Below are 288,358 nucleotides of genomic sequence, written 5' to 3' on the forward strand. Positions count from 1 at the left end.
AGGCCGTCGTGCCAAATTGAGGATAGGGTCGCATCTTGGGCGTGACATTAGCTCCAAAATGGACTATTTAATAAAAATGACCTTTACTTAGCTAAGTTCTCTCCTAAATGACATAATAAGGCTTACGTAGCTCCAAGATAACCTATTGCCCCTAACTTAGCTATTAAATGGCCTATAATAAGCTTAGCTAGCTCCAAAATGGCTTAATAAGCATAGTTTGCTCCGAAATGACCTATTTTACCCAAGTTAGCTCCGAAAGGACCTATAGTTAGCTAGGCTTCCACCTAAATGACATATTTAGCTTAGTTAGATCCAAAATTGACTATTTAATAAAAAATGACCAATACTTAGCTAAGTTCTCTCCTAAATGACATAATAAGGCTTACGTAGCTCCAAGATGACATATTCCCCCTAACTTAGGGTATTAAATGGCCTATAATTAGCTTAGCTAGCTCCAAAATGTCTTAATAAGCATAGTTAACTCCAAAATGACATAATAAGCTCAAAACGGCATAAGAAACTTGGTTATCTCATGAATATTATATACTTAGCTTGTTTTCCTTTGAAATGACATAATTAGCCCATTTAGCTCCAAAAAAGACATACTTAGATAATTTAGCTCCAAGAAGAGCAGAAGAGGAGAAGAAATAGGAAAAATGAAAAGAAGGAAGAAGAAGAAGAAGAAGAGAAGAAGAAGGAGAAGGAGGAGTAGGAGAAGGAGGAGAAGAAGGAGAAGGAGGAGAAGGTCTTCTCCTCCTTCTCCTTCTTCTTCTCCTTCTTCTTGATTTCTTCTTATTCTTCTCCTCCTCCTCTTTCTTCTCCTCTTTCTTATTCTCGTTACCTTATTTTCCCCAACAATGACATAATTAGCCCATTTAGCTCCAAAAAGACATTATAAGCTCAAAATGGCATAAGAACCTTGGTTAGCTCATTAATATTATATACTTAGCTTGTATTCCTCTATAATGACATAATTAGCCCATTTAGCTCCAAAAAGACATAGTTAGCTAATTTAGCTCCAAGGAGAGGAGAAGTCAAGAAATGAAAAGGAAGATGAAAAAGAAGAAGAGAAAAAATAAGGGAAGGAGAAGGAGAAGAAGGAGGAGGAGAAGAAGAAGAGAAGAAGGAGAAGGATCCCTCCTTCTTCTCCTTCTTCTTCTCTGCTCCTTCTTTTCCTCCTTCTTCTCCTTCTTCTTCTCTTCTTCTCATGTTCTCCTCCTCCTTCTCATTCTCCTTCTCCTTCTCCTCCTCCTCCTTATTCTTGTTTTTCTTCTCCTTCTCTTCTTCCTTCTTCTCTTTCTTCTTCAATTTATCTTATTTGTCATATATACGTTGTTGATGTTCTTCTTCTTCTGACTTTCTTATTCCCATTTTGCAGATTGGATGTACTACATGCATGGAAGCTGGCATTGGAGTGCTTTAGTTCTAGTTTTCATTTGAGTTGATAAACAATGTGGAACTATATGTATATGTATATATGGATGAACAATATATGTATACGTATATTGATGAAACTTTGTATGTGTTGGTTCTTTCGATATATGGGATGTACATTGATGAACAAATGGCATTGATGAACTTTATATGTATATCATTTATGTGTTGTGACCTATATATCATATATGTGCTATGAATTATATATTTATTTGCTGTGAAATAGAAAAAATAAAAAAAAAATGTGACAATATTGGCTCTTTGCCGTCTGCCAGCTGATGGCAAAGGCCTTTGCCATCAGTAGGATGACGACAAAGGTGCCACATAGTAGCAGCTGGCCATATGGGCTCGTTGCCGTTCGCTGCCTCGGTAGCCTGACAGCACAGGGGTAGGGAGGAAGAAGGAAAAGAGGGGGAGGGAAGGAGACAACAAAGAGGGGGAGGGAAGCAGACGACAAAGCCTCCGTTAGCCCTAACAGAGGCGTCGCCTGTCGGCTGCCGTCTCAAATTCTTTGTCGACTGCTCTGTGCCTGATACTGACGAAAAAAGCTTTCCCGTCCGCTTAGGGTAGGCTGACGGCAAAGAAGCTACAATGCCGTCGTAAGATGATGCAGAATCTTTGTCGGCAGGTGCTCTCTTTGCCGTGTGTGGATTGATCAATGCCGTCGGTGGATTCCTCTTTGTCGTCTATTATGGCAGATGGCAAAGAAGTTGATTCCTCTAGTGGTTGGGCGTGTCCTCTCCCTGCAAGGCTTGCCGGGCAGGGGGCTACTATCGTGTGTGCACAAGGTAGGGTACAAAGGGACATGTTCTTTAGTACATCGATGTCAAGCGTCCAACATTGATAATATAAAAGCATGGAAAAATAAAAAATAATAGATATGCTGGAGACGTATGAGCATCCTCAAGCTTAATTCCTAATCGTCCTTGATTAGGTAAATGATAAAAAAAGATTATTTTGATGTGACATGCTACCTAACATGTAATCTTTTTCAGGTATGATCATTGAGAAACAATGAATCAATAAACATCAACATAGAAATATCCTTAAACATAAGTAACATAATCATCAACTTTCAAAATATACGATCCCTAAAGAATGTTTAATCCCCATTTGTTTTGTCATATTAGCATGGCACGGCTCCGTCTTCACCACATAAATACAAATGTCAAGCACCACGTTGTTAAGCCAAGAAATTGGATCGTACTTTTCAAGGCACATCAACATTTTATACCTCACTCAGTGCATGAGCACGAATGATGGACATCTCATATAGGTGAAATAGAATATGGTGGTAGGTACAAAGGAGTAAAAGTGGAGATGAAAGTATTGCATCAACTAGGCAGACCAACGGGCTTTGGAGATTCCCATCGACTGATATCAACGCGAGGACTTGGGATTGCCTTGCAATGTATGCACTAGAGCAATAAGTGTATGAGATCTCAACCAAAGCTAATTAGGTGTTCATCCAACTTGCTTGCTCATGAAGACCTCAGGCATTTGAGGAATCCCGACATCGGAATATGCAAGGCAAGTTCTGTAATGAAAAGTTCCCTCTAGCATATGAAAATGAAAAAACATGAGGCTCTCTATATGTAGGGGATCGCCGATTTATGGGACCTAGGAGAACCCTTTTGCAGGTTCAATATTGGGAGAACACATGCATAAAGTGCATCACCAACCTCGTACGCGCTCGGGGTTTAGACAGGTAGGGGCTGATCGGGTGTGTCAAACTATATGCCCTGTGTTTTTGGATTATATATGTCGAAGTACACGAGTGCGACAACCCGGCAAGGATGCACGAGGAGTGCAGCTACACGTGCAAATGGACGAAGTGTTGACCTTTGTAAAGGTAGTCATAGACCTCCTTTTATACGTCAAGGGGTGACCACAATGGCTAAAATGGTCTTTACCTGAGGTAAATTGTGGATCCTATAGCTGCCAAACTACTGACAAGAGCTACAATGGTAAATACCTAACCCGGACGGATTAGGACAGGCACATTAAATGTGCCATGAGGTGTCGTGCTGGTGATGTATTCCGGCAAGGATTGTATCTCCTTCTGTGTCGGTCGCCCACTTTTTTTTTGGAAAAGGAGGTCCAAACACCCGACCTTTGCATCAATCGATGCATACAACCATTTTTATTAATTATTCAACATAGGTCTAACAAGAACGTACATCAAACCATCCGAAGCCACCACTCACACCTACAAAACTCGATAATTTGGAGTGCTCTCACTCCCCATATCTAAAACCGGTGCCGTCACCGATACATCCACATAACGTACCGGAACCAACAGCCGGTGCAGCAGACCTAAAGCGTACACCACGTTCACACGTTTTAGATGCCGCCATCATCATCAACCGCTAACCCATCTTCGGGAGAAAGATCTGTATCATCCTTGCCAGCCCGTCCATCTTTCAACGCCACCACGGCTCGTCAGTCCAGACGCGAAGATTCAGGATTATCTGTCATGCGTAACACGTGTCGACTAGGCATGACATAGTGTAGCACCTGTCGGCCAGGCATGACTTGACATCTCCACCGAAAGCTCCGTGCAAGATGATCGACGCCACCATGTCGCCAAACAGCGCGACTGCCCTGCGCCCATTCGTCCAAACACGAAGATTCTGGAAGAACTATCGTGCGTAGCACCTACCAACCAGGCATGACTCTGTGTAGCACTTGTCGGCCAGGCATGACTTTATAGTTCCACCAAATCTTTGGGCCAGACGAAGCTGCTCCATCTCCTGCCTCCGTCATCCAACACTGCTCCACAAACGAGGCTCCCAAGACAGAAATGGCACTGCAGTACCGCCATCATCTGATCTAGAAAGTCAAATCTTAGGGTTTCCCCCGAAGCATTGCCCACCACCAGCAACTGTCCAGGACCCACATAGTGCCCACCACTACTCAGCCGTCAAGGCGACGCCTTCAGGAAGGTGACATCGTCAAGGACGCCGCCGCCGCCCACCGGAGTTAGGGTTTTCACCCGAGATGCAGTGAGGTCGGAAGTGGAAGAGCAGACGTAGACCGACGTCTCCAGGAAGAAAAACCAGCGCCCTTGAGCATTGTGGTCGGCGCGGCCTGCCAGGGCCGACCAATGGGTTTCCCCTTATCTGAATCTCCTCCACCATCTTCATAGGCAGCCACGTCGGCAACGCCAGGAAACCGCAGGAGAGAAGTACACTACAAGTATCTAGATAAATGAAGATCCAATCTGAACAGTGACGATAACCACCACCCTAGGCTGGTCGACGACGGCCGGGCGCCGGATCCAGAAGGATATGACCCGAACTCGGCGACGCACGCGACCACCATGTCTTGCCCCTCTCGCAGCCTCCACACCACGCCGCAATAGCAAACCCCAGTCGTCGACGCGCTCTACAGGCCACCGCTAGGATCCACATGCAGCGCCCCCCCCCAATGAGGTGGTGCATTGAATTGGTAGTGGAACCTTGCGGGGCATGGTAGCTGCCGAGTCTTCCGCACAGGCAAGGCGGCTTGTCGGTCGCCAGGCCTTGTTGTTTGGCGTTGTGTTGGCTGCGTTGTCTTCTATCAGGGTTTGGTGAGTAGGACGCCATTGAAGTACGTACACAAGTAAGGGTACTAAGGAACTCGTTCTTTAGTACACGGATAGTAGCCCTCGGGCTTGAGCCCCACTAAAGTCAGTGACATGGTTCAGCTAGTTGCAAAAGTAGTGCATAGATACGTTGCCGATTTTTAGTGTGGTTGTGCTAATGGTTTTCACTGTTTCCCCATGATGCACATTGAATGTGGGTCAGAGGAGTGGTGGAGTGAAATGGCCCCCGCAGAGAGCTTCTTGTATAGCGCGGGCATGCCGGATGTGGAGAGTGAGCCGCTCCGAATTCCACCCTTATAGGAAAATAAAGGGCAAGAATTTGCACGTACGCTGCACATCCCGGTCCAACTTTCTATGCTTGACATCCTGTCTGTTACTATTTTAATTCTTTATGATGTGTGTTACATGCGAGTCATGGCATTGACAGAGAATGGCGGCTTCTGGGGTGGTGCGCTTGGCAGAGCGCAGTAATTTCCTGAAATAGTAAAGAGCGAGCCCCCGCCTTCTCCCTATAAAATGGAGGTCACATGAGGTGTTGCTCATCCACCTCTTCCTCCACCTGACTAGCAGCCACCCTCATCATATTCTTTCATCCTCTTCCTTTCTTCCAATAAGCCACTTCTTAAATGGCAAGGGTAGGGGTCGTGGACGAGCCCGAGCATCTACGACCACTTTTAGGACCTCTCCCCACACGTGCATCATGGTCACCATAGCGGGGTCCGGCACCGGCTCCTGATGTAGAAGCGAGGCTCTGGGCCGGAGAGGAGGACGCGTCCCATGTCAAGGCGGCCACCATGACGCGCCCTTCCCAATGCTCCATATGGACCCCCCCTGCATGGGATGCGACGCATTAGTTCATGGTGGCGCTGTGTCATCGTTCTTGCAGGTGGCTACAACTTCCCGACCCTTTTGCAAGGGTCGTGGAAGGCAACAAGCCCTCGGGCCTATGGCTTCAGCCAGACGGTTGTTGCAATGGACCAACCTGGGTGGCGGCCGACATCTCCCTGGAAGCGCTAGGTTCCTGACGCGAGGGACGAAGTCGTTCACCCGCTCCCCTAGCCTTGGTCTGCCGCATCTTCTCCGGTTCAAGTTTGACGGAGATGCCATGCTCTCCGTGAAGTTCTTCGGGACCTTCGGCAGTTAGTTGGCGTGCTGTGGGGAAAGCTCGGGCGGCAGCTAATACCTCCATTTTGCATCATATTTTCCTACTATTATTAATAGTGTTTTCATTTAATATAGATTTACACAAAGAGGGAGATTACTCGCAGGTGGAATTCTGGACCTGAAAACGCTATGTGAGATATACCTATTATGCATATCTCCAAATAAGCTGAAATTTCACAAAGATTTATTTTGGAATATATAAAAATTATTGGAGAAAATAAATATGAGGGAGCCACCCAGGTGCCCAATAGGCACGAGGGAGCGCCTACCCCTCTCCCCCCTGGTGCGCCCTGGTGGGTAGTGTGGCCCCTGGCCATCCTCCGGTGCCCATCTTCTGGTACATAGGCCCATTTTCCCTAGTGAATATCAAGAGAGGAATCTTGGGAAGGAGCACCACCGTCTCGAGGCGAAACTTGGACATGAGTACTTTTGCTCTCCTACGGAGCGATTCCGCCGGGGATACATCCCTTCGAGAGGGGGAAATCGAAGCCATCGTCATCACCAACAATCCTCTACCCTTGGGAGGGTAAATCTTCAGCAACATCTTCACCATCACCATCTCATCTCAAAATAATAGTTCATCTCTTCTATTTGATATTTGTATCAAAACCTCATATTAGTACCTATGGGTGACTATTAGTGTTGATTACATCTTGTAGTTGATGCTAGTTTGTTTACTTCGTTAAAGATTTAATGTAGTGATCCATTATTCTATTTGTTATCACCCTTATCTTGAGCCCGGATAAGATTTGTGAGTAATAGCTTTTGTTCTTGAGGACATGGGACAAGTCTTGTCAAAAGTAATCATGTGAATTTGGTATTCGTTTGATATTTTGATGATGTGTATGTTGTTATTCCCTTAGTGGTGTTTTGTGAATGTCAACTACATGACAGTTCACCATCTTTGGGCCTAAGGGCATGCATTTTGGAGTAGCTATTAGATGATGGGTTTCTAGGGTGACAGAAGCTTAAACCCTATTTTATGCGCTATTCCGTAACGGGCTGATTTGGATTCATATGATTAATACTATTTTTAGATGTTATCTTAATTCTCCTTTCGTAGTTGCGGATGCTTGCGAGAGGGGTTAATCACAAGTGTGAGGGTTGTTAAAATAATAATATACCCCAAGAACTGGTCCACGCACATATGAAATTATCAATGTGGAGAACGTGAGTCAAACAAACATGATAAAAGTAACTAGATGATATTCACATGTGTCCTTCAGAACGTTTTACTTATTGTCACACACCGTTCCGACCTGTCCTTTTCTACAAAAAAGATGGGGTTACCTTGATGCACTTTTATTACCATTATTATTTTCTTGTTAAAATTATCTTGTTATCAAACTATGTGTTACCGACAACTTCAGTGCGTGCAAAAAATACCTTGCTGAAAACCGCTTGTCATTTCCTTCCACTCCTCGTTGGATTCGACACTCTAACTTATCGAAAGGACTACGGTTGATCCCATATACTTGTGGGGTAATCAAGAATATTTTTTTACGTCCTTCCCGGGGAGTGAAGCACTTTGGGTGAGTGGAAATTTAAAAGGAAATATTGATATTACATGATGAATTCTACTGTTACTTGCTACTATGGAAAACAAATCTTTGAGGGGTTTGTTCGGGGTATATTGACCTCAACGAAAGGAAAAAGAGTTGCTGTTCAGCCTACCACACATACTGAAAATATTGGTTATGATATTCCTTCGGTGATGATAGAGAAACAGCTATCTAATCCTTATCCCGGAGATGGACCACTACATTCCGATATGCACCTAATCTATGTGGATGAAGTTTGTGGATTATTTAAGCTTGGACGATTTACCAAAGATGACATTAAGAGTAAGGTTTTACCTTTATCTTTGGGGTGGGGGAAGCACTGACATGGTATAGGCTATGTGATGATAGTGGAGCATGGGACTGGAACTGGGTGAAATTGGAATTTCCTCAAAAGTTTAATCATATGCATCTAGTTCATCCTGATCTGAATTACATCTATAATTTTTGGCGTCATGAAAGAGAAAGTATTGCTCAAGCTTTGGGGAGGCTTAAATACATGATGTATACATACCCCAATCATGATCTCTTAAGGGAAATTATCTTACATAATTTTTATGCTCGTCTTTCTCATGATAATCAAACCATGCTCGATTCTTCTTTGACTCACTCTTTTACGAAGAAAACAATTGAATTCAGGTGGGACCTTCTAGAAATAGTAAAACGCAACTCCGAAGATTGGAAACTCGACAAAGGTAATGAGTGAGGCATAACAATTACATTCCATTGTGTTAAATCCTTTACGGATACCGATCCTTTTAACAAGTTTAGCAATAAATATGGACTTGAATCTGTGATAGTAGCCACTTTTTGTGAATCATTTGTTAGTCATGTTGATCTCTCTAAAGAGAAATGGTTTAAATTTAATCAACATGTTAAAGAAAAGATTGAGGAGCCAGTTATAGTTAAAGCGATTAATCGGTGAATCGGCCTATTAACTGGATTAATCGGTCGACCATTAATCGGTAGATTAAATAGAAACTTGCCAACTTATATATTATTTTTTTATCTATCATACCATAATTCCAGGCAGCTAGCTATGTAATATACCAAAATATTCTATTGTAGGCATATAAAAAGTAGATAAGAGGTAAAATTAATAATCGTTATACATCTGATTATAAAAAATCTCAATATTCGAAATCAGCAATTAAACATTTAAACTTATCCATATACTTGCTGACATACATCACATAATATACTACAGATAACAGCCAAAACCAATAGTTCCATCCATCCATCTACAAAATTGTAATTCATAATCTACTAATATATGAATGTTGGATTCTCCAGTAAGGTATGGGGGGAACATGGTAGTACCTTACCTTGTGGTGACGCCATTGAGGAAGAGATTGGGGAGCATCCCATGGGAGAGGATGGGGAGTGTCGAAGGGGGTGGGGTCGAGGCAGGTGAGCAGAATGGCGGAGCAACTAGATCTTCTGGGTGTAGTGTGGAGACTGGCACTGGTGAGAAGACGACTAGCCACCAGCCAGGTTAGGAGGGGACGAAAGGAGCATGAGGAAGCGCAAGAAGGGCCAAACCCTAGGTATTTAGTAGAAAGAGGGGGTGGGAGGCATTATGTGCCCAAATTTTGGGATTCGTTTGCCCACCAGTTAATAGGCTAGTAGTGATTAATCGGTGTGGCAACTAATTAATCGGTATGACAACTCATTAATAGGTCTAACTGGCCAATTAATTGCCATGGCAAGTTAACACGATCAATAGGTGTTATTCGGTTCGGCCACCCTAAGAGTAGTAATTAACTAGCAAGTTAACTGGTTAATCGGACGAATTCTTGAATAGTGTCATTTACAATGTTGATCCAGTTTTGTGTGTTGCTTATATTGAAAAAACACCTTTCCCTATAAAGATAAAGGAACATGCTAAGATTTCGACCGTGGTGAAGAAAAGTAATATTAGAGCAGCTAGACCATATGAACAAATTAAGGTATAACCTAGTATTGCTATGGTTAAGGATATCTTGGTTGATAATATCGATGGGCATGTTATTTATTTCTATGATGAAGATGCTAGAATCACCACCGGATACTAAACTGAGCAATAAACCTGTTGTTGGCATGCCCGTTAGGTCAGTTAAAATAGGAGATCATTGTTATCATGACTTATGTGATTTGGGTGCTAGTGTTAGTGTTATCCCTTCTATTCTATATCAAGATATTAGGAATGATATTGCACCTACCAAAATAGAAGACATTGATGTCACTATTAAACTTGCAAACAGATATACTATCACACCACTTGGGATTGTTCGATCTGTTTAAGTCTTGTGTGGGAAAATAAAATACCCTACTTATTTTGTAGTCGTTGTTTCTCTTCAAGATGATTTTTGCCCCATAATATTTGATAGGATTGTCTTAAACACTCTTAATGCTAAGATAAATTGCAATAAAGAAACTGTCAATATTATTTTTGGTGATGTGTCTCATGAATTTAATTCCTCTAAGTTTCATAGGCAACCTCACGATAAATAATTGCCGAGTAAGAATGAAATAATTGGTCTCGCTTCTATGTCCGTCCCACCTACTAAACCGTTAGAACAATATTTTCTAGAACATGAAAATGATATGCATTTGCATGAAAGGAATGAAATAGATAAGATGTAATTTGATCAACAACCTATACTTAAACACAATTTGCCTGTTGAAACTCTAGGAGGCGCTGCTCCACCTAAAGGTGATTACGTGTTTGAAATAAAAAATTATCTGATACTTTGAAATATGCTTATCTTGATGAGAAAAAGAGATTATTAAAAACTCCGATGAAGCGCTGAGCTGCTATCGGATATACTCTTGATGATCCTAAGGGCATCAGTCCCACTCTCTGTCATCACAAGATTAACGTGGAACTAGATGATAAACCAGTTGTTGATCACCAATCATGATTAAATTTTAATATGAAGGAAATGGTAAGAACTGGAATATTAAAGCTTCTGGAAGTAGAGATAATTTATCCTCTAGCTGATAGTAGATGTTTAAGTTGTGTTCATTGTGTCCCTAAAAAGTAGGTATTACTATTGTTCCTAATGATAAAAATGAACTTATTCCACAAAAAATATGTGAGTGGTTATAGAATGGTATTTGATTTCAAAAAATTATATAAAGCCACTAGGAAATACATTACCCTTTCACTTTCATTGATAAAATGTTAGAAATATTATCCAAGCACTCATACTTTTGCTTTCTTGATTGATATTCTAGTTTCTCTCAAATACGTGTATCATAACCCGATCAAGAGAAAACCACCTTTACTTGTCCTTTTGGAACTTATGCTTATAGACATAAGTCTTTTGGTTTATGCAATGCACCTGCTACCTTTCAAAGATGTATGACTGCAATATTCTATGATTTTTGTGAAAATATAGTTGATGTTTTCATGGATGATTTTTTGTTTTATGGAACTTCTTTTGATGATTTCTCATGCAACCTTGATCGAGTTATGGAGAGATGTGATTAAACTAATCTCGTCTTGAATTGGGATAAGTGACATTTTATGGTGAATGAAGGTATTGTATTGGGTCATAAGGATAAAGTTGATGCAATTGAGAAAATGCCATGTCCTAAAGATATTAAATATATATGAAGCTTCGTTGGTCATGTTGGTTCCTATACGAGGTTTATCAAAGACTTCTCTAAACTTTCTAGGCCTCTTACTAATATCTTGAAAAAGTATGTTCCATTTATTTTTTGTGATGATTGTCTAGAAGCCTTTGAAACACTTAAGAAAACATTAACTTATGCAGCTATCATTCAACCACCTGATTGGAACTTGCCCTTTAGAATTATGTGTGATGCTAGCGATTATGCTATTGGTGTTGTTCTAGAACAAAGAGTTGATAAGAAATTAAATGTTACACATTATGCTAGTAGGACACTAGAAAATGTTGAAAGGAATTATGCTACTACTGAGAAAGAATTTCTAGCAGTTGTGTTCGCTTGTGATATATTCAGATCTTACATAGTGGATTCTAAAGTAATTGCTCAGACTTATCATGCTTCTATTAAATACCTTATGGAACACAAAGATGTTAAACCTATCCTCATTAGGTGGGTTCTTTTCTACAAGAATTTGATTTACATACCATCGATAGGAAGGGAGCTAAGAATCCCGTAGCTGATAATTTGTCTATGTTTGAAAATATTCTTGATGACCAGCTACCTATTGATGATAGGTTCCCCGATGAGAGACTGGCTGTCATAAATGCTTCTTGTAATACTACTTGGTATGCATAATACACTAATTATATTGTTGCTCAATTCATACCACCTAGTTTTACATACCAACAAAAGAATAAAAAATCTTCTCTGATTTAACACATTAATTCTTGGATAACCCACATCTTTATAAATAAGGATTAGATGGTAGTATTAGACTTGTATACCTGAGCATGAATAGGAATAAATCCTATGGAAATGTCACTGTGAAGTCTATGGAGGATGCCATGCGGGAGATAGAACTGCACACAAGGTATTATAATCTTGTTTTTATTGGCCTACTCTTTTCACGGATGCTCATAAGTTTGTTTTATCTTGTGATGAATGTCACATAATTGGTAATACTAGTAGACGTCAGGAAATGCCTATGAATTATTCACTTGTTATTGAACCATTTGATGTTTTGGATTTTGATTATATGGGTCCATTCCCTTCCTCTAATGGGTATACACATGTTTTAGTTGTTGTTTATTATGTTACTAAGTTGGTAGAACCTATTCCAACTAATGATCATAACACCTCCATTAAAATGCTTAAGGAAGTTATTTTCCTGAGGTTTGGAGTCCCTAGATATTTAATAACTGATGTTGGTTCACATTTTATTCATGGTGCCTTTCTTAAATTTCTTGTTGAATATGATGCCAATCATACAATTGCATCACCTTATCATCCTCAATCTAGTGGTCAGGTTGAGTTTATCAATAGAGAAATAAAGTAAATATTGCAAAAGACTGTCAATAGCTCTAGAAACAATTGGCTAAGAAATTAGATGATGCACTTTGGGCTTATAGAACAACTTATGAAAATCCAATGGGTATGTCTCCATATAAAATGGTTTATGTAAAAGTGTGCCATTTGCCTCTTGAGTTAGAACATAAAGCGTACTGGGCAAATTAAAGAACTCAATTATGACTTTAAACTTGCCGGTGAAAATATGTTATTTGATATTAGCTCTTTAGATGAATGGATAACCCAAGCTTATGAAAATGCCAAATTGTTGAAAGAAAAAGTTAAAACATGGCATGACAAAATAACCAAAAAGCAGGAATTCAAAGTAGGTGAGTATGTTTTATTGTACAATTCCTGTTTTAGATTTTTTGTAGGAAACTCCTCTCCAAATGGGAGGGGTCATATATCATTGAAGAAGTTTATCGCTCTCGAGCTATTAAGATTACACCTATTAATGTTGAAACTAACATTATTCAAACCATGACACCAGAGGAATACATAAAAGAGACCTTCTAGAACAGTCCAGAACCCTGAAAGGAAGAGGTACGTGATACGGTAGGTAAACCGACTCATAACATTCCATAAAAATAATGTTTGTTAGTTTTGGAATATTAGAAAAACAAATAAGAAACACCAGAGAAGGCAACCCAAGGCCTCACTAGGCACCTGGGCGTGCCTGCCCCACCTAGCCCACCCTGGTGGGTAGTGGGCACCTCGGGAACCTTCCCGACTCCGTTTTCTTCCGTATTACTTCTTTTCCAAGATAAAAATTCTTTATATATACCCATGGATGCTCTGACCACCTCTAATCTTGTTTGTGCCATTTTCTGGCAGATCTCGAAGTATGCCGTCACAGGATTCATACGGAGAGAGCTATGTTTCCCACTATGTTGCAGATCCAAAGATCTTTGGGGATATTTTCCCTACCTATGAGCCATAGAAGAGAAAGAAGATATTGACTTGGAGAATATGAAGGATGTCGGTTCAAATGACGATGAAGTTCCACTGCGTCGTCCTAGAGATATGCATGTGGAATTCAAGAAGTCTAGTCTCCCAAAGAGAGTAAGCAAATCTAATATCTAATTTATCCAACCCTATTTTCTACAAAAAAGCAAGGAGGCATTATGCAAAAATATATTGAAGGTTGAGCAAGAATAAAATGAATTAAGGGAGAAAAATTGTATCCTCAGACGTAGGCTGGTGTCACACCCTATTTTTACCTTGTTTCAACTGTAGTCTCTTCAAAACTTGAGTATATTAAAACTTTTCAACCAAGTGCTATGAGTGATATGATTGCCATTATTTGTGTGTATGCTTGAGTGAGTGGATCCAAAAATAGTATTTTTATAACATGATATTTCCAAAAATACCTTTTTCTCATTTTGACTATTTCAAAACCTTGCTTTGGGTTTGCACTGCAAGTCCCTGATTCCAAGGGAGTGCCTTCCCCCAAAGATTGTATTCTTATTTTAGCACTATTTTAACTCTCCAAAATCATAAAATAATTATTTTATAAAATATTTTCCTATTTTTTGCATGTCCTTTTCTAAGGCGAGAAATGAGATTTCTGGGTGGAAAATTATTTTTCTACCTTAGAAAAATCTGAGAAAACTTGGAGATACTCACACGACATATATTTTCCATACATAAGATTTTGAACCCCTATTTATGTTCAAAATATTTGAGCTAATCCTTGAAAACCTATTATGTCTGTTTTGACCTTTTGAAATATTTCCAAAGGGAATATTTTCAATAAATTCTCAGAACATTCTAGCATGCTTCCCAAGCTATATCTGTTAGGCATGCCAAGTTTCACCTCATTCCATGATGATTTGGTTCACCAAATAATCCTAAAACCTTCCCTATCCAGAATCAAGTTGTAGCAACTCTACATAGAAAAGTTTGTCCAAATGGCCTGAAACTTTGTAGAAGTGCTCAACACCCCAAATGGGGAGACCATGCCAAAAATGGGATTTGTGGGGATTAATTTACCCACATTCTCTTTTGAAAGGACAGTACTGCCATTTGGGGGTTATTTCAAGTTTGCAGTGTTAAGCTTGTCCAATGGAGCTCAAATTTGGTGGAGCATCCTACTTTTGCATATAACCCAATCATGATAACTTTTAGCATCAGTGGTGAAGGTTAACTACCCCAAACACGTGTCGAACACCTTCAGCCCATATGGTCAAACAACACTTAACACCCTCTACACCCACTCCCTTTCCCCTAAACTGTTAGTGCAAGCAGCCAGCACCACTCCTCAACTTCAGACGAGTGGCCGCTCTTTGGTTCCAAGCAGATGAGCCAAAATCTCCATTTTAGTTTCTAAATCATGGCTGACAACTCCTTTCCAAGCTCTTCCTTTGACAAGCAGTGAGACCCTTGGCTCCCAAATGGCTAAGGGGCATCTGAGCCAACCCCCGGACACGCCAGATAGGGCCAAAGCGCCACAGAGCGTGCCAGCATGCGATGGCATGCCAAATCTGCGCTCTGGGCGTGCTACATGGCACACCCGACGCAAAGGAGGCCAGCCCCGGCTCGTTCTCACCTCCCCTCGGTGTCCCTCCGCATCTCCGACAACCTGACTCAGGGCAGCCTCAGGGCCCCTTTACCCCCTCTGTGCTGACCAAGACGACGCGTACCCGCGCGCGACAGATTTTGCTAGAAGAGCGCGGCCCCGCAGCAAGCATGCACTAAGCCCCCCTCTGTCTCTTGTTGAGTCTCTGGGATCTCCAACCACGTCCATGAAACTGTGGTAATGACCCCGAGCCCTCTGTCCCTCTCCAGCACCCGCGGTGAAACCACCAGCGCTCCCCCGCTCGGTGCACCTTCGCTGGCCTATAAATAGGCCTCCCCTTCACTCCAGCACCCCACACCAGTGCTCTAGAACCTCAATCGAGGCCCTAACCACCCCATTCGAGCACAGAGAGATCCAGTGGTCAAGATCGACTGAGGCCCTGCCGCATCGGAGCTCCGTTGATCTTGGGCTACACGCCAGCTCTCGCGCTCCTCTCACCACCTCCGTGACCGTAGTGAGCTCAGGAAGCTTGTCCACCTCTTCCCCGAGCATTTTCCTGCCCGTAGCACCCAACTCCACCACCACCCGTAGCACCTCCACCGCGGCCACGTCGTCGCGGTGACCCAGGGCCTCCCCGCCGTTCATTCGACCACTAGCAGATAGGCGACGATGCCACGGTGCCATTCCTGCCGTCACCTGGGATCGAGGGCGTCGGTATCACCGCCGGTGTGCCTCCCCTCCCTCTGTCCAAAGGAGGAAGACGACCCAGATAGGCATACCCCGCTTGTCAGTGGCCCATCTCTCCCCCTCTCTCCTCTCTCTGCCGCTGACCACAGGGGCCCGCACGTCAGGTTTTAACGTGACTTCGCACGCGCACCTGGGCTGCTGGCTGGCTAACTGGCCGGCTGGCCAGTTGAGCCGGCCCAGCCACTGGCCGGGCCAGGCCATGGTTAAGCCCCCTTTTCCTTTTTATTTTTATATTGATTCTAAATGATTTTTTATAAATAAAATATTTAATCACTTATAAATATTTTTCCACCACAAATCTTCTAAAAATGTGTAGAATTTAATAGTGTTGTTTTTGTAAAAACTTTTACACATATCTTTGATTAAAATGCCTAGTTTAAATATTTTAGCCACAATTATTTAGGTTTTAAAAATACCTTTTTGCATCAAAATCTAAGGCAAACATTTTTGGAACTATAAGAAAGATTTATCAGAATAGGATAACATTTTTAAAGTGAGTTTGTGCTTTGTCTTTGAATGAGTTTCTTATTTTATTACTATTATTACGATGATAGATTCCGTGTTCGACGAAGGAGTTGGAGTTGAAGACCCCGAAGACCCCGGATACCTAGCTGATCAAGGCAAGCAGCCCTTTGACCATGTCTGAGAAAACATTTTCATGCATGCCAAGTTGAATACTTTATTTCGATGGATATAGTTAAGGTTATTCAGTGCACCCCTGCATGGTGTTACTGATGGCTCCTCCGGAGCACTTGCATAGAGCATGACCCTACCACCTATGAGGGTCACGTTGATCATATGTTGACAAGTATACAATAGTTCTACACATAGTAAGAGCATGTGCATGATGATGGTAACACAGAGTTGATATCAAAGGTTTTACGAAAACCCGTCGGGTGGCACTAATGCCCTAGGGTGATGATGTTGAGTTAGGTGACCACTTGTGAAAGAAGTGGTGCACCGGGAATATTTTGTGTGAGTGGTTTCAGAAATGGGATTAGATTTATGATGTGTCGACCGTCCCAACCTTACATGTGCGACCACGTTAGCCCTTTATGGGATGATGCTTTGTTGATTACTTTGGTCGGTGCTAGCAAAGAAGCCACATTACTAGTGGCGAGAGTGATATGTGGTCACTCCCGTGATGGGGTCATACCAGGTAGGATGACTATGTCGTTTTTACGTGTTCCGGGCACACCGTTGGTCCCCACATGGATGATACGGTCTAGAGTTGGTGCCCGTAAGACGTACATCATGTGGGCTGGGTACCAATCGAGTGGACTCTTTGTCTAGTGTCGTTAGGGGAAAGACAATGATCGGGTACTTACCTCGGGTATGTTATATACCGCGAGTCGTGGATGACACTGAAGTTTCCCGGATCTCATGGGTACAACGTATAACCTCTGCAGAGTGTAAAACTATCCGAATAGCCATGTCCACGGTCAAGGATAGTTGGGTGGTGCAACTAAAACTACGTCCAGTCGTTTCGGCATAAACCATATGTGTGTGTGGGGGGGGGGCTAAAAAGGTGTTGTCTAAGAAAGTTGATATGACAAGTTTGGTGACTTGGCATACCGGGTGAACCCCAACTGTTCAGCCCTCAACAGATATGTTGATATCTGTAACATGTTCTTATGTTTACCATCTAGTTTATGATGCATCTCCATGCAAGTACTTGATCATGTTCGTTTTCAATTAAAACTTGCTTTCCGCAAAGTTTGCATACTACTTTATTATCGTACCAATTGCATTATCCACATCATGGGATGTTTGCGAGTACATTCAAAGTACTCACTAGCTTGCCACTGGTTATGTTATTGACCAGACATGGAGTAACTGGTGTTTGGAGAAGAATTCGTCAACGGAGACGGACACGCGAACTAAGACGCTTCCCAGTCAGAATGCATGTTGGTGAAGGCTGATGGCATGGGCTCCCGTTTACTACCAAGATTTACGCTAGTAGTTGTATCGGTGTGATTGGCCTTATTGGCTCTACCTATGTGAGACTTGACCATGATGGTCATTTGTTGTATCAAATGGTATGTTTGGATGTAAGACTCTTAATAATCAGTATTTGTGTGTTCGGTGAGCATTGATCTCTGGGATCACTAAGCACATTCAATCAGCGATGTCGACTTGTAAGTCAGGGTCCCCACAACTGGAGAATAAGAATGCCACCTCATCACCACAACCATCACCAAAGAAGGAGAATTAATTACATGGGTATGGGCGCTCCCCTTTGTTTGTGTCGATATTGGGTGAGGTGCCCCGGTATTGTATCACCATCACTCTTATTCTCTTTACTTATTTTCAGTTCGATCCTTAGTTATTTTGTAATTTAGTTGAATAAAACTTTAGTATGATCTTTTTTTGAGTGCTAGTTTCATGATCTATCTATCTATGTAATCGAGTGAGAGTTATATAATAAAGTTTAATTTGAGTTTGTACTTCTTTACTTTTATTTTTCAATCCAAATAAGGAAAGTAATGAAAAATATCATATGCTAATCTCATGGATGGTAATGACATTATATAAGTTGACAAACATAGCATTGGTCAATGATGCAATTCATGAAAGAATTAATAAGGGGATAGAAGATTCACATGCAAATATACTATCTTAGACATCTTTTATGATTGTGAGCCCTCAGTATGTATCTAATGCTAAATTGTCCATGTTGGACAAGGAAGGCAACATAATGATTTATGATTGTTTATATTCACACAAAAGTTATATTGTCATAGGTCCTCCAACATATGGTGCTTGTTCAATATCTTTGCCAGCCAAAAATCTGCACCAAGTAGAGATATTACTTGTGCATGCAAAACTTCAAACCCAATTTCTAGTTATGAGGCTGCACTATACCACCTACGGATTGAATAAGCTCCTTCAAGTAAGTTGTCATCGGTGCAAAGGGAAACAAAAATTGCTTCTAAATATGTATGATATTTTTGTGTAAGGCAAAATAAGCATTGTGCAAACTTGTGATGGCTAAGTAATAAACGCGACAAAATGCATAATAAAGATTGCTATCACAAGTGGAAATATAACTTGACGTTCTTTTGCACTAAGAGCTTGTGCATCAAAAAACAAAAGCACATGATAACCTCTGCTTCTCTCTGTAAAGGGCCTATCCTTTACTTTTATGTATTTACAGATGGCAAGAGTCAATAGTGTTATCCCGTGTCCCTTTTTATTTTTTCTCTTTTGCAAGAATCATGTGGTGGGGAAAGATCTCAACACATATATGAAGTTGGATATGAGTGATCATGAGTTATTATTGTTGACATCACCCTTGAGGAGAATATGCTATGAGGCGAAACTATAAGCCGTTATCTTTCTATATGCCTTGCTGATACCTTTTTCTCCATATATATGGTGTGAGTGTTAGAAATGATATAAGAATAAATGATAGTTGAGTATGTGGACTTGCTAAAAAGGTTCCGACACGAGACCCTTCCTGAAAATATGATGAATTGTAATTGCAATGTTGATTCAGAACATAGTTTTTTAGTTTTCAAGAAAGTTTATTCCTTATTTTTTGATGTTGTGATGAATTGTTACTTTCTCATGATAAATTTTGTGATAGTCTATTTGTTTTGTAATAATGATGATCTTGCTACTATGTGTGTATTTTGTTTTTATCGACACCTCTGTCTTCAAACATGTGGACTTGATTATCCATATCGGCTTTCACTTGAGGGCAAGCCAGGTCTAAGCTTGGGGGAGTTGATACACACATTTTGCATCATGTTTTCCTACTGTTATTTATAGTGTTTTCATTCTATACAACTCATTGTGGAGTAATTGTAATGCCTTATCTCTCATAATATGCAAGGTTTACACAAAGCGCGAGATTACCGACACCTCGAATTTTGGACTTGAAAAACCTATGTCCAAGATAGAAAGTCTGCACATCTCCAAATAAGCTGAAATTTCACGGAGGTTTATTTTGGAATATATAAAAATTATTGGAGAAAAGATATTCCACAAGGGGGCACCCAGGTGCCCACTGGGCACCAAGGAAGGCCTAGCCCCCCCCGTCCTCCAAGGCCCACCCTGGTGGGTACTGGGCCTCGGGCTAGCCTCCATTGCCCATGTTCTGGTACATAATCCCATTTGCCCTAGGAAAAATCAAGAGATGACTCTCGGGATGGAGCACCGCCGTCTCGAGGTGTAACTTGGGCAGGAGCCTTTTGCTCTTTGGTGCAGCAATTCCGCTAGGGATACTTCCCTCCGGGAGGCGGAAATCGAAGCCATCGTCATCACCAACAACCCTCTCACCTTGGGAGGATGAATCTTCATCAACATCTTCACCAACACCATCTCATCTCAGAACCCTAATTTTTCTCTTGTGTTCATATCTTTGTATCAAAACCTCAGATTGGTACCTCTCGGTGACTACTGTTGATTACTTCTTGTAGTTGATGCTAGTTAATTTATTTGGTGGAATACTAAATGTTAAGATCCATTTTGATATTTATTATCTTTCTGATCTTGGTGGAATATTTGTGAGTAGTAGCTTTTGTTCTTGAGGGCATGGGAGAAGTCTTGTCATAAATAATCATGTGAATTTGATGATGTGTATGTTAGGATTCCCTTAGTGGTGTTATGTGAACATCGACTACATGACAAGTCACCATCTTTGGGCATAAGGTAATGCATTGTTGAGTAGTTATTAGATGATGGGTTGCTACAGTTACATAAGCTTAAACCCTAGTTTATGTGCTATTCCGTAAAGGGCTAATTTGGATCCATATGTTTAATGCTATGGTTAGTTGTTATCTTAATTCTTCTTTCGTTGTTGCGGACGATTGTGAGAGGGGTTAACCATAAGTTGAATGCTATGGTTAGATGTAAGAACAACACCCAAGCACCGATCCACCAACATAAAAAATTATCAAAGTAGCGAACTCGAATAAAGAAACATGAGAAAAGTAACTAGATGAAATTGCCATGTGTCCTCGAGAATGTTTTCCTTATTATAAGAGACTATTCTAGCCTATCCTTTGCTACAAAATGATTGGGCTAGCTTGCCACACTTTTGGTACCATTATTATTACTTTCTCTCTACAATTATCTTTCTATCAAACTATATGTTACCGACAACTTCCGTGCCTACAAAAAATACTTGCTGAAACCCACTTGTCATTTCCTTCTGCTCCTTGCTGGGTTTGACACTCTTACTTATCGAAAGGACTCCAATTGATCCTCTATACTTGTAGGTCATCAGCGGAGACCTCAATTCCTCCAGCGTGAGCAACGATAGTGACAACTCCCCCAATGTCAAGCTCATAGGTGATGACTCCGAGTAGGCGTGACGAATCAGTAAGGGATTCGAAAGATGGTGACGCGCCTTGGATTGGCTGGTCCGGACTTGCCGCCCCATCCGTGAGGCCTAGTTTTTGGATCAATCACCACATTGTACTGGCAGATATCATTCTGTGTTTAGATAGTACCCTACCCTATGTAATACTATGCATATGCAAAGAAAAATTGTCGGGTACTTTCCGCTAAATATTAAGCTTTTCTTATGCCTCTCAGGTGCGCATATTCCTGATGCAAGGATTTGGGAATGGATCCTTAGCAGCTTGGCAAAAACACAGCTACCGTCCCGACCACCTAGTCGTCCTTGCCGCGGCTACTGAAGTTATTGAGCGGACTCAAAACAACAAGGGGCGTACACAACTTTGGGGAGGTCCTTCACGTGTAGGTTTTATCATACAAATGGAATCATTTAACGGAAAATAGGATAAAACAAAGAAAAAGCTTTAAAGCTTTTCCGACTTTTCTTTCTCTTTGTCGTATTCCTTGTAGCAAGGTGGCCGTTGCTAAACGCATTCGTGGGTGTCTATACCGTCTCTCCCCCGGGGAAGATTTGCATGCAGGGGATCCTTCTTCCCTTTGATAAAAAGAAATAATAGTAAGTAGAGGAGGCTAAGAACCTTGGTGGTTCAATGATTGCCTCAAGAAAGTCAAAAGTGACTTCAACATTTCATGTATCATACATAAAAAAAATATGTACTGTTGACAAGAAGATGTAGAACACTTGGCTTTATTTACTATGCTCAGGGTCTTTGCCTCGCTTTGTCCACAGGATTACAAGCCCTGTGGTGCTAAATTTTACAAAAGAGGTTGTCGGGCATCCCGTTAACCGTGCCTCACGGGTTGAACTTGCGAAGATGCTCGATAGTCCACGCGAATTATGCCAGTCCTGGTGAATTGTATCACCCAGCAGGGGCCTTCCCACTTTGGCTTAAAAAAGATTGAACCCTTTGAGGACTATATCTGTTGAAGGAGAAGGTCACCTTCCTCAGCACTCCTCGCGTGCACCTTGCGGCTATGATAGCGCCGTAGGGCATGCTTCTCACTATATCGGAGGCGCAACCAGAGCTTGGTGGGATGGATTTCAGATCATGCGAGCAGGGAAAGTCATCACTTGGGTTGTGTTCAAAGATGAATTCCGCGCTGCTCACATTCCTCCCAGAATGATGACCAATAAAAAGAGGGAATTCCGAGCCTTAAGTCAAGGAAGTGGATCAGTCAAGGAATATTTGCAGAAGTTCAACCTCCTGTCAATGTACACGCCTAAGGACGTCAACACTGAGGCCGCCAAAGTGGAACGCTTTATGGAAGGACTACAACAGTCACTCCAATATCAGTTGGTTGTTTGTGAATAATGGACATTCAGCGATCTGGTTAATAAGGCCCTTATGTTGGGAGACAAGCATGATGCTATGGACGACACCCGTAAGCGCAAGCGAATGGGTAATGGAGGACCGAGTAACACGAAGCCACGACCATGGCAGTCAGCTCTAGCAAGGCCCAACTATCAACAGCAACAGTACAAGTATCCAACATTTCGCCAGACTGCCAGCCTCAGCAGCAAGTCAACACCCAGCCAGCAAACAATCCGCCGAACAATGGTCAAGTTAAGACCAATCTTCCAGCGCAAGTTACCTGTTTCGGATGTGGACAAACAGGGCACTATTCCAGGCAGTGCCCCAACAAGAAGCCCGATGCTGCATGCCCCAATGCGCCAAATCTAGGCCAAGGAGCACCAGGCAGGAATCAGGCTCCCCGCAATTAGCAGTATCACAGCAAGGGGTGGATTAATCATATTTCCACATAAGAGGCATAGGAAGACCCTGACTGCATTCTGGGTACGTTCCTCATCAACTCTACCCCAACAACAGTATTGTTTGATTGTGGTGCTTCACATTCTTTTGTTACACAAAGGTTTGCAGAAAAATGTAGTTTAGAACCTACCTTGCTTCGTCAGCTTATGACAATTCAAACCTCGGGAGTAGTATTGAGGACCAACCTAGGGTGTAGAAAGGTCGGGATAGTTATCAATGGGACGAGCTTCTCAGCGGATCTCATTGTGCTTAAGTCGCAAGGCCTAGAAGTAATTCCCGGCATGGATTGGTTGGCCAAGCATCAAAGCATCTTGGATTGTGCCAACAGGGCCATTACCATGACAAGCGACCAAGGGGTCAAAGTCAAGTATGTCTCTGAGCCAGTACCTGCTCGAGTACCACGGGTTATTAGTCTGTCAGAGGAAGAACTCAATCGAGTGCCAATAGTCTGTGAGTACCCGGACGTCTTTCCTGATGAGCTATCGGGAATGCCTCCTGACTGAGATATCGAGTTCATCATTGAGATCATGACCGGATCAAGGCCTATCTATAAGAAGACATACAGAATGGGATTCGAAGGTGTATCAGAACTGAAGAAGCAGCTGGATGAGACAACTCAAGAAAGGATTTATTCGTCTGAGAGCGTCACCCTGGGGATCACCTGTTCTTTTCATGTCCAAGAAGGATGGGACTATCAGAATCTGCATCGATTATCGCTCTCTCAATGAGGTCACGAATAACAACAAGTACCCACTCCCCAAGATTGAAGACTTGTTCGATCAACTAAATGGAGAAAAGGTATTCTCCAAGGTCGACCTCCGATATGGATATTACCAACTAAAGATCCGACCCGAGGACATACCCAAGACTGCGTCCGTGACCCGGTACGGTCTTTATGAATGCACTCTCATGTCTTTTGGATTGACTAATGCCCCAACTTATTTCATATACCTCATGAACAAGGTCTTCATGGAATACGTGGACTAGTTTGTCATCGTATTCATTGATGACATATTAATCTTTTCCAAGTCCGAAGAAGAGCATGAGCAACACTTGAGGTTAGTATTGGAGAAGATTCAAGAGCACCAACTTTGTGCCAAATTCAGCAAGTGCCAATTTTGGCTGAACGAAGTTAGATTCTTGGGTCATACCATGACAGCAAGTGGATTGGCCATTGATCCCTCCATGATTACTACGGTGACCAACTGGGAATCGCCAAATAATATGAAGGAATTCAGGAGCTTCCTCGGACTTGCGGGATATTACCGCAAGTTCGTAGAAGGATTTTCCTGCATCGCTCGACCCATGACTCAGCTCTTGAAGAAAGGCAAGAAGTTGGAATGGACGCCGGAGTGTGAAGCAAGCTTCCAAGAATTGAAGAAGAGATTAACCACCGCCCCGTTATTGGCCACTCCAGATATAAGCAAGGAGTTTGTGATATATTGTTGTAACGACCAAGATGCGGTCCTTTCCGATCTGGGGGTCGAGGCCCACGAAGAGGAAAGAAGCGCATCTAAGCGTTTCGCAAGCAAGTAACATAGCACAAATAATAATACAAGTAGACAATTCGGGATTCAACTATCTTCTTATTAAAAATCAGAGTACAACACAGATACAAACAAGGTAGTTCCGGTACGGACTACAAAACATGGAAAACGCTATGCTACCCTGCTGCAGGCCCACGATCATGACCACACCTTAGTCCTCTGGATAGTTCACGTAGAGGCGGTTTGTCTCCTCGTCATACTGCCACGCCAGCTGGGTGACGTCGGGATCATCTGTCTCTGGGGTACCTGTACCTGCTGGGAGTTTCGGAGGAATCCGTGAGCCACGGGGACTCAGCAATCTAAGACCTTGGTGCCAGAACTAGTCATGTTATTAGGAAGGGAAAGGGAGAAGTGTATCAGGCTGCAGCATCCTATGCTTGAATAGTGGCTAACTTACGCAAAATAGAGGTGAAGGTGGCCTACGCTAACGGTCGGGTTTACTTGATCACTAAGTGATCCTGAACACCTACCTACGACATTCATAACCCCACCGTGTTCCCGATCGAAGAGAGATCTTCGAAGGGCCAGTCACGGTTACGCACACAGTTGGCAATTTTATTAGCTTATGTTTAAGTTCTCTAATACCGGATGTTAACAAAATATTCCAAGTAGCCACATAACCGCGGGCACGGCTTTCCGAAAGATTAAACCCTGCAGGGGTGCTCCAACTAGTCCATCACAAACGAACACAGGCCGCAAAGGCATCCTCTATCCCGAATCTCGTGATCTCGTCGGATTCCTTAGAGGAAAACCTCAACTCTGGGGGAACCCAAAGCTTCACTGGGATTCCTATACGCAAGATATACCGCTAAGGTAAGACAAGGCTAGAAGGACCTCCCGACGTCTCAACGACCCTGATAAGAGCCGCGTATCTCAGTCTCAGGACACGTCGGATGAGCACAGCGTATAGTGGCCTGATAGACATCTCCCGAGTTGCCCCGGGTTGGCCCCGCACACGACTCTAGTTTGGACCAACACTCATGAGGAGCACTGGCCCGGTTTGTTGATTAGAATCCTCGGGGTAGCTATTCCCTATGTAGTTTATTATTAAGTGATTAGCAAATTAACACCAATGTTGGGTCCTGCCGGACAAGCCTTAGCACTACGCGATTTATCAAGGGGGTCCCCATAACAACCCCGAACATGTTAGGAGCGATCATTATGGAATCAAACACCGGTAGCCGGTAACTAAGGCGGCAATAACGGAACAAAGCACCCGGCAAAAGGCTGGGCCTCCCGTCATTTACCAAGTATATAGGTGCATTAAATAAATAACAGAATTTAATATAATGATATCAAGCTCATGTTATCACATGAGTCAAAAAAACACCTGCAACTAGCAACGCTAACATTAGTAGCTGAGCAAGCCTACTTAGCCATACAAGTTTGCTAGGAAGGAGTACGGTGTTTGGGCTCATGGCATATGAAGAGGCAATTTAATTTCAGTGGTAGGCAGCGAGCAATATGACATGGAAACGAAACTAACATAAAAAGTCTAGAGATGGAATCAAGGTCATATCATCTTGCCTGTGATATCCTCAGCTTGGAATGGTTCTGGATCGTCCTGCACGTACTCTCCTGACTCCACATATTCGTTCTCCGATCCCGGTGCTACCCAACTTAAGAATAACAGCCAATGAACAGCAGCACCACAAGATGCAACAATCACATGATGCATGAGATGAAATTTGGGCATGCACAACTATTTCTATCACTAGCACAAGCAAAATAAACTACTGCAAGTTTCTGGACAGAACTGTACACTAAGCTATTTTGACATGCATGAGAATGACATGAACAGATGCGGCTCGTGAAAACGATGCAAAACCATACAAAGAATATTGCAAACGGAGCTACGGATCAACGGGAATCAACGAAACAAGATATGAAGCTCTACGTGGAAAATTCAACACCACACATTCAAATGGCACAAATCTGGTATTCCCAGGTTGCCAAGACCTGTATCATTCCATAATGAATGAAGTTGAGCAAGGAAGAACACCACAACATCAATTAAGCACACACATTGATCAGAATGGCAAAACTACCTAATCTGCCATAATCTGCATCTTAGCTCTTTGGGAGCTGCATGCAACATAGCTACACGTCTTCAAATATGACAAATAATATATGTGGCTGTTTCCAACCAAGAACACTACAAGCACAAGCAAGAATCACAGCAAAAGGAATTAAACTCTAGAAGATACAAGGCCAAAAACTTTACCAAAACCATCAGATCTCAGGGACTTGGTGAAAATTCCTGCACCTCAGTATCTGTCTCTGTTCTGAAGATTTTGACAGCAATCGAAACACATCCTACTTGACTCCAAATGATTTGAAATTTGACAGGGAGCTTCGCAAACATACCAGGTTCAAAATCCTAGCACTGAACTAAGGCTAGTTCTCAACAGAATGACCAGCACATCCTCATCTATAGGGGAATAAAATGTTTCCAGAATCCCAAACTTAGTGAAATTTCAGATTTCACTAATCTGGAAATTTTCAGCCACATGCCCACTTTGTCTAGGCATAGTTTGCACACACATGACACCAAGAGGTAATTGAAACCACTATGGTGTAGAGCAAAACCCCTACTACTAACACACAAAAACTCATGCCCTTGGGCTCCACCTATTCCATGGAATCAACGATCAAACTTGCAACCTAACTGAATATGCAACTCCATAAAGTATCCTACTAAGACAACAACTAAAGGTTGAGTTCGTTTGCACAATGAAAAAGTGACATGGGGGTTTGAACCCCATGTTTGTGTCATGCACATCAACATCACAAGCACATCTACCAAACTATCCCCACACACAAACACCATGCCCTCTCGCATATAGACATGGGAAGGTGCATAGTTTTGCAAAGGTGGGGAAGTTCCACACACACACACCTACTCCCCATCATTCACAACAACATCAACTCTTAAAACCAAGAACAACATGAGGGGGAAAACTACTAAGCAAGTAACTTTGGAAGCATCACCTCTCAAACATTTTTTTTAGTAAGTACCACAAGGGGTGTGCACTCACAACAACACATCTCCATACCTACACCATCAACTTCACCTACAACCTCTATGCACAAATGCCTAATTGCAAAAACACCAACCACATGAACTAACAAGACCACATGCACCACATATCACTTAAGCCACCAACATCAACTATCACAATACTAGTGTGCAAAACACACACACAATACCATATGCACCCATCTACACCAGCAGGCAAAAAAATAGGACACCTTGCTGTCTATGCATAAGAAAAAGGGAGTAGCAAAATAATAGGAAAGCAAAACAAGCAGAAATAAGCATCAAGGTTCCTGGGAATTGAACCCAGCACCCCCTGGTACACAACAGCAACTCCTAGCCACTACACCACTATCACTGTGTCGACAAGGTAGGGAAAGAAAGCAGGGTATCATGTCCCTGATGCTACTGTGCAGGAAAAACAGAAAACAAAAACAGCGCCGAGGGGGGATCGAACCCGTGCCCTCCAACAAGCACACCACCACACAATCTACTGGGCTACGAAACGTCTACTGAACTAATACGCGCAAGAAATAGACAAAGGGTCTCTCCCGTGCTTATCTGCTACTTTGATCTACCCTGCTCGCCGGAGACAGAGACGGCAACGCAGTCCAAACTGTCCACGGCCCAACGTTGACGGGGAAGTTCCCTGGCCGAGCCGCTGCTAGCACGAGGGGGAGGAAGCCCCCCTGTGCGCAACACACCCACATGCACTACCTCATACAGATTCTACCACAACCACAGCAACCTGCTACTGCTGCTGCTCGAACAGAGAGTACGCACGCGCCACAGGCCGGATCCGAGCTGAGCTACGGAGGAGGAAGGAAGGGGGAGGTGCAGCCTCACCTTGGGAAGGAAGGGGGGTCCCGATCTGACGGGGAGGAAGCCGAACCGGAGGGGAAGAAGGCGTGCCGAGGTAGATCCTGCCGTAGATCGATGTAGAGGAGGCAGAACACCAGGTTCGCGGCATTGACGAGGTCGAGCTCGTCGGTGGGGTCGCTCCCCGGGGCTTCTAGCACCGGGAATGGGTCGCGGGGAACCACCAGAGATCTCGGACATGGCGGCCTTGCCGCTCGACGGTGCACGCGGGGGTAGACGCGGCGTGGAGCTCTCTGTTCTCTCTGCTACCCTACAGAAAGTTAACAGGAAAGGAGGAAGAAGAGAGATGGAGGGGGAGAAGAGAGGTGGCGGCGGCAGGATAGGGAAGGAGAGGAACCCTAGGCCGAGGGGAAGGCTCGGACGCCGAGCTCATATGGGGGGGACCTCGACGTTTGTGCACGGTGTCAACTTCCTCTCTCTCTCGTCCTGACGGAAAGGTGCAGCGAGGGGGGACGGCGTTTGCAGGTGGAGGAGGGAGGCCGCGGGTTGTGCTCCTGTGCGAAGAGGTATGGGCCAGGGAGGAGATACTGGGCCTCTCTGGGTGCAAGGGAGCCCACGAGAGAAGGAAAATAAAGAAAACCAACCTGGAGATTATTTCTATTCAGGTAAAAAAACAGAGAAAGAGAAGAAACCCTCAGGTCTACTGCTGATTATAAAAACAAAACAAAAATGTCCCTCGGCCTAAAAATACCTAAGCTTTTAAAATAAAATGAAAAAGGAATTTGATGGGCATTTAAATAAATACAAAACACAATTAATTATAGTGTTTAGTGATTTATATTACACCCTCAAGACCAAGATAAAACTCCACATCATCACATCATCATCCCCACAATAACCTCTAAATACAAGACATTTTAAAACAGCCCTTGTGAAGATGGAATTTGAACATGAGAAAATAGGAGACGAAAAGGGTTTGAAATTTGCAATGAGCTTTGAAAATCCCAAGCAACCACTCCTACACTCCACACACCATCATCACATGACATCACACATGAAATCACAAGGTAGCTAACCACAAGATCACCACCTACATTTATTACTAACACCACAAGAAATCATAGTGCAACAACTCAAGGTAAGGGCATGCAATGATATGCTATGCATGCATGCATGAGAAGGAAATAGAAGAAACACACATGAAATCATGGTATCAACTTAAACATCATAATCTCTGACAAGGTGGGCCCACATGAAGTAGGTCCAAAAAGGGTAGGTTCTATACTTGGGGCATTACAAACTCTCCCACACTATAAAGAAGATCTCGACCTCGAGATCTAAGACTGAAAGAAATCGGAAAATTCAGAACGGAGGTGATCCTCGCGTTCCCATGTAGCCTCTTTATCGGAATGGTGTGACCACTGCACTTTGAGAAACTTGACAGTCTTGTTACGGGTCTTGCACTCAGTCGCCTCGAGAACTGCAACTGGATGCTCACGATAAGAAAGGTCAGGCTGAAGATCAATATCTTGAAGATGCACAGTGCGCTCGGGGTTCTTGAAACACCTCCGAAGCTGAGAAACATGGAACACATCATGGACATTTTCAAAGGTTGACGGAAGCTCGAGCTGGTACGCGAGGTCGCCCCTCTTGCCAACCACTCTGAATGGACCAATGAAACGAGGCGCAAGCTTGCCTTTGATGCCAAAACGCTGCATACCCTTCATTGGCGACACCTTGAGATAGACAAAATCATCAAGCTCATACTACATGTCACGGTGCTTGCTATCGAAATAGCTCTTCTGACGGGACTGAGCTGCTCTGAGGTTGTCTCGAATGATCCGACATATCTCCTCAGCTTCTTCTATCATATCATTGCCAAGGATCTGACGCTCGCCTGTCTGGGACCAGTTGAGCGGAGTACGGCACTTCCTGTCATAGAGAATTTCAAACGGAGCCTTGCCAGAACTAGCTTGATAACTGTTGTTATACGAGAACTCCGCGAAGGGCAGACAATCCTCCCACTTCATGCCAAAAGAGATAACATAGGCTCTCAGCATATCCTCAAGAACTTGATTCACTCTCTCCACTTGACCACTAGTTTGAGGATGGAACGCTGTGCCGAAGCGGATCTTCGTGCCCATAGCAGACTGAAAGGAGTCCCAGAACTTGGAAGTCAAGATACTTCCGCGATCTGACGAGATTATCATAGGTACGCCGTGCAAAGAGACAATCCTGGAGGTGTACAATTCTGCCAGCTGAGCTGCTGAAATGGACTCCTTGACTGGAAGGAAATGCGCTACTTTACTCAATTTGTCGATGACGACGAAGATAGCATCATTGCCCTTCTTGGACTTCGGAAACCCGGTGATGAAGTCCATCTCAATGTGATCGAACTTCCACTCGGGAATCGGCAAAGGTTGCAAGAGGCCGCTGGTCTTTGATGTCCTGCTTTCACCCTTCGACATACATCACACTCGTTTACGAATTGTGCAATTTCACGTTTCATACGAGTCCACCAGAAAGTATGCTTCAAGTCGTGGTACATCTTGGAACTTCCAGGATGTATAGAGAGCACAGAGTTATGAGCTTCTTCCATGATCACCTTCCTGAGATCACCTTTCGGGACGACAAGGCGGTCCTCGAAAAACAAAGTGTCCCTGGCATCAACAGTGAAACACTTATACTTGGGAAGACTCTTTCCCACGCCAATCTTGACCTTCTTCACCATAGCGTCAAGTAGCTGAGCTGCTCTGAACTGATCTTCCAAGGTAGGAGAGATCTGAAGGTTCGCAAGAAAACCCTGAGAAACGGACGAGCCGCGAGCATGGAACGGAGATCTCCTGAAGCGCTTTTACACGTGATCGCCGACGGGGGCAATGTAAAGAACAAGTATCATTGAAGTAATACAAAGAAGATTGATTTCTTGCAGGTTCAAAATTCTTCCGCGTTTGCAGACTCTGGTCTAAATAAAACTCTCTCCGAGTGTGCACTAAAAGTCGCATTCGGGGACTTAGCTGCGACCTAGAGTCGCCTAAGTAAAAAACTCTCTCTGAGTGTGCACTAAAAGTCGCACTCGGGGACTTAGCTGCGACCCCGACTCGCGTAAGTAAAAAACTCTCTCCGAGTGTGCACTAAAAGTCGCACTCGGGGGCTTAGCTGCGACCCAGAATCGCCTAAGTACAAACTCGCTCCAAGTGCGCACCAAAAGGCGCACTCGGGGACTTAGCTGCGACCCAGAATCGCCTAAGTACAAACTCGCTCCGAGTGCGCACCAAAAGCCGCACTCGGGGACTTAGCTGCGACCCAGAATCGCCTAAGTACAAACTCGCTCCGAGTGCGCACCAAAAGCCGCACTCAGGGGCTTAGCTGCAACCCAGAATCGCCTAAGTACAAACTCGCTCCGAGTGCGCACCAAAAGTCACACTCGGGGACTTAGCTGTGACCCAGAACCGCCTAAGTACAAACTCGCTCTGAGTGCGCACTAAAAGCCGCACTCGGAGACTTAGCTGCGATCCAGAATCGCCTAAATACAAAGCTTCCTTCGAGTGTATCCTCGAGATCCACTCGGAGGCTTAGCAGACCCTCATTGAGGCTCATGTGGATGTGAAGACAACTGACAACTACATGAGTATAAACTCACTCCGAGTGCGCACCAAAAGTCACACTCGGGGACTTAGCTGCGATCCAGAATCACCTAAGTAAAAAGCTTCCTTCGAGTGTATCCTCGAGATCCACTCAGAGGCTTAGCAGACCCTCATTGAGGCTCATGTGGATGTGAATACAACTGACAACTACATGAGTATCAACTCACCCCGAGTGCGCACGAGATGCCGCACTCGGGGACTTAGCTGCGATCCAGAATCGCCTAAGTAAAAATCTTCTGTCGAGTGTATCCTCGAGATCCACTCGGAGGCTTAGCAGACCCTCATTGAGGCTCATGTGGATGTGAAGACAACTGACAATTACATGCTCCGCATGTTTTCCATTGGCTTCACAAAGAAACGCCAAACAAAAACCACGAGCCAAAATCGTGTCAAAAAAAAACTTGGCGAAAGAAGAGCAAAATACTCGATTCGAATTCAAAGTTGGATCTACGATCAGTCGGCTCGGTGTGGATCAAGCTTATCCACACCGAACCACGAATGTGACGGCCAACAGCAGTGGCCAAAGTTTTATACAGATATCACTCGGCATTCCGAGGCAAAAGTGCGTTCACCATAAAGTTTTTCAAGCGTCACCAGGACTAGCAGGCTCCACAAAGGTGTCAAGGTCGATCCCGTCTGCGATGCGAGTGGCTGTGTCGATGAAGGTCTCCATGAAAACTTAGAATCGAAGCTTCTTGGTGTTGGCGACCTGCAACGCCTTCAGGTTTTCTTTGCGAGCTTCTTTGCAGTGCACTCGGACCAGAGATAGCGCCACGTCCGCACCACAACGAGCGGCAGACTTCTTCCATGCCTGCACTCGGTTCGGGACGTCCTCCAGCCGAGTCATCAACCCTTCTATTTCTTGCCGGGAATCGTCTTCGGGCCACAGCTCCTTGTCGATCCGGCCGATGACTTCTCTCAGGCGGACAATGAAAGGTCCCACTCTGCCAAGGCGAATATGCGCTCGGAGCATGTCTCGGTTGGCTTCGTCGCCGAGTGGAACGTTCGGAACAACCGACCATTCAACGTCGGCTGCTTCAGCCTCAGCGTCCAGACAAAAATCTGCCAAGTAAAGACAAGCAGAAAGTAAGCGTAGAATAAACTCCAAAGACAAGAAGCACTCGGCAAAAAACTTACCACAAAACAGTGCAATCATCTTCCTTGCCCAGTCGCTGACGTACTTCTCCTGCACCATGCACCGATTGTTCATCACCTCCATCTGACCCATCAGTTCAGTTCTTTGCTTGCTCATTTTCTCAATTTCGGCCACCAATGCCTTGTTGGTCTCCCGGGACTCCTCCAAAGACTTCTCTCGGTCAGCAAGAGCCCCCTTCACACCAGCCAAGTCATTCACAACCACCTCCAATTCTGCAGCAAGCTGAATCTTTTCAGCCTTCAGAGCATTGTACGCGGATCCCATTTCGCAAGTCTTCTGCCAAATCAGCGCAAAGGGAAGATCAGACATATTCAACAAGGAAAACAAACAAAGCTCAAAGTTCTTCAGACCCCTCCCGATGCAAGCAATCGACAGCGGTCTCGAGGACTACACCCAGTGGGTTAACTAAGAGTGACCCCACTGGCATGAAGCTCGACAAGCCGGCCCTATTGAGCTACATGACAAACAGACAAGCCTATGAGACTATTATTACCCGACCTGAGTAACACTACTCTCGGGGACTACACCCAGTGGGTGCACTCGGAGTGCCCCCACTGGTACCATTCGGGCAGATCAACTCTGATCTGATCAGGTCACAGAAAATGCATATAAAGACAACTGCCGGTACAAGCACTCGACAGAAGTCTCGGGGACTACACCCGCTGGGTTCACTCGGAGTGAACCCACTACAAACTAATCCTACCATATCCGAGTATATCACTTAAACCCCAGTGGGTTACAAGAGGAAAGTAAACACTTACTAGCGCACTTACTCGGATATCGTCCCGAAGTTCAAAGCTTCTCTAGTACAAAGACATGATGGAGTCATACGCTCCCTTGGCGTCACCCACCATCAGCTCCACGTGCACCATGGCCTCCTTGGCGGCCCCCACTTGGTCTTCCGGGAGGTGTCGGGCGTCGTACTGGATGGTCGTCGGACCCGGCACGACAGAAGACTCCTTGGGCATCCCAAGTTCCGCTCCAGTCGGTTCTGCCGCGAGGGGCACCGTCTCAGTCTGTGGCATCGTCTCGGTCGGCGGCACGTCCATGGTGGGAGCAGAAGCAGATGGGACAACCTCAAGGACAGGCGCCAAAGCTGGCCCTGATCCCCTTTGGTCGTCGTCCTCCAGGTGAATCACCTCCGAAGGAATCCCGATTGAACAACATGAAATTACAGAAAAAGGGCAAGATTAAAGACATCGCTCGCGAAACAATAATACAAACTCTCGTAGTCGCGACAACGTACCTTGCTGAGATGTGGCTGCGCTATCCATGTCCATGGGGTCATCACCTTGGCGCGGCAGAGAGGTGGCGGAGGTAGCAGCTCTGTCGAGTAAAATCCACTCGATGGATAACCAAGATGGGAGAACAAGACACTTACGCTGAGGCGACAGGAACAGCAATCCTCATCTGAGGCAAAGCTTTCCGAGGCTTGGGCCCGCTAGGTTTTGCCACCTTGGACGGCTGATCCGTGGGCTCGGCAGCAGCGTCCCTAGTCCTCTTCACGCTCCGAGCACTCGGCGCCACGGGAGAGGCTGGCGGAGCACTTGGGGCCGCTGGAGGAGCCGGCGGAGCCGCAGGTTCGTGACGGCGCTTAGTTCCAGGCTCTGATGGTGGAGGTGGCGAGCTCTGCTCCCAACCTCCCCCTCCTCCTCTTCAGTCTCCTCTTCCGTCTCCCCACTGTCGGAGACATACTCGGTGCTATCCACGCTGCCCTCCTGGCTGCCCTCCTCTTCCTCAGCTGGATTCCCGTTCGAGACGGGAGAATACCAGTTGGTCCACTCCTGCACAAAATACAGTCGACAACGTCAGACGTCAGGCGGAGGTACAAGAAAAGCAATAAATCTAAGAAGATTGAAAGAACTCGACAAAAGATGCTCACCTCATTCGGAGGAGGATTATCGGCGCGGAAGGGCTTCACCCGCCGGGCTCCTCTGGGATTGTCGCATGCGCGTGTGATGCCGCGGACCCACGCTGTCACAACCTCCCCGGTCACGCATTCTGGATGAGTCCGAGTGGAATCCTCAGGCCCCATGTAGTGCCACATGGCGTGGTGTCGGGCTTGCAGCGGCTGGATGCGCCGACCCAGAAAGGTCTCCAGCAAATCTGTGCCGGTGAGTCCCTTGCGGACGACAGCTATCAGCGCGTCGACCAGAGGTTGGATCTGGATCTTTTCCACCTTTGAGAGCGCAAGCTGCTTGGGAGGGGCCCGACGGTCTAGGCTAAAGGGTGGCAACCCAGTCGTGGCATTCGGACAAGCGATGTCCATGCAGTAGAACCAGGTCGACTGCCAGTTCCTAACTGACTCGGACAACTGGAGAGGGGGGGGGGTAGCTACTCTTCGTTTTCTTCTCGAAGCCTAAGCCCGCGCAGAGCTGGAGGAGATGGGTTTTATCGTCCGACTGGCTAAGATTTTTGACAGTCTGGGACCTAGCGGAGAAGATGTACTTAAAGAGCCCCGAATGGGGGGACATCCAATAAAGCACTCGCAAAGGGTGACGAATGCAGCGAGATGGGCTATCACGTTTGGAGGAAAATGATGGAGCTGTGCCCCGAAGTGATTCATAATACCTCTAAAGAAGGGGTGGGGAGGCAAGGAGAAGCCCCTGAACACGTGGCTCAGCAGCAGGACGCGCTCCACCTCCTGCGGCGCCGGCTCCGTCTCGCCCTCCGCCGGTAGCCTCCACGACTTGTTGTCGATCATGCCGTGCTCCACTAGCTCCAGCAAGTCGTCCGCCGTCACCGTGGAGGATAGGAAATCCCCCTGGATCCAACCCGCCGGTAGTGCTCGATGTCGCCGCTGAGGATGGGCCGCCCCTTCTTCTTCTTCTTGTGCGACTCGAGTTTGCTGGTCTGCGCCTTCGTCATGGTGAGGGCGGCAGGTCCGGCGAGGAGGAGAGGAAGGAGGAGGCTTGGAGCGCAGGGAGCTACGGGAGGAGTGGGGTGAATGCGAGTAACAAGGGCAGCGCAACAAGAAACCCCCGCCGGAGAGGCTTAAATGAGCTTCTGACTGGGTCACTAATAGGTGGCCCCAAAATCTTATCCCCCGACCGGCTGCTGCGATGTTAGTGGTGTAGATAAGGGCGTCGTAATCGAGGCGGCAGAAACTACTCGATGGCGATGTCGACATCCCCGCTGAGCGCGCGACAACCGAAATTTGAGGATCCCAGAAAATCCGCCGCTGTCAGTTTGACCGATCACATCGAAAGATTCCGCGGAAGCACTCAGTCCCTAACGGTTCGTTTCACTGGTATATTCACTCGGATCACTGGTCGAAAGGATAAAATGGATTGATTCAAACAACGCCAAAGTCACATCCATACCAGTCGGATCCGTACTCCAGGCATCACTTCATCATTCCAACCCCGATCCATTCGGGGACTAATGATGGGGTTATAGTCCCAGGGTAGGGTCAAAGGCCTGCCCTATAGGTCCTACCCAAGGACTACCCTTCATAGAGGACAAGGCCCTTAGACAGTTGTGACTGAACTAAGGACTCCCCCATCATCCAGTCGGTGACGAGCATTCGGAGCGTATTTAACGTACCGACTGAATTCCACTCTGTACATCGTAACCTCCGAGGAGGACAACGTTCATACGTTTTCATACACCATTATTAGCATTTAAGGCATACGTTACCTGTAACGTAGGCATTTATTCGCCACTATTCCACCCCTGTCCACCGGGCCATTGTAGAGGGCAGTGCACTCTATATAAGCCGCTCTTCCCCACTGCTGGAGGGGTTGGCATTTACTGTAATCCTATATTCCACTCGACACTAAGCTCCCAAGAGCACTGAGACGTAGAGATTTTACCTCCACTGTAGAGGGGCCTGAACTCATACAACCTCTCCGTAGCTAAGGCTCTGCCCATCCTTTCGTACCCTACACATCTACTGTCAGACTTATACCCACGACACCAATATTACGGTGGGTGAACAAATTACTGTCGAGCAATTGATATAACCGCGCAAAGTCATGACGCTATCTAAGGCAATGATCATACATATAGGCATCACGTACGAGACAAGTAGACCAATACTTTTGCATCTACTACTATTACTCGACACATCGACCGCTATCCAGCATACATCTAGTGTATTGAGTTCATAACAAACAGAGTAACGCCTTAAGCAAGATGACATGATGTAGAGGGATAAATTCATGTAATAGATATAAACCCCATCTTTATTCCCTTGATGTCAACAACACGATGCGTGCCTCGCTACCCATTCTATCACTGGGTGAGGTCACCGCACAGTATAAACCCAAAACCAAGCACTTCTCCCATTGCAATAATTATAGATCAAGTTGGCCAAACGAAACCCACAACTCGAACAGAATTACAAGGATATGAAATCATGCATATAAGAGATCAGAAGAAACTCAAATAAGATTCATAGATAATCTGATCATAAATCCACAATTCGTCAGATCTCGACAAACACACCGAAAAAGAAGATTACATCAGATATATCTCCATGAAGGTCATGGACAACTTTGTATTGAAGATCCAAGAGACAGAAGAAGCCATCTAGATTCTAGCTATGGACCCGAAGGTCTATGGTGAACTACTCACGCATCATCGGTGAGGCAATGGTGTTGATGAAGAAGGCCTCCGTGTCTGAATCCCCCCTCCGACAGGGCACCAGAACGTGTCCCAGATGGGATCTTGCGGAGACAGAAGCTTGCGGCGGCGGAAAAGTATTTTCGTGGCTCTCTCCCGTGGTTTCAGATTTTTTGGGGATATATTGGCGCAAGTAGTAGGGCAAAGGACCCACAGGGGGCCACAAGCCTGCTACGCGCCCCCCTAGGCCGCGGCTAGGGGGCTTGTGCCTCCCCTGGTGCCCTCTGCCTTGGTTCTCAAGCTCCCTCCGTATCTTCTATTCCGGAAAAAATCTTTTCCGAAGTTTTATTCCGTTTGGACTCCATTTAATATTCTCCTCTGAAAAAGGTCAAAAACACGGAAAAAACAGGAACTCGCACTTGGCACTGACTTAATAAGTTAGTCCCAAAAAAGATATAAAATGCATACAAAACATCCAATGTTTGAAAAGATAATAGCATGGAACCATAAAAAATTATAGATATGTTGGAGACGTATCAGCTGCCCGTGCCATGTAGATGGTCACCTGGCGAGACAGCTCTTGCGGGCCTTCGGAGATCGTCGCCTCAGGGAAACCCCCAAACCTTCCATCATAGAGACGGCAAATTGAATCAGTGTCCCCCATCGATGACTCTCTATCTGAGTTGACGGGGGTGTCTCCATTAGTCGCCAGCTCATCCAGGAGGCTGACCCCCTACGTGAAGCCAACGAAGATGCGACACCGCACGACTTGACATTCGGTGGGTTGAGTGAATCCAGCCGGCTCGATGATGTCGGTGTAGATGTCTAGCCCAGGAACAAGCATGTTGATTTTGCCGATGAAGACGTGAATCTTGCCGAACGGGACCCGATAACCAGATGTGATCGAACCGCCCTCAGGACCCTCGCTCGAAGTGAAGATGTATTACTTTCCATGGTGGCTCTTTGTCATGATACTCACCCTGTAGCTACCGAACCCTAGAAGGGCTCCCTTTGAGAACTCAACTCCATCGTGCACATGCCCCACGGTGAGCGGTAACTGTCGTGGTTTTATGAAGGCAGTTGTTCTCGTGAAAGGACTTACTGGTGATGCCATTGCAACTACGTGGCGACACAATGGGATTGATCTGGAACGAGAAATGAGTTTAGCATGGTTCGGCCCCTCCGATGGAGGTAAAAGCCTACGCCCTTCTTTCTGTGTATTGATGATGAAATCGATTGCAAGGGTGCGGTTTCGCCTAACCTAGCACTCGATTGGTCGTAACTTAATCCTATCAGCCCTAGAGACTCGTCTTTGTATACACGTCGAGACCCTAGGTTTACAAGATTCCCGGTCACTCTATGATTCGTGACCTGTTATGTTTCTAACTCGCCTTGCTCCTTTAAGCAAGGAAACTCCTAGCGACCTTCTCCCTTGTGGGCCAAGATTCGCCATCTTCGTGTCCTGGGTCGTTACCGGCTCTCTTTAATGAACCACATTGCGCCTCCTACCTTGAATGTCAGGGTCCATCTTGGGTATGAACATTGAGCCGTCATCATAGGGCGGGTCATACGGTGGGATAATATCACCAACAGGAAGCCCAAACACTGCTCCAATGAGTGCTCGGCTCCATACAAATGAAGAGAAGAGCCACCTCGAAGACGGAGCTCAAGAGACGAGTCACGTCGCAGACAGAGAAGGAGTAGAGAAGATCGTTTTGGACGAAGACACTCATAGAGAGGCAAAGAATCGGAGAAGAAGGACAAATACACCAAGAGCAGCTCAAGAAGAAGACATCAAGCTCATGTTGGATATTGGGTTTATGTCTCAGAGTCGGACAACCATTCTGAGAGAAGCTATCACTCCAACCCCAACTATAGTCATGATGAAGGTGTGGCCGGCATTGCACTTGTTTGCTCCAACTCGTATGACCAATTTATTCACCAAATGAGGGTTTCGGAAACTGCTTCATGGCTAAAGGCCCCAAGGTATCACACCTTGAGTATCTTGATATTAATAGTGATGAGGATAACTTGTTAGGAGAAGATGACTCACTCTTTGATAAAACTAGTGATTGCAATGAAAATGAACGTGCTAATTATCATGCCAGTCAAGAGAAATCGAGTGATGATGATAAGAAAGAAATTGACCGACTAACTCAAGAATTAAGAACTCTTAAGTTAGATCATAAGACTACTCTAGAACATCATAGAGAGCTTGCAAGAACTCATGAGAAGCTACGCTCCGAGAAGCTCAATTTGGACCAAGAGCATGAGTTCCTAAAAGCAATCAACGATGATCTTCGAAAGAAGAGTTCTTCTTATCTAGGCAAACGATTACTCTTGTCTAATTTTTTCCACAAGTGAAGCATAAGAAACTAGTAACAAAGGCAAGAAATTTTATTCATCAAGTAACAACATTGCTAAAGTTAAATCCAATAATGTTGTTGCTAGTAGCTCTCTTGATTCCACTAATGATTCTCTTAGGCCAGTTACACCTGAGCAAGAAACTGATTTATTGAAAGGGATTTTAGAGAGTGGTGTGTTCAAGAGTCTTGCCGGAAGTAAGCAAATTGAGGAAATTGTGTGCAAGCAAGGAAGACATCGGAAGAAACAAGGTGTTGACTATTTAAACATCAATAGATATGATTGGGAAGAAGGTCCATATCCCATTCCTAAGTTTGTTCCCCAAGAGGAGAAGTATGATCCTACTCCTCCCAAAGGAACAACCTCACAAGATGGCCTTCTACCACAAGACCATAAGGGCAAGGGAAAGCTTCAAGATGACCTTGTCTTATTTGAAGAAGAATCCCAAGTCAAGGTCAAGTGGATTCCCAAGGACCCTCCTAGAACTACCCCATCTAGTGCTACCACAACTCCAAGGAATCCCATCAAGTTTATGTGGATCCCCAAGAGCAAGAACTAGAAAGTTGTTGATGTGTGGCTCCGCCAATGAAATTCACTATTATTCATTTTGTAAGGAAATATATGCAAACAACCTCAACCATTTGCTTTAGTTCAAGGAGTCACACATTCCCTCAAAGGTAAGCAAAGAACAAGGTAATTAATGCATCTTTGGACATCATCCCATGTGTGTTTCACTCCATGTCCATAGATATTCTTGCATATGTTCCTTTTACTTTGGGACTAACCCTTGTAGGTGACAAGATTAAGAAACAACAAGGATTGCTCCCAACTCAAGATGATCTTGATCAACATTGAACATCCACCACTACTTCACCTACTTGAAGTCTTCTACGGCCAAACCATATGTTAGTTTATCCCTCTTAGGGGGGATGTCATATCAAGGGGGAGCTTCACTCAAAATCTTGAGTATAAGCATCTACTAAGGATATGAACACGTTACTGATTATGTGAAATTGGTAACCCCATTTGTGCTTAACGGTGAGTATGACCTATGATCAAGTATTCTTACTTCGCTCCTAAGTCAATATACTCATATATAGATGACCTTGTCATCCCCCAAGTGCTCGATAGATGCTAGGACGTGTGTGCGTGTTCACCATATTTTATGTTCCACATTAGGCGTGTGTGCGATGTCAAACAACCGAGTACGATTGAGATTGGCCAGAAAAAGACTCTCATCCTCCTCTATTGCACCGCATCAGAAGCGTCTCGCTGATGCTTGAGCCGCCACGCCTCAGCCTTCAAACGTTTCACCTCCTCTATCCCGGTGTTATAAGTGTGAGTATACCGCTGAATCTCGGCCATCTCTTCATGCAGTTTTACCAGCTCTACATTTATTTCCTCGTAATTTTCGGCAGTAACAACGACTGCCATGAGTTTTGACATCTCGCCCATCAGATCCGTCAAGGCCTGGACCGACGTTTTTCTAGATCCTTTGGCTCCATTGACAGCTGCCACATCTGGTTGATTCTTGGGGCGGTGCTGCTCCTCCCATGTAGATGGTGACCTGGCGAGGCGGCTCTTGCGGGCCTTCGGAGATCGTCAGGGAAACCCCCAAACCTTCCATCATAGAGAGGGAAAATTGAATCCGTGTCCCCCATGGATGACTCGCTATTTGAGTTGATGGGGGTGTCTCCATGAGTCGCCGGCTCATCCAGGAGGCTGACCCCCTGCGTGTACCAACGAAGATGTGATGCCGCATGACTTGACGTTCAGTGGGTTGAGCGACCCGAGCCGGCTCGATGATGTCGGTGTAGATGTAAGGCTGGGGAACAGGCGTGCCGATTTTCCCGATGAAGACGTGAATCTTGTCGAAGGGGACCCGATAACCCAGATCTGATTGAACCGGCCTCAGGACCCTTGCTCGAATTGAACATGTATTACTTTCCATGGTGGCTCTTTGTCATGATACTAACCACGTAGCTCCCGAACCCAGGAACGGGTCCTTTTGAGAACTCAACTCCACCGTGCACATGCCCCATGGTGGGCGCTAACTGTCGTGGTTTTATGACGGCAGTTGTTCTCGTGAAAGGACATACTGGTGATGCCATCGCAACTACATGGCGACTCATAGGGATTGATCGGGAACGACAGATGAGTTTACCCAGGTTCGGCCCCTCTGATGGAGGTAAAACCCTACGCCCTGCTTTGTGTGTATTGATGATGAAATCCGTTGCAAGGGTGCTGTTTCGCCTAACCTAGCACTCGATTGGTTGTAACTTAATCCTATCAGCCCTAGAGACTTGCCTTTATATACACGTCGAGACCCTAGGTTTACAAGATTCCGGGTCACACTGTGATTCATGACCTGTTATGTTTCTAACTCACCTTGCTCCTTTAAGAAAGGAAACTCCTAGCAACCTTCTCCCTTGTGGGCCAAGATTCACTATCTTCGTTTCCTGGGTCGTTACCGACTCTCTTTAATGAACTACATTGCCCCTCCTGCCTTGAATGTCAGGTCCCATCTTGGGTTTAAACGTTGAGCCGCCATCATCTTGTCCCATCCTCATAGGGCGGGTCATACGGTGGGATAATATCACCAACAGGAAGCCCAAACACTACTCCAATGAGTGCTCGGCTCCCTACAAACGAAGAGAAGAGTCACCTCGAAGACGGAGCTCAAGAGATGAGTCACCTCGCAGACAGAGAAGGACTAGAGAAGATCGTTTTGTACGAAGACACTCAGAGAGGCAAAGAATCGGAGAAGAAGGACAAATACACCAAGAGCAGCTCAAGAAGAAGACATGAAGCTCATGTTGGTGATTGGGTTTTCGGCTCCGAGTTTGACAACCATTTCGAGAGAAGCTATCACTCCAACCCCAACTATAGTCAAGATGATGGTGTGGTCGGCATTGCACTTGTTTCCTCCAAGTCGTACGACCTATTTGATTCACCAAATGAGGGGTTCGGAAACTGCTTCATGGCTGAAGGCCCCAAGGTATAACACCCCGAGTATCTTGATTTTAATAGTGATGAGGATGACTTGTTAGGAGAAGATGACTTGCTCTTTGATAAAACTAGTGATTGCAATGAAAATGAAAGTGCTAATTATCATGCTAGTCAAGAGAAATCGAGTGATGATGATAAGAGAAAAATTGAGCGGCTAACTCAAGAATTAAGAACTCTTAAGTTAGATCATGAGACTACTCTAGAACATCATAGAGAGCTCGCAAGAACTAATGAGAAGCTACACTTCGAGAAGCTCAATTCGGAGCGAGACCATAAGTTCCTAAAAGCTATCAATAATGATCTTCGAAAGAAGGGTTCTTTCTATCTAGCCAAACGAGTAAGCCTAAGAAACTAGTAACAAAGGCAAAAAAGTTTCTTCATCTAGTAACAACAATGCTAAAGTTAAATCCAATAATGTTGTTGCTAGTAGCTCTCTTGATTCCACTAATGATTCTCTTAGCCAAGTTACACTTGAGCAAGAAACCGATTTATTGAAAGGGATTTTAGAGAGTGGTATCTTCAAGAGTCTTGCCAGAAGTAAGAAAATTGAGGAAATTGTGTGCAAGCAAGGAGGACATCTGAAGAAACAAGGTGTTGACTATTTCAACGTCAATAGAGATGATTGGGAAGAAGGTCCATATCCCATTCCTAAGTTTGTTCCCCAAGAGGAGAAGTATGATCCTACTCCTCCCAAAGGAACAACCTCACAAGATGTCCGTCTACAACAAGACCACAAGCGCAAAGGAAAGCTTCAAGATGACTTTGTCTTATTTGAAGAAGAATCCCAAGTCAAGGTCAAGTGGATTCCCAAGGACCCTCCTAGAACTACCCCATCTAGTGCTACCACAACTCCAAGGATTCCCATCAAGTTGATGTGGATCCCTAAGAGGAAGAACTAGAAAGTTGTTGAGGGGTGACTCCGCCAATGAAATTAACTATTATTCATTTTGGCAATAAATATATGCAAACAACCTCAACCATTTGCTTTAGTTCAAGGGGTCACACATTCCCTCAAAGGTAAGCAAGGAACAAGGTAATCAATGCATCTTTGGACATCATCCCATGTGTGTTTCACTCCATGTCCATAGATATTCTTGCATATGTTCCTTTTGCTTTGGGACTAACCCATGTAGGTGAGAAGATTAAGAAACAACAAGGATTGCTCCCAACTCAAGATGATCTTGATCAGCATTGAGCATTCATCAGTACTTCACCTACTTGAAGTCTTCTATGACAAAACCATATGTTAGTTTGTCCCTCTTAGGGGGATGTCATATCAAGGGGGAGCTTTACTCAAAATATTGAGTATAAGCTTCTCCTAACGATATGAACACGTTAATGATTACGTAAAAGTGGTAACCCCATTTGTGCTTAATGATGAGTATGACCTATGATCAAGTATTCTTACTTGGCTCCTAAGTCAATATACTCATATATAGATGACCTTGTCATCCCCAAGTGCTCGATAAATGCTAGGATGTGTGTGCATGTTCACCATATTTTATCTATCATTTTATTGTGTGATCATGTTGGTTTGCATGTGCTTGCTCATTCGAGGACATCTAGTTGTTGTTATTTTGGTCTTAATTTATATTTTTCCAGTTGGATGAACAAGAATGCCTAGGACCCTTCTCTAGCTATCTATGCTATCTCATCTCAAGTTCTATCCATGCTTCATCGCAAAACTTGAACAAGCACTTTTCGATCCATATCTGTGAAGGTGCCCTCGGAGTTCCATATTCTCAAAGGCTACCTTCCAAAATCTCTTTGTAAATCTTGGTGAGTAAAACACCACAAACTCAGTTCCACCGAATTTCCAAAGTTGATCTAGTTTTCAATATCGGTACCATCAAAAACAAAAACTCGGTTACACTGATTTTCCCTGTCACCTCACAATAGAGGAACTCGGTGAAACCAATTTCGTAATCTCGGTGACACCGGCATCAAATGTATAAATATTCCAGCGGATGGGTCTTTGAGTTCAGATCGTCAAAAACACTTTGCCTCAAAACCCTAAGCTGCCCCGAGGACCCCTGGTCGTCGCCTTTGTCTCCCCGAGCGCCTCCACCATTGGGAATCATCGCCGTCGATGGAATCTTCGCTGCCGTCGCCGCCGTAGCTGGACTCCTTGTGCATTGGAAATATATCTACAGGCCACCATGTGCAAATCCTTCCCTTCCACCATTGTATATCATAGCATAGAGAAAGATGAAATTTTGGCTCTGATCTGCTGCAGCATGCACCTCGGTGAGACTGATTTTCTAGAATAGATTCCACCAATTTCCATTTTAGGGTTCCTGAGAAGAAACTCAGTGGGACCGTGCAGCTCTTTTTGTTCCCATCGAAAGAGACTGCCAAGTTTCTATTACTCGAGTAAGCCTTCTCGATGACTCCGAAATTGCCAACTTGGTGCCACGAATTTACATTGTGTAAAAGATCATACCCTAAGTCTCCGACTTCAAATTTTGACAAATCCTTATGTGTTTTGTGATGCTCGACCCGTCTGCCTTTCCTATATCTACATCACAAGTTTGCTGGTTTGCTGTTGAGTTGTTGCTTGTCAGCCAAGATGTTTGGATCTGAAGATAGCCAGAATGATTTCAGATAGAACAGTGTTGAGATGGACTCGGGCACTAGTCGTGAGAAGACTAACTCTCACCCTGGGTCTTACAGCTCCCATGGCTTGCCCAAGGCAGCCACCAGGCACAGGAAGAAACTAAACACAGATGAAGAAGACTCAGACTTTGTGCCAGAGGAAATTTCAGCTCCTCCAAAAGCTCCTAAGAAGACTCTCACGAAAGAGTATGCTAAACTTGCTGATCTTAGAGCTCCTGGGTTTGCAAGGCAGAGCACGGCTCTCTCCACAGATAAACCTGCCAAGAAGGCTGGTGTGAAGACACCTAGGAAGAGGATAGTTCATGTTGTTGGGAGAAAGACTTCTATGTATGAGGACCGTGAAGATGATGCTAGAAAAGCTGAGATCCTACCTCCTCCTTAGAAGAAGAAGTTCATGGATGATGCCATGCCTAGGAAATTTGCTCCTAAGCCTCCATCCAAGGCTAAAAAGGTTTTACCTCATTGGAAGACTAAAAAGGATATTCCTGCAGCTACAAAGGACAAAGGCCCTGCTTCCAGTGCCTTTGCTGTAGAGGAAGAAGATGAAAATGCACCTATTCTCAGGATGCTCCGACCAAATCTGCTAGTGCACAATGCTGCTCATCCAGTAGCTGAAGATATGAGGAAGAGGAGAGATGCAGGTCTGAGGAAATGGAGATTTGCAGATCCATATGCCAATATTGGAAGAATTGTTGTTGATCCAAGGTTTCACGCCATGGAACAACAAGATTTCTATCAGACTGTCGTGTATGACAAGAGTCCAACTGTTAGTGAAATAAGATATGTTGACTAGCCTTACATCAAACCAAGTGAGCATTTCTTTCCCCATGTACAACAAAATTTCAAGCTAGTGGACACTGAAGATTTTGTTGGAAAAGAGATGACCCCATAGAATGATGAGCTGATCTTGCAATTTTACTCAACTGTTCATTTTATGGAGATGGTTCTGTTGTCTGGATGACAGATGGTCACAAGTATGAGTCTATGATTGATGAGTGGGCCACTATCATTGGTGCGCCCAAGTAGAAAGAGAGTGATGTTGATGTGTATTCTGAAGCACAAATGAGCCACGACACCATGGCCAATATGTACAAGCCAATTCCTCACAAGTATTTGGCAAGTCACAAGATGGGATCAATATACTTCTTGCAAGCAGGGATACCCACAACTAACACAATTATGAGACACACCTTGATGCCTAAATCAGGTGATGATAGGATGATTCGAGTACACTCCATCAATCTGCTGCACCATTTTGACTCTCACACTAGATTAAGTGTGATGGACTTGATATTAGAGACTATCCGGAGTATTGCTCCTAATCAGAGAAGATCTTGTGGATATTGTGACGTCCTGATTTTTGCAACTATTTCTTTACAAAATCTTTTGGGTTTTACTTGCAAACCTCGTGGATTTTAAAATCTTTTCAAACTAAGTTGGATTTATGAATCTCTGAATTTTTCCATGTAAACCAAGACCCTCATCCTCTTGCCAAAACCTTTCTACACATCTCTTGGATTAATTTTCAATATTTAATCCTTTCCGATAATTATTTTCTTTATTTGGGGAATTATGGCTTCACCATGGGTTGTGAAGCAACCTATAGTTTGGATGATCTATAAACCCCCAAAAATTTTCCACATTTTCTCATTATCATATGATTCCAAAATCTCCAAAAATATTCCATTGCCCAATGTAAAATTTTGGCGAGAATATTTATATTTTGACGAGAATTGCCCCATTGTGAAGCAACCCCATTTTTCCTATCCCAAAAAATTACCAATAAATTCCCCAAGCACCTAGGGATCCTATCTATCCATAATATGGAAAAACATCAGCTGGTCCAGTACAAATTTTGAGCAGAAGAACTCTGTCAAGTTTCTGCTAATTCTGAACCTTTGTGAAGGAAGTACCAGCTAGGGGTGCACAAATGATCTACAATTTTTATGGCATGTGTGTATGACCAAATAACTACTCTCAAAGCTGATAACCCAAGACACCTCATCTAGCTCCATCTCTATCCCATTTTCTCTCCAGAAGTTCCTCAAGTGTGCACGTAGAAGCTGTAGCCAAAGCTATGCTTCACAGGTGAGTGAACCTGGTCGAGCCAGTGTTCTAGGGTGACTAATTGGAGGCTAGTCGACACAATGGACAAGGTTTGTCAGGCGTGTGTCGCCTTCTGGTTGCCACAATCGTGGTGGGCATGGGGCTGGCATGCCAGAGCACGCGCTCTGCGCGGCACCAGCATCAGATCTACTCACCCGAGTGGTCTTTTGCTGCTCCCCCTTGTCCTTGGTGCCGACGACGTTCGTGGCAGCCGCGTGGCACCTCTTGAAACCTCTCGGTCGCCGGAGAAGGCCGCCGCCGCTCACAACCAAGCTCCTGAAAACAGTCGTTTTCGGCCACTGTTGCCGTCCGCGAGCTCTTAATGGCCGAGGAGGCATCCCGTCGTCCCTCTGCCCTCCTCCGTCACCTCAGAGCACTCCGCGACGGCCAGCTCACCTCCCCAACTCCAGTGGCCGTACCTAGCCTCGCAGCTTCGGGAGAGATCGGCCGAGATCGTCCCTGTCCTATATAAAGGCTTACCCGACCTCTCTGAGCTCATCAACCAGCCCCAGCCACCTCCAATCTGCCTCCCGAGTAGCGAGCCACGACTGAGAGGCCCTCTGGCCTCAGAAGCTCACCGGAGATCTACCGCCTGCAGCCACCCTTTGCCAGCATCAAACCCTCTCCCCAGAGCTCAATTGACCTCTCCTTCGATCTTAGGGCATCCCTTTGGTGTTCCCTGACCTCTCGCCCAAGCCAAGCATCGCCGGGATCGACATCTTCAACGACCACCCGAAACCGCCGCCGCCGAAGAGGAAGGGGACGACTCTGTCGAGCCACCTCTCATCACGCTGCAGACACCTACATGTGTGTCTCGGAGCGGCCAATCCATTCCTCCATTCTCTGAGCATCGTCGTCGGCTCTGTCGCCGATGACCATCGCTGGAGAGCCGCCCCGTCTCTGTCTCTCCTCTCTCCCTCTGTTTTAAACCATAGGCCACACCTGTCGGCGACCCATGCCCGCGCCGAAGCGGTATAAGTGGAGGCGCCCCTTCACTTTATGCTTTTGACGTGGCCCCTGTTTAAATTTTCTAAATTCTGTTTTAAATCGAGGTTTGACCGGTAACTTTCACCAGCTATAACTTTTCATTTATAAGTCCAAATCAGTTGATTCTTTTTGCATTGAGTTGGTACTAAGCCCCTTTAATTCGTGATAAATTTTGGTATTTTTCCCATACTCACATAATTTCTGGTTAACAAAATACATTATGTGACATTTTCTTTTTGCAAATTCAAAATGTTTTCAGAAGGAAACTTCGGTGAATTTGAAGACGAGGAGTGTGTTTGAACAACCCAACAGAGCAAGGCAAGACATGATACCCATGTTATGTAGTATTTCCATAGAATTGCATATTTTCATACATTGTGCTAATTTATTTGCTATAGGATCAATTCATAGTAATTTATTTAAAATGATTAGTTTGTCATTGTTACAAACCACTATATTGGATTGACTTAGTGGTTGATCTACACTCACCTGTCCGGGCTTAATCGTTCAACCACATTTGCCGGTATTTTTCCCTTACTCACAGAATTTCTAGTTAACAAATACATTATGTGATATTTTCTTTTTTCAAATTCAAATTTTTTTCAGAAGGAAACTTTGGTGAATTTGAAGACTAGGAGTGTTTGAACAACCCAATAGAGCAAGGCAGCCATGATACCCATGTTATGTAGTATTTCCATAGCATTGCATGTTTTCATACATTATGCTCATTTATTTGCTATAGGATCAATTCATAGTAAACTATTTAAAATGATTAGTTGCTCATTGTTATAAACCACTATATTAGAATGACTAAGTGGTTGATCTCGAGTCACTTGTGCGGGCTTAACCGTGCAACCACATTTGCCGGTACGGGGTGGCCGTGACTTGGGATGATCGCGTGCTCTTTCACCGGTACCTCCAAGGAGGGAGGGTTATGCACGCGTGCTACCCTGATCAGGTAGGCGGTGATAACCCTGTGAGCCCAGTTGAGTTCTTTTGGGCCCATCCCCATTTGCGACAGTTTAGTTTGGACACGACGGTGGCAGGTGTCATGAGGACACATGGACAACCCAGGGCAGGACTCCGGGGGAGGATGAATGCCGGTGGTACGATGGGACATTCACATATCAGGTAGGTTTCATTGGAGCAACACTGGTCCATCCGAATGGGATCACGAGGTCAGTGCTCCATGATGTGCGTAAAGTGTGCAAGCTCTGCAGAGTGTCAAATCTATTCGAATAGCCGCCTAAACAGTATTGGACAGCTCGTACAGAGCTCAGTAGGTGGTCAACCATATCAGTGTTAGTAATGATGGAAAAACTCTTCGCATGATCGGAAATGCTCGATAAGTATTCTGGGTATTGTAAGATAACCCAGATAAGAGTAAGTTGGTAACTGGTACAGTTAGTAATATTTCTTTAGTAGTTGTCATACGGATTGCCATGCTATTGTTTGCTGCATTACTTGGTTGTCGTGAGCTTGCGAGTACATTCAGAGCACTGACCTAGCGTATCATGCAAGATGCAGGAGAAGCCGAGGACGGAGGTCCTCATGGTCCGTACTAGGATGTGACCACAATAGTGTCCCTGTGGATGGAGTTACCGCTATGTTCTGCTACACCGTAGAAGTGCTTAGTAGTTTCAAGGCCCCGCTATGTTTCATAAATAATGTCGATACTGTCGCAGCACCGAGGGTGCCTTTGGCCTCGCTATCTTTTTAAAATATGTACTTGTAACCATATGCTACCAATAAAGTCAGTTATGTTTTGTTCCAAGTTGTTGTGTGTTTTGAGAAGACATGATCTCTGGGCTGGAAACACTCGTAATTCGGTTCTCTAAGCCGGGGTGCCAGAATGCTTGGTATCAGAGCCACGCTGACTGTAGGACACCCTAGTTAGCCCGCGTTAGCACGACGAGTAGTATAGGGTCTTGAGTATGCATTTGCTTGTTGCATTTTGATTGCTGCATTTGATTGCTGCATGGCATGCATCATGATTTATTGTTTTACTAACCTTTTGCCTTGTGAGTGTAGATGGCACCAGTTCCATACCATTTCCAGTTTGAGCCTGCACCATCCACCTTCCCATTACTGCTCCGGAACGTCCGTCTTCGGCTGTACCCTCACAGCGAAGATCCAGTGTACCAGGTGTTTCGGGAGAAGCTTGCTGAGTCCGTGTACGAGTACGATGCAGAGGCTTACGTGGTTGCAAGCTCGGGCATTGGTAGCTAATCTCACTCTACTAAGGGCGGAATGGCTTCTACTCCGGAGTAGGCAATCCAGTTTCCCACGACGGAGGCTCTCACTAACTTGCACTTCCACGAGGTCGAGATGCAGACTCATCCTGGTCTCTTCCACTATCCCACCATGTCACCTTCGACATGGTGAGTCATTTTTGCTCCTGTTGACCCAACATGTGATCGTGCGACTGCTGTGCTGTATCGTTACCTGAACCCCAGCTATCGTATGATACTATCCCTGGCTGAGGAGCTGTCCCGTGTCCATACGGCACTTGTTGTCGCGACTGCAGTGCCAACTTCACCTCCGCCTACCATTCCACCCACATATCCACCACCAGTTCCACCTCCACCCGGATTTGATATTCCTTCTAGCTCTTCAGTGCCGCCAGGCTCTTTATCTGGCAGCCGCCATGAGACTCCCTCTGAGTGGGCCTCACTCCTAGCCACTCCTGCTGCTCCGATGATGAGGCGTCGTGCTCCTTCTTCCTCAGAAGGAGGACCATCCCAGCAGTGTCGTCGTGTTTCCTTTGATCCGGAGGATGAGATCCATATCATTAGTTCCGACTCCGACTCATGATCAGATGACGAGGAGTCTTCAGTCTATCAGTGTTCGTGCCATCCGCGCCACCAGAGTAGAGTTTGGAGTTGTTGAGCATGCATCTTTGCATATGTCAACTGCCGTATGAGCAGTCTAGTCATGATATTTCTCCTACTAGGTTGCCATGAATAATGTTGGGTCATCTTGTATAATTATGTTGTTTGCTTATTCGCTTTTCTCGCTTATTCTCTTCTTGGGTTTTTTATGACTATGCTTCCCTTATGGATGTTGCTCATCAATTCTCTATTTTGCAATGGGAACAAAAATTTAGGATGAAGAGAAGTTGTAGCTAAGGTGGCGATGGAACCCTCGTCTGTCGATCGGCCAGACACGTAGGACAACAACCAGAAGACTTACCACCTCCACCACCCCAAGCACAGACTACTGATCAAATTATGAGGATGTTTGAGGATAAGAGGAACGAGGATCTTATGGAATTCCTGAGAAGCATGCAGGCTATGGTGGGTCAGAACCACGACCAGAATGGGACACGTTCCAAGTTGTCTAATTTCCACCGCACTAAGCCACCCAACTATGGTCAAGCTGTGGATCCTATAGAAGTTGACGATTGGGTGAGGGCCATTGAAAAGAAGCTAGACATAGCCCGTTGTAATCAAGCAGATAAGGTTCCTTTTGCCACTCACTACTTGGAAGGGCCAGCAACTATATGGTAGGATAACACAAAGGCAACATGGCCCTGTGGAGAAGAGATTACTTGGGAAAAGTTAAGGAGGCATTCCGCAAATATCATATCCCTACTGGCATAATGAAGGTGAAGAAAAGAGAATTCCTTGCTCTTAGACAACGAAGTATGTCAGTGGCTGAGCATCTAAACAAGTTCAACAATCTTGCATGGTATTCTACCCATGACGTATCCACTGAGATAAGGAAGATAGACCGGTTCCTAGGAGGACTGAATCACACCCTTCGTTGTCAGCTCTGTATGCTATGTTTTCTGAACTTCCAGACTCTGGTGAACAAGGCTTTCCTAGCCGAACGGGAGCATAAGACCGGGTATGATGACCGCAAGAGGAAGTTTGAACCCAAGAAGGACAACAAGGAACAGATTGTGCAGAAGCCACGTACATGGCAGTCAGGTCCATCTGTATACAAGCCTACCTAGAGCAATGGCAATAACAACAATAAGACAGTGAGCCAGAACAAGACCTTCGGGACAGAGCGAGTGCTAGAGGATTGCCGCCGCAATAACACTTGCTTCACTTGCGGCCAAAGTGGACACTACTCCAAGAAGTGTGCCGCCAACAACGGGAAGCCATCCTCTTACGTCAAGCCGCATGTCAACACCATTGGACACCGCCCGAACCCCAACTTTAGCCAAGGACGCGTCTATCAAGTCTCCGCCGACAAAGCCTATGAATCTCCAGAAGTCGTCCTCGGTACGTTCTCTATTAACGACATACCCGCAGTACTTTTATTTGATTCTGGGGCTTCCCACTTGGTTATTTCACGGAGTTTTGCCACCTTGCACAAGTTCTCTCCTTCGATCTTGGACAAGATCAAGGTGGTACAATCCCCTGGCTCCTTGCTTAGAACAAATCTCATATACGGAGATCTAGAAATTTTGATACATGGAGTTAAGTTTCCAGCTGCACTCATTGCTATCAAATCCGAGGGATTGGATGTAATAGTTGAGATGGACTAGTTGACACCCCATCAGGTGTGTATTAACTGTGCCACTAGAACCGTGACACTAGTTAACCCAGCAGGACTAACAATTCAATTTCTTGCCAACAAGATGATGTCAAGGAAAGGAATGGCATACCAGGCTAATGTCACTGATCTGAACTTGATTCATGTGGTATGCGAATTTCCGGATGTATTCCCGAGGAATTACCAGGAATGACATCCGACCGGGAATTGGAGTTTGCAATCGAAGTAGTTCCCGGTACTACCCCAATCTACAAGAAATTCTACCGTATGCCAGGTCCAGAGTTGGCAGAGCTAAAGAAGCAGTTGGACGAATTGTTACACAAAGGATATATTCTCCCAAGCATCTCACCATGGGGATCGCCCATACTATTTGTCAAGAAGAAGGATGGAAGTCTGCGAATGTTCATAGACTATCGCCAATTGAATGAGGTCACTATTAAAAACAAGTACCCGCTCCCTCGCATTGACGATTTATTCGACCAGTTGAATGGAGCACGGGTATTCTCCAAGATTAACCTTAGAACTGGGTATCATCAGCTGAAAATCAGAAAAGGAGATATACCAAAGACAACTTTCACCACCAGACATGGCCTGTATGAATTTACGGTCATGTCATTCGGACTGAGAAATGCTCCATCCTATTTGATGAGCATGATGAACAAGGTTTTCATGGATTTCCTAGACAAATTTGTGGTGGTGTTCATTGATGATATCCTAATGTATTCCTAGGATGAAGAAGAGCAGCAGCAACACCTCCCTTTTGTCTTGGGAAGGTTGAGAACCCACCGGTTGTATGCCAAGTTCAGCAAATGCGAATTTGAGCTGAAAGAAGTGGGATTTCTGGGGCACATCCTGTCCGAACAAGGTGTAGCCGTCGACTCCAGCAAGGTAACAACAGTATTAAACTGGAAGACACCAGTCTCTCGACCGAAGTCCGTAGCTTCCTAGGATTGGCAGGCTACTACCGTCGATTCATAGAAGGCTTCTCCAAGATAGCTAAGCCCCTGATGGAATTGCTCAAGAAAAATCAGAGATTCTTCTAGATGGCAGAGTGTGACAACAGTTTTCTAGAGCTGAAGACAAGGCTAACGACAACACATGTCCTAGTCCTTCCAGACATCCACAAGAGCTTTAGTATTTACTGTGATGCTTCCAGACACGGAATGGGTTGCGTACTAATGCACGAAGGAAGGGTTGTAGCGTATGCATCCCGACATCTATGACCTCATGAAGAGAACTACCCCAAGCATGACATGGAATTAGCAGTCGTGGTTCATGCCTTGAAGATTTGGAGGCATTACCTTATCAGACAATGTTGAGAAACATACACGCACCATAAAAGCCTCAAGTATATTTTCACCCAACCTGTCCTGAATCTCAGGCAGCGAAGATGGCTTGAACTAGGCGAAGACTATGACATTGGGATTAACTACCATCCGGGTAAAGCTAATGTGGTCGTAGACGCTCTCAGCAGAAATCCAGGTACTGTGAATGCACTCATGGTAAGCATGCATCCAAGGTTACAAGAAGAATTGGCTGACCTCAACATGGTGTTATGCGGTCCAACTATCCCGGATACGTTGGAAATTACCCCCACCCTCATGGAAGAGATCGTGAAGGCCCAAGAGTAAGATGAAGGAATCAAAAAGATCGATGATTTGATTCTGAAAGGGAAGGCCAAGTACTTCAAAGTGGATATCAAGGCATCTTATGGTTCGAGAAATGGATATGTGTGCCCGACAAGGATAACCTGAGGCACCAAATACTGAGGGAAGCCTATGATTCCGCATACTCAGTCCATCCAGGAGGTACAAAGATGTACCAGGATCCGAGAGAGACGTTTTGGTGGTCAGGAATGCGAAGGGATATAGCATACTATGTCGCCTGCTTTGACATCCGCAACAAGGTCAAGGCGGAACACCAGAATCCCGTTGGGCTACTACAACCTTTACCGGTTCCCAAGTGTAATTGGGACGACATATGCATGGACTTCATTGTTGGACTACCCAAGTCAACAAGAGGCAATGATGCTATCTGGGTCATTGTAGATACACTCACGAAAGTAGCCCACTTATCCCGGTAAAGACCACTTTCAACTGAAATCAGCTGGCACAACTTTACATCTCCTGGATAGTCAGCCTTCATGGAGTACCCAAGTCTATCACCTCAGATAGAGGCTCCCTATTCACCTCGGCATTCTGGCTACGACTACATCGAGCTTTGGGAACCATGTCGAAGCATAGCACAGCATACCATCCGCAGACTAATGGACAGACAAAGAGAGTGAACACAAAACTGGAGGATATGCTTCGGTCATGTGCTCTCACCCATGGACCCAAATGGGAAAATAGCCTACCCTATGCAGAATTATCCTACAACAACAACTATCAGTCGAATTTGAAATTGTCACGGTTTGAGGCATTATACGGGTGAAAGTGTTGCACCTTGTTGAACTGGACTCAGATGGTAAATAGTCATATATTTGGCACGGACTTGCTGCTAGAGGCCGAGAGACAGGTCAAGGACATTCAGGAACGCCTTCGGGCAGCCAACTCCCGTCAGAAGAGTTACTATGACCCAAAGCATCGGGAAGTGACTTTTGAGCCCGGAGAATATGCTTACCTCCGAGTAACCCCCATTAAAGGAGTGAAGAGGTTTCATACACGGGTAAAGATTGCACCAAGATATATCGGTCCCTTCCCAGTGGTCGCTAGAAGAGGCAGAGTGGCATACCAATTGGAATTACCATCAGAGTTATTAGATGTGCACGATGTCTTCCACATCTCATAGTTAAGGAAGTGCATCGCACAACCAATCAAGCAGGCGGATATGAGTGAGCTAGAACTAGCTAAGGATTTGACCTATGAAGAGAAACCTGTCCAGATTTTGGATGAGATGGAAAGGACTACCACGAGTAAGGTACTCAAATTTTATAAGGTACTATGGGAACACCATACCGAGGAAGAGGCTACCTAGGAAAGGGAAGATTTCTTGAGATCGCATATCCATACTTGTTCCCTAAGCAACGGAATCTTGAGGACGAGATTCATCCTAAGGGGGGTAGGTTTGTGACACCCTGATTTTTGCAACTTTTTCTTTTCAAAATATTTTGGGTTTTACTTGCAAACCTGGCAGATTTTCAAATCTTTTCAAACTAAGTTGGATTTGTGAATCTCTGAATTTTTCCAAGTAACCGAAAACCCTCCACCTGTTGCCAAAACCTTTCTACACCTCTCTTGGATTAATTTTCATTATTTAATCCTTTCCAATAATTTTTTTCTTTATTTGGGGAATTATAGCATCACCATGGGTTGTGAAGCAACCTACAGTATGGATGATCTATAAACCCCCAAACTTTTTCCACATTTTCTCATCATCATATGATTCCAAAATATCCAAAAATATTACGTTGCCCAATGTAAAATTCTGGCCAGAATAATTATTTCTTTTCTAACCAGAATTGCCCCATTGTGAAGCAACCCCATTTTTCCTATCCCAGAAAATTCCCAATAAATTCCCCAAACTCCTAAGGATCTTATGTAGCCACAATATGCAAAAACATCAGCTGGTCCAGTACAAATTTTGAGCAAAATAACTCTGTCAAGTTTCTGCTAATTCTGAACCTTTGTGAAGGAAGTACCATGTAGGAGTACACAAATGATCTTCAATTTTTATGACATCTATGCACTACCCAAATAACTTCTCTCCACCAAGTTTCACCCTCAGCAGAGCATGCATGTGAGTACCTCAAGCTCATTTCTGTTCTGGACCAGAATGGTGGTTTCCAAAGGAGCTATGCTCATTTATTCTTCAAACATTCTCAAACTTTACCAGTTTGAAGTCCTTCCAAAACCGATAACACTAGACACCTCACCTAGCTCCATCTCTCGAGAAGCTCCTCAAGTTTGCAGCCACAAGCTGTAGCTGAAGCTACGCTTCACAGGTGAGTGAACCTGGTCGAGCCAGTGATCTAGGGTGACTAATTGGAGGCTAGTCGACGCAATGGACAAGGTTTTCCAAGCATGTGTGGCCTTCTAGTGGCCACAACCATGGTAACCACGGGGCTCGCATGCCAGAGCACGCGCTCTGTGAGGCACCAGCGTTAGATCGACTCACCTGAGTGGTCTTTCGCTCCCCCCCCCTTGTCCTTGGTGTCGACGACGTTCCTGGCAGCCGTGTGGCACCTCCCGAAACCTCCCGGTCGCGAGAGAAGGTCGTCGCCACTCCCAGCTAAGCTCCGCCATGGTCAAAACAGTCGGCTTCGGCCACTGTTGTCGTTTGCGAGCTCTTAATGGCTCAGGAGGCGTCTCATCATCCTATGCCCTCCTCCGTCACCTCAAAGCAATCCACGACGGCCAGCTCACCTCCCCAGCTCCAGTGGCCGTACCTAGCCTTGCTGCTTCGGGGGAGATGGGCCGAGCTCGTCGCTGGCCTATATAAAGGCTTGTCCGACCTCTCCGAGCTCATCAACCAGCCCCAGCCACCTCCAATCAGCATCCCGAGTAGCGAGCCATGGCCGAGAGGCCCTCTGGCCTCAGAAGCTGACCGGAGCTCTGCCGCATGCAACCACCCGTCGCCAACATCAACCCCTCTCCCCAGAGCCCAATTGAACTCTCCCTCGAGCTCAAGGCATCCCTCTAGTGTTCCCTGACCTCTCGCACAAGCCAAGCATCACCGAGATCGACGTCTCCGACGACCACCCGAAACCGCCGCCTCCGGAGAAAAAGGGGACGACTCTGTCCGTCCACCTCTCGTCAGGCTGCGCGTACATACGTGTGCGTCTCGGAGCGGCCGATCATTTCCTCCATTCTCCAAGCATCGTCGTCATCTCTATCACCGACGACCATCGCCGGAGAGTCGCCCCGTCTCTATCTCTCTCCCTCTCCCTGTGTTGTAAACTATAGGCCCCACCTATCGGCGACCCAGGCCCGCGCCAAAGCGGTATAAGTAGAGGCGTCCCTCCACTTTACGCTTTGGACGTGGCCCTTGTTTAAATTTTCTAAATTCTATTTTAAATCCAGGTTTGACCAGTAACTTTGACCAGCTATAACTTTTTATTTACCAGTCCAAATCAGTTGATTATTTTTGCATTGAGTTCGTACTAAGGCCCTTTAATTCCTGATAAATTTTGGTATTTTTTCCTTACTCATAGAATTTCTGGTTAACAAATACATTATCTGACATTTTCTTTTTTCAAATTCAAATTTTTTTCAGAAGGAAACATTGGTGAATTTGAAGACCAGGATTGTTTGAACAACCCAATAGAGCAAGGCAAGCCATGATACCCATGTTTAAAGGATCGATATGGTTGGCTAGAGGGGGGGGGGGTGAATAGACAACGACCACTTTTTAATTAATCTTAGCAAGTTAAGATAAACAACATACGGGTTCACAAATAATACGACAATGAGGTCAACCCTAATGAAGCTAACAACGAGAGCTATTAAGACAAGTAAGATATAGTCAGAAGCATAAGCAAATACAAAGTAAAGGATAGAGATAACCACAAGTGGAACCGATGGAGATGAGGATGTGTTACCGAAGTTCCTTCCCTTTGACAGGAAGTACGTCTCCGTTGGAGCGGTGTCGAGGCACAATGCTCCCCAAAAATCCACTAAGGCCACCGTATTCTCCTCACGCCCTCGCACGATGCAAGGTACCGTGATTTCACTATAGGAGCCCTTGAAGGCGGCGACCGAACCTTTACAAACAAGGTTGGGGCAACTCCGCACAAAGCTTGGAGGCTCCCAACTAGACCACGAAGCTTCACCACAATGGAATATGGCTTCGAGGTGACATCAACCGTCTAGGATGCTCAAACACCCAAGAGTAACAAGATCCGCAAGGGATTGGTGGGGGAATCAAATTTTCTCTTGGTGGAAGTGTGGATCTACGCCTTCTCAACAAATCCCTAAAGAATCAACAAGTTTGATTGGCTAGGGAGAGATATCGGGCACTTTTGAGCTTAGGGAGCAACAATGGAGCTTGAGAGGGTAAGAGATAAGGTTCCATAGCTAGAACAACCCTTTATATAGTGGGGGGAAAATCAGACCGTTTTCCCACTCTCCACCCGAGCTCCAGCGGTACTACCACTGTCTGCAGCGGTACTACCGCTGGCACTCCAGCGGTACTACCGCTGACCAGGGGCGGTACTACCGCCGCCTAGCGGTACTACCGCTGGATGCAGCAGTACTATCGCCGGAACTTCAGTGGTACTACCGCTGGCCCCAGCGGTACTACCGCTGGGGCCCTGGTAGTGCAAAAGCACTACCACCGCCAAGAAAGTCTTCGCAAAAAGGTCCATCCACGAACTACCGCTAGGCAGGCGGTACTAAGCTCCTGGAGCGGTACTACCGCTGACCAGGGGCGATACTACCGCCAGCCAGCGGTACTACCGCTGGCTGCAGCGGTACTACCGCTAGGGCCAGCGGTACTACCGCTGGCTGCAGCGGTACTACCGCTAGGGCCAGCGGTACTACCGTTGGGGACCAATTTGCAAGGAGGAAAGAAACACAGTGGCGGGGGCCTCTCCAAAAATGAAGGTAAGGGCGAATATGTGAAGTGTGCGCGTGCAAAGATAGATTCCACCCAAACCTTTCCACTACGGATCCTCTCTTAATAGTACGGCTTTCGTATGCCTCAAATAAAGAGAATCGTAGAGAGCGCCGTGCTTCTGTTCCATGAATGAGGAGACGAGTCGTCTTGTGCCGTTGACGTGTGTTATCTGAAACCTTAACACACACGGTTAGTCCTTTACGGTACTGTCATCAATCACCAAAATTACTTAGGCATAAACTATGCCCCAACAATCTCCCCCTTTTTGGTGGATTGATGACAATACCGGATTTGCACAGAGAATAATATGAGAACAAAAAGATAGAGATATATGACAATACGGGGCATATGACTCACAGCATATGATGGAAATAAATCTCACATAAGTTCATGTCTCACAAACGATAGCAAACTAGAAGCAAACCAAGTTCGAAGCAAACCACGAAAGAAAGGAAAGCAAAGCAAAGTTCGACTATGAAAGCAAATCCAGCTCCTAGACTCTCTCCCCCTTTGGCATAAGACACCAAAAAGGGGCACACCTAACGCCACAGGTAGTTACTCCTCATCCTCAGCATCGCTAGACTCGTCGGTACCCTCCTGATCATCCTGCCCCTCCTCTTCATCCTCATCGCCAGACCACTGGTAACCTTGAGCCTGCATCCAAGTAGCCTATGGAGTGATATCGTCCTCTGATCCGCTGGAGATGTCCACACCAAGAGTCCTGAGAACGCGCTTGTGCCTCTGGCGGCTCTCCTTCTGAGCCACGTGCATCTGGTACTGACCCTTAGCCTGCATACAGAATAGAGTCTTCATCTTATCCTGCAGTTTGATGGCCCAAGATGGCATGGCAGAAGGGCGGGACTGAGAGGTGGTTCCTCTGTCAGCAGCAGTCTCTGTGTCAGTATCCATGTGCTGAGAGGAAGTTGATGGGTTGGCCCATTTCTCCTTGACGCGAAGCTTGATCGGGTCGTGCACAATGTAGTCAGACTGAGCGTAGAGCACCTCCTTTGGAAAAGTTTCTTGCCACTTCTGACAAATATAAGCAAACAGATAGGGCCCGTAGATGGGAACCTTACGCATGATGATGCAGTTCCAGAGCTCCGTGAACATCACATCAGAAATATCAAGAGGGGCAGACTCCTTAGTCATAGCCTCCTCACAAAGCAGCAGCATCTCAGCCAAAGAGCCGTGAACCTCGTCAAAGTTACTAATGCGAGGGAAGAGGGTGTTGCGAAGGATCCGATGCATGATGTCCAGATGTTTGGGGAGCACACCCTTCCGCACATAGAGTTTCTGCAATCTGTCCTTTGCGGGGGGCCTATCGGTGGGGGCTGCAGCATGAGGACGCAACCCAAGTGGAGTGTCAGCTCCCTGGAAGTCAACCTTGAGGAGTTGCATGAATTCACGCCAGGAACCGGTCATCTTCTGAGACCCTGTCATCCACACCATAGAGCGCTCTTCATCAGGAGAGAAGTGGACCGTGACATAGAACTGAGCAACAGCAGTGGGGTCAAAATCTGTCTTGAAAGTGATGATGTCCTTGATGCCCAGTTTGTCAATCAGAGAGAGGGCATCACCAAAATAGTCCAGGTTCTGCTGAAGATGAGCTAGGTCAATCCACTGAACGGGGACGTAGTTCTTCTTGAACTGCGCGACAATATCACGGTAGAACCTGCACTGATCCTTTGCCCAAACATGGTCAACATTCTTGATCACAGCCTTCTCTTTGAGATAATGGTTCTGAGTGCGAAACTGCAGAAAGTCCTTGGGGGCATTGTTCGGACATTGATGCCCTTATCCTAGTGTGCGGTCTTCTTGAAGGATAGCTTTTTGGGTTGCAGACCTCAGGTGGCCTACCCCTCGGGAGCTTCTTGGTTGCGAAACTGCTTTGAGTGCGTGTCCCGTGGGGGGTTCGAATGGCGAGAACTACCTGTGACACAAAACACACAGCAAAAAGAAGCGACAAAAAGAGTCAAGGCAATGAACTAGAAAAAGCAGAAAAAAATAAACACTCATTGTGAAGCACAAGAAAAGAATGCACAATGAATCCTCCTGGCGGTAGTACCGCTACCCCTGGCGGTAGTACCGCTCGGGCCTAGCGGTAGTACCATTACCCCTGGCGGCAGTACCGCTGGGGTTTGACTTTCAGATCTGACAGATAAAAATAGACCTCATGCATAGGGCTACACGATTTTTACGAGGAGCATGGGCTGTATATGAACACTAAGAACTCCACCCCAGCCCTACTCACATCAGGATCACAGGAATCACCGAAATAAGAACGTGCCTAGGCAAGAGAGAGCAAGTTTTAGATCTAACCCAAACATAGTTCAAGTGCTAGATCTAAAATAAGTAAATCCTAGGGCATGGCAAAATACTCAGCAACAATTCATAGGACCTACACTCCCCTAAAATATCTCCTTCATGCCATCCAAGAACAAGGCACAAGATCAAAGACATGGATCCAATCCCCCAATGCTCCTAACCCTAGAACAAGAACATCAACCAAATAGAAGAAGGGGAGGAGCTTTACCGGGATTCACGGCCCTTGGAGGAGGAAGGAGAGGTGGAGCAACCCTTCCAATCCAATGGAGAGAAGGAGCTCCACGAAACGAGATCAAAACAGGGGGATTTCGGGCTAGGGGAGGGAGGAGCCGCGAGAAAGAAGAAAGAGCCTGAGAAAAACGGGCTCCCCCTCCTTTATATAGCCCAAGAGGTACGGGCCAGCGGTAGTACCGCTGAGGACCTAGCGGTAGTACCGCTGACTGGCGGTAGTACCGCTGGATGCAGCGGTAGTACCGCTGGGGTCCTGGCGGTAGTACCGCTCCCCCTTGAGACAGCCCTAAAAATTTCCTAGCCGGTCGTGTTAGATGGGAATTCTGGCGGTAGTACCGCCATACCTAGCGGTAGTACCGCTGGGGTCTTGGCGGTAGTACCGCTACCCCTGGCGGTAGTACCGCTGTGGTCCTGGCGGTAGTACCGCTACCCCTGGCGGTAATACCGCTGCAAATGTCACAACGCGGCCTAGGATAAGAGAAGAACTTGGGCAAATGACAAGTAAGTAAAAACGAGATAACACCTAGAAAAATGTACTGACTTGTCATTGTATATCCTTTCTTCTATACAAAAGAAAGGTGGGAGGTGCGGTGGCCGTTGTTGGAAATATGCCCTAGAGGCAATAATAAATTAGTTATTATTATATTTCTTTGTTCATGATAATCGTTTATTATCCATGCTATAATTGTATTGATTGGAAACACAGTGCATGTGTGGATACATAGACAAAACACTGTCCCTAGTAAGCCTCTAGTTGACTAGCTCGTTGATCAAAGATGGTCAAGGTTTCCTGACCATAGGCAAGTGTTTTCACTTGATAACGGGATCACATCATTAGGAGAATCATGTGATGGACTAGACCCAAACTAATAGACGTAGCATGTTGATCGTGTCATTTTGTTGCTATTGTTTTCTGCGTGTCAAGTATTTGTTCCTATGACCATGAGATCATATAACTCACTGACACCGGAGGAATGCTTTGTCTGTATCAAACGTCGCAACGTAACTGGGTGACTATAAAGATGCTCTACAGGTATCTCCGAAGGTGTTAGTTGAGATAGTATGGATCGAGACTGGGATTTGTCACTCCATGTGACGGAGAGGTATCTCGGGGCCCACTCGGTAATACAACATCACACACAAGCCTTGCAAGCAACGTGACTTAGTGTAAGTTGCGGGATCTTGTATTACGGAACGAGTAAAGAGACTTGCCGGTAAACGAGATTGAAATAGGTATGCGGATACTGACGATCGAATCTCGGGCAAGTAACATACCGAAGGACAAAGGGAATGACATACGGGATTATATGAATCCTTGACACTAAGGTTCAAACGATAAGATCTTCGTAGAATATGTAGGATCCAATATGGGCATCCAGGTCCCGCTATTGGATATTGACCGAGGAGTCTCTCGGGTCATGTCTACATAGTTCTCGAACCCGCAGAGTCTGGACACTTATGGTTCGACGTTGTTTTATGCGTATTTGAGTTATATGGTTGGTTACCGAATGTTGTTCGGAGTCCCGGATGAGATCACGGACGTCACGAGGGTTTCCGGAATGGTCCGGAAACGAAGATTGATATATAGGATGACCTCATTTGATTACGGGAAGGTTTTCGGAGATACCTGGAATGTACCGGGAATGACGAATGGGTTCCGGGTGTTCACTGGGGGGGGGGGGGGGGGGTAACCCACCCCGGGGAAGCCCATAGGCCTTGGGGGTGGCGCACCAGACCTTAGTGGGCTGGTGTGACAGCCCAAGAAGTCCCTATGCGCCATAGGAAGAAAATCAAAGAGAAAAAAAAAGAGGAGGTCGGAAAAGGGGGAAGGACTCCTCCTTCCAAACCTAGTTGGACTCGGTTTGGAAGGGGAGGGTTGCCCCCCTCGGCTCGGCCGACCCCCTTGGGAGTCCTTGGACCCCAAGGCAAGGCTCCCCCTCCTCCCCCTATATATACGTAGGTTTTAGGGGTGATTTGAGACAACTTTGCCACTGCAGCCCGACCACATATCTCCACGGTTTCACCTCTAGATCGCGTTTCTGCGGACCTCGGGCGGAGCCCTGGTGAGATAAGATCACCACCAACCTCCGGAGTGTCGTCACGCTGCTGGAGAACTCATCTACCTCTCCGTCACTCTGGCTGGATCAAGAAGGCCGAGATCATCGTCGAGCTGTACGTGTGCTGAACGCGGAGGTGCCGTCCGTTCGGCACTAGATCGGAGCGGATCGTGGAACGGATCGCGGGACGGTTCGTGGGACGGTTCGCGGGGCGGATCGAGGGACGTGAGGACGTTCCACTACATCAACCGCGTTTCTTAACGCTTCTGCTATGCGATCTACAAGGGTACGTCGATCGGAAATCCCCTCTCGTAGATGGACATCACCATGATAGGTCTTCGTGCGCGTAGGAAAATTTTTGTTTCCCATGCGACGTTCCCCAACAGCCGAGGCCACCTATGTTTGAGACAATGGTATGACGCCGCGAAGAATTATCCATGGGTTCATGACCAATGCTCGTCTTTGAAGCACAAGTGCCATTCGACAATGGCTAAAGTGAAAGACTAGATTGATTTATGCATAATGGGGGGAGGGACAGTTCATTGAGAGAACAACACTCCCCCTATGTCCACGCCTACATCTAGACCAAAATGGAATGCGAAGTGAGGTGCAACATGCCTAGTTTCAATCCACATTACTTGAATCAATGATATTTAGCTCATGCCTTAACTCCCGGAACCTTGCTTCATCCAGAGGCTTAGTGAAAATATCTGCAAGTTTCTCTTCAGTGTGGATGAAGTGAACCTCAATATCACCTAGCTTGATATGTTCACGAATGAAGTGATGACGAATATCAATATGTTTGGTTTTGCTATGTTGCACTGGGTTGAGGGATATCTTGATAGCGCTTTGATTGTCACATAGAAGAGGCACTTTGTCACAAGTGACACCGTAATCCTTTAATGTTTTCCTCATCCATAGCAATTGTGCACAACAACTTGCAGGTGGCACATACTCAGCTTCGGTGGATGATAAGGAGACGCAATTCTGCTTCTTAGACGACCAACTTACCAATGAGCGACCAAGGAAGTGGCATCCTCCAGACGTTGACTTCCTCTCCACACAATCTCCTACCCAATCTGAGTCAGAATAGCCAACTAGATTGAAGTTTGCTCCTTTGGGATACCAGAGGCCAAAGTTTGGGGTATGAGCCAAATATCGAAAGATTCGCTTAACAGCCATGTAATGGCTTTCTTTTGGTGCGGATTGAAACCGTGCACATATACCTACACTCAACATAATATCCGGTCTAGATGCACAAAGGTAAAGGAGGGATCCAATCATGGAGCGATATACCTTTTAATCCACTGCTTTACCATTGGGATCACTGTCAAGCTTGCATCTTGTTGGCATGGGGAACTTGACCGGATTGACATCTTCGAGCTGGAACCATTTGAGCATGTCTTGAGTGTACTTGGCTTGTTTGATGAATGTCCCTTCTAGACCTTGTGCAATCTCGAACCCGGGGAAGAACTTCAACTCTCCCATCATGGACATGTCAAACTTCTCAGTCATTAGTGCAGCAAATTCTTCATTGAAGGAAATGTTAGGAGAAGCAAAGATAATATCATCAACATATAGTTGGCATATGAAAAAATCCCCTTTAACCCTCTTAGTAAAAATAGTGGGATCTATCTTCCCAATTTCAAACCCACGATCTTGTAACAACTCAGTAAGATATTCATACTACGCGCGTGGGGCTTGTTTAAGGCCATAGAGTTCCTTATTGAGTTTGTACACATGATTGGGGAGCTTGGGATGTTCGAATCCCGGGGGTTGTTTGACATAGACCAACTCATTCAAAGGACCATTAAGAAAGGCACTTTTCACATCCATTTGTTGTAACTTGAAGTTATGATGAGAAGGAAATGCAAGCAACATGCGAATAGATTCTAGACGAGCAACAGGGGCAAAGGTTTCACCGTAGTCGATACCCTCGACTTGGGAGTAGCCTTGAGCCACCAATCTTGCCTTGTTTCGAATCACAATTCCATTGGCATCTTGCTTGTTCTTGAATATCCATTTGGTCCCGATGACATTATGTTCCTCCGTTGGCCTAGGCACTAAATCCCAGACTTGGTTGCGCTCGAAGTTGTTAAGTTCTTCGTGCATGGCCATAAGCCAATCCTCATCATCGAGCGCTTCATGTACCTGTTGAGGTTCACAATACGAAACAAACGCGTGATGCTCACAATAATTCCAAATCTGTTGTCGGGTGGATACTCCCCTTTTTATACTGCCAAGTACATTCTTCATAAGATGTCACTTGACTCTCAGCTTGTTCGCAATCTTGGCTGCTCAACGCTCCAAGAGTTCTTCATTACATAACGCGGGAGCATCAACTTGTTTCCTTTGCTTGCCCTTGCGTCTTGAGCCGGCTGTTGGTGCTCCAGAAGGGAATTGTGAGACAGTCTCCTGATCATCTTGTCCTTGGACTTGAGCAGGTTCACTAGTTTGTTCTTGTATTTGTGGTTGCTCTTGATCTTGATCTTGTGCTTCTTCTTGGTCTGGATCTCGGGGTTGCACTTGATCTTGATCATGAGCCGGTTCGGTGTCTTGGGGTAGTGCTTGAATATCCTGAGACACATCATCATTGTTGGGCAATTTATCTTGACCTTGAGCTTGTTTATTTTGTTGAGAGTCTCCTCTTTGTTCATCGGAAGCATGTGGGGCTTGTGAAGGTGATGGCTCCACTTGAGTAGAGCATTGTCCTTCTCCTTCGGCCACAAGGGGTTCCTCAATGGGGAGTATTTGACCAATCCCCATTCTTCTTATGGCTTGGGGAGGAATTTCATCACCTACATCACAAAGACCACTTTGCTCCACTTGGGAGCCATTATTTTCATCAAACTCTACGTTACATGTCTCCTCAATTAGTCCGGTGGACTTGTTGAGGACACGGTAAGCATGAGAGTTTGTAGCATAACCAACAAAGATACCCTCATGTGCTCTAGAATCAAATTTAGCTAACTGTGCTCCTTTCTTGAGAATGAAACACTTACAACCGAATACCCGGAAGTACTTGAGATTGGGTTTGTTTCCAGTTAGAATCTCATACGGATTCTTGTTCAAGCCTTTGCGTTTGTAGAGCCGATTGGATGCATGACATTCTGTGTTGATGGCCTCTGCCGAGAAGTTATATGGAGATTTGAATTCTGCCATCATTGTCCTTGCAGCGTCTATCAAGGTCCGGTTCTTCCTTTCTGCCACGCCATTTTGCTGAGGGGTATATGGTGCAGAATATTGGTGTTTTATTCCCTCATCACCTAGAAACTCATCTAAGGTGTAGTTCTTGAACTCGGTGCCGTTGTCACTCCTAATCGTCAAGATCTTTGCTTCATGTTGACATTGCGCTTCATTAGCATAGTTGAGGACCGTTTGTTGAGTTTCACTCATCTTTTTAAAGAAATATACCCAGGTATATCTTGAGTAGTCGTCAACAATCACTAAGAAATACTTTCTGCCTCCAAGACTATCAAATGATGGAGAACCAAACAGATCCATATGGAGAAGTTCCAATGGCCTCTTAGTGTAGATAATAGTCGTTGGACGATGAGCAGTTTCATGAATCTTTCCTTCAATGCAGGCACTGCAAACATGATCTTTAGCAAATCTCACATTTGTTAGTCCACAAACATGGTCCCGTGTCAGAAGGCTTTGCAAAGATCTCATATTGACATGAGCTAAACGGCGATGCCAAAGCCAGCCCACGTCAACTTTAGCCATTAAACATGTCGCAGTCTTAGTGGGTCGCTTTGAGAAGTTCACCACGTAAAGACTATTTTCGACATGTCCAACATAGGCTACTTTAAGAGTCTTGCTTCTCAGGAGGACCACAGTGTCAATATTAAAGAATGTGGAAAACCCCATAATTGCGAGTTGACGAACCGAAAGTAAATTGTAGGCAAGTGACTCAACAAGCATGACCTTCTCAATAGATAAATCTTGAGAGACGACCACCTTACCAAATCCCAATACCTTTGAAGTGGATGCATCGGCGAATTGGACATGGGTGGGCATAGATGGAGAAGGATGCACATCCACCACTAGGTCCTTGCTTCCGGTCATATGATTTGTTGCTCCACTATCGAGCAACCATGACACCCACCGGAAGCAAACTCTTGCAATAGATCAAGGCTTGGTTTTAGGTACCCATTTTTTAATGGGTCCTTTCATGTTAGAGACAAGGGTCTTAGGAACCCAGATAGCCCATTCAATATCCTCATCGTAGGAACCAACAAATCTGGCATAAACATGCCCATCACTAGCACAACATAAGTCATAAGAAGAATTGAATTTGCCGGCTGTGTTAGTAGGAATTGTTTTGCCCTTCTTGAGGTTTCCATAGTCCACCTTGTTCCTGTTCACCTTCTGAGTCCCCTCACCCTCTTTGACCAAGATGTCCATGAGGGTGGGAGATCGTTTGTTCCAATTCCTTCTTTTACTTTTTGACTTGGACGTAAGTCCAAGTCCCTCCTTTCCTACAACACCCTTTTGAGTGCTCAATAGGTCGTTCAAACTCTTCTCACCTTGTATGCATGCCACAAGGCCCTTCTCAAGTTTCTCCTTTAACTTGGCATTTTCCTCCACAAGATGTACATGCTCACAACAGGGGTTAGTTGCACAAGCATTATCAATTAACACAAAGGGAGGGCACGTAGATATCTCCTTGGTAAGTTTTGCTTGGAGTTGATCATGAGACTCTTTCAGAGAGCAATGAGCACCTTTCAAGACCTTGTGGGCCTTGTCAAGTGTGTCAAACTCCTCTTTGAGTCTGTCATGGCCAACCCCAAGAGCATACTGTCCAGACTTAAGCATGCGAATAAGAACAACATCATGATCTAGTTTGTTTTGCATTTTAGCACAGTCATCGTTACATGACTCCTCAAGAGCCAAACAAAGAGTGCGCTCCTCTTCTAGAGCATTAGATAATTCGGCAATTTCATCGGCATAGTCACGACTGTGTCCCTGAAGCTCGGAGATGGTCTCCTCATGAGACTCAATGAGGTCAGTGGCCTCACCCAGTTGTTCCATGAGAGCAACAAAGTGCTTCTTGGATTCTCCCTTAATAGTGCACAGAAACTTGTCAAGATCATGCTCATTAAGTTCCCCAACATCACTATCTTCAACGCAATTTAACAATGAAGGAGCAGAAGCAATGTTGGTCTTAATGATGGGAGTTACCTGATTGATACCTTTTGCCATGAGGCACTTGGTGATGTGGTTCTCGTTGGGGGCGTTGAAGAGAGACACCTTCTGGGGAGAGGTAGTGGCAATAGCAACAGTTGCCGTTGCCACTGTTTCATCATCATCATCATCATCTGAAGGATACTCTTCGAGGGCCACCATCCCTTTTGGATGAGGTTTCTTCACAAAGTTCTTCTTGATTGGATATGATTTGGTTTTGTCTTTGTGAATGAGCTTGCCTCCGTTGTCTTCCCTTTTCTCATAGGGACATTCGGCCACGAAGTGACTCACGTTACCATAGTTATAGCATCTCCTTACTCGTTGTTTGGGTTTGAATCCACTCAAGTTGTTCTTGGTGAAGGTGGGTCTTGAGTTCCTCTTGTTGCCCCAGAATTGCCTTGATGCAAGAGCCATGTGCTCATGATAGGCATACTTTGTGTCCTCAGGGCAGCCCTCCTCTTCCTCATCTTCTTCTTCTTCTTCAAGCATTGCTTTTGCTTTCAACGCAAGGTTGGGTGAAGTTGTCTTTGATCAAACACGAGCAAGTGCATTGTCGGCTCTTTCGTTCATGATTGACATTGCAATGAATTCATCCAACACCTAGTGGAAGACAAGGAGTGAAAGTCTGGCCGCTGACGAATGACTGATGACATAGCTTTGTTGAATGCTTGAGCTTCCCTTGTACAACACCATAATATTCTCCCAACAATCCTTGGCCAAAGTGAAGGGACGAAAGTGAGGAAGATCTTCAGGTGGCACTGCAGACTGGAGAATAAACAAAGCAGAGTGATTGTATTGATTGTCTACATCTTCTCTTGGAGTGAGGTTGCTTGGATCATGGGGATAATATCCTTGCTCAATGATTCTCCACAAGTTTGTTGAACTGTGATTCAAATGAGACTTAATAGAAAATACCCAGTTAGCAAAGTCACCTTTCACAAGCTTAGGAGGAGGACTAACAGGATTAAGACGTGGTGCGGGAACGGATCCTCCATAGACCATGGGGGGTGGAACTGAGGCATATGTTCCAGTACCATCCTTTTAGTGAGATGAGGGAGGTTGCATACCTTTAGCCGCTTCCTTAGAGGAGTTGGCCTCCGAATCAGAAACGGTGGGTTTAACCACTATAGCCGGTTCGGGTGAACTTTTAAATCCCTCAATTAACTCTTTAAGCATGGTCTTGACCTCGTTCGTCAAGGACGTCTTGAGAGCGGCCATAGCCGTATTCAAGTCGTCCCTCATGACCGAAGTCAAGTCCATGGCCTCGGGTTGCCCATGGTTAATTCCGTCTTCGCCTTCCATACTCTTCAGGTGGTTAAACCCTTAATAAAGAGACGTGGCTCTGATACCAATTGGAAGGATCTATATGGTTGGCTAGAGGGGGGGGTGAATAGACAACGACCACTTTTTAATTAATCTTAGCAAGTTAAGGTAAACAACATACGTGTTCACAAATAATACGACAATGAGGTGAACCCTAAAGAAGCTAACAATGAGAGCTATTAAGACAAGTAAGATATAGTCACAAGCATAAGCAAATACAAAGTAAAGGATAGAGATAACCACAAGTGGAACCGATGGAGACGAGGATGTGTTACCGAAGTTCCTTCCCTTTGACAGGAAGTACGTCTCCGTTGGAGTGGTGTTGAGGCACAATGCTCCCCAAAAAGCCACTAAGGCCACCGTATTATCCTCACGCCCTCGCACGATGCAAGGTACCGTGATTCCACTATAGGAGCCCTTGAAGGCGGCGAACGAACCTTTACAAACAAGGTTGGGGCAACTCCACACAAAGCTTCGAGGCTCCCAACTAGACCACGAAGCTTCACCACAATGGAATATGGCTTCGAGGTGACCTCAACAGTCTAGGATGCTCAAACACCCAAGAGTAACAAGATCTGCAAGGGATTGGTAGGGGAATCATCTTTTCTCTTGGTGGAAGTGTGGATCTAGGCCTTCTCAACCAATCCCTAAAGAATCAACAAGTTTGATTGGCTAGGGAGAGAAATCGGGCACTTTTGAGCTTAGGGAGCAACAATGGAGCTTGAGAGGGTAAGAGATAAGGTTCCACAGCTAGAAGAACCCTTTATATAGTGGGGGGAAAAATCAGACCGTTTTCCCACTCTCTGCCCGAGCTCCAGCGGTACTACCGCTGGCACTCCAGCGGTACTACCGCTGACCAGGGGCGGTACTACCGCCGCCTAGTGGTACTACCGCTGGATGCAGCGGTACTACCGCTGGCCCGAGCGGTACTACTGCTGGGCCCCTGGTAGTGCAAAAGCACTACCACCGCTAAGAAAGTCTTCGCAAAAAGGTTCGTCCATGAACTACCTCTAGGCAGGCGGTACTAAGCTCCTGGACCAGTACTACCGCTGACCAGGGGCGGTACTACCGCTAGCCTTCCAGCGGTACTACCGCTAGGGCCAGCGGTACTACTGCTGGGGACCAATTTGCAAGGACGAAAGAAACAAAGTGGCGGGGGCCGCTCCAAAAATGAAGGTAAGGGAGAATATGTGAAGTGTGCGCGTGCAAAGATAGATTCCACCCAAACCTTTCCACTACGGATCCCCTCTTAATAGTACGGCTTTCCTATGAATCAAATTAAGAGAATCATAGAGAGCGCCGTGCTTCCATTCCATGAATGAGGAGACGAGTCGTCTTGTGCCGTTACGTGTGTTATCTGAAACCTTAACACACACGGTTAGTCCTTTACGGTACTGTCATCAATCACCAAAATTACTTAGGCATAAACTATGCCCCAACACATGTTATGTAGTATTTCTATAGCATTGCATGTTTTCATACATTATGCTCATTTATTTGCTATAGGATCAATTCATAGTAAACTATTTAAAATGATTAGTTGCTCATTGTTATAAACCACTATATTAGAATGACTAAGTGGTTGATCTAGAGTCACTTGTGCGGGCTTAACCGTGCAACCACATTTGCCGGTACGGGGTGGCCGTTACTTGGGCTGATCGCGTGCTCTTTCACCGTGAAACTGCGTTATATCGACTAGAGGGGGTGAATAGGAGATTTTTAGAATTTCATCACTGAGGTAATTCCTTTTGAGGAAATTCCTCACTGATGACTAACTTACAGCGGAAACAGTTAAGGATCAGTCGTGCAATGTTCACAACAGCAGTATGACAGAGTTAAGATTATGAGAACTGATTGCACAGTAAGCAGGCATGCAGAATACAGATGATGATTAACTATCGTGAAGAATTTGGGGTTGAGGAAATTCGGAGAAAGTCTTCCGCAAATTCTTCTTGGGACACCCAGTCCCGGGACACACAGTCCCTACCGTATTCTCCTAGAGCTAAGGACACACAGTCCTCGCCCAACACTCATGGTAAGTCTTCAGGGGAGACTTCCAAACCCTCACAAACTCGGTCACCCGGAGATCCACAATTGACTGCTGGATTGCTCTAGACCATGACGCCTAACCGTCTGGAGGATGCACAGTCCTCAAAGGTAAAAGGCTTCAGTCCCACACAGGATCAACTTCTTCAGTGATGCTCAATCACTAGGTTTGGTTTGTGGTTTCGGTGGGTGGTGTATTTCCTCACTGATGATTTACTCTCGAAGGCTCCGAGGAATTGGGTTTCTCTTATGACAAGTGTCAGTTTCTAACGGAGCAGCCAACCAGCTAGTGGTTGTGGGGGGTGGCTATTTATAGCCTGGGACCATCCCGACATGATTTGACATTAATGCCCTTAAATCATATGACCGTTGGATTGGATAAGACCAGTGACTTGGCGTGCCTATCGAAACGGTCGGGACCCTCAACTGTGAGAGTCCTCATGTCACTCATATTCCTCACTTGAGGCTTTTGGTAGGATTTGGCTTGGGTTGAGCATCATGAGGAAATTCATTCCATAGCGTTACTTTGAACCCTTTAACAGTACGGTGTTCCTATTCATCAAATGCGAAGAAAGTAAAATAGAAAACTTAAATCTTCACGCTTCAATTTCTTCAGAATGATTTACTTCAGGAACCACCGATCTTCTCAATATCAATGTCTTGATGAGGAATATCAATTTCATCGCAGATTCCTGGTGATTCATTTCTTCAGCTTCAGACCAATTTCTTCAACTGAAGACATATATTTTTAGGGGTCGATATTCTCAAACTCCTCAATGACTTATAGATCCTGTGTACACTTATAAGCACATTAGATACTTAACCTATAAGTCTTCAAACCACCAAAATCACTAAGGAGCACTAGATGCACTTACAATCTCCCCCTTTTTGGTGGTTGATGACAATTAGGTTAAGTCTTCAAGAGGGAATAAAAATGTGAAGTGTAAATACTCAATTGAGGAATTTGAAGACAAGATTCACAGAGACTCCCCCTGAAGATGTGCATACCTTGAGGGTTTTGCTTTTACAGCATATGCACATTGATGATTTATATCATGGAGATCTCCCCCTGAATCTTGTAAATCATGCATACATATAACATATCATATGAAAAAAATGAACATGCATGATGGCAAATGGTATCTGACGAATTCCAGCATGCGTGCATTAAAACTTGAGGAATAAGCATGCGAAGAAAAACGTTCAAAAAGCGTGAGAGTACCATCGGGCTTAAGTTACAACTCATTACATAAAAACTTCAGAAGAGCCAAGAGTTTGTAACTTAAATATAGTTCATAAGCCCCAAAAATAACTCCCGTTTGAAGACTAACTCTCAAGTTTCTCCTCCTTTGTCATCAAGTGACAAAAAGGGACAAACTGAGGACTAACGCCCGTGAAGACTTCATTTCTTGGCGGTGGATGAAGATCCTTGGCGCTTCTTGGGTGTAGTCTTCTTCCTTGGTCCTGCTGCGGTGTCGAGTTGTTTCTCATCAGATTCGGCGGTGCGGAAGGACGAGAAGGAGCTGTCTTCAAGATCTGGCACTGGAATGGGCCTGAACTTCTTCTTGGGAGGCCACGACCAGTCAAAGTCCTGCTCAAAGTTCAATTCTTCAAGCTCAGTCTCGGTCTTCAGATGTGCAAGGGTAGCCCAGGTGCAATCAAAAACCTCATGCAGATAGTGATGATTAAGTTTCACAGAGTTCCGTGTCTCAGTGAGGGTTTTCACAATGGCACCAAACTGGCATTTGACCCATTTGTGGTTGTGATCCACCTTCTGATGAAGACTGAGGAGAAGCTCTCTGGTGTTTAGCACGCGAGGAGGAACAGGGCTTGGTGGACGAGTCTCAGTATCGTCCCATGAGGAATATGCATCTGGCTCTTTAAATTGACCATCAAGAGGCCTGCTGCCTTCATCAATCACAGACTTTCCTTTTCCCTCAATGGGCTCGAAAGTCTTCTTGTTGACCCGGATAGGAGGCATATAACCAACATGGTTCTGGAAATCTGCGTGGAAGTTGATGCCTGTCCTTGTCCTGAGGAATCTCGTGATCCATGGTGCATGAATTTTGTGATCATAGGGGCACATTGCATTGTCAGCCAAAGTCGCCAAGAATAAATCATGGATATTCATGGGGATACCGTGAATGATATTGAAGAGGATGTTCTTCAAGAGGCCGACGACATCTTCTTCATCGTCATGGCCTTTGATGGGCGCGAGCACACTCCAGAGAATGCGGTAGACAGACCGGGGTGTGTACTTGAGCTCATGGACGAGGAATGTGGTTCTTGAGGGCTTTCCTGCAGCCAAAGGCTTCATGAGGACTTCCATCATTCCATTTGGTAGCTCATGCTCACCATAAAGCTTCACTGCCCCTTCTGAAGGAATTGGTACGGGCAGTTCTCTGAGGAGTTCAGACGTTGGGGCCTTGTAGTGAGTGTTTTGGGTCATCCAGTCGAACAACCAAGTGTTGATGTCATCAGCATTGCCCGAGATGTGCAGAGTTGCATAGAACTGAAGAATAAGATCACTATTCCAATCTGATATGTCGGAGCACATAGGGAGCAAACCTGCATCATGGAGTACATTGAGGACTGGTTCCATGTAGGGAATTTCTTCAAGTTCATCATGAGGAATGTGCCTGTGCTGGAATATCTTGTTGCGTCCACAGAGCACAGAAGCATAGTAGTTCATCTGAGTCCTTGTCCAAAACTTCAGATGCCTCATTTGAGGCTTGTCATAAGGATTCTCTCCGATGAAATACATGCGTTCCTCAAAGAAATTTTCTTTCTGAAACTTGGGCCGCTTCGAGAATGGCTGGCGCTGAACTGGCTGGATAGTGTGCTGAGGAATGGGTGGGGAAAGAACCATGGCAGTCTCTGGGTTGAGCACAATGAATTCATGGTCAGGGGCGGGAACATTTTCTTCAGCAGTGTCTTCAGGTTGAGGAATTTCATCAACTGGTATTTCTTGCTCTGGCTGAGCTTCAGGCTGAGGAATTTCTTCTTCCTCCTCAGCTTGAGGAGTTTGGTTAGCCTGTTCAGTGGGAGGAGCCTGCTCAGACTGGACATATTCTTCAGCTTGTTTTTCATCAGCTGACTTTGTGGCAGAAGTAGATTCATCAGCTGCTGCAGCTGAAGCTTGAGTAGTCTCTTTTTGAGGAATATGAGGTTGAGGACTGTCATCAATCTGTATTTCCTCATCAGTATGCTCCTCAGAGGCAGCATCCTTCATTTCCTCATCTGCCCTTGTAGTTTGGTCACCAATGACGCCCATTTCATATGAAGGTGCAACATTTAGAGGCACCGGGTCCAGAGTGGCAGATTCTTCAGTTTCCTTGAGGCATTTTGCCTCAATCTTTTCTTCTGCTGAGGAAGCTTTTCTCTTCTTCGCTTCCTTCTCAGCAGCTCTTGTCTTTTTCGCGTCTGATGCAGACGGGATTAACTTCTTCACCTTTGAAGCTTTTGGTGCAGGTGTTTTCTCGACAGATTCTTCAGCTGGCAGTGAGGAACCAGCTGGAACGGAGTCATCAGCCTGCTTTGGTGAAGCAGCTGGATCAGTAGCAGTTGCATCAGGGGTTGCAGGTTCATCAGTGGTGGTCTTGGTGATGATTTCTTCAATGGCCGGCTCATCATCTCGGCGCTCTTGGTTTTGTTCCTCACTTTGAGGAATTTCCTCCTCATCAGGAGATGCATCTTCTGGCTGTTCAACCAGGGGCTGAGGAGTTGGTGCTGGTTGTGGGTGTCGCTTGTTGTAGTCATCAACAGCACTAGTGGCTAGCTTGATGAAATTGCGTTTGATGCTTGTGCGGTCTGACAGTTTCTCACACTTGTCAGTCAAGACTTGTAGCTCTGCCTGGGTTGACACCAATGCTTCAGGCGTCAGCTTGAGGACATTTTGCCTAAGGAATTTCTCCTTTCTGGCCTTTGCAATCTTTGCCTTCTTGGCCTTCTGTTCCTTCCACTTGGCTTCGTTTATGAAGGTAGCCACCATGTGGCTGACGCCAGGAGGAAGTTTCAAATCATCAATGGGTGTGTTTGGGTCTTAATACCATACATTGATGAAGTCGAGGAGGACCTTGGGGTCCATGGCCAGAGGAATAGCACTGCCTGATGCTTGTGCTACCCGTTCTTGCTTGTTTCTGATGATTGCTTGCAAAGTTTCATCATCAAACTCATCACTTCCCTCTGATGTAAACGGAACTGCGATGATTTTGCTAGGGCTGGGCAAAGGTGCAGGTTCAGTAGTTGTCAAAGTCTTCACAAGGGGAGTTGAAGACATTGTCTCCGAGCTTGTTGCAGCTGGGAGTGAGGAGCTGGAGCTGGCAGTCGTAGTCTTCATGACTTTCTTCTGTACTGGCTTTGGAGGTGGAGCTGAGGACTTTGGTGTAGATGAGATGGGTGCTGAGTGTTTTGGCGCTAATGGTTTTGGAGTTGACGGTTTTGGAACCGAGGGTTTTGGAGCTGAGGATTTTAGAGCTGAGGGTTTTGTGACAGATGTCTGTCCAGACTTCTCTTGAGGCTTTGGAGCCTTTGGCTTTGATGGCGCAGACTGCTTTTGAGGAATCTCTGAGCCTGAAGTTTCTGCTGCTGAGGAATGAGCAGCACCGGAGGCAGCAGCTGAGGATTCATTAAATTTCTTCACTGCTGTTTCGGCTTGCTTCTTGAGCTTGGCCAGATGCCTTTCTTTTTCATCTGGGTAGTCATCAAGTGTCATAAGACTTGAGGGATGATCTACTTGATGATCCTCAAGTGGAGCCCTTCTGCCAGGAGGCTTCAAAGCGAATTTCCTCGCATATTTTGGGGTCACAAACCTGTACTCCTTCCACTCCTTTGCCCATCTGCGTTCAATTTTCTGCAGCCTAATCTTTCTTTTAGGCATTGTCTCAGGTTCATCGGCAGGCGTGCAATAGTCCATGTATATGTCATCAGGAATATCAACAGTTGTGTTCTGCTCCAGTTTCATTCCTCCCTTCTGTTTGCTTTCTTCCTCCATTTTCTTCAGACGAGGAATTTGCTGATGATTTTGAACTCTTGAAGATTCTGATGAGCCTTGAAGAGTTTCTTCCAGAAATGCTGCAAATGACTTAATGTGATGAGAACTCAGAGATTCATCAGCTGACATGCGTGTACCTGTGAACAGAGTATAGTTGCGAGGAATTTGGAGAGGTCATATGCGTTCTCAGATTTGAAGAAAATGAAAAAGTTTGACAGTTTGAGGAATATAACCAGTGGTTGAGGAATTTGCTTAAGCATACTGTTCTTGGGTTCCAGAGTTGTACAGATCCGAAAATTCGCACAATTGAAGAATCTCGTGAAAATCTTAGATGCTTAGCTAGTTCATCAATCATTGTGGTGATGAATAGTGTTTGAGGAATCATGTGCGCATCGTATCTTGAGGAAAAACAGATTTCACATGGGAGAGGTAAAATTTCAGATCTAATCTGCTGTAAAAATGGGATATATTTACCCTGGAAGGTGCGAACGAAGAACACAAAAGGTGGTGTTGGAGAGGCTCTTCGGTCAAGTGTCCAATGCACCCTAACTTGGCAGTAGAGGACGTCTACAGCGGCAGCGGATGTAGATGTTCTGACTCCGGCGTGATCCTGGCGGCGAGAAGGTTGAGGCAGTGAAGCTCTTCCTTGCCGGCGACAAGACTACCAGCGGTGGCGCTAGGGTTCGGTGTGCTGTGGCAGGAGAGCGATGAGGCGAAGAAGATGATACCGAGGGGGATAAGGACATATTTATAGCCCGAAAGTTACTGTTTGGCGCGAAAGTTTCGAACCGAATAGCCCTTGCCTCTACGTCTCCGCAAGACACGTGTAGCTCCCGTACGACGCGGTGGAGATAGTGGAGATCGTGGTTATCCGATCGTGGGAAGTGGGGGTTCAGTTACTGTTCCTTTTAAAGAAAACAATTTTTGAAGATTTGATGCCCTTGAGCTAAGGACACATAGTCCTCGCCCAACACTCGTGGTAAGTCTTCAGGGCAGACCTCCAAACCCTCACAAACTCGGTCACCTGGCGATCCACAATTGACTGCTGGATTGCTCTAGACCATGACGCCTAACTGTCTGGAGGATGCACAGTCCTCAAAGGTAAAAGGCTTCAGTCCCACACAGGAACAACTTCTTCAGTGATGCTCAATCACTAGGTTTGGTTTGTGGTTTCGGTGGGTGGTGTATTTCCTCACTGATGATTTACTCTCGAAGGCTCTGAGGAATTGGGTTGCTCTTATGACAAGTGTCGGTTTCCAACGGAGCAGCCAACCAGCTAGTGGTTGTGGGGGGCGGCTATTTATAGCCTGGGAGCATCCCGACATGATTTTACATTAATGCCCTTAAATAATATGACCGTTGGAGTGGATAAGACCAGTGACTTGGCGTGCCTATCGAAACGGTCGGGACCCTCAACTGTGAGAGTCCTCATGTCACTCATATTCTTCACTTGAGGCTTTTGGTAGGATTTGGCTTGGGTTGAGCATCATGAGGAAATTCATTGCATAGCATTACTTTGACCCCCTTTAACAGTACGGTGTTCCTATTCATCAAATGCGAAGAAAGTAAAACAGAAAACTTAAATCTTCACGCTTCAATTTCTTCAGAATGATTTACTTCAGGAACCACCGATCTTCTCAATATCAATGTCTTCATGAGGAATATCAATTTCATCGCAGATTCCTCGTGATTCATTTCTTCAGCTTCAGACCAATTTCTTCAACTGAAGACATATATTTTTAGGGGTCGATATTCTTCAAATATCTCAAACTCCTCAATGACTTATAGATCCTGTGTACACTTATAAACACATTAGATACTTAACCTATAAGTCTTCAAACCACCTAAATCACTAAGGGGCACTAGATGCACTTACAGACCGGTACCTCCAAAGAGGGAGGGTTATGCACGCGTGCTACCCTGATCAGGTAGGTGATGATAACCCTGTGAGCCCAGGTCAGTTGTTTTGGGCCCGTCCCCGTTTGGGACAATTAAGTTTGGCCACGATGCTGACAGGTGTCATGAGGAGACAGGGGCCACCCAAGGTAGGACTCCGGGGGAGGATGAATTCCGATGGTATGATGGGAGAGTCACGGATTAGGCAGGTTTCATTGGAGCAACACCGTCCACCCGAATGGGATCACGAAGTGAGTGCTCCATGATGTGGGTAAAGGGTGCAACCCCTGTAGAGTGTCAATTCTATTCGAATAGCCGCGTGCACGGTATTGGACAGCCCGTCCAGACCTCAGTAGGTGGTCAACCATATCAGTGTTAGTAATGATGGAAGAACTCTTCGCATGATCGGAAATGCTCGATGAGTATTCTGGGTGTTGTAAGACAACCCAGATAAGAGTAAGTTGGTAACTCGTACGGTTAGTAATATTGCTTTAGTAGTTGTCATACGGATTTCCATGCTATTGTTTGCTGCATTACTTGGTTGTTGTGAGCTTGCGAGTACATTCAGAGTACTCACCTAGCGTATCATGCCAGATACAGGAGAAGCCGAGGACAGAGGTCGTGATGGTCCGTACTAGGATGTTTCGACAGCAATATCCCTGTGGATGGAGTTGCCATTATGTTCCGCTACGCGGTAGAAGTACTTAGTAGTTTTGAGGCCCCACTATGTTTCATAAATAATGTAGATATTGTCGCAGCACCGAGGGTGCCTTTGGCCTCGCTATCTTTGTAAAATATGTACTTGTAACCGTGTGCTATCAATAAAGTTAATTCAGTTATGTTCCAAGTTGTTGTCCGTTTCTAGAAGACATGATCTCTGGGCTGGAAACACTGGTAATCCGGTTCTCTGAGCCGGGGTTACATAGATATGCCCCTTACATTGAGATGCTTATCAATGCGAAGCTAGGAAAGCATCCATAACTATTTGATCGTCCCCATCTAACCCTTCGGCCAGAATTTGAAAACAATGTAGTGGTGATGGACGAAAATGATCCCAGCTTAGCTGCACCAAGGTGGCAACAGAGGCAACGGAAGCTAAGGCTGCTAGAAATGAGCCACCACTAGTTCCATAGCTCAGAACTCAAGCTGCGCAAATGGCATTTCTAGTTAGCTCTGCCCTAGGTATGGAGAAGAACAATCAGGAGATGCTGCAAAATCAGAAATGGCTTAAGAGAGTCGTGGAAACAAAGTTTCATTACATTGATGTGAAGGTAACGGAGTTGATCACGATAGTGAAACAACTTCAACAGGAAGTTGACTCAGTCGAGATACCACACTCAGATGATGATGATGACGATGATGAAGAGTCACCTTCTCTCACTACCACACGGCTCAGTACCTAGCCTAGATCAGCTGTTGTACTGTTGAGGAGACAAGACATACTTCATCATCTCAAGCATCTGCACCTTCAGCACCAGCTCCAGCTCAAGCACCTCAAGTATCCACTCCTCCAGCCCCAGGACACTCAACAGATGCCTTGATGGACGCTCTTCTGTCGACTCCATCATTCAGCTGCCCAGAGATACGAGTAGCTCTATACTTTTTGAACTTTTTGGTAACTTGTTGGCGAAGGGGGAGAAATGTATAGATCATAGACTTCGAAAGAGAGAGAGATAGAGCTTTTGACTTTATTTTCTCTCATTTGGTTTCAAATCTTTTGTCTATCGGATGACTTTATTCCGTTATCTGTGTATGATCATACACTTTGCTTGGTTGATCCTTTGTATTATTCTTTTAGCTATCTATGTGATCATCATTCACTCATCTTGTTGGTTGCATGTGCATTGCTATTCATTCTTATCTTGTATGCGCACCTCCAGGATGTATGTGACATGGAAGAGTGACCCATGATCCTAAGCGATTGTGCATTTGCATTCAAACACAACTTTTAAATAATTCACAAATTTAAGGGGAGCTCTTGCTTTTCACATACTTCGCAAAGCGTCGATGCTAATCATTGATTATATATTTTGTCGAAGCTTTAATCTATATGTTGTCATCAATTACCAAAAAGGGGGAGATTGAAAGCACAATTGCTCCCTTGGGCGCTTTAAATAATTGATCACAACATATGCATCATTGGACTAATATGTTTTTCCATGTATATTTCACAACATATGCTTTGGATAAATGCTTTTGTGGAGATGCCCCTTGATGCAAGAAAGGAATAATATTGGCTCAATATTCAAGCTAGAAGAGTGTTCATTTTCTATTTGTGAGAAAACACTTTGGACTCCATAGGAAAGCCAATAATATTAAAAGGGGGTGAGGTATTAAAATGAACTGGTTGCTCAAGTGCTCTAAGTTAGCCACGAAAATACTCGGTCATATTTCCCACATAACCATTATGTCCAATTCCACATACTCAAATTCGATGTCACCAACTTTCATACTTAGGACCCACTTCCGACCAAATCATCATACAGAGTTTGAGCTCAGACAAAAACCCTAGCCATTCCCACCAAATCAGTGCAACAGAATCCATATTGGTGCTACCGAGTTCAGGGTGACCAACTTTCTGTTGCGTCGGTACACAAAATCGGAATTTCCGAGTTCGACTATCAGTGACATCGAGTTTGGTCATCTAACCGGTACCCACCTTTTCGGTGCCACCGAGTTGTGTATATTGATCCCACTGAGATTCAAAAGTTGATTCCTTTTGTGTGAATCGATACCACCGAGTTTTTGATGTCGATATCACCGAGTTTGCCACTTTAGGTGTAACGGTTGGATTTTGTGTGCTGCCTATATATACCCCTTCACGCACATCTCATTCGTGAAAGAAGCACTCAGAACACACACTTCACTGCCAGATTCAATTTCGGAGAGAGAACCACCTACTCATGTGTTGAGACCGAGATATTCCAATCCAACATTTGAAACTTGTTCTCTAGCCTCCCCAAACTGCTTTCGACCAAATCAATCTCTCCTACCCATGTCTATTCTGTCAGAGAGTGATTTCGTGTTGAGTAGACTATCTTTAGAAGCACAAGAGCAAGGAGTTCATTGATTTACCACATCTATTACCTTTTGGAGGGTTTTGCCTCCTAGATTGATTAGGTGTCGCTTGGGAGCCTCCTACTTCGTGTTGTGGAGTTGAACAAAAATGTTTTTAAGGGCCCGGAGATCGCCTACTTCGTGAAGATCTACCATGAGTAAGGCTAGACCTTCGTGGGCTGAAGTCATGGTGGAATAGAGAGGGTCGCTTCTTCGTGGACCCCTTGTGGGTGGAGCCCTCCGTGGACTGTCACAGCCGTTACCCTCCGTGGGTTTAAGTCTCCACTAACATGGACGTACGATGATGCCACCTATTGGAACTATGCCAAAAATTGTCGTGTCAACCTCATGTGTTTTATCTCCCTACCTTACTCATTTACTTTGCACTTGCATGTTTTACATTTCGGTGCTACACTGTTAGAACTGCATGTGTAGGGTGTACTTGACTTGCTATAACTGACAAAACTGCCCCTAAACTAAAATTGGGAAAAGGCAAAAAAATTATCCTGTCAAGTAGTCTAATCACCTCCCTCTAGACATACTTGCAATCCTACATATATGAGCCGAGGCCAGGCTAGTTGATAGATATTAATTAGATACAACGTCTACATCATTAGAGTTTAGACCACAACATACAATCTCGAGGTATATCGACTCTGTATTCAATACTCTATCATCAATATAAAGAAGAGCCTGATGTAGGGTTTTACCTTCATGAAGAGGGCCCAAACCTGGATAAACATCATCTCCTTTATCCATGTTACCCATCAATCTAAGATCCACAGTTCATAACCCTACTCGAGACCAGCCGGTTTGGACACCGATATTGGTGCTTTCATTGAGAGTTCCACTGTGATAGGCACAAGGATTGATGCATCCTCTACAAATTGATTGCAGTTTATTCTGGACAGCGAATTTGTGTTCGTTGTCCACGTTTCTTCGAGCATCGCTTTGACGATTGCTTCAGCGGAATTGTGCGTAATTGTATCTACAACAACCGTGCAAAATTTTGTCGTGTTCCGATGGAGGAATCTGTGACGATCTCCGATATACCCGAGCCCTATCAAATCTGGAAGGGAATCTGGATAAGTTTTGGGAAAGGGGTCGAGAATCCAGCTCGGACATCCATTCAAAAATCCCACCGTGCACCCACTGCGGAATTCCTATAGCAATCACCCCTCAAATTTTCAGACCGGTCCAACCGTCAATATTCCGGAAACATCTGATGAGTACAACGGATTTTGGATTATATTTTTTCCGAAAACGAATCCGACCCGTGTTCATCTTTCTTCATGAACGGGATTTTGGACTTCCTTTTTGAAGGAATTTTTTTAGGTATTATGTGTTCTTTTAAAACACATGCTTAAAAAAATCATCCTTTTCCAAAGAAATTTTCACCATTACGTCGGCGATGTCAAGCCGGACCGACAATGTTGCTCCACGACCTCCGAGCTAAGCCAGCATCGATTGTGCCGTCGCTCCATCGAGCCAATGACAACCAACTCGGATCATCACCTCGATGAGCTGACGAAGAGTTCGGCATCGCGAGGGACGAATAATCATTAAGAGAACCTCGTCGCCCACTGGTTGCTCGGGTCAGGCACCGTTCAAGCTAGCATTGATCGTGTCACAAACTCGGACCTCCGTCAGCAATATCGCACCATCGCTTTTTGAAGCCGACATCCACCAGCCGACCTGCTTCAACACATCGGTTGGCATGGGGGCTCTAGCGCCACCTTACAGATCTGCAATGTCACCTCGGCTAGACCGGGGGCTTCAACACCTCTTCATCAACCTGCTCCGAGGACTTCGGCGTCACTAGACGAACAGCTTCGTCACCTCGGCCGGACTGAGGGCTTTGCATCGCCACATAGGTCATGTCGCATCATGACTATATCAAGGACTGCGAGTTTCGCCTCGTCCTTTCTGAAGTGTTATTTTGTCACTTTATCAATTTCAGCTCTTCATCGGCTACCTCGTGACCATCTTGGGGGCTCGGACCTTGTCCCTTCATAGCTGAGACTATGTCATCAACACCAAGCACATTTACCAGACAAGTTGATTTCATGCTCAACTTTTTTCAATTTTAAATTTTGTGCGGTTCAACCAAGCATTATATTTGTGTGAAAAACAAAAGTTGTTTGTTAAAACCTTAGCTTGTAAAAAGCGTTGTTTGTTACAAACACTTCCTTTACCCACGTTAAATGCGGCTCTTAAATTTATATGAGCCGTTTTATAAATAAATGTTCTTTCTTCTTCGTCGTTGCAAAGTCTTTTTCTAGTACTCCTTTTTCCGACACTAGTGTGTGGTCAATAGCTCGATAGCCTATTTTTTTAAACTGGTCGAGTTTAGTTCACTAAACACGCCTTAGAGAAACAATCCAACTTTGGGATATGGATGTTGAAACCAAAGGTGACCCGCTTGAAGTTTGGAAATATGATGTATCATGTTAAAGCACGACCGAAGCACATATTAATTTTAAAAAGACAAATTATGGATTGTCACCAAAACATTTGATTTAATTAAGACGTCAAGTCCGTACATAATTTTTTGGTTTGCGAGCTTATGAAACTTTTAACCTCTTGAATGTTTTAAGACGGGGAACATCGTCTTAACCGAGCAACCCTACATAATAACTCAGTTAGGAGAATATATACCGTCCCACAGTTTAGCATCTTCCCTGCCGACCTGCACCTCGGTTTCTCAAATTTGCTTTCTATGCATCAGTTTCGGATTATGTCTTTGGTCATTAGTTGGGTTGCCCTGCTCCTGTGATTGCGTCCTATGTTCTGCTTTGTTCGGCTAGGTATTTGATGACCCACAGGTAGAGGGGATCAATCGTAGTCCTTTCGATAAGTAAGAGTGTCGAACCCAACGAGGAGCAGAAGGATCTGACAAGTGGTTTTCAGCAAGGTAAAATCTGCAAGCACTGAAATTATCGGTAACAAGTGATTGTGTGGTGAGATTATTCGTAGCAAGCTACAAGTAACAAAAGTAGAAACGGTGCAACAAAGTGGCACAATCCCTTTTGTAGCAAGGGACAAGCCTGGACAAAGTCTTATAGGAGGAAAAACGCTCCCGAGGACACACAGGAATTTCTGTCATGCTAGTTTTCATCATGTTCATATGATTCGCGTTCGTTACTTCGACAGTTTGATATGTGGGTGGACCGGAGCTTGGGTACTGCCCTTACTTGTACAAGCATTCCACTTATGATTAACCCCTCTCGCAAGCATCTGCAACTACGAAAGAAGAATTAAGACAAAGTCTAACCATAGCATTCAACTAGTGGATCCAAATCAGCCCCTTACGAAGCAACGCATAAACTAGGGTTTAAGCTTCTGTCACTCTAGCAACCCATCATCTACTTACTACTTCCCAATGCCTTCCTCTAGGCCCAAATAATGGTGAACTGTTATGTAGTCGACGTTCACATAACAACACTAGAGGAAAAACAACATACAACACATCAAAATACCGAACGAATACCAAATTCACATGACTATTATTAGCATGACTTATCCCATGTCTTCAGGAACAAAAGTAACTACTCAGAAAGCATAATCATATTCATGACCAGAGAGGTAATAAGTAGCATCATGGATCTTAACATAAACTCTTCCACCAAGTAATCCAACTAGCATCAACTACAAAGAGTAATTAACACTACTAGCAACCTTAGAAGTACCAATCGGAGTCGCGAGACGGAGATTGGTTACAAGAGATGAACTAGGGTTTGGAGATGAGATGGTGGTGATGAAGATATTGATGGTCATAAGTCCCCTCCGATGAGAGGAGTGTTGGTGATGACGATGGCGACGATTTCCCCCTCCGGGAGGGAAGTTTCCCCGGCAGGATTGTCTTGCCGGAGCTCTAGATTGGTTCTGCTCAAGTTCCACCTCGTGGCGGCGGCGAATCCACGAAAAAACCTCCTCCTGATTTTTTTTCCGGACGAAACCCTTCATATAGTAGAAGAGGGGGGCCAGTGGCCCAGCAGGCTGCCCACAAGCCCCCTAGGTGCGACCAGGGGGGTGGCCGCGCCTAGCAGGCTTGTGGTCACCTGCTGGCGCCCCTCTGGCGCTTCTTCGGCCCAGTATTTTTTATAAATCCAGAAAAAAATCATTGTTGATTTTTACGGCGTTTGGAGTTGCGCAGAATAGTTATCTCAAACTTGCTCCACTTTCAGGCCAGAATTCCAGCTGCCGGCATTCTCCCTCTTCATGTAAACCTGGCAAAATAAGAGAGAAAAGGCATAAGTATTGTACCGTGAAGTGAAATAACAGCCCAAGAAGCGCTAAATATCAACATGAAAACATGATGCAAAATGGATGTATCAACTCCCCCAAGCTTAGACCTCGCTTGTCCTCAAGCGAAAGCCTAGCTCAATAAATATGTAAAATGTTTAGGGAGGGAGGTGTCGACAAAACAAGATACGAACATGCAAGCATCATGATCATGATTAGAACAGCAATACCAACATATAATCTCTCATGCTAAAGTGATGATTCCTTCACAAAGTAAAGCATGGATCAAGAACCTTACCGAGAAGTAACAACCGATAGCCTTTAGTCATAGAAGCAATTGCGATTTATCACAACATCAGAAAGAGTCAAATAAGAGCTTGTAAAGCAAATCCACATACTTAATCATCCTTTCGTTCTCTACAATTGCTACAACTCATGTGGTACTCATGAGATCAAAGTTTCAGCTGGACACACAGAAAGAGGGGCTTATAGTTTCGCCTCCCAACCACTTACCTCAAGGGTAATGTCAACAATAATCATTCATGAATACTTACCTCCAAGTTGACATATGAATATAGATCTTTCCCAAGCATATGATGTTAGCCAAGATAAAGGCGAAACAAGGAATTGGTGAAGATCACCATGACTCTTTCAAGGGCAAAAAGTAAAGGTACAAGAAAGGCCCTTCGCAGAGGGAAGCAGAGGTTGTCATGCGCTTTTGAGGTTTGGATGCGTGTCCCCTTAGCGCGGAGGAACGTCACTTTATATTGCTTCCTGTGATAAAGAACTTTATTATGCAGTCTGTTGCTTTTATGTCTTCCTCATCACAGTGTCGTACAAAGCTTATTTTCCACACACTAATAGATCATACATATTAGAGAGCAATTTTTATTGCTTGCACCGATGACAATTTACTTTAGGGATCTTATTCAATCCATAGGTAGGTATGGTGGACTCTCATGGCAAAACTGGGTTGAAGGTTTTTGGATGCACAAGTTGTATCTCTACTTGGTGCGAGAGTTTTGGCTAATATGAGGTGGAAGCAATCGTCACATTCTAAGGGATCTCTAGTCATATAACATTGTTCAGAACCAAGCAAACACAATTCATTATGTTGTCTTCCTTGTCCAACATCTACTTCTAGGCATGCAATAGTTTAGTGAGTGTTCACAATCATAGATGGTGTCAGAGATGATATATTTATATGTGAACCGCTCCTTCTTTATTACTTCCTATTAATTGCAATGATGACCAAGGTCTACGTTTGTCTACCCTCAACAAGTTTCAATCATCATTCTTTTTATATGTGAAGCCATCACTTCCCATAAGATCATTACATGATCTTTCATGCTTTTGTTCTTTTCTCATTCTTTTGATCATGGCAAGAGGCAAAGCCCTTCAACTAAGACACTCTTTATTATATGGCTCACGAGCTCGAATACATTGGGGGTGACACAAAGCAAAACTCAAGACTAAAACACTAAGACTTTTAATCTACTAGAGAAAAAGAAAACTAAAAAGGAACAAACTAAAACAAAGGTAAAAGCAAAATATGTGATGGTGATACGATACCGGGGCAACTCCCCCAAGCTTGGCACAAGCCAAGGGGATTGCCCATACCCATGTTTAGTTGTCTTCCTTTGGTGGTGATGATGGAGGAGTTGTTTAAGAGGTCTTGAGCCTATTTAATTTCCACTTGAGCATAAAATTCTGCTCCCTCGGATCATCATTTACCTCTTCAAGCTTCAACACCCTTTGGCATAATTCCTGCTTACTCTCCTGCAAGAAACGAGAAGGGATAAACAATGTCTTTGGCTTCTTCCTTGAGTCAGGGAGGCTCGACTTCTTGAACTCCACATGCGTGTGTCCATGTTGAGGTAGAGGAGCCTCCTCTTCATCGGAACATGTTTGTTCCTTCCCCTTAGGATCATAGTCTTCTTCCTCATCAGTGGTCCAGCCATAAGGATCCAAGTCCCCATAGACCTTGGGGTCAGCAAGATAATCTGTCACATAGCTCTTCCCCTCTCAATCTTGAGAAGACATCTTGCCCTAATTCTGCGGCAGAAAACAGGCTCGAAACGAAAACAGAGAAAATCTGCGTGATACAAGGGTTAGACCATACGGGAGAATATATATTGATTTTTTCCACACCAGAAGGAGTACTCCGCACAAAAACGGAGTCCAGGAGGCACACGAGGTGGCCACAAGCCCCCCACGCACGGCCAGGGGTGGGCCCGCACCTGGCAGGCTTGTCGCCTCCTTTCGCGCTTTCCGGACTACTTCCAATTTTTCTATTTTTTCAAATATTCCAAAACGGAGAAAAATTCCTACTGGAAAAGTCTTGGAGTCTGTTTTCTTACCAAATCACATACCTCTTCATTTTCGGAGTCTGAAACAGGCTGATAAATATCCCTTAGGTATTCTTCTGGAGTTATGGTATTGATAATATTGCTCTCAACATTTATGGGAGTACCCGAGATATTATGCTTGATTCTCCGCCCATTTACAACTCTCGAACAATTACCTTCCGTGTTGTTGATCCTGATAGCACCTTAACGATATACTTCCTCAACAATGTAGGGACCTTCCCATTTAGAGAGAAGCTTGCCTGCAAAGAATCTTAAACGAGAGTTATATAGCAAGACATAATCACCTACATTGAACTCACACTTTTGTATCCTCTTATCCGGCCACCTCTTAACCTTTTCTTTGAACAACTTGGACTTCTCATATGCCTGAGTTCTCCATTCGTCAAGCGAGCTGATATCAAATAACCTCTTCTCACTAGCAAGCTTGAAATCAAAGTTGAGTTCTTTGATTGCCCAATAAGCTTTATGCTCTAGTGATACGTCTCCATCGTATCTACTTTTCCAAACTCTTTTGCCCTTGTTTTGGACTCTAATTTGCATGATTTGAATGGAACTAACCTGGACTGATGCTGCTTTCAGCAGAATTGCCTTGGTGTTATTTTTGTGCAGAAATCAAAGTTCTCCAAACGTCCTGAAAATTTACGGGGAGCAGTTTTGGAAAATAAGAAAAATATATGCGCCAGGGCTCTGGCTCTGCCACCACCCCCCTGGTGGCGGTGGGCAGGCTTGTGGGGCCCACAGGGCTCTGCCGCCCCCAATCTCAGGTCTATAAGATCCCTTTCGTCCGAGAAAAAATAAAAAGAGAAGTTTTCGTCGTGTTTGCGATACGGAGGCGCCGCCACCACCTTTTCTTCATCTGGAGGGCAGATCTGGAGTCCGTCTTGGGCTCCGGAGAGGGGAAATCGTCGCCAACGTCATCATCAACCTTCTTTCCTCTCCAATTCCATGAAGCTCTTCATCATTCGTGAGTAATCTATTCGAAGGCTCGCTGGGCGGTGATGAGTAGGATGAGATCTATCATGTAATCGAGTTAGTTTTGATGGGGATTGATCCCTAATATCCACTATGTTCTGAGATTGATGTTGCTACTACTTTGCCATGCTTAATGGTTGTCACTAGGGCCCGAGTGCCATGATTTCAGATCTGAAATTATTATGTTGTCACCAATATATGTGTGTTTTAGATCCGATCTTGCAAGTTGTAGTTACCTACTATGTGTTATGATCCGGCAACCTCGGAGTGACAATAACCGGAACCACTCCCAGTGATGACCATAATTTGAGGAGTTCATGTGTTCACGAAGTGCTAGTGCGTTGGTCCGGTTCTTTATTAAAAGGAGAACATTAATATCCCATAGTTTCCTTTTGGACCCCGTTTCCACGGGAGGGATGGACAATAGATTTCATGCAAGTTCTTTTCCCTAAGCACGTATGATGACACACGGAATGCATGCCTACATCACATTGACGAACGGGAGCTAGCCACATATCTCTCCGTGTTATAACTGTGGCATGATGAATATCATCCAAAGAAATCACCGACCGATTGCCTATGAGTTTGTCCTACTGTTGTTACTTGTCTTGCTCTGCTGCTGCTACTACTGTTGCTACTGCTGTTACTTGTCTTGTTCTGCTGCTGCTGCTACTACTGTTGCTACTGATGTTACTTGTCTTGCTTTGCTGCTGCTACTACTGTTGCTACTTCTGTTACATGTCTTGCTCTGCTGCTACTGTTGCTACTACTGTCGCTTGCTACTGTTGCTACTTGCTACCGCTGTCACTACTGCTGTTCCTTGCCGCTGCTATTGCTCGTTACACTGCTACTACCTGTTACAATTTTGGTTCGGTGGTCGTTGACGGGAACTGACAACTTCCGTCAACGCGGCAACTTGGCGCCATTGATACAATTGTTAGGAATAGTCTGCCGTCAACAGATCGTTTCTGACACCGTTGTTATCATATTACTTTGTTGTTACTACTATGCCTGCAGATACTAATGTTTCAGGTGTGGTTGAATCTGACAAATTCAGCTGCTAATACTCGAGAGTATTCTCTCACCTCCTGCTTGGCAAACCAACAAATTGGGTCGAATACTCTACCCTCAAAAACTGATGCGAACCCACGCGCTGGTGGGCCATCAACAACATTCTTCTAGTTTCGTTGCCGGGGAGTGCTAGCAGCATTCTTCTGGTGCCGTTGCAGGGGAAGATTTGTTGTCATCAGCATTCGTCTAGCCATCGCCAGAGATTGCAATCAACATTTTTCTGGCGCCGTTGTCAGGGAGGTATTGCTATATTCTTTGAGTAACTTGGGATTTGTATCTGCTGATCACTATGAAGAATCTGAAGGATACGAAAACCAAAGTCTTGCCCTCAACTACGAGGGGAGGTAAGGAATTGCCATCTAGCTCTGTACTTGATTCACCTTCAGTTATGAGTAAGTTTGCGACATCACCTCCTGCTAGAAATCTTGATATGTCGCCTGTGCTTGATGATGCTTATGATGCTACTGCTAGAGATGCTATGCTTGAAACTATGCTTGATGATACTATGCTTGATACTGGTAGAGATGCTATGCGTGATACTGCTTTGCCTGATGATGCTAGAGATGCTATTTTGCCTAATGATGCTATGCTTGATATTGCTAGAGATACTCCTTTTCCTGATGTTCCACTAGGAGTGTTCCTTGATGCTCATATTGCTAGAGTTACTGCCAATGCTCGTGATGCTTCTGAAACTGCAGATACTATTGAGATAGAACCTGCTTTTGCTCCTGCTAGATCTAGCTCTCCTAGATATGAATTGCCTGATATACCTGAGGGTTACGTTATGGAGGAGAGATAGCTGAGGATTTTCTTGCGTGTAAGGATGCCTATGACGCTAAGAAATTACTTCTCAAGTGCAAGGAAAAATCTCGGGAAGCTAGGATGAAAAATGACCCGAAGTTTGCCACTTTGCCTATCTTTGTCACCGATAAGATTATGAATTCTCTGTCGACCCTGAGATAATCTCTCTAGTCGAATCTGACCCTTTTCACGGTTATGAGTCTGAGACGGTCATAGCCCATTTTGCCAAACTATCCGAAATAGCCAACCTTTTCACTAATGAGGAGAAGATCCGCCACTAATATATCCTTAGGTTGTTTCCTTTCTCTCTAAAGGATGACGCTAAAGTCTGGTTCACCTCTCTTGCTCCTGGATATGTGCGTAGTCCCCAGGAGATGGTCTATTACTTCTGTGAGAAATATTTCCCTGCCCATAAGAAGCAAGCTGCCTTGCAGGAAATATACAACTTTGTTCAACTCCAAGAAGAGAGTCTTCCACAAGCTTGGGGGAGGCTCGTCCAGCTACAGAATGCTTTGCCTGATCACCCTCTTAAGAAGAACGAGATACTTGATATCCTCTATTACGGAATTACCGATGCCTTTAGAGACCACCTAGATAGTTGTGCCGGTTGTGTTTTAGGGTACGAACTGTAAAACAAGCCGAGACCCTACTGAATAACCTCTTGATCAACGATAATGCTTGGACTATTCCCGAACAACCTCGTAAGCCAAGAAACCTATGCAAGAGAAAGGCATTAGATGTGAAGATGACAAAAATCTACCACCTATCGAAGAGATCCATGGTCCCGATAACCCGATAGAAGTAGTGGATGTGAATTCTCTGCGTAGGTTTGACGAGAGTGATATTCCTTTTCATAAACCTGCTACCTTATGCTTTGATGAATTTGACAACTTTGTTGCCAAACAATAGAGTTTCAATGATTATGTTAGCAGACATTTGGAACAAAGTACTCGTATGCTTAGCCATTTAAGTGCTTGTGTAGACAGAAATGTCAATGATCTGAAGCTTCTGAGTAAACATGCCTCTATGATTACTACTCAGGTAGAACAAGTACTTAAAGCTCAGAATGACCTGCTTAATGAACTAAATGACAACCCTGTCAGAGTCATTACTAGAGGAGGCAAAATGACTCAGGAACCTTTGTATCCTGAAGGTCATCCTAAGATAATTGATCAAGATTCTCAAGGAATCAATGCTTATACACCTAGTCATCCTAAGGAGAAGAAGGATGATAGAAAACTGCACGCCAGTTCACCAAATACAGTCACACCTGAAGAACCTAATGATATCTCTGCATTTGAGGCATAAACACAATCTGGTGATGAACATGAAGCTGGTGATAATATGGACAGTGATGTTCATAATAATGCTTAACCTAGCAATGATGAGGATGTGGAGATTGAACCTACGGTTAATCCTGATAAACCAAAACCTAAGAAACACGATAAGAATGACTTCACTGCTAGGAAACATGGTAAAGAGAGGGAGCCATGGGTTCAGAGACCTATGCCCTTTCCTCCTAAGCCATCCAAGAAAAAAGATGATGAAGATTTTGAGCGCTTCGTTAAGATGATAAGACCTGTCTTTCTGCAGATGCGGTTAACTGATATGCTCAAGATGTCTCCGTATGCCAAGTACATGAAAGATATCGTGACTAATAAACGGAAGATACCAGATCTTGAGATCTCCACATGCTTGCCAACTACACTTTTAAAGGTGGAACTCCTAAGAAACTTGGTGATCCTGGAGTGCGCACTATACCTTGCTCCATTAAAGAAAACTACGTAAGAACTGCCTTATGTGACCTTGGAGCCGGTGTTAGTGTTATGCCACTCTCTCTTTATCATAGACTTGAATTGGATAAGTTGACACCCATTGAAATTTCTCTGCAAATGGCCGACAAATCAACTGCTTTCCCTATCGGTATTTGCGAGGATGTGCCTGTTGTGGTTGCTAACACCACTATCTTAATAGACTTTGTTATCTTGGATATTCCCAAGGACGATGCCATGTCTATCATCCTCAGAAGACCCTTTTTAAACACTGCAGGGGCTGTTATAGATTGCAACAAAGGCAATGTCATTTTCCATGTCAACGGTAATGAGCACACAGTGCATTTTTTGAAGAAACGATATCAAGTACATTGCATCAATGCTATCGAAAAGACTTCATCGATTCTCATTGGGAGCTTTGAATGCCCTATTCCTCCTGTCAAGATGAAGTATGATTTTCTTGTTGGGGAGATACATATCCCCATTGAGGTGACTTAGTGGGTATTCAAAAATTCTCCGTTCTCTCTTGCGATTCGAGATGGTTTTGTCATAAGGACTTGATCAATCCCATTGACGGATTTCTTTCGATGACCATAAAACGGATCAATCAAAGACTCACATACCTCTGTTTTGAGCTTTCTTTTTCTTTTGCTTAGAAGAAAAATGATAGAATTAGTTTAGTTTTTCCTGTTTTCTGTTTTAGCGTCCGGAGAAAAATACCTCGAAAAAAAAAGTTCTCCGATGGTCCTGAAAATTTAGTATGATTTTTTCTGGAATTTTTGAAAATTTCTGGGCCTGAGAGCTGGCCTGGGGGCCAGACCAGTGGGCCACTAGCCCTGCCACCGCCACCTACCCCCCTGGTGGCGGGGTGCAAGCTTGTGGGGGCCACAGGCACCCCCTCCACTCATTCCAGCTCCCAGCCTCTTCTTCCACGTCCAAAAAAAATTGTTTCGCAGCTCAAACCCGTGTTCTTGCTCATTTGGCTGTGATTTTCGATCTCCTTGCTCAAAGCACCATTCTCCGAACTGTTTTGGGGAAATTGCTCCTTGGTAAGTGACTCCTCCATTGGTCCAATTAGTTTTTGCTCTAGTGCTTTATCCTTCGTGTATTCTTGTTACCTTGGCGACCCTGTTCTTGAGCTATAAATGTTGATTTTAGTTGGTCCCAAGTAGTTTTAGCGCGTGATACGATCTCTGGGCACTAGTGGGAGTAGTTTCTACAAGCTGGGTTAATCCTTATTCACTTTTCTTTCGAAGTCTCTAAAAATTTCAGAATTTTTAGAGCTAGAAAAAGGAAAAGATGAGGAGGTTCTTGAGAGGCTCTTCAAGCCGTAACCCCAAGGAGGATGAGAAGAACCACCCCAAGTACGTAGTCCCTCGAGTCACAGAAGTTCGAGCGTGCGAGTGGTCAAGTGATGAATTTTTGCGTGCCGCCGGACTTTATGAATACTTTTATTACTTGATGGAGAACGCGGGTCTTAATGCGTTCGTTGAAGATAAGTGCCCACAATATCTCCTCCTCACCAATATTTTTGTCCAAAGCTTCAACTTTTATCCGAGGAAGAATCCTCCCATGGTTGCGTTCATGATTTACGATGTCCCCTAGTGCACGACGCTGCTGGACTTTTGCAATGTATACAAATTACCTTATGTTGGGGATATATGTGACCCTCGTCCACGGGACTTGGAGGATACCATTGGTTCTATTGCTGTTGGAGAGGAGAGAGGAGTATCTCGCGCTAGAATTGCTAGCATACATTTTCCTGTGCTTCGGTACTTCTCACTATTTGTGGGAAAATGTTTGATTGGCCGTGGGGAGGCTGGATCACTTAGTTCTCCAGACCTTGCAGTTTTGCGCGAAGGCGTTTATAACGATAAGACTTATAGCTTGGGTGCTATACTAGCTCAACGGTTGAACCTGAACCGTTCTAAAGGTGTTGTCTATGGAGGTATCTATGCTACCCGTCTTGCCAGACACTTTGAGATACCGATTAGACTGGGAGAGGAAGGAGAGATGCTTCTCCCTGAGAGATATCTGGATTATGACAACATGGTTCGCCATGATTTTCTGGATAGAGATGCTAGTAGACGGATGATTTATAACCTGGTATTTAGTCAGGGTACTCGAGAGACTATTACTTAGCCTGTTTCTTCTTTGTTCGATCTTCATGCGGGCAGGTACACTATTATGCCCGCGGACATCTACGCATATTGGGGCTTGGCCCAACCACAGGCGCCCGTGCCCGAGTCGCCTGTTGAGTACCAGACGCCAGTTTATCAGTGGGAGACAGAGAAGCTCACACCGTAGTGGCATCCACAGTCTGCTCTGGAGTATCCTGGAGCTGGTTATTTCCCACCTTGGGAGTAGACCAAGCTAGGCCAAAAGCCTAAGCTTGGGGAGTACGTGTTCTCACCGACTTTACATTCATGCTTGTGCTTTTACTTTGTTAGCTGGTGTTTACACTTTGCCACTGTATTATCTATGCTAGTTTATTTTTGTTTTCTTGTTTTCTTGTTTTGTGTCCTTTTGAGAAAACCCAAAAAGATTTTTCTTTCTTCTTTTTCTTGTTGGGAGCTTTCCCATGTAAATAGTTCTCTTTTTCTTTGTGTCATGGTAGAAGGTATTGGACACAATGTTTAGTGGTTCTTACATGCTTACCTGTTTAGCTTTCAAAGAGCCATATTATTTTGTCATCTCCTTTGTGTTTGCCTGCAGATTCAGCTTAGTCTAATGCGCTTATTATTGTTCACATCGTTCGATTGTGGAAATGAAAGGCAACAATGATGATATATGATGAAGTGACTGAGACTGAAAAGCTGGTATGAACTCTATCTATTTTGTTTTTGTAAATATGACTAGCTTGTTGACCCAGATTTAGCTTTGTTGTGAGAGAACCATGTTTGCAATGACAACTTAGAGATCATAGTTTCTGATGCCATGCTTATTTAGCTGAGAGTTTATAATGGTTTGTCTTGAATGCCAACATAGATTTTGAGATGACTATGATGTAGTATGATAGGATGGTATTCTCCTTTGAATGTTTCAAGTGGCTTGACTTGGCGCATGTTCATGCATGTAGTTGAAACAAAATCAACATAGCCTCTATGATGTTCGTGTTCATGGTGATTTATATCATGTTCATGCTTGCATTCAATGTTAGTCAAACTCATTGCATCTTGATGAGTGTTGTCGCTCTCTAGTTGGTCGCTTCCCAGTCTTCTGCTAGCCTTCACTTGTACTAAGCGGAATACTGCTTGTGCATCCACTTCCATAAACCCAAAAGTTTTTCCATGAGAGTCCACCATACCTACCTATTTGCGGTATCTACCTGACGTTCCAAGTAAATTTGCATGTGCCATTCTCTAAACCTTCAAGAAATAATCTGTTTTGCATGCCCGAACCGCTCATGTGGTGATAGAGGGCGATTGGTATCTTCCATGCTAGGAGTGTTATCCTCGACATGTGTTTATTCACTGTCATTCACGAGAAAGGGGCCGGTAATTAGAATGTCCACTTCCACGCTTAAATCGAAAACATAGTTGTAAAACAAAACTGCCCCGGATTGATGTTAGTATGGACGGTACCCGAGGATTCGGCTAGCCGTGGAGTGTGATTGATTGGTGGTGGGGGAGTTAAAACTTTCCTTTTCTGTTTGGGAACCGTCTATAGCATGAGTAGCATGGAAGATATTGAGAACTCTTGGTCATTGCGTTGACAATGAAAGCATGCCACCCAAAATTATTATCTCTGTTTTCAAAGCTTGAGCACTGGCACCTCTGCAAATCAATGCTTCCCTCTGCGAAGGGCCTGTCTATTTATTTTCCTGTCGAGTCATCCTCCTCTTATATAAGCACCACTTAGAGAGCACCTCTGTCATTTTTATGCTTTGCTTTTGATTGATATTGAGTATGACTATGACTGGATCTTCGTTGCTATGAATTACAATGTTTAGTCAGCCCTTGATCTTTGAAAGTGCTCTGCATTTATGTTTTGCGGTCTAGAAAGAGCTAGCGAGATACCACCTATTCATATTGCTTCATGCTTGTTTTGACTGAATTGTTGGTATCTGAAACTCATTATTATTTGCTCGCTAGCTGATTATGCCATTGATATTAGTTTACCGTGAGACCTTTGTGTCATTTGCTTATGTGGTTAACTTGTGATCTTGCTGAAATTCTGGTTATGAGCTAGGCATAGTTGCAAGAACAAGATCAAACAGAGTTTGTCAAAGTTTTTCTTTCTCTCTCAGATTGTCAACTGAGTTGCTTGAGGACAAACAAGGTTTTCAGCTTGGGGGAGTAGATACGTCTCCATCGTATCTACTTTTCCAAACTCTTTTGCCCTTGTTTTGGACTCTAATTTGCATGATTTGAATGGAACTAACCTGGACTGACGCTGTTTTCAGCAGAATTGCCTTGGTGTTATTTTTGTGCAGAAATCAAAGTTCCCCAAACGTCCTGAAAATTTACGGGGAGCAGTTTTGGAAAATAAGAAAAATATCTACGGCAAGTTCCACCTGAGGGGGTGGGCCAGTGGGCCACAAGCCCTGGCTCCCCCACCACCCCCTGGTGGAGGTGGGCAGGCTTGTGGGGCCCACACGGCTCTGCCACCCCCAATCTCAGGTCTATAAGATCCCTTTCGTCCCAGAAAAAATAAAAAGAGAAGTTTTCGTCGTGTTTGCGAGACGGAGGCGCCGCCACCACCTGTTCTTCATCTGGAGGGCAGATCTGGAGTCCATCTTGGGCTCCGGAGAGGGGAAATCGTCGCCATCATCATCATCAACCTTCTTCCCTCTCCAATTCCATGAAGCTCTTCGTCGTTCGTGAGTAACCTATTCATAGGCTCGGTGGGCGGTGATGAGTAGGATGAGATCTATCATGTAATCGAGTTAGTTTTGATGGGGATTGATCCCTAGTATCCACTATGTTCTGAGATTGATGTTGCTACTACTTTGCCATGCTTAATGCTTGTCACTAGGGCCCGAGTGCCATGATTTCAGATCTGAAATTATTATGTTGTCACCAATATATGTGTGTTTTAGATCCGATCTTGCAAGTTGTAGTTACCTACTATGTGTTATGATCCGGCAACCCCGAAGTGAAAATAACCGGAACCGCACCCGGTGATGACCATAGTTTGAGGAGTTCATGTGTTCACCAAGTGCAAATGCGTTGGTCCGGTTCTTTATTAAAATGAGAACCTTAATATCCCGTAGTTTCCTTTTGGACCCCGCTGCCACGGGAGGGATGGACAATAGATGTCATGCAAGTTCTTTTCCCTAAGCACGTATGACGACACACGGAATGCATGCCTACATCACATTGACGAATGGGAGCTAGCCACATATCTCTCCGTGTTATAACTGTTGCATGATGAATATCATCCAAACAAATCACCGACCCATTGCCTAGGAGTTTGTCCTACTGTTGTTACTTGTCTTGCTCTGCTGCTGCTACTACTGTTGCTACTGTTGTTACTTGTCTTGCTCTGCTGCTGCTGCTACTACTGTTGCTATTGCTGTTACTTGTCTTGCTCTGCTGCTGCTACTACTGTTGCTACAGCTGTTACTTGTCTTGCTCTGCTGCTACTGTTTCTACTACTGTCGCTTGCTACTGTTGCTACTTGCTACCGTTGTCACTACTGCTGTTCCTTGCCATTGCTATTGCTCATTACATTGCTACTACCTGTTACAATTTTGGTTCGCTGGTCGTTGACGGGAACTGACAACTTCCGTCAACGCGGCAACTTGGCGTCATTGATACAATCGTTAGGAATAGTTTGCCATCAACATATCGCTTCTGACACCGTTGTTATCATATTTCTTTGTTGTTACTACTGTGCTTGCAGATACTGATCTTTCAGGTGTGGTTGAATATGACAAATTCAGCTGCTAATACTCGGGATTATTCTCTCACCTCCTGCCTGGCAAACCAACAAATTGGGTCGGATACTCTACCCTCAAAAACTGTTGCGAAACCACGCGTTGGTGGGCCATCAACAACATTCTTCTAGTTTTGTTGTCGGGGAGTGCTAGCAGCATTCTTCTGGTGCCGTTGCACGGAAGGTTTGTTGTCATCAGCATTCGTCTAGCCATCGCCAGAGATTGGAATCATCTAGCTCAAGAGGTAAATGACATGCTTTACCGTACACCATTTTGTACGGAGACAAGCCCATAGGATTCTTATAGGCAGTTCTATAAGCCCACAGTGCATCATCGAGCTTCTTAGACCAATTCTTCCTAGACCTGTTGACAGTGTTTTGCAGAATCAGTTCAATCTCTCTGTTGCTTAGCTCTACTTGACCACTGGACTGAGGGTGAAAGGAGACGCAATTCTATGGTTGACATCGTACTTAGAAAGCGTTTTAAGCATCCTGATATAGGTGTGGTGATCAGCACTACTAGTGGGGATAGGTTCTACCCACTTAGTGATGTAATCAAGAGCAACTAGGATATGAGTATACCCGTTGGATTGTGGAAAAGGTCCCATATAATCAAAACCCCAGACATCAAATGGTTGAATGACAAGTGAATAGTTCATAGGCATTTCCCGACGTTCGCTAATATTACCTATTCTTTGACATCGTCACAAGACAAGACAAACTTACGGGCATCCTTGAAGAGAGTGGGCCAATAGAAACCTGATTGTAATACCTTGTGTGCAGTTCTATCTCCATCATGGTGTCCTCCGTAGGCCTCGGAGTGACACTTCTGTAGGATCTGTCCCCGTTCATGTTCAGGCACACAACGACTAATAACACCACCTACTCCTTCCTTATAAAGGTGAGGATCATCCCAGAAGTAATATCTCAACTCAAAGAAGAATTTCTTCTTTTGTTGGTATGTGAAACTAGGTGGTATATATTTGGCAACGACATAGTTTGCATAATCAACATACCACGGTGCACTACGTGAGGCATTGATGACATTCAATTTCTCATCGGGAAAGCTATCGTCTATGGGTTGTGGGTCATCAAGAATGTTCTCCAACCTAGACAAGTTATCTGCTACAGGGTTATCAGCACCCTTCGTGTCGACAACATGCAAATCAAATTATTGTAGCAAGAGAACCCATATAATAAGTCTAGGTTTAGCGTCTTTCTTCTCCATGAGGTACTTAATAGCAGCGTGATCAGTGTGAATAGTGACTTTGGACTAAAATATGTAAGACCTGAACTTTTCACATGCAAACGCGACTGCTAAAAATTCATTTTCGGTAGTAGCATAGTTTCTTTGGGCATTGTCTACAGTTTTACTAGCATCGTGAATAACATTCAACTTCTTATCAAATCTTTGCCCTAGAACATCACCAACAGCATAATCACTAGCATCACACATGATCTCAAAAGGTAGGTTCCAGTCGGGTGGTTGAACAATAGGTGCAGTTATCAAAGCCTTCTTAAGTATTTCGAAGGCTTCCTCATAATCATCGTCAAAAACAAAAGGGATATCCTTTTGCAAGAGATTGGTAAGAGGCCTAGAAATCTTAGAGAAGTCTTTAATGAACCTTCCATAGAAACCAGCATGACCAACGAAACTTCTTATACCTTTGATATCTGTGGGGTATGGCATTTTCTCGATTGCATCAACCTTAGCCTTATCTACTTCAATACCTCTTTCAGAAATTTTATGTCCTAAGACGATGCCTTCATTAACCATAAAGTGGCACTTCTGCCAATTCAAGACATGATTGGTGTCTTTACATCTATGCAAGACTCGATCAAGGTTGCTAAGGCAATCATCAAAAGAAGACCCGTAAACGGAGAAGTCATCCATGAAAACCTCAACAATCTTTTCACAAAAGTCAGAGAATATAGCCATCATGCATCTTTGAAAGCTGGCAGGTGCATTACATAAGCCAAAAGGCATACATCTATAAGCAAAGGTACCGAAAGGGCAGGTGAAAGTGGTTTTCTCCTGATCAGATTGTGCAACTGGTATTTGGGAGAAACCAGAATAACCGTGTAGAAAGTAGAAGTGTGTGTGTTTAGACAGTCTTTCTAGCATTTGGTCGCTAAAAGGCAAAGGGTAATGATCTTTCCTAGTGGCTTTATTCAATTTCCTAAAATCAATCACCATCCTATAGCCCGTAATAATCCTTTGTGGGATCAATGCATCCTTATCATTAGGTACAACGGTAATGCCTCCCTTCTTAGGGACGCAATGCACTGGACTCACCCAATCACTATGAGAAACATGATAGATAATACCCACTTCCAGGAGCTTTGATATTTCTTTTCTTACTACCTCTTTCATCTTAGGATTTAATCTCCTTTAATGATCAGCAACTGGTTTGGAATTAGGATCAGTTTTAATCTTGTGTTGGCATAGATTGGGACTAATGCCCTTAAGATCATCAAGAGTATATCCAATAGCAGCAGGGTGCTTCCTGAGAGTTTTTAGTAACTTCTTTTCTTCATGCTTTGAGAGGCTAGCACTAATTATAACAGGATATATCTGTTTTTCATCAAGATAGGCATACTTAAGAGTATCAGGCAACTGTTTAAGCTCGAAGATAGGATCACCCTTTGGTGGGGGTGGATCCCCAAGCAGTTCAATAGGCAGATTATTCTTAAGGATAGGATATTGTTCTAAGACAACTCTATCTATCTCATCCCTTTCATCCATATGCATATCATTTTCATGCTCAAGCAAGTATTGCTCTAAGAGATCAGTAGGAGGCACGATAATAGAATCTAAGGCAATAGTTTCATCCTTACTGGGAAACTCCTTTTCATGAGGTTGTCTACCAAACTTGGAGAAATTGAACTCATGTGACACACCTTCAAAGCCAACAGTGACAGTTTGCTTCTCACAGTCAATATGAGCATTGACGGTATTGAGAAAAGGTCTGCCAAATATGATGGGACAAAAGCTATCTTGTGCGGTAGCAAGAACGAGGAAATCAGTAGGATACTTCATTTTACCACACAAGACTTCAACATCCCTAACAATTCCCACAAGGCAGATAGTATCTCTATTGGCAAGCTGAATAGTGACATCAATAGGCTCTATCTTAAGAGGTGCAATCTCGTCTTTAATTTCATCTTATAAGGATTGAGGTATTGCACTAACACTAGCACCCACGTCACATAAACCATGATAACAATGATCTCCTATCTTAACAGAAGCAACAGGCGTGCCAACAATAGGCCTATGTTTGACTCTAGCGTGAGGTTTAGCAATTCTAGCAGCATCTTCACATAAGTGAATATTATGTCCCTCAACATCGTCGGACAGAAGAACTTTGATAATAGCAATGCTAGGTTCAACTCTAATTTGCTCAGGGGGTGTAGGTGTTCTAATGTAGCCTCTACGTATCACAGTTGAAGCTTTAGAATTATCTTTTATCCTAACAGGGAAAGGTGGTTTCTCAATGTAAGCACTAGGAACAGCAAGATCATTATAGGCAATGACTTTCTCCTCAACTGGATTGGGTTTAACTACATTGACTTCTAAAGGAGGACGATATTTAAACCACTTCTCTTTGGGGAGATCAATATGAGCAGCAAATGATTCACACAATGAAGCTACTATCTCAGAATCAAGTCCATACTTAGCGCTAAAGTGACAAAAAGTATTTGTTTCAACAAAGGATTTAAGGCAATCAAACTTGAAATTCATACCTGACTCCTTACCTTCTTCAAGGTCCCAATCTTCAGAGTTGCGTTTAATTCTCTCCAATAAATTCCATCTGAAGTCAATATCTCTCTTCATAAAAGAACGAGTACAAGAAGTGTCAAGCATGGTGCGATCATCATGAGAAAGCCGAGCATAGAAGTTTTGAATGATAATTTCTCTCAAGAGCTCATGATTGGGGCATGAATATAACATTGATTTAAGCCTCCCCCAAGCTCGAGCGATGCTTTATTTGTCACAAGGCCAATAAATATAAATATAATCCAGATCACGGTGTACTAAATGCATAGGATAAAACTTTTGATGAAATTCCAATTTCAACCGATTGTAGTCCCATGATCCAGTATCATCACATAGCCTATACCATGTAAACGCCTTTTCCTTCAAAGATAAAGGAAAGACCTTCTTCTTGACCTCATCCTCGGGCAAACCTGCAAGCTTAAATAAACAACAAACTTCATCTACATAGATTAGATGCAAGTCTAGATGTGATGTTCCATCTCCTGTAAAAGGATTAGTCAGTAGTTTCTCAAGCATACCTGAAGGAAATTCAAAGCAAATATTTTCAGTAGGTGCAGAAGGTTGAGGAGCAACTCTTTGTGCTTCTGTTCGTTGTGAAGATACCCCGAACAAGCCCCTCAAAGGATTAGTATCCATAGTGACAAGTGACAATAAATTTCAGCACACTATATGAATGTTTCCTTACCAATTTCCACTTACCAAAGGCGCTTCACTCCCCGGCAACGGCGCCAGAAAAGAGTCTTGATGACCCACAGGTATAGGGGATCAATCGTAGTCCTTTCGATAAGTAAGAGTGTCGAACCCGACGAGGAGTAGAATGATCTGACAAGTGGTTTTCAGCAAGTAAAAATCTGCAAGCACTGAAATTATCGGTAACAAGTGATTGTGTTGTGAGATGATTCGTAGCAAGCAACAAGTAACAAAAGTAGCAACGATGAAGCAAAGTGGCCCAATCCCTTTTGTAGCAAGGGACAAGCCTGGACAAAGTCTTATAGGAGGAAAAACGCTCCCGAGTACACACGGGAATTTCTGTCATGCTCGTTTTCATCATGTTCGTATGATTCGCGTTCGTTACTTTGGTAGTTTGATATGTGCGTGGACCAGCGCTTGGGTACTTCCCTTAATTGGAAAAGCGTCCCACTTATGATTAACCCCTCTCACAAGCATCCACAACTACAAAAGAAATATTAAGACAAAGTCTAACCATAGCATTAAACTAGTGGATCCAAATCAGCCCCTTACGAAGCAACGCATAAACTAGGGTTTAAGCTTCTGTCACTCTAGCAACCCATCATCTACTTACTACTTCCCAATGCCTTCCTCTAGGTCCAGATAATGGTGAAGTGTTATGTAGTCGACGTTCACATAACACCACTAGAGGAAAAACAACAATGCAACATATCAAAGTACCGAACGAATACCAAATTCACATGACTATTATTAACATGACTTATCCCATGTCCTCATGAACAAAAGTAACTACTCACAAAGCACAATCATATTCATGTCCAGAGAGGTAATGAGTAGCATCAAGGATCTGAACATAAACTCTTCCACCAAGTAATCCAGCTAGCATCAATTACAAAGAGTAATTAACACTACTAGCAACCTTACCAGTACCAATCGGAGTCGCGTGACAGAGATTGGTTACAAAAGATGAACTAGGGTTTGGAGATGAGATGGTGCTGATGAAGATGTTGATAGTGATGAGTCCCCTCCGATGAGAAGAGTGTTGCTAATGACGATGGCGGCGATTTCCCCCTCCGGGAGGGAAGTATCCCCGGCAGGGTTGTCCTATCGGAGCTCCAGATTGGTTGTGCTCAAGTTCCGCCTCGTGGAGGCGGCGAATCCACGAAAAAGCCTCCTCCTAGTTTTTTTCTGGACGAAATCCTTCATATAACAAAAGAGGGGGGCCAGTGGGCCAGTAGGCTGCCCACAAGCGCCCTAGGTGCGGCCAGTGGGGTGGCCGCTGCTAGCAGGCTTGTGGCCACCTGCTGGGGACCCTCTGGCGCCTCTTCGGCCCAGTATTTTTTATAAATCCAGAAAAAAATCATCGTTGATTTTTACGGCATTTGGATTTGCGTAGAATAGGTATCTCCAACTTGCTCCACTTTCAAGCCAGAATTCCAGCTGCCGGCATTCTCCCTCTTCATCTAAACCTTGCAAAATAAGAGAGAAAAGGCATAAGTATTCTACCGTGAAGTGAAATAAGAGCCCAAGAAGCGATAAATATCAACATGAAAACATGATGTAGAATGGACGTATCAGTGTTCAAAGGGAGAACAACTTCGATTGTACTTCCAATTTAACTGGTAAAGTACCTCAGTGGAGAAAGTCGAAAACTGATTGTTACAATGAGCGCAAACTTGTCAGTGATCCGGTGACTCTGTCAAATTATAGACTGACAGAGGTTACCCCATGGTCCTTTTATAAATTTTCCCGGAATGTTAATGGATTGACCTCGGCTGATGCCAAACACTAACCGAGGGCTAGTAATTCGCCTCCCAAACCTTAAGCTCCTATGACTAAGTGAAAGTTGTAAAGCCTAGATATCTGATTGCCTCATTTCCGCTAGCACAACCGCCTCCAGGCACCAAGACGTTGGCTAAGGGTTGTCTTGTTACTGCGAAAACACCTTGGGCAACATCTTCAAAGGGGCAGAAGCCGATGATGAGGCACTTCTAACGATAAATGAACAAAAAGGACTCATAATAGCATATAGCATAAAAGCATGTGCATTCAATATGTGAGTGCTACCTTCCGTAATCATTGTTATAAAGCCATAAATATGCATCAATTTGACTTAAGATTTTGACCAAGCTGGGTTACCTAGCTCCTGTGCTTACCCTCTACGTTCCCGGTTATTCGGCTAGGGGGTAAAGGGAGCACCTCTATGATTGTTACTTCCGGGTCATCCGGGTTAGTACCTCAGAGTGGTTGAAGCCGAAAGCTAGCCATATTAAGAATATAATTGGTCGGCAATGACGGAAGTGAAAATTTCAGTTCATTAAAGACCACAAAGTTTGAGACCGTTCCATGAACTAAATCTTCAATATTTTCCTCCAACATTGATCAGAGTTGAGGTTTCAATATCATGGTCAAACACGATATCCTGGGAAAAGGAACTTACAAATGAACTATTTTTCCGGGAAGATGTTTTTTACATTAAATAAGTTATCTCTCCGAGTACCGTTGTTTATAAAACCATATGGCTGGATTGCCTTGTTTGCCATAAATCTTTGCCCTTACAAAGGCTTTATAAAGTAGGAAAAACACTCCTCGACTACTGGCCAAGGAGGTTGATGCGGATGGTGGGTCAACAAAGTGTCATACAATGCTGATATGAGTATTAATGATGTCAAGTACTTGGGTACATAGAATCATTGCACATAAATTGTGCCAAAGGTAACAAAGTTTGTTTCAAACAAATATCAATCCTTAATTCGACCGGTCGTGGTCAAAGTAAGGATCGATGGCTACTGCATTGCGTATACAATGCAGCAAATTCAAAGTGCAATATAATTTCTGAGGACATTCGATCCTCAAGTTGGTCGACCACACCCAACGTGTGTCTCGAAGGCAAAGGCACATCTAAAAGAAACTTCATTTAGTTTGAAGCATAATGTTTTTGCTAAAGTTTTTTGGTATTGCTGAGCTTATGGCACCTTTCACCTATTTATATGTTTTATTTCAGGAGGTCGGACATCCTCTTGTTCGAGGTGTTGTTCGTGGTGATTCTTCTTGGATAATTTTTTTCCGACCTACAGTTCGGCATCTTCCCTTCCGAGCTCCACCTCGGTGTTGTCAAAACACACTAAATGCATGAAATAGTTACCGACGACATACGATCCTAGGGTCAGCCATGTTGCCCAACCCAACTCTCGGGGGCTACTGGTTATACAGCTTGTGTGAGTATAAATTACAGCAACCAGAAAATATTTTCCGACCCATAGTTCGGCATCTTCCCTGTCGACCTGCACCTCGGCATTGTCAAAATGCACACAACAAGTGTAATACGATTTCTGAGAAGATTTGATCCACAAGTCTGTGGGCCACACCCAACCTGAGTCCCGGGGGCTAGTGCACACCGCGTTTTAATAACTAAAATTTGTTGTCGAGCAAGGAATTGATCCTCAGACGGATTTCGCAAATCGACTTATGTCTCACGGGCTACTGGGATGAGTGGTTTTATTATTTCCTTCAGGTGCATCTCAGGTTTTATACCGACACGGACCTTGAGGGCTACTAGCTATATATCCACTAAAAATAAGCCCACAAGTGAGATGGTTCACCACCTTGGAATTAGTAAGACATATAGTTTGGATGCGAATGACTAGCTCCATAAAAGACTATTTCGGCATTTAAGCTTGGATGAATTCCTTCAAATTTTCACTAACCAAGGTAATCTATGACACCTCAGATGCCGACCAGCGTTGGAGCTTACCCACAAAGAGACACCTTGAATACAGTCCAGCATTGGAGCTCAGACGCAAGAGGCAACCTCGGTTGCAGTTCGACGTAGGAGCTCGGAAGCAAGAGGATATCATCGCACCGGAAACATTTCAAAACCTAGGTGTGGCATAAAAATTACAAGGCATTGATAAAAGTTGATAACTTAAAGGGGCTCCTTGGATGCCCGATGTGTGAAACTCTTCGGACTAACCCCCGCGATCCGCAAGATCAGTGGTTGGAAGATTTGTTGAACCAGTGGCTAAGAGCGACGACCGAAGATGAAGAATAGTTTGGAAGAACCGAGGAGAATCCAAAACTTAAAGACCTATGCTCGGAATTCGGGAATTCATCAGCGTCCAAACTGCTATTGGCAGAACTTAAATGGGGAGAATAACTCGCCCCGCAAGCCGAAGACTTTGGACGCATGACACTAAGGATCAAGACTATAACATTGGTGGCTAGTTCGGGGGCTAGTGAGGGATTCTGGGACTAAGGGGTCCTCGGTTCGCCGGCCTATCTCTACGGGTTGGACTCCTGGGCAACTTCGGGCAACCGATGAGATATACAAGGAAGATGCCACAGCACATGGTGATCAAGACAAGGACTGCTCTCCACCAACGCAGCCTACTAGGACTCTTGTTATATTAGGCCTTGGGTGTCTTATATAAGCCGAGTCTAGCCTAGTTGATAGAAATTCATTAGACACAAAGTCTACATCATTGGGGTTTAGACCACAACATACGATCTCGAGGTAGATCAACTCTGTATTTGATACTCCATCATCAATTTAAGTAACAACATGACGTAGGGTTTTACCTCCATCAAGAAGGACCGAACCTAGGTAAAACATCATCTCCTTCGTCCCGTGTTACCCATCAATCCAAGATCAACAGTTAGGACCCCTACTCGAGATCAGCCGGTTTTTACACCGACAACCTCCTCTTTCGGAGTCCATTTCATTGGGCCTTCCTTTCTCAGGATTTAGAAAAAGGGCAGGTTGCGCTCTTCAGATTTGGAATTGAACCTACTAATGGTGGCGATGTAGCCTCCCAAGCGGCATACGTCCTTTACGCGCATTGGTGCCTCTATCTGCTCAATTGCCTTAATCTTGGCGGGGTTGGTTTTTTATCCCGTGTTATGACACAAAGAACCTGAGGAGCTTTCCAGATGGGATTCTGAACATGCACATCTCACAGTTGAGCTTCAACTTGATCTTGCACAAATTTGAAAAGGTTTCTTCTATGTCTAGGATTAGTGTGGCCTTTTCCTTGGTCTTCATGACTATGTCATGCATGTATGCGTCCACATTTGTGTGTAGCTATGGCCTAAAACCAATCTGGATGACCCTTGCAAATATTGAACCAACACTCTTGAACCCAAAAAGTATATGATTGAAGTAGTAGGTGCCACATGGAGTAATGAATGTGGTTTGATCTTTGTCTTCCTCGACCATGAAGTTCTGGTGGTAGCCAGAGTAAGAGTCAAGGAATGACAAGAGGTTGCAGCCAGTAGTTGAGTCTACTATGTGATCGAGGCGCGGTAGGGGGAGGGTCCTTCGGACAACGTTTGTTGATGCGAGTGAAGTCGACGCAAAGTTTCCATTTTTTTCCTCGCCTTCCACACCACCACTGGGTTTGCTAGCCACGTGGGGTGGAGCACACCTCTGATCAGGCCTGCTACCTCCAACTTCTTGATTTCCTTGGCAATGAACTCTTGTCGCTCTAAAGGTTGTTTCTGGACCTTCTGCTTGACAGGGCATGCATGGGGACAAACTGCAAGTTGGTTCTCGATCACTTCCATGGGAAAATCGGGGATGTCAGATGGTTGTGAGGCAATCACATTGAAATTCGCTCACACGAAGGCAAAGAGCGTTCTTTCCAATTTGTTGCCGAGGGTGGCACTTATGGTAAAAGTGCCGCACTCGACGTCCACCCGCGCGAGCACTTGCTTCGTCTTGGGGAGGGTCACCTTGTTTTTCTTGATCCTGGCGGCAGAGATCTCTAGTAAGTACCTACGAGCATGTTGCACTTTGGGGCATGCTTCCCAGAATTCTTGTGAGAGCCCTTGCAAGATTTCTAGTTCATATTCCCCTCGGGGGCATTGTCGGCAGGTGCAACTTCCTTGTTGGCAGTTGCTGCTACTACCTGTCGGAAGAGCTTGTCAACACAGAAGACTGCATTATTTTTGTTAGCATGGATGGTGATGACGCTGATCAGCCCTGGCATCTTGAGTGTGTTGTAGGCATGGTGAGACGCAATCATGAAAATTTTGCTAGGGCTAGTCGTCCCAAGATTCCATTGTACTGCAGCGACATCTTTGCAACATCAAAGAACACCTTCTATGTCCATGAGTTGTGAGCACTATCGAACGTCACCGACAAAGTGATTTTACCCTTGTGGTGAGATCTTCCCGAGTTGACACCCTGGAAGGACCCTGTCGGCTTGACATTCGTGTCAGGGATCTACAGCATCTTGATCACACCAACAATGACCCACTATCATCCAATATCTTCGTGACCTTGAGGTTGCGGATTGTTGGTCATACCAACAATGTCACAACCCGACAACAGTGATGCGGTCTGGGTGATTCTCAGTGTCAAAGATGAAGGGAGTGTTGGACCACTTGTGAGTTTCCTTGCCTGTGCTGGTGGTTCTGCTGCATTGACCTCACGGGCCCACTTCTTGAGCTACCGGTGGGAGGAGTGTAAAGATGCGCCTCCCACAACACACATAGCATATACCGCCTTCTAGAACTACTAGCCTTCGGATCCTTCTCCATTCTCATCATCGCCATCGTTTTCATCATCAAATTACTTATGTCGCCCCCCTCGAAGGCTTCTCATTTTGTTTCTTAGACTTTTCATGGTGAGCAGCACGACCACTGCGTTTTTTCTTATGGGAACCACAAGCACCGTTCTAGCCTTTCTCCTTGTCATGCCTTCCGTACTATTGCTTCTGCTTTTCGGCAAGTTGATCTACTTGGTGGCATTCGGTGATATCATGGCCCTTGGCGAGGTGGATTTTGCAGTATGGCATGTCGGTCTTTTCCTGTACCACGGCTCTATCATCTCCGGACCAGGCGAAATATTCCTTGCCGGACCCCTCATACTTAACCTTCTTGTCAGCACTAGACTTGTGGGATGCTTCTACATCCATAACCGCTTTGTCTTTGTGTTTTTTATTGTGCTTTCGGACCTTCCTCTTGGAGGCAGGCGCGTCTTCATCATCAGAGTCGACCTGTGCACCAACATCCTCCTCGGGAAGTCTTCTTACTTCTTTAGCATGTGCGCATTTGTCAGCTAGGGCATAGAGCTTGGCGACATCCTGCACCTTGTTGATTCTCATCCCTTCGCGCATCCGTCGATTGCGCACGTTCATGTGCAACGCAACAATCACTGTTGCAGGATGGATGTGAGGGATGTTATGTTGCACATGGCCGAATCTCTGATATACTAGCCGAGGGATTCACCATCTATGTAGGGAAGTATATGCAGGTCGCTGGGCTACCCTGGAAACTTGTGACCCCCATAGTATGCACCAACGAACCGGTTGCATAGATCCGTACATAAGGAAACGGGCCCTTCCGACAACTTCACCAGCCAACTCCTTAGATTTTGCTTAAGTGCCAACAAGAAGTAGTTGGCGAATACGTTCTCATCTTGTCCCCCGAGTACCTATACTGCAATAGTGTAGATGCCAAGGAACTCCGATGGACTGATTGTGCCATCGTATTTATCCGACAACCGAGTGTTGAAGGCCCCCCTGGAGAGACAATGAACTTGCTTCCACTCATGGGTGAACGATGGTAAACATATCTCATAAGGCAGGCTACGGGGCACCCTAGGCGCAGACTCGTCTGTGGCTGCATCCGCACAAAAGTTCGATTGGTGACGTGTCTCCCGTTGCCTCTCGATGGTGGTGCGTGCATCCTCCTTGCACATGTACTTCAAGACCTGGCGTTGATCTCATTTCAACTGCTTGTCCATCAACGCATAGGACAGTTCGTCCTACATGATGGACCTACACGATGGTTGTTGTTGTTGCGGGGGCAGCTGCACTGCGGGTGCCCCGCCAATGTCGCGGCCGGCAGCGAGCCATGTCGAAGCCGCATGGCACACGTGCGAGGGACCCGCCACCTCCGACTTGTTGCAGTTCTCGAACCTTAGCAAGTTATATATGGTCGCCTTCCAATCATTCATCTTCTCCGATGCACGTGGAAAGTTCAACAATAGTTGGGCATGTGCCAATGCTTCCTCCAAAGTCTTGGGAATTGAGCAACGCAAGGTATGGGTAGCGCTCCTACTACCAATAGTGCCAGGAGGAGCTCTCCCCCGTTCCGCCACAGGCTCCATGCCCTCCTTGGAAGTTGACAATGAGATTGGGCCCGCACGCCCTAGGAGTGGCATGCTAGGGTCTTGTCTGCACGTCACCCCTTGGTCGTCACCCCGTGGACGTTGGAAGCAGTTGTCTTGCGAGGGGTGATTACGAGGTCCCGTTGTCGCCACCATTTCCATTGCAACTGAGGCTGCCGCAACATTGTCCCCAGTCACCGCAGGCACGTCTTGCGCCGGCATGATGACGGGGTCCGGGACATGGCTCGTGAAACTCTGTGCGGTGTTGCGGCTGCACTCTATAGTGTGGTGAGCACGAGGATCGCCCCCATCTACGAGGTAGCTTGGACGAAGATGGGATGATCGTAGACGTGCCCTTGGCCTTCTTGTGAGCCATGGGCGTCGATGAAGATGTTGGTGAAGTCAAGCAGAAGTTGACGAAGATCCGCGCATGCGCTCCGCCTACCTGGCGCACCAAAGGTGTCACGGATCAACGATTTATGGGACCTAGGAGATCCCTTTTGTACGTTCAGCACTTGGAAAACGCATGCACAAAGAGGATCACCAAGCTCGTACGTGCTTGGGTTTTAAACAGGTTCGGGGCGCTCGGGAGCGTAAAACCCAATGTCCTTTGTTTGTGGATTATATGTATCACACTACAAGAGCACGTCAACCTGGCAAGGAGGCATGAGGAGTGAAGCTACGCGTGTAAATGGACAAAGTGTCGACCCTTGTAAATGTAGCCTGGACCTCCTTTTATAGATCAAGGGGTTACCACAGTGGCTAAAATGGTATTTCATGGGGTGAATAGTGAATCCTATAGTTTCCAAAACTACTAACATGAGTTGCCATGGTAAATACCTAACCGTGATGGATTAGGACGGGCACATTAAATTCATCATGAGGTGTCATGCTGGCAATGTCTTCGAGCAAGGATTGTCTCTCCTTCTTGGCCATTCGCCCAGATACCTCTTATTTTCTTTCCACACCATGGGACGGGTGTCATTAAAGTTGTTGTAAGTCTCTAAGGCTGCCATAGGCCTCTTAGAAGGCTGACCTAACCACCTGCCCGCTCAACACCTCATTAATGTTGGCAATCAACCCGATATGGTGGAGCGGTGAAGTGGTAGTGTAGCCTTGTCGGACATGGTTGTTGTCGAGTCTTCTTTACACACAAGGCGGCTTGTCGGTGGCTTGGCCTTGATGTTTGGCGTTGTGCTGGCTGCGTTGTCTTCCGGCAGGGTTTGCTGGGAAGGAGGCCATTGTCGTATGTGCACAAGTCAGGGTACTAAGGGAGTCGTTCTTTAGCACACCGACACTGTGTGTAAAACATGGCGCTTTCACTAAGCACAAGTGTGGAAAAATGGATAGTAGCACTGCGTCTTCTTTCCTTTCTCTCATTTACTTTTTCCCTTTTCCTTTTCCTTTTCCTTTTCCTTTTCCTTTTTCTTTCCTTTTTTCGCTTTTTCTCTCTTTCCCCCTTTTCCTTTCTTTGCTTTTTCTCTTTTTTATTCTTTTTTTCTTTCCTTCCTTTTTTTCCCTTTTATATATTTTTCGTTCAAAGTCTCATTCCAATTTGTGAGGGAATGATTGTCTCTAACATCCTTTCCTCACTAAGACAGTTCTCTAATAATGATGAGCATCACACTTCTATCTACTTACAACTCGATATGAAGAACTACAAAACAAGTTGACTCTATGTGAATGCCTCTGGCAGTGTTCGAGGATGTGTAATGATCTAGCATAACATGTAATCAATGGTGAATGCTTACTTTTCCACAAATACAATGTCACCTATCTGATCATGAAAAGCAATATGATGATGAACACATTAGTCATGAGGCCTAACGGTGGAAGTTGCATGGCCATATATCTTGGAATGGTTATGAATATGCCGCGATTGGTAGGTATGGTGGCTGCTTTGAGGAAGTGTATGCGCAACAGAGTGTATCATGTTGTGGGGTTTGGATGCGCCCGCAAAGTACGCACCAATCGTCGAGGTGAGAATAGGAAATGCATGGTACCGAAAAGACTAGAAAATATGGAAAGGTGAGAGAGTGCGTACATCCATGGATTCAAAATAGTCATAAAGAACGCATATATGTATTGCAAAGCTCTATTATCTCTCACGAAGCAAAGTGCTACTCACATTCTCCTAGAGAGGAGGTTGGTAGGAGTTAACCATCGCACGCCCGCGACCTAAACATCACTGGGATTTCAACAAGGAATAAGAATGCTCACACATCATCACCATGCCATAACCAATATTTATATGCACAACAAGTTAACACCCTTTAACTATTGATATTTCTACTAAACATCAACCATGTACCTATGTCCTTTCATATTACTGAATTAATATCATTAACCAATAATTTCTCTTTTAGGTGCTACAAGAAAATTTTTATTATATCAACCTTGAATACCTATCGTTTTTTGACTTGTATTATAACTCACGCAAATTACCATGCCTCCTATTAGACTCTCAAACATAAATAAGTGAAGAAGAAGATTGCAATTATTTCTATAAAATCTACATGCCACCGTGCTGAAAAAAAATATAAGTGAATCACTAGTGCACCTCCTTCGCTCAAAAGATAGGTGAAGATCATAGAGTATTCTAACACATCATGATGAATGTGGGTCTCTCTCACGTAGGTGCGTTCATAAAACAATGACTACGGAAAACTATAACCAAATCAAACATTAATACACGACGCTCCAAGCAAAACACATATCATATGATCAATAAAAATGTAGCTCCAATGTCATACCGATCGAATGGTTATGAAATAGGGGATGCATTTCAGGGCACCCCAAGCTTAGACGCTTGAGTCTTCCTCGGATATTACTTTAGGGTGCCTTGGGCATCCCCAAGCTTAGAATATCGTTACTCCTTATTCCTTCATCCATCGTGATCACTCCCAAAACTTGAAAACTTCAGCAGACAAAACTCAACACGAACCTCGTCAGATCCATTAGTACAATAGGCAAATCATAAACTTTAGGTACTGCTATAAATTGATTCATATTTACTTATTGCATAAGGAAATATAGTGTAACTTCTCCATGGCTTATACTCCCCGATACAATCCATAGTATAAAAAAGAAGCAAACTATGAAAGTAAAAGGAGAATCTATCTCAAAGATAATAATCTATAGTGATCAACACATAAACAATAGTTCTGTAACTCTGAAAATCATGAAAATCAGAAAAACCTAGTTAATTTTTACACCAACAAAGTGTAAACAATTCAGATCGAAAACACGTTCCATTAAAATCATAGAAATTCTGCACTTGACGTAAAAGTTTCTGTTTTTGCACCATATCAATTCTACTTATCATCCAAATAATACCAAAGGATTCAATTGGAACAAACACTACTTAAAAAGTAGAAATAATATTGTCAAATCACACAAACAAAAAGTTGAACACAAAAATAAGATAACTATTGGGTTGCCTCCCAACAAGTGTTACTGTTTTACTCCCCTAGCTAAGCATAATGCATAGTTTCAAGTGATATCATGTAATACCTGACACCAACATGAAATATGCCTTCTAGTCATTTCATTGTCATCGTGTGATTTATTTTTTATCCTATTCATCATCGCATCATCCACACATTCGCATTGCATGGACACTCAGTTACCATCATTTTCAAAAACTTGCTTCCGTCCGTAGTTCATGCTCTCTCCGTTCTCGTCATTAATCGTTTTGTGACCAACCACACACGCCCTCGCCTACGGCATCACTAAAATATTATTTTTTAAAAGTATGTATAAATAATTCTTGGAGTGGGCTTAAAGTTGGCATGAGATCTTAATATAGCATATGCACACCTTGTGCCAATTTTCGTCGGATTCGGAGTCTGTTTGATACCCGCATTGCAAAACATATAGAGGCACTACAGCTGGATAAGACATCAGACGTTTTCGTAACTGAATCTTGTTGCGGCAGCCTATTTTCCATCTCATCTTCGTATAGACACTCTTGCTGGACCCACTGCTTCTTTAGTGCAGTTGGTGCAGACCCCCACGTCGGAGGAGATTCGTGTTATCCCTGAGCCCGACCCGGCTTCTTTTGACCAGCAGTCGCTCGCACAGGTTCCTCCCCTGATATCCATCCATGAGGCAGGCCAAGGGGAGATCCCCAATGAGGATACGGTGACCCCAGCCGGCTCGGTTGCTATGCCGGGTATCGACAAACCGGATGCGCAGCCCGGTGTGGTCCTGCTTGAGAGGCCCGTTGCACATTCTGCCCAATCTTGGCGGGAATGTTGATGTGGGTGCCACACCGCAGCTAGGATCCCTTGGTGGGGGATGCTCACTTGTGATGGTGGAGGAGCGACCCCATGATGCTTGGTTCGTCTCCACGCATGAGCAGCACTCGGATGGGTGGGACCCGTCCTCGGATCTGGTGCCACTGGTGGTCGTAGCTTCTGGCACCACTTTGGCGGCTGTCAACCCTGTTGCCCATGAGGCGGGACCTGCGCTTGCTATTCCTGAGGTGACCACATCCCATGCATGCACGCTGCAGTCCGACAATGTTTTGGTGGCCGGTCCTGCGCCTACCTTGGAGCTATTTGCGGACTCTTCTATCTCGCCTAAAGAGAAAGTGGTGCTGGCAAACACTAAAACTTGCTGTGTTGGGCTCCTCAAGAAAACTTGCTACTCCACTGTTGAAGGAATTTGAAGGGTTGCGTGGGGTGAAAGCCGGGCAAGACCCATTCATGCCCAAACGTGCTACAAGCTCGTTGGGCGCTCATGGCCCTAGGAAGACAAAAGCTTCGGCTGCTCAATCCGTTTTACTCAAGACCTTGGGCTTCGACTACGATGATCTGGCCGTCTCGGAGAACGACATAGCCTAGCTCCGGACCGTCTTTGACTCTCCTCTCTAAGAGTCGCAGCTCAAGGCTATTGCAACCATCTTCGGGAAGGCCATACCCCTCAATCTAACAAATGAGTCGGAGAGGCATGGGCTGACGCCAGTACAGTACTGCCGGCCGGGTGGTGGCATGGGGTTTCGGTTTCCTATGTCGTACAATGCTGTGGAGTTGGTGTGATGGAATGTGAAAGTTCTCAACAGTTTGGCTAGGAGGAAGGCTCTTCGAGAGTTTGTTTATTCTATTCGTGTTCCCATTGTTTGTATCATCGAAACCGAACTAGAGGTGGTAGATCGTTTTGTTATATTGCAATGCATGGGGCCGAACTACGACGACTTTACTTATCTCCCGGCGTCTGACACTAGGGGTGGCATATTTGTGGCTTGGGACTCCAGTAAAGTGCAGTTGACAAATTTTGTCAACGATACCGACTTCATTACGGGCTATGTTTCAGCTACAAAGGGAGCAGCCTGGTGGCTCTCCGTTGTTTATGGCCCCCAGGAGGACGATCACAAGACTAACTTTTTGCATGAACTTTCGGAGCGGAGGATGCTTTTCTCGGGACTATGGTTGGACATTGGAGATTTCAAACACATCCTATACACACTGGATAAGTGCAACCACAATCTCGATCATCAGATGATGGGGAAGTTTAAGCGTTTTGTGGATGACAATGGCCTCAAGGAGGTGTTCTTGCACGACAGAAAATTCACGTGGAGTAATGAGAGAGAGGTGCCCACTCTCACCAAGATCGAGAGAGGCACCCACGCTCACCAAGATCAACCGTGATTTTGTCTCTGTGGGCTGGGAGTTATATCACCCTAAGTGTATTCTTCGTGCTCTATCCATGACGACGTCAGATCATTGTCCTCTTCATCTAGTCTTGGAGGTACATATTCAGACCATGAGACGATTCCGCTTTGAGAAATTTTGGGTGAAGCTGGATGGGTTCATGGATGTGGTTAAGGAGCCATGGGTATGTGACGAGAGTATCACAGACCCATTTCTAAGGATTGATACCCTGCCCAGGAACACGGCGCGAGCTTTGGATACTTGGGGGCAGAAACGTGTCAGTAACATTAAGCTGCAAATTAATATTGCTAACATCCTCATTCTGAGATGGGACTGTGCCCAGGAGTGTCGACTTCTATCCCCGGAGGAACGTTGGCTCAGGAACCCTCTGAAGCTCCTGGTTCTCTCCCTTGCATCTTTGGTGAGAACGATCACTAGGAAGAGGTCTCGGATCACTTGGCTACAGGAAGGCGACGCAAATACTGAGAAATTTCACCTTGTAGCCAACGGTAGATGCATGAAGAACTACATCCCAGCCATTCACGCGGATGGTCAGATCATCATTGACCAAGTTGGGAAGTAGAGCGCCTATCATCGTGCCTATAAGAAACTGTTGGGTAAGGATGTGGCACGGGAATTCTCTCTCGATCTGAATGAGCTCAACGTTGCTCGCCTGGACCTCTCGGACCAGGATGGCATTTTCCACGAAGACGAGATTTGGGATGTGGTGAAGGAGATGCCTTCGGATCGGGCTCCTGTGCCAGATGGGTTCATTGGGCTTATCTTTCAAAAATCTTGGGAGATTGTGAAAGCGGACCTCACTCCGGTGTTGCACAAATTGTTCATCAGGAATCGGCGTGGTTTCGGGCGTCTCAATCAAGCCCTGATCACGCTCATCTCCATGTCTCCTGAAGCCCAATCGGTGTCTGACTTTAGACCTATTAGTCTTGTTCACAACCTCCCTAAGGTTGCATCCAAGTTGATGGCATCTAGGCTGAGGCACCGCATGGGAGATCTTGTCCATGTTAACCAGTCTGCATTCATTAAAGGCAGGAGTCTTCATGATAATTTTCTCTTGGTACGGAAAATGGCGCGGAGATTGCATCAGAGAAAGGCAAAACGAGTGCTTCTCAAGATGGATATTTCTAAGGCTTTCGACACTCTGTCTTGGTCGTTCCTTTTTTATGTCCTTCGGGCTAAATGTTTTTCGGAGCAATGGATATCTTGGGTTGCTACCCTGCTCGCTTCGGCCAGCTCTAGGGTCGTGGTGAATGGTTGCACGGGCGACAAATTTAAGCATGCCAGAAGTCTGAGGCAGGGGGACTACTTCTCCCCCTTGCTCTTTGTCATTGCTATGGATGTGCTTAGCGGTATTATCATTAAAGCTCATGCAGCACATATTCTTAGCACCATGAATGGGTGTGGCCTAATGCAGCGGCTATCGTTGTACGCAGACGATGTGGTACTTTTCATCAAGGCAGCTAGGTCGGATCTACTCTTCGTGAAAGAGGCGTTACATATTTTCGGAGTCGCTTCTGGCCTTAAGGTGAACTTTCTAAAATCCGCGGCAATCTTGATCATATTGCAGAGTGGGGATGAGGAGCTTGTTAAGACAGCCCTCCCGTGGGGGATTGACAAGTTCCCTTGAAAATATCTTGTCTCCGACTCAGCATCAAGCAGATTAAGAGGTCCGAATGTTAGCTAATTGTGGATACTGGTCTTCACATTATGCCTAGATGGCAGCGAGGGTTGGTTACTAGGTCTGGCAGGCTCGTTCTCGTGAGTTAGGTCATGCAAGCGCATAGTACACATCACCTTTTAGTGTCTGAAGCGCCCAAGTGGGCTCTGGATCTCGTCGACAAGGGGTGTCACTCTCTCTTTTGGGCTCGTTCGGAGGAGGTGCATGGTGGAAAGTTTATGGTCTCCTGGGCTAGAGTATGTCGGCCAAAACATCTTGGAGGACTTGGTGTCATGGACTTATTCTAGCATGGGGTTGCTTTGAGGCTACACTGGGAGTGGCTACCGCGCACGGACTGGGAAAGGCCATGGCATTGTTTGACTCTAACTGCTCAAAAGCGTGTGTCCGATACTTTTGACAGTCTAGTTAGTTGGGATTTAGGAGCGGGCGACAACACCTTGTTCTGGAAACATAGATGTATTCATGGTGCCATGACTAGGGGTATTGCCCCTCTGGTGGTGTCAAAGGTCAAGACACAAGTTGTACATCATCGCAAAGTCAAGGATGCCCTCCTGTCTCACGCCTGTACTAACGACATTGTTGGGGAGCTTTGCCCGGAGGCCCTTGCTCCATTCATCTCCCTCTGGGAGATTTTTCATAAACATGCAACCTGATCTGGAGACGGACGACAAACTGATTTGGGCTTGGAACAACACTAGTGTTTACTCGGCCTCTTCAACGTATTGGATGTTGTGCGTGGGAGGAGTCAGGTTCCCCCCTTCCGCTGCCATTTGGAAGTGTTGGAGTTCGCTTGCGAGCAAGATCTTCATCTGGCTGGCGGTACAACACCTCTTGTGGACTACTGATAGGACGGTCCGCCATGGTTTGCAAGATCACAACTCCCCGATTATCTGTGCGACCAGGAGGAAGAAGCAGTTGAACACATCCTCATGCAGTGCGTTTTTGCTAGGCAAGTTTGGCACATATGTTTCATCAGGATGGGTCTTGCTGGTCTCTATGTGTAATGCCCTAGATGTAACCTTGCTATATTTGGAAACCTTTCATGTTTTGATCCATGATGGCATGCTTTAGAGTTATCATTTCATGTGATCATGTGGCTTACTTTCATGCATCATACCATCCATTGCATGATTATATTCTTCTTTGTGTTGTTGTTGGTGTTTGTTCAATGGTGAGTGCATGTGATATTTGTATGATGTTGTGGTGATTGCAAGCTTGGGTTTTGAACTATGATGCTCTCAAAACTAGGTTTCAACAAAACCTCTTCTTCTATATTTACTTGAGCTCATGTTTAACTTGCTCCAATCCTATTTTAAAAATGTAGATCATTTAGTGCCTTTTCTTGTGGATGTGGAGATATGGCTAGGGATTTTCAAAACTTTGCTTAAATGGGGTTTTATTTACAAAACAGATTAAATTAATTCTGTTTTGTAATTATTTTATTGCTCCAAAACTCATCTTTGTATTTTATTTAATTGGGTCATCATTCCCTTATGACCAGGGTCATTTTATTTTTATTTTTGAAGACCTAGATTTCCCTAGGTGATTTATTTTGCTGTGGTATTGTTTTAATAGTTATCTGGCGCCAGTGGATGGGCTACCTCTCTCCCTCTGGCCCATCTTCTTTTCCCCTCGCGCAGCAACCCATCTCGGCATCCCTCTCTTCTCTGACGCCGTATTCTTCCACCCTGCTTTCCATCAGAGCCCGAGAGAGAGAGAAAGTGCGCCGTCCCCTCACGGAAATAGAGGAGTCCCTCCTCCCTCCTATAGAGCGGGCATTGACGTGCGTGCCTAGGGTTCCTCCTCACCCGCCGCCAGCCCCGTATCTCTCCTCTCTTCCTTCCCCCTCGACAGGTAAGATCCGAGCGAGATTCAGTATGTTCAAAGGGTCTCCGCCGTCGATCCGCGTCCCCCTCGTTGCCGGCAGCCTCTCCCCGCGGCATCCGAGGCATCCGCGAGTATGGGGCTTCTCCCCCGTTCCGTTCCCGTCGCTAGAGGGGTGGTTCCTCCTCTCTAGCGCTCCCTCCACGGCGGCTCAGACAGGCTGGAGCAGCTCGTCGTGTCGCCGCGCCTCTTCGTCCCCTTCTTCCACGACGACGAGCCCTTCCTCGTCGACACCCTAGGTGAGCGTGCCCCACTCCCCTCCGCCTCCTCGTTTCCTTTGCAACGCCCGTAGCTCGTCGCCGGCGTTGTTTGGTCGTGTGGGCAGCAGCAGCTCCTGCCATAGCTAGGTGTTCGTTGTGCCGCCGTAGTAGAGCACCTCCCGGTGCGCTTGGGGCGGGAATGGATCCCTTGATGATCCCTCTTCCTCCTTGCAAGCGCCACCCTCTCAATTTTGGCCGTAGCAACGCCGATGTGGTTCCCCTGTTCCGACCGCCGTCAATCTGTAGAAGGAACAGAGGGGGATGCTCAAAAGAGCAATGCGCCCCTTTTTGTTAAGTTTCGTTCGTGTAGCATAGTGGTAGGGGGTAGTTTTGTTGGTGGTGTGGTCGTGGGTTCGAATCCCCGAAGCCCCCTTTTTTTTATTTTTTTTTGTCTCGTTGGTGGGGTTACTTGAGCAGGAGGGCTTAACTGTTGGAATTATTCCCTGGAGGCAATAATAAATATAGTTATTATTATAATTCCTGTATCAAGATAATCGTTTATTATCCATGCTATAATTGTATTGAATGAAGACTCATTTACATGTGTGGATACATAGACAAAACACTGTCCCTAGAAAGCCTCTAGTTGGCTAGCCAGTTGATCAAAGATAGTCAGTGTCTTCTGATTATGAACAAGGTGTTGTTGCTTGATAACTGGATCACGTCATTAGGAGAATCACGTGATGGACTAGACCCAAACTAATAGACGTAGCATGTTGATCGTGTCATTTTGTTTCTACTGTTTTCTGCGTGTCAAGTATTTGTTCCTATGACCATGAGATCATATAACTCACTGAAACCGGAGGAATACTTTGCGGGATCTTGTATTACGGAACGAGTAAAGAGACTTGCCGGTAAACGAGATTGAAATAGGTATGCGGATACTAACGATCGAATCTCGGGCAAGTAACATACCGAAGGACAAAGGGAATGACATACGGGATTATATGAATCCTTGACACTGAGGTTCAAACGATATGTTCTTCGTAGAATATGTAGGATCCAATATGGGCATCCAGGTCCCGCTATTGGATATTGACCGAGGAGTCTCTCGGGTCATGTCTACATAGTTCTCGAACCCGCAGGGTCTGCACACTTAAGGTTCCACGTTGTTTTATGCGTATTTAAGTTATATGGTTGGTTACCAAATATTGTTCGGAGTCCTGGATGAGATCACGGACGTCACGAGGGTTTCCGGAATGGTCCGGAAACGAAGATTGATATATAGGATGACCTCATTTGATTACCGGAAGGTTTTCGGAGTTACCGGGAATGTACCGGGAATGACGAATGGGTTCCGGGAGTTCACCGGGGGGGGGGGGGGGGGGGAACCCACCCCGGGGAAGCCCATAGCCCTTGAGGGTGGCCCACCAGCCCTTAGTGGGCTGGTGGGACAGCCCAAAAGGGCCCTATGCGCATTGGAAGAAAAATCAAAGAGAAAGAAAAAAAAGGAGGAGGTGGGAAGGGAAGGAAGGACTCCCACCCACCAAACCAAGTCCAACTCGGTTTGGGGGGAGACCTTCCCCCCTTGGCTCGGCCGACCCCCTTGAGCCCCAAGGCAAGGCCTCCCTCTCCCACCTATATATACGGAGGTTTTAGGGCTGATTTGAGACGACTTTTCCACGGCAGCCCGACCACATACCTCCACGGTTTTTTCTCTAGATCGCGTTTCTGCAGAGCTTGGGGGGAGCCCTGCTGAGACGAGATCATCACCAACCTCCGGAATGCCGTCACGCTGCCGGAGAAATCTTCTACCTCTCTGTCTCTCTTGCTGGATCAAGAAGGCCGAGATCATCGTCGTGTTGTACGTGTGCTGAACGCGGAGGTGCCGTCCGTTCGGTACTAGATCGTGGGACTGATCGCGGGATTGTTCGCGGGGCGGATCGAGGGACGTGAGGACGTTCCACTACATCAACCGCGTTCACTAGCGCTTCTGCTGTACGGTCTACAAGGGTACGTAGATCACTCATCCCCTCTCATAGATGGACATCACCATGATAGGTCTTCGTGCGCGTAGGAAATTTTTTGTTTCCCATGCGACGTTCCCCAATAGTGGCATCATGAGCTAGGTTCATGCGTAGATGTCTTCTCGAGTAGAACAAAAAAGTTTTTGTGGGCGGTGATGTGCGTTTTGCTGCCCTCCTTAGTCTTTTCTTGATTCCGCGGTATTGTTGGATTGAAGCGGCTTGGACCGACATTACTCGTACGCTTACGAGAGACTGGTTTCATCGCTACGAGTAACCCCGTTGCTCAAAGATGACTGGCAAGTGTCGGTTTCTCCAACTTTAGTTGAATCGGATTTGACCGAGGAGGTCCTTGGATGAGGTTAAATAGCAACTCATATATGTCTGTTGTGGTGTTTGCGTAAGTAAGATGCGATCCTACTAGATACCCGTGGTCACCACATAAAACCTGCAACAACAAAATTAGAGGACGTCTAACTTGTTTTTTGAGGGTATGCTTGTGATGTGATATGGCCAACGATGTGATGTGATATATTGGATGTATGAGATGATCATGTTGTAATAGATAATATCGACTTGCACGTCGATGGTACGGCAACCGGCAGGAGCCATAGGGTTGTCTTTATACTAACGTTTGTGCTTGCAGATGTGTTTACTATTTTGCTAGGATGTAGCTTTAGTAGTAATAGCATGAGTAGCACGACAACCCCGATGTCGACACGTTGATGGAGATCATGGTGCGACGCAGGTGACCAGAAGATCGTGCCGGTGCTTTGGTGATGGAGATCAAGAAGCACGTGATGATGGCCATATCATGTCACTTATGAATTGCATGTGATGTTAATCCTTTTATGCACCTTATTCTGCTTAGAACGACGGTAGCATTATGAGGTGATCTCTCACTAAAATTTCAAGACGAAATTGTGTTCTCCCCGACTATGCACCGTTGCTACAGTTCGTCGTTTTGAGACACCACGTGATGATCGGGTGTGATAGACTCAACGTTCACATACAACGGGTGCAAAACAGTTGTGCACGCGGAACACTCGGGTTAAGCTTGACGAGCCTAGCATGTGCAGACATGGCCTCGGAACACATGAGACCCAAAGGTCGATCATGAATCATATAGATGATATGATTAGCATAGGGATGCTTACCACTGAAACTATACTCAACTCACGTGATGATCGTACTTGAGCTAGTGTAAGTGGATCATGAACCACTCAAATGACTAGAGAGATGTACTTTTTGAGTGGGAGTTTAGCGAATAATTTGATTAAGTTAAACTCTAATTATCTTGAGCATAGTTTAAGTCCACTTTGAATATATTTGTGTTGTAGATCATGGCTCACGCGATAGTCACCCTAAATTTTAATACGTTCCTAGAGAAAGCTAAGTTGAAAGATGATGGAAGCAACTTTGTAGACTGGGCTCGTAATCTTAAGCTAATCTTACAAGCTGGGAAGAAGGATTATGTCCTTAATGCTATGCTAGGAGATGAACCACCCTCTACGGCTGCTCAGGATGTTAAGAACGCTTGGTTAGCACGTAAGGAGGACTACTCAGTAGTTCAATGTGCAGTCTTGTATGGCTTAGAACCGGGACTTCAACGTTGCTTTGAGTGTCATGGAGCATTTGAGATGTTCTAGGAGTTGAAGTTTATCTTTCAGAAGAACGCCCGGATCGAGAGGTATGAGACCTCCGATAAATTCTATGCTTGCAAGATGGAGGAAAACTCGTCTGTCAGTGAACATGTGCTCAAAATGAACCGTCTAGCTGAGCTGGGGATTGAACTCCCGCAACAGGCTATCACTGACAGAATCCTTCAATCACTTCCGCCAAGCTATAAAGGCTTTGTGTTGAACTACAACATGCAAGGGATGAACAAGTCTCCCGGCGAGTTGTTTGCGATGCTGAAAGTCGCAGAGTCTGAACTCCGTAAAGAGCATCAAGTGTTGATGGTGAATAAGACCACTAGTTTCTAGAGAAACGGCAAAGGCAAGCAGGGTAATTGAAAGAAGAGAGGCAAGCCTGTTGCCAATCCAACGAAGAAACCCAAAGCTGGACCTAAGCCTGAAACAGAGTGTTACTATTGCAAGGGTATGGGTCACTGGAAGCGCAATTGCCCCAAGTATCTGGCAGATAAGAAAGCGGCCAAAGAAAAATCAGGTATATTTGATATACAAGTTATTGATGTGTACTTAACCGGCTCACGTAGTAGTGCCTGGGTATTCGATACCGGTTCTGTTGCTCATATTTGCAACTCGAAATAGGAACTGCGGAATAGACGAAGGCTGGCGAAAGATGAAGTGACGATGCGCGTAGGAAATGGTTCCAAGTTTGATGCAATCGCCGTCGGCACAGTTTCACTTCAGTTACCATCAGGATTAGTTATGAACTTAAATCATTGTTATTTAGTGCCTGCGTTGAGCATGAACATTATATCTGGATCTTGTTTATTGCGAGACGGTTACTCTTTTAAGTTAGAGAATAATGGTTGTTCTATTTCTATGAGTAACATCTTTTATGGTCATGCACCCAATGTGAGAGGATTGTTCATATTGAATCTTGATAGCGATACACACATACATAACATTGAGACCAAAAGAGTTAGAGTTAACAATGATAGCGCCATATTTTTGTGGCACTGCCGCTTAGGTCATATTGGTGTAAAGCACATGAAGAAACTCCATTCTGATGTACTTTTGGAGTCACTTGACTTTGATTCACTTGACACGTGCGAACCATGCCTCATGGGCAAGATGACTAAGACTCCGTTCTCCGGAACAATGGAGCGTGCAAGTGACTTGTTGGAAATCATACATACCGATGTGTGTGGTCCGATGAGCGTGGAGGCACGTGGCGGATATCGTTATTTTCTCACCTTCACTGACGATTTGAGTAGATATGGTTATGTCTACTTGATGAATCACAAGTCTGAAACATTTGAAAAGTTCAAGCAATTTCAGAGTGAACTTGAAAATCACCGTAACAAGAAGATCTAGTTCCTACGGTCTGATCGTGGGGGTGAATGTCTGAGTTTCGAGTTTGGTGCTCACTTAAGACAATGTGGAATTGTTTCAAAAGTTGACACCACCTGGAACACCACAGCGTAATGGTGTGTCCGAACGTCGTAATCGTACTTTATTAGAGATGGTGCGATCTATGATGTCTCTTACCGATTTGCCATTATCGTTTTGGGGTTATGCATTAGAAACAGCTGCATTCACTTTAAATAGGGCACCATCAAAATCCGTTGAGACGACACCATACGAACTGTGGTATAAGAAAAGGCCAAAGTTGTCGTTTCTTAATGTTTGGGGATGTTATGCTTATGTCAAAAAGCTTCAGCCTGAAAAGCTGGAACCCAAAGCAGAAAAGTGCATCTTCATAGGTTACCCAAAAGAGACAGTTGGGTACACCTTCTATCTCAAATCCGAGGGCAAAGTGTTTGTTGCTAAAAATGGAGCTTTTCTCGAGAAGGAGTTCCTCTCGAGAGAATTGAGTGGGAGGAAGATAGAACTTGACGAGGTTATCGAACCTCTCATCCCTCTGTATGGTGGCGCAGGGCAAGGGGAAACCTCTGTCGTTGAGACGCCGGTTGAGGAGGAAGTTAATGATGATGATCATGAAACTCCGGTTCAAGTTTCTGTCAAACCACGCAGGTCGACGAGACCACGTGTTGCTCCAGAGTGGTACGGTAATCCCGTCTTGTCAATCATGTTGTTGGACAACAATGAACCTGCAAATTATGAAGAAGCAATGGTGGGCCCAGATTCCAACAAATGGCTAGAAGCCATGAAGTCCGAGATAGGATCCATGTATGAGAACAAAGTGTGGACTTTGGAGGTACTGCCTGAGGGCCGCAAGGCTATTCAGAACAAATGGATCTTTAAGAGGAAGACGGACGCTGACGGCAATGTGACCGTTTATAAAGCTCGACTTGTGGCAAAGGGTTTTTCACAAATTCAAGGAGTTGACTACGATGAGACATTCTCACCCGTAGCAATGCTTAAGTCTGTCAGAATCATGTTAGCAATAGCTGCATTTTTCGATTATGAAATCTGGCAGATGGATGTCAAAACGGCGTTCCTTAACGGTTTCCTTAAGGAAGAATTGTATATGATGCAACCCGAAGGTTTTGTCGATCCTAAGGATGCTAACAAGGTGTGCAAGCTCCAGCGATCAATTTATGGACTGGTGCAAGCATCTCGGAGTTGGAACAAACGCTTTGATGAGGTGATCAAAGCATTTGGGTTTATACAAGTGGTTGGAGAATCTTGTATTTACAAGAAAGTGAGTGGGAGCTCTGTGACGTTTCTAATATTATATGTGGATGACATATTGCTGATTGGAAATAACGTGGATTTTTTGGAGAGCATAAAGGATTACATGAATAAAATATTCTCTATGAAGGACCTAGGAGAAGCTGCTTACATTCTAGGCATTAAGATCTATAGGGATAGATTAAAACGCCTTATAGGACTTTCACAAAGCACATACCTTGATAACGTTTTGAAGAGGTTCAAAATCGAACAGTCCAAGAAAGGGTTCTTGCTAGTTTTACAAGGTACGAGATTGAGTAAGACTCAGTGCCCAGCAACTGATGAAGATAGAGAGCATATGCGCTCCATACCCTATGCTTCAGCCATAGGTTCTATCATGTATGCAATGATGTGCACTAGACCGGATGTTAGCCTGGCCATAAGTATGGCAGGTAGGTTCCAGAGTAATCCAGGAGTGGATCACTCGACGGCGGTCAAGAATATCCTGAAGTACCTGAAAAGGACTAAGGAGATGTTTCTCGTATATGGAGGTGACGAAGAGCTCGCCGTAAAAGGTTACGTTGATGCAAGCTTTGACACAGATCCGGACGACTCTAACTCGCAAACCGGATACGTATTTATTCTTAATGGGGGTGCGGTAAGCCGGTGCAGTTCCAAGCAAAGCGTCGTACATATTCTACATGTGAAGCGGAGTACATGGCTGCCTCGGAGGCGGCTAAGGAGGGTGTCTGGATGAAGCAATTCATGATGGATCTTGGAGTGGTGCCAAGAGCACTGAATCCAATAAACTTGTTCTGTGACAACACGGGTGCCATTGCCTTAGCAAAGGAACCACGATTTCACAAGAAGTCCAGACACATCAAACGACGCTTCAACCTCATCCGCGACTACGTCGAAGGGGAGGACGTGAATATATGAAAAGTGCACACGGATCTAAATGTAGCAGACCCGCTGACTAAACGTCTTCCACGGGCTAAGCATGATCAACACCAGAACTGTATGGGTGTTAGATTTATTACAATGTGATTCGCATGATGATGTGAGGACTAGATTATTGACTCTAGTGCAAGTGGGAGACTGTTGGAATTATGCCCTAGAGGCAATAATAAATATAGTTATTATTATAATTCCTGTATCAAGATAATCGTTTATTATCCATGCTATAATTGTATTGAATGAAGACTCATTTACATGTGTGGATACATAGACAAAACACTGTCCCTAGAAAGCCTCTAGTTGGCTAGCCAGTTGATCAAAGATAGTCAGTGTCTTCTGATTATGAACAAGGTGTTGTTGCTTGATAACTGGATCACGTCATTAGGAGAATCACGTGATGGACTAGACCCAAACTAATAGACGTAGCATGTTGATCGTGTCATTTTGTTGCTACTGTTTTCTGCGTGCCAAGTATTTGTTCCTATGACCATGAGATCATATAACTCACTGACACCGGAGGAATACTTTGTGTGTATCAAACGTCGGAACGTAACTGGGTGACTATAAAGATGCTCTACAGGTATCTCCGAAGGTGTTAGTTGAGTCAATATGGATCAAGACTGGGATTTGTCACTCCGGGTAACGGAGAGGTTTCTCGGGGCCCACTCGGTAATACAACATCACACACAAGCCTTGCAAGCAATGTGACTTAGTGTAAGTTGCGGGATCTTGTATTACGGAACGAGTAAAGAGACTTGCCGGTAAACGAGATTGAAATAGGTATGCGGACACTAACTATCGAATCTCGGGCAAGTAACTTACCGAAGGACAAAGGGAATGACATACGGGATTATATGAATCCTTGACACCGAGGTTCAAACGATAAGTTCTTCGTAGAATATGTAGGATCCAATATGGGCATCCAGGTCCCGCTATTGGATATTGACCGAGGAGTCTCTCGGGTCATGTCTACATAGTTCTCAAACCCGCAGGGTCTGCACACTTAAGGTTCGACGTTGTTTTATGCGTATTTGAGTTATATGGTTGGTTACAGAATGTTGTTCGGAGTCCTAGATGAGATCACGGATGTCACGAGGGTTTCCGGAATGGTCCGGAAACGAAGATTGATATATAGGATGACCTCATTTGATTACCGGAAGGTTTTCGGAGTTACCGGGAATGTACCGGGAATGACGAATGGGTTCCGGGAGTTCACCGGGGGGGGGGGGGGCAACCCACCCCGGGGAAGCCCATAGGCCATGAGGGTTCCGCACCAGCCCTTAGTGGGATGGTGGGACAGCCCAAAAGGGCCCTATGCGCATTGGAAGAAAAATCAAAGAGAAAGAAAAAAAAAGGAGGAGGTGGGAAGGGAAGGAAGGACTCCCACCCACCAAACCAAGTCCAACTCGGTTTGGGGGGGAGACCTTCCCCCCTTGGCTCGGACGACCCCGGCAAGCCCCCCCTCTCCGACCTATATATACAGAGGTTTTAGGGCTGATTTGGGACAACTTTTCCACGGCAGCCCGACCACATACCTTCACGGTTTTTCCTCTAGATCGCGTTAGAGCCCTGCTGAGACGAGATCATCACCACCCTCTGGAGCGCCGTCATGCTGCCGGAAACTTTTCTACCTCTCCATCTCTCTTGCTGGATCAAGAAGGCCGAGATCATCGTCGAGCTGTACGTGTGCTGAACGCGGAGGTGCCGTCCGTTCGGTACTAGATCGTGGGACTGATCGCGGGATTGTTCGTGGGGCGGATCGAGGGACGTGAGGACGTTCCACTACATCAAGCGCGTTCACTAACGCTTCTTCTATACGGTCTACAAGGGTACGTAGATCACTCATCCTCTCTCGTAGATGGACATCACCATGATAGGTCTTCGTGCGCGTAGGAAAATTTTTGTTTCCCATGCGACGTTCCCCAACATTAACCTATTTCCCTCCTCTTCTGTGTCGAAGAGCAGGCAGTAGCCCAGTGGTGTGGTGTGTTGTGTGGCACCAGGGGGTCCTGGGTTCGATCCAAGTGACTCCCCTTTCATTTTTTTGCTGCTTTGTTTTGTTTGTTTCACTTGGCATTACTTGGCAGCAAGTTGTCTTGTGTTTCATCACAAACCAGTGGGTTTTAACCCCTTTTATGCGAGCTTGTGTATGTATGTGTGTGTGAGCATGTGCTTGTGTGTGTGCACCATTGTATGTGTGCACTTGTAGGTGTATGTGTGTAGATGAAGTTGTGTGTGCATGTGTGTGGGTTACACCCACATACTTGTGCAAGTTTGCACCAACACCTGAATATGTGTGTGTGTGTGTGCAAGTGCTTGTGCATGCACTAGTTTGTGTAGGTGGTGTGTATGAGTGAGAGTATGTGTGTAGTTTGTGTGTGTGTGCACTTGGGAAGAGGTGCATATATGTGTGTGTGTGTGTGTGCATGTAGTGGCACATTCATATGTGCAAGAGGGCAGCCTTCTAGATGCACCCCTTGTTGGTGTGTGTGTGTGTGAGCACACATGATGATGTGTAGGTGTGTAGGTGTTCCCTTTTATGCTAGCTTGTGTATGTATGAGTGTGTGAGCATGTGCTTGTGTGTGTGCACCATTGTATGTCTGCACTTGTAGGTGTATGTGTGTAAATGAAATTGTGTGTGCATGTGTGTATGTGTGTGGGTTACACCCACATACTTGTGCAAGTTTGCACCAACACATGAATATGTGTGTGTGTGTGTGTGCAAGTGCTTGTGCATGCACTAGTGTGTGTAGGTGGTGTGTATGAGTGAGAGTATGTGTGTAGTTTGTGTGTGTGTGCACTTGGGAAGAGGTGCATATATGGGAGTGTGTGTGTGCATGTGGTGGCACATTCATATGTGCAAGAGGGCAGCCCTCTAGATGCACCCCTTGTTGGTGTGTGTGTGTGTGAGCACACATGATGATGTGTAGGTGTGTAGGTGTTCATGCATGTGTGTGTGTGTGGGCATGAGTACACCTATGCACTTGTGCATGAGGGCTAACCCCTCATGCTTGCCAATATGTTGATGTGATGTCGTATGAACCTTGTGTGTGTGCATAGGTAGGTATAGAGATGCCATATATACTTTATTCACATGTGATAATGCTCTTATGTGCTTATAGTGATTTCTATGTTGTTTTTCGAGCTAGCTTCGTACCTACATGTTCCATGCAAGTACCCATGTATTATATATGCTTTTGGGGTAGAATCATCCCAGGAATCCACTTCTGGAATCAGATTTCACTTTAGAGCAACTTCATAAGCTGACATTTTTCGGTCTTGATGCCATGTTTAGAGCTTAGTGTCATGTGGTGTGTTGGCCCTATGAGGATGAATCCTTGATGGGGCAGTAGTGGGTGAACCCCTCTACAACATGGAGTCTTTGTTTTATACATAGGAGTTTGTATGTACTTGTTGTGCCATGTCAAAGATGACACTTGGCTGAAATTGTCAGCTTTGTGAAAATCTGTGATTTTCACTAAGTCTGAGAATCTGCTGTTATTTTCTTTCCTTGTTGACTTGGTTGCACAAGTTCATGTGTTGGGAATCTTCCCATGCAACAAACTAAGGTTTCTGAGATTTTTGTTTGTCTAGCTCTCTGTTAAATTTCATGATCTTTCACTTCCTGTAGATATCATTTTGGAGGCTGCCAAAATGCTTCACAGCATAAGCAGGTGGTGAAAATGTGAGATTTTCACCAAGTCCCAGATTCTGTAATGTTTTGTCCATTTTGGTGCATGTAGATCTTCTCATGTGTGATGCCTTTGCAGTAAATTCTTGCTCAGTCTTGTAGAGATTTTGATTGGCTTTTGCCACATATCTTGTTTGGCTCATTTGGGTGGCTGTAGGTACTTTGAATGTTGTAGACAAACTCCTATGATGCTGTTTAGGACAGATTGCATGTTTTAGTTGTTTTGAAGCTTGTGTGGGCATTGTTGATGGAGTGGTGTGATTCCATGCACCACCCCACTTATATTTGGTTGTTTGATCATGTGGCAACCTGGGAACACCAGAATAGTGCCACTGAAGTGTGCGTGTAGTGGATTTGAACCGTAGGACTCCATATATTGTTTCGTAGTATCCGGTTGATCCGTAGCTCCGTTCTCTATGTTCTTTATATGTTTTTTGCATCGTTTTCTCGTGATGCACCTGTTCATGCCATCCTCATGCATGTGAAGATAGCTTAGTGTGAAGTTATGTCCAGAAGTTTATCTTCTCATCTCATGCATATGAAAGTGACTAGAACAGTGGTGCATGCTTCCTTCTCATCTCATGCATCATATTGTTTGTTGCATCATGTTGTGTTGGAGTTCATTGGCTGTTATTTTTATGTTGGGTAGCATCGGGATCGGAGATAGAGTACGTGGATTCTGGAAAGTACGTGCAGGACGATCAAGAGTAGTTCCAATCTGAAGACATCACATGCAAGATGACCGTGACCTTGATACCGTATCTAGCTTTGTTATGCTTAGAATCACGTTTCCTTCGATATATGCCCGCTGCCTACCACTTGATAAAAATTCCACATGTCTTTGCCATGAAACCCAAACACCTTCCCCTCCTAGCTAATGTTGTTTGGCTAAGTAGGCTTGCTCAGCTTCTAATGTATAGCTTTGCTAGTTGCAGGTGCCAGCTGTCTCATGTCATAACGTGAGTATTTTGATATCATTATGCTTAAACTGCTATTTAATTAATGCACCTATATACTTGGTATCTAACGGAAGGCCTAGCCTTTTGCCGGGTAGTTTGTTCCGTTGTTGCCGCCTTAGTTTCGGCTACCGGTGTTTGATTCCATAATGCTTGTCCGGCAGGACCCATCATTGGTTTTAATTTGCTAATCACCTAACAATAATTTGCATAGGGAATAGCTACCCCGAGGGTTTAATCAACAAACCGGGCCAGTGCTCCTCATGAGTGTTGGTCCCACCTTAGCGATGTTCGGGCCCCCCTGGTCACCCAGTGGTTTAGCCAACCCGACGTCCAGCTCATCCGTCGTGTCCTGAGACTGAGATACGCGGCTCTTATCAGGGTCGCCGACGCGACGGGAGGTCCTTCTAGGTTTGTCTTACCTTAGTGATATATCTTGCGTATAGGAATCCCGGTGAAACTTTGGGTCTCCTCAAAGTTGAGGTTTTCCTATAAGGAATCCGACGAGATCACGAGATTCATGATAGAGGATTACTTTGCGGCCCGTGGCAGTTTGTGATGGACTAGTTGGAGCACCCCTGCAGGGTTTAATCTTTCGGAAAGCCGTGCCCGCGGTTATGTCGCAAACATGGATAATTTGTTAAGATCCGGTTCTAGATAACTTGAATTAACTCTAATAAAACTTCCAACTGTGTGCGTAACCGTGATTGTCCCCTGCGAAGACCTCTCTTCGATCGGGAACACGGTGGGGTTATGTTTGACGTAAGTAGGTGTTCAGGATCACTTAGTGATCACCTAATCTTCGACCGCTCACGTAGACCACCATATCAATAGCTCTGATCATCGTAAGTTAGCCACCATATATGCTTAGGATGTTGCAACCTGTACACTAAACCTTCCTCGCCTAATAACTTGACTAGATTTCATACCAAGGTCATCTGATTGCTGAGTCCTCGTGGCTCACATTTTACTACAACACTCCAATAGGTACAGGTACGCCCGACGCAGGAGATCCTGATGGCACGCAGCTAGCGTGGCAGTCCGATGAGGAGAATGACCGACTGTACGTGAACTATCCGGAGGACTGAGGCCGTGGTCGTGATCGTGGGCCAGCATGCGGGATATCATAGCCTTTTCATTGTTTCATGTTGTCCGTAGGGGGACTAACTTGTTCTGAATAATTGTGTGGATGTAAACCTTATGATATACTATGCTGGATGGCAAGTGTATGCCCTACTTGTCATTCTTTGATTATGTAATGCTATGTTTATCTTGCTTGCGAAACGTTTAGATGCGCCTCTTTCCTTTTTGGGGCATCGCCCCCAAAATAGGAAAGGGCCGCATGTTAGTCGTTACAAGTTGGTAATCAGAGCCTTACGACCATAGGAGCCTTTGTGTGATCAAACATGGCCGAGTCGAGTCTAGTAAAATGTTTTGGGTCTTAGTTATGTCGGAGAGCATGTTTCTTTTTTCTCCTCTTCTATGCTCTGGTGAGGTTCTCGACTTAGGAAATCTTAATTCTACTCCTCTTCTCGCTCAAAAAAATTTTAGGATCACGCGGGTATTTTGAAATCTATATGATATCAATGTGACGGAGTTCTGTCTGACTTGATTTCTTCCGGGGAGTTGAGCTCCAGGGGATTCTTGTGCACATCGCCATCATTCAGATTTCTTAGTATCTCAGAACGAAGGATGTTCGTAATTTCTTCAATACTAGTAGTGGAGAGATAACCCCGATGTCCTAGTACTGGTGCAGATTGTTTGGGAGTACTGCCATACTTTGTATCGTTGTGATCACGAGGGTCTGTAGTAGATGAACATCCGAGATTCTAGTTATGTGTTGAAGGATGTGATACACTGGACAGGTTAGTATAGGAGTTGTGTGAAATATTACTCCCTGTATCGGTGTACGAGATTGCATGACCAGATATTTTGGGAATTAATAGGTGGGATATCAAGTAGTGACTTATAGGACAATCTTCCTACAGATGCATGATGTGAGGTTGGGATTCGACATTGAGTGGGTACGTTTGTTCACGGTCGTCTTACAGTGGTTCTCGTTGTGTCTTAAACAGTCCTTGTAGCTTGCTACGACTCGGGGATGCTTCGTAAGTCGTGTGAACTATCTTGCACAGGATGCCTACTGTAAATTCGAGCCCGTGCGATCATATCCACGAAGATATCAAATGAAATCTCGATCATACGTTTGTTCCGAGTAGTTCTAGCTTATACTTTGTTTGCAAGTGGTCTTTAATCAGAATTTTATCGACAGTCACTTTGAGGAAGCATTCTTACTATTTTGTTCGAGTGCAATTTCTAATATTCTTGTTCAGATATTCGTGCGTTTTGATTCAGCTTTACCTTCAATATTATTCTCTGGGCTAATGTGTTGTCCGTCTTCAGGATGGCTCCACCAACTCGTGAGAATCCAGGTCGTGGGGTGTGATACGTCCATTTTGCATCATGCTGTCAAGTTGATATTTATCGCTTTATGGGCTGTTATATTACTTTGTGGTACCATATTTATGCCTTTTTCTCTCTTATTTTGCAAGGTTTATTTGAAGAGAGAGAATTCAGGCAGCTGGAATTCTAGACTAGAAAAGGAGCAAATCTGAGTCCTCTATTCTGCACAACTCCAAATGCCCTGAAAATTTACGTGGTATTTTTTGGGAATATATAAAAAATACTGGGCGAAAGAAGTACCAGACGGAAGCTACCAGGGCCCCACAATCCTGGTAGCCGCCACCCCCTGGTAGCGGCTACAGGGCTTGTGGGCTCCCTGACGGCCCACTGGCCCCCTCTTTTGCTATATGAAGGGTTTCGTTCCAGAAAAATGAAGAGGGAGCTTTTTCGTGGTTTCGCCGCCGCCACGAGGCGAAACTTGAGCAGATCCAATCTAGAGCTCCGACAGGACGATCCTGCTGGGGAAACTTCCGTCCCGGAGGGGGAAATCGTCGCCATCGTCATCACCAAGACTCCTCTCGTTGGGGGGAGGCATCTTCGTCAACATCTTCATCAGCACCATCTCCTCTCCAATCCCTAGTTCATCTCTTGTAACCAATCTCCGTCTCGCGACTCCGATTGGTACTTGTAAGGTTGCTAGTAGTGTTGATTACTCTTTGTAGTTGATGCTAGTTGGATTACTTGGTGGAAGAGTTTATGTTCAGATCCTTGATGCTATTCATTACACCTCTGATCATGATTATGATTATGGTTTGTGAGTAGTTACTTTTGTTCCTGAGGACATGGGATAAGTCATGCTAATAATAGTCATGTGAATTTGGTATTCGTTCGGTATTTTGATATGTTGTATGTTGTCTTTTCCTCTAGTGGTGTTAGATGAACGTAGACTACATAACACTTCACCATACTTCGGCCTGGAGGGAGGCATTCGGGAGTAGTAAGTAGATGATGGGTTGCTGGAGTGACAGAAGCTTAAACCCCAGTGATTGCTTCGTAAGGGGCTGATTTGGATCCACTAGTTTAATGCTATGGTTAGACGTTGTCTTAATTCTTCTTTCGTAGTTGAGGATGCTTGCGACAGGGGTTAATCATAAGTCGGATCCTTGTCCAAGTAAGGGCAGTACCCAAGCACCGGTCCACCCACATATCAAACTATCAAAGTAACGAACGCGAATCACATGAACATGATGAAACTAGCATGACAGAAATTCCCGTGTGTCCTCGGGAGCGTTTTTTCCTCCTATAACACTTTGTTCAGGCTTGTCCCTTGCTACAAAAGGGATTGGGCCACTTGCTGCACCATTGCTACTGCTTGTTACTTGTTACTTTTCACTTGCTACGTTTCACCTTGCTAGTTCATCACTTGTTACTGCTACTTTCAGTGCTTGCAGTTATTACCTTGCTGAAAACCGTTTATGAGAGCCTTCCGCTCTTCGTTGGGTTCGACACTCTTACTTATCGAAAGGACTACGATTGATCCCCTATACTTCTGGGTCATCAAGACTCTTTTCTGGCGCCGTTGCCGGGGAGTGAAGGGCCTTTGGTAAGTGGAATTTGGTAAGGAAACATTTATATACTGTGCTGAAATTTATTGTCACTTGTCACTATGGAGACTGTTCGGGGTAGCTTCACCACGAATGGAAGCACAAGGAGTTGTTCCTCAGCCTGAGGTACCTACTAAAAATATTTTTTATGAAATTCCTTCGGGTATGCTTGAGAAACTGCTGGCTAATCCTTTTACAGGAGATGGATCTTCACATCCAGACTTGCATCTGATCTATGTAGATGAAGTTTGTGATTTATTTAAGCTTGCAGGTTTGCCCGAGGATGTGGTAAAGAAGAAAGTCTTTCCTTTATCGTTGAAGTATAAGGCGTTGACATGGTATAGGCTATGTGATGATACTGGATCATGGGACTACAATCAGTTGAAATTGGAATTTCATCAAAAGTTCTATCCTATGCATTTAGTATATCGTGATCGAAATTATATTTATAACTTTTGGCCTCGTGATAGGGAAACCATAGCTCAATCTTGGGGGAGGCTTAAATCAATGTTGTATTCATGCCCCAATCATGAGCTCTCGAGAGAAATTATCACTCAAAACTTTTATGCTCGGCTTTCTCATGAAGATCGTACCATGCTTGACACTTCTTGTACCGGTTCTTTTATGAAGAAGGATATTGACCACAAGTGGAATTTATTGGAAAGAATCAAACGTAACTCTGAAGATTGGGAGCTTGAAGAAGGTAAGGAGTCATGTATGAATTTCCAGTTTGTTTGCGTTAAATCATTTGTTGAGACAAACACTTCTAGAGATTTTAGCGCTAAGTATGGACTTGACTCTGGGATAGTAGCTTCTCTATGTGAATCTTTTGCTGCTCATGTTGATCTTCCCAAAGAGAAGTGGTTTAAGTATCATCCTCCTATAGAAAGCAACATAGTCAAAACCAATCTAGTTGAGGAGAAAGTCATTGCTTTTAGTGATCCTGTTGTTCCTTGTGCCTACGCTGAGAAACCACCTTACCCTGCTAGGAAAAAGGATTATTCTAAAGCTCCAACTGTGATACGTAGGGGTTACATTAGACCACTTGCACCCCCTGAGGAGATTAGTGTTGAACCTAGTGTTGCTATTATCAAAGATCTCTTAGCCGAAGACATAGACGGGCATGTTATCAAATTATGTGAGGACTCCGCTAGAATTGCTAAACCTCACGCGAAAGACAAATACGGACATGTAGTTGGCTTGCCCGTTGTTTCTGTCAAGATAGGAGAAAACTGTTACCATGGTTTATGTGATATGGGAGCTAGTGTTAGTGCAATACCCCGTTCCCTATATGATGAAATCAAAGATGAGATTGCCCCTGCTAAGCTAGAACCCATTGATGTCACTATTACGCTAGCTAATAGAGACACTATCTACCCTCTGGGAATTGTGAGAGACGTAGAAATCCTGTGTGGTAAGACGAAGTATCCTACTGATTGCCTCGTCCTTGGTACTGCACAAGATAGCTTTTGTCCCATCATATTCGGTAGACCCATTCTCAACAGTGTCAATGCTCACATTGATTGCATTAGGCAGACTGTCACAGTTAGTTTCGAGGGTGTGTTTCATGAATTTAACTTCTCCAAGTTCGGAAGACAACCCCATGAAAAAGAGTCGTCTGGTAGGGATGAAATCATTGATCTTCCCTCTATTGTCGTACCTCCTACGGATCCTTTAGATCAATATCTGCTTGAGCATGAAAATGATATGCATATGGAGGAAAGAGATGAGATAGATAAAATTGTCTTAAAACAATATCCTATTCTCAAGAATAATCTGCCTGTTGAACTGCTTGGGGATCCTCCCCCACCAAAGGGTGATCCTGTGTTCAAGCTTAAACAGTTGCCTGATACTCTTAAGTATGCCTATCTTGATGAGAAGGAGACATATCCTGTTATTATTAGTGCTATCCTCTCAGAGCACGAAGAGAAGAAGTTACTAAAAACTCTAAGGAAGCACCGTGCTGCTATTGGATATACTCTTGATGATCTTAAGGGTATTAGTCCCACTCTATGTCAGCACAAGATTAAAACCGATCCTGGTTCTAAACCAGTTGCTGATCATCAAAGGATATTAAATCCTAAGATGAAATTGGTCATTAGAAAAGAAATATTAAAGCTTCTGGAAGCAGGAATCATTTATCGTGTTGCTCATAGTGATTGGGTAAGTCCAGTACATTGCGTACCTAAGAAGGGAGGTATCACCGTCGTTCCTAATGATAAGAATGAATTAATCCCACAAAGGATTATTACTGGCTATAGGATGGTAATAGACTTCCGGAAACTAAACAAGGCAACCAGGAAAGACCATTATCCTTTGTCGTTGATCGACCAAATGCTAGAAAGGCTATCCAAACACAGACACTTCTGCTATCTAGATGGTTATTCAGGTTTCTCGCAAATACCTGTTGCACAATCTGATCAGGAGAAAACCAATTTCACCTGCCCCTTCGGTACCTTTGCTTATAGATGTATGCCTTTTGGCTTATGCAATGCACCTGCCACCTTTCAAAGATGTATGATGGCTATATTCTCTGACTTTTGTGAAAAGATTTTCGAGGTTTTCATGGATGACTTCTCCATTTACGGGTCTTCCTTTGATGATTGCCTCAACAACCTTGATCGAGTCTCACAGAGATGCAAAGATACCAACCTCGTCATGAATTGGGAGAAGTGCCACTTTATGGTTAATGAAGGCATCATCTTAGGATACAAAATCTCTGAAAGAGGCATTGAAGTTGATAAGGCTAAGGTTGATGCAATTGAGAAAATGCCTTGCCCCACAAATATCAGAGGTATACGAAGTTTCCTAGGTCATGCTGGTTTCTATAGAAGGTTCATTAAAGACTTCTCTAAGATTTCTAGGCCTCTTACCAACCTTTTGCAGAAGGATGTCCCTTTTGTTTTGGATGAGGATTGTGAGGAAGCTTTCGAAATACTTAAGAAGGCTTTGATAACCACACCTATTGCTCAACCACCTGACTGGAACTTGCCCTTTGAAATCATATGTGACGCTAGTGGTTATGCTGTTGGTGTTGTTCTAGGACAAAGAGTTGACAAGAAGTTGAATGTTATTCACTACGCTAGTAAAACTCTAAACAGTGCCCAAAGAAACTATGACACTATGGAAAAGGAGTTTTTAGCAGTCGTGTTTGCATGTGAAAAGTTCACATCTTATATAGTTGATTCCAAAGTCACTATTCACTCTAATCATGCTGCTATTAAGTACCTTATGGAGAAGAAGGACGCTAAGCCTAGGCTGATCGGATGGGTTCTCCTGCTACAGGAATTTGATTTGCACGTCGTTAACCGAAAGGGTGCTGATAACCCTGTAGCAGATAACTTGTCGAGGCTAGAGAATGTCCTTGTTGACCCACGACCTATTGATGATAGCTTTTCTGATGAGCAAATAAATGTCATCCGCACATCACATAGTGCACCGTGGTATGCTGATTACCCAAATTATATCGTATCCAAATACATACCACCCAGTTTCACCTATCAGCAAAAGAAGAAATTCTTCTTTGATTTGAGACACTACTTTTGGGATGATCCTCACCTTTATAAGGAAGGAGTAGATGGTGTTATTAGACGTTGTGTGCCTGAACATGAACAGGGGCAGATCCTGCAAAAGTGTCATTCCGAAGCCTACGGAGGACACCATGCTGGAGATAGAACTGCTCATAAGGTATTGCAATCAGGTGTCTATTGGCCCACTCTCTTCAAGGATGCCCGTAAGTTTGTCTTGTCTTGTGACGAATGACAAAGAATAGGGAACATCAGTAAGCGTCAGGAAATGCCTATGAACTATTCACTTGTCATTGAACTGTTTGATGTCTGGGCCTTTGATTATATGGGACCCTTCCCGAGTTCCAATGGGTACACTACATCTTAGTTGCTGTGGATTACGTCACTAAGTGGGTAGAAGCTATCCCCACTAAAAATGTTGATCACCACACCTCTATTAAGATGCTTAAAGAAGTCATTTTCCCAAGATTTGGAGTCCCTAGATATTTGATGACTGATGGCGGTTCACACTTCATTCATGGTGTTTTCCGCAAGATGCTCGCTCAGTATGATGTCAACCATAGAGTTGCATCTCCTTATCATCATTAGTCTAGTGGTCAAGTGGAGTTGAGTAATAGGGAGATCAAATTGATCCTACAAAAGACTGTCAATAGATCTCAAAAGAATTGGTCTAGCAAACTTGACGATGCACTTTGGGCTTATAGGACTGCTTATAAGAATCCCATGGGCATGTCGCCGTATAAAATGGTTTATGGTAAGGCCTGTCATTTACCTCTTGATCTAGAACACAAAGCTTATTGGGAAATCAAAGAGCTCAACTTGGATTTCAGACTTGCCGGTGAGAAGTGGTTGTTTGATATCAGCTCATTAGATGAATGGAGGGCCCAGGCATATGAGAATGCCAAGTTGTTCAAGGAAAAGGTTAAGAGATGGCACGATAAACGAATAAAAAAACGAGAGTTCAATGTAGGTGATTATGTCCTGCTATACAATTGTCGCTTAAGATTCTTCGTAGGCAAGCTTCTCTCTAATGGGAAGGTCCTTACGTTATCGAGGAAGTATATCGTTCCGGTGCCATCAAAATCAATAACACGGAAGGGAATTTTCCTAGAGTGGTAAATGGGCAAAAAATAAAGCATTATATCTTCGGTACTCCCATAAATGTTGAGACCAATATCATCAATATCATAACTCCAGAGTAGTACATAAGGGATGTTTATCAGCCTGTTTCAGACCCTGAAAACGAAGAGGTATCTGTTTCGGTAAGTAATTGGACTTCAAAGCTTTTCCAATAGGAAATTTCCTCCGTTTTGGAATTTTTGGAAAATTAGTAAAATAAAAAGCAGTACGGAGAGCGCACGAGGCGGCCACAAGCTTGGCAGCCGCCACCTACCCCCCTGGCGGCGGCTACAGGGCTTGTGGGCACCTCGTGTGCCTCCCGGACTCCGTTTTCTTGCGGAGCACTCCTTCTGGTCCCGAAAAAATCATTATATATACGTCCGGAGGTTTTGATCTCTGTATCGCGCAGTTTTCCTCTGTTTTCGTTTCGATCTTGTTGTCTGCCGCAGATTTAGGTCAAGATGTCTTCTCAAGATTCAGAAGAATAGATTTATGTGGCCGATGATCGTGCTAACTCTAGGATTAATGGGGACTTGGAACCATATGGCTGGACCACTGACGAGGAAGAGGACTATGAGCCCGAGGGGAAAGAACTAACGAGTTCCGATGAAGAGGAGGCTCCTTTACCTCAACCTGCAAACACCCATGTGGAGTTCAAGAAGTCAAGCCTCCCCAACTCCAGGAAGAAGCTTAAGACCATATTTGTCCCCTCTCGTTTCTTGCATTAGAGTAAGCAGGAACTTTTCCATAGAGTGTTGAAACTTGAGGAGGAAAATGACGATCTGAGGGAGCGGAACTTTTTGCTCAAGTGGAAATTAGACAAGCTCAAGACTGCTTCAACAACTCCACCACCATCACCACCAAAGGAAGACAAATAAGCATTGGTATGGGCAATCCCCTTGGCTTCTGCCAAGCTTGGGGGAGTTGCCTTGGTATCGTATCACCTTTATATCTTTTGCTTTTACCTTTGTTTTAGTTCTTTCCTTTTCTGTTTTTATTTCTTCTCCTAGTGGAATAAGTCTTTAGTGTTTAGTTTGAGTCTTTTGCCTTGTGTCTCCCCCGATGTATTCGAGCTTGCGAGCTATATAATAAATAGTATCTTAGTCAAGGGCTTTGCTTTGTGCCGTGATCAAAAGTATGCAAAGAACGATAGCATGAAATATCATGAGATGATCTTATGGAAAGTGATAGCTTCACATATGAGACGTATGATGATTGAAACTTGTTGAGAATAAATCAACATAGACCTCAGTCATTGTTGCAATTAATAAGAAGTAATAAGGAAAGAGAGGTTCACATATAAATATATCATCTTGGACACTTTTTACAATTGTGAGCACTCACCAAACTATTACATGTTTAGGAGTAGATGTTGGACAAGGAAGACAACATAATGAATTGTGTTTGCTTGGTTCCAAACAATGTTATATGATTAGAGATCCCTTAGCATGTGACGTTTGCTTCCACCTCATATTAGCCAAAACTCCCGCACCTAGTAGAGATACTAATTGTGCATCCATAAACCTTCAACCCAGTTTTGCCATGAGAGTCCACCATACCTAGCTATGGATTGAATAAGATCCCTCAAGTAAGTTGTAATCGGTGCAAGCAACAAAAATTTCTCTCTAATATGTTTGATCTATTAGTGTGTGGAAAATAAGCTTTGTACGAACCTGGGATGAGGAAGACATAAAAGCGACAGACTGCATAATAAAGTTCTTTATCACACGAGGCAATGTAAAGTGACGTTCCTCCGCACTAAGAGGACACGCATTCAAACCTCAAAAGCGCATGACAACCCCTGCTTCCCTCTGCGAAGGGCCTATCTTGTACCTTTACTTTTTGCCCTTGTAAGAGTCATGGTGATCTTCACCAATTCCCTATTTTTGCCTTTGTCTTGGCTACCGTCACATGCTTGGGAAAGATCTATATTCATATATCAACTTGGAGTTGAGTACTTATGCTTTATTATTGTTGACTTTACCCTTGAGGTAAATAGTTAGGAGGCAAAACTATAAGCCCCTATCTTCCTCTGTGTCCAGCTGAAACTTTGATACCATGAGTACCACGTGAGTTGTAACAATTGTGGAAAATAAAAGAGATGATTGAGTATGTGGGTTTGCCTTACAAGCTCTTATTTGACTCTTTCTGATGTTATGATAAATTGCAATTGCTTCAATGACTTTGGACTGTTGTTGGTTACTTCTCGGTAAGGTTTTTTGCTTCATACTTTGCTTTGTGAAGGAATTGATACTTTCCCATAAGAATCTTTATGATGTATTGCTGTTCTATGTGTGATCATGATGCCCTCATGTCCGTATTTTGTTTGATCGACACCTTCATCCCTAAACATGTGGACATGTTTATGGAACTTGGTTTTTGCTTGAGGACAAGCGAGGTCTAAGCTTGGAGGAGTTGATACGTCCATTTTGCATCATGCTTTCATGTTGACATTTATCGCTTTATGGGCTGTTATATTACTTTGTGGTACCATATTTATGCCTTTTCTCTCTTATTTTGCAAGGTTTATTTGAAGAGCGAGAATTCAGGCAGCTGGAATTCTTGACTAGAAAAGGAGCAAATCTGAGTCCTCTATTCTGCACAACTCCAAATTCCCTGAAAATTTACGTGGAAGTTTTTGGGAATATATAAAAAATACTGGGCGAAAGAAGTACCAGAGGGGAGGTACCAGGGCCCCACAAGCCTGGTAGCCGCCACCCCCCTGGTGGCGGCTACAGGGCTTGTGGGCTCCGTGACGGCCCACTGGCCTCCCTCTTTTGCTATATGAAGGGTTTCGTTCTAGAAAAAATGAAGAGGGAGCTTTTTTCTGGTTTCGCCGTTGCCACAAGGCGGAACTTGAGAAGATCCAATCTAGAGCTCCGGCAGGATGATCCTGCTGGGGAAACTTCCCTCTCGGAGGGGGAAATCGTCACCATCGTCATCACCAACACTCCTCTCATCGGAGGGGAGGCATCTTCATCAACATCTTCATCAGCATGATCTCCTCTCCAATCCCTAGTTCATCTCTTGTAACCAATCTACGTCTCGCGACTCCGATTGGTACTTGTAAGGTTGCTAGTAGTGTTGATTACTCTTTGTAGTTGATGCTATTTGGATTACTTGGTGGAAGAGTTTATGTTCAGATCCTTGATTCTATTCATTACACCTCTGATCATGATTATGATTATGCTTTGTGAGTAGTTACTTTTGTTCCTGAGGACATGGGATAAGTCATGCTAATAATAGTCATGTGAATTTAGTATTCGTTCGGTATTTTTATATGATGTATGTTGTCTTTTCCTGTAGTGGTGTTATGTGAATGTCGAATACATAACACTTCACCATACTTGGGCCTAGAGGAAGGCATTGGGGAGTAGTAAGTAGATGATGGGTTGCTGGAGTGGCAAAAGCTTAAACCCCAGTCTATGCGTTGCTTCGTAAGGGGCTGATTTGGATCCACTAGTTTAATGCTATGGTTAGACGTTGTCTTAATTCTTCTTTCGTAGTTGCGGATGCTTGCGAGAGGGGTTAATCATAAGTGGGATGCTTGTCCAAGTAAGGGCAGTACCCAAGCGCCGGTCCACCCACATATCAAACTATCAATGTAACGAACATGAATCACATGAACATGATGAAACTAGCATGACAGAAATTCCCGTGTGTCCTCGGGAGCGCTTTTCCTCCTATAAAACTTTGTTCAGGCTTGTCCCTTGCTACAAAAGGGATTGGGCCACTTGATGCACCATTGCTACTACTTGTTACTTGTTACTTTTCACTTGCTACGTTTCACCTCGCTACATCATCATTTGTTACCGCTACTTTCAGTGCTTGTAGTTATTACCTTGCCGAAAACCATTTATCAGAGCCTTCCGCTACTCGTTGGGTTCGACACTCTTACTTATCGAAAGGACTACGATTGATCCCCTATACTTGTGGGTCATCAGGGTGCTGAGATGCCGCCACCACCCCCTCCACCACCTCCTCCACCGCCGCCTCCTCCGGCAGAGGCTTGGAAAGCGGTGATGGTTGCAACAAATGCTAACACTCATACGTTGATCCAGCTATTGCAAGAGAGGACTAATCAGCAGCAGGGCAATTTCAACCATGGTGGTAATCAGTTTGCATCTCTGAGTCAATTCCTGGCAAACCAGCCGAAGACCTTCACATTGTGTGATCAGCCGCTTGACGGTGAGGACTGGATTCAGGACATGAACAAACACATTGAGTACAGCAATGTCCGTCCAGAGGACTTCGTCAAGTTTGCAACATTCCAGCTCAAGGGGCAGGCAACAATTTGGTGGCAACAGTTGAAGGACTCCAGGGGTGCCAGAGTGATCACTTGGGATGAGTTCTGTAGAGATTTCAGGTCCCACTATATCCCGTCTAGCTTTGTGGAGGAAATGCGTGAGAAGTTCACGCGCTTGAAGCAAGGTGGTTCCTCCGTGTACAAGTACAATGTCGAGTTCCACGAGCTAGCCCGATATGCCTTGCAGGACATTCCAGATCAGAAGAGCAAGATCTATCAGTTCAGAGTTGGTCTGAAAGAGGATTTGCAGCTATCCCTCGCCTTGCACGATCCTGATGAGTTTGATAAGTTTTACAACTTGGCTCTCAGGGCTGAAGCAGCTTTGCTCAGGGTGGAGAATTTGAAGAAGCGTTTCAAACATTCAACCTCGTCATCCTCTACACAGGTGGTTCAGAAGCAACATAAATATTAGGTGTCTCCTCCTCCTCCTCGTCACACTCAGCAGTTCAAGCAAGTAGGTGGTCGTGGTTCTTCCCAACAACCCAACCCACCTTTCCAGCAAAGGTTTCAGCAGCAGAAGCAAGGGAATCCTCAAAAACAGTTCCGTCAGCCGACAGATGTTACTTGTCACAAGTGTGGGCAGAAGGGTCACTATGCAAACAAGTGCACCTCTCAGCTGCGTCTTCCGCCTCATCCTACACGCAAACCTCCAAGCAATGTTATAGTGAAGTTCAACCCCAGGTCTGCGAGAGTCAATATGGTGAATGCACCTGAAGCAGAGAACTCCTCAGACGTAATTTTGGGTAATCTCTTGGTTAATGATATTCCTGCTAAGGTTTTGTTTGATTCTGGTTCTTCACATTCGTTCCTCTCCATTCCATTTGCATCCAAGCATAATTTTCATGTTGAGGAGCTTCCTAGACCGTTGTCAGTAGTATCTCCGAGCAATTTCATGCATGCTAGTACTCGAGCACCAGATGTCTCTGTCAAGATGGGTAATTATACTTTTCTGGCGTCTCCTATTGTCCTTGGCAAGTCTGATATTGATGTGATCCTTGGGATGGATTCGTTGGCTATGAACAAGCCGTCTATTGATTGTGAAGCTAAAGAAGTGAAGCTAACTTATTCTTTGGAGGATGTGATTATCTTTGTAGCGCGTGATGACATAGTCCGTCTGTTTTCCTTGAATGAGAAGGGTGAGATCTCTCCAATTTCGCAAGTCATAGTGGTCTACGAATATGAAGATGTTTTTCCGGAAGAACTAACAGGAATGCATCCGCACCGAGAAGTTGAGTTCGTAATTGAGCTTGAACCGGGTACTAAGCCTCTGTGCAAACGGACGTACAAACTGGGTCCAGAAGAGCTGAAGGAGCTGAAGAAACAACCCGATGAGCAGGAGCGTCTGGGTCTGATCAGACCAAGCTCATCTCCTTGGGGCTGTGGAGTTCTTTTTGTCAAGAAGAAGGATGGTACGGAACGACTCTGTGTCGATTACCTCCCATGGAATAAGAAGACGATTAGAAACAAGTATCCACTTCCTAACATCAATGAGTTGTTCGAGCAATTGAAAGTGGCTAAGATCTTCTCGAAGCTTGATCTCAGGATGGGTTATCATCAGATTCGCATTCGCGAAGAGGACATTCCAAAGACTGCTTTCAGGACAAGCTTTGGCTCGTATGAGTACACAGTGATGTCTTTTTGTCTGGCCAATGCTCCACCGACCTTTTGTCGAATGATGAATTATATCTTCTCCCCATTCAAGAATGAATTCATCTTGTTGTTTCTTGATGATATTCTGGTCTTTTCAGAAACTGAGGAAGAGCATGAAGAACATCTCAGGCTGGTGCTTGATAAGCTAAGAGAGCATAAGTTCTATGCTAAGTTTTCCAAATGTGAGTTTTGGTTGAAAGAAGTTGTCTACCTTGGGCACATCATCTCTGCCGAGGGCATCAAAGTTCATCCGTCGAAGGTGCAGGCCATTGTTGAATGGGAGCCTCTGCAAAATGTGAAGCAGCTTCGAATCTTTCTCGGGCTTTCAAGCTATTGGACAAGATTTGTTGAGAATTTCTCCAAGATTGCTAAGCCTCTCTCAAGTCTTCTTTAGAAGGGTGTGAAGTATGTCTGGTCTTTAGAGCGTCAATTGGCTTTCGACACACTCAAATAGAAGCTCACTTCTACTCTAGTCTTGGTTCCTCCTAATGACTCCATACCTTATCAAGTGTTCTACGACGCCTCTTTTCAAGGTCTTGGTGCAGTGTTGATGCAAGACAAGAAAGTGGTAGCTTATACCTCGAGGCTGTTGAAGCCAAGTGAGAAGAATTACCCCACTCATGATCTTGAGTTGGCGGCAGTGGTACATGCTCTGATGACTTGGAGACACCTCTTGTTGGAACGAAAGGTTGAAGTGTTGACAGATCACAAGAGTCTCAAGTACATCTTTACCCAGCCTAACCTCGATCTTCGGCAAATTCGTTGGGTGGAAATGCTCCAAGATTTTAATCCGAGCGTTGAGTACAATCCAAGCAAAGCTAATGTCGTGGTAGATGTTGTGAGCAGTAAGGCTTACTGCAACAGTCTCATTCTGAAGCCTCTCCAGCCTGACCTTTGTGAATCTATCAGAAAGCTCAACCTTCAGTTAGTACCTCAGGGATTTCTTGCAAATCTTCAGATCTCTCCTACCTTGGAAGACCAAGTCTGACAAGCTCAACTTCTTGATGCAATGGTGAAGAAAGTTAAGATTGGCTTGCCAAAGGGAGTTCCCAAATATAAGTGCTTCAGTGTTGATGCGAGAGATACATTATTCTTTGAGGATCGTCTTGTTGTTCCGAAAGGGGTTCTCAGAAAGGTTATCATGGAAGAAGCTCATAACTATCTTCTCTCCATACATCCAGGAAGTTCCAAGATGTTTCAGGACTTGAAACAGACCTTCTAGTGGACTCGCATGAAGCGTGAAATTGCTCAGTTCGTAAATGAATGTGATGTATGTCGAAGGGTCAAAGCAGAGCATGAACGTCCAACAGGTCTTTTGCATCCTTTGCCCACTCCCGAGTGGAAGTTCGACCATATTGAGATGGATTTGGTCACCGGGTTTCCGAAGTCCAATAAGGGTAACGATGCCATCTTCGTCGTCATCGACAAGTTGAGCAAAGTAGCTCATTTCCTTCCAGTCAAGGAGTCCATCTCGGCAGCTCAGCTTGCAGAGCTGAACACTTCGAGGATAGTCACTTTGCACAGTGTGCCAATGCTGATTTCTTCAGATCGCAGAAGCATCTTCACTTCCAAGTTCTGGGACTCATTTCAGTCTACGATGGGTACTAAGATTCGATTCAGCACAACCTTTCATCCTCAGACTAGTGGGCAAGTTGAGAGAGTCAATCAGGTCCTCGAGGATTTGCTAAGAGCCCGTGTCATCTCTTTTGGCATGAAGTGGGAAGACTGCCTACCTTTTGCTGAGTTCTCTTATAACAACAGATTCAGGCAAGTTCAGGCAAAGCTCCGTTTGAGATCCTCTATGGCAGGAAGCGTCGTACCCCGCTCAACTGGTCCGAGGCTGGCGAGCGTCAGATTCTTGGGAATGACTTGATCGAAGAAGCAGAGGAGATGTGTCGGGTCATTCGGGATAATCTCAAAGCAGCGTAGTCCCGTCAGAAGAGCTACTATGATAGCAAGCATCGTGACATGTCTTATGAGCTCGATGACTTCGTCTATCTCAAAGTGTCTCCAATGAAGGGCACTCAGCGTTTTGGCATCAAAGGCAAGCTTTCTCCTCGTTTCGTTGGTCCTTTCAGAGTTGTTGGCAAGAGAGGCGACCTTGCTTATCAACTTGAACTACCTTCAAACTTCGCAAATGTGCATGACGTGTTCCATGTCTCTCAGCTCTGGAGATGCTTCAAGACTCCCGAGTGCGCAGTTGATCTTCAGGATATCGACCTTCAACCCGACCTATCCTAACGTGAGCATCCAGTTGCAGTTCTCGAAACGACTGAGCGCAAGACCCGCAATAAGCCAATCAAGTTTCTCAAGGTGCAGTTCTCACATCATTCCGATAAAGAGGCCACTTGGGAGTGCGAGGATCACCACCGTTCTGAATTTCCAGATTTCTTTCAGTCCTAGATCTCGGGACGAGATCTTCTTGTAGTGTGGGAGAGTTTGTAATGCCCCGCATGTAACCTTGCCATATATGGAAACCTTTCATGTTTGGATCCATGATGGCATGCTTTGGAGTTACCATTTCATGTGATCATGTGGCTTACTTTCATGTCTTCTCTCATGCATCATACCATCCATTGCATGCTTGTCTTCTTCTTTGTGTTGTTGTTGGTGTTGGTTCAATGGTGAGTGAATGTGATATGTGTATGACGTTGTGGTGATTGGAAGCTTGGGTTTTGAACTATGGTGCTTTCAAAACTAGGTTTCAACAAAACCCCTTCTTCTATATTTACTTGAGCTCAAGTTTAACTTGCTCCAATCATGTTTTAAAAATGTAGATCATTTAGTGCCTTTTCTTGTGTAATGTGGAGATGTGGCTAGGGATTTTCAAAACTTTGCTTAAATGGGGTTTTATTTACAAAACAGATTAAATTAATTCTGTTTTGTAATTATTTTATTGCTCCAAAAATCATCATTGTATTTTATTTAATTGGGTCATAATTCCCTTATGACCAGGGTCATTTTATTTTTATTTTTGGAGACCTAGATTTCCCTAGAAGATCTATTTTGTTGTGGTATTTGTTTTAATAGAAAAACCCAAAGGGTTTTTCTCTCTGGTTATCTGGCGCCAGTGGATGGGCTTCTTCTCTCCCTCTGGCCCATCTTCTTTTCCCCTCGCGCAGCAGCCCATTTCGGCGTCCCTCTCTTCTCTGACGCCGTCTTCTTCCTCCCTCCTTTCCGTCAGAGCCCGAGCGAGAGAGCGCGCGCGCCGTCCCCTCATGGACGTCGAGGCGTCCCTCCTCCCTCCTATAAAGCGCGCATTGGCATGCGTGCCTAGGGTTCCTCCTCGCCCGCCGTCAGCCCCGTTCCTCTCATCTCTCCCTTCCCCATCGAGATGTAAGATCCGAGCGAGATTAAGTAAGTTCAGAGGGTCGACGCCGTCGATCCGCGTCCCCCTCGTTGCCGGCAGCCTCTCCCCGTGGCGTCCGAGGCATCCGCGAGCATGGGGCTTCTCCCCCCGTTCCGTTCCCGTCGCTAGAGGGGTGGTTCCCCCTCTTTGGCGCTCCCTCCGCAGCGGCTCCGACAGGCCGGAGCGACATGTCATGTCGTCGCGCATCTTTGTCCCCTTCTTCCACGATGGCGAGCCCTTCCTCGTCGACACCCTAGGTGAGCGTGCCCCGCTCCCCTCCGCCTCCTCCTTTCGTCTGCAGCGCCCGTAGCTCGTCGCCGGCATTGTATGGTGGCGCGGGCAGTAGCAGCTCCTGCCGTAGCTAGGTCTTCGTCGTGCCGCCGTAGTAGAACACCTCCCGGTGCGCTTGGGGCGGGAATGGATCCCCTAAAGATCCATCTTCCTCCTCGCAAGCGCCACCCTCTCAATTTTGGTCGTAGCAATGCCGATGTGGTTCCCCTGTTCCGGCAGCCGTCGAACTGTAGAAGGAACAGAGGGGATGCTCAAAAGAGCAATGCCCCCCTCTCTGTTAAGTTCCGTTCGTGGAGCATAGTGGTAGGGGGTAGTTTTGTTGGTGGTGTGGTCATGGGTTCGAATCCCCGAAGCCCCCCTTTTTATTTTTTTCTGTTTCGTTGCTGGGGTTACTTGAGCAGGAGGGCTTCTCTCTGTCGAAGAGCAGGCAGTAGCCCGGTGGTGTGGTGTGTTGTGTGGCACCAGGGGGTCCTGGGTTCGATCCGAGTGACTCCCCTTTATTTTTTTGCTCCTTTGTTTTGTTTGTTTCACTAGGCATTACTTGGACATCAAGTTGTCTTGTGTTTCATCACAAACCAGTGGGTTTTAACCCCTTTTATGCTAGCTTGTGTATGTATGAGTGTGTGAGCATGTGCTTGTGTGTTTGCACCATTGTATGTGTGCACTTGTAGGTGTGTGTGTATATGAAGTTGTGTGTGCATGTCTGTATGTGTGTGGCTTACACCCACATACTTGTGCAAGTTTGCACCAACACATGAATATGTGTGTGTGTGTGTGCAAGTGCTTGCGCATGCACTAGTGTGTGTAGGTGGTGTGTATGAGTGAGAGTATGTGTCTAGTTTGTGTGTGTGTGCACTTGGGAAGAGGTTCATATATGTGAGTGTGTGTGTGTGCATGTGGTGGCACATTCATATGTGCAAGAGGGCAGCCCTCTAGATGCACCACTTGTTGGTGTGTGTGTGTGTGAGCACACATGATGATGTGTAGGTGTGTAGGTGTTCATGTGTGCGTGTGTGTGGGCATGATTGCACCTATGCACTTGTGCATGAGGTCTAACCCCTCATGCTTGCCAATATGTTGATGTGATGGTGTATGAACCTTGTGTGTGTGCATAGGTAGGTATAGAGATGACGTATATACTTTATTCACATGTGATAAAGCTCCTATGTGCTTATAGTGATTTCAATGTTGTTTTTCGAGCTAGCTTCGTACCTACATGTTCCAGGCAAGTACCCATGTATTATATATGATTTTGGGGTAGAATCATCCCAGGAATCCACTGCTGGAATCAGATTTCACTTTAGAGCAACTTCATAAACTGTCATTTTTCTGTCTTGATGCCATGTTTAGAGCTTAGTGTCATGTGGTGTCCTTGATGTGGCAGTAGTGGCTGAACCCCTCTACAAGATGGAGTCTTTGTTCTATAAATAGGAGTTTGTATGTACTAGTTGTGCCTTTTCCAAGATGACACTTGGCTGAAATTGTCAGCTTTGTGAAAATCTGTGATTTTCACTAGGTCTGAGAATCTGCTGTTATTTTCTTCCCTTGTTGATTTGGTTGCACAAGTTCATGTGTTGGGAATCAACCCATGCAACAAACTAGAGTTTGTGAGCTTTTCTGTTTGTCTAGATCTCTGTTAAATTTCATGCTCTTTCACTTCCTGTAGATATCATTTTGGAGGCTGCCAAAATGCTTCAGAGCATAAGAAGCTGGTAAAAATCTGAGATTTTCACTAAGTCCCAGAATCTGTAATGTTTTGTCCATTTTGGTGACTGTAGATCTTCTCACGTGTGATGCCTTTGCAGTAACTTGTTGTTCAGGCTTGTAGAGCTTTTGATTGGCTTTTGCCACATATCTTGTCTGGCTCATTTGGGTGGTTGTAGGTACTTTGAATGTTATAGACAAACGGCTATGATCTTGTTTAGGACAGATTGTATGTTTTAGTTGTTTTGAAGCTTGTGTGGGCATTGTTGATGGAGTGGTGTGATTCCATGCACCACCCCACTTATATTTGTTTGTTTGATCATGTGGCTACCTGGGAACACCAGAAGAGTGCCATTGAAGTGCGCTTGTAGTGGATTTGAACCATAGGACTCCATATCTTGATTCGTAATTTTCGGTTGATCCATAGCTCCGATCTCTACGTTCTTTATATGTTCTTTGCATCGTTTTCTCGTGATGCACCTGTTCATGCCATCCTCATGCATGTCAAGATAGCTTAGTGTGAAGTTCTGTCCAGAAGTTTATCTTCTCATCTCATGCATATGAAAGTGACTAGAATAGTGGTGCATCCTTGATACGTCTCCGTCGTATCTATAATTTTTGATTGTTTCATGCCAATATTCTACAACTTTCATACACTTTTGGCAAATTTTTATACTATTTTTGGGACTAACCTATTGATCCAGTGCCTAGTGTCAGTTCCTGTTTGTTGCATGTTTTTTGTTTCGCAGAATATCCATACCAAACGAAGTCCAAACATAACAAAAACTTATTTTGGAATATTTATGATTTTTGGGAAGAAGAATCAACGCGAGGCGATGCACGGAGGGCCCACAAGCCCTGTAGCCGCCACCAGGAGGTACGACGACGGCTGGCAGGCTTGTGGCCACTCCTTAAGGCGGTTGGATCCTTTCGCCGCAAGAAAGATAATATCCGGAAGAAAATCGTGTTAAAATTTCATCCCAATCGGAGTTACGGATCTCCGGGAATTGAAGAAACGGTGAAATGCAGAATTTGGGAGCGCAGAAACAGAAGGACACAGAGAAAGAGATCCAATCTAGGAGGGGCTCTCGCCCCTCCGCCGCCATGAAGACCATGGACCACAGGGGAAACCCTTCTCCCATCTAGGGAGGAGGTCAAGGAAGAAGAAGAAGGAGGGGGGCTCTCTCCCCCTCTCTCTCAGCGGCGCCGAAACGCCGCCCGGGACATCATCGTGTGACGGCGATCTACACCAACTCCTCCGTCATCTTCACCAACATCTCCATCATCTTCACCCATCTATATTCAGCGGTTCTCTCTCCCGCAACCCGTTGTACCCTCTACTTGAACATGGTGCTTTATGCTACATATTATTATCCAATGATGTGTTGCTATCCTATGATGTCTAAGTAGATTATCATTGTCCTATCAGTGATTGATAAATTGCTATGATTGGTTTAATTTGCTTGTGGTTATGTTGCTGTCCTTTGGTGCCCATCATATGATCGCGCACGTGGATCACACCATAGGCTAGAGTGACAAAAACTTCAAACCTAGCATAGAAATTGATTCATATGGGATTGAAGGGTGGCCAATATATCTTATTGCTATGGTTAGGTTTTACCTTAATGAACGTTAGTAGTTGCGGACGCTTGCTAATAGTTCTAATCATTAGTAGTTGTGGACGCATGCTAATAGTTCTAATCATAAGTGCATAGAATTCCAAGTAAGGGATGACATGCTAGCAGAGGCCTCTCCCACATGATACTTGCTATCGATCTAGTAACGTAGTCAATTGCTTAGGGACAATTCCGCAACTCCTACCACCACTTTTCCACACTCGTTAGACACTCGTAGTTGTTTCTTTATATAACAATACCCTAGTTTTATTTACGTGTTCTTTACTTTCTTGCAAGCCTATCCTAGCACTCCTACAAAGTACTTCTAGTTTCTTACTTGTTCTAGGTAAAGCGAACGTAAAGTGTGCGTAGAGTTGTATCGGTGGTCGATAGAACTTGAGGGAATATTTGTCCTACCTTTAGTTCCTCGCTGGGTTCGAAACTCTTACTTATCGAGAAAGGCTACAATTGATCCCCTATACTTGTGGGTTATCAAGAACTTTTTCTGGCGCCGTTGCCGGGGAGCAATAGCGTGGGGTGAATATCCTCGTGTGTGCTTGTTTGCTTTATCACTAAGTAGATTTATTTGCTGTTCTAAGTTGTTCTCTATCTTTAGTTATGGATATGGAACATGAAATACCAAAAAAATTAGGTGTACTTGCTACTCATGGAGATGGGGAACCTCCTAAAACCCTCGATGCTCGTTACATGGAAAATATTATGTACTTCTTTAATAATCCTGAGAAAGCCCCATTCAATTATATAATGGGATACACGTTGGATCAACGTGAATACTTTAGGGATTATCACTTGACTCAAAAAGGGAAACTTTTATGGGATCAAATCCATTTGTTGAAATGGTATGCTTGGGAACTATGCAAGAGACATGGTGTTACTTGTTGCTCTAGGATGAAGGCTCCACACCTTCCCTTTTCTTGTGAGTTTAACGATCATAGAACCTTGGCTTCTTATGCTAATGGTATATATGATTACTATGATGTGGATCAAATAGAAGAGTTTGTTGCTTTTATGGGTGCTTATGAAATTGAGGCTCTCTTTAAAAGGTATGATGATAATGATGACGCTCCTAACCTATCTGAAAAGTTAGCTATGCTTCGTTATTGTTATACTAATTATGAATATAATGCCCATATTGAACGATTTAAGGATAAATCCTATGCTGCCCAAGAAGATACTATTATTTTGCAGGAAACTATGGAAGAAGAAAATGCTGAAATTGTGAGCTCATTAGATGAAAAAGATGACGAGGAGAGCGAAGAACAAAAGGAGGAAGAACGGACTAGCTACCCGTGTCCACCTTCTAATGAGAGTAACTCTTCTACTCATACATTATTTAATTTCCCTTCGTTCTTACCGAAAGATGAATGCTATGATCCATTGGATTCGTTTGAAATACCCCTTTTTGATGAACTTGATGCTTGCTACGCTTCTGGCCATGATGCCAATATGAATGATGCTTATGAAGATGATCTAGCTATAGTTCCTTATGTTACACATGATTATTTTGATGAATATAATATGCATGTGCTTGCTGCTCCTACTTGCAATTATTATGAGAGAGGAACTACATCTCCACCTCTCCATGTTTCCAATATGATAAAATTGCAAGAAACTGCTTATGCTATGTATTGGCCTTTACTTGATGTGCATGAATTGTTCTTTTATGACATGCCAATGCATAGGAAGAGAGTTAGACTTCGTCATTGCATGATATATGTTACCTTGTGATCACTACTAAATTTCAAATCATTGCCAATTAAAATTGGCTTTGATATACCTTGGGGTCCGGGTGGATCCATTACTTGAGCACTTTATGCCTAACTTAATGGCTTTAAATAAAGCGCTGCCCGGGAGACAACCCGGATGTTTTAGAGAGTCATTTATTTATGTTAAGTGCTTTTATTTAGTTTTAAAACAAAAAAATATAGAGGGGAACTTAAAACTTTTTTGAAAAGAGAAGCGATTGAAAGGTGATGCATTGCGGAAGTGAGGGTCGACCTTGAACACTTGTGTTCATGCTCATGGAAACAATGTAGAATTTTTGATGGAAGTTTCTCACAAAAATAATTATCCCCTTGTACAATTCCTTTGTGTTTTTTAAAATAATGTGACAAGCAAAGCCTTTACGATTAGTTTGGGTGATAGTTGTTTGATCACGCTGAGAAAAGACAGAAACTTTCTGCTCACGAAATTAATTTTCATTTTTATTCCGGAAGATCTTATGAGTTGTTTCTTTTTTCTTCTGATTGATATGAAAAATTTCCATACGTTCATAATTTTTCAGATTTTTTGAGATATCAGAGGTATACGGAATATACTGATTGCTACAGACTGTTCTGTTTTGACAGATTCTGTTTTCTATGCATTGTTCTCTTATTTTGATGAATCTATGGGTAGTATCGGGGGGTATGAACCATGGTGAAGTTGGATTAAAATAGATATAATGCTTATATGAATTTAGAATGAGTTCACAACAGTACCTGAAGTGGTGATTTATTTTATTAAACTAACGGATCTCACGAAGTTTTGTTGAGTTTTGTGTAATTGAAGTTTTCAAGTGTTGGGTGAGAGCACGACGAATGAACGAATAAGGAGAGGCAAGAGCCTAAGCTAGGGGATGCCCGAGGCACCCCAAGGTAATATTCAAGGAAGACTCAAGGGTCTAATCTTGGGGATGCCCCAGAAGGCATCCCCTGTTTCGTCTACAATCTATCGGTAATTTTACTCGGAGCTATATTTTAATTCGTCACATGATATGTGCAAATGCTTGGCGCGTCTTTTGTGTTTATTTTTCCTTTTTCTTTTATGCACCATGCTGGTATGAGATAGTCCTTCGTTGGCTTTATAGACTGCTTCTTGTGCTTCACTTATATATTTTGAAGTTTGGATTGCCTGTTTACCTACACATAGAAAACCGCCATTTGTAGAATGCTCTTTTGCTTCACTTATATTTGTTAGAGCTGGGCATATCTTTTGGAGAAAGAATTAAACTCTCATGCTTCACTTATACCTATTTAGAGAGTTAACAGGAGTTGGCCATTCACATGGTTAGTCATAAAATCCTACATAAAACTTGTAGATCACTGAATATGATATGTTTGATTCCTTGCAATAGTTTTGCGACATGAATATGTGATATTAGAGTCATGCTAGTGAGTAATTGTGTATTCGTAGAAATACTTGTGTTAAGGTTTGTGATTCCCGTAGCATGCACGTATGGTGAACCGTTATGTGATGAAGTCGGAGCATGATTTATTTATTGATTGTCATCCTTTGTGTGGAGGTCGGGATCGCGTGATGGTTAACTCCTACCAACCTTTCACCTAGGAGCATGCGTGTAGTACCTTGTTTCGATGACTAATAGACTTTTGCAATAAGTATGTGAGTTCTTTATGACTAATGTTGAGTCCATGGATTATACGCACTCTCACCCTTCCACCATTGATAGCCTCTTTACTACCGCGCAACTTTCGCCGGTGCATTACACCCACCATATAACCTCCCACAAAACAGCCACCATACCTTCCTATTATGGCATTTTCATAGCCATTTCGAGATATATTGCCATGCAACTACCACAGTTTCGTCTCATGAAATGTGCCACCACTTCCGTATTGCCATTGCATGATCATAAGATAGCTAGCATGATGTTTCCATGTCTTGTCCGTTTTTTGATGTCATTGCTATGCTAGATCATTGTCACGGTACACTACCGAAGGCATTGCATATAGAGTCGTCATTGCTCGAAGTATTGAGTTGTAAGTGTGATGATCATTATTAAGAGAGCATTGTCCCATGTTAGGAAATAAAAGAGGCTAGCGAAGCCCATTTAAAAGAAGAGGCCAAAGATGCCCACCAAAATAAAAAATATATAAAAATAAAAATAAAAAAAGAGGCCAAAGAGCCAACAAAAAAATGAGAGAAAAGAGAGAAGGGACAATTGCTACTATCCTCTTTCCACACTTGTGCTTCAAATAGCACTATGATCTTCATGACAGAGAGTCTCCTATGTTGTCACTTCCATATACTAGTGGGAAATTTTCATTATATAACTTGGCTTGTATATTCCAATGATGGCCTTCCTCAAAATTGCCCTAGGTCTTCGTGAGCAAGCAAGTTGTGTGCACACCCACTAGTTTCTTTTGTGAGCTTTCATACACTTATAAGCTCTAGTGCATCCGTTGCATGACAATCCCTACTCACTCACATTGATATCTATTGATGGGCATCTCCATAGCCCGTTGATACATCTAGTTGATGTGAGACTATCTCCTCCTTTTTGTCTTCTCCACAACCACCATATTCTATTCCACCTATAGTGCTATGTCCATGTCTCACGCTCATGTATTGCATGAAAATTGAAAAAGTTTGAGAACACTAAAGTATGAAACAATTGCTTGGCTAAAACCGGGGTTGTGCATGATTTAAATACGTTGTGTGGGGAAGATGGAGCATAGCCAGACTATATGATTTTGTAGGGATAACTTTCTTTGGCCATGATATTTTGAGAAGACATGATTGCTTTGTTAGTATGCTTGAAATATTATTGTCTTTATGTCAAATGATAGACTATTGCTTCGAATCACTTGTGTTTTAGTATTCATGCCATGATTAGATTATATGGTCAAGATTATGCTAGATAGCATTCCACATCAAAAATTATCTTTTTTATCATTTACCTACTCGAGGACGAGCAGGAATTAAGCTTGGGGATGCTGATACGTCTCCGTCGTATCTATAATTTTTTATTGTTTCATGCCAATATTCTACAACTTTCATATACTTTTGGCAACTTTTTATACTATTTTTGGGACTAACATATTGATCCAGTGCCCAGTGTCAGTTCCTGTTTGTTGCATGTTTTTTGTTTCGCAGAATATCCATACCAAACAAAGTCCAAACGTAATAAAAAAATACGGGGATTTTTTTGGAATATTTATTATTTTGGGCAGAAGAATCAACGCGAGGCGATGCACGGAGGGACCAGAAGCCCTGTAGCCGCCACCAGGAGGTACGACGGTGGCTGGCAGGCTTGTGGCCACTCCTTAAGGCGGTTGGAGCCCTTCTTTCGCCGCAAGAAAGAAAATATCCGGAAGAACATCGTGTTAAAATTTTAGCCCAATCGGAGTTACGGATCTCCGGGAATATCAGAAAGGTGAAACGCAGAATCTGGGAGCGCAGAAACAGAAGGACACAAAGAGAGATATCGAATCTAGGAGGGGCTCTCGCCCCTCCGCTGCCATGGAGACCATGGACCACAGGGGAAACTCTTCTCCCATCTAGGGCGGAGGTCAAGGAAGAAGAAGAAGGAGGGGGGATCTCTCCCCCTCTCTCCTGGCGGCGCTGGAACGCCGCCCGGGACATCATCATGTGACGGCGATCTACACCAACAGCTCCGTCATCTTCAGCAACATCTCCATCATCTTCCCCCATCCATATTCAGCGGTTCACTCTCCCACAACCCGTTGTACCCTCTACTTGAACATGGTGCTTTATGCTACATATTATTATCTAATGATGTGTTGCTATCCTATGATGTCTGAGTAGATTATCGTTGTCCTATCGGTGATTGATGAATTGCTATGATTGGTTTAATTTGCTTTTGGTTGTGTTGCTGTCCTTTGGTGCCCATCATATGATCGCGCGCGTGGATCACACCATAGGCTTAGTTGTATGTTGATAGGACTATGTATTGGTAGGCTAGAGTGACAGAAGCTTCAAACCTAGGATAGAAATTGATGCATATGGGATTGAAGGGGGACCGATATATCTTATTGCTATGGTTGGGTTTTACCTTAATAAACGTTAGTAGTTGCGGACACTTGCTAATAGTTCCAATCATAAGTGCATAGAATTCCAAGTAAGGGATGACATGCTAGCAGAGGCCTCTCCCACATGATACTTGCTATCGATCTAGTAACATAGTCAATTGCTTAGGGACAATTCCGCAACTCCTAGCACCACTTTTCCACACTCGTTAGACACTCATAATTGTTTCTTTATATAACCAGCCCCTTGTTTTATTTACGTGTTCTTTACTTCCTTGCAAGCCTATCCTAGCACTCGTACAAAGTACTTCTAGTTTCTTACTTGTTCTAGGTAAAGCGAACGTAATGTGTGCGTAGAGTTGTATCGGTGGTCGATAGAACTTGAGGGAATATTTCTCCTACCTTTAGCTCCTCATTGGGTTCGACACTCTTACTTATCAAGAAAGGCTACAATTGATCCCCTATACTTGTGGGTTATCAATGCTTCCTTCTCATCTCATGCATCATATTGTTTGTTGCATCATGTTGTGTTGGTATTCATTGGCTGTTTATTTTATATTCCCGGAGAGTACGTGCATGACGATCAAGAGCAGTTCCAAGCTGAAGACATCACAGGCAAGATGACTGTGACCTTGATACCGTATCTAGCTTTGTTATGCTTAGAATCACGTTTCCTTTGATATATGCTCGCTTCCTACCACTTGATAAAAATGACACATGTCTTTGCCATGAAACCCAAACACTTTCCTCTCCTAGCTAATGTTGTTTGGCTAAGTAGGCTTGCTCTGCTTCTAATGTATAGCTTTGCTAGTTGCAGGTGCTAGCTGTCTTATGTGATAACAAGAGTATTTTGATATCATTGTGCTTAAACTGCTATTTAATTAATGCACCTATATACTTGGTATATAACGGAAGGCCTAGCCTTTTGCCGGGAGGTTTGTTCCGTTGTTGCCGCCTTAGTTTCGGCTATCAGTGTTTGATTCCATAACTGATCACTCCTAACACGGTCGGGGTTGTTATGGGGACCCCCTTGATAAATCGTGTAGTGTTAAGGCTTGTCCGGCATGACCCAACATTGGTTTTAATTTGCTAATCACCTAATAATAGTTTGCATAGGGAATAGCTACCCCGAGGGTTTAATCAACAACCCGGGCCAGTGCTCCTCATTAGTGTTGGTCCCACCTGAGCGATGTCCGGGGCCCTCCTGGTCACCAACTGGTTTAGCCAACCCGACGTTTAGCTCACCTGTCGTGCCCTCAGACTGAGATACGCGGCTCTTATCGGGGTCGTCGACACGACGGGAGGTCCTGCTAGGTTCGTCTTACCTTAGCGATATATCTTGCGTATAGGAATCCCGGTGAATCTTTGGGTCTCCTCAAAGTTGAGGTTTTCCTCTAAGGAATCCGACGAGATCACGAGATTCATGATAGAGGATTACTTTGCGGCCCGTGGCAGTTTGTGATGGACTAGTTGGAGCACCCCTGGAGGGTTTAATCTTTCGGAAAGCCGTGCCCGCGGTTATGTGGCAAACATGGATAATTTGTTAACATCCGGTTCTAGATAACTTGAATTAACTCTAATAAAACTGCCAACTGTGTGCGTAACCATGACTGTCCACTTCGCAGACCTCTCTTCGATCGGGAACACAGTGGGGTTATGTTTGACGTAAGTAGGTGTTCAGGATCAGTTAGTGATCACTTAATCTTCGACCGCTCGCGTAGACCACCATATCAATAACTCTGATCATCGTAACTTAGCAACGATATATGCTTAGGATATTGCGACCTATACACTAAACCTTCCTCACCTAATAACATGACTAGATTCGATACCAAGGTCATCCGATTGTTGAGTCCCCGTGGCTCACATTTTACTACAACACCCCAACAGGTACAGGTATGCCCGACACAGGAGATCCTGATGGCACGCAGCTGGCGTGGTAGTACGATGAGGAGAATGACCGACTGTACCTGAACTATCCGGAGGACTGAGGCCGTGGTCGTGATCGCGGGCCAGCATGTGAGATATCATAGTCTTTTCCTTGTTTCATGTTGTCCATAGCGGGACAACTTGTTCTGAATAATTGTGTGGATGTAAACCTTATGATATACTATGTCAGATGGCAAGTGTATGCCCTACTTGTCATTCTTCGATTATGTAATGCTATGTTTATCTCGCTTGTGAAACGTTTAGATGCGCCTCTTTCCCTTTTGGGCATCGCCCCCAAAATAGGAAAGCGTCACACCTTATTCGTTAGACTATGTGCCACTACCTCGGTTAAATGGTGGTTGACGACCAGGAAGTGTATCACCAAGCCTACCCTTAAAAGTTTTGACACGTTTGTCATACTCATCTGTTGGACCATCTGGAGGTAATGTAATGGTGGGGTCTTTGGCAGGAACTTCGATGAATTGCGCTCTTGGGCCAGAGCTGGAGCATTTGAGGTCACTCCATTAGCTGAGTAGTTAGCCATAGGAGTGGAGGGGGGCATATGCTGGTTAGGATCGACGTGTGATCGCTAATTAGCTCCTTGTAATCTCTTGTACATATTTTCTGCCTTCTATAAAGCCGTGTACGCCATTGGTGTACCCTCAAAAAAATAGTGCATCGATCCGCCCACAGCCTAGTCTGAAAACTCGCCTTGGACCCGAACTGGACGGTCGCGACAAGTTGGTCCGTATCATAACCGAAATACCCAAAACATTTTCCGTTTATTATTTGGACATCCCTAACCTACTCCCACCTTTCCGGTTTATAGGGCTCAAATCTAAAATCTCATCAAGCAAGGTGAATTGTGAGTAGATGACACTAGTTTTAACTAGTCAATGAAATATTTTTCACATATTCAATTTCCGAGACAATAAATATAGCATCCTCTTTTTCATTGGACTTGCATGGTGGATGTAGAAAACGACGCATCCATAGCCACTCAGTTCCTTTCTCTAAACACTATGAATTAAATATGATGTGGGACTCAAAGCACTTCAACTCAATTAGACCCAAAATGAGCCTAATATAATAGAGATCTGAAATTTTTTAGATGAGCCCTATAAACCGGAAAAGAGGGTGTATTTATGTTCAACTGTCTTATCTAACCGGAGACTCCAAACTATCTAAAAAAAAGCCTATCATGTGTCATCATGCTATAATTTGGGGAGCCACTAGGCATCAGACGTCTGATGCTTTGCTCCCCATCAGACTAGTCCATGATCGTTGGATTAAATTTCCTGCAAGCGTGGAGATTGGCTAGTAGAGTCTAGTGTGGGCCTGGATGAAGTTAGTTTGTATGTACTTTATTTCGTAACAATCACTGCCCTAAATCACATTAGATCTATTTAGCGATATTTACTCCTCATCTCTTTTCTTTCTCACTACTTTCATCGTGTCCTTTTTAAACGTATTTTCATCATGTGCTTCAATGCTTCCTTCTTCAATTCTTTATCTGTTCTTTTGTCATGTATATGAACGTGCGGTTGAAGCAATACATTTGTACTTGTGTGGCGGTCAGCAAGAAAAGCAACTCGTACTATGGTAGATGGCAACATGTTTTTTGCTTCAAAGCATATAGGCTGGTAGGGAGGGCTAGGAATTCAACAATTCATTTGGTGTCCGTTAGCTAGAGAATTTGTTTCCATTTTGGCAAAAAATTATGTCCAATGCACCATCATATTTATCTTCTTTGTGATGCGGTAAAAATATACTTCAAAGGCCAAAGAATTGTTCACAATGAACCACTAAATTGCTTCCAAGGATACTTATATCCAATCAAAATTATTTATCATTGAAACACTACATTTGGTTTGACAGGATTTGCTTCCATAAAAAAAACTGTGACATCTAAGGCACAGCTCAGACACCATCAGGCTGATGGCCAACCATGCTTCCTTTCGACGTTGGTCGTCCTTCCATGCAATGGTAGTTATGCTTCCATTTGTTGGGGAAGTGCATCCTTCTGGCCATGCATGCTAATCGTGCTTCCTTCTTATGTTGGTCGTGCCTCTTTCAATAGTACCCGTGCTTCCTTTGATGGTGGACTTGCTTCCTTTCTATCCCGATGGACCATGGTTAACTGTGCACATAAAAAGAGTGGCATGGATGGAGCGGCTATGCAGCAAGGATGCACACCATTAGTCGAGGGCCTCCTTTACAACAAAGTAGGTTAGTCGAGTATATGAAATTAAACCTAGCTGAGCCGAGGACGCGAGGCCCCGTGTTCTGCAGTTGCTCGGGCGTGCTCCCGACAATGTCGAGAAGGGCTAGACCTAGAGGTGAAGGTACCAATGCCTATGGAGCCGCCTTCCTAGGATGCACATCATGGCCTCCTACTGATCAAGCACATAGAAATGAAGAATAAGATAATCTAATCATGCAACATTACAAAGAAAATCAATGAGGAAGAGGAGCACACGTGTTAACTTCTGTTTCTGTGGTGGTCGGAAGTAGATGAGATAGGGGCTCGACCCCTTATCGCCGGGATGGCTCACCAACGATGTCGCCCGGAGTCGCATACTCGCATTAGTGGATAGGGAGGGGGTGGAGAAGAGGAGAGGAACGGATATGGACGGCGAGATGGCTGCTCCGCTCTTGTGGCCGCCGATGAGGTGTGAAGGAATGCAGCGATGTGCTCTGCCGTCGGGGAGAACGGGGTGTTGCCGTTGCCGAGAAGATCGGGGAGGTGCGCCGTGCGGGTGCGTGAGAGAAGGAGATGATTAGGGAGGGATATCCGGGTGAGTTGTTGGTAGGAATTTATGGATGGATAGGTAGGTTTGCTATGAGCTGGCATTTTTTGTTTTGAAAACATAGCGGTGTTGGACCGCAAGATTCAATTAGAATCAACGGCAGTCCATCGATCTGATATATGCTTCTAATCAGACTACTGATTTAAAGTGTTTCCATATAAATTGTACACGACCCTAATTTCTAGGCGAGATGTCCCATTCAATCCATGTCCGCCGGCATTATCCATCTGTTCCTCCTACCTCGGGATCCTCCCCACTCCAACCACCACCAGCCAACCAGCTCCGCAGATCCATAGAATCCATTCACCTAGCCTCGTCTCCTTGTTTTCCCCTCAATCCAGTCCCGGGCCGCGTCCGCGAGCAGAGGAGCCGCACCTCTTCCCCAAGCACCGCCTCCAACCTATCACCCCACTGCCTGTAGCACACGAGAGCTCCTCTCGAGCGTCACCAAAAACCCAGACGGCCATCGCAGCTCATCGGAAACCGGATCCAAGGACGTCGTCGCCCCACGGAACCTCCTCTGCTCGGACCTTCATCACCCTCGCCCACCTCGGAACCAAATACACACGACAGGACCCGGTACCGCCATGGCCCTGCCATCCCTCGACCTCCTCCTCCCGTGCCATCCCCGAACTGTTCCCGCATGCCGCAGGTCCATATCCACCAAATTCAATGCGTTTGTTCATTGTCGTTCCCGGCAACCTAGGCACGTAGAGATTGGATAGGAGAAAAAAATTAAATTGTAGAGGAAGTCAATCACACTATTCCTTTCTCAACTTAAAACATGTTATTAATTGGAAGACCTCTTCAAATCCAAAAAACATGACGCATAAATTGCATGCATTGGTCCTTCAATTTATAAATAAGGTCTAATTAATATGCATGCAACTAGTAGTACTATAATGTGACTTAGAGCATGGTTAATGGTATAGCCAACTGCTGGCTATAAGCAGTCTTATAGCCCACCTTATAACTAGCTTGTACAATAGTTAGCTATAAAAGAGTACTGCTTTTATCATATATGATCCATGTTTCATTCTCACAAAGCACCTAGGAGCACGTGCTAGAGCTGACTCTTCACGAAGAGCCCGCTTCCCTTCTGTCTCATTTTCTCTCTCATCCAACTCAGCGGAAATATAGTATTTTAATACTTACAGCCTGCTGATTGTACCTTATTGTACTTGCTTTTAGAGCATGGTTAATAAAAAAACCCCGTTGCTGGCTATATAGTAGTGCCAAGTCTTCAAAAGCCCATGAAAAAGTCTGTTGGTATAGTGAGTTAGCTATAGATTAGCTACTAATTGATAATACTATTTAATGCATGCATGTGAATGAAGGTAGGTGATTGGAAGGAATGAAGCTAGCGCCTGCTCTTTTGCATTTGGATGGGCTGCATGCAATCTTTTATGTGGGGTAGCCGTGCTGTAGCCGGGCGACAGATCTGTAACCCGCTCCATTCTCTCTCATGCTTTCTCTTTCTTCCACATAGTATTTTGAGGAAGTGGCAACTGCTATAGCCTGCTGATTAGGACTTATTAGACTTGCTCTTAGCGTTTTGAAATTATTTGATTTTTATAAGTTGCTTAATGCACCGAGACGGAGGACGTACCTTTTTGAACCTTCAGGCCCTCCTGTTCTTCCTTTCATCCAATAAGTCCCCACAAGCCTAGCCGCCTTATTCGGTCACCCGGCCGGGAGTGCCCCCTCGCTGCACTGTCCTCCCCCAAACCACGGCCCACTAACGAACCCCTTGCTTCCCTCGGACGAACTTCAGTATTGACTTACTAATTGAATCACACGAGTATAAAAATAAATAGAAAAGTCTATTTTCAGTCCTTAATTTCAAAATCGGACAACTTGCACCTTACAGTAAGCTGATGTGGAATCTATGCTGACTCGACGTGGTTCTGATCGGGTCATGTCCATGTGGTAGTTTTTTTTATTGCAATCTATATTTGGTGTGGACATCTTGTCAAATATATGTAGTGCAATGTTTGCACAGAGCGTTTGGTCACATCGCTAGCGTGCGTGCTACATCATGTCTCAAGCAAATAATATCGTTGTCCCAAGAGCCATGCGTCATCGCCATTGCATAATTACAATCCTGGCGGAACTAAGGGCACAATCTTGGCTGAACTAAGGGCAACTCCAACAGACCGACCAAAACGGACGACAATTTTGTCCACTTTTTGTCTGTTTGAGTCGGTCAGACGGACACGAACGTCCGCTTCCGCAAATGGGTCGGCGCATGCGCCCAACGCTGGCCGAACCCATTTTTGCCATCGTGCGAAAAAATATATAAGTTCATAATTAAACATTAAAAGCCGGTCACGAAGGCCGTTGAGAGTCCACGCGTCCGCATTACACTAATTAAACATAAAAAACTAAAACTATGAGGGGAGCCCTAGGCGGCGACGTCGTCGATGTCCGAGCAGGTGAGATCGACCAGCGTAGGCGCAGGGCCGGCCTATACGAACGCCGTGTTCCACAGCTCAGTTTCCTCCGCCTCCGTCGTCCGTCCTGCAGGCACGGGCTGTGTTCGTGGCGGTGGCAGCACAGTAGCAGGGGCACACTCCTCCTCCTCCATCTCCCATCGTTCCTCCTCGGCCTCCTTCTCTAGCTCCATCAGCCGAAGACCTTCGGCGCGCTCCGCTCGCAGGTGTTGCACCCTCCAGTGCTCGAGGTAGGCTTGCTCCTGCTACGGTATCGCATCCAGCCAGATGGGTGGCACACTGAAGAACTCGTTGATGATGCCGGTCAACTGGTAGACCTCGCCCGGCTCCGTGGGCTCAGGCTTCGGCGGAGGTGGCACGACGAAGTCGCCGATGTCCGACGGCGCGATGGCCTCCACGAGCTGCTGCTGGTACGCCGCGTCCTTGTCGGCCTTGCGCCGCTCTTCCTCCTCGCTGTGGCGGAGAACAGCTGCCAATGCTGCGTGGTAGGCGGCCTCAACCTCCTGGTCCTCGTAGCTGACGACAAACGGGGGCGGCGGAGGGCCTCATGGCTGCACTTAACGCACCCCACGACGGCACTGCTCCTCGTGCTCCACCGCGAACCACATCTCCTAGTTAGGGGAGTCAGGCACGTAAGTAGGGTCTCGCCGCTGCTCCATCGTCAGCAGGCGCCGACGGTGGCTCGCCTTCTCCGCATGCACCTGCGCCGACCGTGGCACGACCGACACCAGAATCCTCTCCGGATCTAGATGTCAGCCGTGCGGCAACGTGACATCGGGGTAAGGGAGCAGCGCGCGGTGCTCCGAGTGCCACCACACTTGGTGCACCGGGACACTCACACACTAGCGAGGCTGCCGGGAATACGACGGCGGGAAGATGGCTCAGGGGTAGAGCAGGGCCTTGCCCTTGTTTGGGAAGCCGCCGGCCATGGTGCTAGGGTTTTGTTCACCGAGGAGGTGACGGGATGTGGACGGGCGGGGTTCTGGAAGCAGATGGCGGAACCCGCCGCACGCTCGGATTATAAAAGGCATGTCACGGTCATTGATGTGTGGGCCCAAGGATGGCGGCCGTCATAAATAATGTTGACCGCGGTGGTTGGGGCGGACACCGAGAGGGCGCACGCGCGTCCGCTTCGCGTCCGCGCCGACGCATTTTAGTCCCAAATTTGGGCTGGAAATGGGTCGGCGTGCACGTGGAGCGGACATGTTTTCAAAATGGGTCGGCACTGTAATGCCCCAAGTGTAACATTTCCATAATTGGAACCTTGCCATGTTTGGCTCCATGATGGCATTCTATGGAGTTATCATTTCATGTGTTATTTCATGTGGTCATGCCTTGTCTTCCCCTTTGCATTCATGCCATCCATAGCATTCATCCATTCTTATGTTGTTGTGGTCTTGATCTTATGTGTGATTGTGATGAGTATGTGGTGTGTGAAGTGGTGTGCAAGCTTGGGTTCCAACCTTGCTTATTTATCCAAAAGCTAGGTTTCAACTAAACCTGTTCTTCTTTATTTTTCTTAAGTTTAAGTTTTACTAGCTCTAAACCTGTTTGTAAAATGTAGATCTGTTAGAGCATTTTCTAGTGGATGTGGTACTATGACAAGGGTGTTTTAAAACTTATCTTAAGAGGGGTATTTATTCACAAAATAGATTACAATAATTCTGTTTTGTAAATATTTCTTTGCTCTAAAAATCCTCTTTTCATTTTATTTAAATAGGTCATAATTCCCTTATGACCAGGGTCATTTTGGGTTTTATTTTTGGAGACTTAGTTTTTCCCGAGGAGTTTTATTTGCTGTGGCCTTGTGTTAAATGGAAAAACCCCAAAGGGTTTTCCTTCCTGCTATCTCGCGCCACGCAAGTGGTCTCCCTCCCCTCGCTGGCCCATCTCCTCTCTTCTCTCGCTAGGTAGCCCACCAGCACGTCCTTCTCCTACCTCGTTGTCGTCACTGTTGTACGACGCCATCCCCTCCGCCGATCTCCCTGTCTCCATGATCCTGTGGCTCCAGCTCGCCTCCCGAGGCTAATATAAGCTACAGGAGCGTCCCCTCGAAGCCCTAACCCCTTCTGCTCCCTCCTCTCTCTCCCTGGTGCCGTCAGGAGGCGGCCCGAGGTCCCCTCCGCCATGGTCGGGCCCTGGTGAGGTCGTCGCCTTCAAGATCGACGCCCTCCTTCCTCCCCGACAGCACCAGGAGTTCGCGGTGAACCAGGAGGTTCCATTCCCGCATCAAGGAGTCGTCGATCGCCTCTGCATCCACGACGTCCACGACGACCCCTTCTTCCTCCTCTGCTCCGACAAGATCCTCAGTAGCGACTTCTTCCTCTTCATCACCTGCCTCCTCCATGTCGAGCTGCTTCCTCTCCTCGACGCGTAGGGTGAGCAAGCCCCGATCTCCTCCTTCCCACCTTCCTTGGTCGTAGCAGCGTCGCCGTTGTTCTTCTCTGTAGCCGGCACAACCATGCGCGTTGTTGGTGTAGTTGTAGGTGCCCCTCGCGTGTGATTAGGAGTGAAATGGGCACCTCTCGTTCCCCTCTTCCTCCCAGCTAGTGCACGTTGCTCGATTTAGACTGTGTCGTCGCCGGTGGCCATCCCCTGTTCCGGCCACCATTGACCTGTATCAGGTTCAGAGGGGGATGCTCAACAGAGAAAAGCCCCCCTCTCTATTAAGTACCGTATGTGTAGCCGAGTGGTAGCAGTGGTGTTTTGGGTGCGTGTGGTCGCGGGTTCGAGTCCCAGAGCGCCCCCTTTTTATTTGTTTTGTGGATTGTGGCAGTAGCTCGACAAGAGCAGCTTAGCTTGCTGTGTTCCCTTCTCTGTCGAAGCAGGTGTGATAGCCAAGTGGTGGTGCAGAGTGGATGCATACCAGCAGGTCTTGGGTTTGATCCCAAGCCCCCCTCCCTTTTTATTTTGTTTTTCCTTTTGCTATTTTAAAGTTTGGGTGCTTTGTGCATTGCTTGGGCAGCGAGCTAGTGCCCCTTTTATCTAGCTACTCTGTGTGAATGTGAGTATGTAATTGTGCAAGTATGCAACAATATATGTGTATGTGTATGAGTTTGTGTGAGTGCTCTTGTAGGTGTGTGTGTGTGTGAGGGCACAAGCACTAGTTTGTGCATGTGTGTGTGTATGTGTGTGTGGGTTACCTCCCCCCACATACTTGTGCAAGTTGCACAACCTCATGGGCCTTGTGAGGATGTGCTTGTGTGTGTGTGCACTAGTGTGAGTGTATGTGTATTAATGGTTGTGTGTGTATAGGGATGTATATGTGTACTTGTGTGAGTGCAAGTGCTTGTAATGGTGTGTGTGCATGTGGATTCACTTGTGCAAGAGGGCCATCCCCTCATTTGCACCTAGTCATGTATGTGTGTGTGAGTGTATGTGCTTATAAGTGTGAGAGCACACATACTTAGGTGTAGGTGCTCATGTGTGTGTGTGTGTGGTTGTGTGCTTAGGCACAAGTGCATGAGGGCTACCCCTCATGTTCACCATTGGTTTTGTGAGTGTGAGCATGTGCAAGTGTAGGTGATGATATAGTGAACATCACATGTGATGATGCACTATTTGGCCTTATGGGTTTCATGTAGTTTTTCGAGCTAACCTTGTGCCTATTTGTTCCATGCAAGTACCCATGTTTTATATATGATTTTGGGGTAGAATCATCCCAGGAATCCATTGGTGGAATCAGATTTCACTTTGGAGAAACTTCATAAACTGTCATTTTTCTGTCTTGATGTTATGTTTAGAGCTTGGTGCCATGTGGTGTGTTGAGCCTATGAGGAGGATTCCTTGATGTGGCAATAGTGGGTGAACCCCTCTACAACATGGTAGTTTTGTTTTGCTCATAGGAGTTTGTATGTGCAAGTTGTGCCTTGTCAAAGTTGACATGTGGCTGAAATTGTCAGCTTTGAAAAACCTGTGATTTTCACTAAGTCTCAGAAAGTGTTGTTATTTTCTTCCCTTGTTGATGTGGTTGCAAAAGCTCATGTGTTGGGAATCAGCCCAGGCAATCAACTAGAGAGTTGGAGCTTTTGTGTTTGTCTAGCTCTTTGTTAATTTTCATGCATTTTCACTTCCTGTAGATATCATTTTGGAGGCTGTCAAAATGCTTCACAGCATAAGCAGCTGGTGAAAATCTGAGATTTTCACTTAGTCCCAGAATCTGTTATTTTTGTCCAAGTTAGTGAGTGTAGATCTGCTTGGGTGTGACTCCTTTGTATTTTCTTCTTGTTTGGCACATTTGGGTGGATGTAGGTACTTTGCATTCTGCTTACAAACTGCTATGATGCGGATTAGGACATATTGCATAGTTTTGTTGTTTTGAATCTTGTGAGTGCATACTTGATGGTGTGGTATGATTCCAAGCACCACCCCACTTCTAGTTGTTTGTTTGATCATATGGCAACCTGGTTACACTAGAAGAGTGCCATTGGAGTGTGCTTGTGGATGATTTGAACCGTAGGACTCCATATCTTGTTTCGTAGTTTCCGGTGTATCCATAGCTCCGTTCTCAACGTTCTTTATATGTTTTTGCATTGTTTTCTCGTGATGCACCTGTTCATGTCATCTTCATGCATGTTAAGATAGCTTAGTGTGAAGTTCTGTCCAGAAGTTTATCTTCTCTTCTCATGCATATGCAAGTGACTACAATAGAGATGCATGCTTCATTCTCATCTCATGCATCATGTGGATTGTTGCATCATGTTGTGTTGGTGTTCATTGGCTGTTATCTTTATCTTGGGTAGCACCGGGATCGGAGAGCGAGTACGTGGATTCTGGAGAGTACGTGCAGGACGAACAAGAGCAGTTCCAAGCTGAAGACATCACAGGCAAGATGACCTTGACCTTGATACCGTATCTAGACTTGTTATGCTTAGAACCACGTTTCCTTCGATATATGCTCGCTGCCGACCACTTGATAAAAATGCCTCCTGTTTATGCCATGAAACCCAAACACCTTCCCCTCCTAGCTAATGTTGTTTGGCTAAGTAGGCCTGCTCAGCTTCTAATGATAGCTTTGGTAGTTGCAGGTGCCAGCTGTCTCATGTGATAGCATGAGTACTTGATATCATTATGTTTAAACTGCTATTTAATTAATGCACCTATATACTTGGTAAATGACGGATGGCCTAGCCTTTTTCCGGGTGATTTGTTCCGTCATTGCTGCCTTAGTTTCCGCTACCGGTGTTTGATTCCATAACTGATCACTCCTAACACATTCGTGGTTGTTATGGGGACCCCCTTGATAAATCGTGTAGTGTTAAGACTTGTCCGGCATGACCCAACATTGGTTTTAATTTGCTAATCACCTAATAATAATCTACATAGGGAATAGCTACCCTGAGGATTTAATCAACAACCAGGGCCAGTGCTCCTCACGAGTGTTGGTCCCACCTGAGCGATGCCCGGGGCCCCCTTGGTCACCCAGTGGTTTAGCCATTCCGACGTCTAGCTCATCCGTCGTGTCCTGAGACTGAGATACGCGGCTCTTATCGGGGTCATCGACACGACGGGAGGTCCTTCTAGTCTTGTCGTACCTTAGCGATATATCTTGCGTATAGGAATCCCGGTGAAACTTTGGTTCTCCCGAGAGTTGAGGTTTTCCTCTAAGGAATCCGACGAGATCACGAGATGCGTGATAGAGGATTACTTTGCGGCCCGTGACCGTTTGTGATGGACTATTTGGAGCACCCCTGCAGGGTTTAATCTTTCGGAAAGCTGTGCCCGCGGTTATGTGGCGACATGGATAATTTGTTAACGTGCGGTTCTAGATAAATTGAACAAACTCTAACAAATATGCCAACTGTGTGCGTAACCGTGACTGTCTGCTTCGAATACCTGTCTTCGATCGAGGACACGGTGGGGTTATGTTTGACGTAAGTAGGTGTTCAGGATCATTTAGTGATCACCTACTCTTCGACCGCTCGCGTAGACCATATCTATAACTCTGATCTTCGTAAGTTAGCCACCATAAATGCTTAGGATGCTGCAACCTAAACACTGAACATTCCTCACCTAATAACTTGACTAGTTTCGGTACCAAGATCATCGATTGTTGAGTCCCCGTGGCTCACAGTTTACTACAAGACCCCAACAGGTACAGGTACGCCCGATGCAGGCGATCCAGATGGCACGCAGCTGGCGTGGCAGTACGACGAGGAGAACAACCGTCTGTACGTGAACTATCCAGAAGACTAAGGCCGTGGTCGTTATCGTGGGCGAGCATGCGGGATATCATAGTCTTTTCCTTGTTTCATGTAGCCCGTAGCGGGACTACCTTGTCTGAATAATTGTGTGGATGTAACTCTGATATTGTCTATGTGAGATGGAAAATGAATGCCCTATTTGTATATCTTAATTTATGTATGTGCTATGATTATCTCGCTTGCGAAACGCTTAGATGTGCTTCTTTCCCTTTTGGGGCACCGCCCCCTAAATAGGAAAGGACCGCATCTTAGTCGTTACAGGCGCGTTGGTCCATCATTTTTGTCTGCGCCGACCGAAACGGACGGCAATGGACGAAATGGGTCGCCCCATTGGAGTCGCTCTAACTCTATTCAAAATATATTTTAAAATATAAGTATGTATTGTGACTTGGGAAATATTTTGGTTGGTGACGTGTTGAACTGTTAATACAACTTGCATGGAGAATGAGATTGTTGTAGAGAAATGGATTCAAGTAGCGATACAAATGAATCCGCCCACAAAGTGTCTTGAGTATAATAGAACTATAGACACAGGCTGGGAAGCTAAATAAATAGCTTCCCAATATATAAGATGCATATACATAAACCCATGTGCTCAACTCCTTGAATGTTGGAAACAATAAGTATAGTCAAGTAGTCCCTCCGTTCGTAAATATAAGTTTTTTAGAGATTTCACTATGGACTACATACGGATGTATATAGACATACTTTAGAGTGTAGATACATTCATTTTGCTACATATGTAGCCCGTAGTTGAATCTCTAGAATGGCTTGTAGTTAGGAATTGAGGCAGTACAAGACATGATTTGCACTCTTTTGTAGAAAAAAGAACGTTAGGACAATCAGCAGCCTTTCACACGGTCACAACATACAGAAATTGATTTAACCATGCTAATCTCCCCTACCCTAAGTGAAAAACCGCAACAAGAAGCGGACGCTCTCAAGCATGAACCCTTGGTTATCATTGATGAACTTGCAACAATAAATTTTTGCAGAGTTTCGGACAAAAATATTATGCTCATTTGGTATTTAAACGATGAATGTTCCCCTGATCCTAACTGACATGTTGTTGCATGATGAATCTCCATCTCTGACAATGTTAAATCCATCCATGGTGACGCAATGAAAACCATTGAACTATATAATTGTTACGATTGATGTTAGACTCTAGAGATACTTAAAGTCAAAATAGGGCGAGTAAATAGTTGCTTCCTCTTTGGATTTAAATTACATCTTAGTGAAGAAAAACATAGATATAAAATTTGTAGTACATTACAACCAGGATTAGGTCAACATAGAAAAAGGCAAGATACATTTAAGAGATAGAAGAAGGAAAATTTGTATCAAGTCATGGAGCATTATAATGACTAAATCAATCACTTAGAACTTTTGAACATCGAGATATCAAACTGACGTTACCTACCTTTGTAGAACTTGATTTGGGACAGATCAACTTTCTATGTGAAGCGCATGAAAGTTGTTGGTTACACAAAAAAACTGCTGACACTCATATCTTTGCCCACACATATATGCAAATAAGAAGAAACATCATTCTATAGTAGAGTTGTGTTGAGCAAATATGAAATAAACTTGTTATGCTAGGGGTATGCTCCCAACATCATTCTTAGTGTATACCTTACACAATCATTTGGGACATCCACTAGGTAACCTTGCCTCGTCTTTGCGTAAATTACAAGGAATGTCTCATATGTAGTGTTTACTACATCACTTACACCTCAATTGTTAAAATAACACTTGTTCATACGTCCATTCATCTAGCTTCATTGAGAACACCTGAAATAAACACGGTTTTACTCAAACACCAGAAATGGACAGTTGGACCACCAAACATTAAATTTGCACTAGCCAACTAAAATTATGCTCATTTATGATATCTATTTCATGAAAAAATGTATATTAAGAATATTAGAAAAATTAATGTTATCTCGAGGGCAAGGGAAACAATATTAGGACTATCAACCATAATATACATGCCATCTTCCTTAAAAAACCGATGACATAATTATCTTTGTCAAAGATGATTGCTTCTGAATTTATATATTTATTTGCTAATATACAAGTGTGCGTGCGTGAAAGCGATTCTCAAGTTATAAAAAATTGTACAACCTATAAAAGTATTGTTGAAACTTGAAACATACATTGGTGCATCAATGTGCTATACAAATGGTTTTTAACCCCTTTCTACGACGTACTTTGAAACCGTCACCTTGTATGTTTGGGTGATAAGGGGGTCCTTTAACATCCAAGATGGAATACTATCCTTATTTGGGTCCGAAGCCTTATTAGGGACAAAAGTGCGTTTTGACGTTTTGCAAGTATAGGCATCAATGCAGTACATGTAAAAGAGTAGATGAGTATGTGAGTTGGCTTACACTCAACACATACTAAATTTCACATCTATACAATCATCCATTCAAACATTCATAAGAGTATGGCCCGTCTAGGGACAAAATCAAACGACAACTTCAAATGAAGTATATCTCGTTATGCCTAGGAGATGACCAAGAATCGCTCTACTCATCCCGATAGTTGACGTACATACGCCGGATCTCCTCGTCATACTCCCACTAGAGCTGTGGAGCATCATATGCATCAACATCTGGTGTACCTGGACCTATGGTGTTGTCGTAATCTGTGCGCCATGAGGACTCAGCAATCTCATTGACCAAGATATCGGAACTAATCAAGTTATTAGGCGAGGCATGGTTAAGTGTTGAGGTTGTAGAAGCACTAAACATTTATTTAGTGGATAACTTACGAGTATAGGAGTAATATGAGAATATCCACAACTTGACGGAATACTAACCATGATCAAGAAGTGATCCGGAACACCTACTTATGATTCAAACATAACCCCATCGTGTTCTCCTTCCGAACTCCCTCGAAAAGAGACGGTCACGGTTACACGCACAGTTGGTGTATTTTAATTGAGGTTTCTTAAAGCTTTTTCTAAATGTATGTTAAAAAAATTCCAAGTTGTGACATGACCATGGGCACGGCTTTCCAAATGATTTAACCTTGCAGGGGTGCTCCAACTCATCCATCACAAACTAGTCACAAGTTACTCTAGAAAACGTCAACCTCGAGATAACCCAAGGTATCTTCGAAATCCCAGTGCACAAGACATTCGAGAAGGGTCCAAGAAATCCAACAAGGCCGCCCGACAGACAAGATCCCAATAGGAGCTGCACGTATCTCTTTCTTAGTGCACTACTAGATAAGCTGGTGTACAAGGCCTAGGAGACATCTGCCGAGTTGCTCCGGATTGGCCCTGCATAGTGCTTTGTTTGTACCAACACTCGTGAGGATCATATACCCTAGTTGTTGATTAATTATCCGCGGGGTGGCTATGCCCTATGCATTTTTATTAAGTTGTTTAGAAAATGGAGTACCATTGTCGGTCCTTGCCGGAAGAGTTTTGGCCCAAAACAAATTATCATGGGGGTTCCATAACAACCCACGCATGTTAGGAGCGCTCAATATGGCACATAACACTGGTAAACAGAAACTATGGAAGCAAAAGCCAAAGAAAACACCGAAAAAGGCCAAGACTTCCGCCTTTTACCAAGTATATATGTGCCTTCAAAATAATTGGCAATAATACGGTGATATCCCAAATATGCATGTCAACACATGGATCAACCTGCACCAGCAACTAACAACGATATAAGAAGGGACGAGAAATCGCTAACTTAGCCAAACAATGTTTCTAGGATATGGAGGGGTTAGAGTTTTATCATGGCATTTTGGGAGGCCTGACATACACGTGGCAGGCAGTGAGATATAACGATAGAAGAGAGGCAGCTAAGCATAACAACTTTAGAAACAATATCGAGGTTGGTGGTCATCTTGCCTTGAACTTCTTCAGAGGGATAGTACTCTTGCTCTTCAGGAACGTTCTCCACTAGATCCTTATACTCGTACTCATCACCCAACGCTACCAAAATAATAATAACATCCAATGAATACACAACCATGACACAATGCTCAAACAAATATGATGCATGATCATGGTGTGAACGAAACATGTCAATATTACACTAGTCATCTTTCTCATGCAATTATTTAGTTATTGTCATTCTGTACAGAACCTCAATTTTATTATTTGGATATGCATTAACATGGCCAAAATTAATGCTTCACGTGAAAATGACGCAAATGCATATGAAGAACGTCGCAAACGGAGTTCGGGTCTCTTGGGGCTCTCTCGACAAGGTACGGGAGGTAACAATGGAAAAATAGTATTTGAGAGAGGCTATGGGAAATTTCTTAGTATCCCAAGAATACATTGTATTGGGCATAAAATTCTAGGTGAACTGTACTTAAAGATTATTCAAGAAAAGTGGGTATAACTCCCACAAAGCGCAAAACAATTATGCAAGCAATATGTCCAATAACAACAACATGTCATATTGCACACATTAAAACTATCGACTACAACAAGCTATCATGCACGACAAGGACATTGGGATGAAGTCGACATGATGCACAACAATTCACCCCATTTCATGAAAATGAATAGAAGCATGAATCAATGGAAAATGAGCTCACAGGATGGCATATTCGATTAACGGTGAATGATCTAGTGAAAATACTAGGCTTTCACAACTAGAGTTACCATGATGGCATATTGACAGCAATAAAACGATATGCTACATGGTCTTTCATGGCATATAATTCTACACCATGATAGAGGACAAGATGTACTTCAATTAACTCCATATTAGCAACATCAAACTATGCATGGAATCATGGCATTTTGAACTAAGCACTTTCTTATACTTAGAAAAAATAACATGGGGCAAGGCACAATAGTTTTATTAGATCGACATGTTTGATAGCAAAATTAACTCGCATGGAAACATGTACTTGAAAACTAAAGGTACAAATTAATAGAGGATAACAAGCTTTATAATCCACTCTATTGCACCAACAACAAAGAGGATGTAGATCTTGGTAATTCGCATGGAAACATAGAAACAAAATGTAGGAGATTCCCGTCTTAGAATTATTTTGACCCTTCTAAACAGAAATATTATCATAGCATGTTGACAAGAAGAAGCCAACATATATACATGGTTTTCATGGCAAGTAAAATTACGAGGGGCTAGTACACATATCAAAGGGCAATTTTCATGTTCACAGGTTTACCAAAGTGTGCAAGGATTAAACCATGCAAAAACAAAAAACGGGCATCATAGCTAAAATAACATGCACATAAACTTGCTCAAATGAAAAAAACAAACGCACATATCGATTCTATGGATTTTTCTACCCCAAAAACATATATAATATGCATATGTTGTTGTATGAAAAATACCCACAATTGAATAAGGTAAAACCTGCCTAAAATAGGCGATGACAAGATTTGGACTTGCATGAATTGTCCATATTTGGAACTGTACAGATTTGGATTGCCTGAATTCGGAATTGACAGAAATGGAAACTTCCAGATCTAGAAACATGCCCTAAACACTACAGGAATCTGAGACTTTGCCGTTTGCCATGGCAGACGGCAAAGGGGGGCACCCCGGACGACAAAGGATTTGCTGTCCGTCAGGAGACAGCAAACAAGACGGTAAAGATTTATCTGGTGAAGAGGTTCTTTGTCGTCTGCCTTTAGAAGGCGGACGACAAAGAATCTTTGCCATGGGGGGGGGGGACGGCAAAGAAAATGGGACGACAGATCCGCAAGGCGCTCCCCTTAAGTGCTAACGGCAGCCTGTTGGGCCCACCTGTCCTTTCTCGTATGCCCTACCCCCTTTGCCGTCAGCCATGTTTGAGGCTGACAGCAAAGGGGGGCACCCAGCCCCTCTCTCCCTCCACCTTTGTCGTCTGCCCCTCCCTCTTTTGTCGTCTGCCCTTCCCCATTATTCGTCAGCCATGTTTGAGGCAGATGGCAAAGTGGGCACCCGAGTATGTTTCAGCCCTGACGGCAATGGCTCAACACAACCCCTATTTATTTTATTTTCTATAATATCCAGCAATTTTCACACAAATCAGGAATAGTTTGCATAATAATCAGGATATATATATATATATATTTGAGAGAAATAATTTTGTTTCCATACTCATAACCATATTAAAATAACCTTCATCCATAATACATACATATTATGCAAGTTGCATCCGTACCAAACCATATATTACACTAGTTTCATCCATGCATAGAAAGTTTCATATATATCCATATTACTACAATAGTTTCAATCCAAGCTTCCGTGAAGCCGTGGTAGAACAAACCATATTCAAGCACTCCATCAATATAATCCACGCATCCCGTGAAGTGAATGTAATGTGCAAAATGGAAAATAAGAAAGTTAGATGAAGAAGACTAGACGAAGAAGAGAAGTATAGGTCATTTCGGAGAGAACATAGCAATGTATAGGCCATTTAATAGCTAAGTTAGGGAAATAAGTCATCTTGGAGCGACATAGCCTTATTATGTCATTTAGGAGAGAACGTAGCTAAGTATATGTCATTTTGGAGCTACTTAGGGAAAAATATGTCATTTTGGAGCCAACTATGCTTATTAAGCCATTTTGGATCTAGCTAATCTAATTATAGGCCATTTAATAGTTAAGTTAGGTGGAATAGGTTATCTTGGAGCTACATAGCCTTATTATGTCATTTAGGAGAGAACTTAGCTAAGTATAGGCCATTCTAGAGCTAACTTGGATAAAATATATCATTTTGGAGCCAACTATGCTTATTAAGCCATTTTGGAGCTAGCTAAGCTTATTATAGGCCATTTAATAGCTAAGTTAGGTGGAATAGGTCATCTTGGAGCTACATAGCTTTATTATGTCATTTAGAAGAGAACTTAGGTAAGTATAGGTCATTTTTTTTATTAAATAGGCCATTTTGGTGCTAACTAAGCTAATTTTTTCATTTAGGTGGAAGCCAAGCTAAGTATAGGTCATACTAGAGCTAAGTTGGGTAAAATATGTCATTTTGGAGCCAACTATGATTATTAAGGCATTTTGGAGCTAGCTAAGCTAATTATAGGCTATTTAATAGCTGATTATTAGCTAAGTATGTCTTTTTGGAGCTAAATGGGCTAATTATGTCATTTTAGAGGAAAACAAGCTAAGTATAAAATATTCATGAGCTAACCATGGTTCTTATGCCATTTTGAGCTTATTATGTCATTTTGGAGCTAAATTAGTCATTTTAATGAGCTAACCAAGGTTCTTATGATTGTTTTACCTAACTAAGCTAATTATGGCATTTTGGAGGATAATTAGCTAAGTATGTATTTGTTGGGGAAAATAAGCTACGTGGAAGAAGCAAGAAGAGAAGAAGAAGGTGAAAACAAAGAAGGAGGAGGAGGAGGAGAAGGAAGAGGAGAAGAAGAAGAAAAGAAGAAGAGAAGAAGAAGGAGAAGAAGAAGGAGAAGAGGGAGGAGAGAAGAAGAAGGAGGGCTCCATCTCCTTGTTGTCCTCCTTCTCGTTCTCCTTCTTCTTCTCCTTCTTCTTCTCTTCTTCTTCTTCTTCCTTCTTTCCATTTCCCTCTTTCTTCTCCTCTTGTCCTCTTCTTTGAGCTAAATTAGCTAATTATGCCTTTTTGGAGCTAATTATGTCATATTGGAGGATAAATAGCTAAGTATAGTTCATTTTTTATTAAATAGACCATTTTGGAGCTAACTAAGCTAATTATGTCATTTTGGAGGATGATTAGCTAAGTATGACTTTGTTGGGGAAAATAATCTACGTAGAAGAAGAAAGAGAAGAAGCAAGAAGAGAAGAAGAAGGAGAAGAAAAAGAAGAAGGAGGAGGAGGAGGAGAATGAGGAGGAGAGGAAGAAGAAAAGAAGAAGAGAAGAAGAAGGAGAAGAAGAAGGAGAGAAGAAGAAGGAGAAGAAGGAGGGCTCCTTCTCCTTCTCCTTCTTCTTCTTCCTTCTTTTCATTTTTCGTCTTTTTTCTCCTCTTGTCCTCTTCTTCGAGCTAAATTAGTTAATTATTCCTTTTTGGATCTATTTATGTCATTTTGGAGGATAATTAGCTAAGTATAGGTCATTTTTTATTAAATAGACCATTTTGGAGCTAACTAAGCAAATTATGTCATTTCGGAGGATAATTAGCGAAGTATGTAGTTGTTGGGGGAAAATAAGCTACGTAGAAGAAGAAAGAGAAGAAGCAAGAAGAGAATAATAAGGAGAAGAGAAAGAAGAAGAAGGAGGAGGAGGAGGAGGAGGAGGAGAAGAAGAAGAGAAGAAGATAATAAGAAGAAGATACGAAGAGGGAGAAGGAGGAGAAGAAGGAGAAGGAGCCATCCTTCTTCTCCTCCTTGTCCTTGTCCTTGTCCTTGTCCTTCTCTTTCTCCTTCTTCTTCTCTCCTCCTTCTTCTCCTCCTTCTTCTCCTTCTTCTTATCCTACTTCTTATCCTTCTTATTCTCTTCTTCTTTTCTTCTTCTTCTTCTTCCTTCTTTTCATTTCTCCTCTTGTCCTCTTCTTCGAGCTAAATTAGCTAAGTGTGCCTTTTTTGAGATAATTATGTCATTTTGGAGGATAATTAGCTAAGTATAGGTCATTTTTTATAAAATAGACCATTTGGAGCTAACTAAGCTAATTATGTCATTTTGGTGGAAGCCTAGCTAATTATAGGTCATTTCGGAGCTAACTTGGGTAAAATAGGTCATTTCGGATCTAACTATGCTTATTAACCCATTTTGGAGCTAGCTAAGCTAATTATAGGCCATTTAATAGCTAAGTTAGGGGGATAGGTCATCTTGGAGCTCGTAAGCCTTATTATGTCATTTAGGAGAGAACTTAGCTAAGTATAGGTCATTTTCTATTCAATAGGTCATTTTGGAGCTAACGAAGCTAATTGTGTCATTTAGGTGGAAGCCAAGCTAACTATATGTCGTTTTGGAGCTAACTTGGGTTAAATATGTCATTTTGGAGCTAATTATGCTTATTAAGCCATATTGGACCATTATGCGGTTGTTTAGCAAAACACTAGAAATAACATACCATTATTGTCATCACGGCGGTGAAGCACGGTGGCTCTGGCTTGTTTGACCTCGAGAAGGCTGCCCTGGAGAAGGCTCCACTATAGAAGTGTCATGCGGTGCATTTCGGGAGATATTCTGCACCAAACATCATTTGCAATGTGTCGTTAGCATGATGACACTCTTGAGATCAGTGCATTGAAATGAAACTCACCGTCCCTGCCATGTTAATGGCTGGCATCGCCGGAGGGACGTGGCCGGTGTTCTCGTACATAGACTGTACATTTGGTTTCGACACGTCAAAGTTTTTAGTTATTAATGAAACGTACATTAAAGTGCAATATTTGAAATAAAATGAAGAAGAAACTTACCACGAAGAGCTCGTACATGGCTCTGTTAGACGCATCATTTTGTGCCCTCTCCGCCTCCACCAATGCAGCCGTCCTCTCCTCCAGCTCCTTCATCTCCTTATCCTTCTCCGCCAAAAGCGCTTGCATTGCCTCTCTCTTTCAGAATAGCAGCCTGTAACACAACTCATTGTTAGCATTGTAATCATATTGGTTCCCACGCACAACATAATGCGAAAAGATAGTTGAGTCCATTAAACTATCCTCGTTGGCAAGCTCGACTGGCCGTGAACGAGGTGTTCTTTCAGGACAGGATCTCGTTTGGCGTGCCTTTATCTGCCGGAGAGTGCTAGGACAACGTATAAGGCCGTCTTCAATGGAGATCGAGCCATGGGGCCTCCCATTGCTAGCTATCATCACCAGCTCTAGATCAATAGGCCCCTCGCTCGGGTTAAAGTCTTCCCCTTTCCTCGCCTTCCCGTGATCTATTCACTTCACGAGCTTGTGGTGGGAGGAGATGTTGGTGAAGTTTTCTAGATGCTCGAGGTCAGACTCAGAGAATGCCTTGACCTTCTTGTACGAGGTAGTATGGGCCATCGCATACAGGTCGTACATTTGTGGCACCTCTGTATTATTGTGACGCACCTAAAAGAGAGAGAGAGGAAAAATGTATTAGTAAAGGGCTCAAAATAGCAACCTGACTTACAAAAATTGAATACCTAACATGAACTCAAAATTTATATATAGTAATAGTTGAATACTTGACATGAACTAATAACAATCGTGCTCGTCTATATATGCTTCAGGGTCAATAAATGTATCATTATCATCACTATCAGGAAGAACATGTGCAAGGCCACCATTATGTAATCGGTAAAGAAATGACAGGTCATCCGCAGCAGTAACCTCTTCTTCTTCCGGCTCTTCCTGTTCGGGCTCAGGGGTTAAGACGGACTCACTATCATTGTCTACTTCAATGTTCTGGGGTGAAGTAGAGCGGTTCTTGAAACGTTTCTTGGACATACGTGTTTGTTGGAAGAATTCGCCTTCATATGTGTCTGGGTTAATGTGAGGTTCGTAATCCTCTTCATTGAGGGTAGGTGGTCTAAAATGTAGCGTCACTTCATAAACGACATCCCAACCTGTCAGATTTGGATCAGTGTGGCAGGCCCACGGTAGATAGAAAACTTGTGTCGCCTCTTGAGCCGTAAGATAGACATCGGGAACATCTAAGTGGGTGTTTTGGTTGATTTCCACTAGTCCTATAAGTTCACGAGTCCTTCTAGTATCCCTCGGCTCAAACAATAACATTTGAAGACTACGACGGTCGGTGGGTTTTCACCATAGAATAGAAGTTCATACTCGGTGCCTCCGTCCCCGATAGGAGAGACAAAACAATTTGTAGTATTTAGGTCGGGCATAGATAGCTCTTTGCCAAAGGTACGAAAGTGATACCCGTTGATGTTGTATTTGTCAAATGAACGAACCTTATAGTCAAAACCATTAGCAACTTGTCTCAACTCGGTGTCCATAGACTCTGCAAGAGCCTACAAGTTTAATACGAAAGAATGGATGCATTAGCCGCAAATTAGACCAAGAAATCAAATGGCCCATTAATGGTAATCAATTACCCTTTGTTTGAACCAAGAGATGAAACCGAGATAGTCGCCTCCATGCTTAGCGAGAAGCTCATACTCTTCGACAGAATCCTTTTTGATGACCGCTCCATCAGAGAGTTCGGCGACGTATCGACTATATGAAATATCTGGGAATAAGAGTAGTTCAAAGGAATTAGAAGTTGCGGAACAATAATTTACCGAGAACTTACTCGATTTACGACCGCACTTCTGTTAGGTTGGTGAAGATATACAATGAAATGGGATGCCATTCTTTGACATCCAACGATTTCCCTTTCAAAGCACCGGATGGTGCGAGCTTCCCTTTGAATAGGATGAGGTTGGATCGACCTTTTTTAGGATCTCCATCATTGTACCGAGGCTTCGGGTTATGCAAATGATGATTTTTGGCTTCGTAGTGTGCTGTCATGATGTTTGCCGCCTCCTGAGTAATGAATGCCTCGGCCATCGATGCTTCAACTCTACGTTTACTCTTACATTTAGCTTGAGGCGTCTTCTGCATCCTCTCAGTTGAGTAGAAGCATCGATTTTGAACGGGCCCCCCAATCTTGCCTTGGTCGGGGGATGCAAAATCAAATGCTCCATTGGATTGAAGAAGCCCGGTGCAAAGATATTTTCTAATTTGCAGATGAACTCCCCCATCCAACTCTTCCATTTCATCTAGCACGCCAGGCAATAGTTCTTTCGCACAAAGAGAACGGAAGAAATAGCTCAGCTCTGCCAGTACTAGCCATTCATCCTCAGGGATAAAGCCACGCAACATCACCGGCATTACCCGCTCAATCCGTAAGTGCCAATCATGACTCTTGAGACCAAATATTTTCAATTTCTCAAGACTCGCTCCCCTCTTTAGATTCGCAGCATACCCATCGGGGAACATCAACCGCATTTTCACCCACAATAGCATTTCCCTCATAGATGGCCTTTCAAGATTGAACCATGCCTTTGGCTTCGCTATGCTTTGCGTTGCTTTTCGTTGTCGCAAGTTCTGTAACAATCTATCACAGAGAGCCTCCAGGTCGACTCTAGCCTTAGGATTATCTTTTGACCTCCCCTCCATGCCGAACAATGTACCAAAAATGGGCTCTGCAATATTCTTTTCAGTGTGAATCACATCGATGTTGTGTGGGCAAAGGAGGTCTCTGAAGTAAGGCAGATCCCATAAGCATGACTTGTGAGTCTAGGCGTGTTCCGTATTATACCCTTTGAAGTACCCTGGACGCAAAGGATCAGGCTCGAGAGCGTTTAACTGATCAATGGTTTGTTGGTCCGTCAATGCAGCTGGTGCAGTGTTTTTGACACCTCTACCTTTGATGAAATTCTTCTAGTCTTTTCTAAACTTATGGTCAGGATCCAGGAACTGTCTATGCATGTCGAAGCAAGAAAACTTGCGACCAGCCTACAGCCAACGGAACTGAAGAGCTGGCTTCCATGTGGTGCACGCGAACCTTCCATGCACACACCAGCCAGCGAGTAGCGCAAACGCCGGATAATCATGCGTCGTGTACATGTACCACACATGTATTTTGAAATTTGTTTTGGTAGCGGCGTGATACATCTCCAACGTATCTACAATATTTGATGGTTCCATGCTATTATCTTGTCAAACTTTGCATGTTTTGTATGCATTTTATATCTTTTTTGGGACTAACTTATTAACTCAGTGCCAAGTGTGAGTTCCTGTTTTGTCCGTGTTTTTGACCTTTTCAGAGGAGAATATTAAACGGAGTCCAAACGGAATAAAACCTCCGAAAAGATTTTTTCCGGAGCAGAAGATACGCAGGGAGCTTGAGAACCAAGGCAAAGGGCACCAGGGGAGTCCACAAGCCCCCTAGCCGCGACCTCGTGGGGGGCCTAGCAGGCTTGTGGGCCCCCTGTGGCTCCTTTGGCCTAATTCGTCCGCCTATAAATCCCCGAAAAATCTAAAACCATGTGATAGAGCCACGAAAATACTTTTCCACCGCCGCAAGCTTCTGTCTCCGCAAGATCCCATCTGGGGCACGTTCTGGTGCCCTGCCGGAGGGGGGATTCAAACACGGAGGGCTTATTCATCAACACCATCGCCTCTCCGATTATGCGTGAGTAGTTCACCATAGACCTTCGGGTCCATAGCTATTAGCTAGATGGCTTCTTCTCTCTCTTGGATCTTCAATACAATGTTCTCCATGATCTTCATGGAGACCTATCCAATTTAATCTTCTCTTGCGGTGTGTTTGTCGAGATCCGATGAATTGTGGATTTATGATCAGATTATCTATGACTCTTATTTGAGTTTCTTCTGATATCTTATATGCATGATTTCATATCCTTGTAATTCTCTTCGAGTTGTGTGTTTTGTTTGGCCAACTTGATCTATAATTCTTGCAATGGAAGAAGTTCTTGGTTTTGGGTTCATACCGTGCGGTGACCTCACCCAGTGACAGAAGGGGTAGCGAGGCATGCATCGTGTTGTTGCCATCAAGGCTAAAAAGATGGGGTTTATATCTATTGCATTAATTTATCCCTCTACATCAGGTCATCTTGCTTAAGGTGTTACTCTGTTTGTCATGAACTCAATACACTAGATGCATACTGGATAGCGGTCGATGTGTGGAGTAATAGTAGTAGATGCATAAAGTATCGCTCTACTTGTCTCGGACGTGATGCCTATATGTATGATCATTGCCTTAGATATCGTCATGACTTTGCGCGGTTCTATCAATTGCTCGACAGTAATTCGTTCACCCACCATAATATTTGCTATCATGAGAGAAGCCTCTAGTGAACACTATGGCCCCCGGGTCTAGTTCACATCATATTTTCTGCCCTACACTTTTACTTTGTTGCACTTTCCACCTTCAGATCTCACCTTGCAATCAATCGTGAAGGGATTGACAATCCCTTTGTAGCGTTGGGTGCAAGTTTGCTGTTTTTGTGCAGGTACTTTGGAGACTTGGCTTGATACTCCTACTGGATTGATACCTTGGTTCTCAAACTGAGGGAAATACTTACTACTACTATGCTGCATCACCCTTTCCTCTTCAATGGAAAAACCAACGCAAGCTCAAGAGGTAGCACAGCGTCGTAGGTCTTGATCCCATTATCCCAGGCTTCTTGCAACTCATCCTTAAGTGGGTGCATGTACACATTCATATTCTTCTCCGGATAGTTGGGCCCTGGAATTATCAACGTCAGGAAAATGTCATTTCTTTTCATAATCTCTCCGGGTGGGACATTGAGTGGAATGACAAATACATGCCAACAACTGTATTGTGATGCCGTCATAGCATAGACATTGAACCTATCCGTGCTGATGGCAACTCTAGGATGACTTGGATCTTCCGATTATACTTATGTAATGCATCGAAGTGCTTCCACGCAAAACCATCTGAAGTGTGTACCAGCATCTTGTTCCCATCTGCATCTACTCGGTTCTTTTGCCCAATTTGTACCATGTCATTTGTGTGTCCGTATCTTCAACCATGAAAAGACGTTAAAGTCTTGGTGTGTTTGGCAGATACCGAAGAACACTAATGGGGATTTTGGTCTGATTCTTCACACCCATACCGTTGTCTACCACAATATACCTGGAAGAATTGCAAATGGGGCAACAGTTCAAGGCTGCATACTAAAGGCTAAATAAGGTACATACATTCTCACAGGCATGTATCTTCTCATAGGGCATCTTAAGTACACGGAAGATTTTCTCTGACTGGTACATGTTTGCAGGCAGTACATGGCCTTTGGGTAGAAAGTGTCCAAATATCGTCATCATCGCGTCGTAGCATTCTCTACCTAGGTTGAATTGAGCCTTCAGAGCCATTACTTGCGCGATGGCATCCATCTGACAAAGCTCAGTCTGCTCGTGGAGAGGAGGTTTTGAAGACTCCAACATTTCATAGAAGGCCTTTGCAGATTCCTCCAACTCATCGTCTAAATCCCGAGGATCATCAAAGTCTTGCACCATGTCTTCGATCCCGGTACCATGCTCGTCGGTGCGAGGATGAATCACCTCAGCTCTGGCACGTTGGTCAGACTCACCATGAAAGTCCACACCATATAATTAGGCGTAAAACCGTACTTCTGCAGGTGTTTACCCATTTCAAACTGTGTTTGCTTTTTCCAGTTGTCGCAGTTGGGACTGGGGCACCATGTTTTTTGCTGGCCATTTGCAAATGCGGCTCTCACAAACCCCCTGATTTTTATTAACCATTCATGGGTCATGTCTTTCTGACTAGGGTGACCAGTGTACATCCAAGCACGATCACTCATCTTGCCTAGCTACCTATGGGCACACAAGAAATAAATATATAATTCATCATCTAGATTCATCCGCTAATCAAGTTTGTCAGTTTTATTACGTCCATGTAGCCTACATGCTAATAGGTAAAGATAGATCCTAATCCCACCCAAGTTTGTGTAGATTGGGTTCGTTTTCCCATGCTCTGCTCCAGATGTGATGCAGAGTTTCGGCAGCACCACCCCGCTGTTCTCCTGATACACGTCTCGGCAATAAGCAGAGAGGATGTGTACCGAGAGAACAATAAGGAGGCACTGACGAAATTCCGCATCGGATCCGGAGCACAGCATATGGGAAACGAACCCAATCTACACATACTCGGGCTCTCCATGGATAACGTTGGACAATTCGAAAGGATGACGGTTATAAATATTCAAAGACATGCATATTTAAAGATGTCGCCCTTTTGAACGGGAGAGACATACTGGTCACACATACTCATGGTTGAAGAAACCTATAGCTAGCAAGTTTCATCGACACGAAGACCGGAACAGAGCAAATTAAGGGGGTAGGAGGAGAAGTCATTTGTGCTCACCAACAAACGCAGGGGCGGAGCTCGTCCAACGCACGTGGAGGTCGTCGAACAACTGCACATTGAAATTCACCCGATCAACACAAATATGATGTTTTTATAATTAGTATAATCGAAAAATATGTCGAGGGTCGGTGGTGTCCGATGTCGGTGGCATCGGGGGTCGGGGGTTAGTGGCGTCGGTGGTCGGGGTCAGTTTCGTCGGGGGTCGAGGGTCAGTGGCGTCGCGGGTCGGGGGTCGGGGGTCGAGGGTCAGTGGCGTCATGAGTCGAGGGTCAGTGGTGGCGAGCGTCAGGGGGTCGGGGGAATGTGGTGTCGGGGGTCGGGAGTTGTGGGTCGGGGGTCGGCGGGTCGGGGGTCAGTGGCGTCAGGCGTCGGGGGTCGGGGGTCGGGTGTGAGTGGCGTCTAGGGTCGGCGGTCGAGGGTCGGGGGTTGGTGGCATCGCGCGTCGGGGGTTGGGGGTCGTGGGCCGGGGATCGGGGTTCAGTGGCGTCGGGGGTCGGGGGTCGGGGGACGGGGGTCAGTGGCGTCGGGGGTCGGGGGTCGGGGGTCAGTAGCTTCGGGGGTCGGGGGTTAGTGGCTTCAGGGGTTGGGGGTCAGTGGCATCGGGCGTCAATTATTGAAGCTAAATTAATCTAATAATATAGTGTGTGCAACCCAACATTGATCTCTCCCTGCCTTATCTTTCGATTTATTCTCGCTTACAAGCCAAATATTTGAACCCGATAAAGCCAACTCATGAGTTGTGTTAAGTTGCAACCGGAAACCTTTAGCAAAAGAATTGATCTTCAGTTTGAACTACTCACGTGTCTAACCAAATATTCAAGAAAAATAAAATTATGTGAAGACATGTCTAACCTGCAACCTGTACGGGTAGTGGGTGCCGGGACGGTGGGGGCCTGGCCGGTGTGGCGCCGGAGCTGGCAGGGGCTTCGAACGGGGGTAGTGCGTCGGGTGCGGTGGTGGTGGAGGAGAGGGGGTTGGGGTTGTGGTGGTGGAGGAGAGGGGGTCGGGGCGGTGGTGGAGGAGAGGGGGTCGACGGCGGGGTGAGGGTCGACGGCAGGGAGAGGATGTCGACATAGGGAGGAGGGGGTCGCGGCGGTGGTGGAGGAGAGGGGGGTCGCGCGGAGAAGGCGGTCACGGCAGGGGCGGCTGTGGAAGGGGCGTGCCGAGGTGGAGGTGCGGCAGGGGCCGCTGTGGCGGCCAGGATGGGGTTGTGGGCCGGAGCAACTACGATGGCGGCGCTGGCAGGGCGAGAGAGAGAGGGGTGTGGTCATGGCGAGAGAGAGAGAGGGGGGGGGGTGGGCAGGGCAAGCCGTTAGTGGAGCGGGCGGTGGTGGGGGGGTGGAGCCGTTAACATAAGGGAAACATCCCATTTGCCGTCTACAAAGGCTGGGTGGCAGACGACAAAGGGGTGGGGGTGGACGTAGGTTCCAGCCGTTTAGGGGGGGTCCTTTGCCGTCTCCCAACCCTTTGTCGTCTACCTTTGGGGCCTTTGTCGTCTGCTGGCAGACAACAAAGAGGTGGCCGACGGCAAATAGAACCTTTGCCATTAGTCGCCTCTTTGTCGTCTGCTTTGTGCCAGCTGACGGCAAAGAGTATCTTTTCCATGCACGAGAAGACGACAAAGGCATGGGAGACAGTAAATTTTTCAATTCCAGTTGTGAAATGGCAATACAAGGAAATCAAATGAAACAAATGAAATAAACAAAATTAAAAAAATGGTGGGGTCCACTCGCACGGGCACCCACGCTTGACAGCCTCACAAGTGGGTCCACGGCCCACTGTCAGTGTCACCCGAATTTATCGAAGGGGAAAAGGGAAAAGGGGTTCGGGGGTCGAACCCGAGACCTCTCGCTCAACAGCGGGTGCACTGACCATTGAGCTACAACCTATGACTTGAAAGAGAAGGGGAAGGAACCCATTTGAATAGAGTAGGAGGGGGGATCTGTTGGAAATATGCCCTAGAGGCAATAATAAATAAGTTATTATTATATTTCTTTGTTCATGATAATCGTTTATTATCCATGCTATAATTGTATTGATTGGAAACACAGTGCATGTGTGGATACATAGACAAAACACTGTTCCTAGTAAGCCTCTAGTTGACTAGCTCGTTGATCAAAGATGGTCAAGGTTTCCTGACCATAGGCAAGTGTTGTCACTTGATAACGGGATCACATCATTAGGAGAATCATGTGATGGACTAGACCCAAACTAATAGACGTAGCATGTTGATCGTGTCATTTTGTTGCTATTGTTTTCTGCGTGTCAAGTATTTGTTCCTATGACCATGAGATCATATAACTCACTGACACCGGAGGAATGCTTTGTGTGCATCAAACGTCGCAACGTAAGTGGGTGACTATAATGATGCTCTACAGGTATCTCCGAAGGTGTTCGTTGAGTTAGTATGTATCAAGACTGAGATTTGTCTCTCCGTATGACGGAGAGGTATCTCGGGGCCCATTCAGTAATACAACATCACACACAAGGCTTGCAAGCAATGTGAGTTAGTGTAAGTTGCGGGATCTTGTATTACGGAACGAGTAAAGAGACTTGCTGATAAACGAGATTGAAATAGGTATGCGGATACTAACGATCGAATCTCAGACAAGTAACATACCGAAGGACAAAGGGAATGACATACGGGATTATATGAATCCTTGGCACTGAGGTTGAAACGATAAGATCTTCGTAGAATATGTAGGATCCAATATGGGCATCCAGGTCCCTCTATTGGATATTGACCGAGGAGTCTCTCGGGTCATGTCTACATAGTTCTCGAACCCGCAGGGTCTGCACACTTAAGGTTCGACGTTGTTTTATGCGTATTTGAGTTATATGGTTGGTTACCGAATGTTGTTCGGAGTTCCGGATGAGATCACGGATGTCACGAGGGTTTCCCGAATGGTCCGGAAACGAAGATTGATATATAGTATGACCTCGTTTGGTTACCGGAAGGTTTTCGTGCATTACCGGAAAAGTTTCGGGCTCATCGGTAGGGTACTGGGAGTGCCGGGAGGGGTGCCGGGGACCATCAGGAGGGGTGTCACGCCCCAAGGGGTCTCATGGGCCATGGGAAGATATAAAACAGCCCCTAGTGGGCGGGAATAAGTTCCCACTAAGGCCCATAAGGTTTGAGAAGGAAAAAACACAAGGTGGAAAGAGTCTCCAAGTGGCAAGGTGGAATCCTACTCCAAGTAGGATTGGAGTAGGACTCCTCCACCTCCAATTTCGGCCAAACCTTTAGGTTTTGAGGCTGCCTCCTCCCCTCCCTCCCTCCTATATATAGTGGGGTTTTAGGGCTGATTTGAGACAACTTTTGCCACGGCAGCCCGACTACATACTTCCACGGTTTTACCTCTAGATCGTGTTTCTGCGGAGCTCGGGCGGAGCCCTGCTGAGATTAGATCACCACCAACCTCCGGAGCGCCGTCACGCTGCCGGAGAACTCATCTACCTCTCCGTCTCTCTTGCTGGATCAAGAAGGCCGAGATCATCGTCGAGCTGTACGTGTGCTGAACGCGGAGGTGCCGTCCGTTCGGCACTAGATTGGAGCGGATCGTGGGACGGATCGCGGGACGGTTCGTGGGACGGTTCGCGGGGCGGATCGAGAGACGTGAGGACGTTCCACTACATCAACCGCGTTTCTTAACGCTTCTGCTGTGCGATCTACAAGGGTACGTAGATCGGAAATACCCTCTCGTAGATGGACATCACCATGATAGGTCTTCGTGCGCGTAGGAAATTTTTTGTTTCCCATGTGACGTTCCCCAACAGTGGCATCATGAGCCAGGTTCATGCGTAGATGTAATCTCGAGTAGAACACTAAAGTTTTTGTGGGCGGTGATGTGTGTTTTAATGCCCTCCTTAGTCTTTTCTTGATTCCGCGGTATTGTTGGATCGAAGCGGCTCGGACCGACATTACTCGTACGCTTACGAGAGACTGGTTTCATCGCTACGAGTAACTCCGTTGCTCAAAGATGACCGGCGAGTGTCGGTTTCTCCAACTTTAGTTGAATCGGATTTGACCGAGAAGGTCCTTGGATGAGGTTAAATAGCAATTCATATATCTCCGTTGTGGTGTTTGCGTAAGTAAGATGCAATCATACTAGATACCCATGGTCACCACGTAAAACATGCAACAATAATTAGAGGGCGTCTAACTTGTTTTTGCAGGGTATGGTTGTGATGTGATATGGCCAACGATGTGATGTGATATATTGGATGTATGAGATGATCATGTTTTAATAGTTAATATCGACTTGCACGTCGATGGTACGGCAACCGGCAGGAGCCATAGGGTTGTCTTTAAACTAACATTTGTGCTTGCAGATGTGTTTACTATATTGCTAGGACGTAGCTTTAGTAGTAATAGCATGAGTACCACGGCAACCCCGATGGCGACACGTTGATGGAGATCATGGTGTGACGCCGGTGACAAGAAGATCGTGCCGGTGCTTTGGTGATGGAGATCAAGAAGCACATGATGATGGCCATATCATGTCACTTATGAATTGCATGTGATGTTAATCCTTTATGCACCTTATCTTGCTTAGAACGACGGTAGCATTATGAGGTGATCTCTCACTAAAATTTCAAGATGAAATTGTGTTCTCCCCGACTATGCACCGTTGCAACAGTTCTTCGTTTCGAGACACCACGTGATGATCGGGTGTGATAGACTCAACGTTCACATACAATGGGTGCAAAACAGTTGCACACGGGGAACACTTGGGTTAAGCTTGACGAGCCTAGCACGTGCACACATGGCCTCGGAACACATCAGACCGAAAGGTCGAGCATGAGTCGTATAGTTGATATGATTAGCATAGAGATGCTTACCACTGAAACTATTCTCAACTCACGTGATGATCGGACTTGAGATAGTGGATTTGGATCATGTACCACTCAAATGACTAGAGAGATGTACTTTTTGAGTGGGAGTTCTTAAGTAATATGATTAATTGAACTAATTGTCATGAACATAGTCTAATGGTCTTTGCGAATTACGATGTAGCTTGCGCTATAGCTCTACTGTTTTTTATATGTTCCTAGAGAAAATTTAGTTGAAAGTTGATAATAGCAAACTTTGCAGACTAAGTCTGTAAAACCGAGGATTGTCCTCGTTGCTGCGCAGAAGGCTTATGTCCTTAATGCACCACTCGGTATGATGCACCTCGAGCGTTGTCTGTAAATGTTGTGAACATCCGACATACACGTTTCTGATGACTACACGATAGTTCAGTACAAAATACTTAATGGCTTAGAAGCAAGGCGCCGAAGACGTTTTGAAACATCATGGAACATGAGAGATGTTCTAAAGAGATGAAATTGTGATTTCATGCTTGTGCCCTTGTTAAGAGGTATGAGACCTCCGACAAGATTCTTTGTCCACGAAGTAAAGGAGAAAAGCTCAATCGTTGAGCGTGTGCTCAGATTATCTGAGTACGACAATCGCTTGAATCAAGTGGGAGTTGATCTTCCAGATAAGATAGTGATGGTTCTCCGAAGTCACTGCCACCAAGCTGTGAGAGCTTCGTGATGAACTATAACATATGAAGGATAGATACAATGATCCTTGAGCGATTCGCGATGTTTGACACTGTGAGAGTAGAAATCAAGAAGGAGCATCAATAGTTGATGGTTAGTAAAACCACTAAGTTTCGAGAAAGGCAAGGGCTAGAAGGGATACTTCGTGAAACGGCAAAGCAGTTGCTGCGTTAATGAAGAGACCCCAGATTAAACCCAAGCCCGGGACTAAGTGCTTCTGTTATGAGGGGAACGGTCACTGAGGCGGAGCAACTCTAGATACTTGGTAGATAAGAAGGTTGGCAAAAGTCGAAAGAAGTATATTTGATATACATGATGTTGATGTGTACTTTACTAGTACTCCTAGTAGCACGAGGGTATTGGATACCGGTTCAGTTGCTAAGTGATTAGTAACACGAAATGAAAGCTACGGCATAAATGGAGACTAGCTAAAGACGAGGTGACGATACGTGTTGGATGTGTTTCCAAGATTGATATGATCAAACGTCGCACGCTCCCTCTACCATCGGGATTGGTGTTAAACCTAAATAATTGTTATTTGGTGCTTGCGTTAAGCATGAACATGATTGGATCGTGTTTATTGCAATACAATTATTCATTTAAATAGAATAATGGTTACTCTATTTGCTTTAATAATCACCTTGAATGGTTTATTGTATCTCGATCGTAGTGTTACACATGTTCATAATATTGGTGCCAAAAGATATGAGGTAATGATGATAGTACCACTTACTTGTGGCACTGCCGCTTGAGTCATGTTGGTATAAATTGCATGAAGAGGCTCCATGGTGATGGATCTTTATACTCACTTGATTTTGAATCACTAGTGACATGCAAATCATACCACATGAGCAAGGCCTTGTTTTCATTGAGATGAAAAAAGATAGTAACTTGTTGGAAGTGATGCATTTTGGTGTATGCAGTCCAATGGGTGCTGAGGCACGTAGTGGATATCATTATGTTCTTACTTCAATGACGATTTGAGTAGATACAAGAGTATTTACTTAATGAATCACAAATCTGAAATATTGAAAAGTTCAATTCTGTTTCGGAGTGAAGTTTGTCGTAACAAAAGGATAAACTGTCTACGAGATGATCATAGAAATGAATATCTAAGTTACGAGCTTTGGTACGCAGTTAAGACAATGTGGAAATTGCTTCGCAGTTCATGCCACCTGGAACATCATAGTGTGATGATGTGTCTGAATGTCATAGCCACGCACTATTTGGTATGGTGCATGCTATGATGTCTCTTATCGAATTACCACTATCGTTTATGGGTTATGCATCAGTGACAACCGCATTCATTTTAAATAGGGCACCGCGTATTTCCGTTGAGATGACACAGTATAGACTGAGGTTTAGAGAAATCTAAACTGTCGTTTCTTGAAAGTTTGGGGCTTCGACACTTATGTGAAAAAGTTTCAGTCTGATAAGCTCGAACCCAAAGCGGATAAATGCATCTTCATAGGATATCCAAAACAGTTGGGTACATCTCCTATCTCAGATCCGAAAGCCAAGTGTTTGTTTCTAGAAATGGATCCTTTCTCGAGGAAAGGTTTCTCTCGAAAGAATTGAGTAGGAGGGTGGTAGAACTTGACGAGGTTATTGAACCATCACTTCAACAAGTGTGTAGCAGGGCGCAGGAAGTTGTTCCTGTGGCTCCTACACCAATTGAAGTGAAAGCTGATGATGGTGATCATCGAGCATCGGGTCAAGTTACTACAAGCCTCGTAGGTTGACAAGGTCGCATACTACTGTAGAGTGGTACGGTAACCCTATCTTGGAGGTCATGTGGTTGAGCAACAGTGAACCTACAAGTTATGGAGAAAGCAATGGTGGGCCCGGATTCCGACAAATGGCTGGAAGCCATGAAATCCGAAAAAGGATCCATGTATGAAAACAAAGTGTAGACTTTGGAAGAACTACTTTATGTTCATAGGACTAGTGAGTAAAGATGGATCTTTAAAAGGAAGACAGACGATGATGGTGATAAGTCACTATTAAGAAAAGCTCGCCTTGTTGCAAAGATGTTTCCGACAAGATCAAGCAGTTGACTATGATGATACTTTCTCACTCGTAGCGATGCTAAAAGTCTGTCAGAATTATGTTAGTAGTTGATGCATTATTTATGAAATATTGCACATAGGGTGTCAAAACATTGTTTCCTCGACGGTTTCCTTGAGCAAACATTGTATGTGATACAACCAGGAGGTTTTGTCGATCCTAAAGATACTAGCAAGTATGCAAGCTCCAATGATCCTTCAATGGACTGGTGCAAGCATCTCGGAATTGGAATATACACTTTGATGATATGATCAAAGATTTTGGGTTTGTGCAAGGTTTATGAGAAACTTGTATTTCCAAAGAAGTGAGTGGGAGCACTATAGAATTTTTGATAAGTATATGTGGTGGACATATTGTGGATCAGAAGTAATGTAGAATTTCTATAAAGCATACAAGGTTGTTTGAAAGGAGTTTTCAAAGGAATACCTAGATTGCGCTACTTGAACGTTGAGCATCAAAGATCTATGGAGATAGATCGAAAGCACTTGATAGAAGTTTCAACAAGATGCATGCCTTGACAAGTTTTTGAAGGAGTTCAAAATAGATCAGCAAAGAAGGAGTTCTTGGTTGCGTTGTAAGGTGTGAATTTGAGTAAGACTCGACACCCGACCCCGGCAGAATAAAGAGAATAGACGAAGGTCGTCTTCTATGCCTTGGCCGTAGAATTTGAAGTATGCCATGCTGGGTACCGCACCTGATTTGTGCCTTGACTCAAAGTATGTTGAGAGGTACAGAGAGTGATCCATGATTGAATCACTAGCAGCGGTCAAAATTTATCCTTAGTAACTGACGGACTAAGGAATTTTTCTCGATTATGGAGGTGGTTAAAAAGTTCGTCGTAAAGGGTTACATCGATGCAAGCTTTGACACTAATCCGAATAACTGTAAGTAGTGAAACGGATTCGTATAGTAGAGCAGATACTTGGAGTATTTCCGAATAGCACATAGTAGCAGCATCTATAAGATGACATAAAGATTTGTAAAGAACACACGGATCTGAAAGTTTCAGAACCGTTGACTAAAACCTCTCTCACGAGCAAGACGTGATCAGACCCCATAACTATATGGGTGTTGGATTCGTTGGAATCACATGGTGATGTGAACTAGATTATTGACTCTAGTGCAAGTGGGAGACTGTTGGAAATATGCCCTAGAGGCAATAATAAATTAGTTATTATTATATTTCTTTGTTCATGATAATCGTTTATTATCCATGCTATAATTGTATTGATTGGCAACACAGTGCATGTGTGGATACATAGACAAAACACTGTCCCTAATAAGCCTCTAGTTGACTAGCTCGTTGATCAAAGATGGTCAAGGTTTCCTGACCATAGGCAAGTGTTGTCACTTGATAACGGGACCACATCATTAGGAGAATCATGTGATGGACTAGACCCAAACTAATAGACGTAGCATGTTGATCGTGTCATTTTGTTGCTACTGTTTCCTGCGTGTCAAGTATTTGTTCCTATCACCATGAGATCATATAACTCACTAACACCGGAGGAATGCTTTATGTGCATCAAACGTCGCAACGCAACTGGGTGACTATAAAGATGCTCTACAGGTATCTCCAAAGGTGTTCGTTGAGTTAGTATGGATCAAGACTGGGATTTGTCACTCCGTATGACGGAGAGGTATCTCGGGGCCCATTCGGTGATACAACATCACACACAAGCCTTGCAAGCAATGTGACTTAGTGTAAGTTGTGGGATCTTGTATTACGGAACGAGTAAAGAGACTTGCTGATAAACGAGATTGAAATAGGTATGCGGATACTGACGATCGAATCTCAGACAAGTAACATACCGAAGGACAAAGGGAAAGACATACGGGATTATATGAATCCTTGGCACTAAGGTTCAAACGATAAGATCTTCGTAGAATATGTAGGATCCAATATGGGCATCCAGGTCCCGCTATTGGATATTGACCGAGGAGTCTCTCGGGTCATGTCTACATAGTTCTCGAACCCGCAGTGTCTGCACACTTAAGGTTCGACGTTGTTTTATGCGTATTTGAGTTACATGGTTGGTTACCGAATGTTGTTCGGAGTTCCGGATGAGATCACGGACGTCATGAGGGTTTCCGGAATGGTCCGGAAATGAAGATTGATATATAGGATGACCTCATTTGGTTACCGGAAGGTTTTCGTGCATTACCGGAAAAGTTTTGGGCTCATCGGTAGTGTACTGGGAGTGCCGGGAGGGGTGCCGGGGACCATCAGGAGGGGTGTCACGCCCCAAGGGGTCTCATGGGCCATGGGAAGAGATAAACCAGGCCCTAGTGGGCTGGAATAAGTTCTCACTAAGGCCCATAAGGTTTGAGAAGGAAAAAACACAAGGTGGAAAGTGTTTCCAAGTGGGAAGGTGGAATCCTACTCCAAGTAGGATTGGAGTAGGACTCCTCCACCTCCAATTTCGGCCAAACCTTTAGGTTTTGAGGCTGCCTCCTCCCCTCCCTCCCTCCTATATATAGTGGGGTTTTAGGGCTGATTTGAGACAACTTTTGCCACGGCAGCCCGACCACATACCTCCACGGTTTTACCTCTAGATCGCGTTTCTACGGAGCTCGGGCGGAGCCCTGCTGAGATTAGATCACCACCAACCTCCGGAGCGCCGTCATGCTACCGGAGAACTCATCTAGCTCTCCGTCTCTCTTGCTGGATCAAGAAGGACGAGATCATCGTCGAGGTGTACGTGTGTTGAACGCGGAGGTGCCATCCGTTCGGCACTAGATCGGAGCGGATCATGGGACGGATCGCGGGACGGTTCGTGGGACGGTTCGCGGGGCGGATCGAGGGACGTGAGGACGTTCCACTACATCAACCGTGTTTCTTAACGCTTCTGCTATGCGATCTACAAGGGTACGTAGATCGGAAATCCCCTCTCGTAGATGGACATCACCATGATAGGTCTTCGTGCGCGTAGGAAAATTTTTGTTTCCCATGCGACGTTCCCCAACAAGATCTTTCTCCACCGCGGTAGGAAGCACAACGACGATGTCGGCATACTCCCCGGCGACCACCTGACTGGACAAACAGCGGTGGGGCTGCGGAAACATGCGACCACTGCATTCCCACAAAGAAATTGACTCTGGGCGAGTGAAGGAGGTGCTCGATCTCGACCAGGAGCTTGGCTTAGGGCCATGGTGCGGAAAGACAAAGGGGGACGAGTGGCAAGCGATAGGGTGCACTGCGAGGCTTGCAACGAGCTATGGACGCGAACGATGCTTGTGGAACGCTTCGGGACTCGGGAGCGCGTGCAAGGCCCGAACTGAAGCAAGACAACACCTCCTGTCGGAGCACGGAGGGCACGGTGATGGCATGGCAATGTCTCACACCCTATGTTTTGGCTTATATGATTAAGTTAACAGAGCTCAAAAATTAGGGCCAACAAAAACTTTTTCTATGTGATGTGATTTTTGAACTCATTGCCTTTTTTCTTGCTTGTTTGATTGTGTTTTAAATCACAAAAATTATCCTTCCCTCTAGACCCATTTCCTTGATCCAAATATTTGCCCAATTGCCATACCATGTGTATAAGACCTCACACTATTTTTACAAAATATAATTTTGAGGAAACATAATTTTTTTGAATTAAGCTTTCAAATTATGGAAGATATTTTGACCATATGAATTGAGGGTTGTACTACAATTCCTCAAATTATGGAAGATATTTTGACCGAATTTTTTTATTTGGATCCTATTGTCAAAAAGACTTCCCAAAATAAAAAATAATTACTTTGAAAGTAATTTTCCTATTTTATTTAAATAGATATTTCTAAGGCAAGAAATGGACTTCTATGAGGAAAAAATATTTTCGTGCTTCCAATATATTTGAGAAAATTTAGGAAAACTCAATTGACATATGTTTTCCATATATAATAGTTTCAACACATGGTCATGTTCAACGAATTGGACAAAACCCTTCAAAACCTTTTGTGTGTATTTCAACTATTTGAAATATTTCTATAAGAAATATTGTCAAATAATTCCAATAAAAAACTACCGTGTCACACATGATAAATTTGATGATCTTGCCAAGTTTCACCTCAATCCTAATTGTTTTGATTCACGAAAATATTCCAAAACTTTTTATGTCGAGATCCAAACTTGAGCAACTTTACATTGCCAAGTATCTCCATTTGCTCCCAAACTTTGTGGACCATGTTCTAATACCCTAATAATGCATACACATCTAGTGGTGCGTCAAGGAGATCATATCCACTTTTCCAAATCCCCCACAACCATCCCTACTGATTTATAGCATTGGGAAATTTTGCATTGTCAAGTTTCTCCAATTAGTCCCAAACTTTGTATGCATGCTACAATACCTAAATGATGCCACCACACCAAGTGATGCTTTAGGGAGATTATATTTGCATGAGTAAACCCAATGACATCCATTTCGGTCCATTTCTAGTGTTTCCAAAGTTTGTATTGTCAACTTTCATCAAATAATCCCAAAATTGGTGATCAAGGCGAATTAGTCTTACCGTTTACTCCTGGAAAGTATCAAGGATATATGATTCCTCTGCCTCGCCCAAACACATCACAAACACCTTCTGTCATAAACTAGTAGACAAGCCAAGTTGACCCAAAAAGATTCTCCTTGGCCTCAAATTTCTACCACAACCTTTGCTAGCCCCCTTCTACTTCTAGTAACCTTGCCATGTCCCCTTGTCAATTATCTGAGGGGTGACTCCCTCAATTTCTGTAACACCCCAGATGTAATCCTTGGCATATTTGGATCATATCCTATGTTGTGGGACCATGTTTTGAATGTTATAAGTCATCATTTCGTGTGGATCATTTCATGTCATCATCTTTGCATCATGGCATCATTCTTTTGTTTTGCATTGTTTCATTCTTGTTGGTTTGCTAGCTTCCTTGTGGTGGTGTGTGTTGATGTGGAGGTTACCAAACAATGCTCTCAAACAACATTGTTTTTCTATCTATGATAAAACCTTCTCCCTTTTTTTATTTATCTAACTTGTGTGTCAAGCCTTGAGTGAATATGTTTTAAAAATGTTAAGCATTCAGAGTATTAACTTGCGGTTGAGGGGGTATTGTCTTGTGGTTTTTAAGCTTAAGTTATATGGGTTTTTATTAATAAAACAACATTATAAATCATGTTTTGAATATAATTTACTTGTTCTAAAAATCAGTTTTGTATTTTATTTAAATAGGGCATAAAACCCTCATGCCCTAGGTGTTTTTATAGTATTTTCAAAACCCCTGTATGTCTGGGTATTTTGTTTTCTATGTGGTTTATTTGAAAAGGAAAAACCCTTTTATTCATTTCTCTTTAATCAGGCGCCCCAGCTGGGCCGGCTCCCTCCTCTTACCTAGGCCTCGCCTATTCCCCTCGGGCACCAGCCCGCTCGGCGTCCCTCTCTTCTTCTGTGACGTTGTTCCCATCCTCCTCCCTGCTTTCCGTCAGGTTCAGAGGATGGGGGTTCTCCCCCCATTCCATTTCCAACGCTAGCGGGGCTGCTCCCCCTCCCTGGCGCCTCGTCCACAACGACATCACCAGAGCGGAGCGACGGGTCGTCGCAGGCGTTCCTCCTCTTCTTCCTCTTCTCGGTAGCGAGCTCATCTCCAAGCACACCAGGGTGAGCAGCTCCTCCCTCCTCCTTCCTCCTCTCCTCACCGTAGGGCTCTGTTCGCATGTAGCTGTCGCCGCCGTCGCCGTAGTAAGTTGCTCCATGGCGCTGCTGTCGTGGCCCTCCTCCTACTGCGTTTGGCACGGGAATGGATTCCCAGAAGATCCCACGTCCCTACGCCGGTAGCCTCCGCGACGCTTGTAGTCTGCAGCAACGCCATCTTCCTCCCTTGTTCCGGCCGCCGTGTTAGGTGCAGTTAGTAGCAGAGGGGATGCTCAAAAGAGCATGCTCCCCCTCTTTGGCAAGAAGACTTACCGTAGCGCAGTGGCAACCGAGCCTGGGCACTCGCAGCGCGTCGTGGGTTTGATCCCCCACTATTTGGAGTTGTTTCTTTTTAAAAACTAGTTGGTGTGTTGATGTTGTCTTGTTGTTTTTAGGCCTAGTGGTGTGTATGTGCACATGAGTGTGTGTATGTGCACTTGCGTGTGTGTGTGAGCACATGTATGTGTGTGTGTGTGGTCATGTATGTGAGTGTGTGTGCATGGGTGCATGTGCACTTGTGCAAGAGGGTCTAACCCCTCATGTTGCACCTAGTCATGTGGTGTTGTGTGAGAGTGCTTGTGTGTGTGCATGTGTAGGTGAAGGTGGTGTGTATATAAGTTGCACATGTGTGTGTGTGTGTGTGTGTGTGTGGATAACCCCATATCTATACTTTTGTGTGACCATATTATTGGTTCCATGCCATGCCTAGTAAGATTAGTTTGCCCTAATGATGTGCATGTGTAGGTGATGCAATATGTGCTAGTTTTTACATGTGATGATAGTTATTGTAGCTAATAGGGTTCTATGTGATATTTTCGAGCTAGCTTTGTTCCTTGATATTACATGCAAGTGCCCATGTATTATATATGATTTTGGGGTAGAATCATCCCAGGAATCCATTGGTGAAATCAGATTTCACTTTAGAGCAACTTCATAAAACTGTTTTTTCTGATATGATGCCATGTCTAGTGCCTTGTATTAGGTGGTACTTGGGCCCTTTGAGGTTGATTCCTTGATGTAGCGGTAGTGGGTGAACCCTCTACAACATGGGGTCTTTTTTTGTTCTTAGGAATTTGTATGCACCTATTGTGCCGTGTCAAAGTTGACACTTGGCTGAAAATGTCAGATTTGTGAAACCCTGTGATTTTCACTAAGTCTAGGAATCTGATGTTATTTTCTTCCCCTGTTGTCTTGGACGAATTAGCTCTTCTGTTGGGAATCAGCCCATGAAACAAACTAAAGTTTGTGAGATTTTATGTTTGTTTAGCTCCCTGTTAAATTTCATGCTTATACACTTCCTGTAGATATCATTTTGGAGGATGCCAAAATGCTTCAGAGCATAAGAAGCTGGTGAAAATCTGTGATTTTCACTAAGTCCCAGAATCTGTGATATTTTTTCCAAGTTTGTGTCTATAGATCTGCTCATGGGTGATTCCTTTGCATTAGTTTCTTGTTCAGGGTTGTAGAGCTTTTGGGTGGCTTCTGTCTCATATCTTGTTTGAGTCATTTAGATGGTTGTAGCTACTCTAAATATTGTAGACAAACTGCCATGTTGGTGTTGAAAACAGATTGCATGTTTGTGTTGATTTGAAGCTTGTGTGGGCATTGTTGATGGTGTGGTGTGTTCCCATGCACCACCCCACTTATATTTTGTTGCTTGATCATGTGGCAACCTGGTAACACCAGGGAGTGCCCATTGGAGTGTGTTTGTGGCTGATTTGAACCGTAGGTATCCATATCTAGTTTTCTAGTTTCCGGTTGATACGTGGCTCCGTTCTCTATGTCCTTTGTATGTTTTTTGCATTGTTTTCTCGTGATGCACATGTTCATGCCATATTCATGCATGTCAAGATAACTTAATATGAGGTTTTGTCCATAATTCATTTAACTCAACTAATGCATATGAAAGTGACTAGTATAGTGATGCATTCTTCCTTCTTCACACATGCATCATATTGGTTGTTGCATTATGTTTCGCCTGTGTTCATTGGCTCTTATCTTATCTTGGGTAGCATCGGGAACGGAGAGCGAGTACATGGATTCTGGAGAGTACGTGCAGGAAGATCAAGAGCAGTTACAAGCTGAAGATATCACATGCAAGATGATCGTGACCTTGACATCGTATCAAGCTTTGTTATTCTTAGAATCACGTTTCCTTCGTTACATGCTCGCTGCCTACCACTTGATATAAATGCCACTTATCTTTTCCATGAGCCCAAACACCTCCCTCTCCTAGCAAATGTTGTTTGGCTAAGTAGGCTTGCTAAACATCTAATGAGTAGCTTTGCTAGTTGCAGGTGCAAACTGTCTCATGTGATAACATGAGTATTTTGATATCATTATGTTTAAATTGCTATTTCAATTAATGCACCTATACACTTGGTAAATGATGGAAGGCCTAGCCTTTCGCTGGGTGATTTGTTCTGTTGTTGCCACCTTCGTTTCGGTTACAGGTGTTTGATTCCATAACTGATCACTCCTAACACGTTCGGGGTTGTTATGGGGACCCACTTGATAAATTGTGTAGTGTTAAGGCTCGTCTGGCAGGACCCAACATTAGTTTTAATCTGCTAATAACCTAATAATAATTTGCATAGGTAATAGCTACCCTGAGGATTTAATCAACAACCCGGGCCAGTGTTCCTCACGAGTGTTGGTCCAAACTAGAGTCGTGTGCGGGGCCAACCCGGGGCAACTCGGGAGATTTCTATCAGGCCACTTTACGCTGCGCTCATCTGACCGTGTCCTGAGAACGAGATACGCGGCTCCTACCGGTTTTGTCGACACGTTGGGAGGTCTTGCCAGATTTGGCTTACCTTAGCGATATATCTTGCTTATAGGGATTTGTGTGATACTTTGGGTCTCCTCAAAGTTGAGGTTTTCCTCTAAGGAATCCGACGAGATCACGTGTTTCGTGATAGAGGATTACTTTGCGGCCCGTGGCAGTTTGTGATGGACTAGTTGGAGCAACCCTGCAGGATTTAATCTTTCGGAAAGCGGTGCCCACGGTTATGTGGCAAATGTGGATATTTTGTTAACATCTAGTTCTAGACAACTTGAAGTAACTCTAATGAAACTGCCAAATGTGTGCGTAACCGTGACTGTCTCCTTCGGAGATCGTTCTCCGATCAAAAACACGGTGGGGTTATGATTGACGTAGGTAGGTGTTCAGGATCACTTAGTGATCAATCTAGTATTCGACCGCTCGCGTAGACCACCATATGATTACTCCGATCATCGTAAGGTAGCAACTATATATGCTTAGGTTGCTGCAAACCCATACACTAATACCTTCCTCACCTAATAACTTGGCTAGATTTGATACCAAGGTCATTAGATTGCCGAGTCCCCGTGGCTCACAGATTACTACAAACCCCAACAGGTACAGGTACGCCTGACGCAGGAGATCCTGATGACAACCAATTGAAGTGGGAGTTTGATGAGGACTCTGGCCGTCTGTATGTGAACCATCCGGAAGACTTAGAGATGTTTTAGATCGTGGGCCAGCATCCGGAAGATCGAGGCCATGGTCGTGATCGTGGGCCAGCATACGGGATGTTTTAGATCATCTGTTTTCTGTTTTAAGTCCGTAGCTAGACCTTCTGTAGTTCAAGAGGTCGTGCGGTTGCCAGATTACCAAGGGAGTTCCCAATTATGGAGAGCATGGCGACTTAGAGATAAGGAAAGCCACGAGGTGTAGCATGGCAGGACTTTGTAAACCCTAGGGCCTTGACCTGTATATAAAGGTGAGTCCCGGGGAAAGGTGAGCGAGTTAGAGAGAATCGAGAGCTAGGTCAGGCGAGTTACGCCCTCCTTGTAATCGAAACCACCATTATTCCACACAAAGCAGGACGTAGGCTTTTACCTCCTCACAACGCAGGCAATGGCTCTATCTTTAAGTCCTTTCACGAGGACATCTGCCGTGACAAAACCACGACAGTTGGCGCCCACCATGGGGCTAGCGCACAATGGAGTTGAGTTCTCGAAGGGAGCCCTACCGGGGTTAGAAAGCTATGCGGTCGACATCATGACTAAGAGCCATCGCGGGAAGTACTACATCGACAACTCACTGTGGGAGCCAAAAGACGATTCGGTCGAATCCTGCTATCAAGTCCCCTTTGGCAAAATCAACGTCTTCATCGGCATGATTGGGACGCATGTGCCTGAGCCGGACACCTCCACGGACATCGTCGAGCCGGCCAGGTACATCCTTCCCGTCACACGGCGGGACATGAGTCGCCACCCTTTCGTTGGTTTTACGCAGGGAAATGACGTACAAGACGAAGCGGCGGTCCAGGAGATCACCCCCGTCAATTTGGACGGCGAGTCATCCATGGGTGAGACAGATTCAATCCACCCTCTCGAGGAAGGACAACTCGGAGGGCTGTCATTGGCAATGGACCCCGAGGTCCTCGAGCGGTCCCAACGAAAAATCGCCATCTACATGGCGGGGTCAGCGCAGGCTCAGCAAAATCCAACTGGCAACAATGAGACTGGTGGGACGTCCAAACCCCCAGCACAAACCATGGCGGAATTAGCGGTGGAGGTCGCCAGCCTTATGGAAACCGCCGTCACGTCCGAGAATCAGGAGTCTATCTACGTCGAGCTAGCAAAGTTGCGGGAGGCGATGGCCAAGGCGCAGCGGGACATGGAAGCAGAAGCCGCAAGGGTGGAGACACACCAAGCCGCGATCGCAGCAGAGATAGAGCGGTTGAATACCGAAGGCTAGCGGCTCGAGAGACACCAGCATGCGTCCGACGCCGTTCACCAAAGGAGGCATCACGGACACCCCGCGCACCCCCGGGGCGGGTCCTGATCGACCTTTACAAACCGTCCCAAGGGAGGGGTCCGGTTCCGCCGCCCAATCCACCGCTGCCTCAACCAATGGATGCCCATACGACTCGGTTCGAGACGCCGCGGGGTCACTTCTCGAACCCCGTGGACAATGTGCTGGCGGCAATCCGCCACTAGGATTCCATGCGATTTACGGAAACTCCCCGGCTGAGATAGAGGCTAGGAACACCATCGAGATGCTAAAGACGGCCGTGGTCCAGCACGCGCAGTACTCCCATAGCCTCGATCGACTACACTCCACGCCTTAGGCAAGCCACACAAGGAATCGCCACGAGGACTTACCCGCGGTAACCAGCGGGCCGCGACGCTTCCCACAACCTAACCCGCTCGGGATGCCCGACACACGAACTCAGGATATCGTGGATGCGGCACGAGCTACGCGTCAGATAGAGACAGCAGCCGCGGCGGGTCAGGTCTACCCGGCTTACACGTCATCACCTCCCGCGCCCGTGGACACCGGAGGCAAGCACATCGGTGTATCGTGTCTTGCGCCGGTTCTGCGCAACGACCGAATGCCAAAGGACTTCAAAGGGCCCCGGAAGGTCCCCAATTACTCGCCGAATCTTGAACCAGGGTCATGGATCGAGAGTTACGAAATCGCGATGGACATGCTCGACGTGAAAGAGGCGGTTTGCGCTAAGTACTTCACTATGATGCTGGAAGGGACATCACGTGCGTGGTTTAAAAACTTGCCGCCCAACTCCATCAACACCTGGGCGGAGCTAAAAGAGCGCTTTATCAAGAATTTCAGAGGGACTTGCAAACGCCCGATGACCATCGTCGACCTACAACACTGCGTTCAGCGGCCGGATGAGTCGGCCCACCAGTGGACCCCATGAGTCGCGGAAGTTATTCATTCATCAGAAGGCATCTCGGCGGCTCAGGCGGTGTTGATCCTGGAGATGAACTGCCATTACGAACCTCTGGTACTTAAGCTAGGGCGACTTAAGCAGAAAGTACAAGACATGGGAGAATTAATGGATACCCTCACTAGGTATGCTGAGTCGGACGACACCAAGGATCCTGGGGAGGACGATGACAAAGTTAGTACCGCCAGGAAGGGCGAGTTGCTCAAGGACCATTCTCAGTTTCAGGGCCGGGGCAACCACCACCATGGCGGACACGGCAAAAAGAGACAACAGGAAGGTCCTACAGAATTTGTCACTAATACTAACACCGGCAACGGAAACCCGCGCCAGAAGAAGCGGGTTTAGTGGGAAGAAACCGCGCAATTAACACGAGATGCTCAAAGGCCCCTGTCCGCAGCACGCCACGGCGGCGGGACCGGCGACTCACTCATGGGAGGATTGCTACGTGATGCAGGAATTCCGGGCCGAGGCGCTCAGGAGAGGCCAAGGTGGTGAACAGGGCCAGCGACAGGAACAACCCGACGCATCCGGGTCACGACAGGCCCCGTTCGGCGGTTTTCCTAACCCGGGACCACATGGCGGGTCACAACCCAACGCTGGGCAGTACCAAGTCCACAATCAGTAGTACCACCCGCCGGGAATGTTCCAGCAACCCCCCCCCCCCCCCCCCCCCGCAAGGGGAAGCCCAGCGACAGGAAGATCGTGGCGGGTTTCAAAACAACCCCAAACAATTGAACAGCGGGGAGTATCACGTGTTCACCACCAGCACCTGCAAGCGGGATCATAAGGTGAAGCATAGAACCTTCAGCATAGCTGAGCCGGCACTCCCCCGGTACCTTCACTGGTCTGAACAGCCCATAACCTGGAGCAGGGAAGACCACCCCCCCCCCCGAGTAGACAACCCTGGCGACTTGGCTTTGGTTGTGGCTCCCCAAGTTGGAGGGTACACCCTTTTCAAGGTCCTCATGGATGGGGGCAGCAGCATCAACATCTTGTATTTCGATACATTCTGATGAATGAACCTCTTGGAGAAAGACCTGATGCCATCATCCACGGTCTTCCACAGTATCATCCCTGGTAAGTCGGCGTATCCAATTGGGCAGATTAAACTTAATGTGGCTTTTGGCACTGAGTCAAATTACAGGAGCGAGTCTCTCCTATTCGAAGTGGTCAAAATCAAGAGCCCCTATCATGCGTTGTTTGGACGGCCGGCTTACGCCAGATTCATGGCCCGCCCATGCTATGTTTATCTCAAACTCAAGATGCCCGGACCTAAGGGTCCTATTACCATCACCGGAGACAGGAAGATAGCTCAAGAATGTGAAGAAGGAGACGCAGCTTACGTCGACTCGGCTTGCGCGGCTGAGGAGCTCAAATTTCACCAATGTAATGTTGACCCGGCGGATATGACGCCGCTTAAGCGGCCGACCATCGATTCTTAGCTGCCCCTCAAGTTTAAACCAACGGACGACACCAAGGTTATAGAATTTACACCTGGCCAATCCACCAAGCAGTTCACTATTGGGGCAGGTCTCGCCTCAAATAGGAAAGCGTGCTCATCGAATTCATCCATGAGAATCGGGCCATCTTTGCGTGGAAACCTTCTGACATGCAGGTTCAATGAAGAGCGTCGTAAGGCGATCGGAGAGGAAGTAGCCCCGCTCCTGGTTGCCGGGTTTATCATCGAGGATTTCCATCCTGAATAGCTGGCTAACCCTATTGGGCAACGTAGCTTAAATTCAAAAAATTTCCTACGCATATTCAGATCTTCCTATGGAAAGACCAACAACGAGAGAGGGGTGAGTGCATCTTCATACATTTGAAGATCGCTAAGCGGAAGCATTGCTAGAACGCGGCTGATGGAGTCGTACTCGCGGCGATTCAGATCGCGGTGTGATTCTGATCTAGTGCCGAACCACGGCACCTCCGCGTTCAACACACGTGCAACCCGGTGACGTGTCCCACACCTTGATCCAACAAGGAGGAGGGAGAGGTTGGGGAAGATCTCTGGCAGCACGACGGCGTGGTGTCGATGGAGATACGAGGTCTCCCGGCAGGGCTTCGCCAAGCACCGTGGGAGAGGAGGAAGAAGGGGGGCAGGGCTGCGCCGAGGGAGAGGGAAAACTGTGTGCAAAACAGACCCAAAACCCCCACTATATATAGGAGGAGGGGAGGGGGTGCCACCCCTAGGGTTCCCACCCTAGGTGGTGCGGTAGCCCCCCCAGATGGGAGGTGCGGCGGCCAGGGCAGGGGGAGGGGTTGGCGCACCCCTAGGTGGGCCTTAGGCCGACCAATGCCTAGGGTTTCACCCCCCTATGCACCTCCCGCGCCTTAGACCTCCTAATGGGAGGCGCACCAACCAACTTTGGGCTGGTTTCCCTCCATCTTTTGGGCCATGCTACCTCTTGGGGCTGGTGGCCCCTCCTGATGGACCCCCGGGACCATCTCCGGTGTTTCCGTGGTCCCGGTACACTAGTGGTGACGCCCGAAACATTTCCGGTGTCCAAAACCATCCATCCTATATATCAATCTTTACCTCCGAACCATTCCGGAGATCATCGTGACGTCCGGGATGTCATCCGGGACTCTGAACAACTTTCGGTAACCTCGTATAACAATTCCCTATAACCCTAGCATCATCGAACCATAAGTGTGTAGACCCTACGGGTTCGGGACACAGGCAGACATGACCGAGACACCTCTACGGCCAATAACCATCAGCGGGGTCTGGATACCCATGGTGGCTCCCACTTTCTCCACGATGATCTCATTGGATAAACCACGATGCCAAGGATTCAATCAATCCCGTATACAATTCCCTTTGTCTGTCGGTATAGAACTTGCCCGAGATTATATCCTCGGTATACCTATACCTTGTTCAATATCGTTACCGGTAAGTCTCTTTACTTGTTCCGTAGAACCTCATCATGTGACTAAATTCTTAATCACATTGAGCTCATGATGATGTTCTACCAAGTGGGCCCAGAGATACCTCTCCGTCACGCGGAGTGACAAATCCCGATCTCGATTCGTACCAACTCAACATACACTTTCAGAGGTACCCGTAGTGCACCTTTACAGTCACCCAGTTACGTTGTGACGTATGATACACCCAAAGCACTCCAACGGAATTTTGGTGTTGCACAATCTCACGGTCGAAGGAAAAGACACTTGGCATTAGAAAAGCTTTAGCATACGAACAATACGATCTAGTGCTATGCTTAGGATTTGATCTTGTCCATCACATCATTCTCCCAATGATGTGATCCCGTTATCAATGACATCTAATGCCCATGATCAGGAAACCATGATCATCCATTGATCGGCGAGCTAGCCAATTATAGCATGTATTACTATTTCCTGTTAAGACAATTATAGCATGAACAATAGACGATTATCATGAACAAGGAAATATGATAATAACCATTTTATTATTGCCTCTAGGGCATATTTCCAACAAACGCGATCCTGGTGCTAAAAAAGAACGACATTTTCCGCATGTGCATCGACTACACTGACCTCAATAGAGCCTGTCCGAAGGATCCCTTCGCCCTTCCCCGCATTGATCAAATTATTGACTCGACGGCGGGTTGTGAATGTCTGTGTTTCTTGGACGCTTATTTGGGATACCATCATATCAAGATGGCGGTGGCGGATCAGGAGAAGACATCCTTCATAATCCCATTCGGGGCCTTCTGTTACGTGTCTATGTCGTTTGGGCTCAAGAGTACGGGGGCGACTTATCAGCGTTGCATCCAAAACTACTTGCACTACCAGATAGGCCGTAATGTCCATGCCTATGTGGATGACATCATGGTCAGGTCTCACCGAAAGTAGTCGCTCTTGGACGATCTCAGGGAATCCTTTGACAACCTGCGCGTTTACCAGATGAGGCTTAACACCACCAAGTGCATTTTTGGTGTCCCTGCGGGAAAGTTATTGGCTTTCTTGGTGTCGGAGTGTGGCATTGAGGCCAACCGAACAAGATTGAGGCAATTACCTCACTAGGGAAACCGGCCAATGTTAACCAGGTCCACCGTATGGCAGGTCGAATCGCAGCTCTAAGCCGCTTTATAAGTCGCCTCGGGGAGAAGGCCATCCCTCCCTATCAGTTGCTCAAGAAAACTGATTGTTTCATATGGACGGACGAAGCCGACGAAGCTTTTGAAGCCTTGAAGCGGCAATTAGTTAACCCACCAGTATTGGCGGCTCCGGCGGACAAGGAACCTATGCTCTTGTATATTGCAGCCAATTCCAAAGCAGTCAACCCACCAGCGACCGGTGTATTTCATAAGAGAGGTGCTCACCCTCTCCAAGCAACGTTACCCACATTGGCAGAAGCTGGTTTTTGGGGTGTTTATGGCGAGTCGAAAGCTGAAGCACTACTTCCACGAACACCTGATCACGGTCGTCAGTTCCGCCCCCCTCGGCGACATCATACAGAATCGAGAGGCCACTGGACGGATTGCTAAGTGGGCCATTGAGCTCAGATCCCATCATGTGCGGTATACGCCTCAAACGGCCATCAAATCTCAAGCACTCGTGGATTTCATCAATGATTGGACCAAGTTACAAATCCCGGAGTAGAGGCCAGATCTTACTTATTGGACCATCTACTTCGACGGGTCCAGGCAATTGGAAGGCTCGGGGGCTGGTGTGGTGATAACTTCGCCTCAAGGCGACAAGTTTTGCTATGTCCTTCGGCTCATGTTCCCATGTACTAATAATGCAACAGAATATGAGGCCTTAATCCATGGTTTATGACTTGCCAAAGAGATGAACCTCACGAGAGTCAGGTGTCTGGGCTATTCAGATCTGGTGGCATAACAGGTTTCTCGCACCTGGGATTCATGACACCCTTTGATGGCGGCTTACAGACGAGTTGTGTCAGATATAGCGGGTCACTTCATTGGTTATCAAGTGGATCACATCGACCGGCGGCTTAACAAAGAAGCGGATGCTATTTTCCGTCTCGCTTCACAATGTAAGCCAGTTCCTCCCAATGTCTTTTTGGATGTATTGCATAACCCTTCGGTCAAAGTGCCTTCAGAGGAAGATTTAGCGGTACCAGACCCCGAGTCTCAACTCGTGGCGGCTCTTCACGCTACTCCAGACTGGGCGACCCCTTACATGCCATATCTCACTAGAGGCGAGTTACCTCCCGACGAGTTATTAGCTCGCCAAATCGTCCGTCGGTGTAAATCCATGGTCATACACAATGGCGAGTTACACAAACGAAGCACCTCAGGGGTATTTCAAAGGTGTGTCTCTCCTGAAGAAGGATGTATGATCCTCAATGAGATTCACGTGGGCGATTGTGGTCATCATGCTGGGTCCCGATCCTTGGTTTCTAAGGCCTTCAGACATGGGTTCTATTGGCTGATGGCTCACACAGACGCAGAGGAGATCGTTTGCTGATGTGATGGCTGCCAAAAATTTGGACGCGAGATGCACATGCCGGCTCAGGAATTGCGGATGATACCAATCACTTGGCCGTTTGCAGTCTGGGGGCTTGATATGGTTGGCCCTTTCAAGATGTCTTCCACCAAAAAGGCTCACCTATTGGTGGCGGTTGACAAGTTTACCAAGTGGGTCGAGGCGGAGCCTGTTAGCAGCAGTGATGCAGATACGACCGCCATATTCTTGAAGAAAATGATTTTCCGACTGGATATCCTCATAGTATCATTACTGACAATGGTACTAATCTATCCAAAGGTGCAATGGAAGAGTTTTGTTCACGAGAGCATATCCGGCTTGACGTTTCCGCGGTTGCACATACCCAGTCTAATGGGCAGGCGGAGAGGGTGAATCAGGGAATATTGCGAGGGATTAAGCCTCGGCTCATGGTACCTTTGGAACAAACTCCAGGATGTTGGGTGGAGGAGTTGCCGTCAGTATTATGGAGTATCAGGACAACTCCAAATTGCTCCACGGGTTTTACTCCTTTCTTTCTGGTCTACAGAGTAGAAGCGGTGTTACCAAGTGACATCAAACACGATTCCCCACGAGTCGCCGCCTACGTGGAACAAGACAACAAGCTGGCGCGACAAGACTCGCTGGTCGCCTTGGAGGAAGAACGTGACTTGGTCACATCACGATCAGCGATATACCAACAAGACTTGCGACGTTACCACAGTCGGCGGGTCAAGAGCTGGAATTTCCAAGAAGGCGACTTGGTGCTCCGTTTGATTCAAGATCATACTGGTATGCACAAGCTATCACCTCTATGGGAAGGACCATTTGTCATCAGCAAGAATCTTCGGAATGGCTCATATTACTTGGTGGATCTTCGCCCGAATCGGCCAACTATAGAGGTTGAGACAACTTGCCCCTGGAAGATAGCCCATCTACGGCTTACTACACTTAGAGCCATGAGCTCCCTTTTTTACCAGCTTTCAGAAAATTGTAACCAATGAAATACGAAAGCAATAAAGCTGGCACCCACGAATTTCGGGGTCCTTTGTCGTTTCAGCTTTTGAAAGCATGAGTCTTTATTGTCCTATAAGTCACCCAAACATGGATGCTATCAAAGTCAAAGAGCATAAGTTGCCATGCTGCACTTACTTCAAAACTGGGCCTTGATAAAGCCAAAGAGGACCAACGTTGCCACGTCGCACGGTTCAAACATGGGCACCTTATGTAGTTTTGAGAATTAAGCCGGCTTACTTGGGGGCTACTAGTCCCCAAGTCGTTTCGCAGTAAGAGCGTATACGCTTCTGTGATCCTATGCCCGGCTTTTTCCTGAATCATAGGTCACTTGGGGGCTTCCACTCATTGAGTTCAGCCTGAATACCCTCTTGGCTAGCGAAAAATTACCGCATTACAAATGGTTATACTGGACTATGTGTTGAACAAGTCGCCACATGGAACTATGTACTCAGGGCGAGTCAATCCGTTATATGGGCCCTCAACTCGTCTTGGTTAAAACATAAAAGGTACCGGCCAGAGTCACACATGGGAAATAGAGAAACCATTGGTTCATTGAACCTGCTTCACGGAAGCTTGACTCGCGCGTGATCAGCCGGTCTAAAACAACAAATCTTTTTGCACAAGCTTTCTAAGGGTAACACTAGAGTTTTGCAAACTCGTCTTATCCTATCGTAACTCACTGAGTCGATAAAATTTTATTTCTTGATGGCAAGACCACAAGGTTTCTTAATATATTTGAGTCGGCTTTTGGTTATAACTCGCCCCAACTCATTTTAAAACACTATTTGCCATAACCCGGGGGGCTGATCTATTTTTTGCCATAACTCGGGGGATGATCTATTTTTTTCCATAATCTAGGGGGCTGGTCTATTCTTTGCCATATACTCACTGAGTCGGCTTATGTGTTTCCTGACACATAAGGTGCAGACTTTTTTGTCAAATCATGACACTCCTTGGTTCATCAAATTTACAGGCGATTCACGCATAGATTCAAGGAAATAAAAGTGGTTCAGGAAAGGATCCATCAAAAGGTACTACTGACTGATTGTTGTTCCACAAAATCTAACAAAGTATTACATGGCTCGCATGACCAAAACGGGTGACATCCCCCAGTGAAGAAAGGATTAGTGGACGGCTCAAGCCGCCTCCGAGTCGCATTGCCTTGAGCTCTCTCCGCCTTTCATTCGTAAGTCGCCCAGTTTCCAATTACACTTGGATAAGGCGATGAACACATCTTCATCATCAAGGAAGAGGGATAGGTCCGTGTCAAGATCAAAAGGATTCATGGGTCGACGAGGAACCAAGCTAGCAGTTTTGTATGAGGGAGGCGTCACCTTCTTTTTCTTCTCATCATAGGCGGCTTGATATTTGCTCAAATCCAAGCTGGCTGCCAGTTGAGTCGTCGCGAAGCGAGATTCTATGATAACTCGGTGGTAGTCCACCTCGGTGAACTCTGACCCATCATCCTTCAGCTCAGGGTAGCCGGCGGCTATTTCTTCTGGTTTGATCTCCGGGGCATAGGCTAAACACCGACTCAGGGTGTTCAAGACTCCCTTCAGGGCGGCTGATCTATTCAGTTCCTCTATTTGAGGGGGCAATGTGGACAGATAGCTGAGCATGTGCTTGATGGTTCTGACTGGCTCTTTGCTGCCCATCACCGCCTTAATCGTTAGCACGCCCCCGGTATATAGCTGCTCGGCAAAAGTATATATAGCCTTCAGCTTCAGCATGCAGTCGTCTGGAAGTTTGGCGGCTCGTGAACCTACAAAGGACATATCAGTATGTGATAGTTTTTTTGGGAGACCTGATTATTTCTTCAGCAAGGCAAGGGTTAATGCTTACCAAACATAGCAACAGTCATGTTGGAAATGTGTTTTTTAAGCCGGAAAGCTCTTGTTTGGCGGCTTCTAATTTTTCCTTAGCTTGCTCAGCAAGATTGAGGATGGCGGCTTGGTCAGCTTTGGCTTTCTTCTCCAGCTTTTTTTGGTCGGCCTTCATCCTCTCCAGCCCTGCCAGAGCCAAGCGGTATTTTCTCTCCGATTCAGATTGTGCATCTTGTTGTTCAGCCAGATTCTTCCTTAAGTCGGCTAAAGCCGACTCAGTCTGGGTCATAGACTCCTGCACATAAATTTTGGGGAGACAAGTTTCAACATTATTGCAAGCAATACTCCTCATACTTGGGGGTAATGTACGATTTTATTCAAAAGTCATACCATATTCAAGACCCGGCTCATCTTTCAAAAGATGACCCGGCCCTTGGGTGCTACTGGTTGAAGACTTTAAATTCAAGACCCGACTCATCTTTCAAAAAGATGACCCGGCGCTTGGGGGCTACAGGTTGGAGATTTTAACTATATTCAAGACCCGACTCATCTTTCAAAAGATGACCCGGCCCATGGGGGCTACAGGTTGGAGATTTTAACTATGTTCAAGACCCGGCTCATCTTTCAAAAAGCTGACCCGACCCTTGAGAGCTAGAGGTTCAAGATTTTAACTATACTCAAGACCCGGTTCATCTTTCAAAAGATGAGCCGACCCTTGGAAGGCTAATGGGTTGAGGAGAATACATAAGTAGACGTATGATACATCTCCATCGTATCTACTTTTCCAAACTCTTATGCCCTTGTTTTGGACTCTAATTTGCATGATTTGAATGGAACTAACCTGGACTAACTATGTTTTTAGCAGAATTGCCATGGTGTTGTTTTTGCGCAGAAATAAAAGTTCTCGAAATGACCTGGAAATTTTCGGGGATTTTTTGTGGAATATATAAAAAATACTGGCGCAAGAATCAACGGAGGAAGTGGAGCGTGCACTCCACAAGCCCACCAGGCACGACCCCCCCTAGCCACGCCTAGCAGGCTTACGGGCCCATGAAGCTCCACCGTCTCCAATCTCAGCTCTAGTTAGTCCCCTTCGTCCAGAAAAAAAAAATCAAAGAGAAGAGTTCATCGCGTTTTACGATACGGAGGCGCCGCCACCTCCTGTTCTTCCTCTAGAGGGAAGATCTGATGTCCGTTCTGGGCTCCGGAGAGGGGAGATCGTCGCCATCGTCATCACGAACCTTCCTTCATCGCCAATTCCATGATGCTCTTCACCGTTCCTTAGTAATCTCATCGTAGGCTTGCTGGACGGTGATGGGTTGGATGAGATCTATCAGGTAATCGAGTTAGTTTTGACGGGGATTGATCCCTAGTATCCATTATGTTCTGAGATTGATGTTGCTACTACTTTGCCATGCTTAATGCTTGTCACTAGGGCCCGAGTGCCATGATTTCAGATATGAACCTATTATGTTGTCGCCAATATATGTGTGTTCTTGATTCTATCTTGCAAGTAGTAGTCACCTACTATGTGTTATGACCCGGCAACCTTGGAGTGACAATAGCTGGAACCACTCCCAGGGATGACCATAGTATGAGGAGTTCATGTATTCACTAAGTGTTAATGTGTTGGTCCGGTTCTTTATTAAAAGGAGAACCTTAATATCCCTTAGTTTCCATTAGGACCCTCTGCCACGGGAGGGATGGACCATAGATGTCATGCAAGTTCTTTTCCCTAAGCACGTATGACTACATACGGAATACATGCCTACATTACATTGACGAACTAGTGCTAGTTACATATCTCTCACTGTTATAACCGTTGCATGATGAATAACATTCGGCATAATCATCCATCACCGATCCAATGCCTACGAGTTTTTTTTCTACTGGTGCTACTGCTGTCACTTCTGCTACTGTTACTCTGTTGCTACTGCTGTTACTTTGCTTCTACTGCTGTCCCTGCTGCTACTGTTACTCTGTTGCTACTGATGTTACTTTGCTGCTACTGCTGTCACTTTGTTGCTACTGGTTACCGTTGCTACTGTTGCTATCACACTACTCTGCTAGTGATACTTTGCTGCAGATACTAAATCTTTCAGGTGTGGTTGAATTGACAACTCAACTGCTAATACTTGAGAATATTCTTTGGCTTCCCCTTGTGTCGAATGAATAAATTTGGGTTGAATACTCTACCCTCGAAAACTGTTGCGACCCCCTATACTTGTGGGTTATCAAGACCATTTTCCGGTGCCATTGCTGGGGAAGCACAGCTATTTTCTCTGAGTCACCTGGGATTTACGTCTGCTGGGCACTATGAGGAATCCGAAAGATCCAAGAACTAAAGTCTTGCCCTCAACTACGAGGACAGGTAAGGAACTGCCATCTAGCTCTACACTTGATTCACCTTCAGTTATGAGTAAGTTCGCGACACCACCTCCTGCTAGGAATCTTGATATGTCACCTGTGGTTGATGATACTACTTCTGCTGTCCATGATGCGTGTGATGATGCTATGCTTGATACTGCTTTGCCACTAGGTGCATTCCTTGATGCACAAATTGCTAGAGTTGCTGCTAGATGTGATGATACTTCTGAAACTGCTGATACTGTTGAAGTAGAACCTACTATTTTGCCTGTTAGAACATGCTCTCCTAGATATGAATTGCCTAATATGCCTGAGTGTTATGTTGTGGAGGGAGAGATACCTGAGGACTTTTTTGCTTCTAAGGATAGCTATGATGTTGAGAAATTACTACGCAAGTGGAAAGAAAAATCTTTGAACGCTAGGATGAAATATGACCCGAAGTTTGCTACTTCGCCTATCTTCGTGACCGATAAGGATTATGAATTCTTTGTCGACCCTGAGTTAATCACTCTGGTCAAATCTGAGTTTTTTCACGGTTATGTGTCTGAAACGGTTGTAGCCCATCTTACCAAACTGCACGATATAGCCACCCAATTCACGAGTGAGGAAAAGATTCGCCACTACTATATCCTCAAGCTGTTTCCTTTCCCGCTAAAGGATGATGCTAAGACTTGGTTCACTTCTCTTGCTCCTCGTTGTGTGCGTAGCCCCCAGGATATGATCTACTACTTCCTTGAGAAATATTTCTCTGCCCATAAGAAGCAAGCTGGCTTGCAGGAAATATACAACTTTATGCAAGTTGAAGCAGAGAGTCTCCCAGAAGCTTGGGGGAGGCTCGTCCAGCTACTGAATGATTTGCCTGATCACCCTCTTGAGAAGAATGAAATACTTGATATCTTCTATAATGGACTAACCGATGCTTCCAAAGACCACCTAGATAGTTCTGCCGGTTGTGTTTTTAGGGAACGAACTATAGAACAAGCTGAGACCCTATTGAATAACATCTTGTGCAATGAGAATGCTTGGACTATTCCCGAACCACCTCCTAAGCCAACTCCTAAGAAAATAGGTATTCTATTCGTCAGTCCTGAAGATATGCAAGAAGATAAGAAATCTATGAAAGAGAAAGGCATTAAATCTGAAGATGTGAAAAATCTACCACCTATCAAAGAGATCCAAGGTCTTGATAACCCGATACAGGTAGTAGAAGTAAATTCTCTTCGTAGATTCAATGAGAGTGATATTCCTTTTTATAAACCTGCTAGCTTATGCCTAGATGAATTTGATAACTTTGTTGCCAAACAACAAAGTTTCAATGATTATGTTAGCAGACAACTAGAACATAATGCTCGTATGCTTAGTCATTTAAGATCTTGTGTGGACAGAAACATCAATGATATTAAGCTTCTGAGTAAACATGCCTCTATGGTTACCACTCAAGTAGAACAAGTACTTCAGGCTCAAAATGACTTGCTCAATGAGTTGAATGACAATTCTGTCAGAGTCGTCACTAGAGGGAGTAGAATGACCCAGGAACCTTTGTATCCTGAGGGTCATCCTAAGAGAATTGAACAAGCAGTACTAGAGAAATCATCATTAACGATGATGGAAAAACACTCTTGGTCGTTAAAATAACTGTGCAAACCCCGTAGGATAAAATCAAGCTACAAAATACTCGTAACAACCACCAAACTACTCGAGGCTTAAAAATCTCAAGGACGTGGTCGTTACAGCTCAATCACCCCTCCTTTAATTATCTCTCCTTCCTAACCTGACCTTCTCTCGTTTCATCTCCCACATGACCTGCCGCCTTTCTCTCCTTTCTCTTCCACCCCACGTGATCCGCCGCCGCGACCATGATCTCCACCTTCCGTGTTGCGCCTCGTCCACCCACCTCCATCAAAATGCGGCATATCCATGTCCTCTCCCATCCACGGCCATCGGTTGAGTAGGAAAGGTAATGGCTTGTCACATCCCTGACACCTTAAGCAAGTTAGCTTTGTGCTCATGTTTTCTTTGCATTGCACCTAGGAAATTTTCAACAAGAATAAAGTAAGTGGTGAAGGAAAACTCAAAACCCTAGCCACTTCTTAATATAAAGGAAATTTCAAACTAATTAAAATCAATCAACCCAAAATGGCCTCAAGAAAAGTTCAACTTTTCTGATAATTCTTGAAAACAAATAAGCAATAAAGGAAACCATTTATTTCATACTCTTGGCATTTTAAATAAATGCAAAAGCTACTAGTTTCAAGCTTTAAATTTGAAATCAGAAACTTTAAGCTTTCAAAAATGTTGAAAACTTTAGGAATGGTTGGAAATATTCCAACAAATATTCTGGGGTGTTCAACATAGTTTTTACAAACTATTTGGGAGCTGAAATAAATAGTAAGTCAATGAAATAGCAAAACAGAAACAAAACAGAAAAGAAAAGAGAAAGGAAAAAAGGAAAAACCTTACCTGTCGCCGGCCGAGCCCACCAGGGGCTCCCCGGTCATCTTCCTCCTCCTGCCAGTAGGTAGGGGAGAAAATGAGCACGGCGGCCGAGCCCGGCCGCCTCCTGCCTGCCCGCCCGCTGCTGGAGGCCTCCAGGAGCGCCAGCACGATGCCTGCGCCTTCTTATCCTCCTCCCCGCGGCTCTATCCTCTCCCCTAAGCTCGATCCCCTTTCCCCCTCTCGGATCTCTCTCCCCCCGAAGCTCCGGTCGCCGTGGATCAGTCGTCTCCCGGTCCTCCCCGACCCTGCCGGGAGCCTCACAAGATCAGCCGTGAGCTCCTCTTCCTGTTCCCCCTCTTCCCGAGGCTTTCCCCCTCCGTTAACCACGTTAGCCGTCGGAGCCCGAAGGACCTCGTCGCCGGCCATGTCATTGCCGTCGTTGTGGTACTCAGCTCGCGAGGCCGAGCTCAGGAATGAGCTCCTCGAGCTCTGTAGATTGCGTAGGGCCTCTCTCCCAGCTCGCTTGTCCCCTGCATCGGCACTCCCGTCGATGCCCGAGCCGCAGCCAACACTGACCTCGTCGCCGGCATGGATTCCGGTGACCACCGGGTCCAGCTCCACTCCCTTTTGATGCGGCGTTTCACTAGCTGCCCGTAGCACTATTCTGCGCCCAAAACCGACGGCCGTAGCACCGTTTAGCTCTCTCCGACGAGCCCTCCGGCGCGGCCGTGGTCGCCGTCGGCCATATTCCGGTGGGGGCCGACGTGGCCAGCCTAACCCAGAAGTTTAAAGCCTAAACACTCACTAACAGTGGTCCCAAGACCAAGTCAAACCCACTTAGGGGCTGGTCAGCGCAGGATTAGCCCCTGAGACGCTGACCAGTGGGACCCCCCTGTCATGTTTGACCTGAACAGGTCAGTTGACCTTCTGATGTCAGGCTGACGCAATAAAGGGGTTTTCTAGTATAAAAATAATTCCAGAAATGTTTAAAACTTCTAAAATTCATAGAAATTAATCTCTAACTCGAATGAAAATAATTTATATATGAAAAAATATCAGAAAAATTCAAGGAATCTGAATATGTCATTTTCGAACATGTTTGAAAATGTTACAGAACCCAAACATGTAGATTAATGAATAAGGTAATTCTTATAAATACTTTGTAGATGGAATTTGGAATGTATTTAAATTTCACTATAAATGACATGATCAAACACTGTCCTAACTACAAACCAGCAACCTAACATGTCATCCCATGCATGTTAACATCAAGTCGATCTGAGCATCAGGTCGAATCAATTAAAATGGTATCCGAGAATACCTCGTTTGAAGTGGTATTTGAACTTGATTCAAATCAACTTCAAACCTAATACATGTTAGCTATAAAAATTTACCATCTTGCATTCTCATGCCATGCTCATGCATCATCTTGATTGCATATGTTTGATATTGGTTGTTGTCATTCCTTTCGGTTGGCTCCGCTCCCCCGGATTCCACCGAATATCCGTCTGACGGATATTGGCACTCCTCTGAGCAACAAGGCAAGCAACCATTTTGATCATCCCGATAAATCCCATGTTCTTGCTCCTGCACTTACTTATTGCATTAGGATCAAATGCTTCAAATGCTTTTGCGACGTTAGTTGAACCCACTTCCTTTGCATGACCTATCCTTGTCACAGTAAATAGCTAAACCTTGCAACCTAGCATACCTGGTAGTTGCTTGAGCCATGATGTGCCTTATCCTGCTATGCATGCTATGCTTAGAGTTGTGTATGGTCTGTCATCTAGGAAATGAACAGAATTGTGAGAATGTGTTCGGTAAGCAAAGGTGGTGTGTTGAACCTGTTTTGGTAAAGGTACCGGTGAAAGGCTGTGTAGGAGTACATGGCGGGTTGTTTCATTGGAACCGTCCTTAGGAACTGAGTTCCGTGTATGTAATCCAAGACTAGATACTACCACACGTTGGGATACTTAATTGACCCTCTCGACTTATTAATCGCTCAGTATTCGGTCCAGGAGTTGCAAGTAGTTTCTGGTGTTTATAGTCATGCTGGAGGCCGTGCATAGCGCTGACCTGAGAGGTGGGCTGTGATGCGGTAGGCAGTGGCACGGTGTACCAAGTGACACCCGGATGGTGGGCTTGGGAACCCTGCGCACATCGTTTGGTGCCGTGGCACAAACCTCGGCCGGACTTCCGTGCTGGTTACCCTCAGATAGGCGATAGACCTGGACTAGGTACTAATGTGGTTAACGGTCGTGGCCGACTCCCTTGCTGGGCTTCCGCTTGAAGGTTGCCGAGGTGCATGATGTGCACATGGCGATAAGTGGTGAGAGCGTGTGTGACGAAGTACACCCCTGCAGGGTTATGATCTATTCGAATAGCCGCGTCCGCGGACATGGACTACTTGGAGACATATGTTGTTCATAGATAACTTCAATGGCTACTCATAAAATTGTCAAGATAAGCGTGAGTGTCGTGGACGGCATTTCCGTATGGAGACAAAATGATTCCACGATGGTGTATTGTTGTGGTGTTAGTGGACTCGTGTGCGAGAAATTAAGTTGTCAAAATTATTTAAAAGTGCAAGTTGTCTAGCCACGAGTCAAATGCTGGCTTTACGCATGAAACCCCACCATACCTTATTGATACATTGCATGTGTAGTTAGTTATCCTAAAGTCTTGCTGAGTACCTTCGTACTCATGTTTGTTTAATAAATCTTGCAGAGGTTGCTAATGACCCTAATGGAGGGTTCTTCATAGACATCGACGACTACGAGTAGCTGGTGTCCCAGCTACGATCTGGCCCTAGGTTGGGTCTGTAGTATAGTCAGGCCATGTGCCTTCTGGTTGCACCTGTCTGTACTCAGACAGTTTTAAACACTTCCGCTGGCTTGTAACTGAATGACTGCTATTATGGGTCGTGAGACCCTTACTGTGTAATATTATGTGTGTGGCTCTTCCGAGCCTGTTAAATAAAGCTTGTATGTTTATGGTTATGTTGTGATGCCATTGATGTATCTATACATATCGGTATGCCATGTGTACGTGTGTCATACTTGATATGTATGGGGTTGATTACCTAGCCATGAACTTTAGTAGCACTTCTTACAGGGAAATGCCCCTTTGTGATCCAACGAGCCATGAACTTTAGTAGCACTGCTCTGGACACAATTGTTGACCGGCATATGTCCTTCTTAGCTGATGTGTCTGTCCCCTTCGGGGAAATGTCACGCGATGTAATGGAGTCCTTGTAGCTTGCTACGACTCGTCTACATTCGCTGGTGACCGACACCTGGTTTGTTGGGTCATGTATGCCTGTCCCTGTGCGGTACTACCACTTTGGTTTATGACTAGACTTGTTGATCCGGGTTCTTTGACATTGGAATGCTAGCGACACAATTGCATACATGAATCAAAGGACGCAAACGGTCCTGGCTAAGGTAAGGCTGCAACCGTGGGGTTAACCATGCGTGAGACCGCAAAGGGATGCGATGTGTTACAGGCTGGATTCCTATGGCTTAGGATCGGGGTCCCGACATGGCTATCCCTCGACTGGCCCTCCGCACGGTGTAGGGGCTGAGGTGAGGAGGATAGAGGGGCCACGGTGCAGGGGACGAGTGGTCTTCCACGCGAGGAGGAGGATGCGTGTGTGTCGCCGTAGCAGGAAGGGAGTCCCCACCTGAAGATGTTCCTTGCTGCAGATTTAGGTGTGATAGATGAGAATTAGCGAGAACCATGAGTACAAGATCTTCCTGACATGTTTTTGTTTTATGATCTTTCTCCAGTTAAGGTATTTTAGGAAGGTAGAAATTGCTTAAGTTGTTTTGTTCAAAGAAGATGGTTACGCATTGCCCTGTTTGCTCTTGAATCAGCTCCAACAAATATGGTGCTGATTTTGTTCGTTTTGTTTCTACAGGTTCGAATACTACCTTGAGAAAAATCTATTTGAGAATCACACTTTTGGATGGACTCGAAACATGTATTAGTTCACTCTGAATTTTATCTTTGGAGAAGATGGTGTTTGGTTCATGCAGACGGTCATGCCAATGCGCTAGGTATCATCTATGCCCAAATTGGTTTATAGGATACATAAGATAGTATGGTGATCCATGGAAAAGATAAGCTTACATTGCCGGGTGTAGGTAATAGAATGTATTTATTTGCACATGGAAATTGTATGTTCGTATGCAGAGGAGTTGGTATAAGAGAACAAGCAGCCTGGTTCCTGCCCCAGACTGTCTGAAGCAATGCAGTACAAAGCTAGCATCAAATTAATTGATTCTAGCCTGAAGCAACACACACGTACAAAGCTCCTGATACATCTTTGTTGCGTTGGTCGATCCTCGCGGCTGAAAATGTATAGTACACACACACACACAAGCCGGCATACTGCCGCATGCTTGTATCAATCCTGGTTGTTTTCATTTATTTCTTCTTAGTGTTAAATGTTTACACCGGGATATACTCCTTTTTGGTTACAAGTTCTAATCCTAAAAATACTAGGTCATTGTACTGTATACAACTGATACAGCACCACACACATCGTCTTATTTCCACCATACTATTTGTGCACTTTAATTAGCGTTAGCTAAACAGGAGGCATTGTAATCGCTGCTGAAGAATTATATCCATTCAAACAATGATGGTGCCTCTCGACTGAAGATTTGGAAATGTTATCTTTTATAGTTTCGTGTTTTCCAATTAGAAATGAGGAAGTACAATGGTCATGTAAAGAGTGCTTTTGACCCAAGTTTCTTAAATGGTATACTAATCCTAGAATTGTATGGTGGAATGTTGTCAATTTATCCCTTTGCTATTCATAAAAGAGGCTACAATCCTTATTTTTTAAAATCTTTTGTTTTTTAATTAATGTGAATAACAATATTCAAATGTTGGATGTTGTATAACGTGATCGCTTGCAATTCTATTGCGATTGATCGAAAAGTTATATAAAGTGGTATGATGCTTTGATCGCCATGAAAAATTATTACCGATGACAAAAGTGGTCGTTAATGATATATACTCTCGTCACCATTAAACATTATTAGAGATGACAAAAGTGGTTGTTAATAATATAAATGTGGTTGTTATTGCCTTGGGATTTACGACAATACATCATGCGGTCGTTACAAGAATAACGACCACGAAATCTACATGGTCGTTATACTTTTAACGACGAAGCCTACTACGACGAGCAGATTGTGGTCGCTAATGACCTTTAACGACCACAATCAGACTTTTAACAACCACATATACCATCATTAAAAACCGTTTTCCTAGTAGTGAAGATTCTCAAGGAGTTAGGACTGATGCACCTAGTCATCCTAGAAAGAAGAAGATGATAGGAACTTGCACGCTAGCAACCCTGTTGCTGCTACACCTGAGAGTCCAAACGATGTCTCTGTTTCTTATGCCGAAACACAATCTGGTGATGAACATGAGCCTAATGATAATATCGATAGTGATGTTCATGTTGATGCTCAACCTAGCAATGATAAGGATGTGGACATTGAACCTAGTGTTGATCTTGATAACCCACAACCTAAGAATAGAAGATACGATAAGAACGACTTCGCTGCTAGGAAGGATGGTAATGAAAGGGAACCATGGGTTGAGAAACCCATGCCCTTTCCTCCCAAACCATCCAAGAAAAAGGACAATCAGGATTTTGAGCGATTTGTTGAAATGATTACACCTGTCTTTCTGCAAATGCGTTTGACAGATATGCTCAAAATATCTCCATATGCTAAGTACATGAAGGATATTGTGACTAATAAGAGGAGGATACCTGAGGTTGAGATTTCCACCATGCTCGCTAACTACACCTTCAAGGGTGGAGCTCCTTAAAAACTAGGTGATCCCGGAGTGCCCACTATACCTTGCTCCATTAAAGGCAACTACGTTAGAACTGCTTTATGCGACCTTGGAGCTGGTGTTAGTGTTATGCCTCTCTCTCTTATCGTAGACTTGAACTGGATAAGTTGACACCCACTGAACTCTCTCTGCAAATGGCTGACAAATCAACTGCTTTCCCTATCGTCATTTGCGAGGATGTACCTGTTGTGGTTGCAAACGTCACTATCTTAACAGACTTTGTTATTCTGGATATTCCAGAGGACGATGCCATGTCGGTCATCCTTGGAAGACCCTTTTTAAACACTGCAGGGGCTGTTATAGATTGCAACAAAGGCAATGTCACTTTCCATGTCAATGGTAATGAGCATACAGTGCACTTTCCAAAGAAATAATATCGAGTACATTGCATCAATGCTATCAAAAAAACTTCATCGATTCTTATTGGGAGCTTTGAATGCCCTATACCTCCTGTTAAGATGAAGTATGATTTGCTTGTTGGGGATATCCACATCCCCATTGAGGTAACCTAGCGACTATTCGAAAATTCTCCGTCTTCTTTTGCGATTTGAAAAAGTTTGTCAAGGAGACTTGATCAACCTCATAGACGGATTTCTTTCGATGACCATGAGATGGATGAATCGAGGAGTCACAAACGTGTGTTCCAGGCTTTCACCTTCGGTTGCTTAGAAGAAAAATGATAGATTTAGTTTATTTTTCCCCGTTTTTTGTTTTAGCGTCCCGTAGAAAAGTACCCCGAAAATAAAAGTTCTCCGAATGCCGTGAAAATCAAGTATGCTTTTTTCTGGAATTTTTGAAAAATACTGAGATGGAGAGCTAGTCAGGGGGCTGCACCAGTGGGCCACAAGCCCTGGAGGCGCGGGCACCCCCTTGGCCGCTCCTACCAGGCTTGTGGGGCCCACGTGTACCCCTCCACTTATTCTAGCTCTCATGTGCTTCTCCTACCTGCAGAAAAAATCGTTTCGCAGCTCCAACCCGTGCTCTTGCTCCTCTTGCTGCGATTTTCGATCTCCTTGTGCAAAGCACCATTCACCAAACTGTTTTGGGGAAATTACTCCTTGGTAAGTGACTCCTCCATTGGTCCAATTAGTTTTTTGCTCTAGTACCTTATACATCACGTATTTTTGCTGCCTTGGTGACCCTATTCTTGAGGTTTGTATGCTAATTTTAGCTGGTCCCAAGTAGTTTTGGTGCGTGGTATGGCTTCTAGGCACTTGTCGGATTAGTTGCTATGAGTTTTGTTGCCCCTTGTTCACTTTTCCTTTGAGTCACTAAAAATTTCAGAAATTTTCAGAGTAGAAAAGGGAAAAGATGAGGAGGTTCTTAAGAGGCTCTTCAAGCCGTGACCCCAAGGATGATGGGAATGAGAAGAAGAAACCCAAGTATCCGGTCTCCCAAGTTGCAGAAGTTCGAGCGTGCGAGTGGCCAAGCGATGTGTTCTTACGCGCCGCCGGACTTTATGATGACTTTCACTACTTGGTGGAGAACGCAAGCCTTACCGCCTTCGTTGAAGATAAGTGTCCGCAATACCTCCTCCTCATTAATATATTCGTGGAAAGCTTTAACTTCTATCCAAGGAAGAATCCTCCTATGGTTGAGTTCAAGTTATATGATATCCCCCAGCGCATGTCACTTCAGGATTTTTGCAATGATTGCAAATTACCTTATGTTGGGGATATTCATGAACCTCGTCCAAGGGACTTGGAGGCTTTCATCGATACTATTGTTGTAGGAGAGGAGAGAGGAGTGTCTTGCGCTAGAGCTGCTAGCACACATTTTCCCGTGCTTCGGTACATCTCATTATTCGTGGGAAAATGTTTGGTTGGCCGTGGGAAAGCTGGGTCCCTTAGCTCCCCAGATCTTGCGGTCTTGCGCGAAGCCCTTTATAATGACAAAACTTATAGCTTCGGCGCTATAGTAGCTCAACGGTTGAACACGAACCATTCTAAAGGCGTTGTCTACGGAGGTATCTATGCTACTCGTCTTGCTAGACATTTTAGATACCTATTAGACTTGACGAGGAAGAAGAGATTCTTCTTCCTGAGAAATATCTAGATTATGATAGCATGGTTCGCCATGACTTTCTTGATAGAGATATAAATAGAAGGATGATTTATAACCTGGTATTTCGTTAGGGTACTCGTGAGACTATTACTTTGCCTACTCCTTCTTTGTTCAATCTTCATCTAGGCAGGTACATTATTATGCCCTCGGACATCTACGCATATTGGGGCATAGCCCAACCACACGCGCACGTGCCCGAGCTACCAGTCGAGTAACAGACGCTAGTTTATCACTGGGAGCCAGAGGAGCTCACACAGCAGTGGCACCCTCAGTCCACTCTGGAGTACCCCGGAGACGGTTACTTCCCACCTTGGGAGTAGACCAACTTAGGCCAAAAGCCTAGGCTTGGGGGAGTACGTGTTTCTCACCGACTTTATATTCTTGCTTACACTTTCACTTTGTTAGTCTCTGTTCACACTTTTCCACTGTATCATCCATGCTAGTTTATTAATTTTTCTCATTTTCTTCTCGTGTGTTTGTCTAGTTTGAGAAAACCCAAAAAAAATTCTCGTTCTTCTTTTGCTTGTTGTGAGCTTTCCCGTGTAAATAGTTTTCTATTTCTTTGGGTCAAGGTAGAAGACCATGGTTACAATGTTTAGTGGCTCTCGCATGCATATCTGTTTATCTGTCAAAGAGCCATATTACCTTGTCTTCTCCTTTGTGTTTGCTTGCTGATTTCAGCTTGGTCCAATGCACGAGCACTCTTATTATTGTTCACATCATTCGGTCGTGCAAGTGAAAGGCAATAATGACGATATATGATGAAGTGACTGAGCCTGGAAAAGCTGGTATGAACTCCATCTATTTTGTTTTTGTAAATATGACTAGCTCATCGTTCCTGATTCAGCTTTGTTGTGAGAGAAACATGTTTGCAATGACAACTTAGAGATCATAGTTTCTGATGCCATGCTTAATTAGCTAGGAGCTTATAATGGTTTTCCTTGGATGCCAACATGAATCTTGAGATGACTATGATGTAGTATGGTAGGATGGTATCCTCCTTTGAATGATTCAAGTGGCTTGACTTGGCGCATGTTTATGCATGTAGTTGAAACAAAATCAACATAGCCTCTATGATATTCATGTTCATGGTGATTTATGCCCTACTCATGCTTGCACTCAATGTTGGTTAATCTGAATGCATTCTGATGACTGTTGTCGCTCTCTAGTTGGTCGCTTCCCAGTCTTTTACTAGCCTTCACTTGTACTAAGCAGGAATACTTCTTGTGCATCCACTTCCATAAACCCGAAGTTGTTCCATATGAGTCCACCATACCTACCTATTTGCGGTATCTACCTGCTATACCATGTAAATTTGCATGTGCCACTCTCTAAACCTTCAAGAAATAATCTGTTTTGCATGCCCGAACCGCTCATGTGGTGACAGGGGGCTATCAGTATCTTCCATGCTAGGCGTGTTATCCTCGATATGTGTTTATTCACTATCATTCACGAGAAAGGGGCCGGTAATTGGAATGCCGAGTTCCATGCACAAATCGAAAGCAAAATTGCAAACAAAACTCCCCCTCGATTGATGTCGGTATGGACGACACCCGAGTATTCGGCTAGTCGTGGAGTGTGATTGATCGGTGGTGGGCGAGTCAAAACTTTAGTTTTCTATTTGGGAACCGCCTATAGCATGTGTAGCATGGAAGATGGTGAAAACTCTTGGTCATTGCGTTGATAATGAAAGCATGCCACCCAAAATTATTATCTCTTTTTCAAAGTTTGAGCTCTAGCACCTCTGCAAATCAATGCTTCCCTCTACGAAGGGCCTATCTATTTATGTTCCTGTTGAGTCATCCTCTTCTTATAAAAGCACCAATTAGAGAGCACCTCTATCATTTTTATGCTTTGCTTTTAACTGTGATTGAGTATGACAGTGACTGGATATTCTTTGCCATGAATTACAATGCTTAGTCCGCCCTTGGTCTTTGAAGGTGCTCTGAATTTGTGTTTTGCGGTCTCAGAAAGAGCTAGCGAGATACCATCTGTTCGTACTACCTCATGATTGTTTTGATTGAAGTGTTGACGTTTGAAACTTATTATTATTTGCTCGCTAGTTGATTATGCCATTGATATGAGTTTACCGTGAGACCTAGATGTCATTTGCTTATGTGGTTAGCTTGTGATCTTGCTGAAATTCTGGTTATGAGTTAGACATAGTTGCAACAACAAGATCAAACAGAGTTCATAAAAGTTTTTCTTTTCTCTCTTTCAGTTTGTCAACTGAATTGCTTGAGGGCAAGCAAGGTTTTAAGCTTGGGGGAGTTGATACGTCTCCATCGTATCTACTTTTCCAAACTCTTTTGCCCTTGTTTTGGACTCTAATTTGCATGATACGAATGGAACTAACCGGACTAACGCTGTTTTCAGCAGAATTGCCATGGTGTTGTTTTTGCGCAGAAATAAAATTTCTCGGAATGACCTGGATGTTTCCGGGGATTTTTTGTGGAATATATAAAAAATACTGGCGCAAGAAGGAACGGAGGAAGTGGAGCGTGGAGCCAACAAGCCCACCAGGCGCGGCCCCCCTGGCCACGCCTGGCAGGCTTGTGGGGCCCACGAAGCTCCAGCGCCTCCAATCTCAACTCTATTTAGTCCCTTTCGTTCGGAAAAATCAAAGAGAAGAGTTTATCGCGTTTTGCGATACGGAGGCGCCGCCACCTCCTGTTCTTCCTCTGGAGGGCAGATCTGGAGCCCGTTCTGGGCTCCGGAGAGGGGAGATCGTCGCCATCATCATCACCAACCTTCCTTCATCGCCAATTCCACGATGCTCTTCATCGTTCGTGAGTAATCTCATCGTAGGCTTGCTAGACGGTGATGGGTTGGATGAGATCTATCATGTAATCGAGTCAGTTTTGAGATTGATGTTGCTACTAATTTAACATGCTTAATGCTTGTCACCAGGGCCCGAGTGCCATGATGTCAGATCCGAACCTATTATGTTGTCGCCAATATATGTGTGTTCTTGATCCTATCTTGCAAGTTGTAGTCACCTACTATGTGTTATGACCCGGCAACCCCGGAGTGACAATAGCCGGAACCACTCCCGGAGATGACAATAGTATGAGGAGTTCATGTATTCACTAAGTGTTAATGCGTTGGTACGGTTCTTTATTAAAAGGAGACCTTAATATCCCGTAGTTTCCATTAGGACCCCGCTGCCACGGGAGGGATGGACAATAGATATCATGCAAGTTCTTTTCCCTAAGCATGTATGACTACATACGGAATACGTGCCTACATTACATTGACAAACTGGAGCTAGTTACATATCTCTCCGTGTTATAACTGTTGCGTGATGAATAACATCTGGCATAATCATCCATCATCGATCCAATGCCTACGAGTTTTTTCCTACTGGTCCTTGCTACGTTACTTCGCCGCTACTGCTGTCACTTCTGCTACTGTTACTCTGTTGCTACTGCTGTTACTTTGCTGCTACTGCTGTCACTTTGGTGCTACTGGATACCGTTGCTACTGTTGCTATCACACTACTCTGCTACTGATACTTTGCTGCAGATACTAAATCTTTCAGGTGTGGTTGAATTGACAACTCAAGTGCTAATACTTGAGAATATTCTTTGGCTTCCCCTTGTGTCGAATCAATAAATTTGGGTTGAATACTCTACCCTCGAAAACTGTTGCGATCCCCTATACTTGTGGGTTATCAACATACCTCATGCCTAACCCTCATAAGATGAATCAAGCTCTTGTTCATATCATAATCCCTCTCCAGATCACTTGCGAAGCCAGAACAAAGTTGGTCAAATTCCAGCATCTCATACTGGGGAGCTTGAATTTACTGGTGTCTTGGTCAGGGGAAGGACGAGATTCCATGGAGGTATGCTTGGACAGTACCGCAATTGGAGGAGTTGAGTAAACAGTACCGGTGACTATGACATTATCTGGATCTTCAGTCGCCTTGAGAGGGCTTGGCGGGTTAACTTTGTCAGCAGTTTCCTTCAAAATTACGGCCGAGTCATCCCGGACATCGGGAATATCGTCCACAGGAATATCATGAGCCGCCGCTTGCTCCTCATCAATATCTGGGACAGGGGTGCTCATGCCTAAGGCGTCAGTTGTTTTAGGAGCAGAAGATAAGTCGCCAGTTTTCCTTCTATTCAATTGTGATCTGAGAAAAAGGCACCAAGATTAAAAGAACATATCGTTGTTTAAAAAGAAATTGGGATTAACAAAGGGACTCACCCTTGTACACGAACCATCGGCGGGAGAGCTGATATTGCTAAGTCGCTAGATGTAGGGGGAGAAGTCTGGTAGAATAAAAGGCTTAAAAGTTAAAGATGTGGCGAGTCATATTTTACACAAGGAAGGGTATGATAAAACCAAACTGTACCTCATTGGTGCGCTTCCGACCGGTTGTCTTCTCAGGCAGTCCGGAGATTAAGTCGCCAGAGTGACTACGGGTCTTGCGCTTGGGGTATATCGTGCTTTCTTCAAAAGGAAATCAGGATCCATATAAGCATATGGGTGAGACATGGGTACTTTTCCACAGATCCGTCTGGCTAGTCTAGGAGAAAGAGAAGGTGAGTCGGAAGAAAGCGAAATTACCTCGACCGCATCCTCTTGGCTCTCATTGTCCTCGCCCTACACATAAAGATGCATGGTACAAGCATAAGTCGGAATACACACGTAATGAGTGAGGGGGAAGTCTTACCTCTGAGTGCTCATCGTCAGCTCGTGACTCGCCGACAATAGATGAATCTTTGGCGGCGGCTTTACCTTTGCTGGTTTTCTTCCTCTTCTTTGGTGGCGGCTTGGTGGTCTTTTGGGCGGTCACTTTGGGCCCCCTTCGCCAGAATGGATCACTTTTCTAATGAATAGAACTGAATTTCGAACCAAGAGCATTGGTGAGCATAAAGAAATGAAAGGCGGCTTGGATTCTTACTGGCGGCACCGGGTTGGAGTAGCAGAAGGCCTTGAGCCCAATCTTGGCACATTCTTCCAATGGCTCACCGGTGAGCTTCTTGATGATTCCAACAATTTCTCTCTCAGAGAGTCTTTTGTGGTGAAAGCATTGCGGATGGTTTACCGTACCATCATATTCATACATCAGCCCGTCTCGGCGACTCAAGGGAAGAATATTCCACTCCACCCAGCAGCAGAACAGATGAATCCCGATGAGCCCATTGTTGGTCAAAGATTTTAACTCGGAGAAAATGGGGATAAATTCCGGCTCTTCTTCTTCGGTGAGTTTCTCGGGCAGTTTGAAGTCCATTGGCAGGCGATCTACTGTGAAGCCTGGAAGAGGGTTTTCGCCAGGTGGAGAGGTGTCCCGGGAATAAAACCATGACTCGGCCCAACCCTTGGGATGGCTGGGCAGAAGGACTAATGGAAATCCATGCTCGCAGCGTCTTTGAATGTTGACCCCTCCAAGTTCATGGTTGGGACCGTTGGGATACTCGGGCTGGCGATTCAGATGGAAGAAGTTCCAAAATAAAGGAACTACGGTCTCTCTCTGCAGGTATACCTCGCAAAATACCTGGAACTGGCAAAGGTTGCTGATGTAGTTGGGTCCGAGGTGTTGAGGATGAACGTTTAGGATATGCAAGACGTCTCGAAAAAACTTTGACCCGGGCGGTTTAAAACCTCGTTCAAGGTAATCGATAAAGACGACTACTTCTCCTGCTGCGGGATTGGGAGTCAACTCGCCCGGGGTAGTTCTCCAACCAATGGTTTCCTTACTGTCAAGAAGACCCGCCTTTACAAACTTCTCAAGAGCGGCATCATCGATTTTTGTTTGTAACCAATTGCACTTCGAAATGGCCATGACTAAAAAAGAGAGGGGAACGAGGCGATTCAATAACAACTATGAAGTATTCTAACTCGCCAGTATGTGTCTACAGTATGTTCAAAAAGGATTTGGTGACTCGCCAAATGGGTGACATACATCATAACCCGCTATTCGGGCGATTCATGGAAGGATATTTGAAGTATTGTAACTCGCCCTTCAATTGGAAAGAAAGGGGGCATAGCTATGGTGATAAATTTAAGTTGCTATGGAAGCTGGAGCTAAACGACGACTCTCAAGGGTCCTTTTTCCTTAGGGATATTCTCGGGAGACGAACAAACATGTTTCTGAAAACAGACAGTAGACTATGGATCTACGAGTGGATCAAAATAAAGGAATATTGCTCGAAATAATGGTGAAAAGCTATGATCATAAGGTAGCAACAACATTGGATCTATGACATGAAGGCTTAAGATAACAAAAAGACGCGATAAAGTGGCCGTAGATTGCTACTGCCTAAGTCTATTGCGAAGATAGGAAGCGGATCTAATGCAGGAAAGAACGTTTGTCGTGTCACGAAGCTAGCTCGTAGGAACAATGGTCATGGTGTTCTCGGATTAACCCTAATAAGGGAATGTGTGTACCTGGAGAAAGGAGATCGGTGCCGGGGATGAAAGCGCAGAACTTCGTGCTTCTTGGCGCCCGGAAGACCACGATCGATGGAGGAGCTCCAGGAGCCGGTGACGACGCCGGGGAGCTGGTGCTCGAAGAGGAAGAGCGCGAGGAAGATGAGGGAGAGATGGAGGTTGATGACGGGGCTTCTCTCCCCCATTTCTCCTACGGTTATTTAAAGGGCAGTAATGGGAATCGAGGCTGTCGAGGCGGAAAACGAGGCGAAAGTCAGAAACTGCGATGATGGCGCCTTGATTTTCAGGATAAGTGATTATGGAGAAAAATATCCGTTGGATGGTTGCGGTGTTAAAAACTCCGGAATTAAGGGCATGAGGTGATGCTATCAAAGATTACATGGCGGGTCAGATAAGATTACATGAAGGTTTATTGACATGAATGAATTTAAGACAATCTGGGGCCTAATGTAGGGGATATTACCTGCGGATAACCCGCCCTTAGTGGGCCCGGTCATCGAAGGGGCGACTTAACATTCAACGCGTGTCTCGTGGTCCAGAAGGTGGATGACGGTTCAAGAGGTCGTGCGGTTGACAGGTTACCAAGGGAGTTCCCAATCGTGGAGAGCACGGCGACTTAGAGATAAGGAAAGCCACGAGGAGTAGCATGGCAGGACTTTGTAAACCCTAGGGCCTCGACCTGTATATAAAGGCGAGTCCCGGGGAAAGGTCAACGAGTAAGAGAGAATCGAGAGTTAGGTCAGGTGAGTTATGCCCTCCTTGTAATCGAAACCCCCATTAATCCACACAAAGCAGGACGTAGGCTTTTACCTCCTCACGAGGGGCCCGACCTGGGTAAATCTGAGTCTTGCTTTCGCTCACCCCCTTCGATTCGCCACCAAGATGCGATGGCTCCATCTTTAAGTCCTTTCACGAGGACATCTGTCGTGACAAAACCACGACAGGATGGCTACTGTAAATTCAAGCCCGTGCGATCATATCCATGAAGATATCGGATGGAATCTCTGTCGTACTTTTGTTTCGAGTAGTTCTAGCTCATACTTGATTTGCAAGTGGTCTTTAATCATATTTTGTCGACAGTCACTTTGAGGAAGCATTCTTACTATTTCGTTCGAATGCAATTGCTAATATTCTTGTTCAGATATTCCTACCTTTTTGATTCAACTTTACCTTCAATGTTATTCTCTGGTCTAATGTGTTGTCCGTCTTCAGGATGGCTCCACCAACTCGCCAGACTCCGGGTCGCGAGGGTGCTGATGCTCCGCTGCCGCCTCCCATGCCGCCTCCTCTTCCGGCGCCACCTCCTCCTACAGAGGCTTGGCAAGCGGTGATGGCTGCAACAAATGCTAACACCCAGATGTTAATCCAGCTGTTGCAAGAGAGGACCAATCAACAGTAGGGCAACTTCAACCATGGTGGTAATGAGTTTGCATCTCTGAATCAATTCCTGGCGAACCAGCCGAAGTCTTTCACGTCTTGCTGAGGACTGGATTCGGGACATGATCAAACACTTTGAGTGCAACAATGTCCGTCGAGAGGACTTCATCAAGTTTGCAACATTTCAGCTCAAGGGGCAGGCAACAGTTTGGTGGCAGCAGTTGAAGGACTCCAGGGGTGGCAGAATGATCAATTGGGACGAGTTCTGCAGAGATTTCAGGTCTCACTATATCCCGTCTAGCTGTGTGGAAGAGATGCATGAGAAGTTTAGACGCTTGAAGCAATGTGGATCCTCTGTGTACAAGTACAATGTCGAGTTCCATGAGTTGGCTCGATATGCTTTGCAGGACATTCTAGATCAGAAGAGCAAGATCTATCAGTTTAGAGGTGGTCTGAGAGAGGACTTGCAGTTAGCCCTTGCCTTGCATGATCCCGATGAGTTTGATAAGTTCTATAACTTGGCTCTCAGGGCTGAGGCAGCTTTGCTCAGGGTGGAGAATTCGATGAAGCATTTCAGAGAGTCCAATTCGTCGCCCTCAACTCAGATAGTCCAGAAGAAGCAGAAATACTGGGTGTGTCCTCCTCCTCCTCGACAGACTCAGCAATTCAAGCAGTCAGGTGGTCATGGTTCTTCCCACCCACCCAACCCATCTTTCCAGCAGAGGTTTCAGCAGCACAAGCAAGGGAATCCTCAGGTGCAGTTCCGTCAGCCGACAGATGTTACTTGCCACAAGTGTGGGCACAAGGGTCACTATGCCAACAAGTGCAGCTCTCAACTGCGTCTTCCGCCCCCTCGTCCAGGGAAGCCTCCAAGAAATGCTATAGTGAAGTTCAACCCCAGGTCTGTGAGAGTCAATATGGTGAATGCAGATGAAGGAGACAACTCCTCAGACGTGATTATGGGTAATCTCGTCATTAATGATTCTCCTGCAAAAGTCTTGTTCGATTCTAGTGCTTCGCATTGCTTTTTGTCACAGTCATTTTTTGTCAAGCATGAGTTTGATTATCAAGATTTGCCTAAGCCGATGTCGGCGGTCTCTCCTGGTTTGATTTTAAATTCTAGTCGCATAGTTCCTGATGTCTATGTCAAGATGGGTAAGTATGCTTTTCTGGCTTCTCCTATTGTCCTTGGCAACTCTGATATTGATTTGATCCTTGGGATGGATTGTTTGGCTATGAACAAGGCGTCTATTGATTGTGAAGCTAAAGAAGTGAAGCTAACTCATTCTTCGGAGGACGTGATTATCTTCGCAGCGCGCGATGACATAGTGTGTCTGTTTTCTTGAATGAGAAGGGTGATATCTCTCCAATTTCACAATTCCCTCTCGTCTGCGAGTATGAAGATGTTTTTTCAGAAGAACTGCTAGGAATGCCTCCGCACCGAGTAGTTGAGTTCGGAATTGAGCTTAAACCGGGTACTGAGCCTGTGTGTAAATGGTCGTAGAAATTTGGTCCAGAAGAGCTGAAGGAGCCGAAGAAACAACTTGATGAGCAAGAGCGTCTGGGTCTAATCATACCAAGCTCGTCTCCTTGGGGCTGTGGAGTTCTTTTCGTCAAGAAGAAGGATGGTACGGAACGACTCTATGTCGATTACCGTTCATTGAATAAGAAGACGATAAAAAACAAGTATCCACTTCCTAACATTAATGAGTTGTTTGAGCAATTGAAAGGGGCTAAGATATTCTCAAAGCTTGATCTCAGGATGGGTTATCATCAGATTCGCATTCGCGAAGAGGACATTCCAAAGACTGCTTTCGGAACAAGCTTTGGCTCATATGAGTACACGGTGATGTCTTTCGGTGTGGCTAATCCTCCACCGACCTTTTGTCGGATGATGAATTATATCTTCTCCCCATTCAATAATGAATTAATCTTGTTGTATCTTGATGTTATTCTGGTCTTTTCGGAAACTGAGGAAGAGCATGAAGAACATCTCAGGCTTGTGCTTGATAAGCTAAGAGAGCATATGTTCTATGCTATCTTTTCCAAATGTGAGTTCTAGTGGAAGGAAGTAGTCTACCTTGGGCACATCATCTCTGCCGAGAGCATCAAAGTTGATCCGTCGAAGGTGCAGGCCATTGTTGAGTGGGAACCTCCACAAAATGTGAAGCAGCTTCAAAGGTTTCTCGGGCTTGCAAGCTATTGCAGAAGATTCGTTGAGAATTTCTCCTAGATTGGTAAGCCTCTCTCAAGTCTTCTTCAGAAGGGTGTGAAGTATGTCTGGTCTCCAGAGTGTCAGTTGGCTTTCGACACACTCAAAGAGAAGCTCACTTCTACTCCAGTCTTGGTTCCTCCTAATGACTCCAAACCTTATCAACTATTTTGCGGTGCCTCTCTTCAAGGTCTTGGCGTAGTGTTGATGCAAGACAAGAAAGTGGTAGCTTATACCTCGAGGCAATTGAAGCCAAGTGAGAAGAATTACCCCACTCATGATCTTGAGTTGGCGGCAGTGATACATGCTCTGATGACTTGGAGACACCTCATGTTGGAAAGAGAGATTGAAGTGTTCACCGATAACAAGAGTCTCAAGTACATCTTCACCTAGGCTAACCTTAATCTTCGGAAAACCCATTGGGTGGAAATGCTCCAAGATTTTAATCTGAGCGTTGAGTACACTCCAGGCAAAGCTAATGTCATGGAAGATGCTTTGAGCAGGAAGGCTAACTGTAATATTCTCATTCTGAAGCCTCTCCAGCCTCACCTTTGTGAATCTTTCAGAAAGCTCAACCTTCAGTTAGTACCACACGGATTTCTTGCTAATCTTCAGATTTGTCCTACCTTGGAAGACCAGGTCCGACAAGCTCAACTTCTAGATGCAATGGTGAAGAAAGTTAAGAGTGGCTTGGCAAAGGGAGTTCCCAAATATAAGTACTTCAGTGTTGATGCGAGGGATACATTATTATTTGAGGATCGTCTTGTCATTCCGAAAGGGGATCTCAGAAAGGTTATCATGGAAGAAGCTCATAACTCTCTTCTCTCGATACATCGAGGAAGTTCCAAGATGTATCAGGATTTGAAATAGACCTTCTGGTGGACTCGCATGAAGCATGAGATTGCTCAGTTCGTAAATGAATGTGATGTATGTCGAAGGGTGAAAGCAGAGCATCAACATCCAGCAGGTCTTTTGCATCCATTGCCCATTCCCGAGTGGAAGTTCGACCATATTGAGATGGATTTCGTCACCGGGTTTTTGAAGTCCAAGAAGGGTTTTTGTTATCTTTGTCGTCATCGACAAGTTGAGCAAAGTCGCTCATTTCCTTCCAGCCAAGGAGTCTATCTCGGCAGCTCAGCTTGCGGAGCGGTATACGTCAAGGGTAGTCTCATTGCATGGTGTTCCAATGCTAATTTCTTCGGATCGAGGAAGCATCTTTACTTCCAAGTTTTGGGACTCATTTCAGTCTACGATAGGTACTAAGATTCAATTCAGCACAACCTTTCATCCTCAGACTAGTGGGCAAGTTGAGAGAGTCCATCAGGTCCTCGAGGATATGCTAAAAGCCTGTGTCATTTCCTTGGGCATGAAGTGGGAAGATTGCCTACCTTTTGCTGAGTTTTCATATAACAACAACTATCAAGCAAGTTCAGGAAAAGCTCCGTTCGAGATTCTCTATGGCAGGAAGTGCCGTACCCCACTCAACTGGCAGGGACTAGTGAGCATCAGATTCTTGGGAATGACATGATTGTTGAAGCAGAAGAAATGTGTCGTGTCATTCGGCATAATCTCAAAGCAGCGCAGTCCTGCCAGAAGAGCTACTACGATAGCAAGCATTGTGACATGGCTTATCAGCTCGATGACTTTGTCTATCTTAAAGTGTCTCCTATGAAGGGCACTCAGTGCTTTGGCATCAAAGGGAAGCTTGCTCCTCGTTTTGTTGGGCCTTACAAAATTGTTGGCAAGAGAGGCGACCTTGCATATCAATTAGAGCTCCCTTCAAACTTCGCAAATGTGCATGACATGTTCCATGTCTCTCAGCTCCGGAGATGCTTCAAGTCTCCCGAGAGCACAATTTATCTTCATGATATCGACCTTCAAACCGACCTATCCTATCGTGAGCATCCAGTTGTTGTTCTTGAGACTACAGAGCGCAAGACCCGCAATAAGTCAATCAAGTTTCTCAAGGTGCAATGGTCACATCATTCCGATAAAGAGGCCACTTGGGAGCGCGAGGATCACCTCCGTTCCGAATTTCCAGAGTTCTTTCAGTCCTAGATCTCGGTTCGAGATCTTCATGTAGTGTGGGAGAGTTTGTAACACCCCAGATGTAATCCTTGCCATATTTGGATCCTATCCTATGTTGTGGGACCATGTTTTGAATGTTATAAGTCATCATTTCATGTGGATCATTTCATGTCTCATCTTTGCATCATGGCATCATTCATTTCTTTTGCATTGTTTCATTCTTGTTGGTTTGCTAGCTTGCTTGTGGTGGTGTGTGTTGATGTGGAGGTTACCAAACAATGCTTTCACACAACATTGTTTTCTAACTATGATAAAACCTTATCCCTTTTATTTATTTATCTAACTTGTGTGTCAAGCCTTGAGTGAATCTGTTTTAAAAATGTTAAGCATTCAGAGTATTAACTTGTGGTTGAGGGGGTATTGTCTTGTGGTTTTTAAGCTTAAGTCATTTGGGGTTTTTATTAATAAAACAACATTATAAATCCTGTTTTGAATATAATTTATTTGTTCTAAAAATCAGTTTTGTATTTGATTTAAATTGGGCATAAATCCCTCATGCCCTAGGTGTTTTTATAGTATTTTCAAAACCCCTGTGTAAGTCTGGGTATTTTGTTTTCTGTGTGGTTTATTTGAAAAGGAAAATCCATTTTATTCTTTTCTGTTTTATGAGGCGCCCCAGGTGGGCCGCTCCCTCCTCTTACCTGGGCCTCGCCTCTTCCCCTCATGCAGCAGCCCGCTCGGTGTCCCTCTCTTCTTCTGTGACGCCGTTCCCTTCATCCTCCCTGCTTTCCGTCAGGTTCAGAGAGAGATCGCGCGCGTCCGTCATCTCACGAAAGTCGAGGCCGTCCCATCCGCCTCTATTTATTACCTCCCCCCTCGGTGTGGGTCTAGGGTTCCTCTTCCCCCGCCGCCACCTCCTTCTCCCTCTTCTTCCCCCTCTCTGCAGGTAAGATTCAACGAGAGAGAGAGAGAAGTTCAGTGAGCGTCGTCGTCGATCCCGCGTCCTCCTCGTCGCCGGCAGCCTCCCACGCGGCATCCGAGGCGTCCGCGAGGATGGGGGTTCTCCCCTCATTCCATTTCCGTTGCTAGCGGGGCTGCTCCCCCTCCCTGGTGCCTCCTCCACGACGACATCGCCGGAGCGGATTGACGGGTCGTCGCAGGCGTTCCTCCTCTTCTTCCTATTCTCGGTAGCGAGCTCATCTCCGAGCACACCAGGGTGAGCAGCTCCTCCTTCCTCCTCTCCTGGCCATAGGGCTCTGTTCGCGCGTAGCTGTCGCCCTTGTGGCTGTAGTCAGTTGCTCCGTTGCGCCGCCGTCGTGGGCCTCCTCCTGCTGCGTTTGGCATGGGAATAATGTCCCAGTAGATCCCACGTCCCTACGCTAGTAGCCTCCGCGACGCTTGTAGTCTGCAGCGACGCCGTCGTCCTCCCCTATTCCGGCCGCTGCGATAGGTGCAGTTAGTAGCAGAGGGGATGCTTAAAACAGCACGCTCCCCCTGTCTGGTAAGAAGACTTACCGCAGCGCAGTGGCAACCGAGCCTGGGCACGTGCAGAGCGTCGTGGGTTCGATCCCCCGCATGCCCCTTTTTCTTTTCCTGTTTTCGCTAGTAGCAGAGCAGCGCAGAGAAGCTTAGCATGTTAGTTTCCCCCTCTCTGCCAAGCGCGATGCAGTAGATGGAGTGGTGTGTCGCCGTGGTGTCAGCAAGAGGGTTGTGAGTTCGAACCACAACCACCCCCTTTTTATTTTTTTGCTTCATTTATTTCATTCACTGTTTGGAGTTGTTTCTCTTTAAAAACTAGTTGGTGTGTTGATGTTGTCTTGTTGTTTTGAGGCCTAGTGGTGTGTATGTGCACATGAGTGTGTGTGTATGTGCACATGAGTGTGTGTATGTGCACTTGGGTGTGTGTCTGAGCACATGTATGTGTGTGTGTGTGCTCATGTATGTGAGTATGTGTGCATGGGTGCATGTGCACTTGTGCAAGAGGGCCTAACCCCTCATGTTGCACCTAGTCATGTGGTGTTGTGTGAGAGTGCTTGTGTGTGTGCATGTGTAGGTGTAGGTGGTGTGTATATGAGTTGCACATGTGTGTGTGTGTGGATAACCCCATATCTATACGTTTGTGTGACCATATTAGTGGTTCCATGCCATGCCTAGTAAGATTGTTTTGCCCTAGTGATGTGCGTGTGTAGGTGATGCAATATGTGCTAGTTTTTACATGTGATTATAGTTATTGTAGCTAATAGGATTCTATGTGATATTTTTCGAGCTAGCTTTGTTCCTTGATGTTACATGCAAGTACCCATGTATTATATATGATTTTGAGGTAGAATCATCCTAGGAATCCATTGGTGCAATCAGATTTCACTTTAGAGCAACTTCATAAAACTGATATTTTCTGATATGATGCCATGTCTAGTGCCTTGTTTTAGGTGGTACCTGGGCCCTTTGAGGTTGATTCCTTGATGTAGTGGTAGTGGGTGAACCCCTCTACAACATGGGGTCTTTTTTTGTTCTTAGAAATTTGTATGCACCTATTGTGCGCTGTCAAAGTTGACACTTGGCTGAAAATGTCAGATTTGTGAAACCATGTGATTTTCACTAAGTCTGGGAATCTGATGTTATTTTCTTCCCCTCTTGTCTTGGATGAATTAGCTCCTGTGTTGGGAATCAGCCCATGAAACGAACTAAAGTTTGTGAGATTTTATGTTTGTTTAGCTCCTTGTTAAATTTCATGCTTATACACTTCCTGTAGATATCATATTGGAGGCTGCCCAAATGCTTCAGAGCATAAGCAGCTAGTCAAAATCTGTGATTTTCACTAAGTCCCAGAATCTGTGATATTTTGTCCAAGTGTGTGTTTATAGATATGCTCATGGGTGATCCCTTTGCATTAGCTTCTTGTTCAGGGTTGTAGAGCTTTTGGATGGCTTCTGTCTCATATCTTGTTTGAGTCATTTAGATGGCTGTAGCTACTTTAAATATTGTAGACAAACTGCCATGTTGCTGTTGAAAACAGAATGCATGTTTGTGTTGATTTGAAGCTTGTGCGGGCATTATTGATGGTGTCGTGTGTTCCCATGCACCACCCCACTAATATTTTGTTGCTTGATCATGTGGCAACACCAGGGAGTGCCCATTGGAGTGTGTTTGTGGCTCATTTGAACCGTAGGTCTCCATATTTTGTTTTGTAGTTTCCGATTGATCCGTGGCTCCGTTCTCTACATCCTTTATATGTATTTGCATCGTCCTCTCATGATAATGCCATATTAATGCATGTCAAGATAACTTAATATGAGGTTTTGTCCAGAATTTAATTAACTCAACTAATGCATATGAAAGTGACTAGTATAGTGATGCATGCTTCCTTCTTCACACATGCATCATATTGGTTGTTGCATTATGTTTTGCCAATGTTCATTGGCTATTATATTATCTTGGGTAGCATCGGAAATGGAGAGTGAGTACGTGGATTCTGGAGAGTACTTGCATGATGATCAAAAGCAGTTCCAATCTGAAGACATCACAGGCAAGATGACCGTGACCTTGCCACCGTATCTAGCTTTTTTATGCTTAGAATCACGTTTCCCTGGTTCCATGCTCGCTTCCTACCACTTGATATAAATGCCACTTATCTTTGCCATGAACCCAAACACCTCCCTCTCCTAGCAAATGTTGTTTGGCTAAGTAGGCTTGCTAAACCTGTAATGAGTAGCTTTGCTTGTTGCAGGTGCCAACTATCTCATGTGATAACATGAGTATTTTGATATCATTATGTTTAAGCTGCTATTTAAATTAATGAACCTATACACTTGGTAAATGACGGAAGGCCTAGACTTTTGCCGGGTGATTTGTTCCGTCCTTGCCGCCTTAGTTTCGGTTACCGGTGTTTGATTTCATAACTGATCGCTCCTAACATGTTCGGGGCTGTTATGGGGACCTCCTTCATAAATCGTGTAGTGTTAAGGCTCGTCTGGCAGGACCCAATGTTGGTTTTAATTTGCTAATAACCTAATAATATTTTGCATAGGGAATAGCTACCCCGAGGATTTAATCAACAACCCGGGCCAGTGCTCCTGACGAGTGTTGGTCCAAACTAGAGTCGTGTGCGGGGCCAACCCGGGGCAACTCGGGAGATTTCTCCTAGGCACTGTGCGTTGCGCTCATCCGACCGTGTCCTGAGAACGAGATATGCGGCTCCTATCTGGTTCATCGACACGTTGGGAGGTCTGGCTAGATTTTTCTTACCTTAGCGATATATCTTGCGTATAGGAATTTCGGTGAAACTTCGGGTCTCCTCAAATTTGAGGTTTTCCTCTAAGGAATCCAACGAGATAACGAGTTTCGTGATAGAGGATTACTTTGCAGCCCGTGGCAGTTTATGATGGACTAGTTGGAGCACCCCTACAGGGTTTAATCTTTCGAAAAGCCGTGCCCGCGGTTATGTGGCAAATGTGGATATTTTGTTAACATCCGGTTCTAGACAACTTGAAGTAACTCTAATAAAACTGCCAACTGTGTGCATAACCGCGACTGTCTTCTTCGGAGATCGTTCTCTGATCGACAACATGGTGGGGTTATGGTTGACGTAGGTAGGTGTTCAGGATCACTTAGTGATCAATCTAGTCTTAGACCGCTCGCGTACACCACCATATGATTACTCCGATCATTGTAAGGTAGCCACCATATATGCTTAGGTTACTGCCAACCCATACACTAATACCTTCCTCACCTAATAACTTGACTAGATTCGATACCAAGGTCATTAGATTGATGAGTCCTCGTGGCTCACAGATTATGACAAACCCCAACAGGTACAGGTACGCCGACGCAGGACATCCTGATGACAACCAGTTGAAGTGGGAGTTCGATGAGGACTCTAGCCGTCTGTATGTGAACTATCCGGAAGACCGAGGCCAGGGTCGTGATCGTGGGCCAGTATACGGGATGTTTTAGATCATCCATTTTCTGTTTGAAGTCTGTAGCTGGACCTTCTGCTACTCTGAATAATTGTGTGTCTGTAAGCTTATGCTATATTCTTAACAGATGGCAAGTGTATGCCCTACTTCTTACTCTTTAATTATTTATTGTGATGATTATCCCGTTTGCAAAACGCATAGATGCGCCCCTTTCCCCTTTTGAGGCCTCGCCCCCAAATAAGGAAAGGGTCGCATCTTAGTCATTAAACTTTCCCTCTCTTTTCACCATTGTAACACCTTCCCTTTCCCCTTTCCTTCCCTTATGCACTAATGATTGCCCCATGTTTTACCACAACTCCATCTGCATGATAATGCGTCTGTCCAAACCCAGATATGGCATGACCATGTGGAAAGTATGAGCAATTCATCTAACCTAAGATTTGATAGCAAATCTGGCCTTGAACTAGAAGTGCTAGCTACACTTATCTTCCTAAGCTAGAACTTGATGGACATGGTCTCCTTTATCCCAAGGCCATGCACAAGGTTTGACTCCAGGGCCACATTGTAAGAACCACATAAGTGAGTCCCAAGTTTGCTACTGCAGACTTTCTCCCTATCACAACCCCTCCTTTCCAACTCCTCCATCTCTCAAACTTACCAGCACCCTTCAACATGCATGCGTTGCACGCCAGACCACCTTGGCTGACCAAAAGGTGGTCCTGGACATGCCTTGGCATGGTGACCACACTGGCAGCATGCAGCAATGGCACTCTGCCAGCAAAACGCATCTTGTCAGGCATGTCCAGCACGCCACTCCCCGATGCTCGCAAGCCTCCAAAGCATCGCTGGCAAGCATGCTTGCCGTTCCCAGAGCACCCGAGGCGGACCCAAGCTCCCCCATGTTTCCCCTACCTAAGACCCCTCCTCGAGCTTTCTCGAGCCTCCCAGGGTCTCCTTCGCCCTCCCGGACTTCTGCTAGCCCGAGGTAACGAGCCCCGAGCGCAAATTCATTGCCCCACGGCCCGCATTGCCTACCTCTACCTCCGCTCCAATCTGAGCTCCCCCAAGGCCCTCCTCTCCTTTAGGGTTCACCTGGGCATGCCCTGCATTGCCTCAATTACTTTCCTCACCCCTCTTAATTATCCCGGTGTACGGAGTATCGCTCCCATGGACGCCCGTCTTCGGCCTCTGCCAAGGCTGAGGACCGCTCTTCCCAATGCCTACCGCAGAAACGGGACCCCAGGAGGATGCAGGGTTCCTTCCCAAGCGCTCTAGAGGTCGGAGACTTGCCGAAGCCGGCTAGAGGTGCCAGAGCAACAACGGCACGCCCTCGGTCCTACATCCCTCCCTTGCCTATGTTAAAGTGGGAGGGGGTGAACAAACATGGTGGGCCCTGTGTGTAGGAGACCCAACGGCCGGACCCGCGCATAAGTGGAGGTAGTTTCCCAATTCGGCGCCTCCCAGGGAAGGAGCCGTATTCTGTAGAATACATCTCTGATGTAGCCCCCTTTGCACGCGCGATTGAGCCACTCGGCTAGCCCAGTAAGGCCACTCCTATCATGTGTTGGTGCGCCTCTGAGCCCATTTGGTAAATGGCTCTATCTGTTTTTCTTTTTCTTTTTCAAACAGATTCATAAATCCATAATAAATTCATTTTAACTCCAAATTTGTTGATTCAAATTCCTGGCATATTAAAAAATAATGCTCTACCCAATGATGTGCCGTGCACATTTTTTCATGCAATATTTGTTACACCACCAATAAATTGGTCATTCCTTTTATTATAAAGTCGGGTATTGTAAAATCCCCAGTAAGTCTAAATCAACTCCAAATGGAGTGATTCAAATTTCTAGAGACTCCAAAACTCTTGTTCTATTTATCTAGACATGGTTAGATGTTTTACCATGCTATATTTCTGTTGGATCTGATGAATAGCCCCATTTTCCAATTGTTCCTGTTGAGGAGAATCATTGGAAATTCATCCCAACTCCAAATCTAGTGAAACTACTTCCTAAATGTTTCGAAAATCATTCCCTATTTAATTTGTCCATCTACTCATTTTTATTAAAATGTTTTCCCTAAGTTTCTTATAGGATCATCGTTTCCTCCATGTCCACCTTTTTAAAAATCCTTGTTGATCCAAATCAACTAGTACTACTTTAGGTATTTTTCTTGTGACCAGAGGTTTGCAAGAAAAATGGAACTTCTTTATTAGAACACTTTATTTATCTGCTTGTTGTGTTGCTTATTGTGGTTGTTTCCAACGATAGTTGATGTAGTATAGGAACTGCTCGGACTTGTACCAGAAGATTATGAAGCCCTCGAAGACTTTGCAAAGCGAGGAAAGCATCTGTTTGACCATGTTTGAGATATTATTTTTATGCATGGCATATAGCACTCCATTCCTTTTCACGGAATCATGATGAATCAATGACCATCGTGGTGGGTTACCTCTGTTACATTCCTCGTTGATACTTGCATTAAGCATGAACCAACCTCTTTATGAGGGTTATCCGTGTGGGAAGTAGTTAAGATGCTAAATAGTTGCTACGCAACTGTGATGGGAAAATGCATGGTGTCGTAAAGGAAGTGATTTCCAAGAATTTTCAAAAACCCCGCCGGGTGCCACTATTCCCGAGGGAAATGATGTTGAGATAGGTAACAACTTGAGAAAGAAGTGGTGTACCGAGGCAAGTTGTGTGTGTGTGATTTCAAAAATTAAGAGATTTAAGATCTTCTGACCATCCCAACCTTACATGTGAGACCACGTGTCACACCCTGTGTTTGTACCACTTTGTCACTTTCGGTTTTACTAATGCCCGAGGGAGATGATTGATTTGATCACAACTTGCTTGTGTGCTTAATTGTGTTTTAGCTCACCAAAACAACTTTCTTTCTTAATGCTTCTATCTTTGACCCCAAAACCCTTACCCAATGATCATGCCATGTGTATAGGACAAGAAACCATTTTTATCAAATACTATTTCAAAAAAAGCTTTTTATGTATTTTAAAGCTTCAAAACCTCTGAATTGGGATTTGCACTTCAAGTCCCTAATTTAGGAGAAAAATTTTGCCCCAAACATTTTCTTTTGATTCTATTATGAAAACTACTTCCCAAAACCACAAATTAATTATTTTAACAATTATTTACCTATTTATTTAAATTCCCTTTTTTGAGGCCAGAAATGGTATATCATGGGGAAGAATTATATTCCTGCCTTATAAATATTTGAGAAAATTTAAGGAAACTCACACGACATATATTTTACATACATATGAGTTTCCACACATGGTCCTGTTCAAAGTAATGGGCAAACCTCCTCAAAACCATTTCTGCCAGTTCTAAGCTTTTCAAATATTTCCAAAGGAAATATCCTCGATAAATCCCAGGAAAATTCCAGCATGTCCCACATGTTATATGTGGTGATCATACCAAGTTTCGTCTCCATCCAAGTTGGTTTGGTCCACCTATTAATTCAAAACCCCCTTTTTCTGGAACTAAGTTTGAACAACTCGACATTGCAAAGTTTATCCAATTGATCATAAACTTTGCAGGGGTGATCAAAACCCCAAATGAGGACGACATGCCAAGTTTTGCATTTGTGGGTGTTCATTTGATCCCACCTGTCCACAGGATTGTACTTCTGCCCATTTATAGGGTATTTCAAGTCTTCAGTGTCAACCTTGCTCAAATGAGATCAAACTTGGTAAATCCTACTATTTTTGCCCATAATCTAATCCTGTTGATTCTCACTGCTTTTGGAGAATGTTAACTTCCCTAAACCAGCAACAAACACCTTCTGCTGGTTTTGAAAACCGACAACTATCACCCCTTTCCCTACACCCCTTCACTCCTAATTGGTGACACAAGTTTCCTGTGTAAACCCACACGTGCAGCCGAGAACCCCAACTATAGTTAAATGGGAGGAGGACAAAATCCTCAATTTCTTTCCTCGTTTCACTCTGGCAGCAACTGTTTTCCTCTCCCCCTTTTGCCCCCACTATTTCCCTCGGCTCCAATGCACCCAGGGAGGATCTCCACTACTCCGAGGCACTACCAGACATGGCGGGGACACGCCCGAGTGCTCCAACATGCCATGGCATGCCAAAGCAGCGCTCTGGACGTGCCACAGAGCGCACCTGCATCAAGGGAGGCCACCCTCGGCCAGAGCTCGCTCCACTAGTTGTATAGCTTTTACCGCGCCGACGACCGACCGAAGAACCACACAGGGCCCGTCCTCTCTCCCCTTTCTTCTGACCTGGTAACGCGTGCCACGCACGCCCGAAGACGTCAGGAGGAGCTTGTCACCGCGACGTGCCAGGGCACAGCCCTGCACCATCTTGACCCTTCCTACGTGCGTAAACCGCACCCACAAAGGCCAACGACTCGCCCCCGGGACTTCTCTCCCTCGCTAGCAGTTGCTGCGACCTCGCCGGCGCACCACCTCTCGGTGGACCGTGTCATACCTATAAAGACGCAACCCCGACTTCTCTCCACCCCTCAAAAAACTCTCTTGCATCTCCAATCGACCACCCCAACACCCCATTCGAGCTATTCGAACACTAGTGCTCGAGATCTACCAAGGCGTTGCCGCATCGGGGCTCCGTCAATCTCGGGACGCGAGCCCGCTCCGGCACTCATTTCACCTCCATCGTGACCGCAAGTGACCCCTGCTTCGTCTCCACCTCTTGTCTGCCCTTCTCCCCTCTTTGGAAGTCGTCACCAGCAACCTCCCGAAGACCTCCGCTGCGGCTTTCTCGTCACCGGTGACTCTAGCCACCTTAACCACCCCCTCGACCTCCATCCGAAAGTCGGGGGTGCAAGGAACCCATTACTGCACTCTCCCTTCATCCTCGTCACCGGAGTTGCCGCCCGTAAGCCTCCCCTCCCTTTTGTTCCGAGGTAGATGACGACCGATAGGGGGACCCCACCTGTCGGCCTCTGCCTCACTCTCTCTCCCTCCCCCTGTCACTGGACACACGGCCCCACGCATCAGATTCAAACCTGGCGACGCATGCACCTAGGCTGGCTGGGTGGCTGGCCGATTGGCTAGCTGGGCCGACCCAGCCACCAGCCGAGTCTGGCGAGTGTTCTGTGCCCTTTTTGCTTTCCATTTTTAACTTTTTGCCAAATATTGCACAGGGAGGAATATCCCTCCAAATCTAATTATTTATCCTCCAAAAATCAAGTAGAATTTAAAAAAATTACATGTCTAATGTTTACATAAACTTTTATACATAGTTTTATTTTAAAACCTAGTATTGAGTAATTTGACCCTTTGTTAAAAATAGTTTTCAAAACCTTTTTCACTCCAAAACCACAAGCAAATATTTTTAGATGTGAAGTTAGTATTTTACAAAGTAGGGTAACATTTTAGGAGTGAATTGTGTGTTGAGTTTTTGTTGTGATTCTTCTTATTGTTATTACTATCGTGATGATAGATCATGTGGTTGACGTAGGACTTGGAGCGGAAGACCTCAAAGACCCCGGAGACTTTGCTCACCAAGGCAAGCAACCCTTTGACCATGTCTGACAAAGTAGTTTCATGCATGCCATGTTTATTGTTTAGCATGTGATCATGTTTGAATCGGTAAACCCCTTGGTATGGTGTTTACGATGGTTCCCCGATAACACCTGCATTTGAGCATGACCTTACCATATATGAGGGCCACGCACATAAAAAGTTGGTAGGTTGTTAGTAGTGCTACGCATATGATGAACATATGCATGGTGATGGTAACACGAAGGTGATTTCAAAGGCTTTTCGAAAACCCCATCGGGTGACCCTAATGTCCGAGGGTGATGGTGTTGACATGACGACCACTTGAGAAAGAAGTGGTGTACCGGAAAAAGGTTTAGTGTTTGTGTGTGTGTGGTTTCGAAAACAAGGAGAGATTTGAGATGTGTCGACCATCACAACCTTACATGTGAGACAACGATACCCCAATATGGCAACGACACTTTGTTGATTACTTTGGTCAATGCTAGCAGAAAGAACACATTATTAGTGGCTGGAGTGGTGTGGTCACTCTCACGACCGGGTCGTGCCAGGTAGGGCAACCATGTTGTTTTTACAGGTTCCGGGCACATAGTTGGTCCCTGCATGGATGACACGATCTAGAGCGAGACCTGTAAGATGTACATCTTGTGGTTTGTGTACCAATAAAGTGGACTCTTTGTTTAGTGTTGTCAGGGGAAAGGCATTTTCGGGTGCTGACCTCGGGTATGTTATATACTGCGAGTCGTGAATGACACGAAAGTTTCCCGAGTCTCGTGGGTATAGCGCGCAACCTATGCAGAGTGTCAAACTATTCAAATAGCCATGTCCACGGTCAAGGACAGTTGGGTAATCCCGCTTAAACTACGTTCGATCGTCTTTTCATAAACCAAGTGTGCGTGTGTGAAAAAGATGGGTGAGAAGAGGTTACCTAGGTCAAGTCACACGACTTGACATGCAGGCTGAGCATGAGCTATTCAGCCCTCTCTTGAGATATTGATATCTCTAACCTGTTCACATGGTTACTAGTTACCTTATGGTGCATGTATATACAAGCATTTGATCATGTTATTGCATTTAGGGAAAAACCTGCTTTCCAAAAAAACATCCTACTAGTGTTATATCAGGTTTCATTATTGCCTTGTTCCACAACATGGGTTACTTGTGAGTACATTCAAAGTAATCGTTGGCTTGCCACTTGTTATTTCATTGACCAGGTAAGAGAGAACATGAGATGGTGAAGAGCACCTCGGTGACGTTCCTGCGAGCTAGGACGCTTCCGAGTCAGAATGCGTGTAGGTTAAGGCTCGTGGCATGGGTTCACTCTCTCAACCAAGATTTCCTCTATTTGTTGAGTTTGATGTGTTGGCCTTCAAGGCCCTATCTATGTAAGACTTCACCTCAATGGTCATTACTTGTATCAGATGGTATGTACGGATGTAAGACTCTTGTTATTCAGTATTTGTGTGTTCGATGAGCATTGATCTCTAGGATCACTAAGCACGTACATTCGGCGATCTTGACCAACAAGTCGGGGTCCCCACAAAGGTGGTATCACAGCCAGGTTGACTGTAGGAGGCCTTAGGTAGCATGGCCATCAGATGGGACAAAACTACACCTAGCCTTTACATTTCGGGTTTTATACATCCCTCACATCTTCCTCTATACCATTCAAACCCCTTTTTACTAACACCTGTCCTTAAACTTTGTATATGGCCATCGTACCCAAGAATGTCCTAGAGTCCGGCTTTCCCCTACTTCTGGAGGACAGGCTAGGTAAGTGTCGAGTAGGCCAATCACCAGTTGTCCTCTACCACAAGCGTTGGGTCAATGCCACCATGAAGGAGTACCACGTTGATGTGGTTGTGAAGGCAAATGACTCTCTGACTAGTTGGTTCTTTGAAGTACCATGGATGTAGACTCTGGTATTAGCAGTTGAGACAATGACGTGGAAGGCGCTCATCCACCTTCGCGACATCCTCCCTGAGATGGCCAACAAACCTGCTACCCGTTACTTTCCTTTTGTTAAGGACGAGGTTGGCGGGAGTTGGACGTTGACTCCATCCCCAGAAGAAGGAACACCGCTCAGGTTCCAAACCTACTTCGGCCTCTCCGCCGACATTCTCGCTCAGAACCTGATCAAGGAGTCAGTGAAGCTCTACTAGGAACTTCACCATGTCCACGAGGTACTCCAGCAAACGGAGATGAAGTCGGGCATGATCAAGAAGGATGGAGCACCCGAGGGACAACCTGCTAAGCATTCAAACGAGGAATACCACCGCATAAGGTCACACCCATTCAGAGTCATTGCGTGAGTGGCGAGGAGTATTGAGACCTCTTCACTTCTCCCCCGACGAAGCATCGTCATGATGGACCTCCTCGTTCCACCACACCCTCGACATGAGATGATGCCCGCGCAGAGGATGATCAGGAGGAAGACTCCGAGAAGTGTGAGTACGAGACCGAGCACTCCACTACTTAAGTCCAAGAACCCCTAGGGTAGGACGAGCTAGGAACCCTGATGTCAGCCATGCTTCCCCGGCAGCGGCGCCAGAAAAATGCTGACTCCGTAACAGCAGACCTTCCCTTGCAACGGCACCAGAGGAATACCAGAGGTGAGAGAATACTCCCGAGTATTAGCAGTTGAATTTATCAGATTCAACCACACCTGAAAGATTAGTATCTGCAAGCAGAGTAGTAACAGCGGTAGTGACAGAAGTAGCAAGTAGCAACAGTGGGAAGCGACAGTAGTAGCAACAGTAGCAGCAGAGCAAGACAAGTAATAGCAGTAGCAACAGTAGTAACAGCAGCAGAGCAAGACAAGTAACAGCAGTAGCAACAGTAGTAACAGCAGCAGAGCAAGACAAGTAACAGCAGTAGTAGGACAAACTCGTAGGCAAAGGGTCGGTGATTTGTTTGGATGATATTCATCATGCAACAGTTATAACACGGAGAGATATGTGGCTAGCTCCCGTTCGTCAATGTGATGTAGGCATGCATTCCGTGTGTCATCATACGTGCTTAGGGAAAAGAACTTGCAAGACATCTATTGTCTATCCCTCACGTGGTAGCGGGGTCCAAATGGAAACTACGGGATATTAAGGTTCTCCTTTTAATAAAGAACTGGACCAATGCATTGGAACTTGGTGAACACATGAACTCCTCAAACTATGGTCATCACCGGGAGTGGTTCCGGTTATTGTCACTCCGGGGTTGCCGGATCATAACACATAGTAGGTAACTACAACTTGCAAGATCGGATCTAAAACACACATATTATGGTGACAACATAATAATTTCAGATCTGAAATCATGGCACTCGGGCCCTAGTGACAAGCATTAAGCATGGCAAAGTAGTAGCAACGTCAATCTCAGAACATAGTGGATACTAGGGATAAATCCCCATCAAAACTAACTCGATTACATGATAGATCTCATCCTACTCATCACCGCCCAGCGAGCCTACGAATAGATTACTCACGAAGGACGAAGAGCTTCATGGAATTGGAGAGGGAAGAAGGTTGATGATGACGATGGCGACAATTTCCCCTCTCCGGAGCCCAAGACGGACTCCAGATCTGCCCTCCAGATGAAGAACAGGTGGTGGCGGCGCCTACATATCGCAAACGCGACGAAAACTTATCTTTTTATTTTTTCTGGGACGAAAGTGAACTTATAGAGATGGAATTGGGGGCGGCAGAGCCGTGTGGGACCCACAAGCCTGCGCAACGCCACCAGGGGGTGGCGGAGCCAGCGCTTGTGGCCCACTGGCCCACCCCCTCAGGTGGAACTTGGCGCAGATTTTTTTCATATTTTCCAAAAATGCTCCTCGTAAATTTTCAGGACGTTTGGAGAACTTTGATTTCTGCACAAAAATAACACCAAGGCAATTATGCTGAAAACAGCGTCAGTCCAGGTTAGTTCCATTCAAATCATGCAAATTAGAGTCCAAAACAAGGGCAAAAGATTTTGGAAAAGTAGATATGATGTAGACGTATCAACTCCCCCAAGCATAAAACCTTGCTTGTCCTTAAGCAACTCATTTGACAAACTGAGGGAGAAAGAAAAACTTTGACAAACTCTGTTTGATCTTGTTATTGCAACTATGTCTAACTCATAACCACAATTTCAGCAAGATCACAAGTTAACCACATAAGCAAATGACACAAAGGTCTCACGGTAAACTAATATCAATGGCATAATCAGCTAACGAGCAAATAATAATGAGTTTCAAATACCAACACTTCAATCAAAACAAGCATGAAGCAATATGAATAGGTGGTATCTCGCTAGCTCTTTCTGAGACCGCAAAACATAAATGTAGAGCACTTTCAAAGATCAAGGGCTGACTAAACATTGTAATTCATAGCAACGAAGATCCAGTCATAGTCATACTCAATATCAATCAAAAGCAAAGCATAAAAATGACAGAGGTTCTCTCTAATTGGTGCTTATATAAGAGGAGGATGACTCAACAGGAAAACAAATAGACAGACCCTTCGCAGAGGAAAGCATTGATTTGCAGAGGTGCCAGAGCTCAAGCTTTGAAAACAGAGATAATAATTTTGGGTGGCATGCTTCCATTGTCAACGCAATGACCAAGATTTCTCAATATCTTCCATGCTACTCATGCTATAGGCAGTTGCCTAACAGAAAAGTAAAGTTTTAACTCCCCCACCACCAATCAATCACACTCCACGGCTACCCGAATCCTCGGGTACCGTCCATACTAACATAAATCCGGGGGGAGTCTTGTTTTAGAGATATGTTTTCGATTTAAGCGTGGAACTGGGCATTCCAATTAACGTCCCCTTTATCGTGAATGATAGTGAATAAACACATGTCGAGGATAACACTCCTAGCATGGAAGATACCAATAGCCCCCTGTCACCACATGAGCGGTTCGGGCATGCAAAACAAATTATTTCTTGAAGATTTAGAGAGTGGCACATGCAAATTTACTTGGAACGGTAGGTAGATACCGCAAATAGGTAGGTATGGTGGACTCTCATGCAAAAAAATTTGGGTTTATGGAAGTGGATGCACAAGCAGTATTCTACTTAGTACTAGTGAAGGCTAGCAAAAGACTGGGAATCGACCAACTAGAGAGAAACAACAGTCATCAAGATGCAATGAGTTTGACTAACATTGAATGCAAGCATGAACAGGATATAAATCACCATCAACACGAACATCATAGAGGCTATGTTGATTTTGTTTCAACTACATGCATGAACATGCGCCAAGTCAAGCCACTTGAAACATTCAAAGGAGAATACCATCCTATCATACTACATCATAGTCATCTCAAAATCTATGTTGACATTCAAGATAAACTATTATAAGCTCTCAGCTAAATAAGCATGGCATCAGAAACTATGATCTCTAAGTTTTCATTGCAAACATGGTTCTCTCACAACAAAGCTAAATCTGGGTCGACAAGCTAGTCATATTTACAAAAACAAAATAGATAGAGTTCATACCAGCTTTTCAGTCTCAGTCACTTCATCATATATCATCATTATTGCCTTTCATTTGCACGATCGAACGATGTGAACAATAATAAGAGTGCTCGTGCATTGGACTAAGCTGAATTTGCAGGCAAACACAAAGGAGAAGACAAAGTAATATTGCTCTTATGAAAGCTAAACACGTAAGCATGCCAGAACCACTAAACATTGAAACCAATATCTTCTACCTTGACCCAAAGAAAAAGAAAACTATTTACATGGGAAAGCTCCCAACAAGCAAAAGAAGAAAGAAAAATCTTTTTGGTTTTTCTCAAAAGGACACAAAACAAGAAAACAAGAAAACGAAAATAAACTAGCATAGATAATACAGTGGCAAAGTGTAAATACCGGCTAACAAAGTGAAAGCATAAGCATGAATGTAAAGTCGGTGAGAACACGTACTCCCCCAAGCTTAGGCGTTTGTCCTAGCTTGGTCTACTCCCATGGATGGTCCTGCTGAAACCCAAAATCATAATGGGTGTTATAAGGGAGTGCGGGAGCCACTGCCTGAATAGCTGCCTCACAAAGTCGAGCTGCCGTCGCCTCCCTCTCATACTCCTATTCCTCTCCTATGGTTATGTAGTATCTTCGTTTTACCTGAAAGTCAAAGAAAGCAGGAGCAGGAAGGGTAATATGGAAAACACACTGCCGGTTAAATATCAAGTGGTATAGCAGGGATCCATGATCTCTCTCAAGGAACTGGTAGCGTGTTAGAGCGACACGCTCAAGGTAAGCTGTACGGAGAGGAGGGTCTTCTGGACGGATGGATACTCCAAGAAAATTTGCTAAGCGTGTAGCATAAACTCCACCAAAGAAATCCCCCTCACTGGCATTTTTATTCATCCTCCTTGCTATTATAGCTCCCATATTGAAGCTCCTGTCATCTGTTGCTGCGCTCTTAAGGATACTAAGACCAGAAGTGCATAGGTGACAATTTGCACCCTTGCCGTTAATGCACCTACCTATGAAGAGGGAAAGGTAGTGCAAGGCAGGGAAATGGATGCTTTCTGTGGTGTCTTGCGTGATATCTCTGGTTTCTCCAACAGTTATACTGGAGACAAAGTATCTCACCGAAGACTTAGAAGGATCATTAATACTACCCCCATCGGGTATCTTGCAAATCCTATTAAAATCCTCCTTATCCACGGTATAGGATTTATCATATAGATCAAACAGTATGAATGAGTCACGGCCAACTGAAAATTTAAATCTACGCACGAAATAGGAATGAGCATAGCATACTGTTCACATTTATCCGAGAGGAATTCTTCTAACCCGGCATTGCGGACAAGTGTATCAAACTCATCCTTGAAACCAACTTCAATCATGAACTCATCGGAAGGCCATTCACATGGTTGTACCGGTGCGTCCCTTAGTTGAAACGGTTCGGGCTCCCGAAAAGAAAGACGAGGACCCTTCTTACTTGAGGAACCACCATGAAACTTCCTCCTGAACATAATTTCCTTTTGCTGAAATTTTTGAAGTTCAAGAGAAAAGTGAATAAAGACCCACCACACCTTGTAGAAACTACTCCTACTAGTGCCTAGAGACTGTATCACGCGCTAAAACTACTCGGGACCAGCTAAAATCAACATTTCTAGCTCAAGAACAGGGTCACCAAGGTAGCAAGAATACGCGAAGGATAAAGAACTAGAGCAAAAAACTAATTGGACCAATGGAGGAGTCACTTACCAAGGAGTAATTTCCCCAAGATGGTTCGGAGAATGGTGCTTTGAGCAAGGAGATCGAAAATCACAGCCAAATTAGCAAGAGCACGGGTTTGAGCTGCGAAACAATTTTTTCTAGAGGTGAAACAAGAGGCTGGGAGCTGGAATGAGTGAAGGGGGTTCCTGTGGGCCCCACAAGCTTGCACTCCGCCTCCAGGGGGTGGGAGGCGGTGGCAGGGCTTGTGGCCCACTGGTCTGGCCCCCATGCCAGCTCTCAGGCCTAGTAATTTTCAAAAATTCGAGAAAAAATCATACTAAATTTTCAGGATCATTGGAGAACTTGTATTTTCGAGGTATTTTTCTCCGGGACACTAAACAGAAAACAGGAAAAGCAAAACTAATTCTATCATTTTTCTTCTAAGGAAAAGAAAATGAAAGATTAAAACAAAGGTATGTGCCTCTTTGATTCATTCATTTCATGGTCATCGAAAGAAATCCATCAATGGGATTGATCAAGTCCTCATGACAAAACCTTCTCGAATCGCAAGAGAGAATGGAGAATTTTCGAATAGCCACTAAGTCACCTCAATGGGGATATGTATCTCCCCAACAAGCAAAACATACTTCATCTTGACACGAGGAATAGGGCATTCAAAGCTCCCAATAAGAATCGATGAAGTCTTTTCGATAGCATTGATGCAATGTACTTGATATCGTTTCTTCGGAAAGTGCATTGTGTGATCATTACCGTTGACATGGAAAGTGACATTGCCTTTGTTGCAATATATAACAGCCCCTGCAGTGTTTAAAAAGGGTCTTCCGAGGATGACAACCATGGCATCGTCCTCGGGAATTTCCAAGATAACAAAGTCTGTTAAGATAGTGGTATTAGCAACCACAACAAGCAAATCCTCGCAAATGCCGATAGGGAAAGCAGTTGATTTGTCGGCCATTTGCAGAGAAATTTTAGTGGGTGTCAACTTATCCAACTCAAGTCTACGATAAAGATAGAGCGGCATAACACTAACACCGGCTCCAAGGTCGCATAAGGCAGTTCTTACGTAGTTTCCTTTAATGGAGCAAGGTATAGTGGGCACTCCGGGATCACCAAGTTTCTTAGGAGTTCCACCTTTGAAAGTGTAATTGGCAAGCATGGTGGAGATCTCAAGATCTGGTATCTTCCGTTTATTAGTCACGATATCTTTCATATACTTGGCATAAGGAGACATCTTGAGCATATCAGTTAATCGCATCTACAGAAAGATGGGTCTTATCATCTCAACGAAGTGCTCAAAATCCTCATCATCCTTTATCTTGGATGGCTTAGGAGGAAAGGGCATAGGTCTCTAAACCCATGACTCACTTTCTTTACCATGCTTCCTCGCAGTGAAGTCATTCTTATCGTATCTCTTAGGTTGTGGGTTATCAGGATTAACCGTAGGTTCAATCTCCACATCCTCATCATTGCTAGGTTGAGCATTATTATGAACATCACTCTCCATATTGTCACCAGGTTCATGTTCATCATCAGATTGTGTTTCTGCATCAGACGCAGAAATATCATTAGGTTCTTCAGATGTGACAGTATTTGGTTAACTGGCATGCAGGCTTCTATCATCCTTCTTATTCTCCTTAGGATGACTAGGTGTATTAGCATTGATTCCTTGAGAATCTTGATCAATTCTCTTAGGATGACCTTCAGGGTACAAAGGTTCCTGAGTCATTTTGCCTCGTCTAGTAATGACTCTGACAGAGTTGTCATTTAATTCATTGAGCAAGTCATACTGAGCTTCAAATACTTGTTCTACCTGAGTAGTAATCATAGAGGCATGTTTACTCAGAAGCTTCAGATCATTGACATTTCTGTCTACACAAGCACTTAAATGGCTAAGCATACGAGTACTTTGTTCCAAATGTCTGCTAACAAAGTCATTGAAACTCTGTTGTTTGGCAACAAAGTTGTCAAATTCATCAAAGCATAGGCTAGCAGGTTTGTCAAAATGAATATTAATCTCATAAATCCTACGGAGAGAATTCACTTCTACTACCAGTATCGGGTTATCGAGACCATGGATCTCTTCGATAGGTGGTAGATTTTTGACATCTTCAGATCTAATGCCTTTCTCTTGCATAGATTTCTTGGCTTCTTGCATATCTTCGGGACTGAGGAATAGAATACCTCTTTTCTTAGTAGTTGGCTTAGGAGGTGGTTCGGGAATAGTCCAAGCATTATCGTTGATCAAGATGTTATTCAGTAGAGTCTCAGCTTGTTCTACAGTTCGTTTCCTGAAAATACAACCAACACAACTATCTAGGTGGTCTCTAGAGGCATCGGTAAGTCCGTTATAGAGGATATCAAGTATCTCGTTCTTCTTAAGAGGGTGATCAGGCAAAGCATTCTGTAGCTCGACGAGCCTCCCCCAAGCTTGTGGAAGACTCTCTTCTTGGAGTTGAGCAAAGTTGTATATTTCCTGCAAGGCAGCTTGCTTCTTATGTGAGGGAAATATTTCTCACAGAAGTAATAGACCATCTCCTAGGGAGTACTCACACATCCAGGAGCAAGAGAGGTGAACCAGACTTTAGCATCATCCTTTAGAGAGAAAGGGAACAACTTAAGGATATAGTAGTGGCAGATCTTCTCCTCATTAGTGAAAAGGGTGGCTATATCATGTAGTTTGGCAAGATGGGCTACGACCGTCTCAGACTCATAACCGTGAAAAGGATCAGATTCGACTACAGAGATTATCTCAAGATCGACAGAGAATTCATAATCCTTATCGGTGACAAAGATAGGTGAAGTGGCAAACTTCAGGTCATACTTCATCTTAGCTTTCAGAGATTTTTCCTTCCACTTGAGAAGTAATTTCTCAGCGTCATAGGCAGCCTTACACGCAAGAAAATCCTCAGCTATCTCTCCCTCCATAACATAACCCTCATGTATATCAGGCAATTCTTATCTAGGAGAGCTAGATCTAACAGGAGAAAAAGCAGGTTCTATCTCAATAGTATCGGTAGTTTCAGAAGCATCACGAGCATTGGCAGTAACTCTAGCAATATGAGCATCAAGGAATACCCCTAGTGGAACATCAGGAAAAGTAGTATCTCTAGCAGTATCAAGCATAGTATCATCGGGCATAGCATCTCTAGCAGTATCAAGCATAGCATCTCTAGCAATATCAAGCATAACATCATCAGGCATAGTATCAAGCATAGAATCTCTAGCAATATCAAGCATAACATCATCAGGCATAGTATCAAGCATACCATCTCTAGCAATATCAGGCAAAGCATCATGCATAGTATCAAGCATAGCATCATCACGCATAGTATCAAGCATAGCATCTCTAGCAGTAGCATCATAAGCATCATCAAGCACAGGCGACATATCAAGATTTCTAGCAGGAGGTGATGTCGCAAACTTACTCATAACTGAAGGTGAATCAAGTGCAGAGCTAGATGGCAATTCCTTACCTCCCCTCATAGTTGATGGCAAGACTTTGGTTTTTGGATCCTTCAGATTCTTCATAGTGATCAGTAGATATAAACCCCAAGTGACTCAGAGAATATAGCAATACCTCCCCGGCAACGGCGCTAGAAAAATGCTTGATGTCAGCTGTGCTTCCCCGGCAGCGGCGCTAGAAAAATGCTGACTCCGTAATAGCATACCTTCCCTTGCAACGGCACCAGAAGAATGTTGCTAGCACTCCCCGGCAATAGAAACTAGAAGAATATTGTTGACGGCCCACCAGCGCGTGGGATCGTAGCAGTTTTCCAGGGTAGAGTATTCGACCCAAATTTGTTGATTCACCAAACAGGAGGTGAGAGAATACTCCCGAGTATTAGCAGCTGAATTTATCAGATTCAACCACACATGAAAGATTTGTATCTGCAAGCAAAGTAGTAACACCAAAGTAGCGAGCAATGGCGGTGGCAAGGAACGGCGGTAGTGACAGTAGTAGCAAGTAGCAACAGTAGCAAGCGACAGTAGTAGCAACAGTAGCAGCAGAGGAAGACAAGTAACAGGAGTAGCAACAGTAGTAACAGCAGCAGAGCAAGACAAGTAACAGCAGTAGCAACAGTAGTAACAACAGCAGAGCAAGACAAGTAACAGCAGTAGTAGGACAAACTCGTAGGCAATGGGTCGGTGATTTGTTTGGATGATATTCATCATGCAAGTTATAACAAGGAGATATATGTGGCTAGCTCCCGTTCGTCAATGTGATGTAGGCATGCATTCCGTGTGTCGTCATACGTGCTTAGGGAAAAGAACTTGCATGACATCTATTGTCCATCCCTCACGTGGCAGCGGGGTCCAAAAGGAAACTACGGGATATTAAGGTTCTCCTTTTAATAAAGAACCGGACCAACGCATTAGTACTTGGTGAACACATGAACTCCTCAAACTATGGTCATCGCTGGGAGTGGTTCCGGTAATTGTCACTCCGGGGTTGCCGGATCATAACACATAGTAGGTAACTACAACTTGCAAGATCGGATCTAAAACACACATATATTGGTGACAACATAATAATTTCAGATCTGAAATCATGGCACTCGGGCCCTAGTGACAACCATTAACCATGGCAAAGTAGTAGCAACATCAAATCTCAGAACATAGTGGATACTAGGGATCAATCCCCATCAAAACTAACTCGATTACATGATAGATCTCATCCTACTCATCACCGTCCAACGAGCCAACGAATAGATTACTCACGAACAACGAAGAGCTTGATGGAATTGGACAGGGGAGAAGGTTGATGATGACGATGGCGACGATTTCCCCTCTCCGGAGCCCAAGACGGACTCTAGATCTGCCCTCCAGATGAAGAACAGGTGGTGGCGGCGCCTCCGTATCGAAAACGCGACGAAAACTTCTCTTCTTATTTTTTCTGGGACGAAAGACAACTTATAGAGCTGGAATTGGGGGCGGCACGTGCCTGTGGGCCCCACAAGCCTGCCCACCGCCACCACGGGGGGTGGTGGTGGAGCAGGGGCTTGTGGCCCACTGGCCCACCCGCTCAGGTGGATTCTGGCGCAGGTATTTTTGATATTTTCCAAAACTGCTCCGTGTAAATTTTCAGGACGTTTGGAGAACTTTGATTTTTGCACAAAAATAACACCAAGGCAATTTTGCTGAAAACATCGTCAGTCCACGTTAGTTCCATTCAAATCATGCAAATTATAGTCCAAAACAAGGGCAACAGAGTTTGGAAAAGTAGATACGTTGGAGACGTATCAACTCCCCCAAGCTTAAAATCTTGCTTGTCCTCAAGAAACTCAGTTGACAAACTGAGAGAGAAAGAAAAACATTGAAAAACTCTGTTTGATCTTGTTGTTGCAACTATGTCTAACTCATAACCAGAATTTCAGCAAGATCACAAGTTAACCACATAAGCAAATGACACGAAGGTCTCACGGTAAACTAATATCAATTGCATTACCAGCTAACGAGCAAATAATAATGAGTTTCAAATACCAACACTTCAATCAAAACAAGCATGAAGCAATATGAATAGGTGGTATCTCGCTAGCTCTTTCTGAGACCGCAAACATAAATGCAGAGCAGTTTCAAAGATCAAGGGCTGACTAAACATTGTAATTCATAGCAACAAAGATCCAGTCATAGTAATACTCAATATCAATCAAAAGCAAAGCATAAAAATGACAGAGGTGCTCTCTAATTGGTGCTTATATAAGAGGGTGATGACTTGACAGGAAAATAAATAGACACACCCTTCGCAGAGGGAAGCATTGATTTGCAGAGGTGCCAGAGCTCAAGCTTTTGAAAACAGAGATAATAATTTTGGGTGGCATGCTTTCATTGTCAACGCAATGACCAAGAGTTCTCGATATCTTCCATGCTACTCATGCTATAGGCGGTTCCCAAACAGAAAAGTAAAGTTTAAACTCCCCCACCACCAATCAATCACACTCCACGGCTAGCCGAATCTCCGGGTACCGTCCATACTAACATCAATCCGTGAGGAGTCTTGTTTTACAGTTATGTTTTCGATTTAAACGTGGAACTGGGCATCCCAAATACTGGCCCCTTTCTCGTGAATGACTGTGAATAAACACATGTCGAGGATATCACTCCTAGCATGGAAGATACCAATAGCTCTCTGTCACCACATGAGCAGTTCAGGCATGCAAAATAGATTATTTCTTGAAGGTTTAGAGAATGGCACATGCAAATTTACTTGGAACGACAGGTAGATACCGCAAATAGGTAGGTATGGGGGACTCTCATAGAAAAACTTTTGGGTTTATGGAGGTGGATGCAAAAGCAGTATTCCCGCTTAGTACAAGTGAAGGCTAGCAAAAGACTCGGAAGCGACCAACTAGAGAGCGACAACAGTCATCAAGATGCAATGAGTTTGACTAACATTGAATGCAAGCATGAACATGATATAAATCACCATGAACACGAACATCATAGAGGCTATGTTGATTTGTTTCAACTACATGCATGAACATGCGCCAAGTCAAGCCACTTGAAACATTCAAAGGACAATACCATCCTATCATACTACATCATAGTCATCTCAAAATCTATGTTGGCAATCAAGACAAACCATTATAAGCTCTCAGCTAAATAAGCATGGCATCAGAAACTATGATCTCTAAGTTGTCATTGCAAACATGGTTCTCTCACAACAAAGCTAAATCTGGGTTGACAAGCTAGTCATATTTACAAAAACAAAATAGATAGAGTTCATACCAGCTTTTCAGTCTCAGTCACTTCATCATATATCATCATTGTTGCCTTTCATTTGCACCATCGAACGATGAAAACGATAATAAGCGCGTTGGACTACCACTACATGAATCAGCTTCTTTGCCGTCTGCCATCACAGACGGCAAAGACAAAAACCCGGACGACAAAGACAAAACAGCAGACGGCAAAGATTCTCATGGCCGGCAAAATTTCTGCCTCAGCCTACGACGGCATAGGACCTTCTTTGTCGTCTGCCCCCCAAAGCGGACAGCAAAGCTCTTTGCCGTCAGCTTTCCTTAGGAGCAGTCGGCAAAATGCTCGAGATGGCAGCTGACAGGCGTTGCCTCCGTTAGGGGTTAACGGAGGCTTTGCCGTCTGCCTCTCCCTTTATCTTTGTCGTCTGCCTCCCCCTTTATCTTTGCCGTCTGCCTCCTCCTCCTCCCCCCTCCTCCACTCTTTGTCGTCTGCCTCCCCCTCCATCTTAGCGGTCTGCCTACTCATCCCCTCCCCCCTCCACTCTTTGTCGTCTGCCTACACCTCCCCTCCCCCCTCCACTCTTTGTCGTCTGCCTCCTCCCCCCCTCCTCTGTGCCCTCTTCTTTGTCGTCCGCCCACCCTGGAGGCTGACGGCAAAAGAGCCTATATAGACACCCCAGGATGCATAGCTGGGTGCCATGTGGCACCTTTGCCATCTGCCAGCTGATGGTACAGGTCTTTGCCATCAGCTGGCAGATGGCAAAGAGCCCATATAGTACCTGTTTTATTTTGTTTTATATTATTTCACAGCACATATATATATATATATATATATATATATATATATATATATATATATATATATATATATATATATATATATATTTTGACAGTACATTTATATAATTCACCACACATATATGATATATAGTTCACCACAAATATACTTGCCAACACATATATATAATTCACCACACATATATGATATACATATAAATCAATGTACATCCCCATATATCGAAAGAACCAACATACAAAGTATTGCACTGTTTATCCATATATACATATACATATAGTTCGACATTGTTCATAAACTCAAATGAAAACTAGATGATATACATATAAAGTTCATCCATCAACATTGCTCAACTCCATGAATGACAGCTTCCATGCATGTAGTATATCCAATCTGCAAAAATGTGAATAAGAAAATCAGAACAAGAACAAAATTTAATGTTTTTCAGCTAATTATGTCATTTTTAGCGGAAAACAAGCTAAGAATATAATATTCATGAGCTAACCAAGGTTCTTATGCCATTTTTAGCTTATTATGGCATTTTGGAGCTAAATGGGTTAATTAAAGCAAGGATAATACGAAAGAGCAGAAGAAAGAGCAGGAGCAGGAGAAGAAGAAGAAATCAAGAAGAAGGAGGAGAAGGAGGAGGAGGAGAAGTACTAGAAGGTCCTTGGCCTTCTCCTCCTCCTCCTTCTCCTTCTCCTTCTCCTTGTTCTCTTCTTCTTCTTCTTCTTCTTCTTTCTTTTCATTTTGCCTATTTCTTCTCCTCTTCTCCTCTTGTTGGAGCTAAATTACCTAATTATGTCTTTTTGGAGCTAAATGGTTAAGTATCCCATTTTAGAGGAAAACAAGCTAAGTATATAATATTCATGAGCTAACCAAGGTTCTTATGCCATTTTGACCTTATTATGGTATTTTGGAGCTAAATGGGCTAATTATGTCATTGTTGGGTTAATTAAAGCAAGGATAATACGAAAGAGGAGAAGAAAGAGGAGGAGGAGGATAAGAATAAGAAATCGAGAAGAAGGAGGAGAAGGAGGAGAAGGAGGAGGAGTAGAAGGACTAGAAGGTCCTTGGCCTTCTCCTCCTCCTCCTCCTCCTCCTCCTCCTTCTCTTTCTTCTCTTGTTCTTCTTCTTCTTCTTCTTCTTTCTTTTCATTTTGCCTATTTCTTCTCCTCTTCTCCTCTTATTGGTGCGAAATTACCTAATTATGTCTTTTTGGAGTTAAATGGGTTAATTATCCCATTTTAGAGGAAAACAAGCTAAGTATATAATATTCATGAGCTAACCAAGGTTCTTATGCCATTTTGAGCTTATTATGGTATTTTGGAGCTAAATGGGCTAATTATGTTATTGTTGGGGAAATTAAAGCAAGGATACTATAAAATAGGAGAATAAAGAGGAGGAGGAGGAGAAGAAGAAGAAATCAAGAAGAAGGAGGATAATGAGGAGAAGGAGGAGGAGCAGAAGGACTAGAAGGTCCTTGGCCTTCTCCTCCTCCTCCTCATCCTCATTCTCCTTCTTCTCTTCTTCTTCTTCTTCTTCTTCTTCTTCTTCTTTTTTTCATTTTGCCTATTTCTTCTCCTCTTCTCCTCTTTTTGGAGCTAAATTACTTAATTATGTCTTTTTGGAGCTAAATGGGATAATTATCCCATTTTAGAGGAAAACAAGCTAAGTATATAATATTCATGAGCTAACCAAGGTTCTTATGCCATTTTGATCTTATTATGGTATTTTGGAGCTAAATGGGCTAATTATGTCATTGTTGGGTAAATTAAAGGAAGGATAATATGAAAGAGGAGAAGAAAGAGGAGGAGGAGGAGAAGAAGAAGAAATCAAGAAAAGGAGGAGAAGGAGGAGAAGGAGGAGGAGGAGAAGGACTAGAAGGTCCTTGGCCTTCTCCTCCTCCTCCTCCTCCTCCTTCTCCTTCTCCTTCTTCTCTTCTACTTCTTCTTCTTCTTCTTGTTTCTTTCCATTTTGCCTATTTCTTCTCCTCTTCAGCTCTTTTTGGAGCTAAATTACCTAAATATTTCTTTTTGGAGCTAAATGGGATAATTATCCCATTTTAGAGGAAACAAGCTAAGTATATAATATTCATGAGCTAACCAACGTTCTTATGCCATTTTGAGCTTATTATGATATTTTGGAGCTAAATGGACTAATTATGTCATTGTTGGGTCAATTAAAGCAAGTATAATATGAAAGAGGAGAAGAAAGAGGAGGAGGAGAAGAAGAAGAAGAAATCAAGAAGAAGGAGGAGAAGGAGGAGAAGGAGGAATAGGAGAAGGACTAGCAGGTCCTTGGCCTGCTCCTCCTCCTCCTCCTCCTCCTCCTCCTTCTCCTTCTTCTCTTCTTCTTCTTCTTCTTCTTCTTTCTTTTCATTATGCCTATTTCTTCTCCTCTTCTCCTCTTGCTGGAGCTAAATTACCTAATTATGTATTTTTGGAGCTAAATGGGCTAATTATCCCATTTTAGAGGAAAACAAGCTAAGTATATAATATTCATGAGCTAACCAAGGTTCTTATGCCATTTTGAGCTTATTATGGTATTTTGGAACTAAATGGGCTAATTATGTCATTGTTGGGGAAATTAAAGCAAGTATAATATGAAAGAGGAGAAGAAAGAGGAGGAGGAGGAGAAGAAGAAGATATCAAGAAGAAGGAGGAGAAGGAGGAGAAGGAGAAGGAGGAGAAGGAGGAGAAGGTCCCTGGCCTTCTCCTCCTCCTCCTCCTCCTCCTTCTCCTTCTCCTTCTTCTCTTCTACTTCTTCTTCTTCTTCTTGTTTCTTTCCATTTTGCCTATTTCTTCTCCTCTTCTCCTCTTTTTGGAGCTAAATTACCTAAATATTTCTTTTTGGAGCTAAATGGGATAATTATCCCATTTTAGAGGAAACAAGCTAAGTATATAATATTCATGAGCTAACCAAGGTTCTTATGCCATTTTGAGCTTATTATGATATTTTGGAGCTAAATGGACTAATTATGTCATTGTTGGGTCAATTAAAGCAAGTATAATATGAAAGAGGAGAAGAAAGAGGAGGAGGAGAAGAAGAAGAAGAAATCAAGAAGAAGGAGGAGAAGGAGGAGAAGGAGGAATAGGAGAAGGACTAGCAGGTCCTTGGCCTGCTCCTCCTCCTCCTCCTCCTCCTCCTCCTCCTTCTCCTTCTTCTCTTCTTCTTCTTCTTCTTCTTCTTCTTTCTTTTCATTATGCCTATTTCTTCTCCTCTTCTCCTCTTGCTGGAGCTAAATTACCTAATTATGTATTTTTGGAGCTAAATGGGCTAATTATCCCATTTTAGAGGAAAACAAGCTAAGTATATAATATTCATGAGCTAACCAAGGTTCTTATGCCATTTTGAGCTTATTATGGTATTTTGGAACTAAATGGGCTAATTATGTCATTGTTGGGGAAATTAAAGCAAGTATAATATGAAAGAGGAGAAGAAAGAGGAGGAGGAGGAGAAGAAGAAGATATCAAGAAGAAGGAGGAGAAGGAGGAGAAGGAGGAGGAGGAGGAGGATTAGGACTAGAAGGTCCTTGGCCTTCTCCTCCTTCTCCTCCTCCTCCTCCTCCTTCTCCTTCTTCTCTTCTTCTTCTTCTTCTTCTTTGTTTTCATTTTGCCTATTTCTTCTCCTTTTGTCCTCTTGTAGGATCTAAATTACCTAATTATGTCTTTTTGGAGCTAAATGGGCTAATTATCCCATTTTGGAGGAAAACAATCTAAGTATATAATATTCATGAGCTAACCGAGGTTCTTATGCCATTGTGAGCTTATTATGGTATTTTGGAGCTAAATGGGCTAATTATGTCATTGTTGGGTTAACTAAAGCAAGGATAATATGAAAGAGGAGAAGAAAGAGGAGGAGGAGGATAAGAAGAAGAAATCAAGAAGAAGGAGGAGAAGGACTAGAAGGTCCTTGGCCTTCTCCTCCTCCTCCTCCTCCTCCTCCTTCTCTTTCTTCTCTTCTTCTTCTTCTTCTCCTTCTTTCTTTTCATTTTGCCTATTTCTTCTCCTCTTCTCCTCTTGTTGGAGCTAAATTACCTAATTATGTCTTTTTCGAGCTAAATGGGTTAATTATCCAATTTTAGAGGAAAACAAGCTAAGTATATAATATTCATGAGCTAACCAAGCTTCTTATGCCATTTTGAGCTTATTATGGTATTTTGGAGCTAAATGGGCTAATTATGTCATTGTTGGGGAAATTAAATCAAGGATAATATGAAAGAGGAGAAGAAAGAGGAGGAGGAGGATAAGAAGAAGAAATCAAGAAGAAGGAGGAGAAGGAGGAGAAGGAGGAGGAGGAGAAGGACTAGAAGGTGCTTGGCCTTCTCCTTCTCCTCCTCCTCCTCCTTCTCCATCTTCTCTTCTTCTTCTTCTTCTTCTCCTTCTTTCTTTTCATTTTGCCTATTTCTTCTCCTCTTCTCCTTTTGTTGGAGCTAAATTACCTAATTATGTCTTTTTGGAGCTAAATGGGCTAATTATCCCATTTTAGAGGAAAACAAGCTAAGTATATAATATTCATGACCTAACCAAGGTTCTTATGCCATTTTGATCTTATTATGGTATTTTGGAGCTAAATGGGCTAATTATGTCATTGTTGGGGAAGTTAAAGCAAGGATAATATGAAAGAGGAGAAGAAAGAGGAGGAGTAGGAGAAGAAGAAGAAATCAAGAAGAAGGAGGAGAAGGAGGAGAAGGAGGAGGAGGAGAAGGAGGAGAAGGTCCTTGGCCTTCTCCTCCTCCTCCTCCTCCTCCTTCTCCTTCTCCTTCTTCTCTTCTACTTCTTCTTCTTCTTCTTCTTTCTTTCCATTTTGCCTATTTCTTCTCGTCTTCTACTCTTGTTGGAGCTAAATTACCTAATTATGTCTTTTTGGAGCTAAATGGGCTAATTATCCCATTTTAGAGGAAAACAAGCTAAGTATATAATATTCATGAGCTAACCAAGGTTCTTATGCCATTTTGAGCTTATTATGGTAGTTTGGAGCTAAATGGACTAATTATGTCATTGTTGGGTTAATTAAAGCAAGGATAATATGAAAGGGGAGAAGAAAGAGGAGGAGGAGGAGAAGAAGAAGAAATCAAGAAGAAGGAGGAGAAGGAGGAGAAGGAGGAAGAGGAGAAGGACTAGGAGGTCCTTGGCCTGCTCCTCCTCCTCCTCCTCCTCCTCCTTCTCCTTCTTCTCTTCTTCTTCTTCTTCTTCTTCTTCTTTCTTTTCATTATGCCTATTTCTTCTCCTCTTCTCCTCTTGCTGGAGCTAAATTACCTAATTATGTCTTTTTGGAGCTAAATGGGAAATTATCCCATTTTTGAGGAAAACAAGCTAAGTATATAATATTCATGAGCTAACCAAGGTTCTTATGCCATTTTGAGCTTATTATAGTATTTTGGAACTAAATGGGCTAATTATGTCATTGTTGGGGAAATTAAAGCAAGTATAATATGAAAGAGGAGAAGAAAGAGGAGGAGGAGGAGAAGAAGAAGAAATCAAGAAGAAGGAGGAGAAGGAGGAGAAGGAGGAGGAGGAGGATTAGGTCTAGAAGGTCCTTGGCCTTCTCCTCCTTCTCCTCCTCCTCCTCCTTCTCCTTCTCCTCTTCTTCTTCTTCTTCTTCTTTATTTTCATTTTGCCTATTTCTTCTCCTTTTGTCCTCTTGTTGGAGCTAAATTACCTAATTATGTCTTTTTGGAGCTAAATGGGCTAATTATCCCATTTTGGAGGAAAACAAGCTAAGTATATAATATTCATGAGCTAACCAAGGTTCTTATGCCATTGTGAGCTTATTATGGTATTTTGGAGCTAAATGGGCTAATTATGTCATTGTTGGGTTAATTAAATCAAGGATAATATGAAAGAGGAGAAGAAAGAGGAGGAGGAGGATAAGAAGAAGAAATCAAGAATAAGGAGGAGAAGGACAAGAAGGTCTTTGGCCTTCTCCTCCTCCTCCTCCTCCTCCTCGTTCTCCTTCTCTTCTTCTTCTTCTTCTCCTTCTTTCTTTTCATTTTGCCTATTTCTTCTCCTCTTCTCCTCTTGTTGGAGCTAAATTACCTAATTATGTCTTTTTCGAGCTAAATGGGTTAATTATCCAATTTTAGAGGAAAACAAGCTAAGTATATAATATTCATGAGCTAACCAAGCTTCTTATGCCATTTTGAGATTATTATTGTATTTTGGAGCTAAATGGGCTAATTATTTCATTGTTGGGGAAATTAAATCAAGGATAATATGAAAGAGGAGAAGAAATAGGAGGAGGAGGATAAGAAGAAGAAATCAAGAAGAAGGAGGAGAAGGAGGAGAAGGAGGAGGAGGAGAAGGACTAGAAGGTGCTTGGCCTTCTCCTTCTCCTCCTCCTCCTCCTTCTCCTTCTTCTCTTCTTCTTCTTCTTCTTCTCCTTCTTTCTTTTCATTTTGCCTATTTCTTCTCCTCTTCTCCTCTTGTTGGAGCTAAATTACCTAATTATGTCTTTTTGGAGCTAAATGAGCTAATTATCCCATTTTAGAGGAAAACAAGCTAAGTATATAATATTCATGACCTAACCAAGGTTCTTATGCCATTTTGATCTTATTATGGTATTTTGGAGCTAAATGGGCTAATTATGTCATTGTTGGGGAAATTAAAGCAAGGATAATATGAAAGAGGAGAAGAAAGAGGAGGAGGAGGAGAAGAAGAAGAAATCAAGAAGAAGGAGGAGAAGGAGGAGAAGGAGAAGGAGGAGAAGGAGGAGAAGGTCCCTGGCCTTCTCCTCCTCCTCCTCCTCCTCCTTCTCCTTCTCCTTCTTCTCTTCTACTTCTTCTTCTTCTTCTTCTTTCTTTCCATTTTGCCTATTTCTTCTCGTCTTCTACTCTTGTTGGAGCTAAATTACCTAATTATGTCTTTTTGGAGCAAAATGGGCTAATTATCCCATTTTAGAGGAAAACAAGCTAAGTATATAATATTCATGAGCTAACCAAGGTTCTTATGCCATTTTGAGCTTATTATGGTAGTTTGGAGCTAAATGGACTAATTATGTCATTGTTGGGTTAATTAAAGCAAGGATAATATGAAAGAGGAGAAGGAAGAGGAGGAGGAGGAGAAGAAGAAGAAATCAAGAAGAAGGAGGAGAAGGAGGAGAAGGAGGAAGAGGAGAAGGAGGAAGAGGAGAAGGACTAGCAGGTCCTTGGCCTGCTCCTCCTCCTCCTCCTCCTCCTCCTCCTTCTCCTTCTTCTCTTCTTCTTCTTCTTCTCCTTCTTTCTTTTCATTATGCCTATTTCTTCTCCTCTTCTCCTCTTGCTGGAGCTAAATTACCTAATTATGTCTTTTGGGAGCTAAATGGGCTAATTATCCCATTTTAGAGGAAAACAAGCTAAGTGTATAATATTCATGAGCTAACCAAGGTTCTTATGCCATTTTGAGCTTATTATGGTGTTTTGGAACTAAATGGGCTAATTATGTCATTGTTGGGGAAATTAAAGCAAGTATAATATGAAAGAGGAGAAGAAAGAGGAGGAGGAGGAGAAGAAGAAGAAATCAAGAAAAAGGAGGAGAAGGAGGAGAAGGAGGAGGAGGAGGAGGATTAGGACTAGAAGGTCCTTGGCCTTCTCCTCCTTCTCCTCCTCCTCCTCCTCCTTCTCCTTCTCCTCTTCTTCTTCTTCTTCTTCTTTGTTTTCATTTTGCCTATTTCTTCTCCTTTTGTCCTCTTGTTGGAGCTAAATTACCTAATTATGTCTTTCTGGAGCTAAATGGGCTAATTATCCCATTTTGGAGGAAAACAAGCTAAGTATATAATATTCATGAGCTAACCAAGGTTCTTATGCCATTGTGAGCTTATTATGGTATTTTGGAGCTATATGGGTTAATTATGTCATTGTTGGGTTAATTAAATCAAGTATAATATGAAAGAGGAGAATAAAGAGGAGGAGGAGGATAAGAAGAAGAAATCAAGAAGAAGGAGCAGAAGGACTAGAAGGTCTTTGGCCTTCTCCTCCTCCTCCTCCTCCTCCTCCTTCTCCTTCTTCTCTTCTTCTTCTTCTTCTCCTTCTTTCTTTTCATTTTGCCTATTTCTTCTCCTCTTCTCCTCTTGTTGGAGCTAAATTACCTAATTATGTCTTTTTCGAGCTAAATGGGTTAATTATCCAATTTTAGAGGAAAACAATCTAAGTATATAATATTCATGAGCTAACCAAGCTTCTTATGCCATTTTGAGCTTATTATGGTATTTTGGATCTAAATGGGCTAATTATGTCATTGTTGGGGAAATTAAATCAAGGATAATATGAAAGAGGAGAAGAAAGAGGAGGAGGAGGATAAGAAGAAGAAATCAAGAAGAAGGAGGAGAAGGAGGAGAAGGAGGAGGAGGAGAAGGACTAGAAGGTGCTTGGCCTTCTCCTTCTCGTCCTCCTCCTCCTTCTCCTTCTTCTCTTCTTCTTCTTCTTCTTCTCCTTCTTTCTTTTCATTTTGCCTATTTCTTCTCCTCTTCTCCTCTTGTTGGAGCTAAATTACCTAATTATGTCTTTTTTGAGCTAAATGGGTTAATTATCCAATTTTAGAGGAAAACAAGCTAAGTATATAATATTCATGAGCTAACCAAGGTTCTTATGCCATTTTGAGCTTATTATGGTATTTTGGAGCTAAATGGACTAATTATGTCACTGTTGTGTTAATTAAAGCAAGGATAATATGAAATAGGAGAAGAAAGAGGAGGAGGAGGAGAAGAAGAAGAAATCAAGAAGAAGGAGGAGAAGGAGGAGAAGGAGGAAGAGGAGAAGGACTAGCAGGTCCTTGGCTTGCTCCTCCTCCTCCTCCTCCTCCTTCTCCTTCTTCTCATCTTCTTCTTCTTCTTCTTCTTCTTCTTTCTTTTCATTATGCCTATTTCTTCTCCTCTTCTCCTCTTGCTGGAGCTAAATTACCTAATTGTGTCTTTTTGGAGCTAAATGGGCTAATTATCCCATTTTAGAGGAAAACAAGCTAAGTATATAATATTCATGAGCTAACCAAGGTTCTTATGCCATTTTGAGCTTATTATGGTATTTTGGTACTAAATGGGCTAATTATGTCATTGTTGGGGAAATTAAAGCAAGTATAATATGAAAGAGGAGAAGAAAGAGGAGGAGGAGGAGAAGAAGAAGAAATCAAGAAGAAGGAGGAGAAGGAGGAGAAGGAGGAGGAGGAGGAGGAGAAGGAGGAGAAGGCCAAGGACCTTCTAGTCCTAATCCTCCTCCTCCTCCTCCTCCTTCTCCTCCTTCTTCTTCTTCTTCTTTCTTTTCATTTTGCCTATTTCTTCTCCTCTTCTCCTCTTGTTGGCGCTAAATTACCTAATTATGTCTTTTTGGAGCTAAATGGGCTAATTATCCCATTTTAGAGGAAAACAAGCTAAGTATATAATATTCATGAGCTAACCAAGGTTCTTATGCCATTGTGAGCTTATTATTGTATTTTGGAGCTAAATGGGCTAATTATGTCATTGTTGGGTTAATTAAAGCAAGGATAATATGAAAGAGGAGAAGAAAGAGGAGGAGGAGGAGAAGAAGAAGAAATCAAGAAGAAGGAAGAGAAGGACTAGAAGGTCCTTGGCCTTCTCCTCCTCCTCCTCCTCCTCCTCCTTCTCCTTCTTCTCTTCTTCTTCTTCTTCTCCTTCTTTCTTTTCATTTTGCCTATTTCTTATCCTCTTCTCCTCTTGTTGGAGCTAAATTACCTAATTATGTCTTTTTGGAGCTAAATGGGTTAATTATCCAATTTTAGAGGAAAACAAGCTAAGTATATAATATTCATGAGCTAACCAAGCTTCTTATGCCATTTTGAGCTTATTATGGTATTTTGGAGCTAAATGGGCTAATTATGTCATTGTTGGGGAAATGAAATCAAGGATAATATGAAAGAGGAGAAGAAAGAGGAGGAGGAGGATAAGAAGAAGAAATCAAGAAGAAGGAGGAGAAAGAGGAGAAGGAGGAGGAGGAGAAGGACTAGAAGGTGCTTGGCCTTCTCCTTCTCCTCCTCCTCCTCCTTCTCCCTCTTCTCTTCTTCTTCTTCTTCTTCTTCTTCTTCTTTCTTTTCATTTTGCCTAGTTGTTCTCCTCTTCTCCTCTTGTTGGAGCTAAATTACCTAATTTTGTCTTTTTGGAGCTAAATGGGCTAATTATCCCATTTTAGAGGAAAACAAGCTAAGTCTATAATATTCATGAGCTAACCTAGGTTCTTATGCCATTTTGAGCTTATTATGGTATTTTGGAGCTAAATGGGCTAATTATGTCATTCTTGGGGAAATTAAATCAAGGATTATATGAAAGAGCAGAAGAAAGAGGAGGAGGAGGACAAGAAGAAGAAATCAAGAAGAAGGAGGAGAAGGAGGAGGAGGAGAAGGACTAGAAGGTCCTTGGCCTTCTCCTTCTCCTCCTCCTCCTCCTTCTCCTTCTTCTCTTCTTCATCTTCTTCTTCTTCTTCTTCTTCTTTCTTTTAATTTTGATTATTTCTTCTCCTCTTCTCCTCTTGTTGGATCTAAATTACCTAATTATGTCTTTTTGGAGCTAAATGGGCTAATTCTCCCATTTTAGAGGAAAACAAGCTAAGTATATAATATTCATGAGCTAACCAAGGTTCTTATGCCATTTTGAGCTTATTATGGTATTTTGGAGCTAAATGGACTAATTATGTCATTGTTGGGGAAATTAAAGCAAGGATAATATGAAAGAGGAGAAGAAAGTGGAGGAGGAGGAGAAGAAGAAGAAATCAAGAAGAAGCAGGAGAAGGAGGAGAAGGAGGAGGAGGAGAAGGACTACAAGGTCCTCGGCCTTCTCCTCCTCCTCGTCCTCCTCCTCCGCCTTCTCCTTCTTCTCTTCTTCTTCTTCTTCTTCTTCTTCTTTCTTTTCATTTTGCCTATTTCTTCTCCTCTTCTCCTCTTGTTGGAGCTAAATTACCTAATTATGTCTTTTTGGAGCTAAATGGGCTAATTATCCCATTTTAGAGGAAAACAAGGTAAGTATATAATATTCATGAGCTAACCAAGGTTCTTATGTCATTTTGAGCTTATTAGTTTATTTTGGAGCTAAATGGGCTAATTATGTCACTGTTGGGTTAATTAAAGCAAGGATAATATGAAAGAGGACAAGAAAGAGGAGGAGGAGGAGAAGAAGAAGAAATCAAGAAGAAGGAGGATAAGGAGGAGAAGGAGAAGGAGGAGAAGGACTAGAAGGTCCTTGGCCTTCTCCTCCTCCTCCTCCTCCTTCTCCTTCTCTTCTTCTTCTTCTTCTTCTTCTTCTTCTTCTTCTTCTTTCTTTTCATTTTGCCTATTTCTTCTCCTCTTCTCCTCTTGTTGGAGCTAAATTACCTAATTATGTCTTTTCGGAGCTAAATGGGCAAATTATCCCATTTTAGAGGAAAACAAGCGAAGTATATAATATTCATGAGCTAACCAAGGTTCTTATGCCATTTTGAGCTTATTATGGTATTTTGGAGCTAAATGGGCTAATTATGTCATTATTGGGGAAAGTAAAGCAAGGATAATATGGAAGAGTAGAAGAAAGAGGAGGAGGAGCAGAAGAAGAACAAATCAAGAAGGAGGAGAAGGAGGAGAAGGAGGAGGAGGAGAAGGACTAGAAGGTCCTTGGCCTTCTCCTCCTCCCCCTCCTCCTCCTCCTCCTTCTCATTATTCTCTTCTTCTTCTTCTACTTCTTCTTCTTTCTTTTCATTTTTCCTATTTCTTCTCCTTCTTCTCTTTTCCTCCTTCTTCTTCTTCTCCTCTTCTCCTCCTCCTCCTCCTCCTTCTCCTTCTTCTCCTCTTCTCCTCCTCCTCCTCCTCCTCCTTCTCCTTCTCTTCTTCTTCTTCTTGTTCTTCTTCTTCTTTCTTTTCATTTTGCCTATTTCTTCTCCTCTTCTCCTCTTGTTGGAGCTAAATTACCTAATTATGTCTTTTTGGAGCTAAATGGGCTAATTATCCCATTTTAGAGAAAAAACAAGCTAAGTATATAATATTCATGAGCTAACCAAGGTTCTTATGCCATTTTGAGCTTATTATGGTATTTTGGAGCTGAATGGACTAATTATGTCATTGTTGGGGAAATTAAAGCAAAGATAATTTATAAAGAGGAGAAGAAAGTGGAGGAGGAGGAGAAGAAGAAGAAATCAAGAAGAAGCAGGACAAGGAGGAGAAGGAGGAGGAGGAGAAGGACTAGAAGGTCCTCGGCCTTCTCCTCCTCCTCGTCCTCCTCCTCCGCCTTCTCCTTCTTCTCTTCTTCTTCTTCTTCTTCTTCTTCTTCTTCTTTCTTTTCATTTTTCCTATTTATTCTCCTCTTCTCTGCTTGTTGGAGCTAAATTACCTAATTATGTCTTTTTGGAGCTAAATGGGCTAATTATCCCATTTTAGAGGAAAACAAGCTAAGTATATAATATTCATGAGCTAACCAAGGTTCTTATGCCATTTTGAGCTTATTATGGTATTTTGGAGCTAAATGGGCTAATTATGTCACTGTTGAGTTAATTCAAGAAAGGATAATATGAAAGAGGGGAAGAAAGAGGAGGAGGAGGAGAAGAAGAACAAATCAAGAAGAAGGAGGAGAAGGAGGAGAAGGAGGAGGAGAAGAAGGACTAGAAGGTCCTTGGCCTTCTCCTCCTCCTCCTCCTCCTTCTCCTTCTTCTCTTCTTCTTCTTCTTCTTATTTCTTTTCATTTTGCCTATTTCTTCTCCTCTTCTCCTCTTGTTGGAGCTAAATTACCTAATTATGTCTTTTGGGAGCTAAATGGGCTAATTATCCCATTTTAGAGGAAAACAAGCTAAGTATATAATATTCATGAGCTAACCAAGGTTCTTATGCCATTTTGAGCTTATTATGGTATTTTGGAGCTAAATTGGCTAATAGTTGGGGCAATTAAATCAAGGATAATATGAAAGAGTAGAAGAAAGAGGAGGAGGAGGAGGAGAATAAAAAATCAAGAAGGAGAAGGAGGGGAAGGAGGAGGAGGAGAAGGACTAGAAGGTCCTTGGCCTTCTCCTCCTCCTCCTCCTCCTCCTCCTCCTCCTTCTTCTCTTCTTATTCTTCTTCTTCTTCTTCTTCTTCTTCTTTATTTTTATTTTTCCTATTTCTTCTCCTTCTTCTCTTCTCCTCCTTCTCCTTCTTCTCCTCTTATCCTCATCCTCCTCCTCCTCCTTCTCCTTCTTCTCCTCTTATCCTCCTCCTCCTCCTCCTCCTCCTGCTTCTTCTCTTCTTCTTCTTCTTCTTCTTCTTGTTCTTCTTTCTTTTCATTTTGCCTATTTCTTCTCCTCTTCTCCTCTTGTTGGAGATAAATGACCTAATTATGTCTTTTTGGAGCTAAATGGGCTAATTATCCCATTTTAGAGGAAAACAAGCTAAGTATATAATATTCATGAGCTAACCAAGGTTCTTATGCCATTTTGAGCTTATTATGGTATTTTGGAGCTAAATGGGCTAATTATGTCATTGTTGGGGGAAATTAAAGAAAGGATAATATGAAAGAGGAGAAAAAAGAGGAGGAGGAGTAGAAGAAGAAGAAATCAAGAAGGAGGAGAAGGAGGACGAGGAGAAGGACTAGAAGGTCCTTGGCCTTCTCCTCCTCCTCCTCCTCCTCCTCCTCCTCCTCCTCCTCTCCTTTTCTCCTCCTCCTCCTGCTCTCCTCTTCTTCTTGTTCTCATCATCCTCCTCCTCCTCTCCTCTTCTCCTCCTCCTCCTCCTCTCCTTTTCTCCTCCTCCTCTCCTCTTCTTCTTCTTTCACGGGAAATTTCGGCATGACATGTCCAATTCGAAATATCACGTGTCCAAATCACATCTCCACATATGACCTCTCCACTTCAAATTCTCTTATAATAGGAAGAACAATATAGAACTTGAAGCAAAAGCAAGAGTCTTTTTTCTTCGCAATATTTGGAACTAGTGGTAATCAATTCTGTTTTTTTTCTTTAAATAGCCTATATGAAACTTGAAGAAAAATTTGCAACCTTATAAGAATTAACCTAGGTAAATTAACCTAAGTAAATTAACCTAAGAAAAATTTGCAAGCTTATAAAAATTAACCTAAGTAAATTAACCTAAGTGACTTAACTAAATTAACCTAAACAACTTAAAGTAAGAACCTAATAGCAACAAGAACCTAATAACAATAACCTAACTAAATTAACCTAAGTCACTAAACTTAACTAAATTACCCTTAGCAAAGAGGCAAAGAGAGGAAAGGAGGGCCGGAGGACTTACAAGTGGCTAGGGGAGACGTCAGCGACGAGGTGGAGCTCGGGGGAAATGCCGGCGGCAAGGTGGACCAGGGGCACGGAGAGGAGGGGCGACGGTGGAGCAGGGGGTCGCAGGGAAGAGGGGCGATGGTGGAGCAGGGGAACGGAGAGGAGGGGGCGGTGGTGGAGCAGGGGCACGATGGTGGAGGAGGGGTTCGCAGGGAGGAGGAGGGCGAGCTCCGGCGGCGGGTCGCGGGGAGGAGGGAGGAGGGAGGACGAGCTCCGGCGGCGGTGCAGGGAGAGAGTCGGGGGCGGTGGTGGAGCAGGAGAACGGAGAGGAGGGGCGGTGGTGGAGCAGGGCCACGATGGTGGAGGAGGGGTCGCAGGGAGGAGGAGGGGCGAGCTCCGGCGGCCGGTCGCGGGGAGGAGGGAGGAGGGAGGACGAGCTCCGGCGGCGGTGCAGTCACGGGCTGTGGTGAGCCGTTACACGGGGGAGAGAGGGAAGGGTGGAGGTTGACGAAGTTAGGTCTAGTGGGCGCTTTGCCGTCTGCCCCCGACGGCAAAGGGGTAACAGGCTGACGGCAAAGAGGTGGACCGTTATGGGTTAGAGGGCGGTGTGGGGTGGGTTCTTTGCCGTCTGCCTGCATGTGCTTTGCCGTCAGCTAGCAGACAGCAAAGAGGCAGGAGATGGCAAAGACACTCTTTGCCATCAGCGTGCTCTTTGCCGTCAGGTTTTGGGTAGCTGATGGCAAAGAGTGTCTTTGCCATCAGGCAGCAGACGACAAAGAAGCAGCAGATGGCAAATTCTCTGATTCCAGTAGTGTAAGCTGAAAATGCAGGAAAACACAAAGGAGAAGAAAAAATAATATGGTTCTTTGAAAGCTAAACAAGTAAGCATGTAAGAACCACTAAGCATTGTAACCAATATCTTCTACCTTGACACAAAGAAAAAGAAAACTATTTACACGGGAAAGCTCCCAACAAGCAAAAGAAGAAAGAAAAATCTTTTTGGGTTTTCTCAAAAGGACACAAAACAAGAAAACAAAAAAACAAAAAAGAAACTAGCATGGATAATACAGTGGCAAAGTGTAAACACCGGCTAACAGAGTGAAAGCTTAAGCATGAATGTAATGTCGGTGAGAACACGTACTCCCCCAACCTTAGGCTTTTTGCCTAGCTTGGTCTACTCCCAAGGTGGGAAAGAACCAGCTCCGGGATACTCCGGAGCAGACTGTGGATGCCACTGCAGTGTGAGCTCCTTTGGCTCCCACTGATAAACTGGCGTCTGGTACTTGACTGCTGGCTCGGGCGCGGGCGCGTGTGGTTGGGCCAAGCCCCAATATGCATAGATGTCCGCGGGCATAATAGGGTACCTGCCTGCATGAAGATCAAACAAAGAAGGAGCAGGCAAAGTAATAGTCTCCCGAGTACCCTGACTAAACACCAGGTTATAAATCATCCGTCTGCTAGCATCTCTATCCACAAAATCATGGCGGACCATGCTGTCATAATCCAGATATCTGTCAGGAAGAAGCATCTCTCCTTCCTCTCCCAGTCTAGTGGGTATCTCAAAGTGTCTGGCAAGACGGGTTGCATAGATACCTCCATAGACAATACCTTTAGAACGGTTCAGGTTCAACCATTGAGCTACTATAGCGCCCAAGCTATAAGTCTTATCGTTATAAAGGCCTTCGTGCAAAACCGCAAGGTCTGGAGAACTGAGTGATCCAGCCTCCCCACGGCCAATCAAACATTTTCCCACAAATAGTGAGAAGTACCGAAGCACAGGAAAATGTATGCTAGCAATTCTAGCGCGAGACACTCCTCTCTCCTCTCCAACAGCAATAGAACCAATGAAATCCTCCAAGTCCCGTGGACGAGGGTCACGGATATCCCCAACATAAGGTAATTTGCATACATTGCAAAAATCTTGCAGCGTCATGGACTGGGGGACATCGTAAATCATGAACTCAACCATGGGACGATTCTTCCTCCGATAAAAGTTGAAGCTTTGAACGAAAATATTGGTGAGGAGGAGATATTGTGGGCACTTATCTTCAACGAACGCAGTAAGACCTGCGTTCTCCACCAAGTAATAAAAGTCTTCATAAAGTCCGGCGGCGCGCAAAAATTCGTCACTTGGCCACCCGCACGCTCGAACTTCTGTGACTCGAGGGACTACGTACTTGGGGTGGTTCTTCTCAACCTCCTTGTGATTACGACTTGAAGAGCCTCTCAAGAACCTCCTCATCTCTTCCTTTTTATAGCTCTGAAAAATTCTGAAATTTTAAAAGTCTTCGAAAGAAAAGTGAACAAGGATCAACCCAACTTGTAGCAACTACTCCTACTAGTGCCTAGAGACCGTATCACGCACTAAAACTACTTCGGACCAGCTAAGATCAACTTTTATAGCTCAAGAACAGGGTCACCAAGGTAGCAAGAATTCGTGAAGGATAAAGCACTAGAGAAAAAACTAATTGGACCAATGGAGGAGTCACTTACCAAGGAGAAATTTCCCCGAAACAGTTCGGAGAATGGTGCTTTGAGCAAGGAGATCGAAAATCATAGCCAGATGAGCAAGAACACGGGTTTGAGCTGCGAAACAAATTTTTCTAGAGGTGGAAGAAGAGCCTGGGAGCTGGAATGAGTGGAGGGGATGCCTGTGGGCCCCACAAGCTTGCACCCCGCCACCAGGGGGGTAGGTGGCGGTGGGAGGGCTTGTGGCCCACTGGTCAGCCCCCCTGACCAGCTCTCAGGCCTAGAAATTTTCAAAAATTACAGAAAAAATCATACTAAATTTTCAAGTCCATCGGAGAACTTTTATTTTCGAGGTATTTTTCTCTGGGACGCTAAAACAGAAAATAGGAAAAGCTAAACTAATTCTATCATTTTTCTTCTAAGCAACAGAAAATGAAGACTCAAAACAGAGGTATGTGACTCTCTGATTCATGCGTTTCATGGTCATCGAAAGAAATCCGTCAATGGGATTGATCAAGTCCTTATGACAAAACCTTCTCAAATCGCAAGAGAGAACGGAGAATTTTCGAATAGCCACTAAGTCACCTCAATGGGGATATGAATCTCCCCAACAATAAAATCATACTTCATCTTGACACGAGGAATAGGGCATTCAAAGCTCCCAATGAGAATCGATGAAGTCTTTTCGATAGCATTGATGCAATGTACTCGATATTGTTTCTTTGGAAAGTGCATTGTGTGCTCATTACCGTTGACATGGAAAGTGACATTGCCTTTGTTGCAATCTATAACAGCCCATGCAGTGTTTAAAAAGGGTCTTCCGAGGATGATAGCCATGGCATCATCCTCGGGGATATCCAAGATAACAAAGTCTGTTAAGATAGTGGTGTTAGCAACCACAACACGCACATCCTCGCAAATGCCGATAGAGAAAGAAGTTGATTTGTCGGCCATTTGCAGAGAAATTTCAGTGGGCGTCAACTTATCCAAGTCAAGTCTACGATAAAGAAAGAGCAGCATAGCACTAACACCTGCTCCAAGGTCACATAAGACAGTTCTTACGTAGTTTCCTTTAATGAAGCAAGGTATAGTGGGCACTCTGGATCACCAAGTTTCTTAGGAGATCCACCTTTCAAAGTGTAATTGGCAAACGTGGTGGAGATCACAAGATCTGGTATCTTCCGTTTATTAGTCACGATATCTTTCATATACTTGGCATACGGAGACATCTTGAGAATATCGGTTAACTGCATCTGTAGAAAGACGGGTCTTATCATGTCAATGAAGCGCTCAAAATCCTCATCATCCTTTTTCTTGGATGGCTTAGGAGGAAAGGGCATAGGTCTCTGAACCCATGGCTCTCTTTGTTTACCATGCTTCCTAGCGGTGAAGTCATTCTTGTCGTATCTCTTAGGTTGTGGATTATCAGGATTAACCGTAAGTTCAATCTCCACATCCTCATCATTTCTAGGGTGAGCATTATTATGAACATCACTGTCCATATTGTCACCAGGTTCATGTTCATCACCTGATTGTGTTTCTGCATCAGACGCAAGAATATCATTAGGTTCTTCAGGTGTGATAGTATTTGGTGAACTGGCATGCAGGTTTCTATCATCCTTCTTCTTCTCCTTAGGATGACTAGGTGTATCAGCATTGATTCCTTGAGAATCTTGATCAATTCTCTTAGGATGACCATCAGGATACAAAGGTTCTGAGTCATCTTGCCTCCTCTAGTAATGACTGTGACAGACTTGTCATTTAATTCATTCAGTGGGTCATTCTGAGCTTTAAGTACTTGTTCTACCTGAGTAGTAATCATAGAGGCATGTTTACTCAAAAGCTTCAGAGCATTGACATTTCTCTCTACACAAGCACTTAAATGGCTAAGCATACGAGCACTTTGTTCCAAATGTCTGCAAACATAATCATTGAAACTCTGTTGTTTGGCAACAAAGTTGTCAAATTCATCAAAGCATTGTTGGGGAACGTCGCATGGGAAACAAAAATTTTCCTACGCGCACGAAGACCTATCATGGTGATGTCCATCTACGAGAGGGGATGTTCAATCTACGTACCCTTGTAGACCGCACAGCAGAAGCGTTAGTGAACGCGGTTGATGTAGTGGAACGTCCTCACGTCCCCCAATCCGCCCCGCGAACCGTCCCGCGATCAGTCCCACGATCTAGTGCCGAACGGATGGCACCTCCGCGTTCAGCACACATACAGCTCGACGATGATCTCGGCCTTCTTGATCCAGCAAGAGAGACCGAGAGGTAGATGAGTTATCCGGCAGCGTGACGGCGCTCCGGAGGTTGGTGGTGATCTTATCTCAGCAGGGCTGTGCCCGAGCTCCGCAGAAACGCGATCTAGAGGTGAAACCGTGGAGTTATGTGGTCGGGCTGCCGTGGCAAAGTTATGTCAAATCAGCCCTAAAACCTCCGTATATATAGGGGGAAGAGGGGGAGCCATGCCTTGCGGTCCAAGGACCCCCAAGGGGTTCGGACGAGCCAAGGGGGGCAACCCTCCCCTTCCAAACCGAGTCCAACTACGTTTGGAAGGAGGAGTCCTTCCCCCTTTTCCCACCTCCTCTTTTTCTTTTCTTTTCTGTTTGATTTTCTTCCTATGGCGCATAGGGCCTTCTTGGGCTGTCTCACCAGCCCACTAAGGGCTAGTGCGCCACCCCCAAGGCCTATGAGCTTCCCCGGGGTGGGTTGCCCCCCCCCCCCCCGGTGAACACCCGGAACCCATTCGTCATTCCCAGTACATTCCCGGTAACTCCGAAAACCTTCCGGTAATCAAATGAGGTCATCCTATATATCAATCTTCGTTTCCGGACCATTCCGGAAAAACTCGTGATGTCCGTGATTTCATCCGGGACTCCGAACAACATTCGGTAACCAACCATATAAGTGAAAACAACGTCGAACCTTAAGTGTACAGACCATGCGGGTTCAAGAAGAATGTAGACATGACCCGAGAGACTCCTCGGTCAATATCCAATAGCGGGACCTGGATGCCCATATTGGATCCTACATATTCTACGAAGATCTTACCGTTTGAACCTCAGTGCCAAGGATTCATATAATCCCGTATGTCATTCCCTTTGTCCTTCGGTATGTTACTTGCCCGAGAATCGATCGTCAGTATCCGCATACCTATTTCAATCTCGTTTACCAGCAAGTCTCTTTACTCGTTCCGTAATACAAGATCCTGCAATTTACACTAAGTCACATTGCTTGCAAGGCTTGTGTGTGATGTTGTATTACCGAGTGGGCCCCGAGATACCTCTCCGTCAAACGGAGTGACAAATCCAAGTCTCGATCCATACTAACTCAACTAACACCTTCGGAGATACCTGTAGAGTATCTTTATAGTCACCCAGTTACGTTGCGATGTTTGATACACACAAAGCATTCCTCCGGTGTCAGTGAGTTATAGGATCTCATGGTCATAGGAGCAAATACTTGACACGCAGAAAACAGTAGCAAAAAAATGACACGATCAACATGCTACGTCTATTAGTTTGGGTCTAGTCCATCACATGATTCTCCTAATGATGTGATCCCGTTATCAAGTAACAGCACTTGCCTATGGCCAGGAAACCTTGGCCATCTTTGATCAACGAGCTAGTCAACTAGAGGCTTACTAGGGACAGTGTTTTGTCTATGTATCCACACAAGTATTGTGTTTCCAATCAATACAATTATAGCATGGATAATAAACGATTATCATGAACAAAGAAATATAATAATAACTAATTTAGTATTGCCTCTAGGGCATATTTCCAACAGTCTCCCACTTGCACTAGAGTCAATAATCTAGTTCACATCACCATGTGATTCCAACGAATCCAACACCCATATAGTTATGGGGTCTGATCACGTCTTGCTCATGAGAGAGGTTTTAGTCAACGGTTCTGAAATTTTCAGATCTGTGTGTTCTTTACAAATCTTTATGT

The sequence above is a fragment of the Hordeum vulgare genome, chromosome 2H (genome assembly GCF_904849725.1).
Source record: "Hordeum vulgare subsp. vulgare chromosome 2H, MorexV3_pseudomolecules_assembly, whole genome shotgun sequence".
In the NCBI taxonomy this organism is placed as follows: domain Eukaryota; kingdom Viridiplantae; phylum Streptophyta; class Magnoliopsida; order Poales; family Poaceae; genus Hordeum; species Hordeum vulgare.